Source organism: Ambystoma mexicanum, chromosome 7q (assembly GCF_040938575.1).
Source record: "Ambystoma mexicanum isolate Mex_15411 chromosome 7q, UKY_AmexF1_1, whole genome shotgun sequence".
NCBI classification, from domain to species: Eukaryota; Metazoa; Chordata; class Amphibia; order Caudata; family Ambystomatidae; genus Ambystoma; species Ambystoma mexicanum.
In genome coordinates this window covers 1,024,244,188-1,024,532,545 of record NC_090941.1, presented here as the reverse complement: position 1 = coordinate 1,024,532,545, position 288,358 = coordinate 1,024,244,188, and the positions used below count along the sequence as shown (strand labels likewise).

Below are 288,358 nucleotides of genomic sequence, written 5' to 3'. Positions count from 1 at the left end.
AAGTTTTTCACGCGATCGGGCCTGGGGGAGCGGGCTAACACTCACCGTCTGCCTTGCGTGTAGAAGAACGCGTAGCCAACACCCGCTGTGAAGTAATAGCGTGTGAACCCCAACGGCTGGAAAACACATGCACCACACCCCACGAAAAGCACGTACAGAGCAATGTAAAGGCACATGGGATCTACAAGCCCTGCCAGGGAAACGCCTGTGCGCGAAACGTCACAGACGCACTTGCGCGCTAAGGGCCTTTGGTCCAATGAAATCGTGTATGCGTGCTGACGCGCTTACGCGCTAAGGGCCTTTCCTCGAATTACACGCAGACGTGCAAGATTTTCATGTGCCAAATCACTCCGTATCAAGCTGGCCACGCGTAAGCACACGGAAGACCACGCTCCTGCCCAAAAGGCCAAATTACTGCCCCCCAGAACCCCAAGCAGCCTCCCACGAGCCATTTGCTGCTGCCTGCCTGCTGCCACCGTGCCCTGCCATTTGGTGCCTGCACATCAGCCATCTGCAGGGGTCCATTTGCTGTGTCCACCCCTGCTGGAACAGAAGACTCCCGACTGGGATACCATCGCTCCACAGCCCAGCCCCAGGACCCAGTTGCCCACCAACTCCTGTCTCTGGGGTTGCCATGTCGGGCACTGCAACATCTGGCACCACTGTCAACCCCCGGCCAGAGAGGCAGAGGGGCACCAGCTTCACTGCCACCGAAGTTGGTGTCCTGGTGGAGCAAGTCCTGGGGCAGTATGATGCCCTCTTCGGAAGTACGCGCGCCAACAAGGAAGGACAGACTCGGATCTGGACGGACATCGTGACTGCCATCAACGCGGAGGGGGTGGCAGTCCGCGACTACCAACATGTCAAGAAGCGCTGGGGTGACTGCAGGTCCAGGACCCTCTTGAAGGCCCTGCACCTCATGGAGGGGGGCTGGGGCCGCATGAGTACCATCCAGATGAGGGTCCTGGAACGCGTACGCCCAGCGCTCCACGCCCAGATCCTTGAGAGGCAGACCCGTCTGGAGTTGAGTGGTAAGTGGCCAAGCATTGCTGTGTGTGACAGGGAATGTCGCAGTGTGCTGGTTGTCTGATAATTGCCTATATGTGTGACATAGGCCATGTATGCATGTGTGTGTGCAGGGACGTCATGCTTGTGAGACCAGTAATGTGTGAACCACACGGTTGGTGCATGTGTTCAAATGAAACATGGGGTGCTCTATGCAGAATGGCCACATGAGAGCATGCCAGTCTCTGTTCCTGGACATGGGTGGGGGTGAGGGATGGGTGCTGATTCCATGTACATGTATGCTGTCCATGTCTGTGTGCCTGACCTGCGTGTCTGTTACTTGTGAATGCCAGGGATGCATGACACATGTCTGTCGCAATGTTCAGGTTTACTGATGCAGCCTAGTCATCCTTGTATCCACTGTGTCTGTGGTGTACGAGGCCAAATGGATGAGACTAGGGTGAAGTGTGTGCATGTGATAGGCATGGCCCATGATGCATGCGAGTTCCAAAACAACATTGTATGTTTCAAGAATCCCTTGGACATGTATGCTAATGTCCATAGCATGCGCCAGGCCTGTTACTGCATGTGTTTTACCTGCACTGACCCATGTGTTGTGGGGGGACAGGATGGAAGTGATCTTTGACATTGCCACCCATCTGCTATTGCTTCCTGTCTAGGGGACCATTGTACAGTACCCTGATGCTTGTGTTCTATGTCTCCCTCTACACAGCGCCAAGTGAAGAAGAGGGCGTAGACGGCGCTGTGGAGCAAAGCGGCGGGGATGCCCCCACGTCTGCAGCGGGAGGGGTGGGTGAGCCCCCACAGGGGCTTGCAATGGCGGAAGACGGTGTGGAGCCATCCAGGTTGGTGGTTTCCACAGAGGAGGAGGCGCCCGCTACTGAGGCGCACATGGGGCCTGCTGGGGGCATCACTGCTGGTGCAAGTGTTGCAGTCCAGGGGCAGGGGTAGGAGGCAGCACAGGTCGCCGTGGAGGGGCCTGTGCATGTCACTGTCCCTGACACTGTGACTGCATCACCATGCACCAGCAGGGATGCCCCATCCCAGGCCCGTCCGCGGGTAGGGGGGGGTGTCCATGTCATCTGACTCCCCTCCACCTGCGGACGAGGGGACCCCCGGCCGTATGGAGAAGGTCCTGATTGGTGTCGCGTTGCGTACAGGTGCAATTCGTGATGAGGTGCGTGCTTCCCGGGAGGAGCATGCACGTCATCACGGAGAGCACCGTGCCGAAGTGGCCCAGTTGGGATCAGCCATGGTCGGGGGTTTCCTACATGGGTCGGCCAATCTGGCGACCCTCTCCTCCTATGTGGAGACGATGCACCAGTCGTACTCCATGCCTTCTTCCGGCCCAGATGCCACCAGGGCTCCCTGTGGACCTGCCCCGACCAATGCAGCCAGCTCGGTGGGGATCCCATCCCTGCCACAATCGGGAGTCGGAGGTCCAGCAGGGGTGGACACACCAGCAACTGGACCCCAGCAGATGGAGGATGTGACGGCATCATCGGGCAGGGCACGTGCACGACGGCGTCGGTGGATTCCATCAGCCTGGATGCCGTCGTGCTGGCACAGGCAGTTGCGTCGGAGGCAGCGGCAGGCTTGACGTGGGAGGCATCATGGCTCTGGGCCATCAACATCAGGGGTGCAGGCATTGGCCGGAGGGCAGGAGAACCCTGGAATGGGAGTGGCTTCCGTGTGGGAGCGGTTGGGCCAGCAGATAGGTGTGGAGCGGCAGAGGAGGAACGGCTCACAATGGTCAGGGCGGAGAACTCCATGCGGAGGGCGCTGAGGCGGGCTGAGCTGGACACTGCTTTATCCCTGCGAGACCTCGGGGCCAGGGAACATGCTCGCCTCCAAGCCATTGAACAGGAGTTCGATGATGCCCTGGCCCATGACAACATCCAGTGAGCCGTTGGACTAGCCCGCTGCCCTTGTAAATAATTATGTAGTTAGTGTTAGGTTTCCTTTGCTTTTTTTTTGATTTTGGACCTTTTGGACAATGGCCAACATTTTTGTATATAGTTTTTTTATTACGTAGTATTTTTAGATAGGTTTCATTTCTTCAGTTGGGATCATGGACCCTGGATTGTTTATCTATATATAGTTGACTGTTGGATTATGTTTTTTTTTTTTGATTTACCCATGGAGCAATGGTTTTTGGTTTTGTTTTTCCCCTTGGATGTACTTTTTTGAACTGTGACTTTGGACACCTTTCCTTTGGATTATGATTTGTGGTTTTACATTATTTTGCGGACATGCTGCTTTTTTGTTTTTAATTCCCATTGTCGTTTGTTCATTTTTAATCCCATTTATGTTGCTTTTAATACATTTTTTTCATCAAACTTCAATGTGTAGTATCATATCATTGGTTTCATGCATGTCATGATATAGGTTTTGACATTCACTTACACCCATTGTGTGTATGTGAGGGACATGTGTTCATTTACATACTTGCCATTGGGGTTGTATCATGTAATTGGCAATTCTGAGTGGGTGGATACAATACTTAGGTGGGTGTTTGGCATGTGGAGGCTGCCCATAAGGGCCAGGGATCTAGATTGTGATGACATGTTGGATGGGGGACATGTGTCAGGGCCTGCTGGCAGGTGCCTCGCAATGCTGGGGGATGGGGGTGCTAGGAGACATGTGTGGGGGCCTGGTGGGGGGTGCCCCTGACTGGTGGGGGGTGGGGGTGCAGGGAGACAGGAGTGGGGGCCTGGTTGAGGGTGCCCCACAATGCATGGGGGTGGGGGTGCTGGGAGACATGTGTGGGGGCCTGGTGGAGGGTGCCCCTGACTGGTGGGGGGTGGGGGTGCTGGGAGACATGTGTGGGTGCCTGGTGGAGGGTGCCCCTGACTGGTGGGGGATGGGGGTGCAGGGAGACAGGAGTGGGGGCCTGGTGGAGGGTGCCCCACAGTGCTGGGGTGTGGGGGTGCTGGGAGACATGTGTGGGGGCCTGGTGGAGGGTGCCCCTGACTTGTGGGGGGTGGGGGTGCAGGGAGACAGGAGTGGGGGCCTGGTGGAGGGTGCCCTGCACTGCTGGGGGGTTGGGGGTGCTGGGAGACATGCATTGTTGATCAGTAGTGCAAGGTGACATGTGGCTTGGCTGGGGGGCATGCCCATGGTGGATGGGCTGCCTGCGGGACATGTGCAGGGGTGCAGGGTAGTCCCCCGTGGTGTGGGCTGCCTGCAGGGGTCGTGGAGGTTGTAGAGCGAACACCTGGGAGGACCCACATGGCCAATTCACGTGTAGTACTCCCCGGAACCCCTGAAATGCACGTACCCTGCTGAAATCGCGTGTGAAACTTCCCGCACACCCCTGAAATACACGTACCCTGCTGGATTCGCGTGTGAAACTTCCTGCGCACCCTTGAAATATACGTACCCTGCTGAAATTGCGTGTGAAACTTCCCGCGCACCCCAGTAATACACGTACCCCGCTCGCACAGGGCCAATCGCGTGTGAAACTTCCCGCGCACCCCTGAAATACAGGTACCCTGCTGAATTCATGTGTGAAACTTCCCGCGCGCCCCAGTAATACACGTACCCTGCTCGCACAGGGCCAATAGCGTGTGAAACTTCCTGCGCACCCCTGAAATACACGTACCCTGCTGGATTCACGTGTGAAACTTCCCGCGCACCCCTGAAATACACGTACCCTGCTGAAATCGCGTGTGAAACTTCCCGCGCACCCCGAAATACACGTACACAGGACATTTGCGTGTGGAACTTCCCGCGCACCCCTGAAATACACGTACCCTGCTGAATTTGCGTGTGAAACTTCCCGCGCACCCCAGTAATACACGTACCCCGCTCGCACAGGGCCAATCGCGTGTGAAACTTCCCGCGCACCCCTGAAATACACGTACCCTGCTGGATTCGCGTGTGAAACTTCCTACGCACCCCTGAAATACACGTACCCTGCTGGATTTGCGTGTGAAACTTCCCGGGCACCCCTGAAATACACGTACCCTGCTGAAATCGCGTGTGAAACTTCCCGCGCACCCTGAAATACACGTACACAGGACATTCGCGTGTGGAACTTCCCGCGCACCCCTGGAATACACGTACCCTGCTGAATTCGTGTGTGAAACTTCCCACGCACCACAGTAATACACGTACCCTGCTGGATTCGCGTGTGAAACTTCCCGCGCACCCCTGAAATGCACGTACCCTGCTGAATTCGCGTGTGAAACTTCCCGCACACCCCTGAAATACACGTACCCTGCTGGATTTGTGTGTGAAACTTCCTGCGCACCCCTGAAATACACGTACCGCACTTGCTATGCTGGTACAGGGTTAGTGCAGCCCTTTGCGCTGGATTGGGGATTTTGATGGCTTTTCCCAGCGCAAGGGGCGTACTTGGGGGCGTAACTGGCGCTGCTGCAGGGTCGCTGCGCCACGGCTGGTTTTTGGTGGCTGGAATCCATGAATACGCTGTGCGCGGAAATGTATTTTAGCGCACACGGCTGGCGCAGGGATTCGCACGCGCCCACTGTGCACCAGCCGCGTGCGCCACTTGTGCGCTGAATTCTATGAATTACCCCCCATTAAGTTTTATATTACAGGCGGGGAGAAAGAGAACCTTATATATACCCGGATAATTAGCAGCACTCGAACCTATGAGCAGAGAGAAGGGTCAAGGGACCCAACCAGATGCCCATACACAAATGTGTCTGCTGTGCAGTTTTGACAGTGGACAAACTCCTGTGAAAACTCCCATATCGTTGAATGGACTAAGTGGCCTATGCAGTGAAAGTCCCAGGAACTTGCTGCAAAGCATGCCTAAAAAGAGGACAAATACGACCGGACAGACGATCTATGGAGTCCAAACCAAGATGATTCGGGTGGAAGAAATACACAATGAATAAAGAAGAGAGGGAAAATCAACGTGTAAAAATACAAATAGGGAACCAGGAAATGTTATGGGATGGGAGCGATGGAACAAATGTGGAGTATAAGCCACATGTGAATAAAGTGTGACAAACGGGCTGGTGGGTTACCTCAAAGCGTGACCTTCTTTCAAATTCTCATAGTGGCTGTAAAATTATCTGAGGCATATAGTTAGTTTAAAGTTAACTGGGTAATAGTTAAACTGTATAAAGTATAAGACGGAGCACATAATTTCCCACCTGCAGCAGATCATGCCATTTTTCACAATTTCAAAATTTCTAACAAAACATACTGATAGTTGTTTGGATCAATGCCACTAGGAGCCCATGATTTCGACTTAGTGGATCTTGCACATGTATAGGGAAAATGCAAATTATATCTACTTCAGTTCTAGTTCATTGGTGTTCTCCAAGGCCAGAGCCATCAAGAAGTTTGCAGTTGCAATTCTAATGCTGATGGAAGGTGAGGCACGCCTCAAGTGGAGGAAGCCTGAATGGTGTTGTCTTTTCCAAGACAAGTAAATTGGGTGTTGCATGAATCGAGAGTCTATGGGTCACTTTGTAGGAAAGATGGGCATTTCAGGAAATCACTCGATCTCCCAATATTTTTTCTTTGTATGATACAAAGCAAAGCAAGGCTGTAGGCAGAGGGTTGGCTTTGAAGGGCATTGGGGACTGTACACCCGAGTATCCCTCCTCCTTCCTTGTTTTGTACACACCTTACATCTTCTGTATGGTTGTGTCTTCCTGGGGGTGGAAGGCACATAATCAGCAAAGTGTCGTTCTTGCAATCTAGCTACATCCTCTACTTCTGCAAAGTTGGGAGTTGGTACATGCCCAACGGTCATCGTAGTTAAAACTGCTAATTCAAACTTCAAAAATGTCAGTTGTTTTCTAGAGCGGCTGCACGATATACAACATATGCATTGTATGTAGCTAGATGCATAAGGTAAACTGCCAACTTCTTGTACCACGTGCAAGTCTTACGCTCTACATGGTATAACTCAAGTAATTGGTCTATTTTGTCTACTCCTCCCATGTACCTGTTGTAGTCCAGAATACACTTGGGTTTTAGCACTTGCTGAGCCTGCCCGTGTACAGTGACAAGGGAAGTACTTTCATCATGAATACTACTCAGCATGTGCACATCCCTTCGGTGGCAGAATTTTAGTGCCAACAGTTCATCATGCCGCAATGCCATACATGCTCCCTTGTCCAGCTTCTTACATACAAGTTGTCTGGGGAAGCCTTTGCGGTTACTGCGGATTCTACCGCATGCCAGTGTGCCCACGTTGTACAATTCCTTGAACAGTGGTATTCCGGTGTAGAAATTGTCCACATACAATTGGTGACCCTTGTGGAACAATGATGTGGACAGATCCCACACAATCCTCTCACTGGTCCCTAAATGGGCTGGGCAGCCGGGAGGGTTTATGCTCGAGTCTTTTCCAGTGTAGGCTTTCATGTTGTAGGCATACCCAGTGGTACTTTCACACAACATATAAACTTTGATTCCATATTGTGCTCTCTTGCTTGAAATATACTGCTTGAGCAGTAGCTGGTTTTTGAACAATACCAAAGGTTTATCAATGAAAATGTTCTGGCTAGGAACATACACCTCAGAAAATCGCTGTGCAAAGTGCTTCAGTAATGGCTGAATTTTGAATAACCTATCACAATTTGGGTCTGTTCTTGGCAATGCTGCAGAGTTGTCATTGAAATGCAGCATACGTTCTAGTGCTAGGAAGTGATCTTTACGCATTGTTGCTGGAAAAAAAGGGCTTGCAAATACAGGTTCAGTAGACCAGTACAAAGAAATAGACGGCATCATTGTTTGTCCCAAGAGCAGAGTGAGACCCCAAAATGTTCTCATCTCAACACTCGTAGTTGGAACCCAAAGGTGTGCTCGGGAATGGGGTTTTAGATTGGCACCTCTTTCCCTCAAGAACTGTTCAGCATACAGATTGGTTTGCTGAACCATATCTGAAATGAACCCATCATCCACCAAAAGGTTGAAAAAGTCAATAGGCTCAACACCATCTGTATTTTCTGTACATCCTGATACTCCAGTGAAAGGTGGCATAACAGGCTGAGCCATTGCTGGAGGCACCCAGTCAGACTCATCAGCCATGTGATGAACTGGTATATTCCTTGCATGCCCCCTCAACCTTGCAGGTGAACTTTGTGTGCGAAGTGCCACACGAGGTGCATGTACCCCTCCGTTCGCTTCCTCATCAGATGAGGAGGTTGAACTAGCCTCAACAGAAAACTCACTTCCCGAATCTACTTCATGCTCACCCTCAGAAGAAGATTCTGTTTCAGATTCTGCTTCTGGTTCTGTGCCTTGTTCCGTGTCAGACTGCATCAGTAAGTTGAGAGCCTCCTCACCAGACATCTGACGTGAAGCCATGACAAAATGTTTACTGCCCAAAGAACAGATACAGACTGAAACACCAAACCAATGAACTTTGCTTTTCAAAGTAAGGGAACGTGTGTAGTAATTGGTCTTCAATGAAATAGACCAAGACCACACAATTATGCCAAATACTCCCAAATCTTCTCACAAAATCTATCAGCGCTTTAAAATATAATCTACTCTCAACACGCCAAATAAAGAAGAGTACTACTTGGCTGGCACTCACATGAAAAACAAAAACATGGCACACTGCTTACTTACAAATGGTTAGTCTGCAACAACACACCTGCACATAAAACAGTGAAAGCTTCAGCTGCAACCACTGACAACCACTAAACTGCCTCAAATAAGACAGTGAAAGCTTCAGCTCCAACCACCGACAACCACTACACTGCCACAACTGCTGCGTGCGGTCCTCTAGTTAGGCGCTACTTGCACCTGCTGTGTGCCCCTCCTCTGGGTAAACTCTCTGCTCCCACCAGTGCTTGCTGCCTTGCTCTTGATAAAGCTCTGCTGACACCTTCCTCCGGGTAAAGCGCCTCTGGACAAAGAGCTGCTTCTAGCTGCTGACACTTGAACGCGGGACCCAGCTCATTTTAATTCTTATTCCAATCACAGGAATATATATAACATCATGGTCATATAATCCATCCCGACATGTACAAAGCCTCCCTTTCTTTGCATGCAGTGGTTTTTCGGGCTTACTTTTAAACATAAAGGGTGAATATCCGCCATCGCACCCTCGCATTAGAGGGGCAGTGCCCACCTGGTGTTCTCCGTAAAAGCTGGTTTCGGAATGCCTGACTTTGCCTGACCCACGTCTTTCAAATCAGGCTGGATTGCGTGAAGACATGTTTTCCGGGTCTCGTAGAAACGTGACTCACAAAACAAACACATGACCTCTACATGTGACACGTATAAGCGCTAGCCTTTATCCAGGACCTGCGCAGTGACCAAAGACCGTTCGGGAGTTACACTCTGGTCTAACTTCGGAGAACAAGTAATTGCATTTCGTAACTTTGGGTTTCCAAATTAATTGCTGGATAGGATCGAGGGGCCGAGCACGTCGATGCACTGCACGGCCGTTTCTGCCTGCTTTAGTCTGATAAGCACGAGAGCAGACATGCTTCCCCTAACTCCCAGGCGGTAACACTGTAGAATGTATGATATCGGCTGGGTATATCCTAAAACCTACAAAGGGGATGGAGGGAAGGAGGGGGCCGGCGCGGACCACGCTGCCAGGGACAGCCCTTTCTTCTTCATTTCTAGCGAGTTGTTCGTGATAGTCATCACACACGGACAAACGAACATGTCAATAAGACTCTGCCAACCATCACTAAAAACCGCTGAACTGACCCATTGCAGCTGGAAGGTTAGTACATGGCCTATGGTGACTGTACCTGGTTGTGTGTTTTTTCACGATAGCCGCTTACCAAACAATTACCGGAGAGAATAAACATATCTCAAGACAAAATCACCTAATAGTAGTTTTGCACAGTTTTTTGTCTTAGATGCAGAGCCAATTGTTGCTTGTACTTTTCCTTATCTAAAGTGTGTACAATGGATAGGTCCTAGTTTCATTTAACTGTAGAGAGACACAGATACTTAGCCTGTAGTCTCTGAGCACTTGAGCATGTGGCAGTGTTTGGAGAGTGACCATGGATTATCTTTTTGTTTGACCATAGGTTCTCCTCTTGAACTTCGCTGCAATGGCGTTAAGAAGCAGGGTAAGATATGCACCCTGTGGCAGAAAATGGTGAATTGTTGAGAATCACCAAGTATCCCCATTTTTAAGAAGACTGTCCTGTTGAAAGTGGTTTCACTAAATTATACACCACTGAAACCGGCAGACAGTGGTTGTTACGTGGTGGAGGCCAAAACTAGCTCTACCTATACCACGAACAACCTTGCATATGTTTCTTATAACTGTCCCATGCCCCGTTCAACTACCTAGTATCTTTTTGGATGGGTAATGTGGGCCTGGTTTGTCTTCACTTTGAAACCTAGCTCACCCTAACTAGGGAGTACTTACTACAGGATAATAGTCACAATCTGCAGCACTGTCTTGAGCTTTGTTCTAGTTCTTAAATCAGAGCTACCTGGGGATGGCTCGACCTGGCTACGGGATATTAAAGTAGTTTGGACCCACAATAGACAGATCAATCCCCTCTTTCTTAGCCCTAGGTGTGTACTCTTTTTAACACTTATTTTGCCTACACTCCTCCATGAGGACACCCATGGCCTGGGACATAGAGGAGTCTAACAATTCTTTAATTGTTATGATTTTTAAAAAATGACTTCTCTTTGCCATTTTTTACTGTTCCCTTTTTGTAAGCGTTGCACCAGCGTTTTCTAAGGAAAGTTTCCCCTTTTGGGACTAGGCAGGGGCAGTAAGTTATTTCCCACCTATCCTTCTGTCCTTCTCATCAACCCAGTATCTCCTCAGTCACTGTGCATGCTCATTTCTTTGAGTTTGAGGGATTTCCTCACTGCTCTTTCCAAACCACATACAGTTGTGTGTTGCCCCCTTTTTGTTTTAAAACATATTATGGAACACCTCCAAATCTCCTTAGCACTTCTTGCTGCTCCTGAAGCTTTCAGGTGCTTACTTGCAAGACTCCTTGGCCATTAACACCATCTATGCCACCATCAAGGCCTGAACCAACTCTTCGGCCCTTAAATCTGACAAGGCTGAGCTCCTTGTTGTCGCTTACAGCCATATGGTAAAAAAATGTGCACCTGATTACAAGAGCTTCAACATCACTAACAACATGATAGTAGTGGGCCAAAGTGTGAAGACCCTGGGCGTTACTCTAGATGCCAAATTGACAATGAAACAGCATGTGGCTAAAATCCTGTCTTCCTGCAGCCTCATCAATAAACTGCTTAACCATATTTGTCTCTTTCTTTCCCACAAAAACATCTCTTTTAGCCTCAACCCATGTACATTCTCGGCTGCACTACTGTAATAGCCTGTTGATTGGCACCTTCCAATCCAACTTCTCATCAGTGCAGGTGACTCAGAAGGGGGCTGTGCGAGCAACCTTGGGTCTGTCCAGACGTTATCTTACCACCGATGCTAGAAGGGAGCTGCACTGGTTGCCTGTGAAACATTGTGTTTCCCACAATATCCTGACCTTGACACACAAATGTCTTGCCCGTGAGGCCCCAACATATCTCTTTGGGTGCTTGTTGGCCTACCAGCCATCGTGCTCTCTAAGATCCCAGGATCAAGCTGTTGGAAAGAACTCGCAGGTATACCACAGGGACACTGGAAGTCTGCTGACTCTTGGAAGACCCAACATCCTCTCCAGGATAAACAGAGGACTCTGTCAACGTTGAGTTTAAACTGCGGTTTATTACATACAAAACCCACAGGGATCAGCACAGGAACATTCTCGGCTCGCAGGCTGGATTTACTCTAGTGTGGCGTCAGCGCCACGTCACAACTTGGGCCTTTTCTAGAAAACCTATCGGCCCTCCTAATTGGGTACTGAGAACTTTACCACTTATAGTGGACACCATATATGTTTTTCCATTAGCCCTCGTATGTCAGGTGGCTGGCCTGGTCCATCCCCAAATCACTATCTATAACAACGATGCAGTGTGGTGGACTTACCATTGGTTCTTGCCTGCCGCTATCTACCCGTGGGATACTAAACTGTGGTTGGCTAGAGCGGACGTCCCCAGGCCTGGGATCTGCAATGATTCTCAGCTCTTGGTGTACCTCTTCAAGGTAATTAGAATTACTATGTATCTGAATTGTAACTTGTGTGTGCCACCTTAGCCTAGGACAGTGCTCTTTTGCTCAGTAAAGTGACTGTTGAAACATTAAGCGAAGTGGAAATTGCTTGCTTTCACAATTTTGTTGAAATGTTCACTACTAAAAGTTTTAATGAGAAGCGTGTGTACAGTTAGAAGTTTCAAGTTACCTTTTTGGATTTATAAATAGTGTTTAAAGGAATGGTTCGGTCAACATTTTTTATTGTCCCTACGGATCGGCCATGTGTTTTTAAGCCTAAGTCGCACGATTTTAGAAAAATTTCCTATGGACCTTACCCGAGTTTTCATCCATTAAACGCACGCGAAAACAGGCACCAGGGCGCTGCCGTTTTCTGATAATCCTATCACTTCCCCCATCTTGCCCCATCGCCCTGGCTGACCTGCTTTTGCGGCACTAAATCATATCCCCTGACCCTGACATTATCAAAACATTCATATTCCCCGACCTCTCTCCGTGAGCGATGAATACAATGTGAAAGAAACAGTTGCAGAGGAAATCGTTTTGTCATTTTGAAAGTTGTGAAACAAGAGTAATAAAGAGTTGAACAGTTGAACTAGGAATATATATCTAAAGCCAAAGTTAAGTTCTGAACTAAAGAATTTAAAGAGAAGATAGATTACAGAAGTAAAAGGAATGTTTTGCCAGAAGAATCCGTAGCCACAGAAGAGTACCCCAATCACAAGTTGGCAAGCAAGTTAAGAGAACTCCTACAACCTTTTAAATTGCCTCTAGGCAATTAGCAGAGGCTGACAGGTAATTAAGGGTCTGGGAGTAAAACAAGATACATAGTTAAATATTATTTCCGCAAGCAAGAGAGTAGAGATTAATGTATAGACACATGTGTTATTTACAGGGTTTCCAGTGAGAGTTGAAGTCTTCAGGGAGCTGAAGTAAACTGATCCAGAAGAATCCTGTCTGTTTTTATTTTCTCCATTCCCCTTTCCCCCTACCTGGTGGACTCAATAGTTGTTCAACTAACTGTTGTGTGTACTAGATTGAGGGATCTGGTGGGCTATTCGTCTGCTCCTGCAGGATTTCGGCACTGGGACTTGACACTTGTCTCATATTGTAGCATATTTGTTATATGGATATTGATATTTTATTTGTATCGCACTCGTATACAAGTGTTTCAGAGTGTGACGAGGCAAGGGATGGGAACAGGGGAGAACAAACAACGATCTTACTAGGCCCAGTGACATTGAGAACGCGGAAGCGCATGGGAGAGGGAAAGGGGAAAGTGCATGGGGGGGCGGGAAGTGCTGAGAAAAGGAATACAAATACATGAAAACATAAATAAATAAATAGTAAACACACAAACAGTGGTAGTGCAGCCAGCAGGTGGCAAGTGCTAGGTTTAAGGCAACAGACAGGGTGTGTCTGATAAGTGCAGAAAACTGGGTGCTGTAGGGTTACAGATACAGACCCCAGTGCAAGGGATTGCCAGGGGGCAGTGCGGGTGGGTGGAAGGGTGAGCAGGTACCAGGGCCCGAAAGTCAGAGGGTGACCAGGTGCACGATGCTGAGATAGTAAAAGGTCAGCAGGGGAGAGGAGGAGAGAAGACAGAAGCAAAAGGAAGGTCTTGAGGTGCTTCCAGAACCGGAGATGATTCTCCTCAAGTTTCAGATTGATAGGGAGGCTGTTCCAGAGAGAGGCCCCAGCCGAAGACAGAGATCTACCGCCAGCTCGTTTCTTTGAAAAAAGACTGACCCTGAGGGAGTTAGAGGTGGAGGAGCGAAGCGCTTGGGAAGGAAGGTATTTACGGAGGGAGAGCTGAATGTATTTTTGGGCTCAAGCCCCAGAAAAACCTGTGGACAATGCAACGAGTCTTGAATTTAATCCTTGCAGCCACTGGGAGCCAATGGAGAGATTTCAGGGCTGGAGAGATATGATCCCAGGGCTTGAGGCCAAGGACAAGTCTCTCAATATTTTCTGGATAAGTTGCAAAGGGCGGAGAGTAGAAGCAGGTAGATTTAGAAAGAGGCTGTTACAATAATCCAACCTAGAGAGAACCAGGGCTCGAGAGACAGTGAGCTTCTGGGAGAAGGAGAGGAAAGGCAGAATACCTTTGAGAAGGTGCAGTATGAAGTTTGACTTTTTAGAGACATCGCAGATGTGGGCAGAGAAGGAAAGCGTGCAGTCAAAGATGACCCGAGGTTCTTAGCCAAGCAGGTGGGGGTAGGAGGAGGGCCCTGCGAGGCCGGCCAAAGAGTGAGAGGAAAGGAGGCTGAAGGTGTGCCGATGAGGAGGATCTCCATCTTGTTGGCATTCAGGCATAGATCATTGGCGGCACACAAATCCTGAATGGCAGATAGGCAATCAGAGATGAGAGAAGGAAAAGAGGTGGCTGAGGGAAGCCTGAAAATGAGTTGAGTGTCAGCATCAGCATAGCACTGAATATTGGAGCAGAAAATGGCAACGCGGTGGGCAAGAGTTGCCAGGTATTGGTTGAAAAGCCAGGGAGAGAGGTTAGACCCCTGGGGAACACTGCAAGTAGAAAGGGAGATAGATGAAAGGAAGGCCCCAAGTTGGACCTCGGAGGGTCGATCAGCTTGCTCCTTGGCTTGGCAGAAAGAGATGTGGAACCCCCTTCCTTATAACACCTTTTTTCCTTCCTACCCCGTAGGATATTCAGAAATCCTACCCCCCCACCTTTCCTGACATGAACACTTTCTTACACCATGAAAGACAACGGACTAAAACCAGTGCCGTTTACCTGACATGTCCCAACACAATGGTCAGGCAGAGTCAGGAAATTGACAATAACTATACACACCTGACGGCCCTTTCCCTTCCCCTCAGTGATAAAAGTTGGAGCACAAGAGCACACTTTGAGAAAGGCATACCACACGAGGAGGCAGCTATTCCAGGACGGCAGTTCAAGAGGAGGAGAAAGACGGCAAGAACCGAAAGGACGACAAGGAGAGAAGTGCCCTTGCCCTTTTCGACCCAGACCCGCAAAACCTACGTAAAATGAATCATAAAGCCGGGGAACAATAGCTAGCGTGTGGTGTCACAAATGTCAACGGTGCTCAGAGCACCACTACACTGGTAACCAAAGCAGGGAGAGACGCTTGCTGCTGTGGTAACGTCCTTGACTCCAGAGACAAGAAACGCCAAGCGGTTCATCATAGCCGGTGAGTCGAAGGGAGAACCAAACTGTGTTGAGCAAATGTTACAAATGGCAACTTAATGTGAATCAAAGTACAAAGATCTTGTGTGTTTCAGAACGGTTAAAAACCCCTGGGACAGACAAGTAGGAGAATGGTCCGGCGCCACGGGGACGCTCATTCGAAAGACTCTTTTTTTTTAACTACAGATACCAGTAGGCCGGAGGAAAGCCTGACGTAAAAAGTCAAAGTGGTCATACAAGGGTTGAGTAAAACCCCTTGTACAACCGAAAGTCTTTGACACACGGAAGAAACAAAGTGGACAAATGGGGCAAATGTGAACCCCACTGAGGGATGCCTGTGAATTAGCGTGGTCAGTAACACCCCAAGAATATTGTATGAACTGTGTGAAGCCTGACTGCAGGCTTTAGAGAAAGCCTGACGTGGGGCTGAGACCCGGATTTAGGTAAGGAGTGAACCAAAGGTGTCTAGTGAACTAAGGCAAGTGTGAACCCGACAGAGGGATGCCGACAGAAAGCTAGGGGAAGGGAACCCCGCTTTCCTAATGAGACGTTAAAATCATGAACTGTGTTAGGATGACAAGTATGAACCCGACCGAGGGATATCTACAGTGAATTGATGGTCTGAGCATGATCGAGGGAGGCTATCGTAACCAAGGTATAAAGCTAAGGGAAGTAAATCCTGCACTGTGAAAAAGCAAAGTGAATTGTATAACTGGCAAATTTGAACCCGGCTGAGGGATGGCTGCAAAACGGGGCGGAGGGCGATAACCCTGTGAACATTGTGTTGACAAGAGTGAACCGGGCTGAGGTATGTCCACAGTGAAAGGTTGTTTAAAGAGACATTGAGACTCGAGAATGCACCAGGTGAAAATGTTTTGAGTAAAAGGCCATAGTGAACCCAACAGAGGGAGGCTAACATTCAAGAAGGGTCTGAGCCCAGAAGAGGGGGATTAAGGGGGGAAAAGTCATCACACAACATACATATGGAAAGGACATTTTGTTTTTGTTATTTTGACACATCAGGCCCTCGGAGGCAAGATACTTTGTAGAAAAGAGACTTGGCTACCGAAGTTCCTGATATCGCTGAAAGAAACTGTAGCTTGTGCTGGAGAAGCCCAGGAGTGTGCTGTGCTCAAGAGTCCTTCCTTATCCCGTGTTAAAAACGTGGGCAAGGGAGAACCGGGCTATAACATCCTCACTTATCATTTGAGAACACTTCTTTCTTTTCTTGTGAAAACTATCCCACACTCTTTTGTAACTTAGCGGTAAGGATTGGCAATACATTTTTTTAGTATAAGCCCTTTGTTGGGGAGGAGCTAGCGCCTTGGCTAGTGCCTTCCTGCACCCATCAAGCACTTTACAATTAGCCAAGACTTCTAAGCACTATAGCACTGACAGGCGTGGCCAGCCACTAAATGAAAATAGGATTTAAATATAAGGTGCAAATAAATATTTAGCCGAATATATTTGTAAAACTGTTACATTGTATTTAGCTTATCTCAAAGCAGGCTCTCTGCCAGAAGGAATGTAGCCTGTGCTAAAAGTAGACTACAGGCATTGCATCACCGTCAACAGCTCTCGCAGACCACACGAAGTGGATGGGCGGCTGTTTCTGTTCAACAAAAGCTTTTGCAGACTAAGAATAGCAGAACGTACGTGCTTGTCAAGGCGAAATACAGTCCAGCGCAGAAGCAGCACAAACTCCTACCTCCCTTTGGTGGTCTTGGCGCCTGTATTGAATCGACGCATGCCACCGCGACCCCCACGGGAAAAGAATGTTAGGGTCCACGGGTTGGATAGGTTGGGGAATTGTAGGAAAACCAGATTGAGGGTTAGGGAGAGGTTGTGGATAGGTAAGGGGCTTAGAGGGAAGGCATGCTCCTTAGCTCTGACTTTGGCAAGCCTGTTTGATAGGCGTTGTGCTGGTATTCTTCTTGAGTCAACTCCAGCAACAACTCATTCTCACACATACATACATTCACATCTCATGCATGCATCCACCCTTGTGGAGCGCCACACTCAGTTTGCATCTGCACTGAGTTGTGCCTCTTTAGATTTGGTAGAGTTGAGCCCCCTGTACATAAGCAGCGTGATACATAAACAATAGCACGTTTTATTGCCTAAACATGAATTCCTTAGCGAGTGCTCCGGTGATGTGAGCAAGCACATACACCAAACTATAAATGCGTTAAGGCATAAAAAGAAGAAAGCACTTAGCTCTGGCTTCCCACTGTGTTCGTTCCGCTGGTCACCTTAGCAGTCTGTGGCCTTGCGGTAACCAGGGCGGGTTTGAAGGCAGCGTGCACCTGACAAAAAGAGGAAACAGTTAGTATGCGCCCTTTATGTGTCCTGTGGATACATCTGTTTAGCTAAAAACCACATATGTGCATGCAACTAGTGAGCGTAACTCTGCATGCAGTAAGTGTTAGTATTCCAAGTAATCTCAGTAGTCTCTCCCCATGCACTTCCGCAGCTCTCACAGCTGTCAAAAAAGGCAACCGGTGCCTTCCCATGTAAGTCAGACACTCAAATAAGTATTTACAGCATGCACCGTATACTAGTTAAATGCCAAATCACTTATCTTTAGAGATTGCGGGCCGGAAGGTTGTTTTCGAGCAAGGGCTGGCCCCGCGTATGGCTTTAGCTCTGGAGCTATTCGGGATGCATCTGCTCGCATTTGTATCGCGCGCGAACAAGCGTTCGGGGTTTGCGCATGCATGCATGTCTTCTCGCACATCCGCGTTGCTTTGGGCGTTGGCCTGGGCGTCGCCCAACCTGTTTACAGGCCCTGTGTGCTTGATTGCTTCTAGAAGATGTCCGGGCTGCTGGGGCTGTAGTTCTTTGGCTTGAGGCTGCTGGGAAACATGGTTTTTCCTGGGTTTTGCCTCCTGTGAGTCTCCTGCCAGCAGCTGCCACCCTGCCACACCAAGTGCACCTGCAGGAAGGGCAGAGGTGGCATCTCCTCAGTGTAATAGCCCCCACAGTACCTGCAACCACCTTGCGCTTGCACTATCCCTGGGGCTTTGGCTTTATAACAGTGTTCATGCACACAATGCAACAATATGTATAAATAAGGGTTTTTGTAGAAATTACTGGACAAGATCAAATATAATTATGTTGAGTGAAGTGTTGAAAGAATGAGGGGAAGATGTGTTTATGTATGAATGTTTATAACATAGCAAATTATGCTAAACAAGAGCAGCATGTATTCCTCAAGCAGTATGTTAAAGTAGGATTGGTCTAAATGTAAACCTGGCCATGCAACACTGGAGACTGAAGCATCCCTTGTATGGCAAGAAGAACAGTTTTGGATGAGCTCTGCCGGTATCCAGTAACCAAGTCAAGAGTATTTAAGCTCCAGGCCTAGCACCAGTCTTCAGGACCTGGTAGCGGTTGACGGACCGATTATACCGCTCTGCAGCAGAGTCCTTTGCCCATTCTCACTGGTGTATATATTACATTTGTTACCTTCTGAAAGATAGACTCATGGCCTTAATTCCCTAGAGGGGTGCATTTAATCTGGTGTAAGCGTGATCAGGGGGTACCGCAATGTATTTAAGGGGTACAAGTATGGCCTACCTTTCACCTTTTATTTGACAAGATGTCACTAGGACAGCCTTATTATTATTTGATGGTCGTAGCTTGCTCCCATCTTAGATTTAGGTTTAGATTAGGCATTTTTCTCACCCATTTATACAGTTTAATAAACATCCTTGAACTGTGTTCACTTGTGTCTATCTTTACTGTTGCCACCATGAGTTCCTTATATTACATATTACATCACAGTTAAAATGGATGATAACTAAAATCTTATGTATACCTCTTGTCCATGTGTCTCTTCAATTTCACCTGCTTCCGTAGTACATTCCTTGTATATAATAAATTCAAAGAACATTGATTAAATCGTTAAACAATTTAACGTTAAAATCTTTCATCTCACAAAGTACATCTTGAGAAAGTTGATTTAATGATTGTCGACCTTACAAAATAAGTTAAACTATGTAAAAAGATATGGTTAATCATCTGATTAACATTTTTAAATTAGTATTGACATAAAGTCGAACACTCTGTACAAGTAACATTTTGAAAAGACATATTTGAAAACTGTACCTGGTAACCTTCAGAGATGTCGCAGGGAGTTGGTGTGAGATCATCCTGCAAAACATATTGATTAAATTGCAGCCCCTTTAATGTGTTTTAATGTTATTTTGTTTCAATGATTCAATTTTTCGCTAAGCAGCTAAAGTTTATAAACAAAAACATACACCATTATAATAGTGAAAGGGTCTATGTTATTCAGCTGGGGGGAAATTTGCTGATTTTCGGCACTATTACCGGTGGCGGGAAATCCACTGGCGGTAATAGCGCAATTTTTTCCCATTGGGCCCGATGGGGAATGAGGAATTCCCGAATGGGCCCAATGGGGAATGGGCACTAACCGTTCCGCCAAACCAATGATCAGGCGCTAGTAGCGCCAGGGGGTTTGGCGGTAGGGCTAATAGTGCCGGCGGTAATAGCGCCGGCGTTACCGCCCAACTCGTGATGAGGCCCTTAATCTTTAACATACAGACGGACATGGTAATTTTTAGAAAATGGCCTGTTTTTAAAGAAAACAATGTGAGTGTGTGCTTGGAAAGGCTCCCATTGCACTGAATTATTCGAGTATCTCTAAAGTAGAGATACACAAAGTAATCTAAAGATCAAAATGTACAAACCACAGTACATAGTGTCACAAAGGAATTTGTGCAATAAAATATCAATGGAAATCCCCAAAAACTGAAAGCCGTTCATTATGTTACCTGTTCACAGACTATTTCAATGTATTGAGTGGTCATTTATAAGAAATATTATATAGGCAAATTTAGAAAATGGTAAAATACATTAAGAAATTCAGCGTCCACTACTCACCAGGGTCAGTGTGTGCTGAAATTCGGTTGGAACTGCATTGGGAAGTAATTTGCAAAGGAGTCTGGCACAACGCTTTTTAGTGTACTGTGATTGTTCATACATATCTTCTGAGAAGTGCATGCTGCAGACGCAGAATCAATTGCCCCTCACGTCATCCAAGACATCATTGGCTCCGCTTTCAATTTCGGACACTGGAAATCCGCAGCTCAAGAGCCATTTTCGTATAAAATGTAAATCCTTTGGTAATACATGCAGGACTCTAGTCTTACTTTTAGCATGGATGTTATTAGCACAACCCCAAACGATACAGGAAGGCATTGTTGTTGATCTGTTAAAGAGAAATAAAGAAATATTACTATTGAAAAAGTATCACAGTGAGTAAATCAAACATCATAGTCCTTTGATAATAAAAAAAAGTAATTTATAAAAAATGTCACTTAAAGCAGACATGCATTGAAAACATGCACTACGAAAGATTACATTTGTAATCAATATTCTGTAATGGTATGTGCTAATTACAGAGATAAAAATGCGTAGGATGGTTGATAATGGTGTAGACTTTTTGAATAAAATAAAATGAGAATAGTGTGCACATTGAGTATAAAGCAATAAAAAGTGGCCTAGCAGAGAACGTTGACAGTACAGAAATACAATAGTAAACGTTGACTAACCGTTACTTGGCAAGCAAGGTAAAAAGTGGAGAGCTGGCAATATTTGTTGTCGATCTCACAGATGTTTTCTTGTTAACTCTCACAGTGTTTATAAAGGATTACAGAAGTGGCTGTGTATGTGAATGGCTGACATTTTCGTTCACACCCCCCAGGCCTCTATGACAATGTTTGACCTCCTCAATCCCACCAGTGCAGCCCCTTTACGATCGCACGCCCACAGGTGCAAACTGTCATTAATAGCGGAGAGCGATGGATGTGGATGAGGTGAGCGCAATAGGCCCGGAACACAGTCCAAGGACACATATGTTGATTGCAGGGAGAGGGTCTTCAAAGGGGAGTCTGGAGACACCGGGACTGGGGTGGCCATGTGGATATGAGTGCCCATGCGAAAGAACCCTTTGTGGTGTACCTGGTATTCAGCACTGTGAGCGTTCCATTCCTCCCAGCCCCCTTGCGAGCCCATGCCCATAGGTGCGAACAGCCATTGATAGTGGATGGGGGAACGATGTGGAATGAGGGGAGCGCGATAGGCCAGTAAACTTGTTAAAGCACACCAATCTTTTATGATATGTTTGGACGTGTTGAACAACTGTTTTATTTAGTTTGGTCAAGTGGATGGCAATGACACTACACATTTTACTGCTGCGGTCGGGATACTGTCTGTATAAATGTACGGTATTGTCCGTGGTCACTGGGGAATTCAACACGAATGGCTCGAACCACACAGGCCGGTATTACTCGTTGAACGTGAAATCCCAGTTTTCCATGAATCCATGATGTAAAGGCACGATATGCCACAAGTCTGCACAACCTGTGTAAGAGATAAATAAATAGTTTACTTCTATTAACCCAATAATAGGCTTTTTTGTTTGTACTACCTTGTAAAATGTAAGGCATTGTTATACTTTAAAAAGTACCTTTTCGTGCAACGTACAGACAGTACATGTGGTTTCAAGTAGGGATCAGTTAGAAATGTCAACACACATTCCAGCAAAAACAGTATGGGAGATACTTCCAAGTGAAAGATACGTAATTGTTCAGATGATAAATCTAAAGATTAACACTTTGGTTTCAGATTAGAATGAATCATTTATCAATTTACAGAAAAAGTATTTTGGCAGCGATCCATCAAAGTTATATTGATGTAAGGGAACAACATATTATGTTAGCCGTCTCGGTTGTCAAACACACAACATATATAGAGTGAACGTACTTATTACCGGGATTACGAGGGCGTACTGGAGCTCGAAGTTAGTGTATAACGACCATCATCATTCGCAACACGGATCTTGTAAGGCAGGCAGCCCTGAAGTCATGCAGCTCGATAATCTATAGCAGTGGTGGGTCTTCTTCTGCAGTATCGGCTAAGCAACCAGAGTTTTCTATGCAACAGCAGTTCTCCACCAGAGTAGGCATATGCTCATAATACTGGCAGGTTCACCAGGTGGAAACCTGTTCCATGCGACTGGGTTCAGGTTCCGGTGATTGATCCTCATGACTTTCATCTGATTCCACATCGTCTCGAGTTTTTTCTCTTTCAAGGATTTCCTCTTCTGAATATTTTGGCTTGTACAGGTAGGGCTGAATTGTTGCTAGACATTAGAGGTAGTTAGCTCATATCAACAGCTTACAGTCAACAATCATTAAATCAGTGCTGTGAGAAATACATATTCAATCATTTATTAATAGTCAATTTGATAGAAAAAAACACATTTGTGGCTTAAAAAAGTGGTGGGCCAATCCCATTCGCTTGACATGATAAAAAATTAGAACACTGTCTAAAAAACGAACAATATAGTCGTGACACATAGATTTAGAGGCAATCTAGTAACATATGTCTAATTGACATATATTAGATTCGATTATCAATGCAGGGAGCTATTGCTGTCTTGCACTAATCGTGGAACCCTATATTGAGATTGATATTTCATCATTCTAGTGATTTCTTGTCTAGATGAAGAAAACTCGACATGTTTCAGTTCCCTGATATTTTTTCTTCAGGGGTAGTGCCGCTGTATCTAGTAATGTTACAGTAAAAAACAACAAGAAGTGCTATAAATGCATATCTCAGGCGATAATCATTCTTGTTGGCAGTGTTAGATATCAAACTAGAATGTTCTTTCTGCAGCTGTTGATATAGAACATAAAAACACACAAAAAGAAGAGTAAGCTATGAATGCTCTTTTTCATCTTGGATAATATGGTTTTATCAGACCAGGCTAGGTTAGTTAGTCACCTAGTCTTGTTGGGGCGAGTGGCTCTTATGGAGGTTGATTCCTGAATAGAGCAGGAATTAGTCCTCTTGGTCCGCTAATGGCTCTGAGTCTAAGATGAGTCGAAAGCAACCTGCACATTTAATTTGCATTGGTTAATAGACTTACTGTGCATGGTAAATAGGCTAAAGCTGTACGACACATGAAGTGAGTGTAATACTGGCTTACCTCTTCAGGAGAGGCTCTCTATCATTATGGAGTTTTTTCTCTGAAGGTAGTTTTCTTTGTTATTCTTGTGGGGTGAATCTATCCCAGAGGTCTCGTTTAGGTGGAGTAGATAGACACTGTACTGTGCCTACAAAGAAACCAAGGGCAAAATCTAATTTTAGATAAATGTTGGTTATACTCTTAATCAAAAAGAGGGAAAGAAGCTACCACTATACTTTAGCTCTCCTTCTGGTAAGTGTTGGCGGCCTTGGTGGTTATAGTCCCGCGTGGCTTTGTCTTTAGTTATTCTTTTTCAGTATATAGATCAGGATTATAGCGTTTTTTTTTTATCTAGAGGGAACATGAGAATGCAAAGTTGGAGTTGGTGCATCTATGGATCCTTAGTGAAAATAAGCGTTTATCGCGTGTTGAGGCATAATTCACCGAGTTGTTCTGATTCACCATTAACACAATGCCAGTAATTGTATCCATGTAAGTGGAATTACCTTATTTTATGCCTCTCCGTTCGCTCGCATAGTAAAGCTCCATACGCGAATGTCGCTGGGCGCCGTTTGCATCAGAGTCGCGGTCGCCATCTTGAGTCGGAGACGCTTTAAAGGGCACAAAGTCCATTTTTAGTTGTTACTACTCTATGAGATCTAGTATGCATCCGCGGCTGGTTTGGTAAAAAGCCATTATGCATAATGGAACTTTTCGAATTACTATGAGTGGATTTTATTAATTAAGCTCATCTGGCTTTTGCCTAATCACTCCTTTTGGCTGCTTTGGGGACTATATGCTAAACAGCATCTCGGGGCGTGTACAAATGAAACCAGTTAAATCGATGTTAACTGTAAAGTATACCCTCTTTTGATATACTTTCATAATTAACTAGGGATCGCGTTATCTTCACTAGTGCTATGGTTAGGTCAATTCAATGCCGTCTGTATAGTATAATTCAATATTGTGTCACGGAGTTCCCCCCTTCTCACCTGAGACCGATCCTTGCTGGACTTCGTGGGCGGTGTCTCCTTGTGGACAGACCTGGACTTGAATAAGGCTGAGTGAGTCTCTTCCGACTCCAGCGTGCGTTTAAGATTCCGGGATGCAGCAATCCGGGGATCCGGGAAACGAAGAAGATTTGCTGATGGCGCACGAGTCCAGGAAGCAAGAGGAAAAGGGAAAGGAGCAAGGAATGGAGGTAGAAAAGCTAGGAACCAGGAAAGCAATACTGCGAACTACAGAGCACACGTCTGATCGCTACTTGGCAATAGCATTGAGATGCGCGGAGCCGCGGGGGTGCTGTCTATTAGTAGAATACGTTACGTCCAACGTATAGACCGCGGAAGGCGTGTCACGCTGGACGGCCATGTTGGGAGTGTCAGGGAATGCAAGGCCCGTTGCGATAAGGACCAGGAAGACCAAAAGGGGCGCGTCCTGTGGGTCATGACAGCATGCCTCCTCCGAAAACCTGTTCCTCCAGGTTTGCCTGGGTGTAGAGGTGGTATCTTCTGAGCAGTCGAGGGGTATTCAGATTAGAAAGTGGTTCCCAAGTTCTTTCACTGGGGGGATATCCTTTCCATCCAACCAGATATTGAAGCTGACCCAGTTTATACCTGGAGTCGCATATCCGGGACACTTCATATTCCAGTTCATTGTCCACCATCACAGGAGTGGGTCTGCAGGATTTCCGGGAGGATTGAATGTAAGGTTTTAATAAGGAGGTGTGAAAAACTGTGTGAATCTTTTTCCAGGATTCTGGTAACTTGAGCCGGTATGAGAGGGTTTATAATTTCCTTGATGGAAAACGGACCATAATACCAGGGGGCCAATTTGTTTGGCTGTCGATGTCGGGTTAGTAATTTCGAGGATAACCAGACTTGATCTCCAACTGAATAAGAAGGCCCAGGTCTTCTTTTGGAATCCGCATATCTCTTGGTCTGTGTTCTGGCCTTCTCTAAGTGCTCTTTGGTCTCCTTATGAATGTTGATGAGTGTTTCAATCCAGGAATTGACAGTAGGTACCGGTGTGGGTTGTGGAAGAACAGAGGGCAGAACTGATGGATGGAATCCTTGGCTGCAATAAAAGGGGCTGGTCCTAACTGCTGAATGTTCGGAATTGTTATAGGCGAATTCAGCCACGGGTATCAGGAGCGACCAGTCATCCTGAACCTTAGTAGCAAAACCTCGAAGATATTGTTCCAGAGTCTGATTAGCACGTTCTGTGGCCCCGTTGGTTTGAAGGTGATAACCTGATGAAAGAGCGCGTTGGATTCCTAATATTTGACAGAGGTGTTTCCAGAATTGTGAGACGTATTGAGGTCCTCGATCGGAAATTATCTTGGAAGGAAGTCCATGAAGGCGGAATATGTGCTCCAGGAAGATTCCAGCCAGTTCAGATGAGGATGGTAGCTTATTGAGGGGTGTGAAATGAGCCATAAGAGTGAACAAGTCAATGGTGACCATGATGGTGGTATACCCTCTGGAAGGCGGTAATTCCACAATTAAGTCTGTAGCGATAAATTCCCATGGCCTTATTGGCAGTGCGGGTTGTAGCAGAAGACCCGCCGGCTTCTTGTTGTCATGTTTATTCTGACTACAGATTGCACAGGCTCGGACGTATAGTTGTACGTCAGTCTTCATTTTAGGCCACCAAAACTGTCTTTGTATGAGGTGGAGGGTGTTGGTGATGCCACAATGTCCGGAGTGAAGGGTATCATGACAGAGGTTTATTATTCTTTGTTGTAATTTTTGTGTAGGAATGAGCAGAGCGTTGTCCTTGAACAAATATCCTTTCTTGACTCTCAGGTTCCATTGATTCCTTCTTGAAATATTCTTCCAGAGTTCAGATGATTGGGTTTGTACATGGATTTCTTCCAGGAGGTTGACTGCTTGGGCTACGAAAATCGTGTGGGGAAACATCTTAGGATAGGCCTTATCTTCGGTAGTTTCGTAGTCAGGCCGTCAAGATAAGGCGTCAGCAATCAAGTTTTGTGATCCAGGAACATGAGTGATGTGGAATTGGTACTGGGCAAAGAAGAAGGCACAACGAGCCTGACGACTGCTCCGACACTCTAATGACTGTAGAATTTGAAGATTTCGGTGGTCCGTGCGGACCTGGACTGGATATCTTGGTCCCAGGAGTAGATGTCGCAACTCAGTGAAGGCTTGGCGGATGGCTAAAAAGTTCTTTTTCCAGGACGGAGTGGTGTGTCTCACTGGGAGTCAGGGTTTGTGAAAGGTAAGCAATGGGGTGTTCTAGTTTATCCTCAAGTTCTTGCTTCAACACCGCTCCAATGGCATAGTTAGAGGCATCCGTTTCCACAAGGAATGGTCGATCAATGTCGGGTTGGGCCAGAATGGGAGCTTGAGTAAATCTTGTCTTCAAGAGTTGGAATGCCTTATCTTGCGGAATAGACCAGACAAAGGGGGTGTCTTTCTTCAGGAGAGCAACAATCATTTCGACATTCTCAGAGAAGGTGGGTATAAACTTCCGGTAGAAATTGGCAAGCCCCAGGAAGGATTGAACTTGTTTCACGGACGTGGGAGCAGGCCAGGATAATATACCGCTTTACCTTTGAAGGGTCCATGCCAATTCCCTCTGGAGTAAGGATAAATCCTAGGTAATGAACAGAAGCAACGTGAAACAGACATTTCTCGGGTTTGGCCAAGAGTTTATGTTCATGGAGTTGTTGTAGTACTGCCTTTATGTGCACTTCATGCTTTAGAAGGTCCTTGGAGTAGATCAAAATGTCGTCCAGGTAGACGATGACGAAGAGGAATAGCATGTCAGAGAACACCCTGTCCATAAAATGTTGAAAAACTGCTGGGGCATTAGCTAATCCAAAGGGTATGACCAGATATTCGAAGTGACCAAAGGGTGTTCTGAATGCTGTTTTCCATTCGTCTCCTTCCCGGATACGAATCAAATGATAGGCACCCCGGAGGTCCAGTTTCGTGAAAATCACAGCACCTCTGACCGCTTCCAGGATATCCGAGATTAAGGGTAAAGGGTACCGGTCCTTGAGGGTGCATTGATTTAATCCACGATAATCGAAGCAGGGTCTGAGTTCCTTAGTGTCCTTCTTAGGAACAAAGAACAATGAAGTTCCGGCTGGAGATTTTGAAGGTCTTATGGTGCCATTCTCAAGGTTGGTATCCAAGTATTCTCAGAGGGCCTTTTTCTCAGGTTTGGAAAGGATGAACATCCTGCCAAAAGGAATCACTGCTGAGGGATCTGTGTCTATGGCGCAGTCTTCAGGCCTATGAGGAGGTAAGGCCTGGACTATGGCAGTTGAGAACACATCAACAAATCCCTGATAGGCCTCAGGAACCTGCACGATATTGGAAACCATGAGAGGTGCTTGATGGTCTAATGATGGTTCTTTGGAGGGGTTCAAGGAGGGATCCAGGATTAGACAGTGAGACATACAAAACTCTGAGCCGAGGAATAGTGATCCTGCTGTCCAATTGATATACGGATTGTGTTTCTGTAACCAGGACATGCCCAGTACCATGGGGTAATGAGCTGACTTAATTATGTCGAATCAAATCTGCTCTTGGTGGTGGTTAATTGAAAGCTGGATCTCTTTGGTCTGCAGGCTTATGGGCCCCGAAGTGAGGGGTCTTCCATCGATCGCTTCCACCGGCTGCATGATGCTTCGTGTTTCGCATGGGATGTGGTGACTAAAATCCCAATCTTTATCAATGAATATTCCCATAGCCCCGCAGTCCACCAAGGCCAAAACAGGATAGGTCTTATTCCCGGAGGTTGATAGGAAGGCCTGTAGTATCACTAGATTGTTTTGTCCAGGAGAGTTCAAGGATGGAATTGATGTGGAGCAAACATCTCTCTCCCGAAGCCCTGCTCCATCTAGGATCTGGAGTTGGCGTTTCACGAACGCTGAGGAGGGGCCAGAGGGCATTCTCTAACCAAGTGTTTGTCTGAGGCAAATAAATGCACAACCCCGTATTAATCCTTCTCATCCTTTCTTGCGGGGATATGGGTCCACGGAAGGCTCCTATCTGCATGGGTTCCGGTTCGGTGACTGATCCAGGGTTTGTGTCAGATTTGGAGGTACTCTCAAAGGACACCTTCGGAGGGTTTCCCTTAGATTTTTTCTTCTCTGCCTTCCTTTCCTGGATGCGAAAGTCTATTTGCATGGCAAGGTCCATAAGAGCCTGGAATGAGTACGGTCTGGCCACTCTGGCTAACTCATCTTTAATCTCCTCATTTAATCCTCTCCTGAAAAGGGTAAAACTTGCCTCCGGAGACCAATCAGCTTCCTTGACCAATTGCTTGAAGCGGGTTACATACGTGAGCAGATCCTGGGATCACTGCTGAAAGTCTAAGAGGCGTTCCTGGGCACTAAATACCTGCTCAGGGCGATCAAACATGGTCTTTTGGGCCCATATGAAACCATCGTAGTCATCTAGGAGAGCGTCGCCGGAGTTAACTAGGGGTGTAGCCCAGGTTAAAGCATTTCCGGAAATGTGAGAGATTATGAACCCCACCTTAGCCCTGGGAATGGAAAAGTAATAGGGCTTAAATGTAAAGTGAACCAAACATGAGTCCAGGAATCCACTAAGGGTTTTTGCCGACCCATCGTATTTGTCAACAATGCCGCCCAGTAACACACTTTCTTTTGCGGCTGAATCACGGGATAGAAGCAGCGTTTTCCACCTTTAAATTCTGCACCTCGGTGGTTAATTCTTGAATACCTCGCATCAGGTCCTGGACGGCCGCTTCCATGTCGACTTCAAGTGCGGTCGGTAGGTGTCTCAAAACTGTCACAGAGTTCCCCCCTTCTCACCTGAGACCGATCCTTGCTGGACTTTGTGGGCGGTGTCTCCATGCGGACAGACCTGGACTTGAATAAGGCTGAGTGAGTCTCTTCCGACTCCAGCGTGCGTTTAAGATTCCGGGATGCAGCAATCCGGGGATCCGGGAAACGAAGAAGATGTGCTGATGGCGCACCAGTCCAGGAAGCAAGAGGAAAAGGGAAAGGAGCAAGGAATGGAGGTAGAAAAGTTAGGAACCAGGAAAGCAATACTGCGAACTACAGAGCACACGTCTGATCGCTGCTTGGCAATAGCATTGAGACACGCGGAGCCACGGGGGTGCGGTCTATTAGTAGAATACGTTAGTCCAAGGTATACACCGCGGAAGGCATGTCACGCTGGATGGCCATGTTGGGAGTGTCAGGAAATGCAAGGCCTGTTGTGATAAGGACCAGGAAGACCAAAAGGGGCGTGTCCTGTGGGTCATGACATATTGAGTTATTCATTGCAGATAATTAGACTTTCAGAATTTGATCATTTTTTCTTTTATCCAGTTAAATTGTATGCCACTCAATGGCTTCATTAAGCCCTCTTTGGTCACTTTAAGTCTGGAAGATGAGTCTCTGTTCTTTTTCTAGGAGCATTTTTTTCTTTTTGGTGGTGTCATTCCCCTTTAGTGTTAACAGAACTGTCCATTTCAGATCTTTGCTCGAATGGTTGTGTTCTAGGAAGTGTTTCACCATCGGTGCCATTAGGGTTTTGTTTCTGATACAACTCCTGTGTTATATAATTTGAGTTTTAATTTTCTGAATTGTTTTTCCTATATAATTTAGACCACACGGACATGTTAACATGTAGATAACAAACTCGGAAATTGCAATTAGAAAATTGCAACTGTTGCCATGGTGTTGTTAGATTTTTTAGTGAATTTACAAACTGAACATAGTCCACAGGAGTAGTGGCCTGTGACCGGACTCCAGGTTTTGGTTAGATTTTCAGGCTCTGATTGTTTACCTCTAAATTTACTGCTACTTACCCTGTTTTCTATAGTAGTTAATCTTCTATAGGCAAAGAGCGGACATGGAAGTTTGATAGTGGATTGATCAAACATCTTCCATTGTTTTCGCACTATGTTGGTGATGGATAGGTTGAGATTAGTGAATGTGTTCACACTCACTATTCTTTCTTCTGCTTGTTTTTTAACCTTATCCTCCAATAGGGATTCGCGATTATTGTTATAACAATGGCAGCTAAAAGAGCCTATGAGTTTTTTGGGATATTTTCTCTCTCTCAATTTTTTGGAGAGGGTTCCTGCTTCTTCTTCATGAGCTTCCTTAGTGCTACTGTTTCTTTTTAGCCGCAAAAATTGTCCATAGGGCAAGTTATCTTTCAGGTGTTTCACGTGATGACTGTGATAATGTAGGAGGGAATTTTTATCTGTTGTTTTATGATAGGGTCTAACTAGTAATATGCCTAGTTGATGGAAAATGGTCAGATCAAGGAAGTTAATTTCCTCCCTTTTGATGGTCATAGTGAAATGCAAATGGCGATTACATTGATTTAGCCATGTTACTAAACTATTCACCTCTTCTTCTGTAACTTCTTTTTTCCAGCTCGAAGGCGCGGTGGGTCGGGAATTCAGGTAAGGATCAAAGGTATTGCTCTTGTTCTAACCTTTTCTCATTCTTTCTCCCTTTTTCTAGGAGCTCCAGAATCGAGGCGGGCGTGGCAGAAGACTGGATGCAGACTTGCAGGCACGGTGAGCGTTACGCTGCTGGATGCAGAATAACGCGAAGCATGTGCTGCTATTCGGGCGTGGTTTAAATCCCTACCAAAGTACTCCGAGGTAAGTATTCCTCCCCGACCCCACCCGAGTAAAAAATAGTCCCTAGGTAAAGTAGTCCTCTGCAGCATGGTCTGCATCAGGTAAGTTTTAATCTATGATCCTGGCGCCTATGGGGTTGTTGGGCTTGCTTGGAATAACTTGATGCCTGCTTCCGGGGCTGCTGGACTTGATCTGGATCCCCGGGAGTAGTGATCATGACAATCTGTTGATAGAACTGGCCTTGGAATTCAAAGAAGTTTTTAGTTAGTGAAACTTCTATGTACCAGAGTATAAATGACGTTGGTGCTGGGTCGTTATCAAGCCGCGTCAACAATATTTCTTCTAAGGTTTCAATAGTTTCTTGCTGTGGTATATTTGTATACAATGAAACGATGTCTAATGTTATTAGAAACTGAGTGTTAATATCGTAAGGATGATTTTCGAAGCGTTTGATAACCTCTTTGGTATCTTTAAGATACGACATTTTGGTGACAGTTTTTCAAATAGTGATCAGCGAATTTCGAAAGCGGTTCTAGGATGGAATTGATACCGGCTACAATTGGTCGTACCAGGGGTATAGTTAAGGTCTTATGTATCTTTGGTAGACAGTAAAAGGTAGGGGTAGAGGAGTCTGAGTTGATGAGGAATTCACTTTCTTGGCGACCTATCCATCCTCGTTCTTTGGCTTTTTCGGATTTTAGTTCGGTCATTTTTAGAAGTTCTTTTGATGGATTTTCAGATAGTTTAATATTAATATTTAATAATATTTGGTGTTATTGAGCTGACTTAAACATTCATTTACATACTCATCTTTATCTAGGACCACTATTCCTCCTCCTTTATCAGCTCTTTTTATTATACTATCATCGTTTTTAGAAAGGTTGTTTAATGCATCGAGTTCTACGTGACTTAGGTTCTGGAAAACAGGGTTGTTTTTCTTTTCTAATTTCTCGATCTCTCTTAGGACTCGTTTTTCAAATATGATAGACTCCGGGGAATAGGAGTGGCTGGGAGGACAAAATTGTGATGGATTTTTTTAGGCCTGAATGGTTCTTAATCTGTGTTGTCATAGCCTCGTTGGTACTATCGGCGAAAAATTCTTTCAGATGGATCTTTTGCATCAATTTGTGAAAATTGTTGTGAAAGAGAAAAGGATTGTGTTTCTTAGTAATGACATAGCCCAAGCCTTTATTTAAGACTTGTTCTTCTATGTCTGTGAGTTTATAATTAGATAGGTTTACTAGGAGCGATTGCCGCTCCTGGTTTAGCGTTGGTCGTTGTTCCAATTTCCCCGATTGGGGCCTTGTTGTAAAAAATTCCTCAATTTGTTTCCCCGGTTACTTTGTCCTCTTTTAATGTTACCTCGTCCTCTTTGTGGGGTGGTGCTCCCTGTGGCAACATTATCTGGATCACTACTGCTGTTACTAGAGCTGAATGAAGTTGCTCAGAATCGGACTCTACGGGTCTGATTAGGATTCTGTGGTCTGCCTCCTTGTAGACCTGGTCTTATCGCCATCTTTAGTGTAAGGGTAGGCTTTCTCGTGGGAATATTTTGTGAGGTCTTTTTTTAAACGTTGTATCCGTTCGAGGGTGTTACTTTTTTAAACTCTTTTATGTCCTTTTCAATTTCCTCTAATCTCTTTTTTACAGCCTCTATTGATATAGTCTTTTTTAGATTAACAGTATAACCGACATTTTATCTAAAATTAGATTTTGCCCTTGGTTTCTTTGTAGGCACAGTACAGTGTCTATCTACTCCACCTAAACGAGACCTCTGGAATAGATTCTCCCCACAAGAACAAAGAAAACTACCTTCAGAGAAAAAACTCCATAATGATAGAGAGCCTATCCTGAAGAGGTAAGCCAGTATTAAACTCGCTTCATGCGTCATACAGCTTTAGACTATTTACCATGCACAGTAAGTCTATTAACCAATGCAAATTAAATGTGCAGGTTGCTTTCGACTCATTTTAGAGCCATTAGCGGACCAAGAGGACTAACTCCTGTTCTATTTACAGGAATCAACCTCCATAAGAGCCACTCGCCCCGACAAGACTAGGTAACTAGCTAACCTAGCCTGGTCTGATAAAACCATATTATCCAAGATGAAAAAAGAGCATTCATAGCTTACTCTTCTTTTTGTGTTTTTCTGTTCTATGTCAACAGCTGCAGAAAGAACATTAAAGTTTGATATCTAACACTGCCAACAAGAATGATTATCGCCTGAGATATGCATTTATAGCACTTCTTGTTGTTTTTTACTGTAACATTACTAGATACAGCGGCACTACTCCTGAAGAAGGTTCCGAAAAAATATCAGGGAACTAGAAACATGTCGAGTTTTCTTCATCTAGACAAGAAATCACTAGAATGATGAAATATCAATCTCAATATAGGGTTCCACAATTAGTGCAAGACAGCAATTGCTCCCTGCATTGATTATCGAATCTCATACCTGTCAATTAGACATATTTTACTAGATTGCCTCTAAATCTATGTGTCACGACTATATTGTTCGTTTTTTAGACAGTGTTCTAATTTTTTATCATGTCAAGCGAATGGGATTGGCCCACCGCTTTTTTAAGCTACAAATGTGTTTTTTCTGTCAAATTGACTATTAATAAATGATTGAATATGTATTTCTCACAGCACTGATTTAATGATTGTTGAATGTAAGATGTTGATATAAGCTATCTACCTCTAATGTTTAATGTCTAGCATATTTACTTTCCCGATAACTTAGGTAGTACTATTGGGTTTCCCTTCCTTTTGTGTAAGGGCTGAATTGTTACCATAGTTACCATAGTACCTGAATAGTGAAGAAGCACAGAATCAACAGTGACAATCAGCTACTCTGATCAAAAAGTAACTTTGCAGTTGTAAAGGGTGCTCATTTTTAGTTTTGCAAAAAAAAATATTTTGTTATGAGAGACATCACATAAATTATTTCAATTTCCCGAGATATGAAAACCGTTAAATTACATCAGGATTTGCTTCCGTGGGTCACCATTAAAATGTACTATCAATTGCACACCACTACTGCTTATCACATTCTCACCTAATGAACAAACAACAACGCCAACTGAACGTTGCTCAAAACCAACAGTAGAAACAGACAAAGAAAAAATCCGGGGAAGAGAGAGAAAAAAAGAGAGAAAGAAAGAGATAAGAGCAAAGATAGAGGGGAAAGGAGTAAGAGAAAGAGCAGAGAGACAGGGAAAAAGAGAAAATAGAAAGAAAGAGGAAAAGAGATAAGGAGGGAGAAAAAAAAGAGGGAAAAAGAGAAACAGAAAATGGAAAGAAAAAGAACGAATAAGAAAGAAAGAGAAAGAGGGAGCGAGAGAGACTGTGCAAGAGGGTGACACAGGAATTTCTAACTGGGCTAGTGACTTTGCTGTGGCAGATTTCCTCATGTATATGCATTCTGTTTGTTGCCTTGAAGGACATTCTCCTTCCGTTTGTCGGGCGTGTGAAATCTCCAAGGTTGCCAATCTGCTCACAAATGCTAAAGTGGTTGAGGTAAGGCCTAATGTAATAAATGTATGCTATCATGAGGAGCTGGTGGAAAGCAAAACCGGTGAAAATGCAGAGGATCTGCCCGCATCTAGGGTGTTATGGTAGTAACCACCCATAACAGTAAGAAACTGAGAAAAAAAACCAGGAGAAAAAGGATCACCTGACCCTAGGAGTGTTGGGTACATCATCCCACATCAACAGTGCAAGAGGCATTGATCGAATGCGCGATGGTATTTTTCCACTTGCGCAATCATTACACTATACTTAATGTGACTGGGTCAGGAAATAAACCCTGTCGAGGGGGACCCCTCTCAACCTGGGAGATGAGACCTACCAGGGTGTCAGCTGCAGCCAGTTCTGCCCCAGAGGCGGGGGTAGGGATTTGGGAAATCCCTGGTCTCCATAAAGGGAGTAGAAGGAAGTTGAAGCAGAAGAAAAGGAAGTGAAGATTCATAGAGAGTGGAGTGGAGAGTAGTAGAGAGCGAGGGAGACTAGCAGTAGACTGAGGAACATTGGAAGGACAGAGAGAGGAATATATATATGAGAGAGAGGGAGAGAGAAAAAGAGAGCGAGAGAGGGGGGAGCGGGAGAAAGAGAATGGAGGGGCATAGGAATGAACATCAGGGCAGGAAACACAGGAGCATGAGAGACAAAGACCAAGCAACACCTGGGCGATTTCAAGGCACCACATCTTGATAACATTCTCACTGTAGGACCCCAGGTTAGTATCCACCTAGAAGACCTCGGTTGGAGTAACTGTCAGGAAATCACGGCAGCCAAGGAGTTCTGGTGTTTCATCTCATGTTCAGGATTCAGAAGCTTTCCCCCCTTCTGCACCTGTTTCACGCATTCCTTCTAACACACGGAAACGGCTTGTGCACAAATCACCCAGCACTGCCTTAACACGCTGCAGATCTTTTCAGGAGCGTTGGGGTTTGCTGTGGAGACGTGGGTGTTTTGCATTTCTGAGATCACGTGTGCGATCACGTTATACCCGTTTCCAGCGGGTCACGTGTCTGTTTTCATTCATTCTTATGCCCCGCCTACGTTTGGATCGCTGCTTCTGAATTTGCTTCTGCAGCCTTATGGAATACGTGTTACTCTTCATTCACTGATCCTGACCTTGCTACTTTCTACAGACTTCCTCTTGCCTTGCCTTCATAAGAAAACTCCTGTTGCTGCTATTTAACCTGTCTGTGCCCTGTGATTCTGTCTGTTTCCCCACTGTTGCCGACTCGGATTACACTACGGACTACGTACTCACTGTTTGGAACTTTGTGAATTGTTTCCCAAAGTACAGCGCTTCGACCCACGTTCCTCTAGGACCACGAGAACTGTGCTTGCTCTCTTCCTCAGCCACTTACCACCAATAGGAGTATTGTGCATGCTCGGACTAGAGACTGCCTTGTGGAGCACTTAGGCATCCTTGTGCTGGTGGGTGTTAGGGGAAGCTTTTGAACATTACCGCTCAGACTAGAGACTGCCTTTTGGAACTCTTTAGGCGTCCTCTTGCCGGCGGGTGTTAGGAGGAGCATGCATTGTTTACAACCTGAGTATTCTTCAGTTTCCACCTTATCTACGGATCATCAACACCTTTTTGGTAAGACTCTCCCAGTACTTTGAACTGTGCATTGCTTATCATTTGGTAGCCATTGTTTAGGGTTACTCACATCACTAAAATCATTGTGTTGTCCTTATTCATAGGATAATGCTTTTCTGAACAAGAACAGGAATCCTGAATAGTATCAGGGATCTTCCTGTTGGCCAAGGTATAACTAATAACAGTTATGTTGCCTGTTTCCCACTCATTGTAACCATTGTGGTGTTAACTTTGTGTTTTCTTTACAGACCAACGGGATCCTGTGGCATCCATCCATCCATCTTTGGGTCAATAGATTTCTCAGGCGGTCCTTACATACCCCTGAGATGTACATTGCCAGAAAGAACTCGTTGGCTACACGGCGGGTTCAACTGTCTGAACAGAACTCCACCCTTGAAACTACAGGAGATTTCTAACAGTAACAGAAAGACAAGGCGGCTGTCCTTTAGGCACTAGCTGTTAGCCAGCCAGATCATAGATTATAGGGGTTACCAACTTCCAATGATCATGGATGAGGGAAGACTGTGCTAAGGTGTAGAAGGAAGCCCACAAGAAGGTGAGAGAGGGAGATGGGCACCCGTTAGCAAGAGATTATTAAAGCAGTGAATAAAACCCTTGAACCATCTTCGAGAGTTGGTGTGTTCTTGGGGCCATATGTCACATAAGGTTTCAAAATACCAAGTGGGAAGTCCAAAGATTACACATTTGCGTTGAAGCTGGCAAAAAGTGTTTAAGGTATTTTTTTGAAACTACCCAAAAGATACAAGTGGTCATGTTAAAAGAAATGAGTCTTATTCTCTTTCTAAAAGAGCTTTTAATACCAGAAACAGAAAACTGAACTATAACCAGGAAATTAACAGTTCATTTCCTTAATAGTGATGTAATCCCTGAAGAGACCACAGTGTCATTAACATCCCTGTCAGCAAAAAAGGGATTGGCCTTAACATTTTAACATGTTGAGTTAGAAATATCAAGTAAAATAAACATCTTGGCAAGAGAAATCTTCATTATCTTGTATCGAGGGGGGAGATTTTGAGTCTACAAAATGGCAAAGTTGAAATTGAGAGCTCTGAATTTTACTGCTATTTTGGAATTCCAGAGCATGTCTTTTGGTACCACTTTATTAAACATAAATATTTTCATTCAACATAACAACAAGTAAGGTGAATCAAGCTACGTTTTAAAAACAAATTAAACAAGCTGGATGTCATTCTGAAAAGAAATACAAAAATAAACACAGAATGCAGGGGGTGGGCGGGAAGCAATCTCCTCGCCATGTGCAGATGTTAAAAAAATTGAATGACAGTGCCAGATTTTAGACATACACACACACACACACACACACACACACACACACATACATACATACATACACACTTCATAAAAAGCGCACAAAAAAATTGAAAGGAAAAAATGTAACTAAATCAAAGGTGTTAACAGTTTGCAGTTAATTAGTTTAGTTTATTTTATTCATTTGTAGAGCGTGCCAAGCCCGTAGGCATCTAGGCACTATGCTTACAAGTTACAAGATAAAATACCACATTATATTACACGAGGGCATTTGCAAATATACAATGAAAATTGAGGACATTACATTACATATATACATAACTTGTGATAGTCGCACTAGTGCAAATGGATGCAGGGCAATGTACAAGCGCGAAGCGCAAGTAGACACGAGGACACAATGGAACAAGATATAATAATTATGTAGCATAACTTGTGGTTATAGTGTCTAATTCTGACTGAGCACATTCAAAAGAAAGTAATCTGAATTTTTGTTTTTAAAAAACAGATTTTTGGGGGGCTTTCCACCCATGCCAAACTTGTTTGTATTTAGAAAAGAAATCTGCTGTTGATTTGAAGTCAAACTAAAACAACAGGTAAATGAACACAATGCAAACATTGTCATTCTTTACAGTATAATCAACCACAACAAAATCACAAGAAACCAGAGGCTATTTGGAACAGGCAGCTGTGCCTGTTGAAACAACCTGCCCATAGACCAACGACATCAAGAACACTGCCAACAGTTCAGAAAAGCTATTAAAACATGCTTTATTTATTTATTCTAATGTGATACAGTTTTATAAAATAAAACTTTACACATTTAAACAAACAATATCATATATAAAATATTTGTTACAATCAACAGGTAAACAGTAATTAATCAATCGATCAAATAATGATCCTTTCATATACATATCAAGTTCATAGATAACTAATAATATATTAATAGTAAAACCATACACAGTAAGGAAAAGAAAAAAACATTTTATGACTAACAAGTAACCTGTGGGTAGTGTCTTATTAATCCCAACTCAACTCCTAGAGCTCTGTCTTTGTTCACCGTCATATTCAAAGTTAGTTAGAGCTAGGATACATTCTATCAAAATATCATCATTCAGACTTGAATACCATCCTGAGGGTTTCCAGATTAAAGGTTTCAGAATGTGTCCAATATTAACTCTTTTCACCAGAACCAGAGCCTGATAGTTCGTCCTACTACCCTCAAGTGCACATTTGTTTTTCTGCAATAGACCATATTCTAAAAAGTGCTATATGTAGCTTAGGGTTCAGTGTGTTGATACAATAATACCAAAACTCAATAGACCCCATATAATCCGAATTGTGACCATAACTCCCGAGATGTTTACTGTAATGATTAATCATCCTGGGGCATAAGGTCAACACATGCCTTGCTGTTTCGAGTTTAGAAGGATCCTCACATAATCTACAGTGTTTTGCAGGTTCTGGAGTAACAGAACCCCGTGCTCGGGTCGCTAATGTGGGTAGGTGGTTGATACGCATTAGCAGAATGAAGCGTCTCAGTGCTATGGAGGGACACAAATTAAGATACAGTTGGCTCCCTTTAAAGGTATAGAGGACATAAGACACAAAAGTGTAGCTTTTTAAGGTTGCCAAGTGCATATCATTGTTCTGCCAGTCCCATAGAGCTATACTCTTCTCTAGATGATATAGCATATTTTGATTATCTTGACCCCATGGCGGGGTCCAGCCACTTGCCTCACACAAAATTGCCATGTCTCTCTCCATTTTGGATTGCTTAGTGACTCCCATAGCTTCTTTCACACACCTCAGTAAAGGATTGAAAGAATTGTTCTTAATCTTAATATATAGTTCCGCTCTTTTACGTAGCACGAAAGATTTGAGAGAGATAATTCCTAACTCAAGCCTCAGGATTGCCACATGTATACCTTGTAGAAGCCCCAGTATGCATCTCCAAAATTTCCCCTCAAGAATCTGTAGCCAATCTAAGTTCATATCGATCAAAGATTCTAAGCCATAGGTGACCATTGGTACAAAGCATTGGATGTAAAGTTGCCGCGCACCCCAGATCGAATAGCCACTCTGGTCTCACGTAAACCTGCATATCAAAGCCGTTAATTCAGCTGCTTTTACTTTACGTGCCTGTATGCATGGTATATAATTGCCCTTGTTGTCAAACTCTATCCAAGATATTTATAGGAGTGCGTATACTTGATTTCGAGGATACCTATATGCATGGAGGGGCATGCTACCTTACCAGCGGTATACAGAAGTACTTCAGTTTTGTTATGATTGATAACCAATTAGTTTACCTCTGCGTACTGCCAGAGTCTTTCGGCAGTCCTCTGGAGTCCACTGAAAGTATGATCGAAAATCACAATATCATCTGCATATGCTAAAATCACACACTTGGTCTTGCCTACTTTCGGAGGACAGTTCCATGTTCCCTGAAGGTATTCGGGTACATCGGTAACAAAAAGGTTATAAAGCAGGGGAGCCGTATCGCATCCCTGCTTTACACCTCTCAGCTGCATAATTGGACGTGTTAAATTGCCAGCATTGTCCAATCGCAGCTGAACCATGGTGTTTGTGTGAAAAAGCTCCAGATAGTAAATGAGAGCAGGTGGACAGGACCAGCGTTTGAGTTTACGCCAAAGGAAAGCTCTATTGACAGTATCAAAAGCTGCCCTAAAATCGACAGAGTGCATAGAGGGGGGGGGGGGTTGTTGGGTTGCAACGCCTTGCTCCTGAGCGAATCCATGATAAGTACGTTGTGTGCTGTGGAATAGCTGGTTCTAAAACCACTCTGAAAGTGATACAAAATCCCTGTTTTATCCAGCTATGCTTGTAGAACTTTTAACAAGAAGGAGGCAAATATTTTCCTGGTACTGTCCAGCATGGAGAGGAGACGACAGTTGGCGGGGTCCATTTTGTTACCCTTTTTAAAAACTGGGACCAAGATGGCCCTTTGCCATGTTGTCGGTATCCTGCCATCCACCAAGACTTTTTCGAACAATACCTTAATAAGTTTCGCCCAGAACTGCAGATTATTTTTTATAACCGCATTAGAGAGTCCATTAGGAACCGGTGCACGGGACGATTTTCATTTCTTAATTTTGTTTACTAGCTCCTCAGTTGTAACTGCAAAGGGGAGCGATTAAAGTAATGCTATTATTCACCTCTTCCGACCTATAATTGGTACCATTACGATTCTCAAGAAAGGACCCCCATTCCTGGGAAACATGCTTTATAAAAACAGGGGTTTCCCTAACAAGTCTCCTTTTCTGAAATGACCAGCGACAGTACACTGAAAAACCCTCACAAGTTGTTGGCTAATGTGTTATGCATCTTAGTCCTGGGATGACAAGCTGCACTTTGAAAAGGCCTACTCTTACCCTTCGCTCACCCTACTGTTCTTCCTTCTGCCCCACCCTTACTACCACCTTTCTCTTCCCTATGGGCATCTTAAAGTGACAGTTTTGAGTGAGGTTGGTTTGAATATCAGCAATGACATTAAAATCCTTTAAAGGAAGACAAGGTAGTTTTCTTCTGCAACACGGAAACAATGGGGTGGTGAAAGGGGCTGGGCCCAGCCCCAGGCTGGTGGGCGCTGATCTTGAAGAGGTATATGCGGATTTGCAGATCACCCCAACTGTGTACCCGCAATAAAAGCAGGGACTGCCACAGGAGCACTTACACCCCACCACACAAATACTCATGACCATCAAGGGTGGTAGCAGTGGCAGCTGCTGAACTATTTAAATAGCGGGCCGTAAATATTTGCCAGAAATATGGAAGAGCGACCAAGCATAGCGATGGAGCCAGAACCATCCACGGGTGATTTGGGGGGAGGGTGATTTGTTTTCCCACAAGAGCATTTTTTGAATAATCGGCTAACATGGTGCATTAAACACTAGACTTTCTGTGAGAAATTGGGTACAAATCAGACAGTTTGCAATCGGTTTTGATTGATAACTCAAAAATAATCCAATAGATGCAAGTCATCAAAGGTTCACAGGAGCATTTCACAACTCATTTTCGTGATGCCTTTCCCCACAATATAGGCCCATACAAAAAACATTTTCATGCTGACTGTGCCCATACATTTCCATGCAGGCTGCACCGATATATATGGCAGTATTCCTATATAAAACCATCCTCTTGTTTGCTTTGCGCATAATGCCAGTAATGATACTATAAGAAACCATGTCCAAGCTGGCTCTGTCAACATATGACGGTATCCCCAAATAAGAGCATCGTCCTGTTGGCTTTGCCATTAAAAAAGTCATTCCACAATAAGAAAGCATGTCAAAACTAGCTGCAGCAATATAGACCTATCTAGACACATATGAACACTAATGTATATTTTTCATAGATGCCCATTAAAAAATGCCATCCCACAATATGAAATGGCTAGACTGGCCGCACCAAAATGCCGGTCTAGCTAGTCTAGCCATGTAATAACACCTACCATGCTTACTTTATCATAGATGCCCAGTTAAAAATGTCCTGCCACAGTAAGAAATGGCTAGACTGGCTGCATCCAAATGCCAATCTAGCCGCCTAGTATCACTTATCATGCTTGATTTATCATACATGCTCCGTTCAAAAATGCTGCACACCCTTCACCCGCCTCACCACCTCAAAATCAGTGCCCCAGCCCAGCAAACACAATCACACACATACAACATTCACTCTCTCATTCACACAAAGCATAAGCTTGCTTATTCACACAAGCACCCATCTATCACACAAGCAACCATGCACTCATACAGCCCTCACATGCATGAAAACAATCACATTGATACAATAAGGAAATTAATTTGCATACACTCCGCATTCATGCACTCATGCAATCAGCAGCTTTCATTCACTCTCATATTCCTCGCCATTCATTCCCTCCATGCCCCCTTCCTCGTACCAGTGCTTACTTGTGTGGTGGTCATACCTACCTACCTTTGAAAATCAAAAACCCTGAGATGTATGCTACGCATATAGCCACGCAAGACTACGCCCACATGCCCCGCCCACATGTCAAAAATGTCAACTATATTGATTGTGTAATCGGCTATGTGCACAAAACTGCATCAAATGAAACTGAGCACTCAAAAAACGTATTTACCATTTTTACAGTGCACTTTTGCATTTGGAAACCTTACACTACTCCAGACAAAGGCATTTTGCTAACATGCTGATATATGCAGACAGGTCTTCTCAGCTACAGGCAAGGGGGCCTCCAAACATTTTGAAATACACACACACACACACACACACACCCTTCCTTTCGGAGATGGCCTTCCAGCCTCTTTAAGGTGATTCATGGAAAATACCCCTGGTTTCGCCGTTATAGCTACAAGACTACCAGTCCCGGAGTGCAAAGTTAAAAAAGGCCTAGAGTCTCCTTACCCCGAATGGTTGGCATGTGTGAAAGACTATTACAGGAAAGAAAAAACTACAGCACTGAACATAATAAAAAGTGCGAGTGAAAACTACCCCGAGCAAATTGAGAACTGTGATGCCAGCATAGGAGAGGTGGCTTGCCAGTGGTGCCACCCTCAGACTAAAACACCCATTTAACTCCTAATGTATATAAGGTATCCCCTTGCAGTGTTTCTGACATAGATTACACCACTATATGCTTGAAAAGGCAAATTGTCTCCACTTAGTTTCCAAGATTAGGCCGCCTTTCTTCTGAAAGGTTGTGTTTCAGGAAAAGGCATACATGTTTCCTTTCTGTGTCAAGTATACCAAGCAGACAGGGCACAGATTAGTATGCATTTTTAGTGGGGTATTTAGTTCAGAGTAGATGCAGATTATGGGGCTTTTAAATGCTAAACAGCCCATCCCAGTGAGCTGTGGCTTGACAGAGAAATGGGCCATTGCCACACACTTGTCTGCTAATGCCTGCAGTAAGACGTGCCAAGTTGGTTACTCAAAAGCAACAAAGAGAAGGAGGGAGAAATGCCAGCAGCCTGTGAAGTCCTGCTGGGACATCGCTTTAATGTTTTATCAAGCCCTTGACCAGCACTTCCCTGGCAGGAACAAATAAAATGAATCCTTCATTATAAAATCACGTAAACAGACATGATTTACAATGTACATCTGCCACCATAGCTGCTTCAAGGTTGACTGCTCCAGGCCTGCGGCGAAAACCCGGAGACCCTACGCTCTTCCCCAGAGTAGAGCGTGACAACCCTGAGTCTCTGGGCTAGACCCGGAGGTTAGGCAGGTATGGCACTGGTGGTTGACCTCACACAAGTACTGTTACGAGGAAGAGGAGGACTAGGAGTAATACATATTATGGGTAAAGCAACCCATGCATTCACTCGTACATTCCCCATTCATACACTAATGCAATCTTCAGCATTCATTCACTCGCACCTTCAGCAACCATCTGCATTCATTCACACACACTTCAAAAACATTATACCCTCACTCCCACATATGCACACTGCACTTCGGGCGTATTCATCACAGAAGCAGCCAAGCACACATTCAGCCCCGCCCAAGCACACATTCAAATACTCACTCAGATAAAATAAAAGAGAACATTCCCTCGCTTATATTCCCCATTAATACACCCATGGAATCAGCAGCATTCATGCATTACACAATCACTCACAAACATGCACGCACGCTTACAGACACACTTTTATTAAAAAAAAAAGAAATGCAATGGGCACCTGTTCCTCGGCTCGACTCCAGGCTCCCTCTCAGCTGCTCCGGAAGGCCCTCCCTGTAAACCCTCCAGGCAGGAAGCAGGGAGAGGTGTCAATCAGCACCTCTCCCTACTTCCTGGTGCTGGTGAGCCAGAGTGAATGGCAATAACTCGCAGCCCCAGGCCCCCCTAATGCACGGGGAGGCGTGGAAGCACCACCTAGGCATTTTGAGGGTGCAGTTACCCCATCCAGCATGGCCAGCGTGCCATGCAAGGCTGGGGAAGGAAAAACAACTTACATTGCTTTTTGTCCATGCATAGCTGGGTTCCTGCACTCAAGGGGAAACCTAGTTTCTCCACAACACAGGCCAGCCAGCAGCGCTCCCTCCACTGCACAGTGTAGTCGAGGGAGTGCTCAGGTTTTCAAAGGGCTCTGGCTTCAGATCCTCCAGAATGGGGGTGGGTCGGCGCCCCGTCGCCCTATATGGGGGAGCCGCCATTGGTGGGCAGTCACAGGAGCACTCAAGTCCCCACCACTCCTACACACCTCATGACTACTAAAGGGACAGTCTCACAGGAGCAATCACATCCAGTTCATCATAGAGACTCTGAGATCCCTATGCCCCTGTGTAGAAGAGTAGTGGAAAAAAGCCAGAACATTGCACTTTCAAGAACAAAATCACACTCTATTTTCTTTAACTAGAGCACTTACGGAAATAGCTGTTAAAATGATTTCTGAACTCTGACCTGGTGGGCAGAGGTTCAGAAAGCCAGCCTAGTTTCTTGAAACAGGGTAACCTTCGAGACATGCCAGACCAATCAAGGGCAGCGGTCAAGACTAAGGGCCTCATTACGAATATGGAGGTAGCCATGCTGATTTTAGCGGCATGGCTACCCCCATACCGAGTACCGCCTCTGGGGTTCCTGGAATGGGGAAATAGCGGGCCATTCCGGCCTTGGAGGGCCCAGTAATTCCCTTTCCCGGGACCCGGACCTGGTACATCCCCATTCCCATTTGAGCCCCCATAGAGCTCAATGGGAATGGGCCTGGTTTTACCAGACGTCCTTAGCGGGAACAGCGAGCAGAACTTGTAATGAGGTGGTAGAGGGTTAACGGCGCCGGCAGCTCTACCGGCGCCGTAAACCCTCTACCGCACTCGTTGTAATGAGGCCCTAGGTCTCAGGAGGGGTGAGGGTGACTGAAAACCCACAATGAGCACACACAGCAAAGGACACTACAAATCACTCCCAGACAGGTGTATATATTAAAAATACATAACATGTATTCAAGGCGTTTGAAATCCAACACAAAGCAATTATCAACAGTAATACTTCAAACCAATACAACACTACTATAACACATATAAACAATACTAAGTGGCCTAAAGGATTCATGCACAGGAATGAGTCCACAGCCTAGAAAGAAGGGGGCAAGCGGTGCAAATAGACTTTAGGCAGTTATTCATCAATCAATCCCTAACTAAGAGGCAGTTCTGTCCCTACGAGGAGTGGAGCCTATCGCTCGAAAGTACTTTCAGGTGCACGCAAGGGTGCAGAGGAGCAAAAACGGGGTCTCTTGCAGGGACTGTAGCAGCTCAGAAAGGTGGCTGAGGCAATGAAGAATAGGTTCCCACCATTCCAGGAGGGTCTTCCCAAAAGGACAGGAGAGGTTCCAGAAGTTGGGAATCAGGCGGTAGAACAGACTACCTGTGGAAAGGCAAGTGGCCCTCAGGGGACACTCGTGCGTAAAAGTGGATGGATGCACTAGGGGCCACCAGGAAGCATTGCAAGTACTCACCGACGCCCCGGCACACTCCGTTCCAAACTTCGGCTGTCGGGTCCACTTCGGTTGCAGGTTCAAATGCGCCAATTGTGCGGCTATGCAGCTTTCAGCGGCTGAGATACAGCGATGATCCTGTGGCAGGACAATGGCGATTTCTGCACTCCTGCTGAAGTGATCAGGCCAATTTCACTGCAGCAGGTTTCAGGGAACAGAGGGGCACAGCAGCAAGGCACCTGCGAAGTTCGTCACCATGGCTGGGCGACACGGTGACCGCGTGTACTCTGGTTCGGGTGTTCTCTCTTTATTAAAGACCTGGGAATGCCAAGTGTACGAAATTCGGTGTGATTGTGCCCTAAACACAGAGCTTATGATCTACCAAGTTTGAAGTGTCAACTCGAAACGGCAGCAGTTTCAGAGCAAAGTTCCTGCGCAAGCTGGTCAGTTCGCTGGTTGGCCCAGGAACACTTCCGAAGAGTCTTACTTGCAGATTCAGATGAAGGTGCCGTGAATAGTTAGTCCCACTATTCAAGTGGGTCAAAGCGCCTTTGCAGACCTTCTGGTTTGATCAGATGCAGAGGGGTCCAGCGGGACAACAGCGTTCTCAGGGGGCCAAACCTTCCAGCTGGTCACCAGCGGTTCCTCGACTCAGTTTCCTCGTTTAGGATACTTGGATCCTATCCTAGGTTCGGTGATAACTCAAGAGATCGACCTGGCATGGGTGTTTGGAGCCTTCTCTTATCCAGAATCTCCTTTGTGCCAAAATGAAGATGACCCAATGGGAGATCTGCTCACATACAGGCACACCGGACGTGGACCAATCACAGACCATGGTGGTCCCAGTCATTCCCAGCACACCAGACTCTCTGGCACCCAGGATGTGTATTGGAACTCAACAGTCTAGCCCACATCCTGGAGGCACGCATACAAGACATGCAGAAGCCTGCGAAAGCTTGGTGTTTTGTGGGGAAATGCATGCCCAAATAAGGACGGACCTGGGTCTGCTCGACCTGGGGAAGATAAAGGGACAAGATGGCCAAAGGACAGGACGTAGAACCTTGTGGCATGGCCATTTTGGAGCCAGGCCACCTTACTGTGCCAAACACAGTAAATGCGGTTTACATGGCAAGAAAGGTTTAAAAATATGCACAAAGATAAGCTGCCACCAGCCCTGTCCAAGGAACATCTGCTCTTCTCCTAGAAAATCCTTTGAGGGAGTCTAGGGCCTTTGGAAACTAAAGGAAGACCCAAGCGCGCTGTGCTGTAAGGGACTTTGTGCACTTGTAACATGTTGCAGAAAAGTAGGAGAGGACTAATGGAAACAAAGTCTCCCAGTACTGACTGTCTTTAAGGGCATGTCAGTTTCCCCATAACAAAGTGAGCAAAAGCCCAGTGGAGTGCAGCTGAAGGAAGTGCTCCACTGGCAAAAGTCAGACTATGGTGTTTAAACATCAGCAAAAAGTTGGGGGGTACACAACTGGAGGGAAGATTACACATAAATGGAAATCTTTCCTAACACTCGTCCCTCCCAGACCAAGGACGGGGGGAATTAATCCACCTCTGGATGAGTCTCATGTTCAGGTTGGTTAAACATTCTGGACAACCCATCAGCATTGCTATGTTGGACACCTGGCCTATGCTCAATAGTGAAGTCAAAGCCTTGTAGACTTATGGACCACCTAAGCAACTTTGGATTCTCTCCCTTCATGTTCATGAGCCACTTTAAGGGCTTATGGTCAGTTTGCACAGTGAAGTGGGTCCCATAGAGGTAGGGCCTCAGCTTCCGTAGGGCCCACACAACAGAGAAACATTCTTTCTCTACTGTGGACCATCTGAGCTCTCTGTCCTTAAGCTGGCGACTAATGAAGCCAATAGGGTGTTCCTTACCATTCTCATCTACTTGTGAGTACAGCTCCTATCCCAGTGTCAGAGGCGTCTGTCTGCACAATAAAATGTTTTTAGTAATCAGGGGCCCTGAGATCAGGGGCCTGGCACAAGGAGTCTTTTAAGCCATTGAAGGCCTTCCAACACTCTTCAGACCAAGATACCTTCTTGGGTTTCTTTGGAGTTGTGAGATCAGTCAGAGGGGCAGCTATGGTGCCATAGTCTGCCATGAAATGTTGGTAGTATCCTGTGAGTCCTAAAAAGTCTCTCACCTGGGTCTGCTCTCCCCAAGCGTTACTGTGAATGACAATGTCATCCAGGTAGGCACTGCAAAACATAGAGATCGGACAAAGAATGTGGTCCAAAACCCTCTGAAAAGTAGCCAGGGGTCTGTGTAGTCCAAAAGGGATGCCTCTGAAATGAACTAAACCTCTAGGGGTGGAAAAAGCGGTCTTCTCTCGGTCCGCTGGGTTTTACGGCACCTGCCAATAGCCCTAAGGGAGATCAATAGTGGAGAGTGTAAGGAACTCATGGTGGCAACAGTAAAGACAGACACAAGTGATCACAGTTCAAGGGTGTTTATTAAACTGCAAATGCAGGGTGGAAAAACGCCTAACCTAAACCTGAATCTAAGATGGGAGCAAGCGCCGACCATCAAATGAAGAATAAGGCAGTCCTTGTGGCGTCTTGTCAAAGTAACAAGCCTATACAAAAAAAAAGATTGCCAATTCCTTACAACTAAAGAGTGTGGGATATGGTATTCAAAATAAAGAAGAGAAGTGTTCACAAATAAAAAGTCAGGATGTGATTGCCTCAAGGTCTCCCTACCCCATGTTTTTTAACACGGAACAAGGTGGGACTTTGGAGCACAGCACATGCTCGAGCAGGGAAGTCATTTAGGGGTCGCCAGAGGTCGCAATTGCGACCTCTGAGGTCTCCCTTGCGATCTCTAAAAAAAAAAGAATTTAAAACATGTTTTTTTTTTGGGAAAGTAAGCTCCAGGGCTGGGGCCAGCACCATGTGGCTCTTTACTTATGGAGTGGCTGGCTTTCTTGTGCAGGCCCCTTAAAAAAGAAAAAAAATAAGAACAGGTGTGCGGCAAGTCTAACACTTTCAGCACTGATCTGAAATAAAAAGAATAGGAATACCAAATAATGTGTCTTTCTGGAATTCTATCCAATAACTGCTAGACTCATTAAAGGTTTATTTCATGGCACACTTCAGGGGGTGAGTCACTGATTTAGTCTGTTCTTAAACGCCTAAACTCAGCCTTTCATCCTTCTGAGGTCGATAAATGAGTACCAACACAGGTTGGGTGATATTGGGTGTATATTTTTTCTATATAAAGCGCTTAAGCGTAAGTGGTATATAATAACACATTATCACCATTTGGTCATGGACGCCTGCTTGCATTCACAGTAATTTGGTAATATGGGCCTATACACACTGATCTTAACGATACATATGGCAATCCATTCTTGTATAAAATGTACATCATATTATAGTGATATTGTAACCATATTTGTCGTAGTGTACAATGCTAAGTGATACCACTTCCTGTTTTGTCAACGGGTGAAAGGTCGTGTTCCATTGCCTACCACGATATCACTTCGGAGTGGGGTCAAATGACATCACTTCCTGTGATGACATCAGGGGTCAAGGGTTGTGTGATGTCACTTCCGTCACCCCTGGCATTTTGGTGAAATGACGTGCCTGTGCTCGAGCCTTCCCAGCACAAGCTAACAGTTCCATATCAACTATCAGGTTCTTTGATTTCTCTTTGTAATGAAATGTCTCTTTGTTAAGTCTCTTTGTAATAAAAAGTCTCTTGCCTTCGAGACCTGATGCTCTCAACAAACAAACACAAAGTTCTGTCCTATGAACACTTTGGGGGATGGCTTCACCCCTGGGTCCCCCTCTTCAGGGTGCAGCCCCCTGAGAAGTCGTATTTAATAAATTACCAAGACAGTTCCTTCCTCAGTGAACATTTGGGTGATAACTTTCCACCCTATGATCTCCCTTGGCTTGGACTCAGACCCCAGTTGACAAGGGGGCACTTCCCTTCCCCTTGTCTTGCAATGCTTCTTGCTTTCACAAATCTTAATTTCGCTTTAAACAGGCTTTTGGTCTTTCCCTTTGTTGTCGGCTTCCCTTTGCTGGGTTCACTCTCAACCGGCTTTTGTAACAGATAATACGCTGTATACACCCTTGGTTGGGTTCACTTTGTTCCACACAGTATTCTGGATTGTTGGCTTCCCTCTACGGGGTTCACTATTGCCAACCTTTACCAATAAATCCTCACAGGCTTTTTAGATTTTGCCCCTTTTCATTAGCATCCTTGGCCGGGTTTACTCTTGCCAATCTTCACGAAACACAGTTCATGTACTAATTTTCATCATGCAGGATTCACTTCCCTTAGCTTTCACAATTTCTCTGTCGGTCAAAGACTTTTGACGGTACAGAGGATTTTACAAGACCTCTGTATGACCTACTTGGACCGTTCTTTGCCTCTTCCCAATGTCTTCTGGTTAGGGTAGTCTTTACCGCTGGGTAATAGCCCAGCGTTTCCTGCGTCAGCACCCACCTGGTGCCGGATTCCTCTGTATCTGGTTTTCTCCCTCCTTCGTTAATAGTATCCTTTTGCTTTTCAAAGTTCAACTTACCCTTTGGCAGGGGCGTAGAAGACACATAAAATCTGGGGGGGGGCACAGGAGACATCTTGTGGACTTTGCTTTATTTATTTATTTATTGTGTTTTAGTCACAAAATTAGAATTAAAATAGCAGTACGTATTAAATTACAAATATCACTGTATAAAACAAGAGAAAAGAAGAAAAGAAAACAGAAGAAAATTAAAGGATGCAGCAGCAAAGAACATGTCTGTGTATGTTGCATTTCTGGATTTTGTCATAGGACTATGAGCTCATGGTAAGAGAGAGGAAATAACAATTACTTCCAGTGGGCCACAGCTAGGACGCCAGCTCGTTAAGAGGCAAATCTCCTGTAAGTGGACTCCTGCCAAATAAAGGTGTTGAAGCCTTTTCTACCAACTGCAAGTTGCTACTTTTTTATGTGGGGCAAGGAGACGTGCGTGTCTCTTGGAATGGAAAGATGGGGGTTTCAAAGAAAGAGGAAATCTTGTTTGTACCTCTGAGTAAGCCCTGTTATGGGAGTAGAGGGACCTGGTGTGTGATGTTGCCGTTTTGACTATCCTCCGGGGGGGGTACACCAAACAAGGAGGATTCGCGATCGCAAGCCCACCCCCTTATAAGCACTCCACAGGTCCGCGGCCGGATGTGTCGGACCCGGGGGGGTGCCTAGTAGGTGGGGTGCATGTGGATCCAGAGGGGTGACCAGAGGGGCAGCCCGCTAGGTGGGCTGCCCCTCTAGCGCCCCTGCAAGGGCCGGGCCAGCCTCTCACGATGAGTCTGGTCCCTCTTATTCTATCTCATGCTGGCTTCAGAGCCAAGCCTTTCTTTGCCTTTGTTATTCTGAATGCAGAACTGGACTCTGTTCCTTTCTCATTTAACATTTGCTGCAAAGCCTGAACTATTTGATTCTCTCATATGTTACCAGGAAAGCAGAGCATGGGTCATCTGCCCTGTTACATTATTCAAAGAGCCCCTCTGGCCTTTCTTTGCCTCTCCCTTGTCTCACTACTTGCTTGATTAATATATACCTCCTTGCTTGAACACTCAACATATTCTCCCTAACACAGCAATGGCAGCTGCAGTCTGTCTTAACTTCTATTTGTTGCGTGTCTTGAATTGGCCTCTTATTTCTGCTTTTCTGTCTGCAGCGGAAAGGCATTTGCCAGTCACGGCCATGATGGTTCTACCTGGCCATAAGAGGATAACAGCTAGCCAATATTGGAACAACATAGCATATTATGCCAGAGACTGGCAACTGCCTTCGTAAGGCCTACACAAGAGACGCAACTCTTGCCTTTGTTTCTAACAGTAATTCAGTGGATTAAGAAACGCAAGAACACACATATTGCTTATAAATGAAGAGGATGATGTCACACTTGGTTAAGACATTTTGATCACGCCAGGAGCTAATTTCCAGTTGCAGTTAAGCGATTAACTTTTAGACTTCTGGCTTTAAATAATGTTAGTATCACCTGGAAAGCACAGAAGTTGCTAAACAGGGTTCCTGGAGCACGAGGGGTACCCTACTCGTGGGCATGGATGATTGGAGGCCAATCTTGCCCTGGTTTGGAGCCTGGCCCCTACAGCCATGATGGGGGAGGGGTATACTACTTTTGGTTGTATTTACCCTTTGAGGGTGGGCAGACATTGCCTCCTGCTTTATCCCACTAACAGCTCTGCTTTGCAACTTTATCACACATACCTGTTAGGTGGCATGTAACTCAATGCTACTAATGTTATCAGCCTCAGAAGTCTGGAATCCTTTGCCACATCAACTAGGGTACAGGCTTGCCATCTGAGACATACCCATGTCTGAGACGGCATCTGTCGCCCTGTGGGGAAGACACACACAGAAAGAGCAGGGCACAGTGCCCTTATGGGTTTTTCACACTTCTTCCTCGGGGTGGGCACAATTCACTCTGCAGAGAAAGTGGCACATGCTGGGAAACATTCTCCCACTTTGACAATGTCACCCAAAGAGCGAAATTGGCCATTTGAAATACCTCTGTCGACTTATTATTGCGCAATCCACACTGATGGGTTTAAGCACCTGCTTAACGCGAGATGGCAATTAAGGGCATTTGCCAACGCACTCAAGAAGCACAGGACACCCTCTTACCAGCGACATGCTATGCTCCCTCATTCTGATCGAATTGGCATTTATCTGGAGTCATGTTAAATGTATTTATTTATTACATGTGTAGCATCACGCAAAACCCCCAAGCATCAAGGCGCAAAGTTAACTGCATGGAGTGGACCACTTCCCCGCTTCCATTGGCGTATGTTTTTACTTTTCTGCCACAAAACGGAAGATTTTTGCATAAACGGCAGGTGAAATCACATTGCTTTTCCCCTTGGGAAGAGTGTAAATAGCTCGCGCAATTAGCGATTGCTGGCGGAATTGACAATGGCTTCCTCTGTACTCCGCCCACTTTTACCAGGTTTAATTTCCAAGCAGATCCCAGAGCAATCCCTTTCCTTGTTTCCAGTATGAGAATCCATGCTGGCAGTAAGGCTGCATTTGTCTGATGGAGCGGGATATGCGGGGGGTCCTGGTGTGTCCACTCGGCTCCCGAACTCCACCCAGAAAATGCACGAAAATCCGGCCAATTAGAAAAAGCAACAGTAATAGTGTTTTCCACCACTTTTTTTGAACCAATTGACCTGGAAAATGCTGTGTTGCATCGGAAGCTGAATGCATTCACTCTGACTATTATCCCACCCGAAGATTAAGCCAGGTGCTGAACACAGGTGTTACATATTCCTGTGCACAATCTGCTTTTGGAGAATTAACTAACTGAGCTACCTTACAAATGATATCTCCTCTGGGGCTTTACCGTCTTAACCCCTTAACTGCCATGGGTATTTCCCCCCAGTGCCAAGGCCTTTTTTGGTGATTTCGGTATGTCGCCATTCAAACCCTTGTAACTTCTTTGTTTCATGAGATATCTCGGCCAAAGTTGGCCCTTTTTTCCCAACATGTAGGCCGTCGTAACACCACCCAGAAATCCTAGTTTGCTGTAGGGGGATGAGAGAAAATAACCAAAAAGGAGAACATTTGTTTTTTTCCAAAAAATGCCAATAAAATGTTGTACAAAGAAGCCTGTGGTGTTTTCCTTGTAAGAGCTAGGAACAAATGGTTTGCTGTGCTGGATTCGCCATTTTCTAAGCTTTCAAGAACAGATTGAATGGAAACCAAAATAAGATATTTTGATATGCCAATCAGCCGTTTTGTGAGAGGTAGGCGATTTTGGCATTTTTTGTCCAATAGGACATGCGTGGATGGAATGGAAGAAAAGGGTAGGAAAGCTAAATGGGAAGCCAGAAAGGCATACATTTCTGAAAAGTAGAGAATATTCCAAGGAAGGGGTGATTTGTGCAGGTCAGGCAACAACTATCTAGGGAAAGATTCCATAGTTTGGGGGGGAAATCAGGAAAATGACAGAAAGAAATACACAATTTCTGCACATTTCACTCTGGTCACCCATCGAAACACGCAGCCAACAACACATGGCCTACCTTCCCACATTCCCACAGGTTTCCCGATGAAAACGGTACCTTACATGTGTGGGTGCAAAGGGAAAAGCCTAAAACACTGGTAATACCAAGTCTTTTCGCACAGCAGATTTTCAGGAATGTTGCTCATGTGGACAACCTACAGATTTGGGCCTAAGGTGTCGAAGCCACGAAGGAAAACAGGGAACCCCATGCATCTCCGAAAAGAAGACACCCGTGGGAATCCACAGAGGTCTGACTAGCGCGAATCGCCCCATAATTTATGACCCACAATCCCTGACAAAGTCTGAAATTTAGTGGAAAAAACTCAATTTTTACTTTGTCTGGGATTGTGGGTAATAAATTCTGGGGCAATTCGTGCAAGCCAGACCTCTGTGGGTTCCCACGTGTGTCTTCTTTTCGGAAATGCATGGGGTACCCTGTTTTCCTTCGTGGCTTTGACACCCTAGGCCCAAATTTGTAGGTTGTCTCCCCAAACCCTTTGGGGGTTACCAGTGGTTTAGCCTTTTCCTTTTGTGTCCAGGTAGGTGCGCCCACACATGTGAGGTACTGTTTACGTCAGGACACCTGTGGGAACGCAGGAAGGTAGGACATGTGGTGTTGGTGGTGTGTTTCGATGGGTGGTAAGAGGGAAATGTCTGAAAATTGTAGTTTTTTCACCAAATTTCAGACTTTGATGGGGATTGTGGGTTATACATTCTGGGGCGATTCACGCAAGTCAGACCTCTGTGGATTCCCACGGGTGTCCTCTTTTTGCAAATGCATGGGGTTCCCTGTTTTTCTTGGTGGCTTCAACACCCTAGGCCCAAATCTGTATGCTGTCCACATGAGCAAAATCTGCTCTGCCGAAAGGCTTGGGGTTACCAGTGGGTTAGCCTTTTCCCTTTGCGCCCAGGTAGGTGCATCCACAGATGTTAGGTACCGTTTTCGTCGGGACACCTGTGGGAACACACGATGGTAGGACATGTGTTGTTGGTGGCGTGTTTCAGTGGGTGGCCAGAGTGAAATGTCTGAAAATTGAGGTTTTTTCAACCAAATTTCAGAGACATTTCCCTCTGCCCACCCACCGAAACACGCCGCCATCCATGGTGGTTTAATGACCCCCACACCCACCCAAAACAAGTTATCATTTTTTTTATTTTTGTTTTGCCTCTCTACTAGGGGCAGATTGTGCTAGCAATCTGCCCCCAGGGAGGGCTACATGAGATGCCCCCATCCATTTGGGGTCGGGGGGAGAGGGCCACCTCCCTTTCCACTAAAAACATCCATGGTAGTTCAGTGGCCCCCCCACACCCACCCAAATCAAGTTATAATTTGTTGTATTTTTGTTTTGCCCCTTTCCTAGGGGCAGATGGGCACATGTGTGTGGCCATCTGCTCCTGGGGGGAGGGGGTCAAAACGTACTGCCCCAGGCTTGGGAGGGGTGGCTCTGCCAATATTTGCAGTGGCCTCCCCCCCACCCCAAATGGATGGAGGGCATCTCATGTACCCCTTCCTAGGGGCAGAAATCGTCCCCCAGGGAGGGCTACATAAGGTGCCCCCCATCCACTTAGAGTGGGGGGAGAGGGCCACCCCCGTGCAAAAATCCCTGGTGGCTAGTGGTCCCACCCACACCCACCCCACCCAAAACTACGTTTTTAAAAAAAGAATCTTTTTTTTGTTTGCCCCCCTTCCCTGGGGGCAGATGATCACCCATCTGCCCCCAGGGTATTGCCCCCATGCTTTGGGGGCCAAGGGGGAGAGGGTAGCTTAAATAGTAAGCAGCCCCTCCCCCCACTTCAAAAACAGATCCCTGCGAGACACACCAAACACATATTCTGGGGGGATAAATGACATTACATCCCCCCACTTAAAATTGTGGGGGGATTTGTCCCCCCATGTCCTACGCCCATGCCCTTTGGCTACTCTTCATTCAATACAGTTTGGTTTCTTATCGACACTCCCCTCCACTCACTGGCTGTGAGGAACTGTTTGGCTTCCTTTCGCACAGGAGTCAAGGTTGGTACCACAGAGACAATCATCTCTCCCCAGCTTGGCAATCAGCAGAGGAAGGTCTTGTGTACCATTGACATCTGGTGCAATATACGCTGGCTATTGTTCGCAGACTTATCATTCCATCTGCACAGGTTTCATGGGCCTTGGTCAAAAAGGGCAAGGTCGACTCTATCCTTGTCACCATCTCGGTCTGTGCCGACTTTCTGTTCCTCTTGAACTGCCGTGCTGAGTTAGCTCTTGCGTCGTGCTGTCTGTCTTGCTAGTCCTGTGCTCTTGTGCTCCACCTATTATCCCTGTGCGGGAAGGGAAAGGGCCATCAGGTGTGTGCGATTCTGTTCAGGTGTTAGTCCGTTGTCTTTCGTGTTGTGCGAAAGTGTTCGTGTGGAAAAAGGGAGGGCAGTGTTTTTGAATACCCCACGTGGTAGGATGGAAAAAAGGTGTCCAAAGAAGGGGGATACTGCATCTCGCCCATCGGTGTCCCACTCACACTTCCCATGGACCCCCCATCCAGGTGATCCTCTCTCACTGCTCCACCCCCAGGAACTACATCCAATAGCGATGGCGGGGTCCTGGCAACCTGGATGACAGATTCCCAGGGACCAGCCAGGGAGATACCGTCAGGTTTCTCACAAGAGATATACTGCATTGCCCAGCCGATCGATTAGCTCATCTATCCTCAGCATGGGATAATTGTCAAATCGAGATATTGTGTTGAGCTTTCTAAAGTCAATTCAGAATCTCCATGATTGAGCCCCCATGACTATTGGCGATGACCGGGGACTTTGAGAGGGTTCAATGATATCTAAAGCCAACATCTTTTCCACCTCACAAGTACTATTTATTTCCGGATTTCAGGAATCCTATAGGGCTTAAGTTAATAACCTTACCGGGAGGGGTTCGTAACTAATAATTTTATTCACTCTTCCTGGTTCCTCACTAAAAACATCAGGGAAACCTTTTATCAGATCCTGTATGTCTTTTTGCTGAAAAGAAGGAAGGTCTGATGGGGTAAGGCCGTAGTTCTCTGGCTCTTCAGGTAGAAGATTGGCCATTGCAACAGAGGTTTGTTCTATGGGTCCTCTCCCCACTCTTTCAATAAATGTATGGGATATATCTCAGTCTTATTTCTACGGTCTGGTTGGGCAATGTGGTAATTCTATGGTCACATTTGTTCTACCACTTTGTATGGCCCATGCCAATGAGATAGAATTTGGTAAAGGGAGGGACAAGAGACCCAGTAGGGGTTTGGGGCGAAGTAAATATTTTAGGGAGTAATCTCCCTCGTCACAGTAATTGTGAAGATCATAGGAAAAGCCAATAGTGTTACGTGAGGGATCTCCCTCATCATAGTAATTCTGAAACACATAAGAAATGCTAAGAGTGTTTCGGGAGCGATCTGCCTCATCACAATAATTGTGAAACCCCTATGAAAAGCCAAGAGTATTACGGGACTAACTTCCCTCCTCCTAATAGCAAGAATAACAGTTATTTTAACCAAAACCAAGAAACCGGGAGAGAGAGAGAATATATGAACATCAGTTAAGGAAAGAACCATTTTGGACATTAAGAGCCAGTCATTGGACACTTGAGAAAGACCACAGAAGTCCCTTTGAAGAGCTGTAGGGGCTAATCAGAACTGTTACAAGAGACTATACAATGATCAGTCACCCTGACTGAGCAAGCCTGGCCAGGAGAAGGGAGGCATTCCCCTGAGCCCCTTTTTTGTTTTCTAAAACCTTTTTGATTAGTGGTAGGGCGAGTGGTAGGTTGGTCTTTGCACAAACCACCCTGACAACGAACACCCTAGTTAGTGCTCTGTTAGGTAGGGTAAACCCTTTAGTACAAGGAAAGGTAGGACTTTTTCTTATTATTTAAATAAAAGTCTTCTGTAAAATGGCCAGCCCCTTTGTCCGACTCTGTCTGATTTCACGCATTGCAAAACAAAATGGAGATCTGATGTGAGGAGTAGAGCATATTATGGCAATACATTTCAAATGATGGAAATACCAGCCTCATGATGGCAATAACTGCCCAACGCTGCGAGTATCGGAGTATTGAATGCCAGTACCCGATTGCACAGAAATCCTTTTCACAATATAAATAACTATTTCTCCTCCTCTGGCATAACTGCCCTCCCCAGCTCCTCTGCTCCTGGTTTATAAATCAGATACATACATATGTACATATGTAAATAGTAACATTGGCTTTGTCAATGCTGGTTTGCAAGTCTGTTACAATTGCCATCAATGATGTGTAGAGATAGCAGGTACGTTATGAGCAGGGAAGGAGGGTCTGGAGTGGGTGAGATTTTGGAAGCAGGGACAGCAGTCCATCAGTGTAACTGAGGGATGTGGCCCACAGAACCTGTGATTTTTCAAACCCTGGATGGGTTTCCAAATTGGTATGAATCCGAGGTGGAGAGAAGGGAGTTCCAGAGTTCGGTCGGATTATTCTGTGCAGAGAGGTCTCTGGTAGAACTAATTACGTTGTTCTAGTTAGGTGGCTGTGTGGTTCTGGGAGGATGACCTTAGACGCCTGGTCGGGTATAAATGATGGAAGACATGTCGAAGTTAGTCTATGACCCTTCCATAATGACCCTTCCACAAAGGGCATTGCGACCAGAACAGCGTGCTATAAAGTGGAAACCATTTCTTGTCGGGATCCAGTGCATGGATTTGGTGATGTGATCAACATGGTGAAATTTGACCTGGGCATGTGAGGCGTTTCTGCCTCTTTAGATATTGACTCTGCAAAGAAGACCCTTTGGAGTGCTTTGAAGAAGTCCAGTTTTAATATTTGCATTGGGGTGAATAAGGGTAATCCAGAGGATTGCAGGACGGCACAACCCCGGTGATCCAGCGGGCCATTGATAGAAGTGAAGGACACTTTTTGAATACGCAAGTGATGAACAAAACATTTGTGAGTGCCTTGATTTGGGCAATGAACGTCAGTTCAGTCTCATATATCACCTCTCTTTTTTACTCTTTCTAAGAGGGCATGTGTTGGTGGTAGCCTAAGGATGCCAGCTGGTTGAGGTGAGAACATCTGTGTTCAGGCAGGCTCAGAGGTAGGAGCTCAGGTAGCATTTGGGCAGATTGGTCTTGGGCGCCCATTCTTCTCTGATTGTTAGGCATGTCCAGAATTGCTTCTGGTTGCCTGATTTTTCATGCAAATTTAGATGTAGCTGAATGCATCAACACAAAAAAAGTCTGTGGTTTTGCTGCCGCAATCCATGTAATGGATGCGGGGGACACCCCCTGCAACCCTTGGACAATTATACCATTTAATGAGAGCGGGGGACACCCCCCGCAATCCATGCTACCCTTAAATGGTGTAATGGGGTACACCTTTAACGGGTCAAACAACAGCATTTTTGCCCCAATTTCTATCACTGCATACACCGTCCCTCTGATTTGCAGACATAATGTTGAATGTGATGGTAGGGCTTGGGGCAGAAGGTGGCAGTAGTTAGTAGAGGCATTTCTTAGGGGTCAGTAATGCAAGGCGGACAACTGCTTGTAGATTTCTCAAAATATGCCATTTTATTAAAGAAAATATAATGAGAAAATACAGCTCTACTTAGTCTAAAGGCTAAGGGAACATTCTCTAGCATGGGAAAACTGACCATCACACTAAACAACAAATATACAAAAGACGTTATAAAACAACACAATATAATAAACAATATAAACACAATATCTACATGGCCTTCTCCTGTCCTTGGTAAGGCCCCCTTCCCCAGGCTTGGCTTTAGAGTCAATTTCAACAAACGAAAAGATTATCAGACAAAAATCCACTTGTAACAGTTCTTTGTTCCTGGATGAAGAGATCCCCTTCCAGTTTCCAGAAAAAAAATAGCACCAATGGTAATCCTGGTTATAAATGATAAATGGTCTCTTCTAAAACATCATTCAACAAAAAAAGGTGTAATATTCCCCAATGTCAATAATACACTATTCTTTAGGACTTCTTCAGTTACAACTTTACATTTTGTATACTTGTCAGGATGATTTCTCTGTGCTGCTGCTTCAGTTTACAACAACCACACTTCTACTCTTGGTACTATGAGGCCAATCACCTTTGTCTCAAAGTATGTTACTTCTTCCAACCACTTCAATGTGACATCTACTGGCAACTGCATATACCACCATAGTTCAAGTATTACAACTACTGCTTCAGTACTTTGGAATTATTAGGTAGATTTTTACCGGACCCTTCAACCTCTTCAGATAGGCAAGGCACTCTTGCTTTTAATGGCTCTCGTAAAAAGGAAAGACTTTTTGCCTCTTCAGTCAGTCTAACTACCACAAGAACAGCCTGATTCTGCTTGCAAGACACTCTCCCTTCTAGCTTTAACAGTCTTTCACATCACAGGTGGTATTTTACTTCAAAGTATTCTTCACAAGCATTTGTTTCCCCTTTCCCAGCTTTGTTCTGTCCATTCTGCCAGTTTTCAGCCCAAGTTATTACCCGGAAGCTTATGTGCCACTCTCTCCGCTTCAGGCAACAATGGTGCACTCGTCTCTTATACCACTTAACTGTTAACAACCTCACAAGATAGTTAGATGGCTCTTTAACTCTTGGCAAGATAGGTTTCACTATAATAAGAGGAGGTCTGTTGGCTTGGGTAATGCTTGTTCTTCTCTTCAAGTCGTTAGACTCTTCTTGGAAACAGAATAAATGTCCCTTCTGTATGCACTATAGAATTCAGTCTTCCAAGTGAAAACACAATAGGGCATACACAACCTCTCTTTCAAATAGTTTTTTAAAGTTGAATCAAATCTTGCATTCCCATGTAATGGTACAGAATGAAGTTCGGACTTCCCTTGGGAATTATAATTAGGCACACGCAATCTCCTTTTGATGTAGTTTTAACTCTGTTACATGCAACTCGTAAATAGACGACGTTCGGTATTCGGTAATGTTTTAGAAAGCAGTCCCTTCAGTTAATTAGGGACACGCAACAACTCTGTTATACAGAAAACAGTCTTCAGATATCAACAATGTTTTTTAAGTACTTTAGCTTCTCACACAAACAGTGATCTTCAACATTATACGCGAGTGCTACAATTCCATTGATAATAAGACTTTTGATATAACAAACAGCTTTTCCTCGCATTAGATATTACACGGGTCGGTTAGGAGCTGGCTACAGTTACCAGCAAGGCTTGTGCAGTGAATCTGAACCCTGGCTCGCTGGGGACCTACACCCTTCTCCAGCACAGGTGTCTTCGGTCCGGCCACTTGGTGTGGAAGTTTGCTTTTCTACCAAAACCCTCGGCTTGCCTTCCCGCTTCTGCCCTTAGTTTCCTGCACTTCCATGGCTCTGCAATCACTGCAACACGGCTCTCATGGGGAAAACTCAGTCTCCAGCATGTCTTCCATTGCGTAGCCTCTGTAATTAATAGTTTGGGAGAACAGGACTCTCTCAGAGCTTGCAGGTGAATTCTTCTTTCTCAATGCTCCTGTGTCCTTTCTACTCTTCCACTTTCTTGTGATTTGCCAGCCTTGTGCTTCTCCTCTTCTACTACTGCTACAGCCAGCCTTTCAGTTCTCGTTCCAGCCCCTTCTCCTCCTCCTTTCTTGCTGGGTCCTTTTATGCCTCACACGTTTAATAGTCTTCAGGTGTAAGCTATTAGCCTTAATTGCTTGACTACTACAATGGCTACTAGACTTAATTGCCTGACTACTACATCTACATTCCTCTTCGGCCCTCTTCTTTGTCTCAGTACCTCTAGGATTCTGGGACTTGTAGTCTTTCCAAAAAAGTTAGGTTTTTCAACTTCTACATTATTTATAAGGGTAGATTTAACAGATGTTAGAAACCTAGGGGTATTCTCCCATGTAAACCCAGATAGTCCTCTATTCAGGTGACCATGGGAGGACCATCGCTTTTGTATCCCAACCCTGGGGGTGAACAAGCGAGGGATGATCACATTGGCAGGCGAATTCGGGGTTGCACTCAGGAGAATGCCCTAGGAGAGACACAGTATTCCAACAGGACAATAGGTGAAGAGATCCCAGAAGCCTTTATGGGTTATGCAGGTCCCATTGTCCCCAACCCAAGAGAGAGACAAACTGATTATCCCAGAACAAACGGAAAAGGGGACAGCAAAGTAAGACAAAGACATAAGCTCAATCTCAACGCTTATTTGTCTTTCCCTAGTTTAGATCATGGAAAATGGTATACAGACCTGTGCTAGCATGTCCGGGTGTGTAACATAGGGAGTTATTTAATACAAAGAGAATCACCTTTTGTATACAAAACCAGGGCCAGGGGATCCCCCCTATCCCTTACAATCACCTTGTAATAATGTAGCCTGTAAATGTCCATTCCCATCTTACCTTGACTCCCCCTGCCCATTTCCAACAAATACTGAAATGAGGAGGAGGCAACTAAGAGCAGTAAAGATTACCTATAGGGATAACATGGAGAAAGTAAGGGTAACCTACCATAGAAAGAACTGTTGTCCACTAATTGTCAGGCAGGGTCAGGTATTTAATAATAACCACTCACACCTGACTCCACTTGAATGTTGTTTCCACTATAAAAGGTGTGGTCTTGCACAGGTGAATGAGTGGGCTGAAGGAGGCATACGCGACCAGAGAAGCCAAGAAGCTGGCGGCTGCGGAGAGAAGGATCCAGCGGATAATGGCGTGGTGCGATGCTGACCCAGCGTTTGTGAAGGGCGGTGCAGGGTGGCTGGGGAGTCGTGTCTGCAGAGAGCCACAGCGAGGCAGCTTGTATCCTGCTGGGGTGTCCGTGCAATTGCTTGTTCCCTTCGGCCATGTGCCGGGTCCAAGGGTGTCTAAGGGGCAGGTGGTGAGACCCTGACCTCGACCCAAGGCATCCAGGAGAGATTGCTCGCCAGCACTACACCATCCGGTGAGATACGCATGAGAGAGAGAGAAACTCTGGAGCGTGCGGGTGGCTGGAGCAGGAAAGGGAGAAAAGCAATATTTGTAAAGCGGAGCGGAAAGCGAGAAGGACAGTTTAAAAAAACAACGTAAGAAAGTAGGAACAAGGAAAGAGGAAAGAATGAGAAAGCGGGATAGTGGCACAGAAGGAAGAAAAAGGCACATTAGCGGCGCATGAGTAAAAACGAAGTCCGGAGTAAAAGAAAAGGTTGCGAGTGACCCAGAAAGAAGGAAACAAGTGCAGGTGTGCACAGAAGAGTGAAAGAAGTGTGCAATAGGCACGATAGGAAAAGGACAGGTGCAAGTGTGCACGAAAAAAGAAGGGGAGCATGCAAGAGGCACAACAGAGAGAAAGAAAAAGACAGTGTAGGTGTGCACGACAAAGTGAAAGGAATACATACAGTTGAAAGTGGTGCAGCAAGCACCTGAACATAAAAAGTACAAATGAAAGCAAGTGTAAGAAATAAAGAGAGGGGCAAAGGATCGGAGTGGTCGCGCTTAGGAAGAGCAAAGAGCCTAACGTTTTCGAAAGCCTCTGATTCTCCCCCGTGAAAGGATTGTATGCGAGAGAAACTGTATATAAGGAAAAGATACATCCTGACAAGCTGAACTTGTGTTTGAAACTAGAAGGGCCTACGCTTGGGGAAGGGAACTGTGAGAGGCCTACTAAAGCTGAATATTTATTTTGGAAACAGAGAGGCAGAAGCTCAGGAAAGGGCACCCTGAGAAGCCTAAAAGGAATTGTGATACATTTTGTTTTGTTTGAAGCTGGAATGGGTTGAGCTTGGGAGGGAACCCCGAGAAGCCTACCAATGAAAGCAAAGTGCATACTGATAAAACTGACTGTTTGAAAGCTGGAAGGGGACTGAGCTTGGGGAAGGGAACCCTGAGAGGCCCACCCAAGTTGGAGACGTATTGTTTTGTAGTGTTGAAAGGTTTGAAACCTGGGGAAGGGAACCCTGAGAAGCTTCAAAAAGGTGTCTCGTGGATGTCGCAAATTACGCTTACAAAACATCCACAGTGATGATGTTGAAGTAAATCTAAATCGAACAAACATCATGAAACTGTTTAAATGTGTGCCGATGTTGCGAACAATCGACTCAGATGATATACGGATAAACTCAGCAAGTGTACGTAACACCTTATTAAAAGCTAGTGAGGAGTTTCTATTTTTTGGCTTTGAAATCCTTTCAGAACCTGATAAGGAGGATCAAACCCAAGTTGACTGCCCAAAGGTAGGATCCACAACCAAAAGGAAATCGGTCGACGCGGCCGCCTTACGCCAGTCTCTGGGAGCGACCATGAACATGCGATCTGAGCAATCATTTAAAAAAAATGCTGGATCCAAGAAATTTACTCAAAATCATTCTAGGAATCAATATTAGCCATGACTAAACCTATAGTGAACAACTATTATTAGTGATTTCTTGGAATACACACGGTTACAAACATTTATTTAATGATTTTGAAACATCATTGGAAAGCGTGTTCATTATATGTCTTCAAGAAACTTGGCTCTGTAACTCTCCCATTTGTGATGGTTTCCCCACTTTACTAAATGCTGCAGTTAAAAATGACAAAGGTCGTCCAAGCTCGGGCCTTATCACAATGGTGAGAATTACAGAATCTTGGTCTGCTCCGGTGTTAACAAATCCTAATCCATACGTGCAAGATACCATCATGCACACAATGGAGGATACCTTTGAAGTAAGGAAACATCTATTGATATTAAACATTTACTGGAACCCAGCAAAGGTTACGACCGATGTCATAATAACTGCATCTTTAAATATAATTGACGATGCGATGTTAGCTTACAACAATCTGTCAGTTATCTGTTGTGGCGACTTAAATTGCACATGGCTTAAGTATGATCTCTCCACGAGGATATATCAGCGGTTGCCGAATGATGCAATGGATGAAAGAGGGAAAAAATGGCAAAACGCCATGAGCCTGCGTCATCTAGTTATATTAAATGGTTTAACAACAGGAGATGTGCCTGCTAATCCAACATGGCATCGTGATTCATCACCAAGTATTCTTGACTACATATGGATCTCTAATAATCTTGAATCCAAGATAGTAGATCTAAAAATAAAGAAGATGAAATACAGTGATCACAGTCTCCTGCAACTTCGACTCATGTTGGTAGTGAATACTTTAACGAACCCCACAAAAGTCATCCTGGAAACAAATACAAGCGGTAATCGAATCAGATTAAGTAAGAAGCTAATTCAATGCCTTGGGATGAAGTTAGAGAACAATTTTATAACTCAATGCCCTGACTATATCCCACTGTTAGCTGAATTCATTATGCCAGGAAAATCTTCTATGCACCTGGGGCGGTCTCACAGACACACTTATAGTAAGGTGTTACATGATGCCAAAAAGGTTTTGCGGAAAGATCTGAGAGTTCTGAAAAAAACGCCTATCAATAATGGAAGCTCAGAAGGCGATAAAAGAAAGACGCTTGATATATCGAAATTGGGCAAAGTCGCATGCTAATATTATCGAGCAAGATCGTGCTGAATATATGTTACACCTTATTTTGACTAAAAACACACGTGAAATTTGGAAGATTTTGAACATGGATCTATCAAAATGTTCTCCAACTTCATTTAATACCATAACAGGCGATGTATGGGACTCGCATTTCTCCTTGGTCTTTCGTAAACCTGAATCTGAGGTAGCAATAACGAGTGACATCGAAGCCACGCAGTGGGACGTCCAGATGGAGCATGATGAAATTGTACTTGCCATAAAGGCTCTGAAAAGCTCACTTGCAGCCGGCCCGGACATGATTTCAAATGTAGATCTAAAAAAATATCCAAATGAGTGGGCAGATTTTATTGGAAAATTGTTCATGCAAATTAGCATGACAAAAAAACTGCCAGACTCATGGAAGTCTGCAATTGTAGTCCCAATTCACAAGCGAGGCAGCTGGGACGATCTGAACAACTATCGCCCAATTGCCCTGCTTGACACAATTGGAAACATTTTTGGGTCTAATCTGCGTAGCAAACTTGCAAAATGGGCAGAAAAATTGAAGATAAATGACATTCGACAAACAGGATTTACGAAGGGTGTCGGAGTGGATGTAAATCTATTAATCTTGACGATTCTAAAATTAGAAACAATAAAGATGGATGGAAAGATCCACTTCGCTTTTATCGACATGAAACAAGCCTTCGATGGTGTGAACCGTAGTAGATTATGGGCGAAACTGTCAAAAAAGGGTTGTCCGACATCCATTCTAGAGCCAATTATCGCTCTGCACGAACACACATCAATTAAGGTCCGACTAAACAACAGAGGTGAATTATCCAATTCTATTAAAACCCTTAGAGGTGTAAAACAGGGATGCCCTCTGGCTGCGGAGCTATTTAAATTATTCTTGGCAGACCTACCTTACGATCTTGCACAAGTTCCTTGTTTTTCACCAAAGATTAATCAAACTCCACTCAATTGTGTCCTCTATGCAGACGATTTGGTTCTCTTAGACAGAACGCAAATAGGGCTTCAGCGCCTACTAACAGGTTTACACATATATATGGAGCATAATGAATTATCAATAAACATCTCAAAAACGAAAATTATGTCAATTGGTAATGTAAGAAGCAAAAAAGATAAAGCATTTAAGTGGAAAATCGCTGAAGCAAACATTGATTCTGTAAACTCAATAAGATATCTGGGGATACAATTCAATAATTCCATCTGCGAACAGCAATGGGTTTTGGATATAACATCAAAAATGACAAAGTTAGCTTTGCAAGGTGCAAAAATCCATAGAAACTATGGCAAGTTTTCAATAGAACCTATCCTCAAATTTTACCAACATAAAGTGGTACCAACGATAATCTTTGGGTCCGAGGCTGGTTGGAATATAAAAGCACAAACCTGGCCTATATTAGAAGGATGCTTTTGGCGGAAAGTATTGAGGCTATCATCATCAACATCAATTACTTTATTGAGACATGTATTAGCCCTTAATTCCTTGTATATGAGAGTGGTTTGGAACTCGATTGCCATTATGCGCAAAATAGCTCTAAATTCATCAGCTCCGGCGTACAACATTTTTGCAGATGTTCAGGCTACTAACAGCCAAGCTTTACTGAACACATGGTTCCATAAATTAACAGATTTTCTATCTGCAGCAGACATATCTAATTACAAACTTTTAACTCGTCCACAGCATGCCAAAAAGAAATTTGATAACTGGGCCTGGATTGTTAACATCGAAGCTCGACGAAAAATGAAATCTATACATTTGATGGACGCTGATCACAGGAGATTAAATGAACCAGCACGCTACTTATTGAATTGTCCGTCTCGTCATCATCGAGAGCAATTTCTACGGTTTCGAACAAATACCTTAAGAACCAAAAAAAAATTCTCTGGAAAAGAAAAGACAAGACGTTACATGACAATCTTTGCCGCTTTTGCGGTCAGACGACTGAAACATTAAAACATCTGCTAATTGAATGTCGTCAAACTGTTAAGGAACGTTCATTACATCTAGGCAAACTGGCACCCATAGATGGAGACATGGAGGGGTGGTGGGTAAAGATCGCTTCTGGATCCAACGTAAAACTTGTATGTGCTACTGTGAACTACCTTGACATGATTTTGAAAGCAGTCGCCTAATATTTCGGATCAGCTGTGCTGGACATCTGTACTTTTTTTTTCCCCTAGAAACAAAAGTTTGAATCTTTTTTTTGTATTCAAATTGTAGCTTTTCTATAATAATAAAAAAAAAAATTAAAAAAAAAAGGAACTGTTATATTTCTTTTGCAGTGTTTGTAACTTGAAGAAGTTGAAGCTTGGGGAGGGGAACCCCAAGGACCCCAAAGATGCTGAAGGTATTTGAAACCACTACCAGGGCTCTGTGGAGAAGATCTTATGAACAGCCCTTTTTGAAAGAACGCATTTTTGTGACATTGACCAGACTACACCTGGTGAGAAGACCACCTGAAATCAACTTTGATTTCCCATTTTCTGTTGAAGCACTATTTTCCTTTTTAAAGACTTCCTATCACATTTTTGTAAAGAGTGAGGGCAAGCAAAGGTTTAGACACAGACTTTCATTTTGGACTATTAGACAACGACGGCTATTTGGAACATCAGTTAAGGGAACCCTCTTTTTAGCGTTAGGGCCAGTCAGGCATTTCACCAACCCAGGAACCTTGATAAATATAATTTATTTAAACAAACACCTTTGAGTTTGTGCTTCTCTTGATACCATGCCTGTCCCACACAGAAGGGCTATGAGATCTATCTATCACAGAGGAAGATGGTTTTATTGAAGACAACGTATTTATTCATTTATATTTATTTGTAAAGCACATGTCACAGGCCCGAAGGCATAACAGCGCTGACAAAGACAAACCAAGAACATCACATAAAACACACAAGGCTTAGGGTGTACAATTCCTAAAAAGGCTGGGACAAGCTCGTGTATTGTGGCCAAATTCCGAGAGATACCTAAAGCCTGCGCTAGTCGAGAAATCAGCAGAACATCTGTGTTTTCAGGTCCTGTTTAAACTTTGAGAAAGACTGGCATAATCTCAGGTCGGGAGGCAGCGCGTTCCAGCTCTCCAGGGCAGTATAGACAAGCGATCCCTGATTGACACCATCAAGCTTAGATCACGGGGCACATAAAAGCCCCACATTATTTGACCTCAGTGTCCTTCAAACCGGTAGTCAAGCGAGGCGATTGGTGAGATAAACTGGGCTTATTCCATATAAGCAAGACAGCTCAGCGGGTTGAGCGCTCGCTGCTGCGATCTGAGCATGATCTGCAGGTCGCAGGTTCGAATCCCGCCAAGGCCAACTCAGCCTTTCATCCTTCCAAGGTTGATAAATGAGTACCAATTTCGGTTGGGTGATATTGTATGTAAATATGTGCTCTGTAAAGCGCTTTGGATAAAGGCGCTATATAAATAACACCTCTGTATTAATAATGATAATAGTGATAAGGCGGAATGCCGCTTTGCTGGCTATAGAAAGCCAGTGTAGCGCCCTTCTAGCTTCTGTGATGTGCTCATTCCTCCTTAACTGCTCTAACCGCGTTATTTTGAATTACCTGAACCGCAAAATTTCTCCTTTGCCTGTGCCCTGCAGCAAGCTGGCCCCGTCATCAAATTTGGCACCAATAATTAACCTTGCAATGGAGGCAAAATTTCCCTGTGTCAAAAAAGGTCTCAGCTGTGTAAGGAGTTTGAGATAGGAGGTGGACAAGACTAGGTAACTCACATGAGACTTCATGCTGAGCTCCTGGTCGAACACCATCCTCAATGTATTAACTTTCAAGAGGGTGGTGATAACACATCCTGCTATGAGCACTTCTTTATTGTCTGGGGTTAGTTTCCTTAGGCCCGAGGCTGTGCCGACGATCATTGTTTCCGTTTTTGCATCGTTAAGTGCCAGAATGTTCTCCATGAATCAAGATTGAATTAGAGAATATACCATGTTGATGGACTCCGTGTCCCTGATGCAAACTCCTGAAATTGGGATGAGACACTGAGCATCATCAGCATAGTTGGTGTACAACACCCCATTGGCATCTGGAAGTTAAATAGTGGCAGTATAAATAAGTTGAACAAAACAGGGGACAGACATGAACCCTGGGGCACTCCAAAGTGCACCAGGAAATCATCGGCCCAGGAATTGTCTGCAATGACCGTAGCAGTGCTCTCAGACAAAAATGATTCATCCCATATTGCTGCTGCTCCTGAGAAGCTGGCAGAGTGCATAAGTCTAGAGCGCAGCAGGGCGTGGTGCTCCAGATCAAACACCGCTGAAAGATCAATCAGCATAAGGAGGGCAGTGCCTCCTTTTCCACAATGTTCAACAGGTCAATCAAAGCAAGTTCTGTACTGCGTGCTTTCAAAAACTAGACTGCCTCTGACCTAAGATCTGGGATTTCTCCACAAAATCCTGAACCTGTATGTATGCCGCTTCGTCTAGTATCTTTAGCAAGAAAGGCGAATTTGCTGGAACATCAGGGTTGAGGGAGGGCTTTTTTAATAAAGGTGATATCCAAGTCTGCTTCAGGAAGGATGGCAGAGAGCATTCCTTGAAGGAAGAGTTCACCAATTTTGTAAGCATTGGGATCAATTGACTGGCACCTGATTTCACTACCCTCGAAGGGCACATATCTCCCGTACAAAATGTAGGTTTGAGCCAATTCAGCAGAGTGAGCATCTTGCTCTCTGAGACTGGGGTGAAATCAAAGGATGGGATGTTTTTATTAACCTACTGGGGAATTTCTGGATGGAAATGTTTTCCATGAGTGTCCCTTTTGGTGCAGATATCGGCCTGAATCTTTTTGGTTTATTTATTAAAGGCATCCTGAATTAAAGTACACACTTTTTTGTCTTTAATAGTCAGTGAAGTGTTGGGGCATGGGACCGCCAGTTGCCATAATCCTTTACATTGTACCCTTGGGTTTTAGAAAGTGTTTAGTCTGGGATACCAAAAAGGATCTTTCCTTTGGTATAGTTTGTTCGGATTTAATAACCTTTGGGTTCAAAACCTTAGGTCTCATATAAGGTTGAGAGACATTAAAATGACAATAAGCCATAACCTCTTTTGGTACTGTGGTAAGACTCTTCCTGTCAGAGGAAACCTACGTGTCTCATCCCACGGAAACTCCTGACCACGCTGGGCCCTGTCTCCTCCCAGGTGATCCTCCCGCAGTACACCACCCCCAGGATTGGGATCACAAAGCGTCTGCCTTCCCCTGGCCACCTGGGTGGAGACTTTAGACAGGGGTCGAGTGAGGCATCCCTAGGATTCTTTACACCTTGGGGTCCTCCAGCAATGACAGTGGGTGGCTCGAGCGCTGGTAGTGAGAGATGCCTGGAGTGGTGGTGACTGTCAGCCTGGCAATCAACATTTTGAGCCCTTGCACGTATTTATTTTTACGAATTAAGCACAGGTCATATTAACCTTATTAATGATGCTAATCGTGCCAGCTAGAAACCCTCCAACTTATGGAAGGCTAACTCTATGTTGAAATCACTAGGAGCAGAATTTTTAGTATATACCAACTTTGATTGCGGATACTTTGGCTATTGGTAGAATCGACAGCTTCGCTCCACTACTCACTCGTGAGGCTAACGTTCACAACTCGGCAGTGCTAATTTCGCACGCATTTGACTGCACACATTTCCAGCTTTGATGTGTGCAAAAGAAAACTGGTAACGACCATCAATCCCAGTACAGATATAAATCCTAACCATGTGATTTATAAAGTACAAACAACTAAAAGGGAACTTGGAAATGATCTTCAAAAATTACAGAAGGCAACTAAAATGCCTATCCTAGATCACTAGCTGCTGCCATTAGAAAAAGCAAATCTTTATGCTGCAGGTGGTACAGTGGGCACTCGAGACTAAGGAAAATGGAAAGATGAGGCTGGCTTGTTCAGGCTGTAGGCACTAAAGGATCAAGAGTATTTTGGAAACTCATGAACGACACCAACAGAACAAAGTTTTTAGTAGGTGCTTTGTAAGCAGACTTGGAAATCCACATTGCAAATACCATTGGGGTTAAACCTGTGAACTAGCATGGCATAGATGTAGCACACGAGAAATGGGTATACGATACCCTCCTGGATATGCAATGCCCGAGCCTTATGAACTCCAGGATCTGGGTTCATTCTAACGCGGCTTTTCGTGGGCATCAGTGTCTCAGGCTGTGGTTCTATGTCTATAGGCTGCACACAAAAGGAGGCACCCACGATTGCAGCACAAAATGCTGCAATTCCACAGGTGCAACCTTTTGTCTGTGGAACTCTTCCGGTCCATATCGGGGGTCTGCCGACCACCCAGCCACTATGCAGCACCCTGCGCCCCCTCCCACCCTCTCCCCAACTTACATGATACAGGCTCCATCTCCCGGCTTTCTGCTTCTCTCCTCCTTGGGCGCAGTGTGTGCCACAGTGCCGGAAGTCCGGGGTACAGCACGGCACGCTTTTATGCACAACCTTTTGCAACACAGGTTTCCAGAGTCGCGGCATATAGACTATGAACGCAGGCCATCTACCTAAGAGTTGGACAGAAAATATCCGAGTTACGGTATATAATAAAAAGCACCACGCGTATTGGAGGGAGATCTTAATGCCATGTTAGAGCAAAATCATATTATCTCACTGAATCAAACCGGCTTTTCGTAAAAGGAATTCCAACACTGATAACATACTCGCCCTTGCTCACTGCACTGAACGTGCTTGGTGACCAAAAACAGACTAAATTCGCCCATTTATCGACTTCTCTTCTGCCCTTGGTGAGAAGAGAAATTCTGTGGCAGACTTTGGCAGGTTAGAGACTTCCTCATGGGCTACTAAAAATGATTCTAGCCCTATAGTCGAATACTGCAGTAAAAGGCAGGATCAATCAATCAAGCCAGCTCTTGGCTGCTATTCCAACAGGTTAAATACAAAGGATGTATATTGGCCCCTCTTTTATTCAATTTATACCAGGAGGATTTAGAAGAGGGCCTCTCTATAGAAAATACTTATCCGCTAAACTTGGGATGGCGCTCTTGCAATGGTTAGGTTATGCCGATGACCTTGTTCTCGTTGAGTGCTTGGCTAAGGGCTAGCAACATCTACTTAACTCACTAGTAGCATATTCAAGTGAAAATGGATTAACTGTTAAAACACAAAAAACTAAGACCATGATCTTTCAGCCAGGAGCAGGAACTAAGATGAATAATTTCACATGGAAGCTAAATAGTTCAAATATTGATACTGTTAAACAATAGGATTACATTAGATGCCAACTTGAAATGGAACCAACACATTGAAAATCTGCAAGTGTTGGTGCATCAGATGTTAGTGGGCATCAAATCCTTTGCTACCAGATATGGAGGCTATTCCCTTAAGTCTATCATTAAGGTTTATAACACGCCGCTTTCGCCTAAAATGCTTTATAGTGTCGAAACCTGTGGCCCAGGTAACATCCGGAAGCTTAAACTCCTAGAGAGCCCCTGTGTGAAGACCTTGATCAAAGTTCCTTCTTGCTTACCCGTCAAATATCTACATCTGGAATTAAGTACCTCGCAGGTCTCTTTTCACCTGCTTAAAAATCGACTGAATCTCTAGTGGAGCAAATTCCACTACTAATACTTTATTGAGAATTATCTATAGCTGTAAAGACAACTTATTTGTAGGTACCAAACAATTGCCCCTCTTACAACTAATTTAAAAGGCACAGGATTGCCGTGCACTGCTGGGTGTTGATCCTCTCAGTATTAATAGGTCCGTGTTTAAATCGACTGTAATTGATCATGAGCAAACTGTAGTAGACCTTGCCTGCAAATCTTCGAGTCAGGAGTTCTTTTTCAACTTTGCCACCCTTGAGTACATCCCACGGCACCTCACTTCTTTCCCTGACAGTTGGATTTTAAGAGAAGGCCTGCACATGAAGTTTAATTGAGTTGACACATGTGAGATATTGGGAGCTTAAAGAAAGCTACCTAGAAATGTCGGTATGAGTGGTCCTTGTGGTTGTTTGGAAATAGAAACCATCAAACATCTTATAATATACTGTGATTGCTCAGCTAACTCACGTGGAAGATCATTACTGGCATACGTGAGATTGGAAGTGTGCAGCGCTCACTGGGAACAGCTTTGGGAGGCACTTTTCAGGGTAACAATGCCTGTTTAATTTATTATTCAACTACATTTCTGATTGAAATCAAGGGTATATTTGTATTGCTATGTATGTGCTTAGGCTTTTACTCTTGCAGTGATTACAATGTATTCTTTTTGTACTTCACTATGTATAAAAAAGCCTTATAGGCTGCAATTATAAACCTTTCTAAAAATAAAAAAATCATTTGACGATTTTTATAGACATTCATATATATGGACCACTTCTAAACTCTGTATTACTCCATGTTATTTTTCCCACCGATAGTATTCGATTCATCACCCTCAAAATGAAGACAAGCCTTCTCAGTGCCACTAGGGTTTCAAACTTGTTGCATGGCATTTCTCCATTCCCCAAAACGAATTTGCATTTGCCGCTAGCCATTGGTATGCAATAATTGACTTCTGGCGATTAAGAGATGGTGTACTGTGTGTATGTCTAGAGACCTCACCATCTCTGGGCTCACCACCATTACCTGACAACTGCCTGCTGCTCCACTTCACCCTTCCCAGATCTGTGCACATTGCTGAGCTGCCGCACCAGATCCACCCGTGTCTGGCTTCATTCACCCGCCGGCTGGGCTGCAACCTGCCTCTGACGCTCTCCTGAGTTTACCACATAAGCTTACCTCCTACCAGGACTGTGCACACCACTGTGCCACATTGCCTACACCACCAGTGCTCCCTAAAGCCTGCTCTCCAGCCCACCCTGCCCCTGTGGGGCTTCTACTTCCACCCGCAAGAGTCACTGCCTCCAGTCTGCCCTGACTCTACCAGGCTGCCGCACAAGAGTCTTCCTTCTTCCTCCTCCTCCTGAGGACACTGGACCTACTTCTTCGACAGCAATCTCCAGACCTGGACCTGTCCATCTCCGCCTGCACTCCAGCCCGCCTCGACCTGTCCGCATCCAGCCCACCTTCCGTCTCCCCCTCCCGAGGACTCCGGACCTCCTTCCTTGCACCTCATCCTGACCTCCGCTTCTCACTTCTATGCCCTGGACGCTCTGCTGCTCTGCTGACCTCTCCAACTGTTCTTGATCGCTTCCTACTGCAACCCTTATCCAAAGGTCTCTTCCACCCTCATCCATCCACCATCGGACGCTCTGCTACAGCCACCCTCACCCCACTTGAAACACTTGTGTATAGGCGCGTTACAAATGCCATATCATATCATATCACTGCATTGTCCTCCTCTCACCTACTGCGACTCCCCATCCTTCTCTAAGACCTCCCCTCCACATCCATCTAGCCCCACCCCCTTCAGCATCTACAACAGCCCCTGACAACATATGCAACTGTGGTCACTCTACTGTGTGGCCATCAGCACTTACTCCTTTCCCCTTCCTGTCATGCACCCTATCTGTCTTTCTCTTCGTCTGCTTCCCTCCATCTCCCTCTCCCTCCACATTCTCCTCCACCTTCCACTCATCCTAATGCCCAACCGTCCTCCCACCTCTCCCCCTGCCTACCCCTTCCTTCCCGCACAATCCCTACCCGCCCTAATATTATCCAAGTCCCCAATGCCAACCCCTCCAGCATCATCAACATTTCCCTCTGGAACGCCCGATCCATCTGCAATAAAGCCACTGCAACCCTCGACCTGTTCTTCTGACTCAATATTCACTTCCTCTGCATCACTGCGACTTGGATCCCCCCTTCAATTCCACAGTCCCTGCGTCTCTCTCCATCCCCTCTAACTCCTTCTCTCATGTCTCACGCCCCTCTGGTCGCAGAAGCGGCGTCTGCCACATTTTTCACCCTAAATGTCTTTCCTCATCCCCTTCCCTCACCCTCCCCACCTTCTCTTCCTTTGAGTATCTCTTCAAATCCTTCTCCTATCCCCACGCAATCTCCTTCTTGATTATCTACAGACCTCATGGTCCCCTCTCTTCCTTCTACGAAGACCTGGACCATCTTCTCTCTCTCATCTCTCCCTCCCCTACTCCTCTCTCAGTCCTTGGTGACTTCAACCTCCCTTTCACATTCACATCTCATTCTTCTCCTCTTCTATCATTAATTGACTCTTACCTCCTCTCTCCCCTTCCCACTCCTCTGGCTCCACACTCAATCTCATCTTTCGCTCTTCTTACTCTTCCTCCCCTGTATCGTCTCTCCCCAACTATTTCTCCGACCATGCCTTGCTCTCCTTCTCCCTCACCCTTCCCCCCTCCTCATTTTCCTCCCCTATCCCTCCTTCTCTCATCGCGACCTCCACAACTTCAACCTTTCTCTCTTCCAGGAAATCCTGTTCTTCCTCCCTTCCCCCCCTACCAGACTTCGCTTCCCTCTCAGCTGATGACGCCCTCTCTTCACTGTTCTCCTCTATAACCTCCAGTCTTGACCAACTCTATCCACTTACTTCCTTCTCCCCCTCTCACAAACATTCCCAACCCCGGCTCTCTTCTCATCTTCTGTCCATGCGCCGCCGCCTCCTCCGTCATCTCGAACGACGCTGGCTCAAATCCCCTTCTCTGACTAATCAGTCCTCTTATTTCCCATATCACTCTCTATATGACTCTTGCTCCTACTATTCTACCCTCCTTCACTCACAAGCCTCCCATCCCCACCGTATCTTCCAGACCCTTTCTCCTCTTCTGTCCCCTCCTACTTCTGAACCTTCCACGAACTCTCCTCTCTCTCCCTCTGACTTCGCTAACTTCTTCTCATCTAAAATCCTCCCTCTGTGCCAGAACATACTCCCCTCTCCTTCCTTCTCCCCTCCTTCCCTCCTCCCCCTCTTCCAGATCTGCCAACTTGTCCACCTTCTCTCCTATTACCCCAGCCTGTGTCTCCCTTCTCCTGTCCAAAACTCACCCGACCGCTAACCCCTCTGACCCCACCCCCACTTCCCTCATCCCCAAAATCTACCCTCTCCTTATTCCCTACCTAACCACCTTCTTCAACATCTGTTTCTCCTCAGCCACCCTTCCTTTAGCTTTCAAACACGCCACCATAATCCCTATCCTGAAGAAACCTTCTGTTAGCCCTCTTCTTGCCTCCAACTTCAGATCAATCTCTCTTCTCCCCTTCATCTCAAAACCCCTCGAGCGCCTAGCCTACTCTCAACTTTCTGCCTTCGCCTCTTCCCACTCCCTCCTCCCCACCTCTCAATCTGGTTATCGCCCTAAACACTCCACAGAGACCGCCCTCACCTATGTCCTCAACTCTCTCCTCACTGCTCGCTACGCTAAGCAATCTTCAATTCTCATCCTCCTTGACCTCTCTGCAGCTTTTGATACTGTAGACCACCCACCCCTTACTTCTTAGCACTCTGTCCTCCTCCGGCTTCAAAGGCTCTGTTCTCTCCTGGCTCTCTTCGTACCTCTCCAACCGATCCTTCACTGTCTCCTGGGGCAGCCGTACCTCCTCCAGCCTCCCCCTGAACTATGGTGTCCCTCAGGGGTCCGTACTTGGACCCTTTCTTTTCAATCTCTATACGTGCCTTCTCGCCCCAATCATCTCTTCTTTCGGCATCTCCCACCACTTCTACGCTGCTGACACCCAACTCTTTCTTTCCTTCTCTTCCTTCACATCTGACCTCCACCACACTCTTTCTTCCTGCCTCACGGCCATAAAAAGCTGGATGTCATCCAACTTTCTTTCCCTCAATACTGACAAAACTGAGGTGCTTTTCTTCCCTCCTAACACCCTCTCCCCCATGGCCCCTCCTTTCATCCACTTTCCACCTTCCAACCTCACCATATCTACCCATGCCCGCAACCTCGGCCTCCATCTTGACTCCTCTCTCTCCTTCTCCAACCACATCTCTCTAACCGCTCGAGCCTGCCGGCACCACCTTTTCAACATCCGCAAGATCTGCTCCTCACTCACATTCCATGCTTCCAAACTCCTAATCTCCTCCCTTATTTTCTCCCTCCTCTTCTACTGCTCCTCTCTCCTCTTTGGTCTCCCTATCTCTCACCTGACTCTCACCTTACTCCCCTAAAATCCATTTACCACTCCTCTATTCGTACTCTAGGTCTTCTCTGCCCTTGAGACTCTATTTCTTCCTCTCTCACTCAACTTGGCTGGCTTCCCTTCCTCTCACAACTGAAATTTCAATTCCTCTGTCTTGTCTATAAATCTCTCCATGACCTGCCCCCCCTACCTTTCTTCCCTCCTCTCATTCTATTCCCCCTCCCACTCTCTCCGCTCAGCAGAACTCTACCTTCTCACAGTACCCCCTGCCCCATGTGCCTCCTCACACTTCCGCTCCTACACTGGAACTCCCTACCGCTCTCCATCCGCTCCAACCCTAACTACCCATCCTTCTGCTCCTCCCTGAAATCCCTTCTTCTTTACCCCCCTGGCTCCCTTCCCCACCTCCGTCCCCTTCCTTGCCCCCCCCTCGCTCCCTCCCTTCCCCCTTCGCCAATAACCTCGAACCTGTCACTGATACCACTTAGGGGCATTGATGACACCAAACCACTCCCCATTCCCTTCCCCTTCCCCTTCTCCTGTCCCCCACCTCCCTGACCTCAAAACAGACATTGTAACCCCATCACCTAACCCCTATTCCCTCCCCTTCCCCCACTCCCCCCCCCTTTAGTAAATTGCTCTACTTATTGTTCTAATGACTTGTTTCATGTTGTAAATATGCTTCTCTCAATTTTGTACCTGTTGTTAATCTGTAAAGCGCTTTGGCTTAAAGCGCTATATAAATTCAATAAACATAAACAAGTGACTTTTATGGCTGGTGTAGGTTAACTCCCCAGCGGTCAGACCAAGAAAATACAACCCACTAGAGAAAAAGGCCAGGTGCACCCTTTTTCGAGAAGAACAAGACTTGTATTTTGTATACAAAAGTTAAATGGGGGCAATGGTATTATAAATCCACTGCCACAGAGCTCTATCATCCTCCGTACAAGACTCAGATTATAAACCCAAAATTCGCCACATATGACACACTCGATATACAGTGTTAATCCCCCACCTGCATTGGCTACCGCCTATATATATGTTAATAATCTTACAAAGCCCATTTTCCAATTGGTTCTGCTGTCTTCTCGCCCATCTTCAGCACACATGGGTAGTGTCCTTGTCCATCTTTAGACATTGCAAGGCAATTGGTTACATTCAGCTGGCACCACTGTAAGGCAGGCATGGTATCACAAGTATGACACTGACACAAAAAGGTAGAATTTGTAAAACTATTATTCAATCCACAGGGATTGAAAAAAAAACCTACTTTACCCTATAGCTAAGATGGGAGTAGTTTCTACCATCAAATAATAAAGAAAACGCAGTCCTAGTCAGTCTCTGTCAAATCAGAAGGGCCTATACTAACACAACTAATGCCTGTCCTATCTCTTGTACAACAAGTGTGTAAATGGGAATATGCATGCAAAGGAAAATCAGTGTTCAAATATAAAGAATCAAAGTGGCTTAGTCAGCTCTCCTCCCCACGTTGGATAGCACGGAGTAAGGCGGTCCATGTAGACAGGATGACACACTCTGGCTCAGGTTCTCAAAACAAAGCAGTTCAAAACGTGGACCGAGGCCCACCAGGCCTTACACATTAAAGTCACTTTTCCAACATCCCAAAAGTTCTTTTCACAGTTCAACAAAATGTTCACAGTTCAAAAAAAGTTCATGTAGGCCTCCCTCTCGGACCTCTCAAAGCAAAAAATGCACGCAGGCCTCTCTCAGTCGGACCTGGCCTTTCACTCACAGCACGTGTAGGGGTTCCCTTCCTCAAGATTTAGTCAGCTTCGTTAGGGGTTCCCCTCCTCTAACTTATCACACTTCACTTCCAGTATCCCTCATTCGGGCTCCAGCCTTTTCTCGGATGCTGAAGACTCGAATGTGGGAGGCTTTTACTATAGTCCTTCGCAGGTACATTCGATTTTCCCTTCAACCCGCACCCTTGTGTTATTTGCCCCAGTGTTTCTTGGTCAATGTAGTTCAATCTCATGAGCACAAGAATTTAATATTCATTCTTTACTTCCCCTTTCGCTGGGGTCAATCTAGATCATCACGCTCTTTAAAGTTCATAGACTTTGTTGCTTTGTAATAAAACATTTCACCTTTCGCAGAGACTTTCGAGTGGGCTACTACCTTTTGGCGGACCACTCCGCTACTCTGTATCACTGGCTTCACAGTTAACCGTTATTTTAAAGTTCACCACAGGTCCACCTTTCTTCACGTCTAATCTACACGCGTGCAGCCTTCAATTTTTCGATATACTTTTGCAACAACAATCTTCCGTTAATACACACCAGTCTTTAACGTCCTTTGTGAACTCACCGGCTGTGTGCATTCCTTTCTTGTCTTTTGTCTTTAATTCACGAGTTAGGGTTAATACCACAGGCTTGGCCACGCCTCCCCAACTCAGTCATTCACCCAAGAGTGTTGCAGGTACCTTTGGGACACAATGCAGTTTTCTTGTATGGAATTTGGCCTTTTTGACATATCTCTTACGATTCTTTGGAGGCAACAACCTCCTGCAGGGAACTCCTGGGTTCCTTTACCCTTGGTTCTCGTCCCTCGATCCATCGCTTTGCTCCAGTAGGAATGCCTTCACCCCAGAGGTTCTGCTGCTTCTCATGTTCCACCATGCTCACTGTGTGTCCCTACGTTCCGCCTTTTATCCGTGTGGGGCGAGCTAATGGGTTTCAGATGTATGTAATTAAAGTCAAGTGCCTGACTTTGCCTGACCCGATTAGCGGGACATGTCCAATGTGATGTGTAGGGGTTAGCCTTGTTACTCTCAGTCACCCTCTTCCTCGGCTCAGTGTTTGTGTGGAAAAGGGGGGTGTAGGAAGCTGGAACATGGGAGAATCCTATGAAATAGGAGGGGTAATGGATATGGGAAATGTGAGAAACCTGAAGGTGTCTCTCCCGCTAGTCCCTGGAGATCTGCTGTCCAGGTGGCCAGGACACAGCCATCGCTATTGGATCCAGTTCCTTTGGGTGGACCAGTGAGGGAGGATCACCTGGGCGAGGGGCCTTCGGGGAGTGAAAGTAGGACATCGAGGGTTGAGACGTGGTAGCCCCTTCCAGGTAACACCTTTCCCCTTTCCTACCCTGTAGGACATTTAGAAACACTACCCCCCTTTTCCGATTAAAAAAACGTGCTTACATTGGAATAGACAACGGACTAACACCAGAGCCGTTTACCATCATGCAGATCCAGGCATTTGACAATAACCAGGCACACCTGACGGCCCATTACCTTCCCCACAAGGATAAAAGGCAGAGCACAAAAGCACACTTCGAGCAAGGCAGACCGCACAACGACTCAGCTATCCAAGTACAGCAGTTCAAGAGGAGGAGAAAGGCAAACAAAAGGGTCACAAGGAGAGAAGTGTCCTTGCCCTTTCCGAACCAAGCCAGCGAACCCTCTGTGGAAGGAATCGTAAGTCCACAAACAATTGCCAGCATGTGTCGCAGCAGATGTCAATGGTACACGGAGCCCTCTTCTGCTAATTACCAAGCCAGGGAGAGACACTTGCCACTGTGGTACTGTCCTTGACTCCAGAGACACGAAAAGCCAAGCAGTTCATCACAGCCGGTGAGCCAAAAGGAAATTGAAAGAAAGTACAAAAGAACTGTTAATACGAGAGGGGAAAACCAGCTGCAGAAGAGTCCGGCACCACGTAGGTACTCACTCGAGAAACTCTGGCCGATTACCCTATTGTTGAAACTACCATTACCTGAAGGCCTTAGGAATGGGGCGAGAAAGGAGTCAAAGTGGTCACACAGGCGTCTAGCAAAATCCTTTGTACAGTCTAAAGTCGTTGACCCGCAGTAGATTGTCAAGTTAAGGGAAGTGAAACCTGCATCGTAAGAAAATAAAAGAAATTGTGTGATTGGCAAAAAGTTGGCAAGAGTGAACCAGACGGAGTGATGCCGATGGAAAGGGGTGAAGCCTGAAGTCCCGATGAGCAGTGTGTTGACATAAGTGAACCCGACAGAGGGATGTCCACAGTGAACTGTTTAAAAAGACATTGAGATTTGTGAATGCCATAAGTGAAGTTGATTTAAGGAAAGCCACAGTGAACCCAACAAAGGGAAGCTAACATCTGAAAAGGGTCTGAGCCCAGAAGAGGAGGATCCAGGGGTGAAAAGGCATCACCCAACGTACAAGTAGGAAGGAACTTTTGTTTATTATTTTGGATCACATCAGGTCCTCGGAGGCCAGAGATGTTTTTATAGAAAATAGACTTAACCACCAAAGGTCCGGATATCTGAGAAGCATAATTGTTGAGAAAGCTCGAGCGTGTCCTGTACTTAGGGGTCCTGCGTTGTCCCGTGCTCAAAACAGGGGGGGAGGTGGGACTCCCAACTCCCGGCTACCTGACTTATTATTTGTGAACCCTTCTTTCTTTCTTGTGAATCCTATCCCACACTCTTTTGTATTTAGTTGTAAGGATTGGCAATAGATATTCCTTAGTATAGGCACTTTCATTTTGACAAGACGCCACTTAGACTGCCTTATTATTATTTGACGGTCCTAACTTGCTCCAATCTTAGATTTAGGTTTAGATTAGGCGTTTTACCAACCTGCATATACAGTTTAATAAACACCCTTGAACTGTGACCACTTGTGTCTGTCTTTACTGTTGCCACCATGAGTTCCTTACAGAAAGGGGGGAATACTGCATATCCCCATTGGTCGCCTCACCCCAACTCTCCGAAGAGCACTCACCCAGGTGATCCTCCCACACTTGTCCACCCCCAGGGTCTGGATCCAAAGGCGATGGCTGTGCCCTGGCCAACTGAGACAGAGATCCTCGCGGACTAGTAGGTGAGACACTCTGGTTTCTCACACCACCGTACCCTCAATCTTAATCACGTGATATATACCTGGTTATCAGCATGAACTCAGCAGTACATTTTAAAGATCAGTCTGGTCCCGGCAGACAAAGCAAGTCTTTTCTCATCCCAGACATGTTGGCACCCCCATTGTGCCCTCCACACAGTATGGGAATCATTCTTAGCTCTCCCTGGCACAAAGCATAGATCATGTTGTTCTTTGCTTTCCCCTTTATCAGTTTCCCTCCCCAAGAGTAAACATAGTATCCCACTAATTAATACAGTTCAAAAAGGATGTAAGACCCATTTCTGTTCACATCTGGTAGTTCAAATTAATGACCATCATTCTGGGGGGGGCACTAGTGTCTTAAATCTTGGTTCATGTTTTGGCACTTCATGACCTCTGCTTCGCTTCCCAGTAATATGACCTTCGTTCTAGGCCGCAGCCCCTCGCCTGATCAGCTACACCCATTCCTGCCTAATTGTTCAAACTCCTAGCTGGTGTGGGTGCACGTATGTGTTTCTCGCCATGTCTGGGAATCAAAATGGAATGACCAGACAAAGAATGAGGCCTGGTTGTTCTGTGTTTTCAGCACGGCCTGCGAGGATCCAGGACTACTCCTAAATGCAACCCTACTGTATGTTGTATCTACCATGTTTATATGTACGTTATATATCTTATATAATTCTATAATAAAAAACTACCTATTCTTCATGTTTTAATGTATAGTTTTTGCGATCTGAATCCTCTTGGATGGCGCCAATCTGCACATGCATCCCAACATTCCACCTTTAGTTAATCCTTCATTAACTAACTTTTGCCTTTTTCTCTCTCTCTATCCGCGTTATCCTTAGGCATCCATGCCCCATATACGTGGCGCAAACTACCTCCGTTCAATGCATATTTCTCTGGAGTACATGTAAGGTATATACAATCCCCATCGCCCGCTAAATCTATCCAGTGCTCTGTGTAATTTTCTGGATCTGGTGCTGGTGAAGTTAGTATCCATGGGGGATAAATAGGTTAGGCTATTCTAACCATACGTGGCTTATTTGGATTCTCAGTTTGAGCCTGCCCATCCTTTGTATCCGAGAGAACCATTACTGCCCCAATAGTAACTATCATTCTTGCGCTGTTCGAAAGACTCTTGGTACAACATTGAATCATCATCTGGCATGTGCAGAACAACACTAACAGGAACAGCACGATCAGGACCAATATCTTCACCAGTGCCCCAAACCAGGATGGCACCCAAGAAAACAATGTATCAAACCAATCTTCGGCCTGCACTCCCGCTTCACTCTCCATGCCAGTCGTTAACTTGTGCAAGGCCCCTATGATGTGGGTCAACGATCCATTCTCCACATCATTTGGGGGTATGTATGTGCAACATGACAACCTGATCACTTTGCACACGCCACCTTTCATCGCTGTCAGGAGATCCAAGATGTACCAGTTCGGAAGCGTTATTAACCGGATCGCCCACAGCTTGCTCTTGATAGCGTTGAGGCCTTGTACGGTGTCATTCGCCAACTGGATCACTTCCCACCGAATAATCTTCAATCACTTGGCATTCGCAGCAGCCTGGATTCCTGGAGTCAAGAGTGACGCGAAGAATACTTCAGTTTTAGTGTATTGCTTAGAGCAACTTGGACGATTATTATGACAAATAGTTTGATCTTCTTCTTAAATTCACCGACCACTTCCTCTTCTTCACCTGGGGGGGAGAATTGGATGGAGGGTGGAACAGATCACAATACCTCATGCTTGGAAGCTATTGTCAAGTGTACTTCCGGCACCACTAAGATAGCTGAGTGCTAGGTGGTGAGGGCACACGTTCTTCGCCAAGCAGGTGGAAGATGCAGGTATGCTTGTTGGCTGCACACCCAATACATGCCATTAATGCTGCTGATCCTTTTGCAAGATCTGGAATAACCAGTGTATTGTTGCACCTAATGTTGGTGCCTACTGGAACCGTTCCATGCCCTCGAAAACAGAAATAATCTGCTTGCACTTTTACTGAAGTTTCACGTGCTTCACTCCATGTTAGTTTAGGTATATATGCAGTTGATATTGCAAAACAGTTCTTATTGATGTTCCATATAACTTGTTCTCCAAACCTTGCCAACGACCCTCCTGCACAGCTTACCACTGCTTTTTACCATCTGTTTCACACAAACAACACTCCTTCCAGTTTTAACATGGGCTGTGGCTTGCATTGAGGGGCACTGTTGTCCTTGGCACGTTTCCCGCCATCTCTCTCCATTAACACTACTTGTACCTTGTGCCCTTGGAATAAATGGCAAACCCGACACAGCACCATGCACTGGACCTTGACAGGCAATATTTCTTGGGGTACTAGCATTTTGGGCGAGGGAGCAGACATAATAACTCCAGGTGTACCTCCGTTTCCCTACAGAGTTCATGTAACTATTCCACATGTTGTTAAATTCTGGGTGGTGCATATTAGACATTGTATCAAACATTAGACCTTTGCACTGATCATATTTATTTTTTTCCTCTAAACCCCTTCTCACTCGCATTCTTATATTCCATATAAGAGTATCATGGATTTTCATCCTTTTAAAATTGACTAGTGTAGTTAATTATTCGTCACTTGGTGTTGTGGCTTCAAACTCTCAATTAATTGGGCATTTGTGGCCTGCGTTCATCCTTTTAAATTACTACATGCCCACCCCCTTACCCATTTAACAGCCCTAGACATATAGAAAAATAAACCAAACACAAACCCACACATTAGCGGAAGAAATCTTGTAGCACAGCTTCATTGTGAACACATACTTTAAAAAGCATTACATCACAAAACATACTCCTTTGTATATAAATGAGGTCAACATTTTTCTCTCCAAAAATGATACTTCAAAATAAAAATGGAGAAAAAACAAAACACCTTTTAATGATAACTAAAATGAAATTCTTACTGTAATCACCTGAACCCAAATTTATAAAAACAATACACCGGAATTAAAAACACTCATCTGGGGGTGCTTTCCAAACTTCAGACATGCACCCAGTACCTCAATTATTTTACTTTGACAGCAAGGGGACTAGCATACACCACTGTGTGTGGGCCACTGTACGGGGTTCACTCCATTTTCTAACAAAATGTTTTACATAACCTTTATCATTAGGAAACAATTACAATGGTGGTGAGCTTGCAGATTCTGGTGCAGCCCGGTTATCAGTTTCTTCTGATCGCCGTGGAGCAATCTGTTGAGAAAGGTATTTAATACACTTAGTTAACTGAGTTAAGTACGAATGGAATTCATCCACCAGAATCAACACAGCCCTGTGAGCATCAGAATTACTACACACAGGGTGTATTCATACATCTCACTGTCACTATTTCATGAGGGGAGAGGTGATGGTCCTTATAGGGCTGAGTCCTCAAACTGAAAATGACCAAAGGGAGACAATGCACCCAGATCCTGTTCAGTGTGGCACAGAGCTTTGATAACTTTGTTTTAAGTAATCCATTCATCCTTTCTACAATCCTGTTAGCCTGGTTTGATAAATAGAAGACAGTCTGTGCTTTATTCCCAAAAGAGCTGCAATCTCCTTAAACAGCTCGTTGAAAAAGCGTGTGCCATTGTCAGTGTTAAGAGTATCGCACTCAACCCACTGGGGAAACACTTCTCTCACCAAAAATCTGGCAGTTGACCTAGCATCGGGATGTGTAAATGGACCAGCCTCAATCCAACGGAAGAAAGGACAACCTACTAATATCGGTAGCGATATGAGTTACATCTTTGTCGCATAGCAGCAAAATCTATATGGAAATCACGGAATGGACCAATTAGGCATGGCAGGGTACCCCTCAAGGTTTTGTTTTCTTAACAATGTAGTTCAATTGGTCACAGACATGGGTCAAACATACAGCATTTTTGCATGAAACATTGATCAGTAACAACTGCAGGTCGATTGAGCAGAATTGTTCCCCATTTCCCTTCCCATCGAGGTTCCCCACCCTTCTTTTCAGATCTCTCGACCCATGGCACTTATAGGTTGGGGAGTGTTCAGGGCGATTTCTTCAGGTGACATCCCCCAGAATTAGTCTTGGTAGCAGGGGGTTGAAGGTTAATGCTGGGTAGGAGCGGTCGTAGTCCAGCAGTGGAGCCCATAAATCCGTGAATCTGTTTAGGAACCCCTCTTTCGCTGCTGTGCCCTTTTCCACTACTACGATGTCCCATATTTGGACCCCCCATAATGCCGTCAGTGGGCCCTCTGGGGCTTTCCAGGTGCGAGTGATCATGATCTGTCCTGCCAAAAGTAGTTGAGTAATGAGTTTGGCGGTCGCCCCTGTCCTCGGATAAGCCTTCTGAATTGGATTACCTAGGGGATCACCTCAGGGTCTTTCTGGAGTTTAATGGACGTAATGGCTTCAATTGTGGAAAGGACTTTATCCCAGAAGACCTGGACAGTGGGGCAGTCCCACTACAAACAGGCGCCTAGCGCGCCACAGTTTCGCCAGCATTTCGGGTCCAGTGAGTTCTGGATGTGGTGCAGGCATTCTGGGGGGTAGTTCCATCAGAGAAGAAGTTTGAGTGCACATTCCTTGTTTGTGACACATATCGATGAGGACTAGCTTCGTGTCCAAATGTCCACCCAAGTGTTATCCTCGATTGGGTGTCCCAAGTGTATTTCCCATTGTGTCATGTTTGCGGGACGCTGGGATAACAAGTCATCTTGGAGCAATTTATACAGTTTGGCTATGTTGCCTCTGGTCGGTTCTCCCTGTAGGGTATGCTCTATGGGGCTGAGAGCTTGTGTTGCTCTTTGCCTCACTAGGGGGTGGGTGTACCAATGGCAAAGTTGGATGTATGAGAATCTGTCCAACTCGCTCAGGTGAAAGGTTACTTTGCAACTCTCAAACGTGCATGGTTGCCCATTTTCAAACAAATGTGCGAGGGTTTGCAGCTCGCTCCTCACCCAATTTCTGAAATTTGTGGATTGATTTCCTGCGGTGAAAGCTGGGTTGTAAAGTTGTAAAAAACAGGGGTGTTGGGGTCCAGGCCAGTTGGCATGCCTTTGGATTTCATCACCCAATCCCATATTTTTAGAGTGCAATTTGTGGTGGAGAGGATACCCGGCTAGGATTTCCACACTAGAGAAGGGATGTACGGGAGGAAGCTGAGGGGTAATGGTAACCTAGATTGTTCTATGTCTACTCACTTTGGTACGTCAGAGGGGGAGAGTCATACCGGGAATCGTGCCAGTTGTGAGGCCATGTAATATTTGCATAGGTTTGGGACCACCAGTCTTCCCAAGAGAGCGTTAACCATGATGACTTTTTTAGGAATCCGGGCCTTTTTATCTTTCCATATAAATTGGAGCATTTTATGTTGTAAGTGGAGGAGAGGGGACAGAGGGACCACGATGGGTAGGGTCGAGCAGAAATATAGGAATCGCGGGAGTAGGCTAATTTTGCCTCGCTAGTTCTTTTTCAATTCCTTAAAGAGGGGGGGGAGTTCCGTTGATATACTTCCCTTGGTATAGCCGAGATCTGTACCCCGAGATAGTCTATGGATTTTCTACGCCAGTGAATAGGGCAGAGAGGTTTGAATCGATCTTCTCCATGCTTAGGCCCACCCCTAGTGCCACAGACTTTCCGTAATCGGGAACCCTGCAACCCTTCAAAATCTATATAATTCCTGAAGGGAGTGTTTTAGTGAGGGCTGGATCTATGTTAAAGTGAGCAGCACGTCGTCTGTGTATAGGGAGAGTTTATGTTGTGTGGGCCCCACTTGTAATCTCTTAATGGTGAGATCGTTTCGGATCCTTTGAGCTAGGATTCCATTATTAAGGCAAACAAAAGGGGGATGGGGTCATCCTTGCCTCGTCCCACAAGCCAATGGGATAGGGGCCGCTAGGAATTGGTTAACCCGGATGGTGGTTTGGTGTGCCATAGTTGGCCAAGACCATTTTGCGAAAGCTTGGCCCGAAGTGAAAAGCCTAGAGGGTAAAAAGACATAAAAGGCCCAGTCGACTTTGTTGGGTGCGTTGGAGGCGTCCTGGGCCTGTAATGCCAGTTTGCATTGGTCAAAGGCCACTATCTCTAATACGTTATGGGCCAGCCGGATATGTTCCCCCCGTTGATCTACCCCCTATAAATACGGTTTGGTCTGAGTCAATTAACTTGGGCAGAACTGTAAATAGTCGATTGGCTAGGAACTTCGAGTATATGTTGGCATCTATGTTGAGCAGGGAGATGGGTCGGTGGGAGGTGCAATCTTTGGGGTCTTTACCAGGTTTTAGTAAGAGGATGGTCAAGGAGTTCTGCATTGACAGATTTATGGAGCCTGACAGACGAAAAGAGTTAACTAGTTCTGTGATGGTGGCCAGGAGTTGTGGTCGGAACAGCTTGTAAAACCTGAGTCTACTTCCTCTGAGGTGATTGCAGCTTCCAGGGCTTCCCTGTCTGCCTCTGTGAGGTGTGGTAAGGCCACATCTTCAATATATTGCATTTGTCCTCTTATGTTCCGAGGGGATGATGACATAGTGACCGTTAAGTGGGTGGCTGCTAACCGTAATTTGCTCTCTTCTGAGTAATGAGTCTTGCCCTGGGAGTCTCATAGGCCTGTAATCAAGTGCCTTTGTTTCAGTTTGGCTACTTTTACTACCAGGAATTTGTTCGCTTTATTATTTTTGCCGTAGTAGCTTTGTTTGGACTTGGACAGGGAGTGGGCTGTTTCTTCAGCGTAGTGGGCTTCCAATTTATTTTGGGTTGTCTGTAATGCCTGATGGGCCTTAGATGACCAGCCCTTTTTATATTTGCCCTCAGCCTCCGCTACGGCCTTTTCTAGTTTAGCTCGGGCCTTCAGCTTCCATTTGCGATACGTTGGCGCCTGCATATAAACTCCCCCCTTCATGGCGTCCCATGTATTTGCCGAAGAGGTAAGTTCTGGTGGGCTTTCTTCGAAGTAAGTCGGATGGCTTTAGCAATGGTGTCCCTTAACGCCATATCATTCAGAACCGGGTCGTATAAGCTTCATTGGAGTCTACCAGGAGGGGCAGGATTATGGAATCGAGCCGTCAATATGATAGGAGCATGATCTGACAGAATCTTCGGGCCAATTGCCGCCTTGTCCATGTAAGACAGAAATTGGGGGAATGTCAGAAATAGGTCAATTCGGGAGAATATTCGGTGAACCTGTGAGAAGAAAAAGAAGTCCTTTTCCCCTTGATGCAGTATTCTCCAGGCAATGACAACCCCCAGGGATTTGAAAATACGGAGCTCCCCCTGTAATGTTTGACTGTGGGTGGATGAGATTTATCTAGGAGGGGGCCTGGGACCCCATTAAAGGCTCCCCCAATGATTACCTGGCCCTCTATGAAAGAGAGCAGCTTAGCTTCCAGGTCCGAGTAGAAAGCTTCCTGTCCTTCGTTCGTAGCGTATATAGAAACTAGGGTATATAATTGTCCAAAAAGCATACCTTTAACTCTGGTGAAGCATCCTTCTGGGCTGCACATCGTTTATAGTTCTCTGAATGTGACTTGCCTCGCCAGGAGGATTGCTTTGCCCCTCTTTTAGAGCCGCTGGAGGCCAGGAATTGCTGTAGGAAGCTCCTGTTGCAGAAACGTGCGAAGTCCGATGGTAGGATGTGCGTTTCTTGTAGAAAGACCACTGAGCTATGTAGGCCTTGCAGATGTTTCAAGGTAGCTTTGTGCTTTGAGGGGGGCATTTAGGCCTTGCACGTTGAGAGATGTCAACAAAGAAAAAGTTGTCCCCTTTCCCATTGTACAGATTTCTAAGAACCCTCCTACCATTGGTGGGGGCATAAACTTGTTCCTCCCAAGTCCCTGTTTGAATCTTCTTAGGTGTGGGACAAGGGGACTACTGAGGGACTCGCAGCCTTTCACTGCGTGGGTTGGGGTCTATGTCTGCTTCTGCAGTTTGTACCACGCCTTTGTTAATTCAGGCCCTGTATGTATCAAACTGGAGACAAATGACCATCTACAACAAAGTATATTGAAAAATAATGATTTATATAATACAAGTGTGTAATGTGGTGATGAAGTTCACAGTGGCACATATATACAGTGCTGTCCAGTCATTTGGTCGACAGACAAATGGTCGACGCAATTTGGTCGAAAGACAAATGGTCGAATTTTTTATTTTATTTATATATATATTTTTCAGGTTTTCGTACAGGAAAAAAAGGGTTTTTTTAGCAAAAAAAGGGGGTTGGGGGTACCCCCCCCCCAAAAAAAATAAGTGAAAATACAAAAAAAAAAATTCGACCATTTGTCTTTCGACCAAATTGCGTCGACCATTTGTCCTGTCGACCATTTATTTTCGACCAAATGACCTGTAACCATATACAGTGTGTAACAGAAATAAAGTTAAATACAAAACAAAGTATAACCATGTTTAACTTTGCATTTTTAGTGCCAAAATTTAGTACACAAAATAAAGAAAACATAAATTCAGCTTCAATGGTTCCTGAGCACATATATTCCTCATGACATCTGATCAAACTTGACATTTATAAATCATGTCCGGGATATTATGTGTATGGTAAGGAACAATTTCTTCTGGGGTTAATCATTTGAGAGTGAATTTGCAGATATCTCTACTCAAATGTTTAGGGTGATTTTTTAGGGATATAGGTCTTTGGACTTTTAGGGATATCTAAAAAAAATAGCCAACGTGTTCAAAAAACATTTGTTCGACACACTAAAACAAAGAAGGATTATTGTGAATGCTGTTCATATTCTTCTTTAGTGCGCTGACTAGTGTGTACACGTTTCGGTGCTTCTGTATACTTGGGGAGTATAGGGCACCTTCTTCAGGGCGTCCAATGGGTAGACCCTGTGTCGAGATCACAAAAGAGAAAACACAAAAGGAAAAGTGTGAGGGTTCCTCAGGTTTAGGTAGCTGGAAGTGCAGCTAAGTATTCAAAGAGGGGAGAATAAAAGGGGGTTAGCTCTAGTTACCGGCAATGTTTGAAGCTTGGCCGATATCGGGATCCCAAGTGTCCTGGGGGAGTCCAGGTGGGCAGGGCACTCACAAAGGACTGGTGGATAGGCGGCTTCTGGTGTAAACTGTAGAGGGCTTCCTTGTGTGGTTGGGAGTACCTCTTGTACTTGGTCCCTTAGTGGGGACCTATTCCTCCATCGTTGTTAGGCTGCCATCCGATGGTGTTGGGAGAGGAGTCCAGACGGAGAGAGGGGAGTGTCCACTTCTCTGCGGCAAGTACCTCTGGGGGCGTCAAAGCCTGTGTCTAAATGAGAGAACAGGGTCTGGTGTTAGCTGGGAAGGTCCTGGTGGGTGGTGAGCTGTGCATAGTAGACTGAGGATAGACTAGTGGTGCAGCCAAGAAAAATGCACAGGCATGCAGGTGAAATGCCCCGGCTGTAGAATCGTGTCTACCCGTGAGTGCGAGGGGGACCTGGTGCGGTACGGTGAGGATCGCTTATGAGGGGCCATCATGAGGTGGGCAACGGTATTGGTGCTGTGCCTACCTCCCATTCTTTAATCCCGTGCTAGGGGGTGGGGAGGCTCTGATCAGGGAAGTGCCTACTTCGTGGTGTAGATCTAGAGCACTGAGGCTAAAGTGCTCAGGGCCATGGTGATAGCACTGGTAGAAACACCCTTCGTTTATTCCCCGTGAATATGGGCGGGGGAGATCAAACTATCTGAGCAGGCTCTCACCTGTGGCGAGAGGCTCCTGTGAGCACTTCTCGTAGTCACTTTCTCAGTCTCCTGCTGCTGTCTGAGGCTGCTGCGCTTGAGTGATACTGGAGCGGACACCGTCAGGTTTTTATGGTGACCGCTTCGAGGAAGCTGTACGTGGGTGGTGCTGCGTGAAGCGTTGTGGGGCTGGTAGCACAGCGTGCTTCCTGATTGGATGCCCTGTGTTGTCACAGTGACGAACGACGCCTCGGCTCGGAGGGCCCAGGCTTTGTTGCGGCTAAGAGCAATGCTGTGAGTGCTGTCTCTGGGGGTCGAGTGGTTGTGCGGGAAGAGGCTAATCATGCAGATTGGGACAGAGTATGAGTCCACGGGGGGAAAAAGGGGGAAGGGAATGCACGGTCGCACCAAGTGAAGACATACACTCCCTGTCTATGCTAATCCCTGCCACAAGCTGTGAACACAACACAGACCAGTGCGAAAGACAGGGCTGTCTTGACTAGGAGGTCATATTTATAGGGGAGGGCGTGGCCCCCCAGGGAGGCCAGATTGCGGAGGTGCCCCCATGGTGTGTGGGACCTGCTATTGTGTGTGTTGAAATCAAGAATCAAAGATCAAAAGAGGCTGGGCTGGAAGGACTCATTCAGGCCATGATGGTATGTATCTAATCGATGTATCCATCTCGACTCCCGGTGTAGAAGGCTTTTCAGGATGTCAGGGCATCCTTTGACTTTCTCAAGTACCCACCAGTTGAGGTCATTTGGTGTGTGCCTGGCTGCAACGTAGTGAGAGACCATTGGAGCGGTTAGGTTCTTGCACCTAATCTGTGAGCGATGTTCGGATACACGTAGATTCACTGCTCTTGTGGTCTGTCCCATGTACTTAAGTCCGCACGGGCACTGGATACAATAAACCACACATTCACTCTTGCAGTTGGTTAGATCACGGAGATGCCAGTCACGCTGGCCTATTTTGAAAGTTTTTAGTTTATTCGTAAATTTGCATGCCGTACAGTTGCCGCATGGGTGATGTCCTTGTAGTGGTCGTAGAACTCTTTGTGATTGGAGTCTTAGGTCAGGTTGAAAGAGGGAGTGTACCAGTGATTCCTTCAAGTTATTACCTCGCCTGTATGCAAAACGAGGTGGTGGATCGTCTGGTAAGTTTAATTTGACTATGTGCCAGTGTCTTCGTATAGTTTTCTTCATTTGTGATGTATGTACCCCATGAGTGATCACACATGTCATCTGGTCCTCATCCTCTCCATCCTGCCTTGTTTGATTGTCTTCTTCTAGTAATGTTTCTCTGTTCGTGTTTAGGGCTATCTTGGCTGCTTGTTTGAGGGCTGTTTCTGGGTATCCTCTGGTTCTGAGCCTATTGGTGAGGTCTTTAGAGTGTTTCTTGAAATCATCCTTGGACGTACAGTTCCGCCTGACTCGTAGGTATTGTCCATAAGGCAGATTGGCTTTAGTGTGGCTGGGATGGTTACTAGTATGATGCAGTAGAGTATTACGAGCCGATGGTTTCCGATATAGGTCGCACTCCAGTTTTCCGTCCTTATGTCGAATAATCAGGTCCAAGAAGGCCACTTGGTTTGTGCTATATTCCATTGTGAATTAAATGTCTTGATTACAGGTGTTTAGTCATTGCCAGAAAAGTACAAGGTTGGTCTGATCTCCCCGCCATATAAGAATGACGTCGTCTATGTACCTAAACCAGGAGCGCACGTGAGTCCTCCACTGGTTTGTTTGTGATAGTACATATTTTTCGTCAAATGAGGCCATATACAGGATGGCCATGCTCGGGGCAAAAGCTGCCCCCATTGCCGTACCTTTTGTTTGCATATACATCTGACCATCAAATGTAAAGAAATTCTTTGTGAGTGCTATGGCCATCAGTTCGAGGATGAAGTTTGTTGGGACCCTTTGTTGCAATGGGTTTCTGGTGAGCCATTATCGTGTGCACTCGATAGCTGCCTCTTGTGGAATGTTGGAGTACAGGGCTTTTATGTCCATTGTGACCAGTATGTCAGTTGCTGGATTGAATTCTTCGGCCTCGAGGATAGTAATCGTGTGCTTTGTGTCACGTAGATATGTTACAGTTTGCTTGCTCAGTGGTTGTAAGAAAGTGTCTATAAATTTACACAATGGTTCCAGAATTGAGCCGCAACCTGACACAATTGGGCGTCCTGGGGGGTTCATGGGGTCCTTGTAAATTTTGGGTAGGGCGTAGAAGCATGGTTGAGAGAGACAAAGTTCAATTTCTGGTGTAGCGAAGGCTCCGCTTTAAGGTCTGAATCCTCCGGTGTGGGAGGGGGGGGTGTGTATTAGGTTCCTCCGTCATCTCGTTCTGTTAGTGTTTCACTCTCAACCTGCAACCAAGTTTTTAACTTAATAGTCCATAAACAAAACTGGGGTGGTCTCACAACCGTGGGAGACCATTCTTAACTTGGTAACCATAACTTGGAACTGGAGTCAGGGTGTTTGCCGTTGGGTGTCATGTTGCGCCTGGCTGGGCATCGGCCATGTGAAGCCCGGTGAAAGGAGATTCCATTTCCATGTGATATACTGGTATTTGAAGCGAAACGCCAGGTTAGGTTGAGGAGTAGGAATCCTGAAGAGAAGAATTTCAGGTTTGGTGGGGGTGCATTCCAGGTTTGCGTCCCTTAGCCACCTTTGCCCAGGGGTTACATTTTGGTTTAGGTGATTCTACTGGAGGGGTAAAGGTGGATATCGTAGAGGAGTCCCCTGGTAAATTAGCTCTCCTTGTGTCCGAGTTGCTGTCATAATCTCCTGTTTCATAGTAAAAAAAGTGGACCAGAGTGATCACATCTGGGGGCCTATCTGAGGGTGGGCCTCCCCGGGTGCGCAATCTATGGGTCCAGTCCAGGATCAGCATTGCCTTCTCCATATGTGGCCAGGGGGTCTTGAAAAGTCCCCCTATATATTCGGGGAGGGCCTGGTCTGTAATTGAAGTGGGCCCCGCCTTAATCCAGAGGTTGTTTCTGTGGGCACTGTTCTCCATATCCTCCTGTTTACCCGCCATCTCTTCACTTTTCCTTTCCAGTATCTGGATTCTGTGCTGGAGCTCGGCTACTAGCGTGGCCTGATCTGTTGCGTGGTCTCCACTTTGTCAAGCCTTTGTTCCACTTCCAGGACCGGTTCGTCTAGGTGGTCCTCCTTAGTTGAGGTTCCTGCCATGCAGCTTCGGAACTCTGTTTTAATCTCTGACATAAAAGATAGTAAGTACTCTTTTGTTGCCAGCTGCCCCGTGGGGTGTTCTGGCGAGTGGATTTGGGTTTTGGAGGCCTCCTTTTTTTTATCGTGAGAGTACAGTAGAGTGGTGATGTCAGAGAGGTTGTGGGTTTGTGGGTATGTTTCAGGGCCCTTTAGGAGGGGGGACCCTGTGTTGGAGGGGTGTGAGAGGGGTGTTGATGTAGTTCTAGGTTTTCCCCCCATTTCCGGGTTGAGACAGTAGGGCGAGGGCGGGTGTGGGCCCTACTCCTCTTTTGCCCTCTGCCGCCCCACTTGTGCTGGTGAGCATGGTTTCCGTTACTACATAAGGGACCGGGAAGAACGCAGTATATACCATGGGCACATATGGATATAAACAACATTATAAAGGAACTCCTGTCCCTCACAGCTGGGCTGGGTAAGTGCATATATGCATTTGAGAAGCATGCAGCTGGTGCTACCTTGGCTGTAGGGGAAGAGCTTGTTTGTGTCGGTTTTGGGTCAGGCTGATGACATATGGGCCAAAGCAGGGTACCCAGCTGTGAAGTTGGGTGACGATAGCCATGATGGGGCACATTTTAACAATGTCAGGCCTCAAGGTTGGTCAGCATTACGGCGCGCATACACTGATACGCCGGATCTCTAGTCGGTTATGCATAGACTGATGCGTGATGATGAGGATCCTCCTCAATATATAATACATGCGCAAGTGATGTGGCGGGCAGAGACGGGAGATTCATGGAATCGAACAATTCAATTGTTCTATTTTGTGGTTAAAATAGGCCTCCCGAAAGAGGTACAGAAGGTGCTTGACAGGATAGTGGGGATTGAGGCGAAGGGTTGGGCAGAAATTCTGTCTATTATCCATCATTGTAAACAGTTGAAAGAAAAGGAGGAGGAAACTGCGCAGCGAGCGCAAGCAGAGGAAGCAAAACTGGTTCAAAAGAAGGTATCAAAGGTTGTGTTGGAAGGGGCTTCAGCGAGAGTGCAGACTGAGATTTTGGCTGATTTCAGGGCGATTCAGACTGATGTGCGTGCAGCACCTGTACCTACGTGGGGAGGAGAAAATGAGTGGACAGGTGGGTATCAACTCCAGTATCAAGAAGGGTTTGGAGGGATGGAACCATGAGGAGGAGAAGCAGATCAATGCTGGACGTATTGGCAAATGGGTAATTTTTCAAGTGTATCTAGGAGTAGACAAACATATGTGTATCCTCCACAACAGATGCATCCATACCCTCAGGGAGATCCAGTCTCATACCCTCAGCCATCCAGACAGTTACCCCCGGCTTCTCACTATGGCGTGCCAGTGCCCCTGGCCCCGCCTGCCCCCCTGCCATCTTTCCCACAACTACTAGCACCTGGTTCTAGTAATGTACCATCTTACGCAATACATCAAGGGCAACAACAGGGCCCTCATATTCCAAACCGTACTACCATTCCGGGTGGTACAGTGACACATTATCAGGGGCCACAGTGGTCAGAGGGAACTCATTCATCTTTCCAGGGATGAATACGTATCCAGACTAGGACAGCCCACAGAAAGCCTTAGCATGTCCAGTCCTATTGGTCACTGCCGACCCAGAAGAGGAACCCTGGTAGGTGTGGAGATAGGAAATAAACCATTCATTTTCATGGTAGACACAGGTGCGACTAAATTGTGTATCAGTGATGGAGGATTCCCTCTATCAGGCGAGGTCATGGAAATGCAGGGCTGCTCTGGGGCAGTTCAATTGGTTCCTTTCACGAAGAAATCACACATCAAGGTAGGGTATCTTCCTTTACATTTATCTATCAACTAATACCTTGCTATTATTTGTTCCCTTCTCTGGCCATGACTTAAACATCCCCCCCTTTGTTTCCACAACCCATTCCTTATGGTACTTAAGAATCAAATATCGGTACAGAGGAAGGGCTTTACACATGTAATCCAAATGGGTTATTGGCTCCACTGTAGCCACCCCTTCCGATCAGTACTTTGCAGTACATTTCAACACCCCTATCCCGCCCCAACACACAGTCCCCCTCCCCAATACCGACATATTATGTCCCCCAAGTACCCTTATATACAATCTCCCCTCACTCGTATACGCACAAAGACACTCCTCTCTTGCACCTCATTTGTCGCACCAGACTTGGCCTTCCTCCGGCCACCACTAACCACCACAAAAACAGGAAAACTATAAACACAATAAATTCAACTTTTCTCATTTCAACACCCCTTTACATAGGGTCAGGAGATGCCAGACCAACAAGGGCCTCTACCACAACAACTTATCGTTCCAACGTCCCCGTTACACTGGACAGAGATCCCAGACTCACTAAACATACAGAGCCTCTATCCACATCCTTTTTCCCTTCAATACACAGCGCCATTTTCTTCCCTATTACCTAATGAAAGGATACCATCTACTTCACAATCCGCAATACAGAACTCATTAAAAAAAGGAAAAATATATACAATACCACATCATTTTCTAAACCATCAATCCAATCACTCCTCACCACACACATATATCCACTCTCCACAACACCCCTACTCCCCCCTGTGGGATGTTTCAACCCACTAGTCCAAGCCCTGCAACATTACTGTGCATTGCTTGCAGCAGAAACATCAGAATGGCCGCCGGAAAGCATGCTGCTCGCTAAAAATCACCAGAAAGTGCGCAGTAAAAATCAGAAAAATACGCCGCCATCCACTTTTTCCTATGTCAGTGGGAACACAGGAGACCACTGCCAAAACCCATCATTTGGCTGCCCACAGAGCAAAATCATTGCAAAGGAAAACACAGAGCTGTTTTAAAAATCAGTTTTTTTCCAGGCTGTCAAAATTGCAAAAATCATAGCTCACAAACCACCCAAAAAGATCCAACCTCCTTGTTGGGTGCTGAACATCATTCTACTTCGAGAATCCACATAAATACAATGTCCACAGAAGTATATATTAACTGAAAAAAAGTCCACTTTTGAGGATGCTTGAGCTGGAAGAAATCTGTCAAAAATGGGTGTAGTACCGTTACTCACCTCTGTCAGAAGCCGGCGATTTAAAACCTGTCATGTGTAAGGTTGTACATTGAACTCAAACTATGCCAAAGAAAGACTTGCTATCAGAAGCCTAAGAGGTGGATACAATTCAAAACTATATTCTAAAAAGGCTTGAAGTAAGAAATTGTTTGATGTATTTGTTAAAAATGTAAGTTTATTTTAAGACAAGTCAATTTCAGATATTGGGTTTAAAAGTTAAAGTTTCCCACACTGGGCTTCAAACACATCCCACACCTCCTCCCTAAACAAAGGAATCTGTTCTCCTGTGCTCTGCTAAGAAACTGGCAGACTGGTGTGAAAAGGAACTGGGAGCGGCACCCTGGCCTGTTGCTCTGAGTGCAGGCAAAGGGCTCCCTTGAGCTGAACGGAGATGCTAATTTGCTAAATTGGGGCGTCAATAGAAACTGCCCTGGCAGGAAGGAGGCCATGTGACTCTCTGACTCAGCCAAGATCTTGGAGGCGGGCCAGACTGAAAATGTGGATTTTGACATTGGATTAAATATATGTTTGAGGAAAATACTTCTAAAATATTGTACCGAACTGACAAAAATATGAAATTTAGAGATTATTAAAATGAAAAATTCGCTCACAGTTTAAAAATAATCTGGAATCTGTGCGATGTTCTGGGACTGAAACACGAATGTTTTTAATATTGCGGCAATTGTAGTTGTGCTAGGAACATGAAAAATTACAGATGGTATGTGCATGTAAAACAATGTATGTGTAACTAACCAAAACTAGAAAAAAACTGTCATTTGTGACCTGAAACTCGTAGGGACATGGGACTTGAACAGAGACGTGCCTTAATTAATCTGTGATGTGTATATGTAATATTAATAAGTTGTGCATATGGGAAATATGTTTTTTGGGAAAAATAAATTTTCTAAGTAAAAGCAAAGGGGAGGTTCTTCTCTAGATTGTAAATTGCAGCATCACTATGACACATGATGACACACAGTTCCTTTCTCAAATCAGGGGACAGGGAATTCTCTGACCTATCAGATCCTTAGAGGGTTGGGCATAGACAATACGCCTCCCCACCCACTTTGGAAATGGATACATAGGGACTGTTGAGTGCCCAGAAGGACACACACACTTTCCACTCATCAACTGATTCCTTGGCGAAGCACCCTGCAGGAAGATCCAGGCTCTAGACATAGATCCAGAAACCAGACTCTAGAACTTTGAAGCAGAAAGGCCCAATCCCAAAAGCTGAACTCTTCTCAGCTGGCCTTCAGAATCTTAAGCAACCTGATTGTCACCCCTAAACTTCCAAGAGGCACCACAAAATCCAACCGCCTGGCTGAGCTGTTTTGCTGTTCTAGCTAAGAACAACGTGCTAGAACCAAGATCCAGATCCGTCCAGCAGAGCTTTAACCCAGAACCAGTAATACCCAGTCCAAGAGGCCGTGCAGACCAGAAGGCCTTTCTGAGAGCTGAATCCAGTGCCTGAGACCTGTCCAGTGGTGAGAGAATCCCAGCCAAACCCTTGACCAGATCTTTGACATTCCATTCCATTCCAAAGCCACAGGAGTGAGTATTTAGTCTACAACTGTCCAGAGTTATCTCTTAGTTAAAGTAATCCTATTCAATCCATTTCAACCTATCCAGAACTGCATTATAGAATCTTGTGTCCATCGTGAATTCTTCTCATTATATATTCTGTGATAATTGTAGCGATAATCATCTGTGCGCTGATATTTTCTGAAGAACATCAAGTGTCCTGGCGCACAACAATCAGAGTGGAAGGCACTCTGTTCTGGTGGTTGTCCCGTTGGGTATCTTGTACTTTCATAGCCCCTTAGCATAAATCCATGTTGGTTCCTAAATCTTTAAAGTGCATCTTTCATTTTGAAATCTTTCTGAAAAATCTACCTTCACAAAACCCTCTAGCTTTTGAACCGTACGTACTAAAAAATCATCCCTGTTCAGTTAAATGAAGGGAAAGACTCTGTTCTCGTTCAAGTGTGTGTGAACAACGGTAAGAGCTTCATCAGCGAAGCCATGTTCCGCCAACTCCCAAAAGATCCAGCCATTCCCACATTTAGACTGATAGACAAATGGGAAATGTATCTGGAAGCACCAATTCTAAACATCTCCTGCCAAGCAGGTATATGCTCAAAATCTCCATAGGCAACAAGAACATAGTCCATAATTGTTGGGTCGTGCGAGACGTCACTGCCGCCTTTTACTTAGGCAGTAATATTCTCAATCGCTTTGCCATTAGTTTGGACCTAATAAACTTCAAAGCTTGGTCCCGATTAGCGGATAATCCCATGGGCTTTGATGATCCAGAGAAAGCATTTAGGTCAGCTCAACTGCTGCCTTATGCAGTTAAAATTCAGATTGGAGAGGAAGTCACCATTCCAGAAAGGACCTGACAATTCTCCCTGGAAGTGAAAGTTAAGAGGACAGAAATTGAAAAGCCCTGATGCCTATATTCATCTAAATGCTTCTCTCCAACAGCAAGGGTTGGGGGTAAACCCAACACCACTAGTCAATGTAGAACATGACACCGTTCCAATAGAGGTGGATAACAGCGACTTAAAGAGTATCACTCCAGCCGCAGGCACCATTATTGGCATGGCGGTTGATGACCGACATTTTTCCATTGATTTAGGCAATTAACTGTTAGGACCAATCCCCAAGGACTGTTTTGACAGTGACAGTGATGACAACACAACACCAGACAGGATCTTTACCCGGCATGGGGGGAACTTTCTGGTGTACACTTCCTGCCCTTATGGTAAGGAAGATGTGACTTGTGACTTCATGAAGGATGAGGTGATTTTCCAGGTCCATGAGGGCTGCCTTTCCCACCTGAAGCCACCAGTCCAAATCAGCACTTTGACCAGGGACTTCTCCACCCAGCTGGAGGAGGCCGCTGAGGTAGCGAAACCAGAGGTATTTCTAGGCTTGAGGCAGGTGTGGTTGAAGAGAGACTCAGCCTGGCTGATGCCTGTGAGACTCTGGAGCAGAAGCAAAAGTTGAAACAAGTTTTCTTGGATTTTCAGGATCTCTTTGCGGTGGACTCATATGACTCTGGTCGCACCGACATCCACAAAACAACAATTCCCACGGACCCTGGCATGACTCCAGTGTTTGTGAAGCAATATCGCTTGCCTCTCGCATCAATGGAGTCCCTTACTGAAATAATTAAGAACCATGAGTCCCGTGGGATAATCCGCCCAGTCCACAGCACCTGCAATAATCTGGTGCTGGGGATATGAAGCCAAACGGCCAGTGGAGACTCTGTGCCGACCTTAGGGAACTCAACAAACAGGTCCATACTTCCCGATGGCCTCTTCCCTACATTGACCAAGGGCTGGCCCAGATCCAGGGGTCACAGGTATTCACTGCAATAGACCTGACCAATGGATACTGGACTGTACCTGTCAGTAGGGAGGGCCAATACAAGCTGGCTTTTACCTTTGGGGGCCAGCAGTACACATGGACCTGGACTCCCTTCGGATACATCAACTCCGGCAATGAATTCAACATTTTCCTACATAATGCCATGCCCGACCTGGGTGAGAGGGGTAACCTGGCCTATGTAGATGATGTTCTCATCAAAAGCTCAACTATGGGGGAACACATAGCGGAGATCCGTTATGTTCTGACACAGTTGAGGGCCGCCGGAGCAAAACTTTCCTTTCACAAGGTACAGTAGTGTAGAACCCGGTCAATTTCTTGGGGCATGAGATTACTCCTCAGGGTCTCTGTCCCCAGGAAAAGAAAGGGGGAGCACTCCAGAAACTGAGAGACCCCACAACTCTGCGGGAACTAAGGAGCCTCCTTGGACTGACTAATTACAGCAGAAAGTTCATTGAGAGCTACTCAGATATCAGCAGACCCCTGATTCTTCTTTTGAAGGGGGGGGGGGGTCAAGTGGGAATGGGGTCCAGAACAAGCTGAGGCAGTAAGACAACTCAAAAGAAGCCTCTCACAGGCGCCTTGCCTAGCTTACCCCGTCAGAAACAAGGCGTTCTTCTTGGAGACAGGGTTCTCTAATACATGCTTGACTGCAGTATTATACCAAAAGCATGACAAGGTCAATAAAGTAATCTCCTATGCGAGTAAAACTTTATCCTCTGTGGAGGAAAAATTCAATGATTGTGAGAAGGCACTCCTGGCAACGGTGTGGCCATTGAAAAATTATGGCCCGTTTATCCAGGGGGAACACATCATAGTGGAGACTCCACACCAACCTCTGCAATATCTCCAAAGTGACAGAATCTGGGCCGGAAATGTGAGTAATTCCCGAATTACTTCCTGGATTCTGTCAATGCAAGGCTATTCTGTGGAGGTCAGATATGGCCAAAACAAGAAGAGTCCCCTCGCGCAAGGTCTGGCTGACTTGCATGATTGTGCCAGAGAAAACTGTCTTGAGGACGAAAGTCTAGAAATCAAGGACAACATGGAGGCATACCTTAATTCCCCACACAAAGTCTTTGAAGAAGACAAGTGTGAGGGAATGTCCACTGTCTATGTGGATGGATGCTCTTACCATGTTTACAACAACGGGGAAAAAGAACTTGTGGCCGGCGTAGGGAATGCATGGGTGAATGAGTCCCCAGAACCCTCCGCTGGGTACAGGATTGGTCCCCGAAGTAGTCAAGTGGCAGAGTTGATGGCTGTGCATCAAGCCATCCTCACCGCTGTCCAACATCAACTCCACAAACTGGTCATAATCACAGATTCGGATTATGTACGGAACGGGTTCGTGGAGCACCTGGTTAACTGGAAAACCAGAGGCATGCTACGTGCTAATAACAAACCCTTGAAACATGGGAAGTTAATTCAAAATATTGATGATCTGGTCACCTCGAATGGGATGACCATCTACTGGAAAAATATCAAGGGTCATTCCAAAGTAGAGGGACCAGACAAAACTGGAAATTACTTGGCTGATCAGCTGGCCAAAACCGGAGCCATCCAAGGGGATCTAATTGAGATGGAGTCCCTGTTGGGGGAAATTCAGGTCACTGCTATCACTAGGTCCCATACAAATGCTCACAATGACCTCTCAACTGCACAATGGTGTAAGGAGACCCCAGATGCTGATTTGATTACGGCTCAGAAGGGGGATCCAATAATTGGTAAGTTTTATCAACACATTGAGGACCCTGAGAACTTTCCCCTGACGGATACCGATTACATAGGGAAAGAGGACCTCAGAGCGTTGATGAAATGTCCAAAAATGTTCCGAATCCAAGACAGTTTGTTGGTGAGGAAATCCTTAGCTGGCCATGATCAGTGGGTGGTCCCTACCTCATTCCGAAGCCTGATGTTAAGTCACGCCCATGATGCGGCCACAGCCGGTCATAGCGGGTTTCATACAACACTTGAAATCTAATCTAAGAGAGGTTGCATACTGGCCACACATGGGGCAGGACCTCGACCAATACTTGGAAGGGTGTCTTGTGTGTGCACAATTTCAGCCAACACACACCGTGCACCTCTCCAAAAGAGGGGGATGACACTGCCATGGACAGATTTGCAAGTCAACTTTATCGGGCCCGTGATTCGCTCCTCTAGGGGAAACAAGTACATGTTGACCATGACATGCTTGTTTACTAAATGGGTGGAATGTCTCCTGGCCCCAAACTGCAAGGCAGAAAAAACGTCTGCCCTGATGATCAATCACATCTTTTCGCGTTTTGGACTACCCCAAAGGATCAAGTCAGACAGAGCTAGCCATTTCACCAGCGAAGTAATGACAAAGATGTGGGAGATACTTGGGGTTAAAAGGAAGCTACACATTTCTTACCGGCAAGCCTCTAGTGGTGCAGTAGAGAGATATAATAGAACAATTGGAGGCATATTAAAAATGTTTGTGGCAAATTCTGGGCCAAGTTGGGATATTCGATTACCTCTTGTCCTAATGGCCATCAGATATACCCCTTCATCTGCAACTAAAATGTCACCGTTTGAGCTGATGAATGGATGCCGGATGGTGCTTCCCCAGCATCTGCTCTACAGAACCCAAGAGCAGACATTGATCAATGCCTCCACAACTCATGAGTATGTTGAAAATCTAAGAAAACACCTTCAACATGCTTTTGCTTTTGCTCAGCGAAATCTAGAGAGATCTGCAGACAGCATGAAGACCCACTATGATTTGAAGACTACCAGAAAAGAATACAATGTAGGAGACCGGGTCTATTTAAACAATTTCCAAAGGAACCAGGCCAAACAACGCACATTTTTGCCTACCTGGAGGGGACCTTTTGAAATTGTAGACAAAATTTCACCAGTCGCCTACAAGATCTGCATCCCCAAAGGCAGTTTGGCAGAAGGAGAAGATAAGTGGGTACACATTAATCAACTAAAGTGTTGCCATCCTAGGCACACTCTGCAGCATCTGGAGAAGTCTTCTGGAACCCCAGAGGGGGCCACTCCAGATCCATAAAATTCCAACTCTAAAATATTCCACATATAGCCTTTAAAATACAATAATAAAAATGTCGCCTGATTTATAAAATGTATATGTCCCCCCCACTACATTAATAGTGGTGGGGAAATGTCTAAAAATATGTATTAGCTTTGTCATCCTAGGAGAGAGAGAGATAAACCATGGAGACAGAACCCAAGGAGGATTACCCAGGGACCGGGAGCAAAGATCCGAGGGGCCCGGAGTATTGCTCAATACTCACATCAGGATTGGTGCGGAGAACCGATCGATCCACACCTAATGGAGGAAAAGATGATGAACTTTGCCATTTGTGGAATCAGAAGAGATGAGGCTGACATCCCAGTCTTGCGAATTCCCATTGATGGACTTTCAACGTAAAATCACAAGAGGGGGGCTTGTGGGATGTTTCAACCCACTAGTCCAAGCCCTGCAACATTACTGTGCATTGCTTGCAGCAGAAACATCAGAATGGCTGCCGGAAAGCATACTGCTCGCTAAAAATCACCAGAAAGTGCGCAGTAAGAATCTGAAAAATAGGCCGCCATCCACTTTTTCCTATGTCAGTGGGAACACAGGAGACCACGGCCAAAACCCATCATTTGGCTGCCCACAGAGCAAAATCATTGCAAAGGAAAACACAGAGCTGTTTTAAAAATCGTTTTTTCCTGGCTGTCAAAATTGCAAAAATCATGGCTCACAAACCACCCAAAAAGATCCAACCTCCTTGTTGGGTGCTGAACATCATCCTACTTCGAGAATCCACATAAATACAATGTCCACAGAAGTATATATTATCTGAACAAAGTCCACTTTTGAGGATGGTTGAGCTGCAAGAAATCTGTCAAAAATGGGTGTAGTACAGTTACTCACCTCTGTCAGAAGCCGGCGATTTAAAACCTGTCATGTGTAAGGTTGTACATTGAACTCAAACTATGCCAAAGAAAGACTTGCTATCAGAAGCCTAAGAGGTGGATCTTCCTGCAGGGTGCTTCGCCAAGGAATCAGTTGATGAGTGGAAAGTGTGTGTGTCCTTCTGGGTCCTCAACAGTCCCTATTTATCCATTTCCAAAGTGGGTGGGGAGGCGGATTGTCTATTCCCAATCCTCTAAGGATCTGATAGGTCAGAGAATTCCCTGTCCCCTGATTTGAGAAAGGAACTATGTGTCATAGTGATGCTGCCAATTACAATCTAGAGAAGAACCTTCCCTTTGCTTTTACTTAGAAAACCTATTTCTCCCCAAAAACATATTTCCAATATGCACAATTTGTTAATATTACATATACACGTCACAGATTAGTTAAGGCATGTCTCTGTTCAAGTCTCATGTTCCTACGAGTTTCAGGTCACAAATGACAGTTTTTTTGTGCTTTTGGTTAGTTACACATTTTCGAAAGTATTTTCCTTAAACATATATTTAATCCAATGCCAAATCCACATTTTCAGTCTGGCCCGCCTCCAAGATCTTGGCTAAGTCAGAGAGTCACATGGCCTCCTTCCTGCCAGGGTAGTTTCTATTGACACCCCAAAATTGACAGAGGTGGATACAATTCAAAACTATATTCTAAAAAGGTTTGAAGTAAGAAATTGTTTGATGTATGTGTTAAAAATGTTATATTTTAAGACATTGGGTTTAAAAGTTAAAGTTTCCCACACTGGGCTTAAAACTCATTCCACACCTCCTCCTTTAACAAAGGAATCTGTTCTCCTGTGCTCTGCTAAGAAACTGACAGGCTGGTGTGAAAAGGAACTGGGAGGGGCACCCTGACCTGTTGCTCTGAGTGCAGACAAGGGGCTCCCTTGAGCTGAATGGAGATGCTAATTTCCATAGCATTTCGGCGCTGGACTGCCCATGTGGGCGGGACAAAGACTGATATGCAAATGGATATTTCCCATCTGTGAAAGGTACAGTGAGCAAAAAGCATGTGCTGCAAACTCTCATCTCAGAACAGGTTTTCATGCCATGTTCTTTCTGGGGAGGAGCGCCTGCTACCTTTTTTCCTTTTCACCACTGGCTAATACTTTCAGATTATGTCACACCCATCCCCCATTCTTTCCTCAGGAGCATTTGGAACATGCCCTGTGTTGACCAACCGAAGAGAGCAATTGGCTCTTTCTACACTTTAAATTGAGAGCAAAATGGAGGGAAAAATAGATTGCAGCAATAGGCGCTTTTGCAGAAGCATTATCTAGGAGAGCGCCCTTTATTTAGGCAATGAACAAAAGCATGAAATAGATCATGAATTTTCGTTTAAAATATTAATGTATAAGCTGTCTACTCATTAATTTTAAGTACAAGTCAATTAAACGGTGTTTACATTGCAAGGATTACATTATTTTGCAGGGGGAATGCAGTGCGGGTTAGCAGGAGAGGAGCATGGTGGTGGATTGGGGTGGTGGGGGGGTTCTAGTGTTTCGCTCTGGTCTTGAAGATATTCTAGAAACTGCCCTGGATAAGGGACGCCAGAGAGAACTTTGAAGTCGGGCCAGCACCAGGGAGTTTGTTATTCTGGGGCTTCTAACAGTGAATAGTGCCCGGTAATCTCCCCCTGCACGTGCCGCCTAGCACTTGCTCGCCTGCAGTCCTTGCACATACATACCACCGTGTTCATGCAATTGCACGGTAGAATTGTCACAACGCCGATATAACCGTTTTGTCTGTTTTACTTCTGCTGTTCCCATGTCCCCCCACCACTTTGTCTTGTGGCACCTGGAAACACTTGTGTATAGGCGCCACACAAATCCAAGTGAAATAAATAAATAAATAAGACTGGTTGGCTGAGCAGTCCTGAACGCTCCCAAAGGAGTGCTAATTATAACCCCTGTTCTGCAGCCCACCCATTGGAACGGCCCCCAGCACGAAATGATAGGACCGACGTTGATACATTGAGTACAATTACATTAGAGAACAATTGCGGCGCTACACGTACAAGGATTGGAAGGAAAGTGAGCTGAAACAAGTTAGCTGTGCCTGAAAAGAGGATGAGGTCCGAGCTCTTAAGCTTCCCCTGACCATGCGTGACAAGGCCACCGTGCCCTGTTTTTGCTTTGACTTCTAGAACGTGTAGTTTCCGTACATTTTAAATGGGAATGAAAAAACGACAAGTCCCAGAATCCAAAGGAATACAATAGGACTGTATGGCTGTCTTATACATGGCCATGCCACTGACACACTTGAGAGCAATGTGATATGTGCAGGCGGGCGATCCATTCTTACACCTGTAGCCTGTATTTATAAATATTGCATTTTTTCGATCTTTCACACTGCAGTGCTTCTAAGCACTGTAAACATGTGTTCTATTATAAAGTCAAACATTTGCTAAAAAGTTTCTAATAAGCTAAAAATAACAAAATAATAAAAAATACAAAATAATGTCAAACATAAAAATACAAGAATAGAAAGAAAAATACACAAACTGCTTACATCTGTTAAAAATAGACACTGTAAAATAGATAAAGTGGCAACACCTGGTATGCTATCTGTGAAGCTGCCACGTGACCCGAGTTTATGAGTGATTCATTCGGCCATACTTGGCCGGCTGGGACCTGAAGACCCACGTCTCTTGGGGTGGGCAGGCAAACTTCAACTTCCACAACGCAGAATCACTTAAATACATTAATTGGTCAAGACTTGCGAGCGCAGCTGCGATGTTACAGCCTCTTAAAGCGGCACGTGCCCTCCCTCCAGGTGACCCGCACAGCTGGAAGGTGCTGACGCGGGTAGGAACCAAAGTTCAAAGGACAGTAAGAGGCTTTCACTTGTCGACCTTTGGAGCCCTGGAAGTGCTTGGTGGTGTGTAATCTCTGGTTCATACAGGCGCTCGCTGGGAGGCCGGAGTACTCGCCTGGCCGCAGGGCAACCCTCAAGACGCCCCCAGTTTTCCATGCCATCTTGGCAGTGAGGAGGTCGTAGATTTCCTCACAGCCGCCCTCCCCCTTCGCTTTTCTCCCTCAGTGTGAGCTCTGAGGAGCACCGCCGTTCGGTGTCGAAGGACCCTTTGGGTGCTGAGGTGAGTGCGCCCTGTGTGGCCCTGAACATCGCGTCAGCGTCCAACCTCAGGCTCCTGTTTTTGGGAGGGTGGCCTGGGTCCAGTCACGTTGACGTTTATTGGGGTGATCCGTTTTTAAGGTTAATGGGGAAAGGTGCAGCCGAAAAAAATATGCACTTGCTTCTGAGGTGGCCGAAGATTTCCAAAATATTCCATTCCGGGGACAGAGGCGGCTTTAGGGCCTTTCAACTTTTTTCATATAAAAGAGGCCTGGGGGGCTGGGCAGTAACTGCTCCCATATTTCCAGTCTAATAACATGGCACTATATATCTTACATATTACTTTTTGGTCTGGGGTTTACCGTATGGCTTTGCAGCGCTTGACTTGCGACCTTCGTTTGCTGGGGCCCGCCAGTCTCTTCAATTGTGGGAAAACGGAAGTGTTAAAGCCCGGTTGCCTTTCAACACTGGTTGCTTCACGTCAGCCACTTGCTTACAAACAAGCATTCATAGCTATTCAGCGGGCCGTATAGTGATCATTGGTGTTTATTACCATCTATTCCATTCTAATGCATGCCCACCAAGGCTGCCCCAGAGTGCTTTCTGCTCCAAACGGGGGGAGGGGAGGGGGCAACAATCATTTTTAAATGCCCCCCAAATCTTCAGCCGGGCTTGTGCGAGAGACTAGTAGTCCAGCCTTGGTTTTAATTTAGCATTTTGGCACTTGTAGTCCTGGGCGTATTAGGTGGAAAACCAGGCAGTTACAGTTAAAACCCCACTAAACTGACTCACCCTCCAATTATTCCTACATCACTTATGAAGCCACACATAAGCATCTCAGTTAATTGTGTTTAGCCATCCCTCCCTCACATCTCCCTAGGAAAGTGAAATATTTTTCCCATTGTTGCTGTTTAAAAATGAGTCCCTTTTCCCTCTCTTTAGAAAGTCACATCTAGGTGTTTGTGCGCCCCCCCCTCGTTTTGTGTGAACCCTCCTCTTTGTTGCTCCCCGTGGTGCTCGGCCTTTAGCTGTGCTTCTTTCTGCCCTCACGCTCCCTTTTGCTCCTCGCACCCTCTTTGGTGCTCTCAATCTCTCCCATCTTCTCAAACTTCTACTCTCTCCGATCCTATCCCTCTCACTAAGTCTGGTAGGAAAAGGTTCAAGAGGGACACCCTGGTCTCCAACCCTGGCTTCCTTATCGTGGATACCCACATCAGCGCCTCCTCCAGACAGACCCAAACCAACATCCTTTGTCGTTCCCTCTCCAGACCTATGGACCGCTTATATGGTCTTGGCTCGCTCTCCTATCTCGTCCTCTCCCGTTATTGGTGGAAATCTGTCAGAGGTCCTCCTCGCCTCTTTCCACTCCTCCAAGACCATCATTAATGTCTATCTGAATGGTACTGTCTCGGTGCAGGGCCCTAAACCCAGTCTCCTCCTTTTTGATGTGCGTCTTATCAACTTTCTTTCTTCTCCCGCTACTCCTACTAGCACCTCTCTGGCTCCTCTGCTACCTCCTTTTTGGCTACTGTGCCACCTCATGCTACCATCCATGCCCACTCTACCACTTGTGCTGGGAGTACCTGTACCCCACCCTGAAAGTCTCTCAAATGTGGCAAACTGTTGCACGTTGCCACTCTCAACTCTTGCTCTGCTGTCAAACACATGACATCTGCCATCATCACCTCCTCGAAGAACTTGACCTGGATGTCCTCGCTCTCACTGAGACATGGTCCACGACCAGCTTTGTCACAAGTTTTGACACCCTCCTGCCTGGTGGTTACACAATCCTGTCCGGGCCCAGAACCAACCAACCCAGAGGTGGAGTGGCCTTGAACTTTCCTGAGTATTTCCCTGCTTCTGTCATTCCTACAGAGTCCTACTCCTCCTCTGAATGCCTGGTCTGCTGGCTCTCTATCTCTCTCTCCTGGCCTCTCTCTGACTGTGGCCACCATCTTCCTCTGAGTGGGCTGACCTCTGCTTGCCTCTACCTCTCACTTTCTCCTCGTAGACCTCTTTCAATTATCGTGGCGTGGGCGGACCCACGCAGGCGCTTCCCCATCCTAAAGGATGATGTGCACCAGACCCACCAATCAATACTTAGCTTACATAAACTCACAACTCCTCCCACCGCCCCGTCTGCCTCACAAAATCCAACATCACACCGCTCCTCCTCCTGCCTCTCACCCCGTCACCTCCGAGCAAAGTCCTCCCACTCAGTTCAGCCACACCCAGCGCAGTCAACCGAACCCTCATCAATTCTCTCTCCAACATGTCTCTCACACCTAAGCAAAAAATGTCCTACAGTCTCCGGCACCCCACACATCGCACAGTCCCTCGACTCCCGCTTCCCCACTCGAAACAGGGCATGTCGGGCTGAATGACTATCTTCAACCGATTCAGCATCACCTCCTCCCCCCTCCTCCATTCCAGACTCCCCGCATCCACCTTCACCGACACTTTTCCACGAACACCAAACATCCACCTGCCCTTCACCCCACTCACCCACCTCTCCTGCCACTCATCCAGGACCCGTTTTACCATCACAGCTTTCACCTCATCCACACTCAAAGGCAACCTCACATCAACTGCTCCCCTCCTCATACCCTCACCCGCCGCCAGATCCACCAACTCATTACCCAAAATGCCACTGTGACTGGGGACCCACGCCAACTCCAAATCCATTCCCCCACGCACACACTGATCAATCTTCCTCCTGATATCCAAAATCACATCCTTCCTATCCCCATCCCCTGCCACAATCGCCTGCAACCCACTCAATGAATCTGAGAACACCACCACCTTCTCATACCCTAACTCGCACACCCTATCAATCGCCAATGCAATCGCCACCAACTCAGCTGTACAAATAGACACATCATTCGTCAGTCACCCCACTTTATACTCCCCGGTGTTTTCCAAATAATACGCCATACCCACTCTCCCAGACACAGGATCTTTCCAACCGTCCGTGAACACCTTGCATCCTTCCTTCCCTGCCACATACGCCTGACCCAAAGCCTTGATCTCACCCCGCAAACCTCGCTTCTTTGACACCACACTCGCCAACTCTAAACACACCTTTGGAGACCCCATCATCCACATCGGCCATCTCACCAAATCCATACCCGTCACAGCCAACAACTCGCCTACACCCCACTTCACCCCTTTCTCCCACATATGAAATCCCAAAGTGCCCCCCTTCCTCCTCCACCGGTCCCTATAGTAGTCAAACCTCCAATTATACTTCAAGCATTCACGCACCGGATGAGTCACATTGCACTTCACCCACCACCTCATATTCCACGCATCCCTCCTCAACCCCAACGACATCTCCCCCACAAATACCTGCACCGCATTCAATGCCGAGAACCTCATCACACCCGAACACACCCTCAATGCCCTCGTCTGCACCCTATCCAACCGCAACTTCTGACTCGCTGAGAAACCCACTGCCACCTGACATCCAAAATCCATCACACTCAAAATCAACCCCTTATACAACATTCGTAAACACTTCTGCTGCGCACCCCTCTTTCCCAGACACCGCCCGCAACAAATTCAACCTACGTTTACACTTATCTACCACACCATCCACCTACAAATTCCAGTTCAACTTCCTATCCAGAATCACCCCCAAGTACCGAAACTCTTCTACGCTCTTCACCCTCACACCTTTCAAGTCCAAGTCCAACTCCTGCTGCACCCTTTTCCTCGAGAAAACCATACTTACACTTTTATCCACAGACACCGAAAAGCCCCATTTCCCACACCACTCCTCCATACGCACTATCGCAGCTTGCAGCCGACTCTGCACCAACAACAATCTCTGCCCTCTTACCCATACCACACCATCATCTGCAAAGAAATCCACCTGACACCCGATACCTGCCAAAGCCCGAATCAACCCATCCGCCATCACATTAAACAGCATCGCACTAATCACACTCCCTTGCGGCGTCCCATTCTCCATCTTCCAAACCTCAGACAGCACCCCCCTCACTCTCACCTGAAAGGTCCTATCGGCCAAAAACGCCCTAATCCACCGAAACATCCTCCCTTTCACACCCATCTCCAACAGTCTCACCAACAACCCATTCTTCCACACCATATCATACGCCTTCTCCAAATCCAAAAAGAACGCTCCCACCAACTCCCCATCACACAAAACCTCCTCCACACCAGTCACCAACCTTACTAACGGATCAGCCACCGACCGATTCCTCCTAAACCCACTCTGGAAATCACTCAATCGCCCATTCGACTCCAAATAAAACCCCAATCGCTCAACCACCATCTGTTCCATACACATCACAACAGTCAGCGCAATCGGCCTATACGACTTACATTCTGTTGGAACCTTGCCACCCTTCAAAATCGCCACCACAATCGCTCTCTTCCACAACTTCGGCAAAACTCCACTCTTCCAGATCTCATTGAACAGCGCCAATACCTCCAACTTACATTCCACTGGCAACTGCTCCAAAAATACATACATGACCCCATCCACCCCTGGGCTAGACCACTTCCCCTTCCGAATCGCCCCATCCAACTCCACCATAGAAAACGGAACCTCGTACTGTTCCTCCCAAGGCCCAACATCCGCCAACAACTCCCCCATCTCCTCCTCAACCACACCCATACCTAGCCTCACCGCTTCTGGAAAATTCCCTGAACTGTGCACCTCCGCAAAATACTCCCCCCTACAAATTCGCCTTCTCCCCTACAAATTCGCCTTCTCCCCTTCCTCACTGACCACCTCTTCCCCTTTCAACAACACAGACATACCACCCTGCGGCCTCATCAATCCGGACATCCGCTTGAACTGTTTCCAAACCTCACCCACACCAGAATCACTCCCCAGGGACCCACAATAGCCCCTCCAATGTCCTCGCTTTCTTTCCCTAATCACCCTCTGCACCACCGCCTTAGCCTTCTTTATATGCCACCAGATCCACCAACATTCCCGTTCTCACTGTCCTCACCCTAGCCTTCTTCCGTGCCGCCACTGCTCTTGAACATTCCACCAACCACCAAGGAACCTCGATCTTTCCACCCTTCCCCATCTCAATCTCCGGAATTGCTGCCACAGACGCTGCTCTCATTCCCTGCACCAGATTCTCATTCCATTCTTCCACCCCCATACTCCTTCCCCATGGAACAATCAAATCCCGACACACTCCCTTATACACCTCCCAATCAGCCTTCCTAAAATTTAACCGAATCCCAGACATAAGTGGCCTGATCCCTACCTCACCCCTCAGTCACCAAAATAGCAGAATGATCGCTCCCCATGTCCCCATCCTCACGCACCTCCCAATCACATTCACCCGCAATTGCAGCAGTCACCCAGGTCAAATCCAAGCACGACAACTTCCCAGTCCTCGCATCCAACCGCGTACCCGAACCATCATTCAGCAATACCAGACTCAATTCATCCGCCATGTCCTCCAACAGTTCCCCATTCGTATCTGTCCGATCACTACCCCACAACGTGTTGGCACTGTTAAAATCACCACACAAAACACAAGGTCCCACATGTCCCTTATCACTCCAGACAGCACACCCACTTCCACCACCTCACACGGATTATAATAATTCAGAATCCCCGCCCCACTGGCCTCTACTGCTCCATCCACCACAATCTCTCTTGCAACCAACCCCTTTCGAACTGCTAGAACCACACCTCCTCCTCTCCCCTCCATCCTATCCTTACGAAACAATCAAAACCCGGAATCACAAACCTCAGATCACCCCTTAACCACGTCTCCTGAATACAAACCACGTCAACATTCAATTCCCCACACAACACCGCTTTCAACTCCTGACCATTCCTCAACAAACTCCTTCCACTGCAAAATCCTCATGCCGGCACCCCACTCTGCTTCCGCACTTTAGCAACCATCCTAAACACATCCTGTTCTGCCACATCTCCAACACTCAAAAACCTCCTCCCCGCTTCCACCACTCCTTTTGTAAGATCCGACACACTGATAGACACATTCCCCTGGACCAGCTCCAGCACACTCACTATGAAGCACATAAGCTCAGTTTTCGGAACAATCACCATTTCTTCACCTTTCACCTCACCCACCACTTTCTTCCTTCCCACAGCCTCATCCACCACGGGCTCTTTCGCACTCGCCTCACTCACTACCCGTGCCGGTTTCACCTTTGCTACAGCCTCCGCATAAGGCAAACCTTCCGCCGCCATCACCTGCACTACCTCTCTCGCCACCCTGTGACTCTCACACCCTGTATATGCGGTAGAATGCCCCCACCCCACAATTCACACACTTCTCCGGGGTCTCCACCTTGCATTCCTTAATATCATGATCTCCACCGCACCTCCCACGGTGTCTCTCATTCCTGCATACTCTCGCCACATGTCCAAACTGTTGACATTTATAACATCTTAAGGGCAACGCTACATAAACCTTCACATGGAACCTCTGATATCCCAACTCCACCACTTCCGGACACTCCGTCCTCGCAAACCTCACTGCCACAGTCGTAGACACCACATCCCCATGTGCATCTCTCCTCCCCAACCTCCATGCTTCCACCACCCCCACATCCGCCATTTCCTTTTCCACCTCAGACATATTCAGACACTGGCGCTCCATACAGCACCCCCTTACACGACACACCACTTTGATCAATCACTCGCACCGCATGCCTACCCTGACAACGCACCTCCAGAATCTTAGCCTTGCTACCAGCATCCGTCACCTCCACCAACAACCGGCCCCCAGCCACCACTAACACCCGAGTAACATCCCCCACAGCCGCATCCACCCATCTAGCAATTTCCAACGGATTCACCCCCAGAAACGTCTTCTCTAGACTCTCAGGCTTCAACACCACATTCCACACACTGTCACCCTGCATCTTCTCCTCCCCAGACCCACCGCTCTCTGAGGCTTCCAGCCCTTTCAAAACGCGCTTTTCCTGGATTACCGACCCAGTGTTGTTCCAGGCCAGCCCCACTTCATCATCCCTCGGGGATCTGCTGCGATCCTGTCCCCCACTCTCCTCCTTTCCTCCTTCCCTCCTTCCACAGATGTAGATTTTATAGTCATCGTCCTCCCCCCTCTTCACCCCCTCCTCCACCTCCTTTTTCTTTCCTTTCTCCTTACCTCCTCTTTAGAGCTCCTTCACCCCCAGCCCCAGCCTTGAGAGTCTGCTCCACCTCCTCGAGCCCAGCACCCTCGACCCAGTCACCGCTCCGCCCTGCCTGAGTCCGCCCACTGTTCTCATCTGCAGCCTGACTCTGTTCGCATGATGATGACGTCCGCAAGCAGCCCCAATCGCGTCGTCTCAAGACTCTCAGGACCCTCGGAAACAAAACAGTGGGAGGAGGAGGCACGGACCGGGTCACCGGGCCTTTCACTTCTGGAGGAGCCCTGAGTGAGCACTTGCAGACCGCGCCACAGCCTGGTTTGTCTCCTCGTAGACCTCAACATCCACATGGGTGCTTCTAATCTGTCCACTGGGCTCTTCTGCAAACCTCTGCATCTCTCTCTCTTTCACATTCTATCCTCTGGCCCAATGCACTCTGCTGGGCGAACCCTGGATGTTCTCATCTCCTCCGACATACTCCTCTCTTGGACTTTCTGCTTTCCTCTCACTTGAAACTCTGTCCCTCAGGCAAAGCCCAGCACAGCACTGCCACCCATCTTCTCGGTCATTCGGCCCATGAAGCGTGTGTCAGTGAATGCCTTTGCTCCTCCTACCCCTGCAGCTGACTCGAGCTCTGACAGAGCCCTCTCTAACTTTCATCTTTCTATCTCCAACAATCTGGACATCCTTGCCCCTGTCATGAGAATTCGTCTGAAGCCTACCTCCAAGTGCAACTCTTGGTATGACTCTGACCTTGCCACCCTGAAACTCAAGTGCAGGGTGGGTGAGAGAACGTGGAGGGCTTCAGGCACGTCTCTGACAAACTGGCTGCTGCCTGCTCCAAAGGCAATACAAACTCTCTGTCCTGTCTGAAGAGTCTACATCCAATCCCGTATCTCTGCAGCCTCCGACAACATGGACACACTCTTTAACATCTGCAAGGAGCTGGCCAATCCTTCTACAGTCTCCTCCTTTCCTGTTCCGTCTCAGGCCCTCTGTATGGCTCTGGCTGCTCACTTCACCACTAAAACTCAGGACACCCTGTCCTCGCTCTCCTCTTTCTCTCCCTCTACCTCCCTTGGGCCCCCTCTGGCCGACTCACCCAATCCTCTTCCTTTCTCCTCTTTCTCACTGAGAACACCTGATGATGATGTTTCAAGAAAAGTCTGATCTATGAAAGTGTTATCCAAACAGGTGCTACCCTGCTCCTCAAGGACCACATTGACACCCTTGCTCCAGCCTTGGCCAATTTCTGCAACTTTCTCCACTGGATCTTCCCCCCCCCTCTCTCCTCAAGAACTCCCTTGTGTACCCCCTCCTTAAAAAGCCTTCTGCCGATCCTACCTGTCTGGGAAACTATCACCCGATCTATATCACTCCTTTCCTGGGCAAACTCCTGGAAAAGCTGGCCATCTCCCAGCTTACTTTCAACACTGAATCTGTTGGTTGTCTCCATGCCATGACCATCAGTCTGGCTTCAGAGCAGCCAGAGGCACGGAAACTGCTCTCCTTAACACCCGTGAAGATTTGCCCTGTAATCATCGGTCCTCATCCTTGACATTTCCTCTGCTTATGACAGTCTATCGCACCATCTTGATCAATGAGCTCTGTGAGAACCTGGGCATCGCGGATCCGGCCCTGGAGTAGTTGACCTCCTGCCTCCTGGACCGACCCGCCCAGGTCCATCTTCGGTTCTTTCTCTCCACCACCTTTCTCTCCACATGTGGTGTTCCCCAGGGCTCTATCCTCTCACCCTGGCTCTTCAATGTCTACTTAGCCCCTTTGGCCCACCTGATCTGTAACTTCACCTCTAACTTTCAGTGTTATGCAGATGAAACTCGGCTCTTTCAGGCCCCCTCTCATCTCTCTCATTTCTGACTGTCTACCTGCGATTCAGGATTGTTGCGCCTCCAACAATCTCTGCCTTAATGCCAGTAAGACAGAGATGCTTCTCATTAAGACCCCTGCTCCCGCTTTCCCTCTCACTCTGGCTGCCCTTCTTGGGCCCTCTTACGTCGCCTTCCTGTGAGGCAAAAAACCTTCATGTCATCTAAGACTCCACTCTCCCCTTCTCTCCTCACATCAGACCTTGCCAAGAAGGCCCACTATCAGCTGCACCTCCTTGGAGGTATTCCTTTTCTCACTTTCCCGCAGAAGCCTCTTTCTCGCTGTCTCCAGAACCCTGGTTTCTCTCTAGGCTGGACTACTGTAACAGCTTCTTTCTTGATCTGCCTTCCTCTACTATGCGCCCTAACAACTAATCCAGAACAGGACTGACTTATCCTTCTCCTCAAGCCCAGGGATTATATCTCTCCAGCCCTGTAGTTTCTCCACTGGCTCCCGGTGGCTGCAAGGATCAAATTCAAGACCCTCTGCAATGTCCACAAGGCTTTCTGGGGCCTGGGCCCGCACTACCTCCAACTCTCTCTTCCAAAATACCTTCCTTCTCGAGCCCTTCGCTCAGCCACCTCCAACTCTGAGGGTCAGACGCTTCTCCAGGCAGAGAGCGGGGGTGGGGGGTGGTAGATCTCTCTCCTCTGCAGGTGCCTACTTACCCAGAGCCGCGCTTCACTTACTCAGTACATTCTGCCCTGATTGCACTTTTGCATTGGTGCACTTGCACAATCTGAATGACACATGGCCTAGTAGGATCATCTGTCTTCTCTGTCTCCCCCTGACCCCCTCTTTTCTTGTTGCGCATAGAAATACTTCAGTACAGACGCGTGTTAAATGGCATATGTTAACCGGGATGGGGGTAGCGCCTCCGTATGGAATGGGGACATGTATGCGCTTACCACCCTCAAAGTGAGGCCCGGTCGAGAGGTATGCTACACGCTGGGCTTTTAAGCATGACGTTTGTACAGGGTAGTACCATGGAACTTTCTTGAAAAAAATCTGTCTTTCACACCCCCTCCCTTTCCTGTCGTAAGAGAATATGCTTCTGATGTGTGTTTGTGGGTGTTGACTATGCTCGTGGGTGTTATCGTGCATTTCTCCGTTTATTGGACTTGAGGTTGCAGGGGCAATTCTTTTGTTTTGGGGGAGAGTGCAGAAAAACTTTAAAGCGGTGTAGTATTTTAAAAAAAAATCTTTTAATTGTTTCATAAGTGCAATGAATGATAATTTAAATCCTTCCCAGCTACAGGAGGGGTCATCAGGCGAATGTTTGCCAATTTCCTATGTACTTTACTCTTTATACTGCTTACAAGTGCATTTTAGCTGGGAAGGAGAACCGGTGCCCTGAATGTTGCATGTATTTCGGCAGCAGGCACATATACCCTAGGTGCTAACTTATTCAATGCAAACATCTGACATCCAAGGAACCAACAAGTTTTTATTGTAGTGTTAGTTAATAGATGGGCCTTCACACTATATAAAAATTCTTAAACTTCATTTAAGTAAATAATTGCAACTGCTAGGATATTAAGAATTCAAATATGGATTAAATACTACATTTTAAAAACTAATTTTTGCTGATAAAATTACCTCTCTTCAATGTACACCCACAATTTCCTCAGAGCAAGAATGTGTAGGATTTGGCGCCCTGCAATATAGCAAGACCAAAATTGATCATTTTTTTTGGTTTGGCCAAATTTCCCCAGATATTTAACTTGCTGATCTTCCAATCCGTTTATATTTGCGTTAATAGATGTACGCTTTCTTGCTTGGTGCGGAATATACCAAAAACCTGGTCTGAGGGTTTACCTAATCTTGTTTCTCTGACGCCCAAGGAAGGTAAAGCATTTAGACGTAACTATGAAAACCAACTACAATAATTGGGAGCGTGAAACTGGAATTTAAATGCCCCAGGTCCATTATCTAATTGCACATCACCCACTCTGGTTAGCTTTTTGTTTGTTTTTTCCTTCAGTACAACATAGTCCTGATTTCAATCTATCTTATTTGTGCACAAAATGTCACCAATTTGTTTGCTATATCGCTGTTCCTTCCATTTTTCGTAATTACCCAGAACGCCAAGTACTTAATCATCCGAGGATTTACATATTGTCAAATATAAGGTGCTCCTTCTTATAGCTGATACAATGAAGGTACCACATCTCCAGACAGATTCATTGGATCCCGGGTACATATAGGGCACCACAGTTTACTTTCCAAAGTTTACTTTCCAATCTATCTAACCATATGGTGGAAACATCTAAAAAATAAAATCAGTAAGCTTCCCATCCATAGTTTTTATTTTCAAGCATTATATTAACCCCACATCTAAGACCACCAGTTAAAATTATAAAGCTATTGTAGAGCAGACTTTTAAATGTGTTCTCTCAATTTTATTTTAATTTCTCCCACTACGAAACACCACACCCAAATACACAAAGCTCTCAACTTGCTCTATACAGATGTCATCAAGTGATCCTTTTCTCAATATTCATCTTGAGATGGCTAGTCTGAGGCTATTGTAAAATGTCTGCGATCTTTTGAGACCAATCTACGAGCAAAGGCCAGAAGAACTCTCTGCAGCTCTCCGGCGATTACCAGTATTTCAAGGTAAGTGGCCCACTTGTAGAAGGATGAGCGTACTTTCCATCGCCCCCGCTGATACTAGTAAATCAGTTCACCCTCTCCCATCTGTCAGACTAGCATGCCTAAGAACACGTACCTGCCCCACGAATCAAAAATCACGTCCCTCGATCCGAGATATGCACTTTTGTGTTCGAGATTCACCTCTGCTTTTGTAGGCCACTGTTCTACCCTAGTTACTGGGCACCTGCCCCTGTCCCTACAGAGCCCCGATAGTCATGATCCTGCCAAACTAATCATGCACCAAAGCGGTAGCGGCACCAACATGCTCCGTTGCATCTGGGAAAACGTATAGCCGCTGGGAGTCTCCCATGGCTGCCCTTAGCCAAGATTATAACAAGAAAACTGCTCCTTATGAGCATAGGGTCGCCTTGCCAATTATGTCCCATGTAACCCGGGCTAACCGTAAGCCAATCCTGCCCACTCTTGTATCACCGATCTCTGCGGAACCGTATGATGTTGAATATAGTATCCTGTTGCTTTTTGTATTGCCTCGCTACAGTCCTGCTGACTTTGGCCCCACCATCTCAGTATTGGACAGCCGGTGTGCCGCGCCACTGGCAGATTCCAGCCTAAAGATGCACAACACTGAAATTCCTATCTCTATGCCCACTATGTGTACAACCCACCCACCCGTGCACAATGTGCCAGATGATGTGAATGATCAGATTACAATGCCTAAGATTCATATGCCTGTCTATGATACTGCTAAGGTACGTGTTATGGCTGACTTGCCAATGCCTGATAATGATGTACGTGTACTTATCGCTGCTATTGTTGATCTACCTGAGCCTATTATTCACGGCTTTGCCAACACAACTAAAAATAGCATTCTGCAGTATGTGCCTTCAGATAACACTGTTAATGCTGAACTAGGGAAACCTACTATTGATGTGCTGGCTATAAAAGAGGATCTGGCTGATGTGTCTGCACCTGCAATTGTTAATGCCGACTCGCAGCACCCAAATGTTGTTTGTTCTAATCTGCATGCACCCACTTCCTTGGTAACCGACTTGCCCTTGCCCTTTAGTGATTGGAGGACTAACTCTTTAACAGTTCTATTCCTAGTATCCCCTACCCAGCCACTCCCAATGCCTCTTACCTGTGCCCTTAAGAATGCCTTTCAGTTCCTGCCCATGCATTGGATATTCATGACCTTTTTAGCAGCAACATTGACCTTCTGGCTATTACTTAAACCTGGCTCACCCTAGCCTCGGGCCCAGCCCTGGCCCTCGCCATCCCACCAGGCTAGTCTTATTTTTAGACATATTCGGTCCATACAGGAAGGGGGAGGGGTGGCTCCGATTGCTAAAGAATCCATCCCTATTGGAAGAGTGGTTGGGGACCTTGGTCACAGTGACTATCTTCATCTAATCAACCTATCACCTAATTGTAACATTGCCCTCCACATTGTATACCGTCCACCAGGGCCCGCGTCAGAATTCCATGAGGCATTGATCCACACGTTGTCGGATAACTTGAAAAATCCTCCCGAGCCATGCTCCTGGGTGATTTTAACCTAGGTCTCAATGACCAGAAGAACCCCCAGGCAACCTCCTTGAACAAAGCCTTGTCCACCTTAGGGTTCCTTCAGGTTGTCTCTGAACCTACACATTCTAAAGGTCACACCCTTGATGGGTTTCCCATCATAATTTCCCCCTCAGGTTTAAGGTTACATCCCCTGTTCCTTGGTCAGATCATCACGCTGTTCACTTTGGACTTCCCATTATGAAGGGATCTGGTAAGCCTCAGAATCCCCTTCCACCAGCACTTACGAGAAGTTCCAGTGTGCTCACCAAGGATACGCTTACCCCCTACCTTAAGTGCTGGCCCTTCAGTCCCCTTTCTCCAGTGACCCTGAAATCCTTGCCAAGGCATTCAAAGACCTCACGTCAGCAGTTGATGCCATTGCCCCACTCACTCAACGGGATGCCAAGCGCCCAAAACATTCGAATGCCTGGTTTTCACAAGAACTCACTTGACCTTCGCTAAAGAAAAGAACGCTTTCCAATTGGAAAGCTAACCCAAATGACTCCTCCAACGCAGCTTTTCAGACAATTTCCAATGAATATAAAATAGCCATTGTCCAAGCAAAAGCTTCCTCGTTTTAACACTAGGATAGCGAACACTAAATCTGGGACCGAGACATTTTTGCTATCTTCTGGGAGCTAGAGATGCAGACTCCACCCCCCACCCACACCCACCTTCTATTCCCAAAAATGAAGACTTGTGTAAAAAGATACAAAAGGCCATGCTTGACAAACTTAACACCTTACAAGATAAAATCATTGCCAATCAACAGGCTCTCGGCCACCAAATCTCTGAAGCGCAAGGAAGGGCTGCTGGAGACCCTCCCACCTTCTCCTTCAGGGAAGTGAGTGAACAGGAAGTCTGCACTCTCCTAAATCCATTAAACCATCCGTCTGCAAAGGGCATGCTTGCCCGCCGCAACTCATTAAAGATTGCCCCGTCCCTAACCCTGTTCATTACAGCCTTTAGTAAGGCTTCTTTCCAGTCAGTCTATGTCCCTACTGGTCTCAAGAAAGCATGGGTTTGACCCCTCTGTCCCTGGGAACTACAAGCCCATCACCAGGGTCCCCTTCCTATTAAACATTCTCAACAAAGCAGCCTATATGCAAGTGCAGACATTCTTTGAGGAGAATAATCTGCTTGGGCTCAGGCAATTTGGATTCTGTCCAGGACACGGAACAGAAACAGCACTCTTAGACTTAAAGAACCAATTGGACGATTTCAGGGACGCTGGCAATCCCACTCTTCTTTGGCTCCTTGACTTATCTGCAGCATTTGACCTGGTGGATCATAATACCCTTTGCCACCATCTCTCATCCACTGTTAACTTCTCCCCTAATGCTATTGCTTGGATCACGTCGTTCCTTGAACAAAGAGTTATGAAAATCTTCTCTGACTCAGCCTGCGCCTTTCCAAGTAACATCAAATGTGGAGTCCCACAGGGCCCCTGCATATCTCCCACCCTTTACAACCTGTTTACAAGGCCATTGTTCCTTATCTTGGACACCTTGGGCATCACATACACCAATTCTGCTGATGACGAACAGGTCATCATCCCCCTGAATGGTGACTGAGGCTGACATAACAACCCTAAAGTCCACATACTCCACCATCCAAACCTGGATGGCAGAAAACTGGTTATGCCTGAACGGGGGAAAAAATGAACTTCTGCTTGTGGGTTCACCTGCCACCCTTAGGAAACGTGACAAAAAAATATAACTCATTCACTATTGACAATACTCCAATCCCTGTATCGCAAACTGTCAAGACCCTGGGAGTCTCGATTCGGGCAAGCCAATGCCATTGCATTGACCTCAGCCTACCACTCCAAATTGATCAATGTAGCCAGACCCTTCCTGTCGGCACAGAACTGTCTCACAATTGCAAGAGCACTAATTGGGTCGCGGCTGGATTACTGTAATGCCCTCTTTATTGGGACATCAGTTAAAAAAAAAATCTCTTAACTCCAGACTGTCCAGAATAATGCCCTACGGGCTGCCACCGGTATTTCTAGGAGGGAGCACATCTCTGAAACTAGGATGCAGGTCCATTGGCTTCCTGTGAAAGAAAGGATAGTTTACAAAACTCTTGCATTAACGCACAAATGCGTTCATAACCTGGCACCCCTTTTCCTGTCAGAGTTGTCAAGCCCATGCCAGAGAGACCCATAAGATCTGCCTACACAACAGGATCTCTATTCCCAAAACACAGAGGCTGCGGGCGGGCAGGTCCAGTTTTCCGGTCCTGGCAGCAACTCGCTGGAACGCTCTGCCACCCCACTTGTGTATTGAATCACATTTAACCTTCAGGTGAGCTCTGAAAACTAGGCCGTTTATCTAAACGGCCTTAGGCACCACTACATCGGGTCTAGCCACCTTGACTGGGTGAGGGACAAGTCAGCGTAACCTTGACTAAAGTAATCTGTATCGAAGTAACTTAAGGTGTGGACTGTATCTAAGTAACATCAATGTAACTACCATGACTGGTGTCACGCTCACTGTAACCATGAGCAAAGTAACCTGATTGTAACTAAGACTATTTCATGCAAGCGCCTCGATGCCCCTGGGCTGTTAGTGTGCTTTATAAATCCTAAATAAACAAATGTACAATCCCTAAATCTAGGATCATTGGTACAACCCATCCAAGGGATAGCTCAGCGGCAAGCTGCTCGTCTTTGAAGCAAGACGACAAGAAGCAACACAGGTTCGATCCCCGGGTCCCTGCTTGGAAACCTCTGGGTATTTAAGCGCATTATAAATACGCAACTAAGACAAACAATTCCTCAAACAGCGCCTCGATGCCCGTGGGCTGTGTGAGCACTTTAAAAATGCAAAATAAATAAATGACTAGTACCAAGTTTAGGTAAACCTTTTTCTGTGATGATTGCTCCATGACTGCAATGTACACCTTAAATGTAATTGGCTGTAATGCACATTCTTGTTGTAGTCTTATAAAACATTAATCTGGTACTCTCCAGTTGCCTAGTTTCACTATAAAGCTGCATAATCATATGAAGGAGACGGAAGGGTATCCCACCTCCCCCATCTCCCACTCATGGGCTCAATTTGCTCCAAAGGGACCATCTGGCGAATTCATCAAACGTTGCAACAATCAATGCCATGGATAAGGGGGGGGGGACTTGGGCAAGCTTGGCCCTACGTTTTAAGACTTATTTGATAGGTGATTTATACCCAGAGGTTTCTAAGCGCGGACCAGGGATCGAACCTGTGTTGCTCCGGGTCGTCTTGCTTCCAAGGTGAGCATGTTGCCCCTGAGCTATCCTCCTGAGACAGCGTAAGCAAGTTATGCCCAGTAGCAGAGTCTCTGCGAGAGCCAGGCTGAAAAGGGCTTAGAATAAGAAGCTTCTTGGATCTTCCTGTTTGAGCAATTGCTGAGGTAATATGTTGGCAAAGATTTTACTTTATTCACCAAGCCCTGCCAGAAACCTCGAATTAGTAGCATTCAATCTGGCACCCTTTTCATAAGTGGGATCTTTCCATGAAGTCGGTATGGAGTTGATCTTTGCTTTTTCAGTGAAATGAAAATTGGGTCATACAAGCCCACATTGTCTCCTTAAGCCCTCCATCGGCTATGCCCAGCGCATCTCTGCAGTGCGGACACTGGGGCCGCAACCCGCCTTTACCCTTCCAGTCTCTTTTTTTTTTTTCGTATTTATTTGTTTTTAGTTTTTTTTTAACAAAACAACCGTTATATCATTGCTGTGTCGGTTAAGAAATCTCAGATACCCCCCCTGCCCCCTCCCTCTCAACTTCCCAAGACCACTCCTCTCTGTATTCAGTTTAGTCTGCGCCGGAAAGTCATCATGGGCTGCCTATGTTGTCGTTGGAGGATACCTCCTCTCTCGGATGGAATAGTGTCGCCGTGAGCGCCACCCATTGTTGTAAATCTTCGCTAGTGTCCAGTTTTTGTTCACATTGCGCATTCTCCCAGGCCCCTGTTTCTGCAACCGACCATTTTCGGAGGTCTTCCCACCACAATGTTACGCTGGGGATTTTGGGGCTTTTCCACCCCATGGCAATGCGTCTTTTCGCTAGAATGTACATCAAGTCTTTAAGCTTAATCAGAGGTTTGTTCTTTTTGTTTTTTTGTATCTGCCCAGGAGGCATGCCTTCGGCGACTGTACGTCCAATGCGATGTCTGCCCTGGCTACCCTTGCCCCAATTTGTGTCCAGAAGGATTGTACTGCCTAGCATCCCCAGAATATGTGGGTCAACCCAGCGCGGGGTTCGTTGCATTTGGGGCATTCTGTGATTCTCGCCCCTTTAAATTTGGAGATGACTTCGGGTGTGAGGTATGATCTGTTAATGATGTAAAACTGTACGAGTTGCAATCGGGCGTTCCTGGCGTTCCTGGATACCTTTTTTGTGATAATGCATTATGGTTTCCCATTCTTTGTCTTCAAACTGCTGGCCTAGCTCTAGTTCCCACTTCACTTTGCACTTGAGGTCTTGTTGGGTTGTGCAGCCCAGCAACGTTTCGTAGAGCCTCGAGGTTTCGTGTCCTCCCTCGGCGGCACTCGGCATGCTTTCTATGGCCTCATGCCCGGTGTCGAGGATCTCAGCTTCAGGCCATTGGCTTGTGAGCTGATTTACTACGGCGCTGTGCAGAAGGAACTGCCCTATTGGTAGCCCCGAGGTCTCTTGCCGCTTGGTGAACGTTAGGATGCCCTGGTCATCTACTAGATTTCTCCCCCCCACCACCTCCCAAGGGTAGCAATACCGCAGGGTTCCCATATGTTCCTTATCTCTCTCGGGGCCCCCTGGTCTGGTTGTAATGATTGCTGCTATTGGGATCTGAGGGGAATATGGGTCATTTATTTTTGTGGCCTTGCAGGCTTGTTTCCAAATCTGGGTCCCTAGGTTTGAGTTGTGCTGCTTTGCCCTTGGTGTGATCCAGAATAAGTCTGAGTAGCATGTGGGGGATAGCAGGCTGCAGGAGACTGGTGTCAGTTGAAGTATCGTCAGCCATCCCTTGGATTACGTGTTTCAGTTGGCCTGCTAAGTAGTGAAGTTCGAACTTGGGGATTTTCAGACCTCATTTGTCATATGGTCTCTCTAGTATTTCTAGAGCGACTCTGTGCCTCCCACCTTGCCATAGGAATCTTCTGCAGAGTTTATTTAGGTCCTTGAAGAATTACTGGGGGATGTTGTATGGGACATTGGTGAAGAAGTGTAACAGTCGGGGCAATGCTACCATCTGGAGTAGTCCTGCTCTCCCTGCTACTGAGAGCTGTAATCTACCCCAAAAGTCCATTGATTTTTCCAAGCAATCTTTTGCTCTCTCCGTGTTTAGGGTGTGTTCGGTCTCGGGGTCCTGGTGGATCGAGATGCCCAGGTATTTAAAGGAGGTGGTCTCCCACTTGAAGGACAGGGTTGGGAGGCTTTCTGCACTGGCTTCGCTTAGGGCTGCCAGGGGGTAGAGGCAAGATTTGTCGTGGTTGATTTGTATTCCTGTGTATCTGTGGAACACCTCTAAGGTCTCAAGTATGTATGGTAGTATGTGTTCGGGGTCATTTAGATAAAGGAGCATGTCATCTGCGTACATGGAGACTAGGTGGGTCACCCCGTGTAGCATGGGGGGGAAAGCGGACATCTCTGCTGAGTGCCCCGGTAAAGGCTCCATCTATCGAAAAGATATTGTTGGTGCGTACTCTATCAGTGGGATCCTTGTATGTGAGTTTAATCCACTTTAGGAAGGCCGGCCCTATTCCCATTTTAGTCATGGTGGCATGCAGCCATTTCTACCGGACTGAATCGAATGCCTTAGTGGCGTGCAAGGACGCCACTGCGCATTTTCCCGTTCTTCCGTTAGTGCTGTATATGACGTGGTATAGTTTATGTAGGTTTTCAGTGATGGATCGCCCTGGCACGTACCACGTCTGGTCGTGATGGATCTGCAGCGGGATGGCTTTCCGCAGCCTCCTCGCCAGCAGCGCTCTCGGGATCTTGTTTGCGTTTAGCATAGGGGCCTGTATGAGCCACTCTATGCCGTCCTTGCCAGGTTTTAGTAGTGGGATGATGACGGCTTCTCTCATGGTGTGCTTTGTTATATACTTGGGCTAGTAGTGGGGCTAGCATGTCCTCGTATGTTTTATAGAACTCCCCTGGGAGCCTGTCGGGTCCCGGTGCCTTTCCCGAGGGTAGCGATCTAATGGTGGCCATGACCTCTTCTTGGGTGATGGGCTCGTCCAGGGCCTCAGCCATTTGCTCGTCTAGGTTGGGTAGCCTGAGGATGTCTAGGACATCGTCGATTTCAGTGTCCGTGGGTGATGGAGGGTCGGCGTAGAGGGCTTGATAGAACCCAGTGAATGCCGAGTTTATCTCCGCCTGCGTGTGTGCTACTGTGCCGTCTGCTCTGCAGACTTGGCAGATGGGCTTTCTGGGGACTTCACGTTTATAGAGCCCCACTAATAGCTTAGGGCATGTCTCCTTTCGATATGTTTTGCATGACTGAGTTTCCCCAATTTTTCCCAGTGCACTAAGCAGGCTTGTTTACGTTCCACCACACTTTTTATGTGGCCTGGGTCCAAGGAGGCCCTGGCTTCTAGTTCCCTTAGCTCATCCTCGGCGAGTGCAAGTGAGGACATTATGGACTTCTGGGCCCCTCCAGTGGCAGCAGTCATTTCCCCCCCCTCATTACCAAACCTTTGTGTGTCCCCAAACGAAGCTTGGTGTACTTCACTCACGAATATGCAGTCTATTCGAGTGTGTACGGCGTATGGGGGTGGGTAGTAGGAGTACACTCTTTCCTCGGGGTGTTGCTCTCTCCAAAGGTCTTTTAGTGCGAATTGTTTTAGTGCGTTCAGTATTTTGGCGGGAGGGGAGGGGGAGAGAGGGGCGGGCGTGTTTGCCATCCGATCTGTCATTGCGGGGGACAAGGATACAGTTGTGGTCTCCCTCCCATATCAGGATGCTGTCTCTGTATGGGCCGTGTTGAGTGTAAACGAGCGAAAGAAGACTGTGGCGTCGTGGTTGGGGGCGTAGGTGTTAACCAGGCAAAGTTCCTTCCCTTCAATGGTGGCATGTATCAAGGCCATTCTGCCTTCATCATCCATTTTAGTGTGCATCAGTTTGATGGGGATGGTTGGGGAAATCCAGATTAGGACTCCTCTTGCATACGTTGAGTACCTAGTGCCTATCAATGTTCCCGTCTAAATTTTGGCCAGTGCTGCTAACTTTTGTGCATTCAGGTGAGTCTCCTGTAGGAGGGTGATTCCGACCTTGCTATGCTTCATGTGTATGGATTCGGTGTTGCTTGACATAGCTATTCATTCCCCTGACGTTCCATGACATGATCCTGATTTTGTCAGCCATAAGTTTAGTGTGGCTGAGAATTCAGGGTGGCGCCTGAGGCGATTCGACTTTCAGTTCCAACGGCTTTCGGTGCCTTGGGTGGTCTTAGTTTTTCTCCACATAAAACCCCAACTGAGATCCCGACTTCAGAGTTTCCTTCCCCATAAACTCTGAACTCCCTTGTAACAAAAGAAGTCTAGCGAGGTCCCCCCCACCCGTTCTGACTATCCCGTTTCTACTCCATTTGACCTTTAGGTCTCTTGGTGCCCTACGGGTGGGTTAAGTATACCCAAACTACTTCTGGGGCTAGAACTAAGTCCGCTTCAGCTGCTGTCGCTTAAGAAGCAGTTCATCTCCAGTGTGGCTCCTGTTAGGATCAGTCTTGCTGCGTCTGGGTGTAGTGCAATGTTCTGTGGGTTCCTTGCCTGGAAGCTGTGCGAGGGCTGCCTCTTAAGGTGCAATTCGTCGTGGTTTGCGTTGTTTCTCTTCAAGGTCAGGGATCTACTCGCTGACTTCCGTTGGCGTGTCGAACAGGTAAGCTTTGTTGTTGTGCAGTACTTTCAGCCTTGCTGGATAGAGAAGCATGTAGCGCAGGCCAGTGTTTTTCAATCTTGCCTTGGTGTGAATGAATTGGGCTCTACTCATTTGGACCTGAAAGGTATAGTTTGGATAAATGGCGACTTTTGCTGAGTCTTTGTATGCGGCCTCCTGATCTTGAGGAGGCAAGGATCGTCTCTATCTCTATAGTTGAGGACTTTAGCTATTATTGGCCTGGGTGGGGCTCCTGGGGGCGGCATTTGGTGAGGGATCGATGGGTTCTCCCGATGGTGAAGCCTTGCGATAGTTTCCCGGCTCTGATTTCTTGCAGCAGGAGATCTTCGATCTAGTTCGTGGGGTCGTTTCCTTCAATGCCCTCTGGCAAGCCTAGAATTCTAATGTTAGTTTGGTGCGCCCGTCCTTCGGCCTCATCAGCTCTGTCTTCTAGGTTTTTTACCTTCTGCGCCAGTACATAGACATCCTTCAAGAGTTGGATTTTTGCCTCAGAGTTCTCATGAACTTGGGTTTCTAGCACATCCGTTCTACTCGCTATAGAACGTACATCTTGTCGTAGTAAATTTAGATAAATTGCGACACAGTCTATTTTGCTTTCCATTGTTCTCTGGAGCGTCATGATGGGCTCCAAGAGCTGCGAGTTCGCTGGTTCTGGAAACTCAGTTTGCGTTGTCTCTGTGCTGGTGGTGCTGGCGCCTGGCCTAGCTGCGCTGCTTGCAGTGTAGGTCTCCATGGTGGTCTGTTTCTGCTTGCTTCGCGCTCCTTTTGTGGTCATTACCCTGAGGGCAGGCAGGCCTGCCAGTTCCCTAATCTGGTTGTCTCAGTAGTGATGTGCTTAGAGATGGCACGGCTGTTGCACACTCCTGGTGGCACCCCGGGGGTGTGTGCGTCGCACACTTCCCCTCGGATGTGCGTGGGCTGGGCCTCCTGGCTCTCTATGGTGTTGTTGGGCCTTTGTGCTCCTTATTCGGTGTGGAGGGGACCCCTCCTTGTCCGGCCAAGTGCCTGCGTTCCGGTTGTTGCTGTATATGAGGGGGGCCAGGGGAATCTTACTGCTATGAGGCACTGCCCAGCCCCGGTCCCGTCCAGCGGGGCGCGCATTGTTATAAGTGATGTGCTGCTGTTCGTGGGGCTTTTTGGTGGTTGCGGTGAGGCACTATGAGCAGTGTGCCCTTGTCGTGTGCTGCTCCGGGACTAACACGTTTACGGTTGCGGGACTGCACTTATGCTGTGTCCGGGGCCCAAGGGGTGGGCTGGGGGTTTTGTCCGCTTCTACAACGTCTTCATATGACTACTATTAGGTGCAGCCTTAGCCTCTGCTGGCTGATAAAATAGACATGCACGTCCTGCCACAAAGGCACTTAAAATGCTTTTGCTCTTTAACATCCAGCATGGCGTCATAAATTATGTCAAAACGTACTTCATATTCAAGTTACCCAGGGCCCTAAACAATGTTCAACATGAAAGGTGTAAACCCTAACTTCCATTTTCTACTGGGCCAAAAAGCAGGCCTGCACCATTCCAGAAAGAGTACAGACATACATGATATATTCGACCATGTGTAGTAAGGCATGATCTGTTAATATGCGCTTCAATACCAGAGACCAGTCTCTAAGCGTGGAACTGGGATTCAAACCTATGTTACTCTGCGTTGTATTCCTTTGAAAACAGTGGCTTTTAGGTTCCCTCACTGCCGTTTAATACTTTCATTTGGAGCAAGATGAGAACATTGTGTTGCATCAAGATGCAGTTTACCAGCCATGTCCAAGCAAAGACTGCATCCACGTTCCTGGAAACATGCTACTATTAAGTAATGTAAGGACGATCTGATGGTTTGAAGGACATATGCTTCAGCTTCAAAACCCCATCATACCTTATCGTACAGGTGTCTAAATAGGCACATAATTTGGTTGGAGATCCGTCATATTTTTCGGATTTGGTACCAAAGAGTATCTCTTGTGACAAGGCATCTGTGGTAAGAACCACTTGCCTCAAGGCAGCATCCTCAGCTTTTAAGTTTTGCACTTCTGTGCTCAACTCTTGCATGCCCCTTAGCATAGGTTCCATACTGAGTAATCAGTCTGGCGTCTCAAACTGTCTGATTTCTCAGTTTTAGAGCTCACCTTAGACTTGCGGCGTGGAGCAGGGGAAGGATTCCTCCAAGCTGATCTAGTGTCTTGGAGTCTCGAAGATCAGGAAGAGCCTCTCCTGAAGCCACCCTATCTGCTGATTAAAAAATAGACAGAACGACCTGGGGAGCTTTCACCAAATAGGGGGAAAAACCCTTCTATAGAAGGGCGGGGGGGAACTGGAAACTGGAAGAGACTTGTACTTGAAATGTCAGCAGAAGGGGAAGTCCAGGAAAACGATGTACTGGTGAACACTGAAGGCAGCAGAAAACCAACGGGAATCCAAACGGAATACATAGCAAACAAACGAGGATCCAATATGCCAGCAGGATGAACAGGAATCCAAAAAACCAAATCTGTCAGTAAGAAACACCCCTGCCATTTGTGCTGCTGTTCGCAACGTGGTCAAAGGAGAGGAATTAGCCCTCCTGGTGAATATTCAGTTGTGACCATAATGGTGGTGCAACCTTTTGAGGGAGGGAGATCCACAGTGAAATCTGTGGCAATGGTTTGCCGTGGCTTATTCGGGGGAGAGGGTTGATGTAAGAATCCTACAGGTTTGTCAGAGGAGGTCTTATTTTGGGCACAAACGGGACACAAATTGGTGTATTCCTTTACAGCAACTGACCTTGAAGGCCACCAAAAATGGTGTTGAAGGTTTCCCATGGTAATTCTTATGCCTCCGTTCCACTGGTAGCGAATCATGACAAAGTTGTAATGCTATTTCTCAGGTAGCCTTTGAGCGTAGGTACAATTGAATGCCATAGCTGACGCCATGCAGACGACCCAATAGTGTCTTGTTCCTCCGAATCCAAAAAATGGTCCATGTGACACAAGAAAACCTTATATTTAAATAATTGTGAGAAAGGGATTTCTGAAGATATACAGAAATTTGGGCACCTGCAATAAGGTTTTGAGGAACTGATATATGTGTAAGATGAAACTGATAGTGTGTGGATTAAAAAGTAAGCCCACTAGGTTTGAGTCTGTTCTTATCAATACTGGAAAGACCGCGCCCAACAGCAAATGTCACCATTTGTTAAGCTCGCCTGGTATCCACAGGGACGCCACCCAGTCGGGTTACTCGCTGGTATGCTTCTCAGCTTTGCCCTGATTTGGTCTGTGGGGAAGGTTCTGCCTTGTGGTAGAATTAGGCGTGCTCTCTGTCCTGTCTTCTTTGCATGGGCGCGTTGTCTTTCATGGGCGAGTGTGGTCCAGTTACTTCACTGACGCCGGCCCGTTTGATATTGTTCTGGTAGGTCTTATTGCTGTTCTTTAATTTTGTTGCTATCTTGCACGTTTAAAATGTATTTTTTTTTCCCTCCCTTAGGTATGCGGAGCTTCAGCATGGCGAACTGGCTTGGTTGAGCCCTGCTGGTAAATGATGGCGCATTAAGAGCGCTATGATGCGATAAGTAAGCGCTATGCGCTGCGCTGCGTCTTGCCTTTGCTAACCTGTGTTCCTTCCTTGTAGGTCGCGGTGTTCTTCAGCGCGAGTGGAATGTCCGGAGAGGCGACCAGCCAGGTAAGCCTTTTGAGCAGTTCGTAATTTGTAAATGTCTCTACTGCTTTCTTTAATGTTGCCTCTATCTTCTTTCAGGCCGTTCTGTCGGGGAGGTGTGCAGATTCGAGGGTGCTGTTCTCAGTAGCTGCGAGTGTTTAAAGATGAAGACTGCGGGTAAGATGCTGCTGCTGCTGATGATCCTTTTGTCTCCTTGCAGGTTCTGCTTCTCCTAGGTTCGAGGGAATAGCTGGACACGGTGAGCATCACGTTGCAAGCTGCAAAGTAACGCGAAGCGTGTTGTCTTGCTCGTGTGTGTGGTTTAAATAGCCCCAACAAAATAGTCCAGGTAAAGTAGTCCGTAGGCTACCACACCCAAAACATTAGACCGCATAGCTTAGCTCTTAGGAACCAGGCTATATGGATGCCTCCATGTTGGCTGACCATACAATAAAGTAGTTCCCAAGCACATTGTTTTTCATGGTGTATGAGCCTGGCGCCATAGGTGCCAGGACTGACCCCATGAGGGCTTTTGAAGAGGATGCCAGGCTCGAGAGGCCCGAGTCCTGACTCCACCTGGCCAACGGGTTTGCCAGAGGGGGTTTTGGGCGAGGGTTGTGGCACCATTCTAAAAAGGCCTGCTGAATGACTAGTAGTTCCTTCTCTAGAATGGAATAGTGTCTTTCACAATCCCTGAGGGTTCTAGATAGATATGCCAAGGGGGTGTTCTAGTTCGTCGGTATGTTATGAGGACACCCCCTAAAGCTGACACCCCCTAAAGCTGCATCAGTTTCTACAATGATCAGAATTGGTGCTTCAATAAATGGGCGTTTTAACATGTGAAGGGCCTTTTCTTAGTCATCCGTCCATGCAAAGGGAATACAATTCCTCAGTAGATGAGGGATGGATAGCACCATGTTAGAGGATGCAAGGATGAATTCCTGGCAAAATGTGCTAATCCCAAAAAGGATTGCACTTGTTTTACTGAAACAGGCTGTGGCCATTCTAGGATTGCTGTATCTTTTCGAGAGTCCATGGAGATGCCAGAACTACTGATGACCTATCCAAGATAATGTATGGCAGAATGACTAAACTCAGAGCAAACACAATTGACCAGTGGATGGAGGATGACGACCAACTCTTATTCCTAATTTTGTTCAGAACATTCTTTTTATCATATTTAATTGGAAAAAAATGCATCTTTTTTAAAACAATTTATAATCAAATGTATAATTAACACCAATGCAACAATTAGCGAATTGTGCTCACACATTTATTCTCACTCATTCTCATTCATAGTTTCATTGAAGCAATATGTCTTGATTTTATACACTAAATGACGGTAAGTCATCCTTTTCCATTATTACACATTAACATAGTATTTAATTCCCTCTCCTCAATCAAGGTAAGTCTGCATATGATTATTCCAACAGCTCTTTAAATCGACACTTGTTTCGGTTGCAGAACATCAACAATAGTGTCCTCTTATTGATGCAACCTTAATCAGGACGATTAACAAAATGCCAAAATGTATTTTGCTTCATGTATGCTGGGGTGAGCCACACCATCTAAAAAAAATTAAACTTGCATCAGTTAACGCTCCATGTCATCCTCCCATTATTTCAAATTACATTTAATGTATCGCAAAGCAATTAAAAAACATAACTGCCTCATCTAACTCACCTCCACATTTCAATCATGGGGGAGATCTAGAGGTAGTGGTATAATCACAACTCCACTTTTAGAATCTTCTGAATTTCTTTGAGTGTTTCCTAAAGGACAATGGAACTCGGTTATCGAATGCCCTAGGGATCATGTCTATCAATCTCAATCACAAAATATCTGCATTTGATTGTCCAAATCGCATACTTGATCTATATCAAATTACAGTCAAATATAGTCCAAGTATGCTTCTTGTTATGTACTATGACCTCAGGATTCCTCAATACGGTGCCAGTAACTTGCTTCACCTGCAAATGTCAATTACCAAACCTTAAATTTTAAGCTTTTGGCTTTTTTAAATTAAATTGAATATAGCTTCAAACACTTCATTTAGGTTTTGTGAAGGTATATACTTACTGATCAGTAGTAGCCCGTCACTAATTCTCGACGTCTCGAAAGCGCACAGATCTATTACAGTGCATTGCTCGATGTCACAGGTCTTCGCACATTGAATGTGATACCTTAGTTGGAGACAGGCAGAATGGAATTCCCTGTCAGTCTAAACCACTTGAATATATATTCTGCTTTAATATTGTATGCATTTCTAATTGTTCAGTGGCTGGGACCTAAATTGGGCATATCTTGATATTAAGTGTCATCCTTCATCCACTGGTCCCTTGTGTTTGCTCTGTGTTCTTGTCTGAAAGTCCAGAGATTTATTGCAGGTACCCCTTATTTTGTTGACAGAATGACTAAAAGGACACTTTCTGGTTTCGCTAGAAGATGATGGATACAGAGTCTTGCAAGTAGATGTCTGACATGTTGGATGTTCTTAAGCGGTACTGGAATAATACAAAATGTCATCTAGATAAATAACAAACTGAAGGCACTCTAGTCGTGAGTTGTTGGAAAAACAGCGGGGGGTATTCATAGGGCATCACAGGTATTCGAAATGCCCAAAAGGTGTCTGAAATGCCATTTTCCACTCATCCTCAGCTCGGATCTGTAACAGATGGGCACCTCTAAATCTAATTTAGAAAAGATGACTGCTCCATATCAATACTTCCATTATGTCAGATATGAGTGGTAAAGGGTACTTACCCATCTGTAACTTTATTTAGACCGCGATAGTCCAAAGAAGGACGTTCAGTCATTTCTTTTTTTGGCTAAAAGAATAGACGCTGGAGCCGGTGACTTTGAAGGTCAGTTCTTTAAGTTACTGTTCAAATATTCTCTTAAAGCAATCCTTTCCGGGGCTGACCGGATTAACATCCTACCAAGGTAATGATCTCATTTGGTATTGTCTTGCTTGCACAATCCTCCGGGCAATGAGGTGGAAGTTTTTTTCTTGAGACGAAAAAACATCTATGCAGTCGTGATACTCTGAGTACCTATTGTGTGTATATGGGTTTTCTGGTGACGCACTGTGTCTAGTTGTTTCCACCTGTACATTAGAGCTGTTCTGCAGACAATGAGGCATATAATATGCAAGCTAAGAGGCAATGGAGCAAACGGGACACAAATGAAGGTAAGGCAGAACGAGGAACGAACCACTAGCTTGAATGTGCTGAGCTAGGCACCAGGATTTCCTATTGAGACACGAGGATCCCTGCACTGTAGTTGCCATTAATGCTGAGCAAACCGGAAGTGTCCGTAGACCAAGATGGCCGCTCAGGAAAACTAGCCTGCACTTTGGTAATAGGATCGCCATCTTGGAAGTAGCCGCAAAACAGTGAAGTCGGGGGAGCTAAATGCCAACATAACCGTAATGTCCTGGAGCGGCAACTTCTGACAGCTGGTGATACCCAGACTTAAGATCCAGTTTTGGGAAACCCCTTTCCTTTTATCAAGTTTGTATGAATAGGAGTGAAGCGGCGCTTCCTTTTATGGCTCCCTCCAGCTTGTCATGCTCTTCGACCTTTTGGCCAATATGGAATGTATCCGAGGGTGGGGAGTTAAACACTGAGCCAAGTTGATAATGAAATGTTTCCTGCCTACCTAAGCTTAATTGAGGCTGCAACAGGGTCACTAGTGGAATATTCTGAGGCTATACTCCCCAAGCTATAGGTGCGACTGTTGCCTCAGTCTTGGTAGCTGAGCTCCCTAGTGCAATGCACTAGTGGCATGTGAATGTTTGCGGCCAGACCCAGAAAAAGACGCAGGGCAACTTGATTGTGGAAGCGGTGTATCTCAGACTGTCCTACCAGGAAAGGACTATAGACGTTGACATGTTTTTGTTTTCATTTTACCAATCTGATGACCCACAGCGAGGCTCCCAAATCTTCATACAGGACTATTGAAATGATCACAACCCTTGTGTGCACAACCAGTCCTCCCTTGGAAGAAGATCTATCTGTATTGGTGGTAGCTTTGCCCAGTCTATGGACCATGGTTTGGGGGAGGACTAAATGACCTGCGATCACCATCAAACCAGAAGGCTGCAAGAGCGGAAATGATTTATCCATGAAGGATAATTCTGCTTGGTGGAAACCGAATGACTGCAACAACCGTGCTCCACGTCGATCAGCCATAAGGAGAAGATGGTCTGCCATCATATAACTGAACCTTGAGGTTTCCTATATTGGGATGTTTTAGAACCCGAACAAGACCTCTGCAACTGTGACATGGTCCTTTTCCATTTAATGTCCTACCACAGACCTTCGTTGTTAGACACACAATTTACCCATTGGATTAATCGGCCCTTTGTATTTGGAGCTGTGGGTGCAGCATCGGATAGATCATATTGCGTGGCATTAGATGAATCTGGATGCTCAGTAGATTTGAGGGTAGCCTGTCCATAGTGCCTAGAAGAGGGTAGCTGGTTTTCTCCGCCAGAGATGATCGGATGACGCAGAGACATCAAAGATGATCTCCACCTGAGCTTAAGGTACGTATAAATGCACCACTTTAGTGGACCTCTGCCGCAGGCACGGCTATCCATCCACACACTTGAGAATGCAGCTACGACTATGACAAATTCGGTCTAGCTGGAAAATTAACGGCTCTACCCTTACACCAGTCTTACCTCAACACCTCTGCCATTAGAATACAGCGGCTGCCTACAACAATGTTCAGTCTAGCTGGTCACATAGCTAGCGTAGCCGGGAGGATAGCTCGGGGGCAACGTGCTTGCCTTGAAAGCAAGACAACACAGAGCAACACTGGTTCGATCCCCGGGTTCGCACTTAGAAACCTGGGTATTAAGCACATTATAAATAACCAATTATAATTACATATTGATTGCTTGCACTAGCGCTTTGTCGTGACCACCCCGCATGCCTGACCTCTTGGGTTGCTTACTGGAGCCCAGCCAGCCCATTTTATTCCTAATCTTAGCCAAATGCACACATGCATTCTAAGCCTTTCTGAGAATTTTCCCATACCTGGACTTCGGTCCCAGAGGGCTTGCCCTCAACAAAGTGTTTTGAGGCCATACAAACGGGGAAAAGGCGTTATATAAATCGGTACAATACACTTTGGATGTCGGCAGTTCAATGCCAAGAGAATCTGCTGTGTGTAGTCAAATGACCAGTAATGCCAACTGTTGGTTAGCGTGCATCAAAGCCACATCTGTAGGTATCTTGGATATCTCTGTTGCCATCCCAAAGCAGTGGGGTACTTGGTTCCGGGTCTATGGCACGCTTTCCCAGGGACCAGATGGGCCGCAACTGATCAAGGCACTACCTCAATGGTGCTGATTCCCTAAAATCTTGTCTCTTGTCCTTCTTTGCTTTTCTACCTTTTTACAGGCCTTGCTACTGGGCTCCGAACATTGAAGTGCAGATGGAGACGCTTGCTTTGAACGTGTGTGTGTGTGTATATAGTGTTTGGACAAGATAATGACACGTACTGTATTTCTTCATGGTTTGTGACACTGTGTACAGTGTAATTTTTGCTTTGAGAGATTTCTCACTTTGCCCTTTTTGATATTATTTATCACATTCTCTGCAGGGAACCTCTTTGTCCTGGGATTGTTCTACCATGGTTACTCTTGAGTTCCTCGACATGTTGCGGCATGCCTTTCTTTTTTGATTCTCCACAGCGACTTGGGTAGGAGGTTTATAAGGAGAGGTGAAAGAAACTTGGACCCATCTGGAACATTGGTAGACATCTGAGCCGCACACCTCCCACCCAGGTAGCCCAGGAAGGTGGTGGCAGGAAAGCTGAGCGTGGACAGCAGCGGCATTGGATGTGGCTTGGCAGGATTATTGGCTTGAAGGCTCCAGTAGTGCAAAGGTCCAGCTTCATGATAGTGCTTCTGCCCTAGAGACTGGACTACGGAGGCCTTGGAGTTGATGTGTATGCCTGTGTATCTCCACAAAAGTTGTGGGAAATGGGGTCGATCCTAAATGGGGATGTAGAACCCGTGCAACCTTTACATCTAGGGAAGAGGTCTGAAGCCCAGGCAGTTTCTATAGTTAGGAAGAGGTCTGGAGCCCAGGTGGTTTGTACATCTAGGGAAGAGTTTGAAGCCCAGGTGGTTTCTACATCTAGGGAAGAGCTCTGGAGCCCAGGCGGTTTCTACATCTAGGGAAGGTCTGGAGCCCAGGTGGTTTCTACATCTAGGGAAGAGGTCTGAAGCCCAGGTGGATTCTACATCTAGGGAAGAGCTCTGGAGCCCAGGTGGAGTCTACATCTAGGGAAGAGCTCTGGAGCCCAGGTGGTTTCTATATTTAGGGAAGAGGTCGGAAGCCCAGGTGGCTTCTACATCTAGGGAAGAGCTCTGAAGCCCAGGTGGTTTCTACATCTAGGGAAGAGGTGTGGAGCCCAGGTGGTTTCTACATTTGGGTAAGAGGTCTGAAGCCCATGTGGTTTCTTGTCGAAGTCAGTTGACCATAATTGCTTTAAAGAGTCCTAGAGAAGAAACTTGGTGTGTTTCTTGAGGAGGGCAGAGCTGCAGGAGATGATTTAGCACTACACCCTCACGATGGGTGGGTTTCAACGTGAAGGCCAGAGAGTCGGTGAGGAGCCCCTAGAGGGAGAAGATTCGCGTATACGTTTTTTGGCAAGTGTTTCACAGTGATCGAGGGGCACTACATTTTGTTTTATTGTATATGGTTTTATTAAACATTTACAAAAGAATTTACAGTAAATAAATAAGAAAACAAGAAAAAGATTCACAATGATACAAAGTAACATGGTCAGCAAAACAGAAGAGAACCACACAATTGTCATAAAACAAAAACAGATCACATCCCTAGAATCTTTAAAAGAGGTAGACATGTTCTACCTGTATTAAAAGAAAAAAAGGCAAAGGGAATGTACAGTACAGCACATTTATAACCCCACAACTATCTAGGGCAATCCATCTGTGGGGGGGATTTTCTCCTGTGTGTGTGAAGTGGTGAAGGGGGACTGGGCTTGTTTGAAAGGGCACATTGGGCTGGCAGTGGCCTCCCTGCTGGCAGGGATGTTTGGGTGGCCTCTCTGCTTGGGTTTTATGCAAACGAGCGGGCTTCACCAGAGTGAGACACGAGAGTGCAGAGGGTGGCTATTAACCCGTAGTTCTCTCCTGTTCCTCATGCCCACTACTCCTCGCCTGTGGAAGGTGGGTGATGGGATTTGCTTGAAAGGTGTTTTATATGAACAACTAATGGAAATGGAAAAAACTATACAAATGGCTGACATCTAGATGAGAAACCAAAATGTGGCAACTCTTGGCAGAAGCAACAGGCATTGAAATGAGAATGAGTGAAAAAATATGGGAGTAGCTACTTAATGGTTTGGTGCACTGAAGACAGTTAAATGGATTAACGGGAGAACTGCTTCTCTGCCCGTGAACTCCATATTCTTAGTGCTAATTAAACATCTGTTTTGTCTACCTTAGTACTTTCCCAACCGACATTAGCATCCTTCAGCTCATCAATGTCAAACTTTTTTGCGAAGAAGTCCTACACAGGCCTGGCTGTCTCTAATGCCCTTTCAATAACCTTGCTTCTGAGAGAATTATATATATTTCTGCATGATTCTGCAAAACTCGACCATTTTAGAGTTTGTCCCATTTCAAACTGGCCGACCAATATTGCAAAATGCCTGACTAAGCTATTTTTACTTATTCAGTTCTCTTCAGTTTTAAACCTAGAATTTTGTATAACTACGATAAATGTATGTCACCCATCAGGCCCTCCCCCATGCAAGGCATTCTGACTTCAGAAATGTATGTTGTCCTTTTAGAGTGCTTTTTTATTTTTTTATTTACAACTGTTCAGCACTATAATCCTGATTTTTGCAATACTAGAATCATTGATCACCACGTCAAGTTATCCATATTTAATTTGAGGGGGGGGAGGAGAGTCACGCCTTGAGGTAACCCACCAGCCCGTTTATCATGTAGTGTTCATGTGTGACTTATTCTCCACATTTTTTCCGTCACTCCCACCCACAACATTTTTCCTTGCTCCCATTGTCTTATGTTCGTTTGTCTTTTCATCAGTACATCTTTCACCGATACGTCTTCCACCCGACTCATCTCGGTTTAGCATCCATTAACCGTCTTTGTCTGGTTGAATTTGTCCTTTTTTGGGCTTGCAGCAAGTCCTTGGGCTCTTTAATTTAAAGGCCAGTCCTTTTGCATTTTTTTTTTCTTTTATTATTTTTTTTATATATCTTTTTTTTTCCCCACAGAGCACTCGGATTCTTAGTTCAGTTTTCAGTCGACACCAGGGTGCATTTAGCTAGGGAACACAAGGATGGGGGGGGGGGGATCTTTTGCAAAAAAATTGAACAAGGACGAGTATGACTGGGTATTTGGTTGGGTTCCTTTGACTTCTTTCTGCTCGTAGGATCGGATGCTGTCAATCGCCAGATGCATATAGGTTGCTCCTGTCCACCTGTAATATAAAGCTGAATAAGTTTCCTTTTGAAAATAAGTGTCTCTACCATCAATACATTTCTACTCGACACATCCCTTAAATCTTTTTTCTTTTATTTTTCACACGCTCCTGCTTTCATTATTTCATTTTTTAAATATCCTTGCTTCCTAGAAAAACTTGGTTCTTCATATATGAAAGCTACTAATCCTCTACCTTTTTTTATATACATTTACTTTTCTATTACTGTATGCTGTCTTGCTGGGACCTGGTTTGTTTTCAATAAACTTATTCAACTGCGTCTATTTTTTAGGCAATAAATATATTTGCTCGTCTCTTTGCCCTTCTGTCTTATGGGCTTGTATTTATACACATCATTTGTCCCTTCAGGGGACTTTTTCATTTTCCCTCTAGATCATGTTGGACCATGGTCATTTTTCTTCGGTGCTTTGTTTTCATCCTGTTTTAGATGCAATAAGACATTTCGCTGCACATCATCTCCTCCTTACCCCACTACACTTATATAGCCTTCACCTGTTTATTCTAGACCATCGCACCAATTATAACTATGTGCCTTCCCATTTTATCATGAAATTACATTGTTTGCCTGTTTTAACCATTTCTTATATGTTCGCCAAAAGGTTAGCCACCTTCCATTCTACGTCAAGTGGCCATGCTTGCATTTATATGCTACTCTATTCACACCTTCTACATGAAAAATGGCTAAATAATTGAAACACTGTCTCCATCTGCCTCTTTTTCTGCTACTCACCTGGGTCCTCTTATTCCTGATAGTCAAGCGTATCCACACCGTTATGGTGTGAACCGATACTTAGAATTTTATTTTCCTCCCTATTCACTAGCACTTACCTGTGTCATGATATACTGTCTCTTCCCCTATCAAGGCCATGCAGGCATTCATCCTATGTTCACAAAAGGTCCATGATCTTCATCTGTAACATAAACCAAAATTATTACTTGCACTCAAATAATGGTATTTTACCTGCCCGTATTTTCTCTTGAATTGGCTCTGTACAAAATGTTCCTTGTACGGTGAACTCAAATTTTGGTCAACCATACCCCTTTGGTGGTTCTTCTTTTTTTATTGCACTGCACACTTTTTCAATTTTGGCATTTTAACCTTCATTAGTGCGGTTTTATTTTCCAAATTTGGATTTTTTTTGTGCTTATTTTATGCTCCCTGTTTATTTAATATCCAATTTAATATCAATCATGTCTTTTTATTTATTTCATCCAAATGATTTTTTAAAGTGAGTTTGTAACTCTTATGTTTAAAATAAATTATATATTTTAATCTTCTCCTAATTCATGTTTCTGTACTCATGCCAAAAAGGCCAAGTCCACCTGACATTTTGACACTCTCCAAGTCATCCTTACATTACGCTGAATGCTACATTATTTCCATATGTAATCAAATGTTTTTCTTTCTTTTTTAGCGTGTGATGTTACTCCAGAAACACCACTTCATCCTTCTGTAAACCCCATCTAAATATGTCATCATTAGTGACGTTTAATCAACCTGGACCTTTCTCTTGAGAACCATCACTGTCCTCTGTGGTTCATTTTTATTATTCATGCCTTCACAATTTGCCATGTTTCCTTATACTATGGCTGTTTCTAGCTTTATGGGGGTCCTCTGTCCCCCCTCTTTGTTCGTAAATATCCGTGGTCTGAGACTAAATTCATCAAATACACTCACCACTTTTCCACTAGGTCACACAGCTATTTGCAATAGTGTGCTTTCATTACAACAATAAAAACCTCTGCTACTACCAGAAACGTCTCATCGGGCCTCTTGCCCTGTACATGCCACTGTGAACTTGTCCATATTCAAATGGGTGCATTCTGAAAACAAAACACCCTTTCCCTTTAATCACCTACACAAAATCATCATGTTTAGTCATTGCCACTCACTCCTTTCTTAAACATTGACCGGTGCCTGTGAGAAATATAACAGACATGTGTCATGACACACTCCTAGGTGAGAAAACTCCATTTATAGTCTTCAAGAGAACCCTTAATTGTTCTAATAATCCAACACTTTTCTGTATTTGCTGTATGGACATACAGTCATTGTCTACCACTAAAACAAATTGTTCTCCCTTAGCCTTAAAAAGAGTGCCGAAAAAGAATATGGCAGAGTGCCACTAACCATTCTGAACACACCAAGTCACCCTATGACCCTTTCCCACTGTGGGTGCATGCATACCCTTGTCCTTGTAAAAGCATGTCTTCCTTTTAAAGAACACCTTCCACTCTTGTGTGTTACTACTTATTCCATGTTTGCATATTGCTGAGTCAGTATATGGGCTCACTGAACTTGCCCTCTGCAGTAAATCTTTTTTGCACTTTTCCTAATTTGCTGTACCTGCTGCACTCCCAGCACTTGTGTGTGATACAATGTCTGATCCTGGGCAAAACCCTTCCTTGACTTGTGAGCTATACACTAGGGGGTGTACCCCCCTCCCCCAACCCCTCTCTCGAATTGCCAATTTCTGCACAAATCCTTTGGCTTACACACGTGTGCAAGGTGCCCTGACATGCGTCATGTCCAACATACAGGAGGTCTCCTAACTTGCCTTCCCTGCATACTTTAACTATCATTCTGCGTGCTTTGAAACACACATTGGTTACTCTGGCAATGTCCCTAATTATTCTGGAACCCTCTACCTTAGAAGCCTCCCCTACCTTGTGGTATGAATCCATTCTTACTTTCATCAAATTGCCTTTGGTTATTCACCTGCGGCATGCTTGTAGTTTGCTGCGGCCTTGACCCTTCCCCCATTAGTCAGCATTGCCTCTTTTATAGCGTATTTTGACAATTCTTTCTGCACTAATCTCGCTTCTCCACCTTTTCTAGCATCATTTTTCTTTTCTTGCAACAGTCTACGATAATGCACGATGGTCAGCTGAATCTCTGACAATGGCTTTGCTTCCATGCCCACTAACTTCTTTGCGCTGTTTCTGTACTAGCTCTAGCAACCCTTGACATCATTATTATAGCTCCCATATCTGGTGTGTCCGTATACAGCACTCTAAGCGCTTTCCAAACTGCTGCTCTATAGTTATTGGATGGTGCTCCATGAGCGGGGCTCAATTCAGTAATACTCAAATATCTGGCCCTTGACCAAATGTCATCAGCCCTTTCCCCAAGAATAGCGGCTAGAAGAGCTTTAACGTCTCCTGTATTTAATGTATCTCTTTTCTAGTATCCATTTCCCAACGTCAGTAAATTGGACACCGGATTTTACACCTTATTATCCTTATCCATTTGGAAAACGCCCTTCAGAGTCACATGCGTCACCTTCCTCTACCACACAGAAGGTTGCTCTGTCCTGGTCTGGCATATCCTGTCCCCACCTCATGTGACTTTGCCCGTTCTGTTTCCATTTTAAATCAACCATCCATAGACAAGGTTCTTATGTTTGAGGCCGAACAAGCCTCTCATAAGTTTGTCCCTCTTGCATTTTCTTAGATTTCATATATATGTGCAGTCTGTCATCTCATATGTTTAATGCACAGGAGGAATTCTTCTGATTACCCCATTTGCACATTCATCATTCTGCATATTTTCTGAGGTTTTTTTCTCCGCAAACCATTTCTTACTTTAAAAATCTGTTTTCTTTTGCTTCTGATCAACACCCCTCCCTTCTTTAACTCATCTGGCGCTTAATTATTTGCCCATGGCACGGCCACTGATTGCTGCATTCCCAACTTCCCTTATCTCTAGCCAGCTTTGACTTTCACAGACTTCCCTCAATGCTGCCCAGAATGTGTGATACTGCTGCATTCCTCTTTGGTGATCTCACCAGTACTTTATATTTATTTTTTAAATGCTTTCATATCTCCTTTAAATTGTGCGTTGCTATTAACCACACTAAAATATAATTACTGTTTCTGTTGCCGCATCTAATTTTTACCTCCTGTGTGTGCATGTTTGTGCATGCGTGCAAGGGTGCATCATCTGTAATGTACTGATTGCCTATACTCCCATGAAATCACGTGTGCACTTACATGTGTACATATGTGTGCATGCATGCAATGGTGTATGTATGTATGTGTGTGTGTGTGTGTGTTTGCATTCTTTCTTATGTCAGTGCATCTACATGTATGCCCACCAATGTCAGCACAACTTGCAAGGTTTTCCTTCAATGATTCACTGCTTCATTAGGCTACATTCAATATTTTCCAATTTTGTTATGTATCTCAAGATTTCCTAAACATGTTTTTTTCTGTCATTTCCCATAACTGTTTACTGTGCCTGGTCCAACCACTGTCCACTAGCATATTGGTCTGCTTCTTGCCACATTTTGGCACTGAAAAGGAAATTTTGATTCTCCGCTACACTTCTCTCAACTCTTGTGATTCTAGACAAATGTTTTTTTTCTCCAAATATCCTCTGATTTTTCAGACATAATATATAGCGCTTGTACCATCGCTCTCTCTCTTGACACCTGTCTACTATCTTCCAAATTTATTTAGTGCAAATGTATAGATTTGCACTTCATGCTATCATTGCATTACAATTTTTCTCTATTCTCAACTCCCAGTCATAACACAATAACCCATTTTATTTAAAGAAATAAAATGCCTTATTCTCTTATCATTTGCACAGTTGTTTTCTGCACATAAAAATAAATAACTTATGGGTATTTCTCAAAATGTATTCATCACCACCTATCTAAAAAGTGTTCCATTAAATACTCCTTCCCGCATAAAATTTCCACATAATCGGTCAACCTTTTAAAATTAAAAATAGCTCCTGTAATTCTTAAACAACGTGCTAGCGTGGCCCTCCCCACCCTGCACATGGCTTGACTGCCATCAAAATAGCCTTCGATCCTAAGGCAACGACTGCAAATTAAACAATTCTCCTTCAATCTACCATCAGCTCCTTTCAACATATCAAACACTTAAGGAGTTAACTTGCTCCGTTTTTAAAACGTGGACTTCCCTCATCTGCTTTTTCATCATAATTAATTTGTCATGTTTGCCGCACAGACTGCCTGAATTCAATTTTACTCAGAACTTTTTTACTGTGAACATAAATTAACTCGTCTGTCTAGCGGCGTCTGCTGCTATCTGTTTAAACAAACCCGGTCCTTTTAGTAGTGTGCACAGTCTTATCTTAGCCATCTGGCAAGATACGCACTTAATTTATCTTCCTTTTTAAAAGAATATTTTTTTTTAGTCTTCAACATTCTCATGTGCTGCGGTTTTCTTATCTGTATTTGTTTAAACTAGGAAGGCTTTTGTTTGGCAGAAATACAGCTCTCTGTTTCCGTAAACTACGCAGTCAGCTGCAAAGAGACATCATTTTGTCACATTCTGTCGTGTTTTTCTATAGCCTTCGTTTCTATCAAGACTAAGGCGGTTTTTGCCGTCTAAGATTACTTGGGTAGATTAAATTGTCTTCTTTTGGCAAATACAAGAATTAACCCCCGTATTTACTGTATTTTGGTTTTGGGTTCAAAGGTGATCACTTTTTCCAACCTTTTCTACTTGTATTAACCATTTTTAAACCGTGCACATATGTATTTTTATCCATAGCTCATATTTTCTCCATAACTGATCCCTTTAATTTCTGGCTTGGTGCCAATTTTTCCTAAGTAACCATAAATCTATTTTTTCTTTCTCCCATAATCATGCATAACATTTAACACACATTTATACATAAACAAACTTGTGCAGGCCACATAAATCATCGCCTACGCTCCTCGAGGCTCCCTGCCAACGCTCAGCGTGGCTTTTCTCTTAGGCCCCTAAAATACTCCTGATGGGGAGTGTGAGCTGTCCCCTTTACCGATACCTTCATCATCTGTAGCCTACGTCATCCACTTGGGACTCTGGGACAAGGTCCTTCTAAACGTCCTTGACGTAGGTTAACAGGCTTCACCTCATAGATGGCTCCTCGTCTATAGGTCCTTAATTGCTTGACGCTCCTGGTCTCGAGGCAATTACTCAATAACCTGACACCCCTCTCAAGTCGGTTAACCCACCCCTTGTTACTTTTCTAAAGTACTATATTTACACTTGAAACCATTGATTATCAAAAATAATTAAACATTTACTAATGACTCACCAAAAATGATCCCTCAAAAATAAACCACTCTTCGAAAATGGGGTCCCCAAAGATTTCTAAAAATGTGCCCCCAAACTTTCTAAAGGTGGCTACCCCAAAATAAGTTCTCCGTCCCAATCCACAGGTGTCCCTTCCATGCTATCTGGTCTGAGAGCAAGCTCTCTAGGTCTCCTCTCCCAGCCCTGTGAGCATGTTACCTGTATCCGGATCCGTGACCCTGGAGAGAGAATGTCTGGTCAGTCCTCATCCACATCACAGGGTGCCCCGTCGCCAAGTGAGGACCGAGGGCCCATCGCCCTCTGTTGGCACCTGTGGATCAGGCATGCAGAGGCTGGAGACTGAGGCAAAGACTGAGACCGGAACCTGGACCGCTTTTCAGACCGTCTGCTTTATTCAGGCATCCAGAAATAACAGCAAAACAGAAAGGTGATGGCTGGAAGGTTTGAATTAATCATAACCACGGGCAAAGCACTGGGCAACCCTCCAGACCATCGTTCTTCAGCCTGCCAAGCCATTACAGAAGGGGGGGGGGGAAACCATATGCAAATCAGGATTGGTCCTACCCCAAAAGGGGCAGTCCAACCCGAATTGCTAGGTCACATCCTTTCTGCACGAGACCACAAGCCTCCCAGACATGTATCAGCCTTGTTGGGCGTCATCAGTGAGGAGTAGCTTGGGTCTCTAAGCCTGGCAGACTCGGAACCCACGTCTGGGCATACCCGTCCCACTCGGGGTGACTTTATCAAAACACTCCCAGGACCCCCCAAGTTAATTTGCATATTTAAGTAACTTTGGGTCTCACCCTAAATTACAAGGGAATCCAGATCTGGACCCCTTGCTCACTATTCTTACTGGCACAGCTCCTCCCTACTGATGAGGTCCAACCGGACCGAAACACGTGTCTGGGTATGCTGTTGGTACTCTTGTTCAGAGGAGAATTAGCTAGCGTTTTGGTGCTGGACTGCCCCAGGGCAGGACAAAGACTGATATGTTTGGGATATTTCTTCTCTGTGAAAGATGGTGAGCTAAAGACTCTGGGTAAGGCTCTCGTAACCAGGACTAATGTCTGGCAGAGGGACTCCTAGGACCCCCCTTGTTAATTTATCAGGAAATAACAGCAATTGGGCTCTTAGAATGAGCTTTATTTATACAATTTGCAATTGGCACAGTTTGCCATTTCATGATGTGGGTCAACCTCATTGGGTTAGATAATCCAAGACAAGCCTGTCACCCTTTTTTTAGGGTTAATTGACTGAAATGTCACTCACCAGGTACCCCTGTCATAACTGCGCCTACAACTAATTAAATTTGTGTGAGATATTGTTGACCTATAAAATGAATCCTTTGATGCTTTGTGAAACACCAAACTTGGCAAGCTTCTTTGTCTTTTTGGCAGGCAACTCCATGTGTTCCTGTCAAAGGAGTCTAATTATGGACCACGGCTGTGTACCCTGCCCGTGAACCCAACATTCTTAGTGCTAATTAAACATCTGTTTTGTCTACCTTAGTACTTTCTCAACCGACATTAGCATCCCTCAGCTCATCAATGTCAAGAAGTCTATTTAGACACAGACCTGTCTTTCTCTAATGCCCTTTCAATAACCTTGCTTCTGAGAGAATTATATATAATCCGTATGATTCCGTAAAACTCAACCATTTTAGAGTGCCTGACTAACCTATTTTTAATTAGATCTTCAGTTCTCTTTAACTATAAACCTAGGATTTTGGATAACTATGATGAATGCATGTCACCCATCAGGTCCTCCCCATGCAAGGCATTCTGACCTCAGAAATGTATGTTGCCCTTTTTAGAGTGCCTTTTTCATTTTTTACCCGTTAAGCACTATAATCCTGCTTTTCGCAATACTAGAATCATTGATCACCCCATCAATTATCCATATTTAATTTGAGGGGGCAGGGGAGTCTATCAAGTCTAGCTCCACCTATACTCCTTGGCATGTCTTTAATTGCATTCAATGGCATTTGCTGGATGTGTCAGATTTCCCCCCCCCCCCCGAGAGCAGTGGCGTCGCTAGTAGGGGATCCTGGGGGCCGGGCCCCCTTGTGAAACCCTCTGCCCCCCTACCTAAAACGAGCAGTGACCATGTTCTCCCCCTACTTTTTCTGTGCTCCCCCCCCCCCCCACCCCTACTTTTGTCTTTGGCCCCCTCTGTGCCCCTCCTAAATTTGATTCCTGGCGACGCCACTGCCCAAGATTAAGGTAAAAAAAAACATTCTCTGGAGGGATTGTGCCCAGCCAGGAAGGTCCACTATCATGCTTTAGGGCTTTGTGCCTTACCAGCAGAGACCTTTTCATTTGCATACCAGTCGAGTCCCGCCTCGTGGAATGTCCAGCACCAAAACACCAAGCAATTCTCTTTGGAACAGGAGTATAGAAAAACCACTGCAGACACCAGTTTATGACTTGTTTCGGGTTTAGGGGTTGGGTAGGTCGTCATCAGTGGCTGTGGTTGGATTGGCCCTACAAACTGGTACTGTGGCTTATCTACCAGGGTAGCATTGAAATGGTGCTCATTGTAGGGTAATGACCCTGCACTAGCTTGGCCTACCTCTAAACTAGAGTATTTGCCGAATAGGATTCCAACTGCTTCCTTGCGCAAAGTGGTATATTTATGTCTGGAAAGCAATGGAGGCTGAACACCCTGCACAGCGATGAAAGGTATTTTATCTGCCATTAAACTGTCCTGTAACTTGAGTGCTTTGAGGATATTTTAAATTGTCCCTACAGCTGAACTATTTCTAGCTTCACAAGCTCTTTAGTTCTATGGCCATTTGGCAACAGCACTTAGGTAGGTGTGTTTTCCACAGCAGCAGTGAAGGCCTGGCATCATGGATGCTGCTACCTGTGTAAACTGGCATAGTCAAAGTGTTGAGTAAGAAATATTCAGAATGCATGGAGATCTAAAGCAAAATCAGCCATGCCAAAATAACCCAATATTCTATTTTCCAGAAGGGTTGCCTGACAGCAGGGGGCTGTATTTGACGTGGGATTGGCTAGCAGGGCCTGGAATGGGAATGGGAATGGGAAGGGGATTTTGAGCAAAGGGAAACTGATCTGGGTTTCAGCCAGTGAGTGGTGTGTATCACAACATATTATCCCCACCAAACATATTGCTGTATATATGGTCGTCTGGAACGGCCGTAGGTGATATTTTGGGGGCGCGGGGGGATAATTTTGGGGTCCTCACCTGTAGGCCTACTAAAAATGAATAAAGCCCATTCCACCAGACCTATCGGGACCCCCTACGTGGACAGACTGTGTGTTCCCAAGATGAGAAGATGCAGGAGGATCTAGCTTACCCTACTACACGACCGGACTTTGGAACAAACTCCCTCCTTCTTTAAGGGCGTAGCAATCCTACTGCCGCAAAAACCCAGCTCTTCTCCTAATCAAAACCCCTTACCACTTATCAAACCCCTCCAATCGGCAAACTACCGACTGTCCCACCCTGGTTTGCTCTCAATGACTCCACGCTCTCACTATGCAACCTATTATAATAACCCTACCTACTTCACTTGCCCCTCTGCTTATACCTTACTGTCTGATTATGCTCCCCACTTCTGTACTTTATACAGCACCTCAATGCAATAGTTTAATCACAAGGGTGTCAGTTGAACACATGCATCCCTCCCACCCCCATTAAGGCTGACCTGTATATGTCCGGGGGAAATATTCACGTTGCAAGATACTAGCCAGCAATTAAGTCACTCACCACCTCCGTTCTATACATGCAGACAGCCCACCATTGTGTACTTTCCAAGAGTCACATTTTGCGCCCTTTAAGTGGTGGTTTTATATGTGGTTGTTGAATTTGTGAGGGTGGTACCTCCTGGGCTGATCAAGCTATTAGCCCAAGTTTACACCACAGTTGACTGGCAGAAGTGGGGAGGTGGACAGGACCGGTTGGACAAAGGCTTGCACTGTAGTAAGTCGCATATTCCCAAAGCATCTCCAATTTGCTGTTGCTGCCTTGGACCTAATTCAGAAGTCCTAAACTGTAGAGCATCTTGGAGAGGTGCTCTGCATTTCACTAACTTCCAGAGAATCTGCAAGATGCCCTCAACTGAATTAGTTCTAGTGTTAAGCTTGGTGAATTGGGTATCGGGCAGCAAGGTGTGAGAAACCTGAAGGTGTCTCCCTGTCTAAACCTCAGATCTGTCGTCCAGGTGGCCAGGACACTGCCGTCGGTATTGGATCCAGTCCCTGGGGGTGGACCAGTGAGGAAGGATCCCCTGGATGGGGGTGGCTCCTCGGGGAGTGGGACACAGACAGGCGGGACGCAGTATCCCCCTTCATTTTACACGTTTTCCCTATCCACTCACGGAGGAAATTCCAAACCACTGCCCCTTAACACTTTTGCACAACACAAAGGACAACGGACTAACACCACAGCTGTTTACCTGACATACAAGGGTCAGGCAATTGATCAGAATCGCACACAACCGACGGCTCTTTCCCTTCCCCACAGGGATAAAAGGTGGAGCACAGTACGAGGAAGGCAAACACTGCAGAGAGCACAGTGAGACTGCTACTACGCGGCAGTTAAAGAGAGGGAGAAAGGCGGCAAGAATTGAGAGGGTGTCGAGGAGAGGTGACCTTGCCCTTTTCAGCCCAGACCCTTCGTGGAAGAGAGCCTAAGACCGCGAACAATAGCACAAAGTGTCCTGTAGCAGATTTCAACGGCACACTGGGCATAACTATGCAGATGAGCGAGGGAAGCTCCCGCGCCAGTGGTACTGGCCTTGACTCCAGAAAGGCAACAGCCAAGCGGTTCAACACAGCCAGTAAGTCAAGGGGGGGGGGGAAACCGATGCTAACCTGACTGTGATGAGTGAGAATCGCAAAGTGGACAATTTTGAATCCAAGCTGATGAACTTTGAATGAACTGTTAAAAGTGTGAAGGAGACCAGCAGCAGAGGGAAACCAGAACCACGTGGGTGCTAACTCGACTCTGGTCGACCTCTTCTCTCTTCCCCCCCCCCCCACACCAATATGAAAGAAGCAAAAAGTACCAGAAGGCCATAGGAGGACCAGCCAAACAGGTCAAAGTGGTCATTCAGATGGTCAAGCAAAATCCCTGTACAATCGAAAGACTTTGATTTGCAAGCACTGTGAAAGGAAGCGAAGTGAATCCTGATGATATGGGACAAATGTGAAGTAAAAAGGGGGTGGGGGGGGGTCTGAGCCCGAACAAGGGAGATCCAGGGGTGAAACCATCATCCAAGAAAAATACATTGAAAAATTGAGGAAGGACAAATCCTGCATGAGGGGTCCGAGCCTGACCGGGGGAGATCCAGGGGTGAAGCTATCACCCAAAGTTGTTTGATAAAGGAACTGTGGTATATTGTGACAAACTATTGAGAAGGGTCGGCCCCCAGAAGAGGGAGACCCAGGGGTGAAGGCATCACAGAGTGAACATTGGAACAAACTTTTCATTTGGTAAAGAACGTTTGTTTTGTTGTATGAACACGTCCGGTCTTGGAAGGCAAGAGACATTAAAGTGACGCAAGACTTGGCTATTGACAACCCTGATGACTGAAAGCTCGAGGGTTAAAAGCTGAACTATCCTCTCAGGCTAGAAAAGCCTGAGAGTGTGTCCCAAGTGCTGCCATTAGAACTGTTGTCTCGTGTTGGAGAAGCCCGGGACTGGACTGTGCTCCAAGCGCCCATATTACCCCGTTCTCGAAACGTGGGGAAGGAAGACCCAGGCTACTGCATCCTGACATATTATTTGAGAACACTTCTTTCTTTTCTTAAACTATCCCACACCCTTTTTTGTAATAGTTGTGAGGTTTGGCAATAGGTTTCTTAGTATAGGCCCTTTTTATTTGACAACACTACTAGGACTGCCTTATTTTATTTGATGCTTGCTCCCATCTTAGATTTAGGTTTTAAATTGGGCATTTTTCCAACCTGCATACATCATTCATTGTTCAATAAACACCCTTGAACTGTGATAACTTGTGTCTGTCTTACTTGTCATCATGAGTATTTCACAAGGGGGAAAACTGCACTGCTTGGGGCATCTCCACTGATTTGAGTAGAAGGAAGCCAACATGGCGAGTACAATAGCCATGATGTCCAAACAGAACGGACAGCATGAAGAGGGTAGGAGCCTCTAGTTGACTGTGTCGGAGGCCACTGCGAGATGTAGGAGTACTAGGCCACAACCCTTGTCGTAAAAAGTAATTCTACAAAAAAAGACTGAAAAAAGTAAAATACTTTGTAAATCAAATTAGGTGAGTTCACATTTTAATGCAGTCCATAGACTATTCCCATGGCATTGCGTTTCCCATTAGGAGTTGCTTGTCCTGATTGAAATTTTGTGATCAATCCTGCAGGTGCTTGAAGTGTGCCTAGGTCCGAATTTGTTGTAATTTTGATTTTTCCGATTGATGCTTTTGGGCTTCAACGCTTCCGGGTGTTAGGCAGTTTTTAAATTGCTCCCTTGTGTTGGTGGAAGCGGATGCTGGGACTTGCCGACTGCAGTGACGTGATGTCCCCAGTGAAGGTGTGCTGCACTATTTGTTGGTGTCATCTAGAAATGATGATTCAAGAATTTCAGCAAATTGGGATGCCTCAAATTACAGTCATTCAGACCGTTTCCGTTGCTCCATCTCTGTGGATTTCATTATAGGAAAGTAGCACTCCTTACCAGAAAGTTCATAGTTTTGGTTTAATCTTTTTCAGATTTTAAACCCTAATGGCGTCGAGAAATGGGGATGTATTTTAAGGACTAGCTTCAATTTTGGTAATATTTTTCTCAAACTACTATGGCTCCGCTACAGATTACTGGAATTTCAGCCCGTGAGTTAGTCAGCTGTGCTTTATCCACAGCTTAATGTCATTACAGCACATCTGATTTGAGAAGCGATAGTCGCACACTAATTAAAATGAGGTGGGTGGACCAAAAGGGATTCCGAGTATTGCCGTACATCAACCGAAATCTGATGACGAATAGACCAATCCTCACCCACGGAGTTCAAATCAATTTTCAAACCACTTGGAGGACTTTGAGCCATCTCTGCTTGGCCTTCAGGTCAGGTAGCAGCATAGGACGCCCCACAGATTCTAGGGCGAGAGAAGGAACCAATAAGATCAAAATTGCAGTTCTGCTCCCACAGACATTAAATCGTCCCACACCACTGCCATCCTTGCCCTATAGCCACATCCTGTGAAACTCCCCCCCCCCCCCCTCTAATTAAAGAATATAGGCCACGCTTTTTTTGGATTCTAGACCGACCTCTAAACTGGTTAACTGGAATGGTCTGATTAACTGAAATTTTCCGATTGTGTGGCAAGCTGGATAGTGTTTAGGGGCCAGTAAAGAAATCCCTTTCTTACTTGAAATTCAGAGCAACGGGATTGTCTGAGAACGATGAACTTATGATACAAGATGAAGCGGGCTAAGATGATCAGCTGTCGTTTAATAAACCTGGTAGGTACCGTGTTAAAGAAAATCGGATCTGCAGTTGCCTTTAAGGATAAAGGTATGCTGCACTCAATAAGCTTTAAACGGATTTGAGCAGAACTTGGACCATGGGGTCAGTGTGGGGGTTGTTCTTCATGGACCAGAGTAAAAGAGGCAGCAGAACCACATTATGGTAAACTGTTAGACAGGCTGGCTGCCTTTGGCTACCATTACCATTCCATGGTGACCAAGCGGAAAATATTTGTCATTGACGTTTCAAAGTATGGTTCCACATCAACCGTAAAACACTTAGCTGAATCTGTTGCAATGTAAAACTATAGTCCAATTCTTTCTCTAAAACAGATCTATATTTTGTCTCCTCCTACTGGGCTACGTGTAAAGGGATCTGCTTCAGTTAAAACTGCTCTCAATGTTTTCAATAACCGTTCTTCCTCTCGTTTCCAGGTCAATCATGGGATGGATTTTGTTCTGGTTGTTTGCAGTTTTTGTTGTGGATGCTAAAGAAAACGTACTTAACATCTGCATGAACGGCAAGCACCAGAAAGAGGAACCTGGTCCAGAGGGAGAGATGTACGGGCAGGTAATTCCAGCTTCATTCCTAACTTGCCTGCATGCTTAATCTAAGTCCTCCTAGTGCTACATTGGAATAATTGTGAACTAGAGGTGGTGCCAAATTCCAATTATTTGTTATTTTTAAAAAGGGTTGCTAAATTTTTACAAATGTGGTTGAATTGCTGGTGCAGCACAGTTCCACCCCCTCCCCCCCCCCCCCCACTGTGTGTTACTGCTGTAGGCTCCACTGTGAATCGTGCACAGTTTCACCCTTTGACTTCTGAGTCAAACTGGGGTCTGAAAACAATGAATCTTTCCTTTTTTCCCCCTGTGTGCAGGGAAAGGATTTGGTACAATTCCAGCTCAGTCTTTCTATCACGTAACTCTCCTCTTACGTTTACTGATCTTTAGCTCTTGCTTAAACTCATCCCATCTTTCCCCTTTGTTTACTTTGCCACTATTTACCACATTGGATTGTGAGTAGGTTCTACTACTCCTCTACAGTGTCTTCGGGCTGCATCTAGGCCACGCCTAATGTTGCGTCTCAAGCATGTCACAAACCACTCCTTGGCCTTCCCATGGGTACCACAAAATGCACAAGAACCGCACTGGTTTACCTTGGCTATGTTTGGCACCAATACAGACTCCCTACGATAGTCCTTTAAAAGAAACTTCTGGAGCCCATGTTTAACCCTACGAGTTAGATATCCTAATTGTCATTTAGTCCGATAACCACAGCTCATCACCGAGTCCATTCACACACCAGTTCTGCTCCAACCTTGCCTGCTTCTCGCGCACTTTGGGGGTCTGAAAGGAATTATGGCTTTTGTGGCGCCTGTATGTGAAGACTGGCCAGGTCCTGCGTATGAGACGATGGATCGGGTTTTCAGAGCCCATAAGGGGAAGCTCCTTCCAATTTTAAATTGGAGAGGTTTCATTTCTCACCTCCCGCTCCAAGTCCATAGGATATCCATTTTAGTATCATGCTTGCGGCTAGCACTGATGGGTGGAAGCACTGCTGCGTCCCTTCTGTTTTTCAAGTCTGTGGTCCTGTCACTGGTCACATCTGAAGCCCGGCCTGGTGATTAATTTGAGTGGTGTATCTCTCCACTTGTGCCACTGAGCCTTTCTTTGTTTGTTGTTGTTACTCCCTTACACACAGGCACACCACGCTGAACGTCTGCTTACTTTATTTCTCATACACAAACTAATGGTTCCTCTCTTTGATCTCCTCCACGGTCCCTCCCCAGCTTCTCGTTCCGTCTCTCTTAAGGTGACGGTGTCCAGATGGTCCATAACAACCCCCCCCCTTACTTATCGAAGTTTGTGGTCTACATCTGTTCGATGAGACTGGGAGATCTGTGTACGGCACTCTGGGGCCGGCCCTGTGGATCTCTGGCATCCTCATCTGGGGCCTTTAGCGTGGGATCATCAGGTGGCTCGGTCTGGGGTTCCTCTTCACCTGCTTCCTGTTCCATCACGGGCATCTCTTCGTTGGGGTCTTCTTGGAACAACTTACAGTAAAATTATGCTTTTCTGGTGATCTCTCCACCCTCTCCGGTGGCTGTTATCATTGGCCCTTTGACTTCAGTAACCACGAGGGGATCGAGTCTGTATCTGGAGCCAGTTTTCTGCTGTTGGGCCTGTCTGACCAGTACGACCTCGCCGACCGGGATTTGATGTTCCTTGGCCATCCGCTTTTGATCCGCCATGCTTTGGCTTTCCTTCTCTTCTCAGCCTCCTGTTTCCTGATCTCGCTGTCTTCAGCCAGGGTGTAGTCTTCCAGTTGCCTTAGTCCTGTCCGAGGAGCTCTGACAGGGTTTGGGCAGTTTTTTTTCATGAGGGGTGTTTCTGTAGCTCAACATCTGGGATATGGCTTGGGGGCATGGACACCAGGTCTGCGGCCGCTTTCTGGCTTGTCCTCTTCATAGTTGCCATGAATCACTCCACCATGCCGTTGGCCTGCGGCCACAGTGGGGTGATCCTTTGATGGTGGAACCCTAAGTGCACTGCAAACATCCTGAATTCATGTCCTTGAACTGAGGGCCATTGACCATCTTTGATGTTGGGGACAACCCATTCACTGAATAGTTCGACCCCCTACCTGGTGGAATGCTGTTTACTGGACGTGCTTCACCAGGGGAAACCAGGAGTACACTTCCATGGCCACCAATAGATGGCCGTCTTCCAGGGGCCCATGAAAGTTCTTTGCCACTCTTTGTCTGGGTCCCCTGGTTATTGGAACTGTCTGGGGCAGGCATAGGGGTGTGCTCGCTGCTGTAAACTGGCACAGTGGACAGTGTCTTGGTGTATCCTCGACTATTGTGTCCATATATGGGAACCACCCCTGGTTGCGTAAGATTTTCTTTGTGTTGGCTACTCCCCTGTGTCTTTCATGCGCAATGATAACTAAGGAGATACTAAGACTGTTGAAGGCCACTAGCCGTTTTCCTCTCTGGAGTGTTCCATGTTCTGTCGTGGCTAGTTCTCTGTATCCTCACCAGGTCTCTCCTATCCACCTCCCTGTTTTCAAAGCTTTCTGTGGCTGTGTGCCGCCATCTGTTGATCTTTGTGAGTTAGATGGCTGCCCGAATGTCAGTCCTGCACTTCTCGGTGAACAGATCCTTTGTGATGGCAGGTGGCGGGACATTCATGGATAGGTAAGTGATGTACGATTCCACCTCAAGCTGCATATTGCTGTCTGGTATGCTCCCGGGGTGCCTTGACAGGTATTCTGCGGGTTGGCGTCCCCTCCTGGCTTGTGGACGATGGTGTAGTCGTACTCTTGTAGGCAAATGCCCCACCATTCTAGCCGTGGCAGCATCTTTATTTTAGGGTTCCCAAAGAGTGACAACAGTGCTCGATGGTCTGTAATAAGGACAAATGTTCTCCCGATGGTGAAACTTCACGCCCAGACTGCAGCTAGGCTCTCATGTTCAGCCTGGGAATAGGCTTGCTCACTGGAAGTGAGTGCTCTGCTGGCATACGCTACTCTGCACGTTTCATTCTTCTGGTGTGTGTTGGTCTGGGCTAGGATGGTGCCTAGTCCCACTGGGCTGGCGTCAACTGTAATCTCTGTATCCCACTTAGGGCTGAAGATTGCAAGCTGGTGCTTGTTTGCCAGTTCTCGTTTGATTGTGTAGAAGGCGTCTTGACGGTGTTCATCCAATGTGAAGGGGAAATCTTTCTTGAGAAGCTGTCTGAGTGGGTTGGTTAATTTTGCTTAATGAGGTATATATTGGGCACAATATCCTGCCATTCGGAGGAAGGATTGTAGTTCTGACACGTCTCTTGGGGCCTCCAGATTGACAATGGCACTGATTTTTTTTTAATTTTATTTTTTATTTTTTTTCTGGATCTGCTCCGATCCCTTGATCGGAAAAGATGTGTCCAAAGAAACGTAGGCTGTGCTTGTTCATGGTACATTTTGGGCCATTAAGGGTGAGGCCGGCCTCGTGGAGGATGGTGCACACCTGTCTGTGCCTCATTGTGGTGTTCCTGGGTAACTCCGAACACTAAGATATTGTCACTCTAGTTGAAAGCGTTGGTGACTGGTGTTATCAACCTGCATATTGTCTCCTGGAATATCTTGGCTGCGGAGGATATTCCGAAGTTGAGCCGCTTATAGCAGAATAAGACTTCATGTGTCGTGAAGGTTATCAGCCTTGAGGTGGGGGTCAATGACCAGCTACTGGTAGCCTTGGTTCAGGTCTAAATTCGAGAACTGGGTGGCCTGGTTAAGTCTTACCAGCATGTCCATGGTGTCTTTCTCTTTGGATTGCAATATTTGGGATCCTCCTATCCACGCAGAGGTGAAGGCGCCCATCGGCCTTGGGAACTACTAACAAAGACACTCAGGGGTGGGTCCCTCGACTCTTTCAATGATATCATTGTCTAGCAATAGTTGTAGCTTGTGTGACACTTTGGCCTATAGATAAAATCCTATCCTTCAAGGGTGTTGCGGTACGGGCCATACCGTGGGATCAATCTGAAGTCTGAAGATGGGATCCTTTAACATGCCTACGCCCTTAAATAGACTTGGAAACATTGTTTTCAGTTCATCCATGTGGAGTACCCTTTGGGATAGGGTTCGCACGGTCGGAGTCTGTGGCGGGAGGCCCTGGATCGTCTCGGACTGGTCATACTGAATGTCAATGAATTGTAGGGCGGTGGCCATTTTTGTAACTAAAGAGACCTCTCTTGGTCATAGGGCTATGTATGACATGAATTGTGACGGGAACACGTCCTCTGTGCACCAGGTCGCAGAAGAATTGTCCCTTGGATTGTAGCAGACGGGTTGCTCGCCTTTGCAAAATGCAAGCTTGAGATGGTAATAATGGGTATGTGTCCGCTATGGTTCTGTATGTGTTCTCATTCTTCACGTTGACCGTAGCTCCTGTGTCAATGAGGAAGGGTGTATGGAGTCCCCCGAGGTGCACTGTCAACTTTGGGACCGTACTGTCATCGGAAGTATCAATTATGAGCCGGACGTATTCCCTGCTGTACCGGTCCTGTTCGTAGCACTGTTCTGTGCCTGGTGGATCTTCTGTTGGAGGGTTCTCGTAGGGGTCATCTGTGGTGACTTACTGCCAATAGTCTTCCCCTTGATAGGATTGTGAGTGAAAGAGGTGCTCTGGGGTGTCGAAAGCTCAGTCTGGCATGTCGACTTGTAAATTCTCCATGGCTCGGACAAACCCTGGGTGTGTCGTATATGCTACTGTGTTTCTATTGAGGCTGGGCCTTGCATTCTCTCTCTCCCTGGGTACAGACATAGGTTATGTGGCCTCGTTGGGTCATAGCTCCTGGGGGGAGTCCATTGGGGTGGCGGTCTGTATGCTGGCAATGGTGGGGCCCTTTCCCGGCACATGATTTGCAAATGGTTTTCCTGGCCGCACCTCATGCACGTTTGGCCAATGGCAGGGCATTGACCCTTGTGTGCGAATTCAAACCCACACCTGTAGCATTGTCTTTCAGGTGGGGCTCGGCGGCTGGTGTTCCATGCGTCATGGTGTGACTGGCTGTCGGGTCTGCCCTTGCTGGTTGCTGACTATGGCAGCAAGTGTCTGTTTGTTTTCTTGGGGTTCTCAATATTGGCCTCCTGTACGTCGACCCGTTCGTAGACCCTTGCCAGCTCTGCGATTTCCTGAAGCGGGAGGGGTTTCCTCGCAATTCCTAAATTGCGAGGACACACACACCCTTCCTTCACCACACCCTTGGTCTGATGGCTTCATCATTATTTCCCAAAGTCACAATACGTTCTCTTTCTCTGGAGACGTAGTATGATAATGATGTTATTTATATAGCGCCTTAATCCAAAGCGCTTTACAGAGCACATATTTACATACAATATCACCTAACCGAAATTGGTACTCATTTATCGACCTTGGAAGGATGAAAGCTGAGTTGGCTTTCCAGGATTCAGACCTGCAGATCACGCTCAGATTGCATCAGCAAGCGCTCAACCCGCTGAGCTATCGTACGAGTTTATGACAGTCCAATTGTCACTTAACTTATTACCTGTTAATTACCTTATGACTGTCTCATTGGGTGAACTGACGTCCATCCACTCCTGCCATCTTTGGCCTTGATCTTCCTGTGGCTCCAAGGTGAACGGGTGTGGGCTGCGTAAGAAGGACACCGGGTTGGTGGGGGCTACCCCTGCGGCCACAGTGCAGCTGCATCTGCTACTCCTGCCTGAGACCTCTTTTCCTCTTCTCACCGTGATTGCTGTGCCCGGGTCACCTTTGCTCGGGGTGCTGGGACGCCCTCTCCACTCTTCGTAGGGGTTGTGGCGTGCACATGTTGATGCTAGGGGCAGTGTGTGGGCAGCTGGTAGGGCGCAGTGAGCCTTATGGCATGTGGTGGCACTGACTGGCACTTAACCTCCTGGTGTGGGCTGATTAGCCCAGGACGGGCGAGTTGTGTTGGGCAGCCGGCTTTCTTTGGGGTCGTGTAGCATGCAGCGTGTGGTGTCCTGCAGCTGGGGTGGGGTGGGCTCAAAGACTCTCATTGTCACATAGTTTGGGCTCAAGACAAGGGAATCCGATGTAGGAAGCTCGTAACCCCTGTGACTGAGAGGCCTGACCAAAGGGCATTAAAATACAGGAACATTGACGCTTGGGTAGTACATGAGCTGGGTTTCAAAGCTAAAAACAAATGACAGTCCTGACAAGTCCATGATTGGTACTGTGGTGGGTCGGAAGATGTCGGACTCTTTCTGGACATTCTAAATTGCATAAAAGTAAGAACACTGCCTACCTTTCCCTATTCTAAAGTGGTGTCCCTACCTATCTAAAGGAACTAAAGGTGTTTGTCTGTCGTCGGGAAGTCTCAAAGAAAGAGAGGTCTTCCATCCAAAACCTAGTTGGACTTGATTCTCCTGATGTACCAGTCTTTTCACTGGCCTGTTTGTATCCATGTCTTTGATCCTGTTCATATTTGTCTCGTAACCTTCAGTTATAGTCTCTTTAATCCTTTTCATTAGCCTTTGTAATTCTTCCAACACGCTGGAGTTTAATATTCTCTTTAGGGAAGTATTTATGCCAACCTTCCTGATCCTTCCTCACATGTTGCTTGGGATTTTTAGGAATCGCACAATTGATCCAGGCTTTCTCGGCTTTGCTGAGGTTTCTACTCATTAGCTGCCTAGGTGGGGGAGCCAGCCAATCAGGTGGTTGGGAACACAGGCTTAAACTGATGGTGTAAGCCTGCATTTCAAGCATGCTGGTGTAAGCCCACTTTCCAAGCTGCCTGTTCGCGGCTCCCCTGCTGCCGTCTCACCTCCACCTTCCGTCTATTTTATTTTTCTTTATTAACACCCCCGCACCCAACTTACCTTATCTCTGCTGTGGCAGAAAGCAGAGCGGAAGGTGCAGTACCATGGACGTGGCATGACTTTGTCTATACTTGTAAAGTTTACCATTAGCAGAGGGGTGGGGAGGTGGGAGAGGTTAGGAGTAACAGAAAACACGCCTTGAGAAGCTTCCGGAACTTAAGGAGATCCAGTTCAAGTCAGAGGGGGGGCAGGGAGACCATTCCAGAGGGAGGCCCTTGCGGAAGAGAGGGATCTACCTCCCCCACCCCCCTACTGGGTTGGAGCTAGAAGACCGAAGGGCTCTAGCAGGAAGGTATTTGGGGAGAGAGTTGGGTGTAGTGGGGTCCCAGGCTCCAGAAAACCTTGTGGCACTTGATCCTCGCAGCAACCCAGAGCCAGTGGAGAGATTCAGGCCTGGAGAGATGCAGCCCCTGGACTTGAGGCAGCCTTTTCTGGATTAGTTGAAGTGGGCGAAGGCAGGAGGAAGGCAGATTGAGAAAGAGCCTGTTGCAGTAATCGAGCCTAGAGAGAACCAGGGCTCTGGAGACGGTGAGCTTCTGGGGGAAAGTGATGAAAGGAAGAATACCACTGAGGAGGTGCAGCTGGTAATGGGCCCAATTGGCAAGGTCTGTGATGTGAGGAGAGATGTAGAGGGCAGTGGGTTTCAAGCATCTCACTCTGGCCTTCAGCCACTCTTCGAAAGTCGTGGGCTCTGCGACTGCTCTCTGGTCCACCTCTTCAAGGTGTGCTCGCTTAGGGGCCCTGAGGCTACCCTCTGCCTCTCTGGCATCCCCCACTCGTCCAAGTCTGTGTTTTCTCTTAGAGATATTCTTGTTTCCCTCTTAAGGCTGATGCCTGACTTTCTGCCAAACGGCTATATAGTACATTAGTCTTTATCAATTGGCCCCATGTGTGCTACTAGGCTGGGTGCCTTGTCCCCCTAAGGGGAAGTCTCTCCCATTGCGGTCCCAATTGCCAAGAATCCTACGGAGTGTCTTGCAGAGCGGAAGCACCTCCCTGGCCTTAAAGAGGGAGACTCCCCTTTGAAAGAAGAGACCATTAATTTTGATTCGTCGCAGTACCTAGTTCATTGTTTTAAGTGACTGCAACTCGTTTCTTCCCTTCCTCCGCCCTGAGGCATCCATCAACTCCTTGAAGGTTAACAGTTTTTTTAAAAATACTTACATTTCGGAGCAGAATTCTTTCATTTGAACTGATTGTGCAGAAGCCCTGTACTTAAGAGCGGTCTGAGTTCTGAGATTATGGGTCTGATACCAATCTGTCTTGAAAGGAATAGCTGCATTTTAGCAAACGGACCCAAAAAACAGTAGCAACATGATGGTGCATCAGCCATTTTTAAACTTCTTACACTTTGGTGGCCTTTGGGGTGGCATCCCATTGCCAAAATTGTGGAGTACTCCTAAGGTCCAACACAGTTTTCTGTTAATAGAAATGTGTTCCAGTGAATATACCCATTTCTGAATATTATGTTAAGAACTAAATTGGGTGTGATGTATAATAAAGAACCATCCGCTTCCCCGCCCACACCACACAGTCCCCTGCAAGCATTTAAAAAGAAAATGGCCACCTGAGACCCGAGGCACAGTCGGTGGGTTTAGGTGACGGTTTGCTAGAAAAACATTGGCGCTTTGGCGCTTTGATGGATTGATTTTGCCATTCGATATGTATTCTGTGCCAGGACACAACTTCTCCTGGGCTATAAAGGAGTTTGATTTGATGCTTTCCATGTGCTCATGTCTGGCTTGCCAACATGCAGGCAGCATATAGGACACAGGAATAAATGCTTGCGAGTGGTCACGGCAAAGCTTAAATGGAACCTTGTGTTCTTTAGCTGCTTACAAAAGTTCCAATAAGATTGTTCAGCTCTTAGCACTGGTGGTAGTTTGTTCCAGCATTTCGCAGCGATGACTGGGAAACTGGTTCCCCCGGCTTTGGTTTGCCTGAATCTTGGGAGTGATGAGACCGTGTGTGTTTTGTGATCTTGTTAGTCTCGGAGCTTGGGCCTTACAGACTTTCTGTGACGGGTAAGTGGGGACGGGAGGGCAGTGTTAGACAGGCACTTGCGAATGATGGACCGCATTTTGAAAGTCATACGGTCTTGAATGTGGAGCCACTGTGCAGCTATTCTGGCTGCTGAGATGTGCTCACGTCTCGGAAAGCATTGTTTTGGATCACTTGCATTTTGTGGATGTTTTGCTTGGAGGGGCCAATGAAGAATGCTGCAATAATCTAGCCTGGAGCCAATCAAAGCCTGAGTGATGGTGAGGCAGCTCTTCTGCAGGCATTGATGATTTCTGATGTGTAAGCCGCAGAGGAGGCAATGACGTTAACCTACTGAGTTAAGGAGAGTGATTCATCCAGATGGAGACTGGTATTTGGATCGATCGTGAAGGAGCCGTAGAGGCTGCTGAGGCCCTTTATGACTGTGGAGGAGCCTACAAGGAGGATTTGCGTATTGTCATCGTTCAGAAATAGCATGTGGGATGCCATCCATTCCTGAATGGTGTGGTAGACCGCAAGTAGCGTGGCAGTTGTCAGAATGGGGGAATAGAATTTGTGTCTGCATAGTTCTTGGAGGCGACACCATAAGAAGGCTAAACAGGGGTTTGGTGAAAATGTTGTAGAGGGTGAGTGAGACACAAGACCCATGAGGAACTCCGCATGAGAGCTGGGATGGATGCTTGCAGTTCCTGGGAATACTCCTCTGTTTGCCAGAAAAGAGGATATCCAACTTGTGACATCCTCTGAGAAGTTTGCGACTGAGGTGAGATGCTGGCATGAGATCTTGTGGTCTACCAGATCAAATTCTGCAGAGCGGTCTAGGAGGTGGGCAGGCTTTCTGCTGTCTTTGATTTTGTCAAGCTGATTCTTTAAGTCTAGCGAGGCTGATTCTGTGCTGTGACCAGGGGGTGGGAGGGGGAAGCAGATTGGCAGATACCAGGATACTCTTGGTCTCCAAGTAATTGTGGATTTGGAGGTGTGCTGCATAGTCCAAGATCTTAAGGAGGAAGGGAACTGTGGTGATAGGTCTGTAGTTGTTTGGTATCGTGGGGTGCAGAGTGGGTTTCTTTAGCAGAGGAAGGACCCAAGCGTCTTTCAGATTGGCGGGAACTGCGCAGGAGGCCAATGAGGCATTGGTGAATGACCTGATAAATGGAAAGGGGCAGTTTGCACAGTCTTTAATGATAGATGTGGGGCATGCGTCACCTTTACACTTGTAGGCCTTCAAGCCTTTTAGGATGGAGGTGGCTTCCTCTTCAGTCATGGGCTTGAATGAGAAGGGATGGTGGGCAGATGTGGTGGGAGGTGGAGCGTTGTGGGCTTTGGTCTGTGTGGTGTTGCTGATGGAGTTCTGCTGGAGTATGATTTTTATCTTGCAGGGAGGATGTTTTGCCTAGGAGGGCTTTCTGTATGATTGAGCACCATACCTTGTCTTTGAGGTTGGGATGAGGTGATGCTGGGGTTTCTACATCTCTTAAGATGTAGAATAACTAGTGTATGTTGGACTTTGTGATGCTGAAAATGCATTGGAGGGACAGGGCCTCCCTGTCCTTGTCATGTAGTCCTTTTTCATGTGTTCTGTATTGTTTTCTGCCCAGGAGTCCATGTGGGACTCCTGGCAGTGCAGCTCTTCCTCTTCCTCTTTTTGGTTTGGTGTACAGACCCTTGGGATACCCTTATGGCACGCATGGGTGGGGGAACACCCGTGTGCCCCTAGTGTATGTTCTTGGGCACGTGTGTGCCCCACAGAGCAGGGTTTGGCCGGTTGGCAGCTCCTTGCTGAATTTGACAGGTGCTCGGAGTATCCTCCATTTTGGGATACCTAGGCCCTGCCATTGGAATGAGTTGATTCCTAATGGAAGACAAGATGGCCTCTTGCTTTCTATTGCATGTTACCTTGTTTTTCCCAAAGTCCTGGGAAGCCCTGACTCTGTCCCTTCCCCCTGACTGGCCGTTGGCTGGAAGTTTCATATATGGTATTGTGGGGAAGTCCAAGTCAGGCTGGCTGGAGCCTTCCCAGTGACTGTATGTTGTGGGTACACCCTGTGGGTGGGACCTGGGTGAATGAGTGTGTGACCAATATGCCCTTCATGTTATGGGTGTCTGGTTTCTGGTATGTAATACAATGAATGCGACAGCCGTGCCCGAAACTGGTATGAATGCAGCGTGGAGTGCTGAATGGTTGTGTGCTTGTCCCAATGCACATTCCTTGTTGTGAGTGTCTGGAGGGAGGAGAATGGCCTGAATGCCCTGTGATTCTGCTTGGCTGCCTGAATGCCCTTCTGAGTGATTGGTTGCCTGAGTGTGAACCAGCGGAATGAATGAGAGACAGAACAATATATATGGGGGCCTCTCACTGCTAGAATTCGTTCAGAAGCTGAAGTCGAAAACTTGATGCTTGATCTCGAACGCCGAGCCCGAAGAAGGTTGACTGCTGTTACCTTCACTGCAATCTGAAAGCTGCTGTGCCGTCGAGACTGATCCGAGAGAAGACCTGGCTAGAAGACCCCTTCCCGAGCTACAAGGGACCATCGTGCACCGCTAACCTTCGCCGAAGTGCCCTGGAAGCCAGCCTTTGAAAGTCTGTCAAGCGGAGACTGGAACCGCCGAGGAGAATGAAGAGAAGCACTGGACAGCAGTCGACCAGGGTTCGCAGGTTTGCTTTAACCGCTGGAGGCCCGTCAAAGCCGTGTTGCCCAGAAGCGGGACAGCTTGATGCTGCACCGCCGATGACCGGAGCCGCAACGCTCTATTGATTAAAGACACTTTGAATTCAAGGACGCTCTCGCCAGCATCGCCGACTGCTTTGTCCCACTGGAGAAAGTCCAGGCCGCAGAGGAGCATCTGCCGGTGGGTTTCCCGCCAGCCGAAGACCGCACAGATGCCAAACGACTCGTTCTTCATAGACTCATTGTGGCAACAAACCATTGTCGTCCAGGTGCACCGCATGCCTCCTCTTCGCAGGGCGTCCATGACCGATCGTCGACTAGCAACGCCAGGACCGAAGCTGCTGCCTCAACGCCTTTATTCACCATTCTTCGAGGGATCTTGACGATCCGTGGCTCCTGCCTTTAAAGGGAGCTGCTCAAGAAGGATCCGTCGACAATCCGAAGTTGAACTCTAGTATTCCAGGTACATTGGGGTGGTAGAACTATTTTAGAAGGAAATAAGACTTCTAGAAACAATCTATGGACTGGGCTTGTATTGGATCTTTATTTACAGGTTACCCAGATGAGGGGGCTGTGCCTGGTGGTAGGGGCCCAGTATTTCTGCCTATTGTTTGACCAACTGCTTTTCCTCCAATGTCTATTGTTGGTTCACATTATTAACTGATTTGTATGACATTTGAACTGAGTACAGTTAATGCATTTTAATGGAATCTAATAAGTAATTGTGGTACCACTTGGAGACTGTATGGCAAAGTGTGTTATTGTGATTATATAAATGGGCTCAAGTTATGTACACAAAGAACTGTGTTTTCACTAACATAGTGTGTGGACATTCCTTTTTGGGTGCTTGGGGACTACACTGTACTTATGAAGCAGCCTGCATCACCTCCTGAGAGCCTAAGTCTTGGTTGCTCATCCATGTTACCAATTTGAACACCCTAGCAGGTGTTGCTCAATCTTGATTGGTCAATCTGCGGGCTATACGAACTGGTAAACCCCCCAAATCGGATGTTCGCAAAGCAAGCAGCTTCAACGTTGTATTCTGCAACGTTGAAGCTGCTTGCTTTGATGTATGTGAAAGTGCTCATATACACCCGCTGTGCATATGAACTCTTTCACATACACCAAAGTAAGCAGCTTCAATGTTGCAGAATACAACGTTGAAGCTGCTTACTTTGGTGTGTATGAAAGTGTTTATATACACCCGTGTTCTCAATACCATTTTTGTAAAATAACAAATGTCGTTATTTTACATAAATGCTGCTTAGATTTCAGGATTGCGCCCGTTATGACAAACGTGCGCAATCCTGAAGGTCCACTGTCGTGCACTAAAAGGACACACAGGCCCACTTGAAAATACTGGTCGAGGTTGGGTGTACTGATTTGGCGCATTGAATCCTGCTCTTTAGCACATTCATTGCACCAAGTTCAGAATCTGGCCCTGAGGGTGTTCTAATAGCTTTATAGACCTGCAGCGAGGGCCGTACTGGGTGTTCTGGTCCCTCATACCTCGTGAACTCTGTCTTCAGAGCCCATAACGCCTGGTACGGCCCTCACTGCAGTTCTACAAAGCTATAATAGAGAACCTTGGCTGGGGTACTGTGTGCTTTTACTGTGCCATATAGAGAGCAGGAATACAGATGCACCCCCACTCCCAAACTCCCCCTCCCCCCCACCGTCTTTACAGACTTGGCATTAGTGATTCTGTTGTTCTATGTGCTTTTCGCTAGTTTCTTCTGAGGTACTCTGCTACACTTCCATCTGTGGAATCTACGTAACCAAAGACATGTAAATTAATAGAACAAAAATAGGAAAACGACAGATATTACAATTCCTGGGTAACGGGAAGGGTGACGTGATTATGAATTGTTTGGTTATAAAGAATTTGCAACATAAGCATGCACAAATTATAAAATTTTAAAAGATGTGGATGTTCGAGAATTCATATGCCAGTCTATCATATAGTTTTAAAAGACAATGTGCGTGCTGTTATAGCAGTAGAAATCGGTGTGTGTATATATATATTACACACACCTGGCTTTGTGTGCGATGGAACACAGTTGGAACAGCATTGGCAAGTAACTTGGAGTGAGTCTGTGGCAACCCTTTTTAGTGAACTTTGATGTTTCATACATATGTTCAGAGAAGTGTATGCTGCACATGCATAATCGATTACTCCTCATCCTTGGATCGGCTGTCAAGCTCAGAAATTGGGTAGCCGCAGATGAGCAGCCATGATCATATCAAAGATCTGTCCTTCGGGGGAGAAAGTGCAGCACTGAACCAGGATTCTTAGTATGGCTGAAATTGGGACAGCCAAAAAGCAATACAGGATGGCATTGTTTGATGCTTCAGAAGATCTGATAAATTATAAAAGGAAATTATCCAAGTATTCAACTGATTTATAAAACAATAAATACCTTTCCCCAATGCGTATTGGTGGATGACATCCCTGCAAGCCACTTTGACCTGCCAAGTTCATCACCTTCTCACTGTTTTTCACATGCAAAAAAACACCAGTCTTTTGAACATCCATGGTGCCACAAAGGGTGAAGACCATACATTACGTAGTTCAAATATATCATGGAAAGCAGAAGGATCTATTCCTTTTAAAAAGTTGAAAATGGAGGGAAGTAGGTTAAAATGCACTTAGTTGATAAAGATGGGTTCAATTACTTGTAGTTTATACAAATATACATGGGATTCTGCAATGGAGACCAGTAGCAGTGCAATGATGAGAACTGTAGTTGTCTGTCTTGCTAAGGGTTTGAAGTAGTTGATAGACTGTGACAAGTGGGTGTGTATAGGAGTTTGACGTGTGGAAGGACAGCCCTTAATTTTCGAGCGGTGTGATCTACTATCGGGGACATGCCCTAATATGGCTATGTGTAAGCTTTGAGGTAGGTGCAGGAATGAAGATGTAAACGTTCGTAAACATCTGGGCACACCAGACCGTTGTGAATGCAAGGACTAGATGAGAATTGACTTTGATAAGGGTGGGCGGGGGGAGAAGCGTGAAGTGAGTAGAATAGGTCCAGGCCTTCGTCAACTGTGACATACATATGTTGATTCAATGGGACGGGGGTCTTCCAGTGGCTGTGTGGGGAGGAGTAGCATGACACTGGGTCTTGTGTGGCCAAGGGTAACTAGATGGAAGACTCCTTTGAGGTGCACATTTTCTCCTGCACCTTTTTATGTGCAGCACAGTTTGCCCACCCACCCCCATTGTGAGCGCATGGCTAAAGTGAGAAATACCTTTTTGAAAAGGGAAGGCGGGTGGCAATTGGCATGAAGTCAGCGGAATGGTTTCAGGCCTTCAAACCGAGACATGCATACTTTGATTGAAGGGACCGGGTCTTCAAAGGGGAGTATGCAGACAACCGGTCTGGGTTGGCCATGTGACCATGGGTCGCTAGCCCACGTTGGGTTGTACATTGAGTAGGTCTCTGGGAATTGCATCCTAAAAACCCACCCCAATGAGAGCGCATGGACAAAGTGTAAACTGTCTTTTTATAAGGGAGTGGTGGTGGGGTAGATTCTGACAGTCTGCATACGTAATATAGTAACGCAGTCAAAGCAGTACTAATAACTTATGTTGATGGAGCATATCCTTTTTTATTTATAGACTCTTATGTATTGTTGGTCAGATAGCACATCGGGCTGAGCGCTTGTTCTGATTTCTGTGCGCAGCCTACTAATGCAGGTTTGAATCCCGGCAGGGCCACCTCAGCCTTCTGAGGTCGATAAATTGAGTAGCATGCAGTGGGATAGAGATATCAATTATTATTTCAGCACTTGAATGCCTGCATGGTTTGTAGCGCCATATAAAACTAGATGTTATATGATGTTCGTGACTTTGAGAAACGTATACTCACATTTCATCAAATTAGATTATTACTTTTATTTGAAAAACAGTGTCAAGATTGTTCCCATTTCCTTATTCCATGAAGCAAAGGAAATCAGCTATGTGATCTCCTATAGAATGGGTCTTTTTTTTTTCTTTTCTTTTTTTATTCTTTGAAATTCAGGGTTCCGATTGCGAACTGCCCACTTCTTCTGTGGTAGTGTCTTCAGTCAATGAGTTGAATAAAGGCGCCGTGAGCGCCACCCATTGTTGTAAATCTTCACTGTTGTCTAGTTTCTGTTCTCGTAATGCGTTTTCCCTGGCCCATGATTCTGCCGTCGCCCACTTTTGAAGCGCTCCCTACCACAATGCTACACTTGGGCCTCTGCTGTTTTTCCACGCATGGCAATGCGTCTTTTTGCTAATATGTACATCAAATCTTTTAGCTTGTTCAGTGGTTTTTTTCTTTCGACTTTTGTTATATCTGCCCAAAATGCATGCCACCGGGGTTCGTACGTCCAGTTCTATGCCTAGTTTAGCCGCACTTGTAGTTATTTGTGTCCAAAAAAGTTGTATTTCTCGGCACCCTCAGAACATATGAGTCATTCCAGCTTCTGTTTCTTTACATTTAGGGCACTCTTTGGCCCCTGCCCCCTTGAACTTGGAAATTTACATCCGGTGTAAGGTATGCTCTGTTGGTGATGTCGAACTGTATTAACTGCAATCTGGCATTTCTGGAAACCTTTTTGTGGTAGTAGGTTATAGTTTTCCATGCCGTTTCCTCGAGTTCCATGCCCAGTTCTTTTTCCCATTTTTGCCTTGCATTTAAGCTCTTCATTGGATGTACTGTCCATTAGTATCTCATAGAGCTTCTATATCTCATGGCCCCCCTCAGCGACGTTTAGTGTGTTCTCTAAAGCCTCATGTTCTGTCTCCAGGTTCTTAATGTCGGGCCATTTTACCGTGAGCCTCTCAACACTGCTCTATGTAGTAGGAACTGACCTGTGGGTAGTCCCGTAGTTCCTTGCAGTTCAGCAAAGGTCAGAATCTTCTGGTTGTTCATCAGGTCGCTCAGTGTAGCTACTCCGCAGGGCTCCCACCCGTTTGTTATTTCCGGGTGGCCCCAGGGTCTGCCCATCATGGTTGCTGCTATTGGGGATCTGGGGGGAAACCGGGTCAATTCCATGATCTTACAGGCCCGTTTCCAGATTTGAATCCCGAGTTTCACCAAGTAGGGAAAGTTTTGTGTAGTGCTAGCCGGGGCCCAGAGTAAATGTGGGATGGCCGGTTGTAGGATTCGAGTGTCCGTCGTGATCTCGCCCGCCATCCATTTCCCTACGTGTCGCAATTTTCCTGCCAAGTAATAGAGTTCAAAATTGGTGATTTTCAGGCCTCCTTTTTTGTAGGGTCTCTGCAGTACTTGTAGTGCGAATCCCCCCCCCCCCCATCCCCCTTGCCAAAGGAATTGTCTGCAGAGCTTATCCAGGTCCCTGAAAAATAGTACGGGACGTAGTATGGAACGTTGCTTAAGCAGTGCAACAGCCGGGGTAATGCCACCATTTTGAGGAGCCCAGCCCTCCCTGCCACTGACAGAGGTAGTTTACTCCAGAAGTCCATTGATTTTTCTAGGCCCTCTCTAGCCCTCGCTGTGTTCAATGTGTATTCTATTTTGGGGTTTCGATGAATGGTGATTCCCAGGTACTTGGATGAGGTTGCCCTCCACTGGAGGGCCATGGCGGGGAGATTCTCGATTCTTTCCTCACCCATGGATCCCCGTGTGTCTGCAGAATCGATCTAGTGTCTCTAATACGAATGGTAGTATGTGTTCAGGGTTGTTCAGATACAGTAGTGTCATCTGTGTACATAGACACCAAATGTGGTACACTGTTTATTAGTATGCCCCCATCGCTATATTCCTGCCGTAAGTAGGCTGCTACTGGTTCTGAGGCAATGATGTATAACATCAGGGAAAGTGGGCATACCTGTCGTGTACCTCTGGGTAGCTGCCACTTATTAGAATACGTTTTCCCTGTACGCACGCTGGTCATTGGGCCCGTATTTATGATTTTAGTATATTTTAAGTAGACGGGTCCAATACGCATCTTCGCCATGGTGGCGTACAGAAAGTTCCATCTGACTGAATAGAAAGCCTTGGTGGCATCCAGGGATGCCACTGCGCACTTTTCGGGTCTGCCATTGGTGCTGTGAATAATGTGATGCAGTCTACGCAAGTTTTCAGAGATGGTCCGACCTGGCACGTATCCAGTCTGTTCTTGGTGGATCAGTAGAGGGATCACTTTCCTTAACTTACCCGCCACGAGTGCCGTCAGAATTTTATTGTCTTGATTTAACATAGACCAAGGCCTATACGAGCCACACTGCTCCATCTCTCCCAGGTTTTAGTAGTGGGATGATTACAGCCTCCCTCATGGAGTCGGGCAGGATACCTTCCTCGTACGCTGCATTAAATACTTTGGTGAGGAGTGGTGCCAGAACGTCCTCATATGCCTTGTAAAATTCACCTGGGAGCCCATCAGTCCCAGGGGCTTTACCAGAGTGAAGAGACCTGATGGTGACCAGGAACTCTTCTGGGGGAATGGGCTTGTCTAAGGCTTATGCCATGTGAGCATCTAACTTAACTTAATGATGTCTAGTACTACTTCTATTTCGGTGTCTGTAGCTGACGGTGTGTTGGCGTAAAGGTCTTGATAAAACTCTGAGAAGACTGTGTTTATCTCAGTTTATGTGTGCACAGTCTTGCCCGTTGGGGGTGAGGACATGGCATATCGGAGCTCTGGGGGCTTCCCGCTTGTATAGCCAAGCCAATAGTTTCCCTGGTTTGTCTCCTAGGGTGTGGCTCCTTTCCATATGTTTCGTGTAGCTAAGTTTCCCTAGTTTTTCCCAGTGTGATAAACAATCTTGCCTGAGCTCCACCTCCCTTTTCAAGTGATCTGGATCTGATTTAGCCCCCGCCTCATGTTCTTTCAATTCTCTTTCAGTGTGTGCTAATGTGTTTTCGATGGACCTTTGGGCCCCACCAACCCCCTCCCGGCAGCAGCAATTATTTCGCCTCTTATAACTATTTTGTATGCTTTCCAAACTGTACTAACATATCGTACACTGTCCTCACTTATATGTATAAATTCCTGCATGCTTTTTCTGATCTGTTCGCGTAAGGCGACATCTAGTAATGCCTTGCCTCTAAACCGCCATGCAGGTATGGGGGGGATCTCCTGGCAAACACCGTCCAGGTGACTAGGAGTGGGGCGTGGTCTGATAGAACTCTAGCTAGGTATTGGGCATCACTGAACATGGCTTGCTGCTCTTCAGCTACGAATATATAGTTTATCCTGGTGTGGATGGCATGCGGGGGAAGAGTAGTACGAATATTCTTTGCCCGCAGGATGCTGCTCTCTCCACCTCTTTTAGTTTAAACTGTTGTGTCAGTGCTGCTAATAATTTTGCGGGTGGGGATGGATGTTTGTTTATTATCTGATCTATCTTTGCGAGGATCTATAGCGCAATTGTGGTCTCCGCCCCATATCAGGATACCATCTCTAAATGGGCCCGGACTTTTGTATAGTGAGCGGAAGAAAACTGTAGCGTCATGATTGGGGGAGGCGTAAGTATTTATTAGACAGACCTACTTGCCTTCTATCGTTCCATGTAATAAGGCCATCCTACCTTCGTCAGTTTTAGTAGTAAAGGTTTTGTGTTTTAAGGGGGATGTTTGGATCTACCCAGATCAAGGCCCCTCTGGCGTAGGTAGAGTATGTGGAGCCTATCACTGTGCCACCCCAGGTTCTAGCAATTGCTGCTTGCTTGCATGTGTCTAGGTGGGTCTCCTGTAACGGAGCACTTCCAATCTTATTTCGCTTAATGTACACATAGATGCGGCGTTGCTTGACGTAGTTGTTCATTCCTCTGACGTTCCACGTTATGACCCTGATCTTTTCAGCCATAATATCTGGAAGTCCAAGTGTTTTCGTAGGTAGCGTATCTGGTTGCATCCCTTCTCGATCTGGCAGCTTTCGAAGCCTTGAGTGGTCTTGTCCCCAAATGACTTTTTTATTCATAGCAAAACCATTGAAATAAAGTACACACATGTGAAATATTGAGAAGATACACAATTTAGAGATCAACACGCCACGTTTATAGAGATATGTTAATACAAACTACAGGCAACATTGATTAGTATTTGGCAGTGTCGGTAACAATCCAGTATATTGCCCATAATCACTCGGGTTGCTTCTGGTTGGCTATGACGGACCGGTCTGACTAACTCCGAATCCCATTCTTCCAAGAATCCATGTTTAAGATCTATAGGCCACAAGCCTGGACCATCTGTGTAAAAGAGAATTAATTGTTTTTTTTTTGCATAACTTGGAAAAAAGTAGGCATTCATAGGAAAGCAATATATAATGTAAATAAGATATGCAAATGTATATGTACAAGGAAATGACTTACTTATTTTTGGTGGAAGCTTATAATTGTGAAAAGAATTTTGAGGACTCATGAAAAAGAGTGATTCGTTTAGCATGACTTAATAATAATACTTTTTACCATACATGAACTCATTACATTATACATGACATTACCAAATGGTTTGCATTTCATGTATTGGTAAACCATTACATTACTGCATTGCAGGGAAAATACCGGATTCTGGTAAATCTATTTCAAACATAAGAAGTAGATGATGGTAGAAACATGCTTAATGGTACGTGTAATGAAAATATTCAATGTTGACGATGACATTTACAATTCTCCTTACTGCAAAAACATTACATGAACACTTTTCCAAATGGCAAGTTTTTTTTTTTTCGAATAAAAAAGAATCTCATACAAAAGTACATGTGCATTGTGATAATATAATCTAAGAATTTTAAGTTTGGTAATATGCAAAAATCGGTTACTTGTGCTACATGATTAACATTTATAGAAAAGAAATGAAGATTAGAAAGTAAAGGAATGGTATCCTAATATTTTGTCATTTCTTTTGAAAATAAATTATGAATTTCGATTCCAATAGAACAGATTTCCTTCCAAGTACATGAAATGCTTACATAGTATTCTTTGTAAATCTGTATGTACTTACAATTGTAAGCCACACATTACATTTAAAGAAACAAGGGAAGAATGCGTGTGAAATATATACATGTGTCATATTTCAAAATGTAATTGATCAAACCAGTGACGTGAGATCATGTATGATGTAATTGGATATGTCATCGTGGTCATACGCTGCTCAACAGCTTGAGAATAATTAAGGTGGACTTGCTCGAAATGCGATCACCTTAACTCTTAATCAAGGCTTTCTCTCTGAATTTCAAAGGTTTTTTTGCAATGTATTTTTCACGTTAAATCTGATCACCCTAACTCGACTACTTGTTTCACTGAATTGCAAGGGTTTTTCAATGTTATAGTTTCTTTGGGGAGCACTAGCCATGGCGTTCAGCTGTGGCCACTGTACATATTGCACCATGGGTTTCTTTGGGGCTCACTGTTAAACGAATCTTCACGAGATCGTGAGTTACCTCGGCTTCCTGTAGACCATGGAGTTGAGGTTGCCAGTATGTCGATGTATGATGGCCGATGAATGGGTAACGCGAGAAATTAGCCCAATCCCCTCCTGGCGATATAACACAGGACGGCACTGAACCAACTCCCAACGCCACGGGTGGCACTTCTCAGAATTTGCGTGACGTCGGGACAGTGTTTCCACTGGCTGAGAAGGCTTGATGAATCACCGATGATAACAGGACTGAACTCAGGAACTTCCAAAAGGCAGTAAGGCACGGGTACCGGCAGGGCACAAGACAGACAAAGGAAGGCAAACTGCAAGAAGGGCAGAACTGACAGGAGATTCCCTACTACAACTAGGAACCCAGACAGAACCTACTCGACCCTAAACCAGGGAGGGGCAAGGTATCAGAAAATAGGAGCAGAAAGAGTAGGAGGACCAGGAAGCAAGACTGGAATAAGGGAATGAGACAGAACTGGGCAGAAAAGGTTAGAACAGGAAACTGGAGGGCTGGACAACAAGCGCCAGGACTCCAGCAGCGCATACACAGTAACAACCGCGTTGAGATGCGTTGTCCCTGTGTATGCGGTGCTCTTTTATGGCCCGGGGTCAAAGCGAGGCTTGGAACGCATGTTCCGACACTGCGCATGCGCGGGACGTCGAAACACTGACGATCCGCGCATGCGCAGATCCTCGCAAGATGGCGGCGTCCACGGCGCCCATCCGAACCGCGGGTCGGCGTGAGGAGAGACGCCACCGCGGGTACAGTCTCCATGAAGGAGGAGACCGCTGCGGCCGTGGACCAGGGACCCCAGGACAGGTAAGTGGCGCCCGCGAGCGAGCGCGCGGCGTGACACTCACTAGCCATGCCTTTGGACACAGAGGGCTATTACCCCATGCCTAGGAGAGGTTACCACTGCAGGTGTAAAATTACTTTTTTGTTTTTCACTATCCCCACTTCCGCAGGATTACTCGATTACCTCAATAATGGCAACAAACTACACACGCAGCAGCATTGAACTACCCATGCCTGCAGGATTTCCCCGATAATGCATGAAAATATAAGACTCTTGCCCGTCCCCATAGGCACTCGCCAAGTGCCCCCCTCTTTTGATGCCCCTGCGCCCCCACACCTCTCGATTTATTTGTTCCCCTCCCTAGCCCCCCTCCCTAGCCCTCTCTTGGCCATTATCCCCTCTCACTGTTTGGCTTTTGTGATGCATTTTCTTCTTTCAGGTGGACTTGATTGAAATGAGTCCTGAATTTGAGGGGTTTTGTTGCATTAAATCTGATTACCTTAACTCTATTAACAAATGGGTTTTAACTGAATTTCAAGGGTGTTGCTGTACCTTCCTCTCCTCACAACCCACTAGCGTGGACTTCGGCTGTGGCAGCTGCACGTGGTATACCAATAGTTTTTCTTTTGGGCCCCCTAGCCATGGTCTTCACCCTTGGCCAGTGGCCACGGCTGTAAATTCCATCAGAAGTGTGGTGTCTCACGAGGCAATAACTTCAAATATTAATTTTTAAGGGCTTGAACTTAGGTCATGGATCAGTCCAAACAATCTGTGAATGTAGCATATTTATTAATTCATAATACAAACTGACAATCTCTCAACATACATATTAAACAAAGACAATGTAAATCATTTACAGCATTAAGAGAATATTGTGCAAATATAGTGCATAGAAAGGGCAATTATGTATAAAGTGCTTTCTTAACTCCTCATTCCTGCGATAATTCCACATAATTTCCAATTGCAGAAATTACTGCAGTAGAGTAGCGGTTAGCTGATTCCAGTCATCGCGTGGAGACATTTCTCAGAAGTCTTCCATGTCCTCACAGGCACTCAACATGTGCCCCGCCCCCAGGTTCCCTCACTCCACTGAATTGCTTTCCCCCCCCCACTCCCTCTGCCATTAACCCCGATCATGCATCGCTTCATGTGACGCACATTTTTTTTCTCCACGTCTTGCAGCGTTGTCTTGTCTCATGAGATTGCTGCGGTCTTCCCCTGATGAACCGAAAATGTTCTACCCATAACTAACTCCCGATCCCACAACTTCACATGGCGTCTTCTTTCCCACTCCAAATGTGATTACTATTTATATAGCGCTTGCCGGGTCTTCACCTAGGAGTGACTACATAAACACAAGAATTTTGAGTCTCTGAAGTCAAGAACGTTATTGGACTCTGTAAGGTAGTTTATTCCAAAGTTAGATGCCATCCTTTCTCACTATGCTAATGGTTTTGGGCATTATTGATCCTTAAACCCGTCTGAAAGTTTGAATTATGCAATAAGCGCCTTAAAGAGGAGCAGCTAATTTTGTCTCAGTTGGTCTCTACATTCAGTTTTTGGTCCTTTTTCCTCCTCCAAATAGCATTGAGTTCTTTTTGTAGCTTCTCCCACTAATATCACAATCCTTTGCATTGAGCAAACAAAAGGCAGATTTTTCATTTCTGGAAAGCCTCTCAGCTGCATAGCACACATGCTGATATTAAGGAACAGGCGGCACCCCCGTGTCTGTCTAATATTTAAAAAAACGAGCGGATGGATTTACCCCACACTAGTCAAGTAAAAGTCAATGCTTTGTGCCCAATTTTTTTATTTGTTCCAGATCTGCCCAGTGGTTTTTCTCGTTACGTCTGTCTGAAATGATTTTGCTGAAAACTGTGAAATTGTGGTATTTTGTTTTCTTAACTCATTTTATAATGTATTGTTCCCAAAATTGCTGAAAAGCCTCTGCAGCAAATCACCATGGGAGATATAATGATGTATTTCTTATATAGCGCTACACACCCATAGGTCTCGGAGCGCTCACATAACAGAAGACATTATTATCCCACAGAGTGGTACTCCTTTTATCGACCTCGGAAGGATGAAAGGCCGAGTTAACCCTGCTGGGATTCGAACCTGCCGAGTTGACCCTGCTGGGATTCGAACCTGCCACAGCAGGCTGCACAGATATCCAGGGTGAACGCTTAGCACAGCGAGCTATCGGACTGGTTATAACTTTGGGACAAGGGGACGCCCCCTTATCCATCAAGTGTTTTAATTACTGGACAGAATAAGACCAGACCCCTTCCGGAAATTTGTTTCGTACCTGGTCCAATTCCGTCCAGCTGTTTTGGCTGTGCACTGGAGACTTTTTCCTCTATGGGAAATGAATGGGAGTAGGCCAAAAACAGCGTGTATTTTGCTTTCTTAACGTTTTGATTTTTTTAACTAATCTTCCCAAAATCTTGAGATTTTGAAGACCTAATATGCACCGACGCCCCCTAAAGCCTCCCCCTCCTTTCTCAACTGCCACACCACCCCCAAACGCTGGACCTTAAAGAACCGTTAAATTATCAAGAAAACAAACTCTCATTTGGACTAGTTCCCAATTTTCCTAGACAAAAAAAGGCCAAGTTTTGCTGGAACGCACAGCGAAAACCACTGGATGGAATTGGATAAGGTACGAAAGAAACAACCTGGGCACAAAGTGTTTATTCCCGAGGGGGGGGGGGGGCCAGGGCTGAGATTCTGGGGTTATTGCATCTAGAATTTATTTTTTAATTTGACAGACAAATGGGTGCCCCCTTCTCCCAAAACTTGATATCTCCAATGTTGCTTTGCAGCAGAGAGGCTTTTCAGAAATGAAAAAGCTGCCTTATTTTTTTCCCATGCGAAAGATGACCGCTGTTATACCTGCTTCTTGAAAGCAAAAAAATCTGAAAAATGCGATTTGGAGGAGGGGGGGGCAGTTAAATGGCATCAGGCTAGAAGTGCTGGGGGAGGGACGGGGGTACAGGTACAGGGACAGGGACAGGGAGAGGGGGAGGAAGGAGATGACACATGTGAAACTGTTCAGTTGAAGGGGGGGGCTAGGGAGGAGGATTAATAGCACAAACTATTTTCCATAGCCATGGTTAAATCATCAGGATAAAGGCCACTACAGAAGAAAACCGGAGTAGGAATTGATAGTGTCACACGGAACGATGAGGGTTGGGGCATGGGAGAGGGCTAGGGAGGGAAACCTAAGTCTATGGGAGATGGGGTAGCGGGGCAGTTAGAGGTGGCACCTGGTGAGTGACCTGGAGGGCAGGGGATTATTTTTGGGCATGATTAGTTGCCTGTTAGTGTTTTATAAAACGGCCATGCTCACTGGCTAGGGCTGAAGGCTCTGGGTTGTAGGCTCAAAAGACATGTAAAAGGGTCACGAGAAAAGGCTGTGGCTAGTGGCACATTAGCGTTTGAAAATATACATTGGACACGGCCGAAGGCCGGGCCTACTTGCCAGGGCCTAAGTCCCTGGCTAGTGGGCCCAGAAGGAACCTGTGAAGTCGACCAGGCCGAAGGGCGTAGCCACTGGCCATGGCCAAAGGGAAACCTATTGTTTGACACTGCCGAAGGTCATGGCTAGTGACCTGGTACTGGTGTAAGAACTCCCGAAGTGTGGCCACTGGCGTGGAAAAAAATATGGTTTAACAAAACCCTTGCAATTCACTGGAAAACTTCAGTGTAATTAAGTTGACCATATTTACAAAACCCTTGCAATTCAGTGCATTTGGGGGGCTGGGGGACGGCGTGGCCTGGTGCTGGCAGCGAGTGCATGGCTGCCTGAGTGCTTCCAGGATGGAAGGGCAAGCTGTGCTTCTCTAGTGGAGAAATTGGCTGCCAGGGTAGCTAGACTTGCCGCAGGGGACTGATGAGCCACTGTTCTTGCTCTCAGCAACGTCGTAGCCTTGCCCTGGCTGACTGAATGCGATGAGCGCGGCCTCACTGGCAGAGATGTCTTTATAGGTGGGCCAACTGGGCATGTGCCCCGGGCCCCCCAGCATGAGGTACCGGGGTGGAGGGGAGGCTACACCTACTACCCACGTGGGTTGGAGGGTGCGGGAGGGGAGGGCTGGAGCCAAGCTCGATGGGGGAAAGCTCCTGCGTGGGTTAGGTGGGGCCTGGAAAAAAAAGCGCACGTGTTCATGCCCCGTGAGGGCATATGCAATCTATAGAATGATGAAAAATGACAGGTTGTGTGCTCTGAATGACTCTCCGCCATTCATAGGTCACAGATCAAAGTAACCTGTCTTTCCTTGTCCCTTGCAGACTACCTCCTCGCAACCAAGAAAAGCAATGTAGTTGTACTTGCCACGGGCTACATGCCTTTTTTTCTTCACTCCCAGAGCACCACCTGTGAAAACGGCATTTAAAAAATGCATTCATCAAGGGATATAGGATTACAAACAAAAAAAAGCAATTATGGACGCGAAGGCCGTAGGATAGGGGAAAGTGAGGGGGCGGCTTTAGGGAGAGCCCACTCCATGATGGAGAACTGAAAACGGCCAATGGCAACCTGCCCTAAAAACGGCCAAAACGTCAACCTTATTGGGGCCTTTTTCTAGAAACATTTTTAGCTTGAAACGCCCCCGGAGGATATATTGTCATGGTCTAAAAGATTACGGTTTTTTTGTAGTGCTTCATGCTGGATTAATACTTATTCTAAGCACCTTTAATAGTTATTATAACCTACTGAAAATGATGCACGGCCAGGTTGGACACCGACATCTGAGGTGAGCAGCGCCTAACCTGCGAGCTATGTTATAGCTGCATGGTTTCTTATTGACGGTTGTCCTTCTGCTTCTGTCTGAAATGCGGCGACTGCTTCTCATTTTCACAAGAAATGTTCACTAGAGCTGAATGAGAGGACGGGGGGGGGGGCACTTGACAAGAAATCCACTTGCATGGTCCAAAACCGGCAGGGGTGACGTGTGCTGCGACCACCAGCAAAATGCGCATGGAGCATGCACTGTGCTCAAAGAATCAGTTTTGTGCCACGCGCCAGTTGAACCCGCCATACTTAGCAGCAGCGGATACTTGGCGCTTTCAAATGAACTTGATTTGCGAAAAAGTGCAAATCACCAGGACCAGGTGGAAGTCCTTGGAAGCTAATTAACATGGTAAGGAAAAAAGTGAAAACAATAGTTCTAACAGTATTGAATGAAAGTGGTGTCAAACTCCTGGGGAAAGGGAATCGCATTCTGGACATTGTTAATTAAACGAGCATTGGCACAGGGTCTGACTTATTTCTACTGTGATAAACCTGCATGTGTTGAATATGAAGACGTGTGTGTGTGTTGGTTTGTAAGCAGAGGTGGAAATGGAAAAAATGTGGAGGGGGACCCAGAAGGGCTGGTGTGGGGGCGGAGTTTGAAGGGGGAGGAGTTCCGAGGAGGCAGAATTCAGAAGAGGTGGAGCTGCCAGTTGAACAATGATCAAAGGAAACGTTAAATATTTTTAAACTGGCACAATTTCTTTAATTGCTTGAAAAGTACACAAACATTTCAATCCAGCACCGTCCGTGTAAAAATGTGTTTTGACATACCAAACTACAAATACCAGAATTAATTTGGGAAGGGCAACGATCACCGAGCCTGCGAAGCTGGGGGCTCCATGATCATTGTGTTTTCCAAATGGATTCTGCTCAGTCACAGGGTATTTGACCCTCGGCGCACCTGGGTGCTCGCCTCAGTGATGTAGGCTGTGCACAGTGCGCTCGCACACGGAGCACGTTACGTCACAGAGGCGAACACCCAGGTTCGCCGAGGGTCTGCCTTGGCTCCTGCTACCTGTGACATAGGAATGGGGGGGGAGTCAGAAGAGCGCTCCTGGCAGTGATCCGGCTACACATCTGGTGCTGGGTTTTGGATCCGGAGAGAGCCTGCCCATTGGCCATTTGGACAGGGCCGGAGTGGGCGGGCGGGCTGGACACATGTTCACACCATGATGTGGCAGTAAGATTGAGGGACAGCCTGGCCGGGCCAGCTCGTGCTGTGTATGTCCAGGTTGTAGATTGCTCTGCCCCTTCTGTTGGTTCTGCTGCCCTGCCTGCCTCACACAGTTTAGCAACTAATCACACACACGCCTTTCGCATGACTTGTGTAGCTTCTCGCTGCAGTGAGCCAATCCGGCGTTGTTCTCCGTCCAGTGGCATAACACAAGATCTGGGGGGCCCCCTGTGAGCCACGCTGAGTGCCCCCCCAACTCGGCAACAAATCATGAGTCGCGCCACACTCTGGGCCGGCCTAGATTACCAGGCTTGCACAATACGCACAAACTTGTTGCTGAAGGGGTATGCTGCACATTGCACTGACTAGGAGAAAGAAAGAAATCTGTGTTTTAATGCAATATACAGTACACTTTCTGAGAAAAATTGGCTAAAAAGCCACAGAGTTTGCTATTGTGTAGAGTAACAGCAATCCAAAACATGCAAGTTGCCAACAGTGCACAGGAACATTAATGCTTTGCTATTGATGCCATGCCATAATGAAAACATGTCCAACTGGCTGCACAATGTAGACCAGTGTAGACACAATACCATTACAGTAAAGCATGCCAGGCCGCATTAAGACATACCTAGACTGGTTGCACCAAAATGCCAGTCGAAGCAATGACTCATCAAGAAGAGAGCACACATTCATTCCTGCGTCTCTACGGCCTCTAACAACACAGCCAAACTCTTTAAAATCTGCAAGGAACTGGACAATCCTGTTGCGGTTTCTACCTCTCCTGCTCTCTCAACAGGCCCTCTGTACTTTGGCCTCTCGCTTCTATGCTAAAACTCAGGACATCCTGTCCACTATCTCCTCTTCCTCTCTTGGCACCCTTTGGCCATCTCCCCCTCTCCTTTCTCTCTAACACCTGACGAGGTTTCAAGACAAGACCCATCTATGGAAGGTCTGTTGAAACAGGTGCTTGCCTGCTCCTCCAGAACCATCAAGGACCACATTGACACCCTCGATCCAGCCTTGGCTGATTTCCGTAATCATTCTTTTGCCACTGGAACTTCCCCTCTCCCAAACTCTTGGAAAAGCTGACCAACTGCCAGCTTACTCTCCACACTGAATCCGTTGGTTGTCTCCTTGATCAGCAGTCTGGCTTAAGATCTGCATGGGAACTGCTCTCCTCTGAAGGTCTGATCTCTAACCTTGATTCCAGCATTCCTTCTGTCCTCATCCTCCTGGAACTTTCCTCTGCTTTCGACATGGTCAATCACGCCATCCTGATCAATTGACTCTGTGAGAACCTGGGCATCCTGGATCAGGCCCTGGAGTGGCTGACCTCCTTCCTCTTGGACCTCCCCTCCCAGGTCCAACTTGGTCCCTTTCACTCTGCCACCTCTCTCTACATGTGGTGTTCTCCAGGGGTCTATCCTCTCAACTTGGTTTTTCAACCTCTCCTTGGCCCCTTTGGCCCACCTGATCTCTACCTTCTCCTCTAACTTAGTGTTATGTGGATGACACCCAGCTTTCCTTCAGGCTCCCCTCAGCCTACTCTCCTCTCTCGCTCATTCCTGGTGTCATCTTCAACTCCACTCTTTCTCTCCTCACATCTCGGGCGTCACCAAGAAGTCCCACTACCAGCTGCACCTCCTCAGAGGTATTCTTCCTTTCCTCTCCTTCCCCCCAGAAGCTCACTGTCTCCAGAGCTCTGGTTCTCTCTAGGCTGGACCACTGCAACAGCCACTTTCTCAATCCACCTTCCTCTACTCTCTTCCCTCTGCAACTAATTCAGAACAGGACTGCAAGACTTATCCTTGGCCTCAAGCCCAGGGATTGTATCTCTCCAGCCCAGAAATCTCTCCACTGGCTCTCAGTGGCTGCAAGGATCAAGTTCAAGACCCTTTGCTTTGCGCACAAGGCTTTCTGGGGCTGGGATCCGCACTTCATCCAACGCTCTCTTCTAAAATGCCTTCCTTCTCGAGCCCTAAGGGTTAAATACTTCTCCAGGCAGAGAGTGGGGGGTAGATCCTTCTCCCCTGCAGGTCCCTCTGGAATGGCCTCCCTGCCCCTCCCAAACTTGAACTGGACCACCTGAAGTTCCGGAAGCAGCTCAAAAGGTTCCTCTTCTCCTCTGCTTTCTCTCTCCATCCCGTGCTGACCTACCTTTCTGCTTTACCAACCGGTTGCTTGGCTGCCCTCAGTCTCACTGAGTCCAGGCTCTTTCTTGATCAGTCACCCTTGCAATGCCTACGGGCCTACCATGCAGTTAGGGGCTGTAACTGTAACCCTGCAGTCCCTTGTTCTCCTTGCACTACCCAGAGCCGCGATGCCCTGGCTGCACTTACTCGGAGCATTGCTGCCCTGTTTTCCCCTCCCCTCTCCCTTGCACTCCCCCCCCACCCCCTTTCCCCTTGCACTTCTCGTTATCGCACTTGCACGATCTGTTTGACACAAGGCTTAGTAAGATCATTTGTCTTGTCCTCCCTCTGTTTTCCTTCCCTTGTCTTTTCGTGCCTAAAACACTTGTGTACAGGTGTGTTTATATATGACATATCATATAATTTTATCACAGATGCCCAGAAAAATATACAGCGCCACAGTAAGAAACGGCTGGACTGGCAGAACCCAAATGCCAGTCTATTTTTTGTATTTGGTTTATTCATAAAGCGCAACCAGGCCCAGGGGCATACGAGCGCGTATGTTTTTTGATCATGTTACATAAGATTACAGTTACATTAGCAAGCAGTAGGCAACAGTTACAATAGTTGCGGTTAAAAATAAATACATACATTGGTATTACAGGTACAAGCATACATGTTGCAATTAAGGTGGTGGGCCGAAGGTGAGACAGATAGTAATATTTACAATATGTACAGTGGGTAGGAATTAAATCTAAGCTCTAAGATGTTAAGCTGTCAATGTGTCCAGGTCATGAAGCCAACGTTTGGTGTTGCGTTTAATAGGTTGAAGGAGGTTACAGACCTGATGGGAACAGGTAGTGTGTTCCATAGCTTTGAGGCTTGTACAGGGAAACTAACTCCTCCCGAGTTATGGAGTTTGAATCTTGGTATAGACAGTGTTAACTTGAGCTGTTCTAAGTGGTCTTGTAGATGTGTGTGGGGTAAATTGGTTAGAGATGTAGGATGGTGCGAGGTTAGCCCTGGCTTTGTGGATAAGGGCAAGAGCTTTGAGGGATATTCTGAGCTCTATAGTGAGCCAATGCAGATTACGTCTAGTCTCAGAGATATGCGACTTCTTAGGGATGTTGAGGGCTGCCCTAATGACGTTATTTTGAGTTACTTGTCGTTTGTGAATATTTTTGCAGCTAGTGCCTAAGTAGAGGGCATTACAATAATCTACTTTGGACAAGACTAACGTTCTAGCAAGAGTAATGAAGTTGGGAGTGCAGCAGTAAAGGCTCAGCCAGAAAATCAGAATAAGAGCGAGCAGCCCTTTCACCCTGGGGGGCTAGGTCAAATACCCGCAGCCAGAATGCAAACAAAATGCCAATAAGAGCAACATTACATGTTGGAAATTTTAGAAAGGTTACTTCTCCTGTGGCAGGGGGTGCAGATATAAGCATGCTTGCACAAAATGGGGGGGGGGGGGGGAAACAGAGCAGCAGCGGATGCACCAGATTACCAAATAAAGGCCCCAAGCGGGCTTCAGGGGGGAAAAAGCGCAGAAGACGGGACACAGAGCACCAGGGAAAACACCCATTAGTCATGGAATTAATACACCTTAATAGCAACATACATGGGGAAAGAGATAGGGCAGTCTATAAGGTTTCAGCATCCCATTCCAGGGCCAAGGGTCCAAATTCATCCCAAAATAAATCTGAAATCTGCAATAGCGAATCCAACACTAGTAAGGAATAAAATACAGAAAGAATTGACTTGGGCAGGATTCAAGGGCCCTGGGTAGAGATGCCATTCAAAGAATACATCTGCTCACCTCTGGGTCTGGTAACCAAAAAGGGAACTGGGCAATTTAGATTAATGCATTGTTTGTCCTACCCTCAGAGCCAGTCAGTGAACGATGGGGTAACGGAAACAGCAGTGCCATGCACACATTTCCATGAGGCACTTAGAGTAATTTAAAAAATGTGGGAGGAACGTGTTGATTGGGAAATTAGACAGTCGGCTTTTAGATTACTGCCAGTACACCCCAACTCACAACCCTGGTTAGGTTTCACGTTTCAAAATACATTTTATGTAGACAAATGCCTGCCAATGGGGTGTGCGAAGTTGTGAGCATTATTTGAACAATTCAGCTCATTTTTTCAATGTGCTTTCTTGAAAAAACGACCAGGATCACAGGTGGTGCTCTACATGGATGATTTCCTGCTGGTAGGGCAGCCGGGTACAGGAGAATGCCAGGAGTCACTGTAGGAAATGATAAATATGGCAGCACAGTGGTGGCAAAGGAAAAACCTACTGAGCCAGCTACAAGCATCATTTTCCTGGGCATAGAGGTAGACTCAGCGGCAGGGGAATGTAGGATCCCACCTGGGAAATTAGTTCCTTAGAACAATCGGAGCACTAAAGGGAAAAGATGAGGGAACTGTTAAGGAAATAGTCATTAGCGGGGAGCCTCAATTTTGCAGCCAGAGAAATCCTGCAAGTGAATGTGTGTTTTTAGGAGCCTAGAAATGAAGACCGAGGGCTAAAGGAAACCCCACTACACATAATGTTGGGGGAAGAAGTTTACAGATTTGTTGGTATGGGAGGTATTTCTGTCAAATGTCAACGGTGCAGGGATATGGCGCACACCATTAAATGCAGACAGTAAGAGTTCTATTTACTGATGCAGCTGGGAGCAAAGGATTTGGAGCAATACTGGGCACAGCTTGGTGTGCGGGGTCATGGCCAGAAGCATGGCGTGCACAAGGTCTGACTAGAAACATTGCACTATTGGAGATCATCCCCCATCTGGCTGGCGCTGCATATTTGGGGTTGCTAGATACTGTTTAGAGCAGCATTCGCCATTGCATATTTCGGGGCTTTCAGGCTAAGCGAACATACTGCATCAAGTATGAAAGCCAGCGATGGTTTGGGTAAAAGAAGATGGTATTGCTATTGATGTACAAACATCCAAGACAGGTTACAAAAGGGAAATTCACGTATACTGCATAGAGGACAAAGCAAACTGCCCGGTGTGTACATCAAGAGCCGCCTGCACGTTTGGGGGTCGTGCCCTGGTCCACAGCGACGGCAGTGCTTTAAGTCAATTTCAGTTTAAAGCTGTGCTGATGAAAACCATTGTGAAAGCTGGTTTGGGACAGCAGGGAGTGTGGGACTCCCTCTTTGAAAATAGGGGCAGCAACAACCGCTTGGCAGGGGAGACTGGGGGACCAAAAGGTCAAAACAATAGGGGGTTGGAAATCCGACTGTTACAAATGTTATTTAAGACCAGAACTAATGATGCTTTTCTCACAAACCGATTTAAGATGCCCCTTTCAAGTCTGCATGGATAATAGGTCACTCGTTCATTTTCAGGACAAGGGAGATGGTCAAAAGAAACTAGAGACCAGCATACCAAAACGCCATCACGTCATGGTGGGGGTACATTGGCATGAAATGGTCTGAGATACATGACCGACTCACAAATTTAGTAGCTTTCAGGGATCCACCTGAATTTTTAATTGTACACCTAGGGTGCAATGAGCTGGTGGATCAAGGAAGAAAACAGTTGCTAGCCGATTACATGCGCATCCCTGGCAGGCATTGCACACAATTTGAGAGGGACCACCGAGATGGTCTACTCAGCAATACTGCCCAGAAAGGTATGAGTGGGGGCAAACTCCTACAAAGCAATAGATATATCAAGGAAAAAGTTGAAAGGGGGTGTGGAAAGATTCTGCACTAGTAGAGGAATCCACGTCTTCGGTTACAGTTCCATTTCATTGACAAACACCAAGCTGTTCCACAGCGATGGGACACACCTATCAGACAAAGGGATGGACTGTTTCCATGCAGAAATGGTAAACAGTCTGGCAGCAAGAGGATGTAGATAAGTAACCTTTTTGGGGGGGGAACCTGAAAGGCCGGTAACCGATCCAGGTGTGGCGGCACGAGGCAGGGACTGTGAGGGACACTACCCTGGACCTCGTGCCCAAAAGTGTACATTGTTTATTATGTGTGAATTTGTTAAATATACTTTACAAATTACATTTTTAAAATTGTTATGTGCAATAAAAACCACAGCCTTTTATTGCCAAACATCTACATAATGCTTCAGTCATCTTTGGGTAACCATAACCTTGGGACCAGTCGCTGCCTCTTGGCTCCACTGATTATCTAACACTGGTTCTTCTTGACTAGAGACCTACATTACCACATACCTCCTTTCTTTGACACAAAGGGATTTTTTTTTTTGTCCAGTCCATTACGATGTCCTTTAACCCATCCTGCAGGATGGAATGGTCTTCCTGCTCCTATACAAAAACTTCTAGAGTTTGAAGGGTCTTTCTCTTCCATGTAACTTTCCTTAAAGAGTCCCCTCAACTGAAGTACAATTCCAGACTTGGTAATTGCCAAAATTCATCGAAATCTTCATGCGATTCCTCTGCGTCAGAAAATATGATAATGTCCCTAGGTTATCGATCGGATGCAATCAGTTCCGATCTATTGGGGGCTGAAAGTCCATGATTCTTCAGTGAATAAAATACCACATTCCATTTTCAACCATCAGCAGTCCAAGCATATCCGTCACACTCCACGAAGTGCTGAATTTAAACAAAGTGTGTGTCGCACCCCAAGGCTACACATCCTTCCAAAGGATGAGGCACCCAACATTTCTCACCAAGGTCAGGAAATGGAAGATCAACTCTGCTGTGGCATTGTACATGCTATTCTTGTTTGAGGGTCACCGTGTGGTGGCATTTATTTTTCCCCGACAATGTTATTAAATTGTGTGCAGTGTAATAAACGTAGCATTTTGACAGAACAGCTTACTTATTCTAGTCCTGCTGCTGCAGTGAAAGGAAAAGGGTGGTGGTGGGGAGAGTGGAACCCCCACATCCTGTCCCATCCTGCGCGTCACCCTTCTTTGGCCGTAGTGAAACGATGGGAGATGTACTCCCGGCCGTAGTGAAACGATGGGAGATGGACTCCCTCCTCCAGCAGGACTGATTCTACAGTAAGGACTCTCCGAGGGGCAGCTCTATTTCCCAAATCTCTATTTCTGTGCTGTGCTGCATGGGCTCCATTTCTCAGCTTCATCTCCCCAAAGAAGTCCTATCTCGAAAACCCAACAAATCTAAAGGGATAGAACATTGGTGAGGAATCAAAGTGAAAAAGATTCACAATTGTTTGTACTCTTTTCTTTGCTTTTAATACATTGACGCGGTCAGTTGCTTAAAAATTAATATTTTTTTAATAAGAAAAGTGGAAATATATTGAATATCGAGCATCCTCTGGGGGAAGCAAGCTGCAGAGATGTGTACTTTTTTGATTAACAACTAGATAATCAATTCAAAGCCTACACGAGTATCTGTTGAATTTTACTCAAGGTATGTAATCCCTTCATTTTGCAGAGTGGGAGGGGGGGCATGATTTAATGGGGTGGGAGGGTTCAGGAGGACATGGGTTTGGGGGGGGGCAAGGCTGTCTGTGCCCCGGGCCCCAAAAACTGTTAAGATGACCGTGCTCGCTGGCCGTTGATGTGCTGTGTTGGACCTCCCAAAGCGGAGCTGGATCGGTCTGGGTATGGCCCTTGTTATGCAGCTGCTGGCGTCCGCTTGCTGCCTTGTCCTATAAGGCCGACCACAGACTCCTGAGGAGGCAGGACGCCTGGCACAATGCAGTCTTTTTCCTGCTTGCAGGGGTCAGTCCTGCCGGTAGGTGACCCGCGATTGTGCGAGTTCCCTGTGTGGCCCATAGGGGGTTGCAGCTGGCGATGCTAAGTGAGGTGTTCTACGAGGACTGGCAGGCCTCCGCCCCCCTCACCATTACACGGGGCCTGATGAGCCTGCCTCTTCTCTCAGCGTACTGGGACTGGGGTTGGCGCTGGTCTGCCTGTGGTGCAGCTCATTCGGAACAGCCCATGGATCCAGACTAAGGGGCCTGGACCCCATCACCCTGTCGCTGGGCATCTGGGACTCCATCCTTCCATCGAGGCTGACATCCACTGGATCTCCGGCAATGGCCCTGGGGAACAGGCAAATAAAGGAGTTTGTTTGTTGTATTCACTTACAATGCGCACCAGACCCGAGGGTAAGAGGGCGAAGCTTACAGAGGTTACACTGGTTACAAAATGACAACATTACAATTTACAAAGTGTTAATGATATGAACAGGCTTAAGCAGTAGTACAGTAAATTATATACAGGATGTATTACAGTAGATTATATAAAGGATATTCTTCAGTAATTGCCGGTAGTATTGTAGCATCAGAATCATAGCACAGGCAATAGGAAAACGGAACAATTTACCGTATACAGGCAGTATCTGTCATGAAGGTGGCAGGGGGGGCATTGGCTAGCTGAGCGATTGCTTCAAATGGTTGATGTAGTTGGATCTGAAATTAAGGTAGGATTTCTCAGCACGTATAATATGTGGTAGAATTCCATACTTGGGCCGCTCGGACGGGGAAGCTGGCGCTTCCAGCCTTGGTCAATTTGAATGAGGAGCGAGTACGCGGGGGTCAGACATATGTTATGTGTGACATCCCAGGGGGTGATCCTGTCGGTGGCATGATCCATTGAACTGAGGGAGGAGCCCCAGGAGCACCACTCTCCCTTGCTGTATAGGGGTCAGATATCTGGCTGAATTGGTTGAGGTCTTGCCCCTTGTTCACCAACCCTGTGTGTGAGTTAAACATAAGAGTCCTGCCGGCTGGGCTCCCCAGAAGGGAATATTGTAGTGGAGGTAGTGGTGTGTTCGTGAACATGGCCAAAGCTTTAAAAAAAAAACACATTTTGGGATATTGCCTCGCTTTTAAATATACAAGACCGCAAAAGAAATAACAGACCACGGTGGCACAGGCCCACAACGACAGACCCCACTCACCCGACTCACAGTGGTCCACAAAGCATGATCTACAGCGTTGGATGGTACAGATGAAGGGGCATCTCTAATCCAGCCTCTTGGAAATTGCTACCAAGATCTCTTCAATGGACAAATGCATCGATGAATCTGAGAAACGTGTGTGGGAGATAGAAGACGCGCTCTGTGAGTAATCTTACAAGGTTAGTGAATGGGTCCAACGTATTGAGTCCTTAGATGGTCCATCAGCTTGAAACCAAGCACAATGTTTCTGAGAACTGTTCCCGATGAAATAACCTACGTATACAGGGGATCCCAGTGGATGTCCCTGATGCAGACTTGGGAGTACTTTGTTTTAGACCTTTTCCATCAAGGCCTGAAGGGTCACAGAGGATGATCTGCTGGACCTTGACAGAACATAGTCTGTCTTGCTGGCCCACCACGTCTGGGTCTGGTCCCTGATGTTCTCACTCGGATCCATTTCAACAAACTGAAGGAATTAATCCTGACCCTTGCCAGGTTCCACAATGAGATCTTGTTCCGAGGTCCCTTTACCAATATCTGGCGGGAGCCACTCTCCTGAAGCACAAACCGCTTAAACCCCTCACCGAATGGCTTGGGGAGTGGAATATTGGCAATTGCTGAGGGTTCCCTACAGCTCTTCACTTCTCCATGAATCGAGTCTGGGCTGTTGCCGTCATGAAGGTGGAACAGCTTCTCGCCCCCAACCAGGGGGTGTCTTCCTCAACAACACAACAGTCAGCTTGCCTTCCGGAGAGGATTGGAGCCAGGATAGGCTCCTGGACCAGGGTGTGGCGGTCCCGCTAAAAGAAGAAAACTCTGCACTTGCAAGGGGACCCTCCGTGACCTGATGCCTACTATGTCGGGAGTTTTTCAAGATGGTTTGCTGTCCACAATCTAGTTTTTGGGGCGGGCGGTAGTCGATGAGTGGTACTAGGCCCCAGGTCTGACTGAAATGTGGCAACATATTCAGAGAATCTACACGATTTGTCAAGTGTTTTAGTTCTCCTAATCGCAGTTTACCTTAAGTTGGTACGTGGGATGAAATGCAACCTTGTTGGTACTCCATGTTGGACAATTGTTTACCTTTTTTATTTTTGGAGGTTAGGGGGGTGGAATGTTTGGTTGGGGGTGGACATTTTGGGAGGAAACTATTCGTTACTTCTTTCTAAGGTGTTCATTAGGATTAGGAAATGGATTGATGGGCAGACTATAGGAATGAGCCCTACTCAAAGGAGAGATGTTAGGAGTTGATGGTCCATACCAAGACTGTACACTCTGCATTTGACAGGTGAATTTATCCCCTGGACGTTCCAAACTGATCTTGGCCAAATTGTTTGCTTTTTCTCCCTCTGCTATCTTTTTACAGGAAACTCGCCTACTTCCGAAGGATGAAATGAGATTTGGCATAAGAATTACTCGCCCGCTTTCTTTGCCACAAGTGGGGTTCAAAGAAAGGGGTGGTGCACTCTTCTTCACCAAGTCTACACCTTCAGAAAAACCAGCATCCTCAAATATCACAATGGGATGTACCTGGGGGTCAAGGGCTTTTTTTTATGGGTAATCTAGCAATGCTTCTCAGCTTGCACCCCCAGCCTGGGTCAGGATTGTTCTACCTGATGATCTTGGGAAATTGCTTACTTTTGCAGAGAGTCCCCGTTTATTGGGGGAGATTTTGAATCTTGCTCCCGATCCACAGGTGGATGATACACTTCCGGCCACCAGTGGGGATTATAAGAACTCTCTCACTCTGATGAAGGTGCTTTAGGAGTTAAAACTGATAGACATATGGAGGTTGAGAAACCCGACTGGTGGGAACTTCTCATTACTCGAATGTGCACAAAGGGTACTGGTGGATAGACTACCTTTTGGCTTCCTCTTTTTTGGTTCCCCCGGTCCTCAATGCCACTATTTATATTCTGGCCCTATCCCACCATGTCCCGGTTTCCCTAACCTTTTGTGTTGATGCCCTCACCCCCCCCCTTCCCGACCCCCACGCAAGAAGCCCTGGAAGCTATATAGCCCTATCCTGAAGGACCCAGTGGATCTTGGGGAGCTTTGCTCAACTACAACTGAATATTTTCAAGAGAACCTGACCGGGCAAGTGTCCCGTCCCATTGTTTTGGATGCCATGACGGCAGTGGTAAGAGGGGGCTGGGGGGGTAGCTATGTGTCTCACATCCTATTCCAAGGACAGGACACACATGTGGGTGAAGTTGGAAGAGCAAAGGAAACCGCTCATAACTCAAGAGTTCCCTAAAAGCATGGCTCAATCTAAAAATTGCCATAGCCAAACAGCCCTTCTGGCAGAGAGACCTTCTCAGGCTCTCCTCAAGGCCAAACAGTATTATACTAGGGGAATAAGGTAAATAAAATCCTTGTCAGTAAGCTGGCTAAATGGAAAATCTGCACCAAAATATTAATACTGTAATTATGTATTGCTCAAGATGCTTTCTTTTGAGCAGACCAGGACGTATTGGCCTAGGTTCACAAATACCATGAAGCCTCCACAACGGCCCACCCCCGCACCCCCACCGAGGGTACCGCAATTCAAATCTACCTACACTCGGTAGCCTTCCCTTCCCATCAGCCTGAGGAAATTGCAGCCTATGCAATTGCCAGAAGTGGGCTGTGCCATCAAATCGCTTAAAAACACCACCCCGGGTCCTGATGGGTTTACTTGACTTTTTTTATAAATTATTTTGCAATATTCTGGCCCTCCATCTGACCAGTCCTTTGCTGATCCCGGGGTCATCACACCCTCCATGCTGGAAACCTACTCTACAGGGCTTCTAAAGCCAAACAAAGACCCAGAGCTACTTGACTCGTATAGGCCGATTTTGCTCATAAATCTTCACACCAAATTAATGACCCCAAATTATAAAGGTCCTGGCCACGTGCCTCGGGAGTGTCCTCCCAATACTAATCCATCCAGATCAAACTGGCTTTTTTTGCCTGCCGCTGTGTATTGGAAGGGCCCTTGACCTGGTCGATATTGTAAATGGGACCTCCCTGGAGGCTGGTTTCATGGCCATCGATGCTCATAAAGCATATGACCAATTGGACTAGTCTAATTTAAGAACATTTCTCCAAAGCTCGGGCCTGGTGTGACGAATCAACTTCTGGAGCACAAGTGGTTCAGGGATGAATATCGGTTTCTAAACCATCAATCAACCCCACACCTCTAGTACACCAGAAGGGATCTGAACAGATTGGAATACAAGTAAGACCTCCTTGTCCAATTTTGGTAACGTGGACGGAACGGCAGGCTTCTCTCTGCAAAGTCGTGGATCGTTGGTTAGTTGCAACATAGTGAAAATACAATTATTACCCAATGATAAAAGGGACTGTCCAGTCAAGGGTGTATAAAAATGTTCTTTATTATTACAACAGGCAGTTCTAGCACACTACAATTACAACCCACACTGCGAATAAAACACAGGACAGTTTCACGAAGGAAAGAGATGCACTCTGGATACTGATAGGAGGGTAGTTAGTTGGTAAAGTAATCAGCCTTACAGTTCAAGGTTTTGTTTCAACACGAAAGGGGCAAAGAGTCGTAACTGTCTCTAGGGGCCTTCCGAGAAGGACCAGGGGGCAGAACCACAATGTACATAGGGCTGAAGAAGTTCTTGTTGCTCAACCGCATCGAGGAGGTTCCAGGGTACTTTAGACAGCTGCGGGTACCAGGCAGCAGACAGTTCGGCAAGCGAGGCTGGACGGATGTCTGCAGGCTGTCCAGCGTGGAGCCTCGGGGCCAAGAATCGTTGTCTCTGTGCTGGTTGGCGGATCAGGAGTGCTGGTCGAGGTGTCTCAGACAGCTCTGGTGACTGCGGCATGACAACAGTCAGCGGTGCACCTGGATGCGGTTCGAGGACTTGACTGTCTCGAAATTGTCCTTAAAAAGATGGGCGCTGGATGATGCTTGTGTGGCACTCCTAGCTTCTTCGCAGGGCTTGTGTCCTTTCAAGGTGGACGGGCCAAAACTCAGGAGGGTGTTAGCAGGCAACAGCCTTGTACTTTGTCCTGAGACTCTCTGGCACTTCCCACCTAGGAAGATTGCTGTCAGAACCTAGCCGGGCACGCTGTGTGCTGACTGGGTACTGGTTCTGGAGCTGCTGAACGGGTCCTCTGAGTTCGGTATCTCCCACTGTTCCCTGGGATATGTTATGGGGAGGGATCTTGCTTCCCTCTTGGAACTACTGGCATTCCTTCACTGGTGGAAGATGTAAGGTATACTGTAACTTCAGCTAGGGTCCAAATGAGTCCTTCTTGTTACTCCTTGCAACGTCTTCAGATGATCTGACCAGTGAGGGACCTAGCCCTCTTTTAAAGCCAAATGGGCTCCAGCCCACCTCAATGAACCAATCTTGGGTCCCCACCAACAATCTTCAGTGATCCTTCAGGTCCGAACCAGGGCGCTTTGCAACAGACAGGAGAAGGATGACAACATATACTTCTAAGTCCCACCCATCATCCTGTCTGCTGTACATCAAAGTGTCTCCCTAATTAACTGAGCAATATGCAGTGCTTGATCACACCATGGGCCTCCTTTGAAGTAGGGGTTTCAGGCAGACTTGCTCCTATAATTTACATACTTCCCTGCTGTGAGTGGTACCAGACAGGACATGCACTGCCCTTTCATACCAAGGAGGGATGAAAGTACCAAGTTGACACATTGCATTACAAAGAGGTGTCTGTTCTCCATTGTCACTTTCTGCACCCAGGGCTTCCCTGAGGCCTGCTAATTAACATTGTTCAGTATTCGCTGCCACCAGCAAGGTGCAACAATGGAGATGCAAATCCATGGGGCCTTGAAATTCTAATCAGGCTGCCCACGGCCAGAGGCTATTGATGTACCCACAGGTGTCGGGTACACATGACCAGGGAGGGTGGTGCTGGTAAGCTGCGTCCTCCCAAAGTACATGACTATTTTTCTGCTGTGTGGCGAGCTTAGAAAATATGTGGGGGAATGGCCCCACATTTTTGAGGTTGATTTCCCATCATTCATTCTTTTAAATGAACCAAAATCAAAAAGCCACGGCGAGCGCACTCTCCCTGTTCCGATGGTCGAATTCCTCACACCTGGGTCCACGGTTCCAGGGTTCTCTCTTGCGATCTATTCGACACCTTCTACACAGGTGATTGTCAACTGGATTGCTACCCACCCCGATTCAAGTTATATTGCATTTATAACGCACCTGTACACAAGTGTTTCTAGATGCCGCAAGACAAGGGACGGAAGACAAATTTACTAGGACTTGTGACATTCAGATTGTGCTACAAATTGGTGCAGGGGGATTGTGGGGGCGGTTGGTGCAAGGGAGAGGGTATGGGGAAGTGTGTTCAGAGCCAGTAAGGCTCCGGGTAAGTGTGACCAGGGCAGCGTGGCTCTGGGTAAGTACAAGTCAGCAAGGGGAATGCAGAGGTTACAGATTACAGCCCCGAAGTGCGCAGTAGGCCAGCCAGCGGTGCAAGGATGACTGGTCATAGAGGAGCCTGGTACCCAATGAGACTCGGAGGGAGCGAGGGAGGGGGAAGAAAAAACACCCACCCAATCCTGAATTGCTGATGGACTGTCAGGAATGAGCGAGGAAGGAGAGGCGGCAAGGGAAGCCTGAGGTGGCGATCAGGTGGGCCAAAGGGGCCAGATAGACATTGAAGTGCCAGGGTGGCGATGGAGCCCTGGGGGACACCACATGTAGAGAGGGTGGTGGAGGAGAGGAAAGACCATAGTTGGACCCGAGAGGGTTGATCAAAGGTGGTCAGCCACGCCAGAGCCTGATCCTTGATGCCCAGGGTTTCACAAAGTCAATTGCTCAGGGTGGAGTGATTGACTGTGTCGCAAGCAGAAGAAAGGTCAAGGAGGATGAGGACAGAAGGAGAGCTAAAGTCAAGATTAGAGGGCAGATCTTCATGGGTGTTCAGGAGAGCAGTTTCCATGCCTCTGGCTGCTCTGAAGCCAGACTGATGGTCGTGGAGGCAACCAAAAGATTCAGTGTGGCGAGTAAGCTGGAGATGGACAACTTTTCCAGGAGTTTGCCCAGGAAAGGAGTGGTAGAAATCGGGCGATAGTTTGTCGGACAGGTGAGATCGGCAGAAGGCGTTTTTTTGTTAGGTGGTGGTGCACAAGCGAGTTCTTGCGAGCTGGGAAAGCTCCAGTGGTGAAAGAGTGATTGCAGATATCGGCTGAGGCTGGAGCAAGGGTGTCCATGTGGTCATTGATGGTTCTGGATGAGCAGAGGCGCACCTGTTTAGACAAAAGTTTCATAGATCGTACTTGTCTCGAAAACATTGTCGGGTGTAGGGAGGAGGAGGAGTAGGAGGAGGAGGAGGAGTAGTAGGAGGAGGAAAAAGGAAAAAGGAAAAAGGAAGAGGAGAGGCAGCCCTGAGAGGGAGAGGATGAGGAAAGTGAGGACAGGATGCCCTGAGTTGTAGTGGTGAAATGAGAAGCCGGGGCCGTGCAGAGTACCTGGGAGGGGACAGGAGAGGTGGATACTGCAGTAGGATTGGCTAGCTCCTTGCAGATTTTAAAGAGATCGGCCGCGTTATAGGCCACATCGAGGCAGGCTTTGATGTGGACTCTCTTCTTGGAGAAGAGTCTATATTGCGTTTGGAGAAGGCGGCAGACCAGTTTGTCAGAGGATGCGCCTGAGGCCCTCCACTTCTTCTCAGCCACCCTGCACTTGTGTTTCAGGATGGTGAGTTTGCAGTCCTACCGAGAGTTGCACTTGGAGGTAGGCTTCAGATGGATGGATTCTCATGGCAGGGGCAAGGATGTTCAGAGTGTTGGAGATTGAGAGATGCAGGTTAGAGATGCCTGTGTCAGAGTGAGTCCAATGTAGGAGGAGCAGAGAAAGTAGAGGCCAAGGCAACCACTGACACTTGCTTCATGGGCCGAATGTCTGAGAAGGAAGGTGGCAGTGCTGGGGTAGGCATTCCATATGGGACACATTGTTGGATGGGAGAGTGCAGAAAGTGGTCAGTCCACAAGAGTGGTGAGAGGGGGATGTCTGAGGAGATGAGAGCATCCAAGGTGTGGCCGGCAGAGTGTGTTGGACCAAAGTGAAGAATGGAAAGCGAGAGGGAGTTGCAAAGGTTGCGTAAGAGCCCAGAGGAGGGGTTTGATGCATCCACGTGGATGTTAACATTTCTGAGGAGGGGAAGCTGAGAGGTGGAGGCAAGGAGAGAAGAAGAGAGGTCAGCCCATTCAGAGAGAAAGAGGGTGGCCTGTAGATGGTGGCCACAGTCTGAGTGGGGGAGCCTGCAGGCCAGGCATTCAAAGGAGTAGGCCTGCATAGGAAGCGGGGACCCACTCTGGAAAGATCGGGGCTACCCCACCTCCAGGCTGGCAGGTTCTGGGCTCATAGAGGATCTTGTAGCCCTCCGGGAGGAGGGTGTCAAAACTCGTGACAGAGCTGGCCTTAAACCATGTCTCGGTGAGAGCGAGGACATCCAGGTCAAGGTCTTTCAAGGAGGTTGGCAGATGTCAGAGGAGTGTTTGACAGCAGAGCGAGAGTTGAGAGTAGCGACATGAACAGGTTGCCACATTTGAAAGACTTCCGGGTAGGGGTTCAGGAGGGAGGTACACCCAGCGGAGGTTGTAGAGGGGCCCTAGAGAGGGCAGAGGTGATAGACTGAGGTGGGACGGGTCAGAGAGTAGGAGGTAGGTGCTGGAGAGTCGGAGGAGGAAGGATGTGGCAAGGGAGCCAGAGAGATGTTGAAGGAGAAGAGGAAATTGATAAGACATGAGAAGTGCCTATCGGAAAGGAGGATATTTGGCTCAGGACCCTGGACCAAGATGTTCCCATTCAGATAGACCTTCATGATGATTTTGGAGGAATGGAAGGAGGCCAAGGGGGCCTCCCACTGGTGCCACAATTAATGGGAGAAAGAACAGCGACCCATATGAGGGGTCCATAGGTCAGGAGAGTGAACGACAAAGAGGATGTCAGTGAGTGTGTCTGGAGGAAGCACTTGTGTAGGGATCATTGACGGAGAGGCCTGGGTTGGAGACCAGGATATCCCTCTTGAACCTTTTCCTTCCAGACTTGGTGAGAGGGATGGGATAGTCGGTAGACCTTACTTGCATTACAGTCGCTGCTGGTTGACGACTGTGCAGCATACTCGCACTCTGTGTGGCTACCCCTTCCTGTTGCTTCTGGTCGACGGCTGCGCAGCATACTCTCACTCTGCGCCTCTTTCTTCACCAAGCACCTGAGGCACACAACACTGTGACTTTGTCCTGCACGGGTATTGCCGCAGAGGGTTCAATCCTCCGTTTTTAAAGGATCTGCTGCATGGACGTACTGCAACATGCGAGGTATCAAACGGCCAGCGTCACCAGCGGCAGAGGGACACGACATGGGGTGTGACAAGCGGTGTACCATGTCCCCCTCTCCCACCCTCCCTCCTTTTTGCTCTCTTAATGGAGCCCGAAACAATTCTGGCATCCGGGGATGACGTGTTGGTGATGGTCACAGACATTGAGGATTTGATTGTGATCCTGATGAGGGAGCTAGCAGACTTCAGCCGAGTCTCTGGGTTTCGTATCAACTACTCAATCTCAGGGGGTCACACTGGGGATATTACCGGACAACCTGGGGAAAGTCAGACCTGCTCTATAGCATGGAAGCAAATTGATTACTTGGGATAGGAGTAAAAATTGCTAGCACATTCAGTGGGCTATACTAGGTGAATTACCCCCCAAACTCTTTGCTGGGGTGCAGTCCGATTTTAAGCGCTGGAATAAACAAACCATCTCATGGGTGGTTGGGGTCACAGCAGTCAAAATGGCCACAATACCAAGTCTTTATTTCACTTCTCCCCCCTCCCCATTCACATCCCACTTAATAGGTTGCACTCATTACAATGTAAGATTATGAACCTTATTTGGCAACATCACATGCCCCGAATAGCTAGAAAGGTCCTCCTCCGAATGAAGAAACTGGGTGGATTGGGAGTTCTTGATGTTATCAATATTAAATTGCCTCTCAACTCTCCCATGTGCTCATGTGGATGCAGGTTAGTGAAAGCCCCAGTCTGGACGTAGATTGAGCAATCAGTATCCCACATCCCGTTAAGACGACTGCCTTTTTTGACACTGGCTCAGAATCTGAGTGGCACCAACACCCCTCTCTGTCACGAGACACCCTATTTGCTGCTGGAACACTGGGACCAGGAGATGGGGTACTCCCTCAGATCTAGGCCCGCTGTCTCCCATCAATAACCCTGAGTTTTCTCCAGGCCTTGCCGTTGTCAGAGGGAGGAAGGCCTAGGTATGCACAACTACACCACTGGGTGAGCAACTAAACCGTGTGGCACTAGGGACCAGAATGCGCTCGAACTATCAGCTCTAGAAGGATTTTCCAAAGAGAAGATATCTGGAATCTCATTTGCTTGACCCCACAGAATGGGTGCATGATTTGGGGGGCCTCCATACCTGAGCAATCCTGGCAAAGAATATGGGAGAACAATCACAAGACCTATAGATGTACCTCCGATAAAGAATGTCAAAGATGTTACTACCCCCAGACAGGCTTCATCATTGAGATAGCTGCTGGAGGGGCTGTCCGGAGAGGGGTACATACTTCCATATGTGTGGGACCTGCCCTAAAGTGCAAAACTACGTGATAGAGGTCCTGTTGCATATTAAAGCCATGCTAAAAGTCGCTCTTCCTCTGAATCCATTAACAGTTCCGTTGTGTGATATGGGTGACAGAATATATCCCATGACGGGTACTGCCTCTAAACTATTTACTCACCTGTTATTGCCAGCCAAGATTTCACTGGGCCGCAATTGGAAGTCCCAGGAGGGTCCTATCATTGATATGTGGTGGGTGAAAATTTGGGAAATTTTGGCTTTGGAGAAAATCACTGCCCTGTTGGTGGGGGAAAATACCAAACCTATGTAGCAACCTGGCTTCCCTTTATTAATGACTAGTCCATGTCATCCAGGTGGCTTAGACATGGCCATCGCTTTTGGATCCAGTTCCTGGGGGAGGACCAGTACGGAAGGATCACATGGATGAGGAGTCCTCGGGGAGTGAAAGTGGGACACCGGAGGGTGAGACACGGTATCACCTTCCCAAGAACACCTTTTACCCATCCTACCAGGTTGGAAACCTAGGAGCTCAAACCTCCCCCCCTTCCCCCCTCTTCCGACACAAACACTTTCTCACAGACAGTTCACCATGAGCGACCACCGACTAACACCCGAGCCGTATAACCGACATATCCCAATACAAGGGTCAAGCAGAGTCAGGCAATTACTGATAATGACACACAGCTGACTTCCATCACACTTCCCACACGGATAAAAGGCGGAGCATGAAAGCACACTCTGAGCAAGGCAAAACACATGAGGAAGGAGCAGTTCCGAGATGGCAGTTTAATATGAGGAGAAAGACGGCGAGACCAGAAAGGGTTGCAAGGAGGAAATTGCCTAGGTTTTTTCAGAGGAAGAAAACTGTTACTTTCGGAAGCCTTGGAGGACAAATGTAAGACCGGGAATTAAAGCTGAAGAAAGGTGCATTGCATGTGGAAGGTACTCCAGGCTTTCCCACATCGACAGCCGAGGCGGGGAGGAGCAATTGCCGCTGTGGTACTGTCCTTGGCTCCGACAACAAAGCCGCTACAGTAAAGTCAGCACAGCCGGTGAGTCAGGGAGACTGATAACAGACTGGTCTGTGTTAAAACCACGGTTGCAAGCGGCAGCATTGTATGAAGAAATATGCAAAGTGGAGTTTAAGGAATATGTGATGAGCAACACAAATATAATTGAATGTCCAAGCAGTGAGTGAACTTTCAAAACCAAAGTGGATGCCATATAGAGTGGTCTGGTGCCACGTAGGTGCTCATTCAAAAGGTCTCTGTAAGGTATCCAACTGGGGGTGGAAAATTGTAAACTGTGAAACCAGTGGCCCTGTAATGGGTCAAACCAAACACTGTGCACATTCGAAAGTCTTTGATAGCAAAATAAGAACTGTAATTGGTCCGAACCCGGCTGAGGGAGACTAATTGTGGAAAGCGATCCAAGCCCGACTGAGGGAGATCTGGGGTGAACTGCGAGCCATCTGAGAAGGGATTGTGAAAGTAAAAGGGATTTGAGCCCGGCTAATGGCGATCCAGGGTGAGGAGTGAATCGCCCTTTGTGAATACTTGGAAAGGAGCATTTTGTGAGACTTTAGATAACTTAAGAGACCTGCGCATAGAAGGCCCTGATTTGTAATGGAACGGTGTCCTCATGCCGAAGAAACCCCAGAGTGTGCTCTGCTCGAGTGAACCGCTATGTCCCGTGCTGAAAACGTGAGAAAGGGAGGCCAACGGCCTGAACATCCTGACATCATTTTGTGAACACTTCTTTTTCATGAACTTTACCCCACACTATTTGACTTGGCGGTAAGGTTTGGCAATTGTTTTTTTAGTATAGGCCCTTTTTAGACTCCACTAGGGTACTGCATTATTATGATTCGATGGTCGTAGCTTGCTTGCATCTTAAATTTAGGTTTAGATAGGAGTTTATCACACCCGTGATCAAGTTCAATAAATACCCTTGAACTGTGGTCACTTCTGTCTGTCTTACTTTGATGCCATGCCATGCCTTCCTTACAGCACTTACTATGGGAGTCACAAACGAACACTTTATAAGCATTTTGTTTCATTGTAATTCTTCAGGGCTAACCTAACTGGAGGGATGTGAAATGTCCTTTTTTTTTAAAAAAAAAAAAATTTTTTTTAGTTTGTTCGTTCTGGTTGTACGTGTTGTACGTGAAGGTTTCTTAGGCCTTCATCGAACTGTGTTCTGCCCTTTGCTTGCTCTTCGTATACAGTGTCACTGGCTGTAGACTCTGTGCGTTTCCATTGCCAAGCCCAAGATCACAAATGTATTTTAAGAGAAGGGATTCACAATAACATACAAAATGGCATAATGGGAGCCATCAATGGGAACAGGCCGAGTTAAGCTGATCACGACTTTCCAAATGCCCTGAGTTTCAAGGCTGTTGCGATAAATCTGGTCAACTAAACTTTCAGGTTTTTTTCAGTGAAAATAAAATAAATATATATGCATATATTCTATGTTGGTAGAAGTCCCTAGTGCAAGGTTGGTGCAGATAAAGGGATAAACTCAAAACCTACTCCCTGCTAGGAACACTAGGGCAAACTGATCCACTAAGTTCGAGCATTAGCCCCATCATAATTCCAGCCATTTCACTTTATCCCACTTCACTTCCAAAGGCCCTCATGTTTTTCTATAGTAACACTTCTAATCACAGGAGCTCGTACTAGATGGTTAATTCCGACGGCTAAACTTCTAATCATCGCCATGGAAAAGACCAACCCTCATTGATGCCCACACAAATTTGTATCCATTAGCTAGACGGCGACCCAGATCTCCCTGCATAGTCTAGACGATCAAAGAGTCCATCTACTTCGTAATGTCGAAAAAAACATTTTGTAAAAATCTAAAAAGATTATACACAAATAAAAAAAAATAAAAAATATATAGTAACACTTATAGGTATAATCAAACTCCACAGCCAATGGCTTTCACACTCTGTTCTTTTGCCAAGATATGGCGCTCTGCTCACCTTTTCACCTCTAGGGATATAGTGCCCTGCTCACAACTCCACACCCAGAGATGCAGTGCCCTGCTCTCGCTCTCTTCACTGTGGCACACCCATCTTCTAGGCTCTCCTCTTCTGCTACATAGCCCCTCTTCGGGGTCCAAAGTAACGCTTGCTCTTATTACTTCACGCCCGTCTCTTTTCTTCGGTCAGCAGGCTCTTTCAGCCTCAGAGGGTTCTCCTCCTTCTCACAGAATCACACCCCTCTTCTGTGTTTCAGGGGCTCCTCTCCCTCTGATGGGAGCTTACTGCTCTTCTGCGTCTCACTGCGCTCCTCATCTAAGCTGAGGAAGCAGTAGAGCACCAAACGCCCCTCCTCCTCTCCCAGCCCAAAAGACACTGTCTGTTTTTTGCAGCCTCCGTTATAAAGCTCTCGCCATTCTCTCATTGGCTGAGGCAACATTTGAATTTATTGGTTAAGTTCCTTCCTATTCCAAGCCAAGGGAAGGAAGTCTGTAAAAGGTCTTCCACCATCTTGAATTTCATACATTTTGCTTCAGCGTCGGTACTGGTGGTTTGCTTCTGCTCTGCTTCTGGGGAGACCTCCTGGCTGTCGTCCTGCACAGTTCACTTTGTGGGTTTCTGATGTTAATAAGGCCATCACAGTGGATAGACAGACCTCTAGTAAGCTCCCACTTGTGCAAAAATATTTGTTCTTTTGTGGAGGGCAAAGGAAGCATTTCTCTTCAAATGCTGCATGTTATGGGGACAGAATAAACAGTTTTCCTTCGCAGGCCCTGCTGCTGGAGGGTGGGTGGGAGAGGGAGATTGACATATGTTAGGTTTTCCCTTTGAGAATCCATACGTGTTGAATAAGGGGGTGTTCCGCTATGTGCTAGTGTTGCACCCATAGTGTATCGACACTCCAGAATCCTCTCCGGGGTTTGGATCTGTAAACCTAAAGCATCTTGGGACATGTCCCGAGTACCTTGTTTCTTTGTGACCTGGTAGTTTCAAATGAGTTGCTCTCGTCCTAGGGAGTTCCGGAATAGTTCAGGGGTGGTCCCGTCTCTCCTACTCTCAGGCGGACTGGTGACTGAATGCAGTGTTTGCTTTGTGACTCTGTTACATTTCTTTGCATGTTCTAGAGTCGCACTTTGCCAGCTTACTTGGGCTTAAAATGGGCTCTTGTAGGGCATTTCTGAATTGCAACTAATTCTCAAGATCCGATCCACGTCACAAGGGGAGAAATGTGAACTACGCAACAGTCGTTTGCATCATAAGAACAGTTTCCCGCAAGAGGTTATAAATGTGAATGTTGGTGAAAATCCACTAACTAAACATCGGGCGTTACAAGGGGGGAGAATATGAACATGCTCATCTTTGGGGGTGGGTCCATGTCTGATTTCATATGGTATTTCCTCGGTAATGGCTTGGCAGACGAACGATGATCTGAAGGGTTATCCATTGCAATTGCCAGAAGTGTAATATTTATTCTAAACCTTCCAGCCATCACCACTTTATTTTGCTTCATCTTTGTTTGTTGTCACTTTGTTCTAATGTGCTATAAGGCATGCCTGCTTGTCGATGGCACGCTGGCCAACAAGTTAAATGCTACTTACTCCATCGGTGTTAGGCAGAATCCTGTGCAGTGCCCTTAGGGACCACTACACACAATTAAGACTACAAGTGGTAATACAAGTTCACTTCTGGTACAAACCTGTACTACACAGTTATAATGGTAGCAGTAGCGGAGCAGCCAGACTTATCTCAAGAGTAAATGAGCAGTAGTAGAGATTACACAAAGGACCACAATTACTGTGACTCAAGCAAACACTGACTCAAGGTTTCAGGTAAAAAAATAGAAGTACATTTATTTTTAAACCATCTGTTATAAAACGCAACACTTCTATAAATTCAAAACCACACGTAAAATACACCACACACAACCAATTCCACTTGCTTCAGTAAATTCAAGGTAAGTACATTAGGATTTGACAGAGCGGTGTTGGGATAACGCGTACCCGCGGATAGAAATGCTCACAAAGTTAAAACACATTTTGTACTTAGGAATTTCAAACAAGGGAAAAGTGAATAAAAATCATAAGCAATACTTTTTCAAGGCACGGAGACTCGAGGACGTATTCAAAGATACAGATTAAAGTCAATAGGCCTGCGCCAGTGTCAGTGCCGAGGATCACACGTTCGAGATTCGAGATGCCAAGAGTTCGTAAAGATTGTCAAATGGAAGGAAAAGAGGGAGGGAAGAAAGAACAAATCTTCGTGGAGGAAAGGGGTTCACCCCGATTCCGGTTGGTCAGACAGAGAATGACCAAATGTGCACAGTACCTTATTCCGTTTGGAGAAAAGCTGGTGCCACGGCAGTTGTTCCTGGTAGTTCCTGCAGACTCACGGTTTCTGCGGCTTCAGTCGTGGGGACAAGGACGACGTCTGGCGTGATATGCACTACCCAGGCATGAGGCCAGCAGCAGCGAAAAAGACAACGATGAATAAAAGATGCGCTCCTTTAAATCAGGAGAGGGCTCTTCTGATGGCTATCCGGACCACTACAGCACAGCAGTGATTTCGACCCAGGAGATGATTCTCTGACTGAAGAAAAGACGAGCTGGTTGATCCCACCAGTTTCAAGGGAAGAGGACTCCGGACTGGATCTTCTCTTAGTCGTTGAAGGGGTAGATACGTCAGGACTGCAGCAGGGCTTCACCGGGACTCGGGGTTGCAGCATCCGTCTTCTCCGCTTCTCTTTGGTTCCTAGTAGTTCCACAGGCGACTCTGCCTTCTAGCTCAAGAGTGCCAAAATCCCCCATTCACACTGCCTGGCTGTCAATCACTCAGCAGGGGGGTTGTCCAGCCCGGACAACCACCTAAGCCAATCGACACAAAGTGCGACTTGGGTCTCCAAGGAGACCCTGTGCAGGGGGTGACTACACCCCGTCCTCACATTCAGCCCACCTAGACACCCAGACGCCAAAGGAGGGCTTCTGGTCAGAAGCCCACCAAAGGTCGCCGAACAAAGGAGGTAAACCTCGTTTGCCGCGCAAAGAAAGACCCAAGAAGGATGTTAACAAAAAGAAAAGAAAAGGCGATTAAACCCAATCGGAGCCAAAAGAAAGTATTTGGGCTAGCGGGTTTAAAGTTCCAGGCTACTAAAATAGCCTAAAACAATACCACGTTATGTAATATAATCGCGGTAGGAAAATTAGGGTAGATGCCACTGCCACCAGCCAAGTCTTAATGTTAAGGGAGCAAAACAATGCTCCAAGAGGTACAGATAAAAAGGGCTAAGAATTAACCCTTTCCAATACTCCATGTAAGATGAGGTGTACTGGATCTGTGGGTCAATGACTATGTAAAGTTAATGGCAACTTAACCATTTTCTGGGGGATAATAGTCAGCCCCAGAAATGGAGTAGGTGGGAAGTCTAAAAGACAACGCTGTCACTGTAACACACAAAATAAGGGGACTACTGAAGTGGTGTACTCCAGAGTTCACAATCACAAAAACAGATGGAATACACATGGCAAAACACAGGTAAGAGTGGGGGAAAAGCTCACACTCTTACCAAGTGGAAAAAATTAATTCCAGAAATCCAGCAAAGCTGCTGGGGGACACACTAGGTAAGGGAAATTAGCCATAAAATGAGAATTCTCCCTGACAAGTGCAAAAGGCACAAACATGGAAAGTAATCATTGGCACATGAAACAATCTATTGATCTAAGACTCCTTTTATGTATGGTTTAGCAACACGTTTGTCAATTATGTAATCCTTGCTTAACGTCAAAGCGCATGTAGAGCAAAGTCATTTGGGCTAGTGTAGTACCTTACTGTGTTGTGCGTCATATTTGGTAGCTGAATAGAGCAAAAAGGAGTATTGAAGACCCGGAATAAAATAGACTGACACAAAGGCAGGAGAAACTCCAATGTTGTCAGAGGAGAAATGGTTTGTTGATATTTATTGAGCAAGGTGGCGTCTTGCGATTACAGGGGACATTTGCATGAGAGGTGCACTGGTGTGGTGACAAGGCGCACAGATAGAGGGGCTCGTGTTATGAGGTGTTGCTGCCAGGATACTTGAATGTAGGACAATTCGACCAACAGATTAGATTATCACAAGATGGCAGTTTCTGACCCGTGCGTTTCCCATGTGAAAATGGGAAGGTAAGATGCACTGATAGAAAAAATGTAAACGATTGATATATACCCAAAAATACATGACTTGTACATGTGGCATGAATAACATTACTGAGGAACCTCTTCTTTAAGAGAGCATGTTGCAGGTTCCAGCGCCTGAGCTTCTCAGAGATGGAGGGGGGGAGGGGGGTTGGGGGGGTGAGGGGAGCACACTATCTTATTTGGCATGTGGTGACTCATTAGATGTCGCTTCTCCCGAGGTGGGAACCCCGTCCCATTAAAACCAGAGAAGGACAACAGCTAAGGCGTAACCCTTTGTCTACGTTTTTTTATTTTATTGTTGTATTGACGGTTTACAAAAAACCTTACACAACATAAAATGAATACAAAAGCTAAAACATTTAACAGTCATGACACAGTTAAAATTAAGAAATAATATAAGAATGCAAAATACAAATTTCAAAGGCATGACATCTGTTTGTAAATCTTTCATGTGCCCATTTCTTACTTGAACCCCACCTGAAACTGGCTCAAAAGGTTGTTGCTTTTAACCACTCGATTTTATGGGCCTGTAGTTGTTTGGGTCAAGACGTCCCCCTTCTTCTGGACAGGAAAAATAAATAACAGCTTGTGCCCAAGAGGCTGGCATAACATGGGACCTGAATATATGGTCAAACGTGGGCTTAGGAAATTTAGCCCATAGCTCTGGTGCCTCTTTAATGACACATGGGGCACGGGATGGCTTGAGTTTACCTATAGCCCAGGAAAATCGTCTTTCTGAGGTACACCGGCCTTTGATAGGTTTTCTCAACTCCGGACCTCCAGTGTGCCCAAAAGTCCTATTGATGGATGACTAGCATTTTCCATCCTTCCCCTTACAGAGATGTTCCAGCATAGTCGGATCTATCCTATGATATGCCTCCATCTTCAGGGATGTGACGTAGTTCTTATGTCTTTGGGACATTTTAGATTTACAGGCCACATAATCAGATGCAGTCAGACTGCTTTTTTTAGAGCAGCCAGTTCCCTGTGTTTGAGTAGCTTAGATTGCAACACTGTATCGTCGCCCAAACAGCTACCAACCTTAGTGTGAACCGAGGGACATTAGCACCTGATTATACCAGCCACAATGATATTCTAGTATGAATCCCTAGGGCCCTCTCTCATATTTTGCAACGAGGAGAGAGGGCTCGGGTTCAGCTAAGAGGCAGTCAGTAGATGATTAAAATTAAGAATGGTCTTTGCGTTCATATAACTACAGTCCCTTTTTTTACTAGTAGAGAGCCCTACTAAATCTGGTCTTAGTTGAAAGGTAGGGATGAGAATAGTCCAGGAGAAAAATAGCGGTGTATGGTCTCCCATTGTAGTGGATATGTTTCAAGTGACTGCAGTTGTTCCGAAGGCCATTTTTACAATACCATATACATCATTTTCGGTTCAGTGTTTGTTCTTGGACCATGATTCTGTCCCATCTTTCTTGTGTCTTAATTTATACATTGGAGGGCACGTTGAATCGAGGTAGCATCTGAGAGCACGCTGAAAGTTTGGTACATATATATAAAACGCCCAAAAACGCGCACTTTTTTGCACTATGGGAGTGCCATATTTTGATGGCCTGTAATTTTAACTTTTGAATTTTGCTTGCTGAGTTGTAAGGATCCAAATAAAGAGAACTTTTTTCTACCAATTGACATTTTGGAATCCGGATGCTTTATTGACCAAAACGACTGTGAAGAGTGCCACTCACTTTGTCTGATGGAAATCAGTGCCCCAAAGATTTGCTTAAAGTGTGTTTTTCCTCCATACAAGAGACTGACCTTTCAACCACTGGCTTTTGGTTCTAGTGCAAGCCTTGGAAGAACAATGCTTGCTGCAAGGCAAACGACACTGAGGCAGCCCATACAGACCAGTCGTACCTGTATAATTTCAACTGGAACCACTGTGGGGTGATGACTGAGAGTTGCAGAAAGCACTTCATCCAGGACACCTGCTTCTACGAGTGCTCACCAAACCTGGGGCCCTGGATACAAGCGGTGAGTCTTTGCTTGTGATGGAATGCTTGCAAGTGTGTGAACCATTGGCTGGCATTGTGTTTTTTACCCTCAAAGTAGGCCTGTGCAGCAATAAGGCCATTCTAGTAGTTGCCTATGGGGCTACGAGTAAAGGGGGAGTGGGGATGAGGGAATAAGGAGAATCGTGCTTCATTGAAATCGTCCCATATGGCCCTTATTGGAAATTGGGGTGGAGGGGTGTCAAAATGAATATTTTCCTGTGGTGTTGCATATCCTTGCACTGGCCTAGATTTAAGACCCACCAAGAAAAAAATGTGGCTATTTCAGATACTTTAAGAATTGCAGGGGTCAAAATCTATATTGGGCCGACTGTAGATAGATGCATTGAGGCTGGGTGTTCTTTGCATTTAAAAGTCCAGGGCCTATGAGGTCCTGAGTGGCAGAGGCGTTGATAGAGGGGGTGGCGCTCAGGCGGCTAGCCCCTGGTCTTTTGATTGCAGCCCCGGGATAGAAGCTCGGGGGCTACAACCAAAAGGCTAGCTAGTCCCGACATTAGCGTAGCCTCAGATCTTTCCCAGACCTAGCAACACCCCTGCTGAGTGGGCATGATGTATTTGTTTCGGATTGCAAAGTTAATTGTAATGTTCTGGTACGTGGCATTGGTGACGTGCTAAACTGGCCCTTACTAACTCTGCGTACCACTGCGTGTTTCCTAGAAGGATCCCGGCTGTGGGTTTCTAGCATGCCGTAGTCCAACCTTGAAACACCACAGAACCGTGCATTACAAGTTTGCCCAACATTGCCTTCACAGAAATAACTAACCTACCCACCCGCATTTACTATACGCTGGTTTGGGGGGTGGGGCATGTTACGTCACTTGATAATGCTTAATGTGCGAGGAGTTGGCTTGATGTGCAAAACTGGAGTACAGTGAGTGAATTGTGTACTTTAGGTTGGCCTGGTGTTGGGGCATCCCATTACAACTGGTTGGCACTCTGGGGGCTCTACCGTGTGTTACCTACCAGAAAGCTGTGATTTTCTTCTTTTTTGCCACATCACGTTTGACTTCACATTGAGTGTTCTATGCGTTGGCTAATGAATAGCATGGCAATGCCAAGTAAGGGTGTGTTTCACAATCGTGATAATTCCTTCCAGATGTTGCGGGGCACGAGTGGGTTGAACAACTACGCATGGACAGAGTGTGCTGATCACTTCCGGATGCCTCTGAGAAGGCTCATCACCCAGGGGCGTAGGAGACCCAGGAACATCTGGGGGGGACAGAGGACACCTTGGGGACTTTGCTTTATTTATTGTTTTAGTCAAAGAACTCTACTTTTCACAAAGTTAAAATAGCAGTACGTATTAAATGACGTATACCTGCAACTAAGACCCTTCACAATCTCGCTCACAGCGCCACTCCACCATCTTGCAGGGTCTTGGTTTTTAGTCTACTTCATGCCCTGCACCTTAGTGGTCACTATTATATTGGTGTGAATGTGCTTTCATTTTGTAATTTTAGTGAGTTTCACAAACACCTGCACATCGCCCCAAACAGGCACCGAGTATTAGAACGCCCAGCTTCTAAAGGTGCCCTCCTAAAAGAGATTTGATTTGCTCAGGATCGCACAATTGGTCATTTGGGAGACCAAAGATGAGAAACCGCATTTTTGGGTTAGATTGAAAACAGAAAAAAACATTTAGATAAAAAATATGTATATAAAGGGAAAAGAATGGATGGGAAATTGACGAAATGAGTTGATGTGTCATCAGCTCAACTGCAGTGGCCCCACGAATGCATAGAGACTGATTTGCGAACACAGTGTAATAAGCACACAAGCAAAAATGTTGCATGTAACGCCAGCTGAACCAAGAAGGAACAGCAGTGGAAATTCTTCTGGGTGAACAGTCACTTTACGGTTTAGTTTTGGTCTCTCACACACGCACATGCAGTGGAGCACACAACACAGCGTCTCAGACAGAAGTCCTACCCAGGCTACTAGACCACGTTTCCTTGATGCCAGGCACATAGCCAGCCCCTGGCCTTTCAGGGTTCCATCAATTATCAGTAAAGTACACTGTGAAGCCCTTCTCCCCCAGTATGGGTAGCCCCTCATCCTCTTATAGAAACACTTGGGACTGCCAAAACAAATGGGGAGGTTCGATTAATGCTTTTAACACCGCTACCAACCAGCTGCTTTTGTGTGGCTCTCTAATGGCACAGACAGACTAAAACACGATGGAACGGAAACAACCATGCGGAACTGCCGCTGGCAATGGCCAATACCAACACCTTTCCCCGTCCTAGTTGTGTTCATGTGTGTAAGAATGCCACAAACGAAGAGTGCATCAAGTCCACCATCGCAAGGAAGGGCCGCCCAGGGTCATTAACAACTGATGTCACAACTGATGTCACAGAAAGGCACCGCCACCGTTTGCCAACTCAAGAGTACTCCAGTGCAAACGGCAATTTGCTGGCAACTGGGGTATGAAAAGTCGAGGGCCCCAGTCCTGGATTATGGCAAGATCTTTGCTGCAAGTGCATTAACCCCATGAGCTCCCTAAGGTCTACATTCCTAGAAACACAAATGGCAACAGATTGGATGCAGGCCCAGAAACATTGGCTAAAGGTCAATACATTGGCCATTGGAGTGAAGGTCATTTATAAAAACAAAAACAAAAAAACTCCATTCTGAAAACGTGGTGCGCAAGCGCTCGGGACTGGTGTTCACAAACCTATGACACACCATTGGGAAATGGGCTCCTGAGTGCCACAGACACAACTGGAGCTGTGCTGTGTCATGCCCAGTTGAGTGACCAACTCAAGGACTGGGCACAGATTACAGAATTACACTTCACTTACTTTAGGTACTGTAGTAGCTGAGGAGGTCTCTCTCCCCCGATCAGGATGAGCACGCGTCGCTGCCTGGCTTCTCCTTAGTTATGGAAAAATGAAGGCTGAGGCTGCGCAGCAGTGCACTGCGCAGGGGCACGTGCAGTTTGTTCCCCTGCCTGGGCATGTTCCAAATGCACAGGCACGGGGCACGCATGAGCGAGCAGCAGAAGTGCTTGTTTTAGCCTGCTGCAGACCGTCTGCAGAAGAAGTTAACTTGTACTTTTGCACACACGCTGACATGACAGCTGCTGCCTGCAGACATATTTTTATACGCTACATAGATAAAGGTTTGGGGGGGATAAATGCCCTTATGTCCCCCCACTCTATGAATAGGGTGCATCAGCACTCTATTGTTCCAAAATGCGCTCCGCTGCCGCGGGCGCATTGACCAACAATGAGGCGCCTGCCGCCACTATGCCAGCTCGGGGGAGCCCTTGAAAGACTCCCCCGAGCTGGCATGGGGCTAACGGTGCCTTTTGTTGGTGAAGGCGCCCGCGGTGGTGGGGCGCATTTGGTGTCAATCGGGTGCTGAGCACCCGAATGACATTGAATGCGCCCGCCTGCTGCGCCTTCTCCTGCTACGCCAGCTTGGGGGAGCCCTTGAAAGACTCCCACGAGCTGGCGTGGCGGGGGCTGATGGCGCCCTGGGGGTGCGGCGCCCCGGGGGTGCAGCGCCCCGGGCGGTCGCCAGGCTCGCCCATCGCCCGCCTAGGGCCGGGCCTGGCCAGAGGGTACAAAATTTAAATTCAAATGAGAAATAATCCAGGGCGGCCATTTTGTACATACTTGCCAATGTTCTTGGTATAAACATCTGATATGTTGATTACCTCGTCCCCAGGGACGTCATTTGGAGGTCGCCAGAGGTCGCAACTGTGACCTGAGGTCTCCCTTGCGACCTCTGTGGTCACCCTTGCGAGCTCTAGAAAAAAAAAGTGCTTTTGTTTTGTTTTTTTGTAATGTAAGCTCATGGGCTGTGGCCAGCACCATGTGGCTCTTTCGTTCTGGTGTGGCGGGCTTTCTTGTTCAAGCCCCTTAAAAATAAGAAGAAAAAGAAGAAAAGGAGTGACACAAGTGTAACACTTTCAGCACTGACCCTAAATAAGAGAGATTAGGAATACCAAATGTGTCTATCTCGAATTCTATGCAATAATCGCTAGACTCATTAAAGGTTTATTTCAGGCACACTTCAGGGGGTGAGTCACCGATTTAGTCTGTTCTTAAACGCCTCAACTCAGCCTTTAATCCTTCTGAGGTCGATAAATGAGTACCAACACAGTTTGGTTGATATTGGGTGTATATTTTTTCCATATAAAGTGCTTAAGCATAAGTGCTATATAATAACACATCATTATCATTTGGTCGTGGACGTCTGCTTGCATTCACAGTAATTTGGTAATATGGGCCTATATACGCTGATCTTAACGATACATATGGTGATCCATTCTTGTATGAAATGTACATCACATTATAGCGATATCATAACCATATTTTTAGTAGTGTACAATGCTATGTGATGGCACTTACTGTTTTGTCAACGGGTGAATGGTTGCGTTCCATTGCATCCCACGATATCACTTCGGGTTGGGGCCAAATGACATCACTTCCTGTGATGTCACCAGGGGTCAAGGGTCGTTTGATGTCACTTCCGCCACCCCTGGCATTTTGGCGAAATGACGTCCCTGCCCCTGCTCATCCCCCACCAAAAAATGTTTTTGTTTTCTTACTGGCCCATGCGCTCCCCACACTGTTGATCACCTCCAACCGAAGAAGTCCATGGAAAGGCGGTGATCTGGTGAATGCTGCATATTTTTCTTCCGTCCGTTTCCACGGCAACACTAAACACCTGCTACATGAACTCTTTTCTGCTGGTATTAGCACCTTGTTACTGGTGCCCATCTGCTTTGCTTGGATGACTGTTTTACGAATACCTCTAACATTGAAATATTGAGATGATCTGAAATGGCAAACGTTTTTCAATTGGATAAATTCTGCTTATTCCAATCAGTTCTGGGGTGTGTGTGGGGGGGTGCGCGGGCAGTTCATCCTATTGTGAAATGATTCTTAAATTGTAAAACGTTGGTTGAATGAGTTGTGTGTTGCATTAGTGTGAAGTCCTTGGCCCTGTAAAGCTGCATTTGGGCTCCAGTAGTGGCCGTTTCCCGCCCCATTAAGAATTTCTTCAGTTCTTTGCGTCTCCTGAATGTGGCTTTTGCTGACCTGACCTCTGTTGTGCAGGTGGACAGTAGCTGGCGAAAGGAGCGGATTCTCAATGTCCCGCTCTGCAAGGAGGACTGCGAAACCTGGTGGGAGGACTGCAAGCTGGACCACACCTGCAAAGAGAACTGGCACACCGGCTGGAACTGGACAACCGGTGAGTGAGCAGGTGGGACTGCGCGGGCACGCGGCTCTCACTGGAGGATGGAGCATTTGCAATTTAAAGATTCCTCCTTTTTTAAATGTCTCTAAAACCTATTGAAACTTTCGTTACATAATATTGGGATTAATAAGTGGAGAATTAAATTTATGTTCACCAGTACATGCAGTGAAACATCAAGGGACGCATATCCTGCAAGATTGGACCTCTATGGAAACCGGTTCTGTGGTCAAGGAAATCCTACCCCGAACCTCAATTTGAAGGGGAAGGAGTTAACTTTTGCTGCATCACAACCTTCTTAATTTACTTAACTTTCATACTGGATGATACGGGGGTCTTCGTAAATGTTCGAACACCACAGGCATATCCCTGAAAGAGGAACTAACTATACAAAATGTCACTTTTTGGGAAGATCACCCTTCCTTGACTCCTTGACTCTTGTTAGAATTTTCCAACTACCATGCATTTATGATTACCATTGCTTTGAGTCCCACCTATACCCTATGCACGTCCTGAATCCTGACTGAACATCTACATTGGAATATCTTAATTTATAGTCCATACAACCAGCCATCACTCAATTTATCGTTTCGGCTAAATCCTAAAATCTCCCAGGAGGTCCATGGGCTGCAGTTAGTTTACAGCACATGTCTCCTAACCTATCAAAATGTAATGAGCATCCTAGGGGTGAGCCAGGGAGTGGCGGGAGGGCCACTGGACAGCGGGTGACTGTTTGGTGTGGCTTACTGCTTCACTCGTTGCCTGGCTCCTACGCCTTGTGCTTACAAATCTCTGAAATTGGGGGGTGAGTCAATGGGGGGGGGGGGGGATGGGGGAGCCTCAGAACATAAGCTTATTGCTGGGTCAAGGTTCTTGAAGTCCTCAAGGGTTTTGCACCCATGTATGCCCCCGTCAGTTTCCAGCTTCAGTCTGCCTACCCCTGACAAATGGGCAAGCAACATCTTACTACTTTAGCTTCATGGCCCTATAATGGAGCTGGTGACTTGATATGATAGGTTATTTATAACGCGCTTAATACCCAGAGGTTTGTAAGCGCGGACCCGGAGATCTAACCTGTAGTGCTCTGTCGTCTTGCTTCCAAGGCGAGCTTTGTGCCCCTGAGCTATCCTCCCGAGACAATTGGTTAATTAAGGGACTTAAGAATTCACTTGACCTTCTTCCTCAAAGTGGTTGGAGGAGTGAAGACTCAAAAAGTCAGCGAGGTGGTTGAGCAATTAAGTAGTGGGGTTCTAAGCACAGGTGGCGAGCAGGCAGAAACAAAGTTGTGATGGCTGGAAGATTTAACATTAATTTGAAACCTCTGGTAACTGCTCTAGGCTACCCTCCAGACCATCCTCCAACTGCCAAGCCCTTACAGAAAGGGGAAAGACCCTATGCAAATTAGGCTTAGTCCAGCCCGAACTGCTAGGTCACGTCCCTTCTGCACGAGACCACAAGCATCCCCAGACATGTTTTCGGCCTTGTTGGGTCTCCTCAGTGAGGAGTAGCTTGGGTCTGTAGCGCCAGCAGGCACGGGACCCATGTTTGGGCAGATCCATCCCACTGTGGGGTGACAAACCAAAAACAAAGAGTTGATGGCCGTAAGGTTTAGAATTAATCTTAAACCTCTGGCATTGTTCTGGGCAACCCTTCAGACCATCGTTCTTCGCCTGCCAAGCCATTACAGAAGGGAAAAGACCATATGCAAATCAGGATTGGTCCGTCCAAGTGGTGAGCAGGCGCAGGTTAGGTGTTAAAGGAACAGTAAAGAGAAAGAGGCAAGCTGAGCTTCCATAAGATTAGGGGAGGAGCAGCAGGTGCACCTTTGCAGTCCACGATAATACAGACCTAGGCCGCACTTAATAAAGGAGGGACTATTTTAAGAGGGGACACAGACCTGTGTGCCCTCATTCTCAATTTTTTTTTCTTCACTTATTCTCTAGAGCACTATGCAAGCTACTTTATGCTGTTCAGTTGTGTGGTAAATCGTGTTAATTGGCGCAATAAACATTAATTGATAAGGTACTGGGACTGCATGAGTTGGTCTCCCACATTGATTCTTGAGTCACAGCAGGTGAATCGGCTGAAACTTATTGGCTATTGAAGACTTGCTTATGATTTCCACCACAAAACATCCAGGAGCTTAATGGAGTAATTCAACTGACTGATTAACACCACGGCAACCGTGATCACCGATGGTTATCGCTTGGTTTAGTGTCCCCGTTTTTAATGCATCCCACCATTGTATGCTTGCGGTTCCCAGGGTGCTCTGGCGAGAACCTAAGGTGGCAGTCGACCCTTTATAAAACCACTAGCTACAATCACTGTGGTGGTAATTTGTATTGGGGTTCCTGTGATGAAGGCCACCTAGAAAATAGTTGTGTTTTGAGCTGATTTCTAGATTTCCAAATAGTGAACCGTGATGGATAATCTGCGATTGCATATTCGAAGACCAAGTGCAAAATTAGTTTCTCCGAGATGGGTTGTACTGACCACCAAGATATTAGTACCACCAAGATATTAGTGTGTACATTTGTAGCGGCAATGCTAGTTAGTGGCACTAGTGCCATGGGTTCCTCTAAAGATGAAAATGGTATCTTTGATGTGGGGGCTATGTGATTCCACTCTTGAAGCAAAAATGATAGTATCCTGGTGATGTCTCAGTATCCTGGCCCATCCCGGTGCATCTCTTGCATGTTGTCCCATAGTTGTAATGCAGAGAAAAAAGAAATTGGGACTATCGAGACTGTAGGGGAAATTTGCTTGACTTCACTAGAGCCATCTTTCCTGCTACTGGGGAGTAATGCATCAAGACGTCCAAGGAACAGTCTGGCAGCAGGAGAACCCCCACCCCTCCTTCAGACCACACCCATCCCCACACACACCAACATCCAGCAGGGACGCACTGCATGGATTTTAACCAGTACCATCGCTCCTGTTGCCTATGGGCAAAATAATAAATGTACCAAGCGCCAGTCTCCTCTGGAAGGAAAGGGAACGTGCCCCAACCATTCCCTCACAGCCTAGTAGTGTTCCTTCACTCCGCAAGAAACCCAGAGTGGAGAAACTCCCTTTCCAGCCACCAGTTGGCCCCCAGGACCATGCATATTAAACTGTATAGAGCCCTAGGCAATAAAAGCACTGGAAACCCCAAATTGAAATTACAGGAGGGGCAGGGGTGAGCAGACCAAAGAAGCTTGGAGCCCTTTGCCCTGTAAACCAAGTTCAAGCCAGGAAGAGAGAAAGACGCACTCGTCAAACAGATGATGGAAGAACATGCCATGAATCCAAGATGGCCACCGGTCCTTTTTAAAGGCATGTTTCCGTAGTCCGGAACTACAGAGAATTGCAACCAATTAGATCCTGGCAAAGGTGCACCTGATTGGCCCAGCCCATCAGAGGGCTGATATTGATTCAAGACTGGACAAAGGGAGCGTTGTTGATTCTATCCCGGGCGATGGGAAGTAGGAGTGTAGAGTGGTAAGGAGGGGTGCAGTGGTGGTAGAGCTGTTGGCATAGCCATAGGACCAGTGCAAGCTGAGAAGCCAGAGCCAAATAACCCATAGTTATCCGAGGAGTCATAGCTGGCCAAGTAGCCTTAGACCACAGAAGGGCCTGGGACAGTAAGAAGGCCTGGTTCCTGAAGGGGATCTGGTTTAAGGGTAAGAACTGAATTATATTACTTGGAGAAGGTGGAAAAAGGCAAGATGACTCTCATGATGGGAAGGGCACTATATTTCGTAACCAGGAGAGAACAAAAGAGCAAGAGAGGGGGAAAGTGTACTTTAACACTTGACTTGACCTGAACTGTGGGCATTACATATTTGGATCAAGAAGATCAGTGCTATACATGATCCTTCTGGGGTGGACTACAAACGGCGAGCAACACGCGACTACTCTTTGAAGTGGACATATGGCAAAGAAGCGGCTGGGCGTTCAATCCCCGAGGCTGTGACCTTTTTAGAGAAGCTGTGTGAGCCCAGTAACCCATGATTGGATTAGTCCAGAATCCTGACACCGATTTAGAGGCTTGTTTGTGTAGTAGATATACCCACACTGCATACATGTTTAGCCCAACTCCTTCATATGTGTAGAACCAGCATGAAGAGCACTGAGTCTGAGATTGTGTAGTAGATTGGGGCGCCTGCGGCAGACCACTATACCGAGCAGATATGGAATACTGCCACATTTATATTTTTACCCAGTCCTGATGACCTATGCTTAGTTCGGAGATGAAGATCAGTTTTTCTTGTGGTTAAACGCTTAGTCCCTGTAGGTAATTACCCCAACCCCATTTTGTAGGATGTTTTAATCGTGTGACATCTAATTCGGGGGGGATTTTCCAACAACCCCAAATTGGGTGGGCACAATGTTCATTTGAGAAAGTAATTTTAATGCACCTGGGACCCTCGATTTAACAATATTGATTTTCCTACACCCTCAAACACACAGGGCTGTACATGTCTATTTCATAAAACAAATAGAAATAACAATCCATTTAAATGTAACCAAATATGCATCTATGCGATTCAGGTATCAGTTGTTACTACAATGCAGAATGATCAATAAACTGTTGCATAACTTTGCTATGCTACAATCACTTGAAATGGACTTTATGAACAACTACTTTACATTAATTGTCAAGACGTGTGATACACTTCTAGTGGCCAGTTTGGTTACTTTTTCTTTTTTGGTGATTTTCTGTGTTCTGGCGAAAGTTGGTCGGTTTCATATTCGCACTGAAACAGACAAAATGCACAGGAATCATGTCCCCCGTAAAAGAGTCCTAATATAGACCAGAAATGTTGAGAAAGAATTTGAATTGACTGGTACCCGCTCTGCACAACCCCCGCTCCAAAACCTGCATCCACCACTGCCATCGGAAGGGAACTGCCCTCTAGGCCCATAAATTCAATACCAGGATATCCCAATATGGTGGATATTGCTTTGCTTCTAGGCCCATCATCACAAAAGGTTTTGGTGCTCTGTTCTCCTATCAACAAATTTTTGTCCTGTAAACTTTAGCTTAACATGCAAGATCCATGATTTCACAAGCAGTACTTTCTCTAGCGGATGTCTGCAGTGCCTTTGGTTACGCTTCAGGCGACATGGCTGGTTTATCGCCAACCAACCAATCAATCTATATCGGGAATAGAAAGATGTTCCTAGATGCTACTTTTGCTAGTATGCATTCCATGATCCTGCCTGCACACACCTTGCTATGAACTGCTGCTCAAGTTTAATATGCATGTTCTAACTTTTGCTGTTAAGTAAACCTAATTGTGTTCTGAGCACTCTAAGACCTGCATATATTGAGCCATTCAAAAAGTATTCTTCACCCACATGACCATATCGCTTCCATCCAGTCCTACTCACAAATGCTGCTTGTACAAGCATCACGAGATTACCTTAGTTTCTAATCACAACTGATCCTATACCTTGACATGTCGGGTGGAGAGCATGGTGGGCATGACCACGCTGAGCAGCACGGCTTCAAAACCTGGTTTTTAGAGGCAGACTTTGGCATGAAGCACAATATAAGAGCCCAATTATTATTTGTTTTAATTTTAATGATGGTTTATATAGATTTTCAGCCCTGCTTCCAGCACAGTGGTTTGATAAAACATTATTCTTCAGACATGAAACATTGGCTTCCAAAGTCAGAGTGGAGTCCATTCTTGTTTGTTTGTTCATTTATTAGGCGCACCAGACTCGTAAGTAAAAGGGCGCAACGACAAGGAGATGCAAGGCTTACATAGTTACGTATACATAGGTTACAGAATTTACATATCACAAGATGAACAATTTTGCATGACTACAGGATATATACAATATGAACAATAGGACTGAGGCAAAGGTACATGCACTAAGGATATAAGCTTATATGGTTACATATACACAGGCTGCAATATTTGCCATTTACAATATTTACAAAAGGAATATAGCAGTATATACTGTTTCTTAATTACAGGATAGTGTCCTCGGGGAGAGGGAAATGGGAGGCTAAGGGTTGGAGGCAGTGATGTGTTTTATTAAGTTTTTTCTGAAGAGTGGGTATGGTTGGTCGGCTCTCAGCTCCTGGGGCAGTGAATTCCAGCTTTTGGCTGCCTTAACAGTGAAGCCATTACCCCTGATGTTAGTAAGTTTGTATTTGGGGATATTCAGGCAATTGGTGTTCCCACTTCTAGTTGGTCTGAGAGAGGTTCCTCTCTGAAATTTGTCTATAAGGTAACTAGGGGCCGCATTGTTCAAGGCTTTATGTGTCAAGGAGAGTGTTTTTAGAAGTATTTTATTGGACGTGGAGAGCCATTTGTGTTGACGTCTCAAGGCAGAAATGTGGGTTTTCTTGTTTATGCCAAGGGCTGCTCTTAAAGCGTTATTCTGTAACGTTTGGAGCTTTTGAATGGTAGATTTGTTAGCCCCAATGTAGAGGACATTGCAATAGTCGATTCTAGAGATTATAAGGGCTCTAGCCAGGATCAGACAGCTATTGTCAGAGAGGAACGGTTTACCAGCTCTAAGAAGTTTGCATGTGTAAGCAGTTGCCGAGGTAAGGGATTTGACCTGCTTGTCAAAGGATAGTGCGGAATCCAAGTAAAATCCCAAGGTTTTTACTTCCTTGGAGACTTTAATAGTATTGCCGTCAATATTGAAAGATGAATATTCTTGACCTAATTTTTTGATATTGGCCTGCGATCCCAGTATTATTAGTTCAGTCTTATCATCGTTCAAGCATAGGCCGTGAGTGGCCATCCATGCTTGGATGATGAGGTAAACCTTGTTCACCAGGCCCATGTCCGTACCGTAATCCCCAGAAAGTGGTAGGAGAATCTGAGTATCATCTGCATAGTTAGTGTAGGTGACACCCAGCTGGTCCAGATCGTCGAACAGTGGCTTAGTGAAGATGTTGTAGAGGGTAGGCGAGACGCAGGATCCTTGGGGGACACCACATAGGATGGGTGTAGGATCGGCCGATGCTGAGGGGGAGAAGACTCTCATGGTCCTCTCACTCAGGAAGGACTCGATCCACTTGATGGCGTCCGTGGAGAAGTGAGCTGCAGAGTCAAGGTGCCGACATAAGACCTTATGGTTGACTAGGTCGAATGCAGCGGAGAGGTCGAGTAGGAGCAGGAGTACTGTCCTTCCTTTGTCTCTCAACTCGTCTATTTGGGACTTGAGGTCAATTAGGGCAGTCTCTGTTCCGTGCAGTGGACGGAAGCCAGATTGTCTGTTGCCCAGGAGTTTGTGCAATTCTAAATGCTTCTGAATTTGAGTGTAGGCGGCCTTATCCAATATTTTTAATAAGAATGAGACTGTGATAATAAGCCGGTAGTTTGTAGGAATGAGGGGATCAAGTGTCTGTTTTTTGAGGAGTGGTAGCACCCAGGATTGCTTGAGGTTGGCAGGTATCGTACCTGTAGCAAATGAGGCATTTATCAGTTTGGTTATAAATGGGGAGAGTTCTCTAGCAGCATCTTTTATTAGCTGTGCAGGGCAGATATCGCCTTTGCAGTTTGAGGGCTTCAAAGATAGGATAATTTTTTCTACCTCTAGGATGGACATTTTAGAGAAGTGGAATGTAGTGTTGTGTGCCGGTGGTGGCTCATTGGGCTGGGGAGTGTTAGGCGAGTGCAGTAAGTTTAGGGTCTTCTTTTTTAGTTGAATTTTATTTTGAAGTGTGTCAATTTTATGCGCTAAGGCTTGTTGTACGTCTGTACACCAGGATTTGTCCTTGGTGCAGACATCTGGGATAGCAATAGGGGACTCAAGTTCTTTGATAATGCAGAAGAGTTCTTTCATGCTTGAGTTTGAATTAGCAATACGTTTGTCGTAGGAGTCGCGTTTTGCTTGGCAGATTGCCTTTTTGTAATGTGAGGAGAGTGCAGTTAATTTAGCTTTATTCTCACTAGAGGGGCAAAGTCTCCACTTTGTTTCACTTTTGTTCTTTAAGGTGCGAAGGTCTTTGAGTTGTGGGGTGAACCATTTGTTTAGGTGGGCTATGGCTTTGCTCAGTTTGATGGGAGCAATTTTATCCAATGTGGTGAGCATGATATTGTTAAATTCCTGAACTAGGCTGCTGGGTTAGAGATTATCAGGCAGTGCGTTGACCGTAGGCAGTATGGCGGGGATGATTTTTTCTACCGTAATGCTTTTATTGCTTCTGGTTGGGCATGGTGGCGCTCGTGGTGGAGCCAGTGGAGTGGGTCTGACGGTGGATAAGAGAAAGGTGATCAGAGAATGGTCTGTCCAGGCTAAAGGCAGGATGGAAGTAATAGTGGCAGCGCAGTTAAGGTCCGCTACCCAGTCCAATAGTCTCCCTTTAAGGTGTGTGGGTGTAGTGACTTTTTGGGTGAGGCCTAGTGCTTTGATCGTGTTGGCTATTTCTGTGGCATTTTTGGTCGTTGAATCCTAAGTTGAAGTCACCTAATATAAGTAGTTGTGTGGTAGGTTTCAGGTTGTTCATGATTATATTATGCAAGTCGTCCTCAAAGGTACCAAGAGGGCCAGGTGGTCTGTATATAAGGTGTATGGTAATGGATTGCGAATTGTTTATCTGAATTTTGCTCGTGAGGGTTTCACATGATTGTAGAGGCTGGGTAGGGGCTAGTCTGAGACCAAGAGCCGTTTTAGAAATAATAGCAATGCCACCGCCTCATGCATTATCACGGTCTTGTCTGATTATGGTGTAGCCATCAGGGACAGCTAGCATGAGGGCAGGTCCTGCTGCATTATGGAGCCAGGTTTCCGTAATTGCAAGATAATCCAGGCTCCCTTCCGTAATTAAATCGGCAATATCCGTAGCGTGAGCGACTAGGGATCTAGCATTAAGGAGCGCTCCCTTGAGGGGGGGGGGCTTCAGGAGTTTTGTTGGCTCGGATGCATTTGTCTACAGTGGGGCAAACTTTAGGTTGGAGGTTATTAAGCTGGAGGGTGTTCACATTCAAGGTAGAAGTTTGAATCGGCCATTTGGATTGTCTGGGCAATCGTGGGCTGGGTTTGTAGTTAGTTTTAAGGTTGAAGGCCGGAAGGGCTCTTCTCAGTGGTTCGTGTAGTTTGGCTAATCTTGCGCAGAGTCTGTTTCTATTTGGTGTGGTGCAAGGTAGGGAGGCATAGGGCATTGTTACTTGGGCCTTGCAGAATGTAGAGAGATTAGGTTGCATAGCGTTAGTAGCGAGTTGGCAAAAGTTTGAGGTAGGTGTTAGTGACTGATCGATGTGATCTTGACTACTAGGGACAACCTGTGTGACTGTGGCCATGATACAGAGTAGTAGTGCTGGGTATAGCATCCTTCCAGTTCCAGTGGCAGGAGAATGTAGTCTAATGGCGACCATAGGGCACAACACAGGGCTCAGCATAGGTCAGATGTGGTCTAATGGCGAACAAAGGGCACAACACAGGGCTCAGCATAGGTCAGATGTTGTCTAATGGCGACCATAGGGCACAACACAGGGCTCAGCATAGGTCAGATGTGGTCTAAAGGCGACCATGGGGCACGACACAAGGCACAACATGAGGTAAATAGCGACCAAAGGACCAAATGGGTCAAATGTGGTCTAATGGCGACCAAAGGGCCAAATGGGTCAAAAGTGGTCTAGTGGCGACCAGGGGGCACAACACTGGGCTCAGCATAGGATAAATGTGGTCTGATGGCGACCCTAGGGCACAGCACAGGCACAACATGAGGCAAGTAGTGACCAAAGGGCACAACATAGGTCTCAGCAGAGGTTAAATGTGGTCTAATGGCGACCAAGGGGCACAGCACCTTCACACATTACATTAAATGTGCCTCACTTGCAGAACCATTTCTAAAAGATTTCTCACTGTGTGTGACGGGGCCACATTAGAACTGGTTCTAAGATACAAGCATCAAAAGTATTACTTTTTGATTATTTTGATATTTAACAAGATTCTACAAGACCGATTTGGTCAAGGACCATTCACCAAACCACTAATTCTAGAAAGTATGTGTTTGCGGTGCCCTTGTTTTATGGAGGTATCTGGTCAGCCTGGGGAGGGGGAATGGAGAGCTTGTAGGGTTTGTTCAGGAGCCCTTGAAATTATGTGGGAAACCTCTGCTTTTGAGCTGAAAACAGTAGACCAGGGCTTGTGATGTAAGGCATGGTTGGGTCTGCGGCCATAATGGCCATGTTGAGTTTTTGCTTTTAATCCTATTAGTTTGCAACGCTACTGCATTACTTTAGCCTCCATTTTACATCATTCAATTTTGTGAAATCTCTAGGCAGTTCAATGATCACATGTATGTAATGCTGACCAGGCTAATCGGGTGGCGTCTTGGTACAGGGTAGGGAACTGGATGGTGGCGCCCCAACTACAAGAGACCATGGTTTACCCCACTTGCAACACAGTAGTGTGTCCAGCATGACCATAAAGCCTTAGATGCTAAATACTTGGAAAAAATCAGGATAATTCTAATTCCAGTTCATCTCTGGAACTGCAGCAGCCAAAGGGAAACCAGCACTAGGCTAGGATGGATCTCTCCATAACCTCAAAGTTCAGTCTGACGTTTGATTGGATGGCAGTGATGACCCAACTGTTGCATTTTTGTAGAGCCCACGTTCACTCCATTGGGGCATCTTGGTGCTGATAATAGATGTTGGTTACCCAACTCAATGGCACTCATTGTATCGACTCCAGAGAATGAAGGACTAAGTGACCTGTCAGGATTTGAACTGTGACCATGAGGTGAAACACAGATTGCTATAGTGGGTGCACTAGTTCATCAATCCACAGACCATGCTTGACGATCAGATGGCAGTCTCGCTCACCCGCTGCTCAGATCCTTGTGCACATCTCTTCCAGCGGCGAACCATCCTGGCTCTACCACCGCTCTTGTAGAGTAAGCCTGGAGTCTGGGTGTGATATTTGGTCTGCTTTCTCTTCATCCCCAGGTTGTTCAAGTGGCCAAGAGTGTCCATTACATCCTTTGAGTATCAACAAAACCGCTCCTCTTGTTGGTACAGGCTGTGGTAGTATGCAGGATTCAATACACTGTTTTAATAACTGGGCAAATATAAACCATATGACGGGTGTGGGGGGGATTCCAAGCATTGCAAAATAGGGCTCTTCCTACAATCCTACCTGACTGGAAGTGTGGCCATGTCTCATATATTTGGAAGCCAATTCAAGGTGACCCAAGCTTGTCTGCTCACACTGACACACACATGCAAAATGGTCCCAAGTATGATTCTGACCTACTTTTCTAACTTGGTGGGAGACGTATGGCCAGCTTGATCACTGCACTCTGTAACCTTCATCTGGTTTCAATAGTGCAGGTACCTATACAGGCTGTATCTCTTGTGCAGAGCATTTTGCAGGCAGACTCCCTTTACCCTAACATCATTTGAGAATGTTCTGTTTTATAAAAACTTACAACTGACTAAACCAGCTCCTTTAGTAAATTCGTCTTGGTGTACTGTATTTTAGCCCTGGATTGTAATCTGCAGTTACTAGGTTTGTACATGTGAAATGTGTGCTATACCCTTGTTGTGGCAGCACCTTAAAGCTAAATATATGTATGCACTCCTAGTGCTGAATAAAATGTTTTGATACTACACCTTGAATTGGTACCAAACAAAAGCAAAGTTAGTGTTGATAGAATAGGCCCTTGTGCTACTAGCCTTTAGCCAAACTATAACTACACTTCAAATGGTGGGTCCTAACTATGAAACCGTCAAAGAGACATGCCTTTGTCTCAGCCACACATTGCCTAACCTCCTTTTTTCTTTCACTTCTTTGTAGGAACAAACCTTTGTCCGCAAGGAACCAGTTGTGTGAAGTTCACCGACATGTTTCCAAAGCCAGCGGATCTTTGTGAGAAGATTTGGAGTAATTCTTACAAGTACACTACCGACCAGCGTGGCAGTGGGCGCTGCATGCAAATGTGGTTTGAGGCCGGCAATAACCCCAATGTCAAAGTCGCAGAGTTCTTTGCCAAATCCCTAGGCCAAGCCACCTCCAGCCACCTCACTATCCCGGTTCTAGTGGTGGCTCTGCTGCTGAGCTGCGTTATTTAGGGGCAATACTTACCTGCGCTTATTTTTCTAATTTACATTAATATGGGTTGGCAGAGCGTCAAATCCAAGGCCCTATTGCTTCTCTTACACAATGGTCAGTGATCGCAGTAAATCACCGAACAGCATGATGCATGTTGCCCACTCGTTTTGTCCATCTTTTCAGACCATTTCTCTACCTTACACATGCATAAAGGAAAATCGTGATTGTGAAGACTCGACACGTTGATGTCGTACATGTCAACTGTCGCAAGAGTTAGTTTGGGATAGCCTTAGTTATTATGGTTATTAATTATCTTGCTATAAAACCAGGATTAAACTTGCTCTATTTGTCTAAGCAGAGTGTTTGAAAACAGAAGGGTCTTCCAATCGGGCAACGACTGTGGCCAAGAGGAAGCCAAGGTGATCGGGCCGATATCAAAGTGAAGAGTCGTGACTATTGAATCAATTTGGTTAATTCTCGTGATCAAAATGTATTCAACGGCACATAAAGCTCCTAGACCGCAGTGTTGACAATAATGTACAGGAACACTCTGAAGTGGAGAAATGAAGAATTGTTGGCAGGATAAGGAGGCAACTGCGATGTCCCAAAGCCAAGTTGTATATAGGACCTCGCTGTTGTACAGCAGTTTGCGGGATTTGATCGATTGCGCACTGAGCAGTTTTCTGTTAACACAACCCTTCTTTAAGGGAGTGTTGACATTACACTGACTTCAAAATGTAGATATCTGCTTGGTGGCGAAGGATTGCTTTTGGATATTCCTACAACCTTACCTCTTTTAATGTTTTGAGACCTCAATAAAATTCTTTAATTTCAAATGGTTGGCATCGTTGATTTACTGGTTTTAATTTATAGATTGAGCAGCATCAGTGGGCATGAGTTTTTAATCTGGTCCATGTACGCAGTGTGTGAGCTTCCAGTGATCCTATAATCCCTTTTTGAAATTGTTTACCCCTCCTCAACCGTTTTCCTTACTTGAGTGATGCAACAAAAAGCATGGATTTGGTGTCTGTGAACAGCTGTAGGCTTATGCATCTGTGTGTACACCGGTGTGGGAGTTATGGCTTGCGACGGCACGGAGCAGCACTTGGAGGCCAAAGCATAGGAGCAACCTGAGGGTGAGGGTAATTTGCGTCGGACAGAAAATGAGCACCAAAGGCGAGTTGTAGCAGCACAGAGGGTGCCTTTGTGACAGAACTCGAGCATTGAGCGCTAAATTGAGGCAGAACTGGGTCAGGAAGAACTTGGGCAACAAGCAGCAGTGTTTTACAGGGGCAATGCCAGCACATATTGAGACCAGGCACATGATTTTCCTTGGGCACAAGCAGCCTGTAAATGAGTTTACAGAAGTAATGCTAGCCAATACTGTTGGGGCAAGCCTTGTGATTTTCCCTTGGCACAGCCAACATGAGTGGCCACCACTGGCTTGTTGTCTTACAATAGGCTACATGAGTGTCCTTGGGTGGTCTGACACTGTCACATTAGAAGAGCCACATGCAGAGCTGTTTGTACTCTGAGGGTAAGGGATGCACACACATGCTGTTATAAGCTACTTGGAGTAGGATACACGGGCAATGTAACTGAACGGAGGCACATGAACCATGTGTATCGAAGACCTCTATGGAATTCCGAGGTGTAGTCTGGTGCCATGTGACCAGGAAAACCACTCCTCCCCACCCCCTGACTTCGAAAATGGTGGACCAGGGTTTTAGCCCCCTCCACCCCCTCCCCGCCCCCTCCACTCATTGAAGGCCAGGAATGAAAAGGCAGGGCTCCAATCTTGGGAAGAAAAGGAAGTCCTACCACCTGCATTTCAGAATCAAGAAACAAGTGAGCAAACTAAGTGGACAAAGAGGGACTGTGGCTAAAAAGGTGGGGAACTCGGCACAGCACCAGGACCGGGGGAAAACCAACCCCAGAGATTATTGCTAAATTGGAGTAATTCAAAGCCCTATATGATGGCTTTGAGTGGGGAGGAGGGTGGTCCAGGAGTAAATAAGGAGGTGCCAGAAAGCTACAGGTGGAGAGAACGGTGTGCCTGCAGAGGACTGTACTGCCTTACTCCCCCAAAGCAAAAATTTAAAGGAGGAAATTTGCCAGCTTGCCGAGGCCCATAATCTGTCTCTGATAGAGGCCAGAGAGAGAGAGCGAGAGAACAATTTGCCACAATCTTACTGAGGGCTATAGTACAGCCTGTCGCAAGAGCCAATGACCAGAAAGAGAGACGGAGCTTGCGGAGGGGTCAGGCAAAGGAGGGTGACCCAAGGCTAGTTCCTGAGAACATGGTATGACCGGTTTCCTACCAAGAGGAAAGAAATACTTATTGGCGAGCTCAAAGGTAATACCTTGGGAAATGAAGGAGATCTACTTGCTGGTTAGGTCCTCCCCCTTAAGCAGTGTGGGGGTATACTTTTCTGGAATGTCTGTTATGTAGGAAAGTCCAGAGACGCTCGCACCATTAAAAAATACAACCCACACAAAAATGGAAAGCGCCAACAAAGCACTCTGCTGCCGCGGAATGTTCTGCCATAATCTGCATGAGCAGCACTTGACGCGATGTACCTTTTTGTAATCAGTGACATTGTTACATACAGTAAAAACCTGTGTGGCTGATTGGCAAGACCCTATACATAGGCTGCCTACTCCATAGGGGATGCCAGGCCATTGGTCCAAGCCCCTTCTGTCCATCTTCTTCCACTGCAGTCATAATCGGTCATGAGGTGGCAGTTAATTGGAAATTTTTTAAAGAATCAAAAAAATACATCTCTGTAGAAGTGCACCTACTACCAGCAGACAGGGGCCCAAGGGAAAAGCCGAGATCATCCTAACCACAGACTTAACTCTATCCCAGACAGGCCAGCATCTCCCACCCTTGTTCTGGGCTATAATTGGATCATTCCTTGTACATCTCAGCACAAATCATGTGACCCAGGAGTGCAGGCAGAAAGTCCTGCTTTCTGATTTTTGTTTTTGATCGATCGGGGGAGGTCTAACCGGTTTATGATCCGTGGTCTGGCGATGACTGGTACCTTGGAATTCAGGGGTCTGAAGGCTGTCATGGCCACTGGACAAAACCCACAGTTAACATCCCCTAAAGGGTCCAGTTGGACCCAGTCCTGGCGACTTTGGTGCCAGGCTCATAAAGTGTTCTCTGCACACTTCTTTCCTTGGGCACGTGTCATTCCATCTCTTAATGAGCCTGCACATGCTTCTGGGCTGGGCATGGCCATTGGGATGATGCAGCATCATCTGGTAGTGGCAGGGTGGAACCATCTAGCAGAGCAAGGGAGCATGGCCGGGACCAGGCTATTTAAGCCTTCCCCGCCCGCATGCCAGCACTTCGTATTAATCTGCTCATGCAGCGTAACGCTCACCGCCACCTGAAGAAGCATCTTACCTGTTTTCCAGCAAGACCAGCAAAACCATCACTGAGGCGCATCTTACCTGTTTTCCAGCAGAACCATTGCTGAGGCTCACCTTACCTGTTTCTAGCAAACTCCTCGCCCAGAGCACATTCTACCTACGCCTGAAGCGCCTCTTACCTGCTTGCAGCGACTCAATCCACCATCGACTAGAGCGCACTTATTGACTCCAGTAATACAACAGCCAGCAGCGCGCCTTACCCGATCCGCAGTTCGGACCCTGACACTGGAGTGCTACACAGCCAGCATCCTCGCGGTTGCAGGCATCCATCAACCGCCGACAGGCCTTCGCAGCGCTGCTCCTCTCCAAGCGCCTCCAGGCTATACCTGCAGGAGGAAAAGAACTAAGGTTAGAAACCTCAAAGACATTTGCTAAGGTCGCGCGCCACAGCACCATCGCGCTTACCTTAAGACTCCAACTTACCTTCTATTTGGGAACTCTTCGGGGTCTCCGCCAGTAATGCGGCTCCGCCTGGCCTTCATCTATTTGGGAGAAAGAGCGACATTACTAAGGATATGAACATTAATCCTGTGAAAAGACTTTACTAACGAATACCAACAATAATCATTACGAAGAACACATACCTTCAAAGTGGTTCGGTCGCAGCCGGCCTGGGCCACCACATCCATGGACCAGTGAAGCAACTAGGTCGTCCTGATGCGCACCTGCTGATGAGAAGCAGGATGGAGAGCTCATCCTCGCAAGAAATCCGGTTAGCCTATATGAGTAAACGCTTACCTCATTCTTGCACTAAAGGTTTGAGGGAAGTCACGATACAACCACACCCTTCTCATTGCCTCGCGTGTTCTCGCAGGCACAGTACCAGCATCCAGAGCAATCTACTTGGCAGCAGCTTGGGGAGACAACCGATCCAGGGGAGTCTAATCCAAGGAGGGCTCCAACCTTGCCACAACGTCCCCGCAGAGACCAGGTGAGCGTAACAGTTGGGGCATTGAGTGCTATAACCTAGAATTTGGATTGGTGGGGGTTGGAGGCCAGTGCCCTCCTTCTCATGGGATTGTATTACACAAAGGCACTCAACCCCTCTCCTGTGGCCTTGCAGGGTGCATTCCTTCCAGAGCACATAGACTGGCAACTTTTAAGACGATGAAGGGTTTATGGATGTCTGTGGCTCTAGCCTTTCTCATCAGTGCCCGGGATACAACCTACTCCTTTTCTCACGTTTGCGGCCTAGACCTTGGATGCTGGCTGACTCACTGCATTTAAGCCTTATGTTACAGTATGGCTGCTAATATCTAAGATGGTGTTTTGTTCCAGCATTTGCACTAAATCTACGAAGCATGCAATAATGTGACTGTGTAGAGGCCTTTAAAGGCAACCACCCATCCCCCCCCGGTCTCCTATATCTCACGGTCTTTGCCTTATTCTAAACCGCTTGGGGGTGCGGGAATATAGTCTCTCCTTCCCAACAGTTACCATTGCATCAAGCAGCCTTCCAAGTCCACCTACAGCCAGGGAATCGGAAGATCCGTTCCATGAAGGAAGTCTGGAAGCATGCCATTGCTGAGATTGAGTGAACCAGCAAGTGAACTGGCCACATTGTCTCTTGGGGAAAACTGACCAAGATGAGAAGTACACTTACTAGGACCCTTTCAACTAGTGAGTTATACACCCTGACACAGCATAGCTGCATCTTCTGGGTTATAGCTTAGATCCTCAGAACTCAAACTAGACCCCAGGCAGAGGCACAGTTTTGGGCCAGGGAATTAACAGACCCCAGTGATGGTGCGTTGTCTATGCAGATGAACTGGGTCTCCCCTCTGGCAAGAACAGGCAGGCTACACTGAGAATTGGTAACTCATATGAAGGCCCCATTTGAAGAAATCAGCAACTGGCTTATTACAGGCGGAGAAGTGGCAGAGAATTGTCTGCACTGGGCTACAGGCATTCAAGCTAGGCACACCAACTTGCATGGGACCAAAGGCAACCTGTACAGAGGGAGGAGCTGCAGCTGGTAGGGGCATTGGTCTTGCCATCAGGATCTCAAATGGAGAGAGTTGAACAAAGCGGTTTGGCATACCTCTCATGTACATGAGAGCAAGGGGCAACACGCTTGGCCAGCTTAGTCCTGTCTGGTTGCACTTTAGCCAGCTTGTGGCTCTCCATTTTTCCTTTGTTTTCCCCGAGCTTTGTGGTCGAATTCATTCCTAACATAGCCTGCAGTTTTTTGTGGCAATGTTATCTGTTCTGCTACAGGATCTTGCACTGGTAAATTGGGGAGAATGCACCATTGACACAGAACCTGCAACAGCATGCAGATAAGAGGGAGGGCAGCAGCGACTGGTTCAAGCGGAGTGCTGTAGTAGGCCAGAAGATGCAGTGCACCACAATCGTGCAGGCACCTAGGATGGGATGGCCCTCTATTCCTATAGCTAAAACATTCCAGCCAGACACTGGGGCATCCGGGAACTCCCCCAGTGTGCTGAAGGTGGCTCCTGTGTCCAGCATCATGGGCTGTCCCGTAGGGGCCACTGGATGGTTATGGTGAGAGTTGGGGTTCCATAGGTGCTTCCTCTGGGTCTGGTTCCTGTCAGGCCTGAGAGAACTGGAAGGGGACTAAGACATGGCTGCTGGGCCCAGGGTTGCAAGGTGGTGCCAGTAGAGGCACCCTGGCTGCTCTGGCTACTGGCTGAGTGATGAGAGGCAATGGTCTGGGTTCCAGATGAAGGTTGTCCCGGTTAGGGTGCTGCTGAGCCACAACCAGCATTCTGATCTGAGTTTCTAGGCTGATCAGGGAGCTGAAAGGGACCTGTCGGATATTTTGCAGATTGCTGTGATTGGCCATGACCAGACAGGGCTGCGGCCTTGTTCTGCTCATGCTGACTCCGGTGAGGACGGTTGTACTTCCAGTGGGCCCCATTCCTTACAATTGGTACATTGGTCTTGATGCACAAGGTGAACTCACTGTGATGGGTACTAGCTGTGGTTGGCTCCTGGCGTGTGACCGACTGAGGATTCTGATAGCCCTACTACCAGGTGTTCAGAGGGGGCATCTTGGAGTGGTGAATGATTCCTCCCCTCCATGCTGTCCTATAGAATTTCCCCCCCCTACTGGCTCTCGTAGGGGGTGTGCACCATCTGGAGGGCAGGCTCATCCAGGTCAGACGGCTGACGCGGCAGGGGCATACATCCAAGAGGCAGGTACTGGGAGGGGAGAACAATAGCTGGGTGGGGGAGCAAGTACAGAAAAATCTAGGACATCCTCTGGGGCAGAATGGCTTACTGGGATGAACACTGGGAACAGGCGGTCACCACACCTGTAACTGGCAATTTCTCTTCTTCTCTAGATTATGCTATTCTATATTTTTCTGTAGGGTCACTTGTTGTCTCAGCCACTTCTTCATGGCCATAGACGCACTTTGCTGGGTCCGAACCGCATAGGCCTCCAACTGCCGAGCTACCTTTCTCCCTTTTAAGGACCTCAGGCACCACATTTAGGTGAGTCTCGTGAAAGAGGCATTCTAGGGGCCAGGCCAGTAACCCCTGGTGGTAGGTCTGTTTATGCCATATTGGCATCAGTCTGACAATATCCAGGTCTTGCACTGTGGCTATGAGGTCCTCGGGGCAAAGGCTCACTGCCTGGCTTGCAGAATTTCCCATTCTGACAGGCAAAAAGGTGTCGTACACAAACTACAATTTCTTGACAAGTTTTTCAGGGCAAATACTGAATCCCTACAGGGCGTAGGTCAGCACCACTGAGTCCCTACTATCCAAGTCTGGCAACCAGGATAACTCTAGCACACTCATTTGCTCACAGGCACTCAGCTAGGGGGAGAGGTTGGGTGATGGACCAGTACCGTGCCCACTGTCCTATAACCGTTTATTTCCAAAATGGAGTGTCGGGTACAATTCCCAGGTGTCCCTGGAAATCTACTCCCATTCAGGCAGGTCAGGTACTGTAGCACGAGAGTTCCTAGCTCTAGAGGCCCACTCTTGTGGTCTTAAAGAGATACACGGCTCTGATGAGCAGGATATGGACACAAACTAAGTGGGTGATGTTGGGCCCCTCTCCTATCCTTGCTCACTCCTAGTGAGTGTGTAGGAGATGTGTTTGGTGCAGACGAGATGGCCCTGGCACTAGTAAACTGAATTAAGCGACTGGTAGCGCACTCTGTAACGAGGCTCTAGACAGACCGGTCCCGAAGGTGAGCAATGAGCCACAGCTACCCTTGTTCACCATCCAGTATGGGCCTAGAGGTGGGGTTTAAGGAGCAGGTGCCCCCCCCCTCCCTCCTGAGGAACATTTGGGGTCAAAACCGAACACTGGATAAAATTAGGGGGTGAGATCTTGAGGCTGACTAGCTGGGTAGATTATCCGGAAAGGAACACACTACAATTTGCCAGTATAATTGTGTGGTTGTGCAGGTCCTCCTCCGACGGTGGTAATTCGCTAGTGCCTCACCACTTTGGGAGTGGGACCTAGTATGACTGTATGGGTACACTGGCCTAACCAGTGTTCCCCCCCCCCCCCCAAGACTAGGAGCCCTCCTGCAAGCTGGCAATGTCATGTGTGACTGGTGCTTCAGTTCTTCCAGGTAGCCAGGCACAGGTCCGGCAGGCAGGTTGGAGGGCAGGGCTTCTTCTCTGGGACTGGTCTGTAGATTCTGGAAGACTGGAAATTAGAATCCATGTGGATGGAAATGGTTGTTGCTGAAGGCAGAAAATGCACAGAGGGGAGGAGCGCAGGCAGAACAGGGCTGAGTTCAGTCAGAGAAGGTGCAAACGTTAAGGTGCCCCTCACATGATCAGGGACCTAGACCCGAGTCACAGCACCAGAAACTTGATTTGGGAGGCAGGCCAAAATTGGGAAGGGCCATGTGGGAGACACCAGGCAGAGCCACCGACCTTGTTGAGGGTGCATGGAGTATGCAGATGGACTGGGTCCCCTCTCTGACAAGAACAGGCAAGCTACACTGAAAAGTGAACACAAATGAAGGCACCAAAGTATTTGCAGAATTCAGAAACAGATCGATTACAATTGGAGAAGTAGATTAATTGCCAGCAGAGTAAGATGGTCACACAGGACACAGATAATTGTCTGCACTGGGCTGCAGGCACGAGGCAGGGTATTGATGGCAGGCATACAAGCTAGGCACACCCACTTGCATGGGACTTGGGGGGTGGGAAAAGGGACACCAAGGGAGAAAGGGAAGGGTTGAAGAGGATGAGGGCTGATAGAAGGGGGAGAGACTTGCGCCCACGGTGGCAGAAAGACTGGCAATTGGCCCACGGGGCGGATGGAGACAGAAGGAAACCGGGAGGAAGAGTGAGAGAGAGGGTGGGGAAAGGGAGAGAGGGAGGGGATTGCGGGAGAGAGAGAGCGGGAATAAGAGGGGGAGAGAAAAAAAGAAATGCAGAGGAGAGACCAGCAAGGAGGGAGCGAGTGGGGGGAAGAGAGAGGAAGACTAAGAACGAGAGGGAGAAGGGCAGAGGATAGCCCATTGGGGAGAAAGGGACACAAGGGGAGAAGGTGGCCAGACTGGGATACGTGTACTTGCTAAGGGCCTCTGCAGCTTCTCTGCCCCCACCCATGTGTCCAGCACACTACTGCAACTAAAAGAAATCCCAGAGTGCCTCCCGTATCTGGAGGGACTTGGTGACAGGAATGGGCAGCAGGTGGTCAAACGCAGGCAGGGACATCAGATGCTGTGGGGAGGAAAGGAAGAAGAGATGAAAGGGATAGTTCCCAAGCTACAGATTTTACGCTGGCTGTAAAGTGGAAGGGGAGGCAGGTGGCCAAACCTAGGCAGGGATTTGGGATAGGAGGAAGTTGTCTAAAGGAGTTGGAAGGCCATCCTCTGCCCCTTCCTCCCCACCACCTCTGACTGCAGTAAAAGCATGCAGCTGTCACCTGGGCATGGGTGTAATCCTGGGGGACGGGGGGGGGGCGTTGGGGCAGACCTTGGATTCCCTGAGTCTGGCCAGGAGCAGATCTTATACAGTGCAGTCAAACAGTGCAAGATGAAAAATACTTGAGGGGGGGTGGAGGGTGAAAAGGTCATTGAATACCAGAAGATGGAAAATATTGAAAACCCACAGTAAACAAGTGACATATATGTGAAACATGGGTAAAGGCCATCAGGGGTTAAACTAATCTGATTTTGACAACTATAGGTGCTGAACTACATATTGGTTGTCTCGGAGTGTTCTGTTGCTCTCATCGTCGCAGTAGGAGCATGAAGATGTCCCACTACCCCAATCCCTGCCTGTATTGTTGAGAGACGCCTCATGATTATCTAGGAGCGCACCCAGTATGAATGCCATGTTGTAGGCATCTGCTCATTGAGCTTCGCTTGTATATACTGAAGAGAGGCCCTTTCTGTTACTCTGTGAACCCAGGCACCACTCGAGGACGCTGTGTCCGGGAGTAAGGGTTCTTGCTAGATCAGGGCATCTGACCCATGACTCGTCTCCGTACACCAAATGTTTGAAAGAACAGTCCTGCAAAATGATCCATGCATTACAGTCAACAGTTATTATTCCACCGTGTAGCATGTTTATTCTAGCATGACACACAATTTGTGAAATGTGACTCATGTTGAGCATACAACATTTTTCTAGTATTTGGCATAGATGACTGCACATACTTTTCAGCTTTCAACAACTATTAAAACCGGATATGGGGGTTTCCTAAATTTCATGCACATATTTCATTCTATGATGTTTTAGAATGCAGTACATTTTTTACAGTAAAGAATACATTTTTGAAATGAAACTGTGGTGGCAGTGCTGAATCCTGCCTCGTGCACCCCCACCAGCCCCCCCCCATGTTCTCCCAAACAGATCTTCCCTTTTCAACAGATGGACCGATCTTGTAAATTAGCTTTATTTGAAGGAGCCAAAGCATATGCAGTATTACCTAGAGCCAGGGACTTTCACACAATTGCCCTTTTCGGGGCGCTGCTCGGGCCATGGAGTACCTGCATACTCGGCACCCCCGCCTAGAGGCATGGACCATACTGGCTGTTATGAGCGCAGAGGCCAAAATGATAGGCTTCCGGAAAGCAAGGGTGCCTAAGGAAGGGTAAGGGTGCAAGACCTCCGGTGTTACAGGGAGGCTCATGGGTATGAAAGAAAGCTGTAACCACCTGGCAGCCCCCCCCCAACCCCCCTCAAGTGCTGCCATAAACTGCTCTATGGCGGGTGGACTTTGCATACTGTCATGACTTAGTTGTTGCATTGATTTGTGTATTGACTTTGCATGCTCGTCCTCCGGATATGGGGATCCCGTGTGAAATTCTTTTTGTTAACATCGACTCGGGCAACATCTGAGGGAGCCTCTCGCCACCACAGGGCCCCCGAGTCACCCCTGGGTGCAGTGCTACATTGTAGATGCACAGGTAGGCCTTTATCTAATGAAAGGTGGCTTGGTTGATACACATTGGTGCAATCCGGCCTCTTGCCGGCTTATTTTTTAACTGAGCTGCATTTTGCCAAAGCGTACCGGAGAGTGTGCGTTTCATTTCACTTTCATCTCATTGTACTGCCATTCAGCCCTTCCAACATGGCCGCCCCAGGGCCCACCACTGATTTGGCCATTGATGTGCTGGGACTCCCAGCAGTGGTTGATTTGTGGCTCCTCTTTTGAGCCAATCCGGAAGCTGGCAGGCTTCAGCCGGCCCATCCACTAAAGGCCCATTCTTAAGTCCCTGTCCGTTCCGGTCAGTACCTGGATGTGCTCTTGGCCGAACTTCCTGGCATCAGTCAGTATGCTTTTAAAAGCATATTCACACTCAACGTGTGCCTGTTGGCCTGAAAATCGTTTTTAGCAGTGCCTCCTTGCTGCATAGAATGTGCATGTTTGTTTGAAAATCGTGTTTAGCATTGCCTGTTCACTGCAGAATAAGTACTTGCTTGTCTGAACTGCTTCTCCCCCAGTTCCCCCATTGGCACCATCTGTGCCCAACACCATGTGTTGCCCAGCACCCCCTTCCATGTGCCTGTTCATCAGCCTAGTAAGTACTCGCCTCACCATTGCAGCTAGCTATGGCACTATCTATCTCTCCTATGTTCTCTAACTGCTTCTTTATTTCCTATCCCTCTCCTATCACTAAATCTGGCTGGAAGAAACCTCAGAGGGAATACTGGGCTCCAACCCAGGCCTTCCTATTGCAGACACCTATGTCAATAGGCACCTATGTCCCTCCCACACCCCCACATTCCCCACCCTCTACCTCCACCTTGGCTACCTTGCCCTCTCTTACCTCCTCTTCTGCCTCCCTCTGGCTCATTCACCTCTGCAGGGCGTACCTCTGATTTGTACCCCTCCCCAGAACTCTTTCAAGGCTGGCAACCTTCTCCATATTGCCACTCAGCTCTCGCTCAGTTGTCAAACACTCTCTAATCTGCTGCCTCCTGGAAGAACTCGACCTTGATGTCCTCGGTCTCACTGAGACACGGTTCACGGTCAGCTCTGTCACAAGCTCTGACACTCTCCTCCCTGATGGCTGCAAGATCCTCTCTGTGCCCAGATCCAACAGCCCAGGTGGGGGTGTAGCCTTGATCTTCCCAGAGTGGATGCCTGCCTCTGATCCTTACGCAGGCCTATTCCTCCTTTGAATGCCTTGTCTGTAGGCTTTCTCTCTCTCCCAGCCACTCTTATCATTGCGATCTATAGGCCGCCCGGTCAGACTACCTCTTTACTCTCCGAGTGGGGTAAACTCTCCTCCCACCTGACCTCGACCACTCATCTCCTCCTCTTTGGAGACCTCAATATCCACCTGGATGCTTTCTGTCCCTCTTCTGTACTCTTTCATGACCTCTTTGACTCTCTGTCTATTCTTCCCTCTAGCCAACTCATTCTGCAGGACACATTCTGGATGTTCTCATCTCCTCTGACCTCCCCTTCTCTAACCCTCTCACCACTCCTCTCTCATGGAGCGATCACTGTCTCCTTTCCTCCCATCTCTCCCACCCTACCCCGCATGCCTGCTCCAACACTGCCACCTACCTTCTCGGTCATCGGCCCATAAAGCGTGTTGTCAGTCAAGGCTTTCGCTGCCACGTTCTCTCCCCCTCCTCTGTTAAGGATTTCAATGAGGCGATACACTCTGCTCCCGGCCTAGTGTACAGTGTAATGGAAAATCTTATTTAGTATATGGATTCAATTATTTGAAAGATGTGCCACTCGTATCACGCCCCTTATTTAAGAATACCCTGGGTCACGCTGGACCAGAAATCAGGCTTTTTTGTAAAAGGGATTATTTATTTATTTAGTTAAGATCCAAATCACAATATATATTTTAATAGGTAAACAACAATCACCAATGGAGTGACAGAAAACTGAATAATATCTTTAGTATGCTCGGAATAGGTAATAAACAAAACAAATGCAGCACAGAAAATAATACTTTTGTGTTGGTTCAGATCAGATAGCGCTGTGGTTAGCAGTTCCCCCTGCAACACTTCTCAACCCTCCCCCCCACAATAGGCAATGTAAAGAGATAAGAGGAGAGAGCAGGTATTCAGGAATGTACAGGTCAAAAGGTGTCTTACTTTCCCCTTCACCCCTTACACAAAGAGAAAAACGAAGTGGGCTTTTCAACTGTCAGATGACTTTGTGGCTGAGCAAGAACTCTAAATGTGTGGAAAAATGCTTAATTTGTTGTAAATTTCTATGGGACCGCTTTGAATAGTTGCACACAAACACAAGCAATGATTTAATGCAAGGAAAACATTTGGAATCTTAAAATCCAAGTTGGAAGCAGTTTGAATCTATTGTACATGTGTCCAAATTTCTCAAATTGCAAATTTGTGGCAAACCTTTCTGTGCGTGATATTCAAATGTTGTTTCTATCATAAAAACTGAGGGGGTTACAGATGTTTTAGTTTTTTAAAATGGGCACGAGATTTGAAAACAGAAATGCACTTTTAAAAATGACAGATGGGTTTGTTTACACTATTAAAGACAACCAAAAAGTAGAATGCCACACAGGAAGGTCATTTACGGCCAATCATAACAGTTCAGGTGTGATACTCTTTCTGTTTGGTTTGGGAATTACTTTCTTAATCAATCAGTATGAAGTTAGAGTTTAGGAACACATGTGAGGGAAGAGTCAGTGCAAAGATGGTTCTAAAAATACTGGTTCTTAATGAAAGATAGGATGGGTATAAGCGAGGGACAAGACTATGCAAAGTACATACACTATATGACACAGTTCTTCCTATTTATACTCACTGGATATGTTTTTAAATGGGACCGTCAGGATTTTGGACCTATCGGGGACTGACACTTGGGCACATCCGACTGGACAGGGTCAGCAAGGCGCTCCGGTCACAGCACGGCACAGGACTGGACAGGGTCAGCAAGGCGCTCTGGTCACAGCACGGCACAGGACTGGACAGGGTCAGTAAGGTGCTCTGGTCACAGCACGGCACAGGACTGGACAGTGTCAGCAAGGCGCTCTGGTCACAGCACGGCACAGGCTGGACGGGATCTGCCCTTTTTGGTTCTGAGGATATTTTGAATTCAGCAGGCAAGCAGTAACAGCACAGCCCGGCTATATTATGCTTCCCCTAGGCTTTTGGGGTTCAGCTATGCAATTGAATCGAGGTATGCCGTGTATGGGGGGCGCTGGTGCTACAAGAATAGTGGTGGAAGAATACACAAATAGCAGTACAGAAATATAATGGTCAAAAAATGTGGGCTGCTGCAAACTCGCGGGACTAGTAGTTACCTCGAAACTACATGGAGTTGAAATGAACAAAAGGAAGGGTGTCACCTCTGTCTCATTGTGCAACCCCACCTAAATACAAGGCAGATGCAATTATAACAGATCTATATCAGTACTCGGATACAATAATGCAAGTCCAGCTGGAAATCGAGGTCATCAGCCTAAATGGTTTTGAAAAGGTTTATAGTAAGATATAGAACAGATCTGCCGACACGTGTTTCGACCCCAAAACCGGATCCTTTTCAAGGCAAAACTCGGTGATTTAAAACATAAATCACATGGTATAACAAACAAATGGTGAGCACAAAAAAAAACAATAGGTTAAAGCCAAAAGGTAGTTATCACCAAGCATAGTTCATAAAGGTAGGGCCAAAGTTCATCAGGAGAAAACACAAAGGTACATGTGGGGGTATGAATAGAGTCAACCAATAATAATCAGAAAACAAACATAATGTGATAGCATGTTGTAAAAATAAAATATTACCAGTTTGAAACGTTCTAACAGCCAAGGTCCATGGTAGAGGCACCAAATGATTCATACATGGAAGAGGAGCATAAAGCAAAAAATGGAGAACAAGCAATGAGCAGCAGTCCTAATGGTAGTCCAAGAATCGGACAAAAGTGTCCACTTAATGGTAAGTGACCATTGCTACAACCACTGGTGCCACACATAGCTAAATATATATGCCAAATCTCATGCAAATTAGATGGAGAGAGGTGGAAATTACAGTGAAGTTAAGAGGGCGCAGTGTTCAAATTGGCCTGGCCAATTCCTAGACGGCGACCAGAACACTCTGTGCCTCTACCAGGACGGAACCCAGATTGGGCGGGATTGAGCAAGCATAAAGCTTCAAGAAATGTATAGAGTAGAGGTGACACCAGTGATTCTAGCAATTTAGACAGAAAAATAAGAAGGGGAAATGGGGTGGAAATTGGACAAAGTTCCAGCATCAAGGGAGGGTTTCTTCAGAAGGGGGATCACTCTAGCCGCCTTCAATTCCTGAGGCACCAATCCAGATTGACACGAGTTGTTGATGGCTGCTGTGATTTCAGTAATGAGGGCCGGGGCAATCTGTTTCATTACTGCCAGCGGAACAGCATCTGAGGGATAACGGGATTTTATTTTAGAGATGGCCGTCGGTACTGATACTTCTGAGAACATAGGAAAAACCGACCAGCCTGAAGGGTTAGCAAAAACCACAGCAATTGGAGAGTGTTTTTTTCCAGACATAGAAGTGGCCAGTGACGTAGAGATGTTCTGGCGAATAGTATTCATTTTAGTAACAAAGTACTGGGATAGAGCATCACATAGTTCCTGAGTAGGGTTGACTTTGGGAGTAAGATTTTCGGACAAAACCAGTGAGTTCACTGCTGCAAAGAGAGCTCTGGATTGACCCAGAGAGGACTTGATTTTTTCGCTGATATAAGCCACTTTGCCAGTTTTAATGGCGGCTGAATATTCTTTAGAGCATGACTTATGAAGTGTCTTTTGGGTTGATCATAGGCTTTGCACCATTGTCTCTATGCTTGTCTTAATGTAAGCCATGCAGCTTTGAGTTGGTTCTACAGCCAAGGTTTTGAGGGTGATCTGCTGAGGTTGGACCAAGCGAGGAGGGACCGCCATATTGGCAGCTTCAACTAGGGCCTGGGAAAGAGAGGAGAGCGAGATTGCAGGACCGTACCTGCATTTAACCTTAATGAGGCTATACTCTGGGTATCGATGGAGCGCCACGAGTGTTGCCAGATATTGGCCACAGAAATCTTAGGCAGCCGCCCTGGTGCTTCAAGTAAACAGAATACCAGCAGATGGTCCGACCATAGTACCGATTCCGTAGACTGTGTTGTCAGTAGCATTTTGTTTGCAAAAATCAGGTCTAGTGTATTGCCTAGCCTATGTGTAGGATGGCTCCCTCAAACAATTTTACCATTGTCGTACTATAGATATCCTCGGTGTATCAACTCTGCTAGAAATGGACTGTTATGGCAAGTCCCCCAAATAAAATAGCTAGCACATTTGCTAAAAGAAGACTCAGAGAATCATAATCTGGCTGAAAGCACAGACTGTACGGATTATTTAAAAGTAATCACTCAACAAACTGAAACATGGAAACAAGCGACATTCACGTACAAATACATATATGATGCACAAATAATGGAATTGAAGCGCAATCACCGTAGCGCACTAAGATCACTTTTGCCTATCAATCAAACAGAATATAGAGCAAAATTGAAAACTGCATAGAAGAATAAAATCAAACCGATTTTGGTGCTCAAGAAACGGAAGAATGCAGAAGCAATGCTAGGTGCCATCATTTAAAAAAATCTGTTAGTGAAATCTGGAAACTCCTAAATGTAACCACAAGTTTAGCCTCAGAATCATTAATACTAAACATCATAGGGAACAAGAATGGATTACATACTTCACCAATATCCTCTATAAATTACCATCTATATCCATCTCAACTACCCCAGAAAAGTATCTCTCACCGATATAAGATTTGACAAACTAGAAATCTTTCTAATATAAAAAAAATGGAGCCCTTCAAGAGCCCCCGGGCCTGATGGTCTAACCAACATGACATTACAAAAAAATACAGAAGAAGAATGGGCCAGTGTTCCTGAAGTTATATTCAATGATATTTGAATGAACAATCTGCCTAGGAGTTGGAAAAAAATTCATAATACCAATTTTCAAAAAAACGTGACTGGAGCAAAACCCTGTAACTATCGCCCTATAGCCTCACTTGACTCCCCTGGAAAAGTATTTGCTAGACTAATTTTAAGAGACCTTCTAATATGGCTTAATAAGAGCTAACTTTTAGATCACAATCAGTCAGGTTTTATTAAAGACGTTGGAACTGTTTTAAACCTCCTTATTTTATCAACAATCAAAAAACAAGCCATCTCCAAAAGGCAGCCAGTTTTTTATCGCCCTTAGAGACTTTAGACAGGCTTTCGATTTAATCTCCCGAGATATTTTATGGACCAAACTAGCAGAAGCTGAATGCCCATCGCACTTACTATACATAACCAAACAATTCTACCTCAATACTTCAATCAGAATTAAACTTACGACAGATGGCATCCTCTCCAGATCAATCCCAATGGATATAGGCCTGAAACAAGGGTGCATATTTGCCTCTATTCTGTTTAATTTCAATATTAGAGACATTGCAAACAATTTTAAATCAGTGCGTTCCTTTCGACCCAAAATAGGCCCCAAGGAAATCTCGTGGCTTCTCTACCGAGGTGACTTGGTCATCTTAGATAGAACTCCTGTAGTACTACAGCGCAAACTATCTGCACTAAGTCAATCCGCCCGAAACAATAATCTTATAATAATCACATTAAAATCCAATGTTTTAATACTTCATCACTCTTTACCTAAACAAGGATAATAATACACCTGGATATTTTCCAACTTCCCACTAGCTCAAATACAACAATATAAATATCTGAGTAAATCTAAATAGCCACCCTTCAGATCAACCATACAAGCTTGAACTAAAAAACCGACTAAAATGTCTTGCCACACAGTGCAGGGTTATTCAAAATAAATATGGCCAATTTTCATTACAACCTGCCATAATTTATTATAAGCAAAAGCTAGTTCCCATTATAACTTATGGAGCCCAATCGAAATATCCACCCAATAATCCAAAATGGGAAAACCTAGAAGGTGCCTTTTGGAAGACAGTCCTATCTCTACCTTTTAGTGTCCCAATGCCTCTCATTCGGTATGAGATAGGACTAATCTCACTATCAGCCATGGTTGCGTGGCTGTCATTAACATCCGTTATATCAATGGGTACTCCCAAATTTTTTTGTTATCGGGGGGTCTAGTCTCTGAACAGGGAGATTCTTGAGAGACAAAGAAACACAAAAGACTGACTACCCCTCTCTCTTTGGTCTTTCGGCAACACAGGTGTAGGTACTAAGGTACTGTTACATCAATCTACAGCAATAGTTTTTGTGGCATAACAACATTTATGCAAGGAAAAAAATTTTTTTCATAGACCGTTAAGTTATGAAGATATAAATCTTTTAATAATCGGTTAAAAACTATATGTTTTTATATGTATAAAACTTGTACATGTGTGGGCTTTTTCATACGTCACTCATACCTTTCATAACTATACATTCATACTGTGACATAAGGGTTTAACAATTTGAATTTTCTTGTGGCATATTAGTCGTTAATAATATACATGACATCAGGAAAAACATTTTGTTTTTCTATAAGTCGACATATGTTTCGGCCCCTTCTATTAGTACCACCGTTGTCTACGGTAGTCTTAGGACTTGTTAATCGGCCATCTTCAGGACAGCACTGGTTTTTATTGAAGCTTTACGTCTTCACCTCTTTTTCTTTTTCATACGAAAAGCCAAATCTAAAAACATAAATAATGTTTGTATTACATTGAGGAACGGTCTATACTCTTTTGGTTGTTTTTAAGGTAATGGCCAGATGCCTTTGCCAAGAACGCAGCACCCACCTGTGGTTGAAATGTTTTGTTCTGGACCACAGAGCTAAAGTTGTGGGGTATCTTCTATTTTACCCCTTGTCTGGAGCCCTATTGAAAGGGGACAGATGTAGGGAAGTTACTACCTTATATATATGCTAAAGTCAACATATAGGGAGGAGACATCTTCATTTTACATTTGGAAAAGAAACTTACATTAGGCTTCTTGATCTAGGTGAATCTTCAGAATTCTCTGCTTCTGTGCCACTAGATAAATAGTGAACGTATCGCAACCGTTTACGTAGGTGGCGTCGGAAATTAGTGCCTAAAGAACAAAGGCTCAATTAGAGGTCAATCTGTTATACTCCTCTTTCAGTTATTGTCCAAAACAGTTGTGTTGTCGCACTGCCTTTGTACACTTTCTTTGTTAATAGACTACTGATTTTGTCTTATAAATGGTAGTTAAACTTCATGTGTCTACTTGATCTTATAAGGTGTTAAAAATTGCATCTATCAGTGACTTAACAACTTTTGTTAAGCGGGCTCTGAATCTGTATATAGCCATTTCTGACATGAACCGCGTGTATGCGGTGATGTGGGCTTCTATGTTTCACTGTGCAGTGAATTAGTAACGATTGTTTCACAGACTCGTACCCATAGGGTATCTTGTCTTAGTGATGCGGATTCTACTTTGGGGGAGTGCCTCTGTGTAAGTACGTGCTTACTCACACGCCGCCGGCCACTGGAATTTGACTACCTGCAGGAGTCACTACACGGTTGCAAACATTCTAGCTTACCTCTGGTATTTCTTCGCGGCGAGTGGTGTTTTAGTTCTGATGATGTCCCTTCGTCTGTCGCTGAAAGGGTAGACAGAGACGAAAAAGGGGTGGGACATATAGATTTATATGCGTCACATGAACAGGATGCACGCATTATTGACGTGCGTTGACGTGAGCTGCTTCCGGCAACAAAAATCGCGGCCATTTATAAGCATATATGGCTAGACAGCGCAATTTAATTATATGCAAGGTGTTGTAAGTGTATATTGCTGCTGTTCATACGTTTGATACCGCTATAGGCCACTTTGCATGGCGAAGGATTAGTCTTAAGGAACATTATTTGCAAAAATCAAATATGGAAGGTTCCGCTGTTGTGGAACCTAGATCAATATAATTGATATTGTCTATTGTTGCATAGCATAGTTTGGCATTCTCATAGAGCAAATCGGATGCCGCTTCTGTATGTATGTTTTCTGCCTGATGGTTGGTTGTATCTGGTGATACTGAAACGGATATTGTTCTACGGGCTGCTTATAGGCTGTCAGTTAATTGACTTACTGATGTATAGAGGGGTGTGCCTTAACATGATTTAATTCTTCAAAGGAAGGCACCCCATTCTACGGCTATATTTAGCCCCTTTTGGACAGTTTTCAAATTGTAAATCCATTTTTGTTCAGCTTGAGTGAGTGTTTTATCTTTATTTCCATTGCGTGGCGAGGTGTGTATCACCTGGATAATGCACCATATAAAGTCTGTGCATTTGTGTTGTTTCTGAACGAAGTGGGCCACTAATGGTTTATTTTCTACCGAGTTACGAATACAGGATTTGTGTTCGTTAATGCGTTGGCAGACTGGTCGTTTAGTTTTGCCTATATATACCAAATCACAAGGGCATTTGATGGCATACACTACCCACGATGTCAGACAGTTGGTAAAGTTTCTCAATTCTATGGTTTTGTTGCACAAAGTAATTTGTTTGAAAGTGGCTGTTTGTGCACACACCGAGCAATGGCCACATCGATGGTGGCCCATTACAGGCAGTAAGCCCCACAGTGATGTTTGTGCAGACTTTTTACATTTTGTAGGCTGGTAAGAATGTACCAGATTATCTTTGATGTTAGGTTGTCTTTTGAATGCAAACCTGGGGACCAGAGGATTAAAATCTTCTGTACATATCATTTTCCAGTGTTTGCGTATGATCTTTCTGAAGTTGTTACTGATCGGACTGTACGTGCTTACACAAGTTATTTTATCTTCTTGCTGTCGTTGTACTGGTTCTGGAGTGCTTGTACGATTTATATGTAGCGCTCCTTTATATGCTCTGTGTATGGTTTTCTGCGGGTACCCTCTTTCTTTGAGTCTCAACTTGAGGTGTTTAGCATGTTCTTTATATTTTTCTACATTCGTGCAGTTTCTGCGGATACGCAAAAACTGACCGTAGGGTAAACCTTCTTTGAGACTTGACGGATGGAAACTTGCATAATTGAGCAAGGTATTCCTATCAGTGGGTTTTCTGTATAGAACTGTTTCAATTGAACCTTCTGTTGTTTTCTGTATTTCCAAGTCTAGAAATGGTATTTTATTTAAGTCAGTGTGGATCGTAAATTGAATATGGGAATTCTGAAGATTCAGCCATTGATGAAAAGAGGCTAAAAGTTCTGAGGTGCCGCTCCTACAACCAATTGAAGGGGACAAGTATGGGAGCAACTTTTGCCCCAGATTTGGCTAATCTGTATATGGATAATTTAGAACAACAGTCCATATACAGTCTGAACAATCCCTTCCGACAATACATAAAGAAGTGGCTACGATATATCGATGATATATGCCTCATATGGAGCGGCACCTCAGAACTTTTAGCCTCTTCATCAATGGCTGAATCTTCAGAATTCCCATATTCAATTTACGATCCACACTGACTTAAATAAAATACCATTTCTAGACTTGGAAATACAGAAAACAACAGAAGGTTCAATTGAAACAGTTCTATACAGAAAACCCACTGATAGGAATACCTTGCTCAATTATGCAAGTTTCCATCCGTCAAGTCTCAAAGAAGGTTTACCCTACGGTCAGTTTTTGCGTATCCGCAGAAACTGCACGAATGTAGAAAAATATAAAGAACATGCTAAACACCTCAAGTTGAGACTCAAAGAAAGAGGGTACCCGCAGAAAACCATACACAGAGCATATAAAAGAGCGCTACATATAAATCGTACAAGCACTCTAGAACCAGTACAACGACAGCAAGAAGATAAAATAACTTGTGTAAGCACGTACAGTCCGATCAGTAACAACTTCAGAAAGATCATACGCAAACACTGGAAAATGATATGTACAGAAGATTTTAATCCTCTGGTCCCCAGGTTTGCATTCAAAAGACAACCTAACATCAAAGATAATCTGGTACATTCTTACCAGCCTACAAAATGTAAAAAGTCTGCACAAACATCACTGTGGGGCTTACCGCCTGTAATGGGCCACCATCGATGTGGCCATTGCTCGGTGTGTGCACAAACAGCCACTTTCAAACAAATTACTTTGTGCAACAAAACCATAGAATTGAGAAACTTTACCAACTGTCTGACATCGTGGGTAGTGTATGCCATCAAATGCCCTTGTGATTTGGTATATATAGGCAAAACTAAACGACCAGTCCGCCAACGCATTAACGAACACAAATCCTGTATTCGTAACTCGGTAGAAAATAAACCATTAGTGGCCCACTTCGTTCAGAAACAACACAAATGCACAGACTTTATATGGTGCATTATCCAGGTGATACACACCTCGCCACGCAATGGAAATAAAGATAAAACACTCACTCAAGCTGAACAAAAATGGATTTACAATTTGAAAACTGTCCAAAAGGGGCTAAATATAGCCGTAGAATGGGGTGCCTTCCTTTGAAGAATTAAATCATGTTAAGGCACACCCCTCTATACATCAGTAAGTCAATTAACTGACAGCCTATAAGCAGCCCGTAGAACAATATCCGTTTCAGTATCACCAGATACAACCAACCATCAGGCAGAAAACATACATACAGAAGCGGCATCCGATTTGCTCTATGAGAATGCCAAACTATGCTATGCAACAATAGACAATATCAATTATATTGATCTAGGTTCCACAACAGCGGAACCTTCCATATTTGATTTTTGCAAATAATGTTCCTTAAGACTAATCCTTCGCCATGCAAAGTGGCCTATAGCGGTATCAAACGTATGAACAGCAGCAATATACACTTACAACACCTTGCATATAATTAAATTGCGCTGTCTAGCCATATATGCTTATAAATGGCCGCGATTTTTGTTGCCGGAAGCAGCTCACGTCAACGCACGTCAATAATGCGTGCATCCTGTTCATGTGACGCATATAAATCTATATGTCCCACCCCTTTTTCGTCTCTGTCTACCCTTTCAGCGACAGACGAAGGGACATCATCAGAACTAAAACACCACTCGCCGCGAAGAAATACCAGAGGTAAGCTAGAATGTTTGCAACCGTGTAGTGACTCCTGCAGGTAGTCAAATTCCAGTGGTCGGCGGCGTGTGAGTAAGCACGTACTTACACAGAGGCACTCCCCCAAAGTAGAATCCGCATCACTAAGACAAGATACCCTATGGGTACGAGTCTGTGAAACAATCGTTACTAATTCACTGCACAGTGAAACATAGAAGCCCACATCACCGCATACACGCGGTTCATGTCAGAAATGGCTATATACAGATTCAGAGCCCGCTTAACAAAAGTTGTTAAGTCACTGATAGATGCAATTTTTAACACCTTATAAGATCAAGTAGACACATGAAGTTTAACTACCATTTATAAGACAAAATCAGTAGTCTATTAACAAAGAAAGTGTACAAAGGCAGTGCGACAACACAACTGTTTTGGACAATAACTGAAAGAGGAGTATAACAGATTGACCTCTAATTGAGCCTTTGTTCTTTAGGCACTAATTTCCGACGCCACCTACGTAAACGGTTGCGATACGTTCACTATTTATCTAGTGGCACAGAAGCAGAGAATTCTGAAGATTCACCTAGATCAAGAAGCCTAATGTAAGTTTCTTTTCCAAATGTAAAATGAAGATGTCTCCTCCCTATATGTTGACTTTAGCATATATATAAGGTAGTAACTTCCCTACATCTGTCCCCTTTCAATAGGGCTCCAGACAAGGGGTAAAATAGAAGATACCCCACAACTTTAGCTCCGTGGTCCAGAACAAAACATTTCGACCACAGGTGGGTGCTGCGTTCTTGGCAAAGGCATCTGGCCATTACCTTAAAAACAACCAAAAGAGTATAGACCGTTCCTCAATGTAATACAAACATTATTTATGTTTTTAGATTTGGCTTTTCGTATGAAAAAGAAAGAGGTGAAGACGTAAAGCTTCAATAAAAACCAGTACTGTCCTGAAGATGGCCGATTAACAAGTCCTAAGACTACCGTAGACAACGGTGGTACTAATAGAAGGGGCCGAAACATATGTCGACTTATAGAAAAACAAAATGTTTTTCCTGATGTCATGTATATTATTAACGACTAATATGCCACAAGAAAATTCAAATTGTTAAACCCTTATGTCACAGTATGAATGTATAGTTATGAAAGGTATGAGTGACGTATGAAAAAGCCCACACATGTACAAGTTTTATACATATAAAAACATATAGTTTTTAACCGATTATTAAAAGATTTATATCTTCATAAATTAACGGTCTATGAAGAAAAAAAAAAGAAAGAAAAAAAAAATGTTTTTCCTTGCATAAATGTTGTTATGCCACAAAAACTATTGCTGTAGATTGATGTAACAGTACCTTAGTACCTACACCTGTGTTGCCGAAAGACCAAAGAGAGAGGGATAGTCAGTCTTTTGTGTTTCTTTGTCATTAACATCCTACAGGAAATGTCTCCTATCTGAGTTATCTGATCGCAATTTATTTCCAACCTTAAAAGCAGCAATACTTGCCGACAACCCATCAACTATCCACTTATGGAAGGAACATTGTCAATCGATCCTTATAGACACTGACATCAGCCTTGACTTGTTAATGCAATCCTGAGAGAAAGCTCTAAGAAAAAGCTGTGGTTTCATGACTGGAATAAAACATGGGATTCATATGCAAATAATATGCCTGCTTTAGGGCTGGAGCGTTCATCACAAAACCGTTACATTAAATATATTATCTATCGAAATTTCCAGATCGAACATATGCACAATCCATACTTCGTCTTCGTCTAGACCTATGGCCGACGAAAGTAAGAATAGCAATCATCTCCAACAACAACACTATTGATGCAACATGTCGCATTTGCAAATTAAAGGAGCACAGAGAGACACCCCAACGTTTATTAACAGAATGCTCATCATTAAACGACCAACGGAAATGGACATTCTATAAATACTTGGGTGAATATAAGATGTCAACGACACAACTAATGTGGTATCACATATTTAACGCACAAATTACATCCCTTAATATTGCAACAATCCCATTCTTATTAGCACTAAACCAGATTGAAAAAAAATGACTTTTGTTGATTCGAATCTAACATCTCTATGCAACTGACTATCACATCTAATGGAGCACATTTTATGATCTTAAGAATTAACTGTTTTTAAAACATCTTTTAACCTGGCTATCAATTCTACAACCTGTGTAATCATTATGCTGCTCATCCTGGACCCTTGATATACTAGGAAACTGTCTTTTCTTTTCTTCATTATGTCATTTTAATTACAAAATTTAATGTATTTAAGATTTTCTAATTGCAAATTATCTCTTTATTATGATTTATGCTACTCCTAAACAAAATCCTGTCTAATGAATTAAGAGTTGAGTAATCAACTAAAACAATCTTAATTAAAAAAACAAAAATTAAGTTCAAGACCCTTTGCATTGTCCACAATACCTTCAACTCTCCCTTTGGAAATACCTTCCTACTCAAGCTCTTCGCTCCTCCAACTCTCTCAGGGTCAGGCGCTCCTCCAAGCAATGAGTTGGGGTAGATCTTTCTTCAGCTGGGGTCTCCCTCTGGAACAGCCTCCCTGCCTCTCTGAAATTTGAGGAGAACCTTTGGTTCTGGAAGCACCTCAAGACCTTCCTCTTTGCTTCTGCCTTCTCTCTTCCTTTCTCCTGCTTAGCTCGGTCTGTTTTGGCACCGGGCACCTGGCTACCCTCTGATTTCGAGTCCAGATCCCTGCCCACCCAGCCACACACCCCCACTGTCTCCTGGCAACTCTTGCACCTGTATCTGCAACCTTACAGTCCCTTTCCTGCACTTACCAGACACCCATTGTCTGCGCCTTATTCTTGCACTTGCCACCTGCTGGCCGCACTACCTTTTGTTGTTGATCACATGCTCAGCACTTTCCACTCCTCCCCTGCCACTTGCACTTCCCCCTTCCCTCTCCCCTCTCCCCTGCACTTGCGCATTCTCAATGTCACTGGGCCTAGTAAGATCAATGTTTTGTTTCGTTCCTCCCTTGTACCGCTCCCTTGCCTCGTGTATAGGCGCGATATAAATAAAATATCATATCATGGCTTGCGCCAGAGAGAGTCCCACAGGCATCCTCTTCGTCATTCTCTCACCTGACCTATGGACCCGGTACATGGTCACCTTTCTCTCTCCTATCACCTCTTGTCCCATTAATGGGGGCACCTGCTGGGAGGTCCTCCTTGACCTCTTCGCCATTTCCAGGGTCATCATTAATGTTTATCTGAACAGAACCGTCATGTTCAGGGCCCTCAACCCAACCTTCTTCTTTGACTGGCTCCTACCTCGCCTCTCAAACCTTGCTTCTCCCAGTGAACAGGCGCCCTTGCGCATTGTGCCTTTCTCCTCCCTTGCCTGCTGTGCCTTCCTCCATCTCTGCACAGGCACCCTGGCCTTGCCTTATCGTCCCGGATGCCCTGTTGGCCTTGGCTTCTCCACCATCCACCACTATTCCTCTGGCTCTCTTGCCACACTCTGGGGGAAGAGGGGACCACTGTCCCCTGTGCCCCCCCGCGGAAGACCTTTAAAGATGGCAAGCTGCTCCATATTGCCATGCTTATCTCTTGCTCTGCTGTCCAAGACTCGTCCAACATCTGCAACCTCCTTGAACACATGGATCTAGATGCGCTTGCCATCACGGAGACCTGGTTAAAGGACAGCTCCGTCACGAGTTTTGACACACTTCTCCCTGAAGGATACAAGATCTTCTCTGTACCCAGACCCAAGGGGCCAGGAGGGGGAGTGGCATTGATCTTCCCAGAATGGATACCTGTGTCCATCATCCCCACATAGGCCTACTCCTCCTTCGAATGCCTAGTCTGTAGGCTCTCACTCTTTTTTAAATCTTCTCTCCTTATGGACACCTTCTATCGGCCACCAGGGCAATCCGCTCTCTTCCTCTCGGAATTGGCTGAAATTACCTCCTCTCTTATCTCAACCTCCTCTCAACTCCTCCTGTTGGGTGACCTCAACATCCATCTGGACTCTCCTGACTCCACAGGGGCGATTCCCTCTCCATCTTCCCTTCTGGCTCCACGTACTCAGTGGGCCACGCTTTGGATGCCCACATCTCTACCAACATCCCTCTCTATCCCTCTTACTACCTCTCTTTCTTGGATGGACCACTCTCTTCAAAGTTGAAGCTCTCCTCTTGCATTGGCGCACCCGGCGCAGCTGCTCAGATTCAAAGTCATCAGACCCATGAAAAGAGTAACTGAGTCTGCCTTTGCCTCCACCTACTCTCTGCCTACTACTCCTGCGGCTGACACCCACCTTGACACTGCCCTCGCTAAATTCAACCTCTCCATCTTCAACACCCTTGACACTCTCGCCCCTGTCATGAGGGTCCAGCTGAAGCCTTCCAAAAAGTACAACTCTTGGTATGACTCTGATCTGGCTGGCCTTAAACGAAAGTGTAGGGCACCTGAGCAGAAATGGAATGCGTCAGGCTGGCCCTCTGACAAACTGGTTTGCCGCTTCCTTCAAAGGTATTATGGACTCTGCAGTCACACCAAGAAAAGATTATTTATTCAAGCCTGCATATCCACTGCAACAAACCTAGCTGAAGCTTTCAAAGCCTGTAAGGAACTGACCAATCCTGCAGCAGCCTTCTCCTCTGTCACACCCACCCAGGACCTTTGCTCGGCCCTGGCTTGACACTTTACCGCAAAAACCCATGACATCTTTTCCTCTCTCACTTCCACATCATAGACCAACACCCCTGGAGCCTCACTTAGCCCCTCCACCACTTCTCCTCTCTTCTCTCACTCCCATCACACCTGATGAGATTGCCAGACAAGTCCGGTCTATGAAGGCCTCATCCAAACAGGTGGGCCTCTGCCCCTCCAAAACCATTAAGGACAACATTGACTCTCTCGCGCCAGCCTTGGCTGATCTCTGCAATCTCTCTTTTGCCACTGGAGCTTTCCCAGCATCTCTTAAGCACTCCCTTGTGCACCCTCTGCTTAAGAAACCCTCTGCTGACCCTTCCATTCCGGCAAACTACCACCCCATCTCTATCATCCCTTTCCTGGGCAAGCTCATGGAGAAGCTGGCTATCTCTCAGCTCACCCTCCACACTGAATCTACCGGTTTTGCCTCCACGGCCATCAGTCTGGCTTTAGAGCATGCAGAGGCACGGAAACTGCTCTTCTGAACACCCGTGAAGACCTGTTCTCAAATCTTGACACTAACACTCCCTCCTCTGTCCTCATTCTTCTTGACCTCTCCTCTGCCTTTGACATAGTAAACCACAACATCCTGATCGCACATCTCTGTGACACCCTGGGAATCACAGGTAAGGCTCTGGCGTGGTTAACCTCTTTCCGTTCCGACCGCCCATCTCAGGTGGAACTTGGGTCCTTTCTCTCTACTATCACTCTTTCAACCTGTGGCATCCCCCCAGGGTTCTAACCGATCCCCCTGGTTCTTCAATATTTATATGGCTGCCCTGGCACGTGCGATTGCCAGCTTCACCTCTAACTTCCAGTGTTATGCGGATGACGCGCAACTCTCCTTCAGGCTACCGTCAGCCACCTTCTCTATCTCGCTCAAATATGACTGACTGTCTGCAATTCAGTCACGGTGTGCTGCAAACGACCGCTACCTCAACGGCAGTAAGACTGAGATTGTTCGCATTGGGACTCCTGCTCCCGCTTTCCCACTTTGGCCGGCCTCAACTGCGAGGCAAAAAACATTGGTCATCTTCGACTCCACTCTTTCTCCACTCACATCTCACAAATCTCTAAAAACTCCAACTACCTGCTGCACAGCCTCAGAGGTACTCTTCCTTTCCTCACCTTCTCCCCTGAGGCTCAATGTCTCCAGAGCCCTGGTTCTCTCAAGGCTGGACTACTCCAACAGCCTCTTTCTCTACCTCTTTGCCTCTGCTTTTCTCCTTCTGCAACTCATCCAGAACCAAACCGCAAGACTTATCCTCAACCTCAACCTCAAGCCCATGGACCGTATATCTCAGGTGCAGAAATCCCTCCACTGTCTCCCCGTGGCTGCAAGGATCAAGACTCTCTGCATTGCCCACAAGGCTTTCTGGGGCCTGGGACCCACGTATCTGCATAGTTGCCTTCCTAAATACTGTCCCCCTCGAGCACTCCGCTCATCTACCTGCAACCTTCTGCAAGTGAGCTGGTTCTCTACGCAGAGATTTGGAGGGAGATCCTTCTCCTCAGCAGGGGCCTCCCTCTGGAATAGCCTCCCTGCCGCCCTCCGTCTTGGGCCTGATCTCCTTAAGTTCTGGGCACTCCTGAAGACATTCCTTTTCTCCTCTTCCTTCTCTCTCTCTCTTCCTTGCTAACCTCTCTCTCTGCTCTATTCTGTCTTTTTCCACACAGCATGCCAACTGGCCGAGGGCATACCTCAGAGCCTCACAGGGCCCGGGCACTCTCGCCAGTCCTCCAGCACTTGCCTTGACCTGCACTTGCCTCATTGCTACTGCACTTGGTCAATGACCCCTGAAAATTGCCTCTCTCAGTGCTTACCCAGTTTTTAACTAACTGGGCTTACTTTGCTTTCCGACCCCCCCCCAGCCCCTAACTCCCCTGCACTTGTCCTTGCCCCTCCTGTACCGTCTATGCAATTGCACGATCTGACCATACCATGCCTTGAATATCGTCCATCTTTTCTTCCCTGTCTCCCCTCCTTGCATGGTGGTGCCTCTATGCTCTTGGAAAAACTGCAGAATCGTCATCGGACCTGTGTGCTGTTATCCAGACTGTTAATTGTATTGTGTGCACTTACTCTGCCTGGGAAGACTTGTATCGTTTACAAATTCAAGGACTCTGAATGTCTGTTGTTCCCCCGCCACCCATCCACCCCCCACCCCCTTGTTCCCTCCCTCCTTGAGCGCTTTGAAACACTAGCCTTGTGTAAAGGTGCTTTGCAAATAAACATTACCATATCCAGTATCCAGCACTGATCACTAAAGTGACATGTACATTGATAAGATGTATACAATGGGCTATGCTGTATACTGTGAATGTGCTCTTAGGCACTCTGTGTTGTTGTTTTGGCTATATGTAAAATCAATAAATAAAAGTTACAAAACCATCATCCCAGGAGGATAGCTCAGCTGCAACGTGCGGGCCTTGGAAGCAAGACGACACGAAGCAACACAGGTTGCATACGCAACTAAGACAAAAAATAATAATTACGTAACCAAAGAACAAACAATTCCTGTAACAGCGCCTCGATGCCCGCGGGCTGTGTGAGCGCTTTAAAAATGCTAAATAAAAAAAATAAAGGAAAGACTGGTCCGACGAACATCCTTGGACTGTGAATGTATTAAACTGCATTACTCCAATATGGCCAGCAGATGGAGCTTTAGTCCCATTCAATTTTTTTAATTTTTTTACTAAATCCGTTTATATTAGTTTCTATAGCGCCTTTAGGACCTTCACATATACACACTTTGGCGCCTCAGCAATATTTGCTGCAGTTCTCAATGTTAGGACCATGTTGACTAAACATGTTTTTTATGAACTGATTGTTTTTCGTGCAGTGCAAAATGTGCAGGAAGCAGTGACGGGTTAAAAAGCATGAAAAATGATGTACTGAGCAAAAAAGATTTTGGATGGACGGAGTTGTGGTCTTAGACCCACGTTTTGTATAACACCCCATGGTGGGGTTCCTTCTGCAACCAGTGGTGGAGCCATCCTCCAATTTTGGAGGTGGGAGGGGGTGGGGGCGGGGTTCCAGAAGTACATTTAAAAGGGGGTCGGAGTGTGCATCCAGATCCAGGGCCCCTTCGGAGTCTCCAAAATCCTAATTGTGGCACTTCAGTAAAGTTCCCGTGTTTCGTACCCTGTCCACCTATCCGATTAAAATCTTCAATTGCGCAGGTTCTGCTTTATAATCCAAAGGACAGCCATCGTCTACGAGGAACCAATCATATGCCCAGGTTTAGCCTTGCAGCCTGCGGGCACATGTTACTGCCATAGCATGCCAGCTGTGCTATTTCATAGATCCAGGATCGGCCTCCATGCGCAACACCGTAAACCACTGCTCTGCATCATAAACCATCGAATGCCCATGTCTCCTGAGGCTATGCCAGAACAACTTCATATTCCTAGTTTCAGACTTCTACAATGTCTCAGGAAAATTGCCATACCAGTTTCCACGTTATGCTTGTTATTGGACGGGCACCGGCAGTGCGTGCTTAGCTCAATTTGCATGAACCGGTATATAGGGTGATCAGACGTCCTGGTATTTTGTCCTTGGTCCCAGCGTCTCTGGAGTTTTGGGGATTTTAAAACCCTATCCTGGCACTGGAGGGACGGGTGGCTATGGTCCCGGTTTTTGCCAGGAACCGATTAAGAAATCGGGCGCGATGCTGGTTCCTGCTGGCGTGAATGCTTTTCATGCCCCCTTTTCCTCCCCCTGGCCTCTCTCATCCAATGAGAGCAGTGTACCTGTGAACAAACCCTTGTAACAGGCCAGTGACATGGAAGTAGGACTACAGTTTTATCGGAGTCCTGTTCAGTGGTGGAAATGGAAAAAATGTGGTGGAGGATCCCACAAGTGCCGGGTGGGGTAGGAGTTGGGGCGTGGTCTAGAGAGGGCGGGGTTGGTAGTGGCCAGCCGATCTGATAAATACTTTAAAAAAAAGAGAGAAAAAAAGCACCCACAAAGGCAACATTGCCTTTTACCACAGGGCTTTAAGTGGGACGGGGCCTGCCGGGGCTGCTTTCAGGCGGGACCCTGTGGGGCCCACTGATCTCCCCTGCCAGCCCCGGCCACTACACGAAAAGGATTTTTTTCTGAAGCCTGAAGCTCTCTCTCGTATGCGAAAGCTTCAGGCTCCAGATAAAAATGCCTTTCAGCCATAATGGTGGCACCGCACCTGCGAGGCATCCCTTTAAGCAGGAGATGTCCGTGGGCCGGTGCCACCATTGTGGAGAGAAAAGTAAGGCCACTGGAAGCTGAGGCCGTCTTCAGGAAAACGGCCTCAGCTTCCAGCGGACATACCCTTTCAGCCTTAATGGTGACGCTGCCCCTCCCCAGCTGCCGAGGGGAAGCGTCACCATTAAGGCTGAATAGAAAGTAAATGCAGAGATCAGCACCCTCTCCCTCAGGGGAGAGGGTGCTGATCACTACAAAAGGATGCCTGGCAGGGGTGCCAGTAGCCCATTGAGCCGGGGCTCTTCAGGGGGGCGTGGCCTAACTGGCCAGCAGGACGCCTGCAGTTAGGCCTGGCCCCCTTGATGAGCCCTGGCTCATTTTGTTGTGCCAAAAAAAAAAAACCGCCTGCGAGGACAGCATTGCCTTTTATGCGGCTCTGGCACTGGTGTATAAAGCACAATGCTCGCTACATGTACAACTGATTCCTTTCAGTTGTACATGTAGTGAGCATTGTGCATTACACATCAGTGCCAAAGCCGCGGTAAACGGCAATGCTGCCGTCGCGGACGCTTTTTTTTTTTATTTCTTTTTTCCAGCGCGGTTCATGGGCTTGGGCGGCTGACTCTGGCCGGATCCCGAGATCCGGCTACACATCTGGTGCCGGATCTTGGATCCGCCGAGAGCCGGCCCAATGACCAGCACTGGTCCTGTTTGTGTTAACTGTAGTCTAATGTCTATGTCTGTTGCCTGTCCCGTTTTTTATCTTTTTTAAAAAACATTTTAATCTGGTCACTCTACCGGTATAGACCTTTGATTAGGCCACCCTTTCTGTGCCCGGCTTCTGCAACTATACACTGAACTAGATTGCTAAAATGTGACTTATAAACGCTGTAACTACTGTACAACACAAGTCACTGGAGGTGAAGGATTTGCTCACTAATAGCACTTTATACCATTGTGTTTCTGCTGCTTATGCCACCTACAACACTTTGTTCCTAACCTATAAACAGTTTAAGACCACCAATAAAGACTGGTCAGATTTTTTGTTAAACCTATGTGCTCTTATGCTTTATAAACCAACAAATAATGTACATGATACACTCTAACTGCTCTCTAGTGTATCCCGCATGACAAAAACTTAAATATGTATTACCAAATTGTAGTAATACAGCGAAATACCCAGGGAAGGACACCCCCGTGTATCCATGACTCTACCAGTATAGAGCTGTTCAGAGTATTACACACCCACTCATTACACAGAAGCAGCAGCAGTACAAGGGCAGTGCCCTTTTTCTCGGTTGAGATTAAATGGATGGGGAAAGGGGGTGCTGTGGTGGACCTGTACTGGAGACTGCACGTTGTATCCCCTGTGAGCTATACTGCCTGAGCAAGTGGGTATGTCAAAGAATTCTAGTCTGCTGTACAATAAATGAGACCGAGACCGTTGTTCATGTTACAGGTTCTGCACGAGCCCTCCCCTGCATGACGTTGCTTTTATTTAGGCAACGCTGTGGTGTATCTTGTCCACGGCTCCTTAAAGGGAACACACCATACTCCTCCTTTTTCATAGTAGTTTGAACACAACATCAGAGGAACCAAAACGCAGTTCTGGATTACCAAATGGGCAAAGTAGGCACCGGCCTATGGCAGGAAAGCAACTAAACCTACATTTCGGGGGGTGGGGAGGGCTAACTGGTGATGGAAGGGGCCACTTCAGAAACTGGGTGGAGCAAACTTGGAGGTTCCGCCCCCTCTATTCAATCCGAGCGCTGTCTGGCGCAGGGCCCAAGTAAGCGCTATATGCCAGTGAGAATAGCAAAGTGATTGGATTTAAAGATAACATACACATTTTGTTGCTTTGATCATTTTTATATCTAAAGCCCAGATGTCCGATCAGGCATCGCCCTTTACGCAAAAGCGACTACCAGGGGGCCAGACGGTAGTATAGTGTGCCACCACCCTTCCCACTCTCAACCCGTCTCCACACTCCCCCTACTCCTTAATTCTACCTGCCAAAATCAGCTCCTCAGTCCAGCAAAAAAAAAAATATATATATATTACACACACACACACCCCTCCCCCCCTCCTCCCCTCTTTACTTAACAAATAGCAAGCGCGCACATCCGCCCCTTCACCCTCGGATGTGACAGAACACATAACGTTGTTATATGTTGACACGCATCCGTGGGGAAGCGGCTGGTAGGTGCATTTGATTTTTGTTAGGCAGAGAGGGAAGCCTTTACTGAAACTATCAGTTTTTAAAGTTTTGCTGCATTTGTGCAAATACATTTTTGTGCACTAACACAGTAAAACTTTAACGCCACCCGTTTCAGAAAAGATTTCCCTCCCCTCTCTAACAAAAAGCAAGTGCAGCTCCCTCCCTACGGATGCACGCCAACCTATAACAATGTTATGTGTTCTTTGACATCCGAGGGGACGGGGCTGATGTGCGCACTTGCTTTCTGTTAAGCAGAGGGGTGGGGGAAGATTTGGGAGCTGCATGTTTCAAGAAAGACATCCCTCCCCTCTCTGCATAACAAAAAGAAAGTGTGGAAGCCCCGCCCCTCGACCCTGCATTCTCACATTTTGGAGGGCAGGGTGAGGAGGTTTAGAGCCCGATAAGCTGAATGGCGATGCACCAATGGCCTATGGTCCCCACTCCTTTTAAGGGCCCCAAGACAACGGATCAAGATAATATTTATTTGATCTTGAAAGAAAATGACAATCAAGCTTTCTTAAATGGTTTCCAAAAGATAGAAAAAAGAATCAACTCAAAGAAATGAAAACTTTACATTAAAGACTCTATAGAGAAAATACTGTATTAATGTGATGTTCCCATTAACAACTTAAAATACATAAACCAGAGACATTAGATTCACGTAACAGTTTCTCTTAGAAGGTCATCTTCACGCAGAGATATCTTGCACTTGAAGACCCTGGAACACGATCCACTGAGACGGTAGATTAGGAGGTTGATTAATCAGTCTTCCGCATCCAAGGGTGCGCTCCAGGCACTCAGATTGGCCCAGAAACTGAATAAGTAGTCGATTTCAGGCCTCCTCATGTACAAAACTAATAGTACAAACTTAACAGACCACTGGATTGAATGTCAACACCTATATCTATCATCTAATGCAAAATATTGGAATTTTGAATACATGAATGTATCACTAGCATCAATGAATCACAATTGATGATTTTATCACCACTGCTTTTGAATTGTGCTATTTGTTGATTAAGTTTAATTTGTATTTGAACTGTTTTGTTGTTTCGATTGTTCGTTTATTGCCCTTTGGAAAAGTGAAACATAATTTAATTGAAAAAATTAAAAAGACTTTTTCAATAAGTGGGTGACCTTCTGCAGACCGATTGTCAATAGACCTCTACAAGTAAGCAGACGGGACAATGAGAAATGTAATTAATTCCCTTGAGACATAATGCTGGGATACACAGATTCTGGTTAACATCTTCTAGCAGCTGTCACTTTGTAAAAAATAATCTTGTGCAATTTACGTACGTGTAATGTACAGTAGTGATGGTCATCGCCATCTAGCGGCCGATGTGCACACTACTTAGTTCAATGTTATCCCTCTATAGCACTGTGCGTGCACGAGAAACCTCCAGAAATGAAGCTTTCTGTGAATTAGTGTGTCACAAGCTTTCCCGCCGACTCCAGGCCCTAGTAGAATAATCGCGAGTAAAAGCTTCGAGAACGCCGACGAGTATATACCTGATGTCTGCGTTACTGTTTAGCTTTTCTTAGTGACAATGAAGTTTGATTAACTTCACTGTCTTATTTAACAGAGCAAATCTATCTTGTTCAGGCACTTTTACTCAGTTTTGGCTGAGATTTAAGAATTCTTGTCTGCAATAAAAAAAATGGTTTATTAAAATTGTTTATTGGTAAAATTGAAAACCAATTCGGAGATCATTTTGACTGCCTCTGGGTTCGCCACAGGGTTTCAGCCGGCACTGCCAGAACAGGAGCTTCCTTGCTGTGAATTCGAGGGAAGGCTTGTGATACTCAGAGATTAGGGTGCCTGGGACAAGTGAACCAAATGAGGCTCGTTCAGAAATCTGAGCCAAAGTCATCCAGAGCCAAACCTGAAGGGTCGGAGTCCACACAACTATCTGCATGGAGACTGCAGTTGGCTCACAAGACAGCCAAGTTGGTGCCAGACTCCGGCGGACACTCTAGCCGGAGCAACGTGACCTTGGCCAGTGGGGCTCGCATACAGACCGCAGTCTGACAATCAACCAGAAACACCCCAGAAAGATATCAACTGTCAGCTGAAGGCCCAGCAACCACTGCCCAGCAGGGCTTAGGCTCACTGACAAATGCCAATAAGGATAGGTGTTGGGATCCACAGACCCTAGAGAACTGTGAGCGACGGTAACTGATACACTAATGTGGGAATTGCCCGGACATAACCAGAGCTCTATCGAACAGTTCTAGTAGACCACAAACTAGTTTGATCCATGCAAAATCCTCCCCCCTGTTTTTGTTCTATTTGAACACTCACACTCTTAAGGGGAGAGAGTTATGCTTGGTTACCATTACTCCAACCCCTGTGTTTTGGAATGAATAAAAGTACTTTTCTTTTTTTAAGGACTCTCGCGTCATCTGTTGATTCCTTGGTCTGTGACACTATGAGCCAGGTGTGTTGCTAGGTCTGGGAAAGATCCGGGGCTACGCTAACCTTTGGGACTGTCAGGACTGGGGGCTAGCTAACCTTTTTGGTTGTAACCCCTGAGCTTCTATCCGGGGCTACAACCAAAAGACCCTGGGCTATAGCCCCCTCATCCCCCCCTAGCAACGCCTCTGCTATGAGCACTCCCCAATGTGACATATTAGCTGTAGCTGTTAAGGAAAGGAGAACTGGCCAGACAGGGTATTTGTTGTATTTTATGTATTCCTTGGACAGGCATTTTCATTACATTGTATGAGGCACCCTGTCCTGCGTGTGCGTGGGATGGAATGTTTACTGTTGAAGCGTGTTGTGATTCCAAGAACGAAGGATGGAAGAAGAACAGGTGAATGGAGCAAGTGAAAGCATGGCAGGGGCGCCGGGTCTTTTCTCCACATGAAATAAACATGGAATTGCACTCACGTTTCGTTTGGATCTAATTGGATACTTCATTTTGGCGACGAGGGTCGACCCGGCGCCATCAGCACCCACGAAAGAAAAGGAAAAAGTAAAGAAAAGTGAGAGAGACTGCTCCGAGCGAACGTTCGGCATTTGCTTGTGCTGTTTGGTGGCTGTAACGTTGGTGGCAGGATCAGAAAGGGTCGGCTCCTCTGATCCAGGAGAAACTTTCACTCAAAGAAGCTCTTCTACTTGCGCACGCGTGCACGGAGGGGACACAGTTTGTTTGTTTTGGGCAAACTAGAGGAAAGGACATTGGGAAACGTCATGCACTTCACATGATGCGTCACCATTTTGTCTCACACGAGGACGTCCGGCGGAGATGTTGCGAGGCACGCTTCATCTTCGTCCCAGTACTTGAAAAAAAAATACATTTTTTGCAAGAGTCATGAAATACAAGTGGCTACTCTCAAGAAGAAAATAAATTTGTAGTCTATGGATTGTACCTTTTCGTGAATGTTTACTGAACCGTAACAGAAAACGTTACCTTGTGGTGCTGTTTTCTAGTCAGGTAAAAGTGAGTTCGGAAGTGAGTCCCATACACTAACTTGGAGGAAAGTATTCTTAGTCATCATAGTACAGTTTTGGCTATGCAGGGTATTAGTATTCAACCGCCAGCAAGTTTTCTTCCAACTCCTGGGCAACCTACAGTAGTTTGATCCGAATGGAAGGAGTTTTGGTTGAATTACATTCAAACAGTGGAACAAGAAGGGCTCACTTCTCACAAAAAGAAGCTTTTGTTACTCCATGCTTTAGGTTTGGAAGGCCAAAGAAAATATAGAGAGCTTCCAGAATTACCAGGCGACGAAGCTGGTGATGGTGATGAGCATGATAAAGCCCTGAGACAATTAGATAAATATTATGCCCCAGAGACTAATGTGGCAATCAATGGGTACAATTTCTATACAAGGGTTCAGAAAGAACAGGAAAACGTAGAAGAGTATGTCTCGGCTTTGAGATTGCTGGCCCGTACGTATCACTTTGGAAATGGAATTACCCTCTCTGAACTAATCAGAGACCAGATTATTATTCATACAAGGGACACACTACTTCAGGATAGGTTATGGATGGTGGGGAACCCATCTCTACTAGAGACTATTGCCATTGCAAAAAGAATAGAGCACAGACAATTGTGTTCTAAAGAGATGAAGAATAAAAAGCAGGAAGCTACTCAGAGCATGTTACAGGGCAGTAGCAAGAATATACAGGAAGTGGAAGAGCAAGGGCTAGTCAATGCTGTGCGTACCAGAGATCGAGTTGAGTTTGCCATGAATAAAGGCAACAAACATAAAGGATCGGAGATCAACGGACATTTTTCTAAAGGGAAGTTTTGGGCAAAAACTGAAACCAGGGCCCAGAGCCCGCAGACAAGAGACAGTGACAGATTTATCAGTTGTAGTAGAGTAGGCCACTATGCTTACTCAGGAACTGTCCTGCAATTGGACAAAAATGTGGAAATTGCGGAATTAAAGGACATTTTGCAGTTACTTGTAGACGCAAAAACAGAATTTCAATAATTCAAGAAGAGGAAGAAGAATCCGATGAAGAGAGAGTATTCGTAATACATGAACCACCTGGAGGAGAGTTTAAATGTCCAAGTTGTGAAGTCATTTTACAATTGGAAATTGAAAGTAAAAGTTGATAGTTGTTCACCTTGGACTATCATTACGAGGAAGACTTGGCAGAAATTGGTTGTGCAAGGCCTCAGATGCAAATTGAAAGCATCAGACATAAGGAATCCAGGTGGATTCGAAGGTTCGAAGATACACATTGTTGGTTGGTTTTCAAGCATTATTCAATTCAAAGATAGGCGTGCTCAAGTAAAAGTATATTTTGCTGAAAAAGGTGTAAACATAATAGGCTGGAGAGAGCTAGCAGATTTGAGAATAAGGCTGGATCCGTGTGAAGAAGAACACATTTTGATTGTGAACAGTAGCAAAGAACAAATTAAGAAAACCGTATTGAATCCTGGAAATGATTTACAACCAAGTTTGGGATTGTTAAAAGATTTTGCTCATAGAATATGACTCTAACGGGGAGCAGTACCAGTAACACACACGAAAACCAGACCAATACCATTTGCTATTGTTGATAAAGTTGAACAAGAATTAGTAAAATTAGAATCAGAGGGGGTGATTGAAAAGATTGAATCATCACAGTGGGTGAGTCCTATTGTTGTAGCTATAAAGAAAAATGGCAAACCAAGAATTTGCGTGGACTTGAGAGATGTTAACAAGAACATCATCATGGATATATTTCCTTTGCCAATAATATCGGAGATGTTAAACCGTATTGGGGATGCATATACTTTTTCAACGTTAGACTTATCAACTGCATACCACCAGATATCACTTACAGAGTACTGCAGAAACATAACAGCGTTTATCACACCATATGGTCTTTATAGGTACAAGCGGATGCCTTTTGGATTGGCATCCGCAGCAGCGGTTTTTCAAAGAGTGATGACTCATGTTCTAAAAGGTTTAGCTGGAACACTAGTATACCAAGATGACATTATTGTTTTTGGTAAAGGTTCTGAAGAACATGATAAAAGGTGGAATGAGATGTTAACAAGATTGAATGCTGCTGGGTTGAAAATAGAGAATAGTAAATGCAGATTCAAAGTGAAAGAGGTTGAGTATCTCGGTCACATGGTGAATGGAAAGGGGTACAAGCCTAAGTTAGAGGCTATGAAGGATATTAGAGATTCGCCTAATCCTACTAATAAGGATGAGCTCAGGTCATTTCTTGGGTTGTGCGAATATTATTATAAATTTGTAAAAAATGTTGCCAGTGTGACTGAACCTTTGAGGAAATTAATAAAAAAATATGCAAAGTTTGAGTGGGGTGATGAATGCAATTAAACAACGGAATGCATAAAAAATGAGATTTGTGGAGCTGTAGAGTTGGGAGGGTTTGTTTTTGGTAGACGGACCAAAGTCACTGTGGATGCCAGTGGGAGTGGTCTAGGAGCGGTTATGTCACAGATCGCTGGTGATGGTTATGAAAAAGTTATAAATCATGCTTCTAGAGCGATCTCTGATACTGAAAGTAGGTATTCACTTATTGAAAAAGAATTGTTAGCTTGCGTTTGGGCAGTTAATTATTTTAGAAAGTATCTCTGGGGAAGCAGATTTATAATACAAACAGACCATAAACATTTGCTTGAAGTACTTACTGTGCGTGGGATGTGTAGAGCTTCTCCCAGGTTGGCTAGATTAAGCCTCAAATTGCAAGATTATCGCTTTATAGCAAAGTATGTCCCGGGTAAAAGAAATCTAATAGCTGATTATTTATCTAGGTTGCCTTTGGCAGATGGTAACATTGGCGTTGAGGAAGACTGTGAAGTTGTAGCAACCGTTTTTGAAGTGACATCAAGAGAAACATGGTTAAGTGAACTTAGTAAGGATGAGATGTTACAAAAGGTCATGAAGTATACTAAATCAGGTTGGCCTGAAAAGAGGTTGGTTTGTAATGACTGTATGAAGTTCTGGGAGATTAGAGATGAGTTCTCCGTTGAAGATGACTTTTTGGTAAGGGGGGATAAATTATTTCCTCCACAAGAGTTGTATAAGTAGTTAGTTGAAAAGGCTCATCAAGGACATCCAGGTATTACAGGTACGAAGAACAATGTAAGGGCAAAATATTGGTGGCCTGGTATGGACTTGATGATCGAAAGATTTTTCAGGAATTGTTGGCCATGCTAAAATAGTGACAAAAGTTGCAAACGTTTTAAGTTAGAACCTATCAACATCTCGAAAGCAGATGTGCCATGGGACAGGGTAGGTATTGACATAGTGGGCCTTTATGGAAACTTGATACATGAAAATAAATTCTTGATGGTGTTGGTAGATTACTACTCAGGATGGTTGGAAATCAAGTCTGTCAATAAGATTGACTCTAATGAAGTGATAACATTTTTGATGCAAGTATTTAGAAGAGAGGGTTATCCTAAAGTGATCAATAGTGACAATGGGGTACAGTTCAAAAGTAGAGAGGTGAAGGAGTTTGCCAAACGTTCTGCAATTGATTGGAGATTTTCAGCGCTGTATCACCCGCAAACTAACGGGTTGGTGGAGAGGTGCAATAGAGTCATTGTGGAGACAGTGGAACTAGCATTGAGGAACAATATGTCTGTCGATGAGGCACTTAAGGAGAAGTTGTGGAGTGTCTGTCAGAAGAGACACGGGAAAATCACCATTTGAAATGAGAGGGAGAGTACCCAACACTTTACTTAACCCTGTGTGGTTGAATTATAGGAAAAGAAGAGAGTGTGATAGCAAGGAGGTGTGTGTGGAACAAGGTGGGTTAAAGATCTCACCTGGTGACCTAGTAAGAATCAAATTGGGACGCAATGTGAGAAAAGGTGAGTCCAAGTACAGCAGTCCTGTTAAAGGTATTGAAGTGTTTAAAAGAGCTGAGTGGTGGGTCTAGTTGGAATTTAGATAGGGTCAGTAAGTGGAATTGGAAAGGTGAAGATAGAGTGGAAAATCGGATGGAGAAGAGATACAACAGAAGAGCTATTGAGCTGTTTGGGGATAATGTCTGCTCACAGAATAGTGACATGAATGGGGAACAAGGAAATTAAGTGGGAGAGTTAAATTTACATCGAGAGAACGATTCTGAAGTTGTTAATGATGATATAATTGTTCAAAGTTCAAGACTCAGGAGATTACCTATTTGGTCGAAAGACTACGTCATGGACAATTGAAAATGAGACTATACTTTTGGGTTAAAGGTTTTTGTTTCATAGCCTTGTATATACTTTCTGGTGAAATTTTCAGCCATTGTTTGGCTTTTGGTTTTGTTGTTTATTGTTTTACTTCATTGTGTTAATTCATTCTAAATTTGTTATGGGGGGGATGATGTTGTATTTTATTTATTCCTTGTACAGGCTTTTTCATTACATTGTATGAGTCACCCTGTCCTGCGTGTGCGTGGGATGGAATGTTTACTGTTGACGCGTGTTGTGATTCCAAGAACAGAGGTTGGATGAAGAACGGGTGAACGGAGCGAGTGAAAGCACGGCAGAGCGCCGGGTCTTTTCTACACATGAAATAAACATGGAATTGCACTCATGTTTCGTTTGGGTCTAATTGGATACTTCAGTATTCCTTTACCCTGTAGCCTGCCCAGGTTGTGAAGGCTGCAGTGACCATTCTGGGCAGGAAGCTGTGTCTGACATCTCTTCACAATTCACTGTGCGGTTTCAAGCATGGGCAAAAGAACAGCAGAATCACGAGTTCCCTTCAAGGGAAAGCTTCCCTTTTCTATGTTAAAGTTTTGGGTCTGCTCAGGGATAGCTTTGGGCTCTCTTGATTGGGGAGAGGGCGTATCCGTATTATCCTGCAATGGGGGAAATGGAAAAAATGGAAAGGGGGATCCCACAAGGGCCGGGGTCGGGGCAGAGTTCTGGTGGAGCTGGCCGTTGAACTCTGTTCAAAGGAAATGTTCAAAATAGGTTAGTAAAAATGGTGCAATTTCTTTCATGCTGCTTCTTTCCAAACTCCACACTGTACATCAATTACACTTTGAGTGTGGTGCACCCAAAATACTGTTGGTAATGCAGTCAGTTTTAGTATTTTAAGGGATCCATAGACAAATTATACAGTTAAGGCCACCACGGTAGCTCAGCAGGTTGAGAGACTGTTGCTAAGATGTTATAGATTAAAAACTGGTTGTTAATCGTATTACTTTTTGCAATTCCTTATTAAAAAAACAAGTGCTATAAAATGTGATAGGCCAGGACATGGGTTGGGCTCGTCGCTTGCTTATATTCAGGGCAGAGGTGGGGGTATTTCTGCCCCTGTAGTGAAAATCAAACGTTGGCAACCATGAACCCACAGTTTAATTTCCTAATAACTGCTGTCAGCATAACAGACACCTTTATTGGTGATTAAGAAGTTTGACAAGCAGGGACGTCATTTGGGGGTCGCCAGGGTTTTTTTCTTATTTAAATGGAAGCTCCTGGGATGTGGCAAGAGCCATGTGGATCTTTGTTTCTGGAGTGGCTGGCTTTCTTGTTCAGTCCACTTAAAAAATAAATTAAAAAAACAAGGCGTTCCACAAGTGCAACACTTTGAGCAGTGACCCTAAATAAGAGAGAATAGAAATAAGAAATAATTTGTCTTTCTGGAATTCTATACAACCATTTCTAGACTCATTAAAGGTTTATTTCAGGCACACTTCAGGGGATGAGTCACTGATTTAGTCTGTTCCAAAACACCTCAAATTCACAATGCAGACAAAAACTTCCAAAAAGCATTTAGAGTAGAATAAGCATCCATTTCAGACTATGGATTTTGCTTTTCGCAAGTTGCAGTTATAGCATGTTTTTTTCTGACGTCTCTATTACGAACATCACAAGACATTCCATCTCGGTGTCCTCAGTCACTTGACAAAATCCTTGTGCCTAAAAGCTTGTGTACAGTGTAGAAATGTTTGACCATAGCACACAGAGTGGCCCTTGATTTCATTCTGCCACAATTAATGCTCTTTTGTAATGTGTCTATCTTTCCTATCTCAATGGCATGCTGTTCAGGATGTTTCCATGTATGAGTTAACGAGTGCCCCGAGTACGGATGCTGTGTGAGCGCGCTGCCTTCCCTGAGCTACTCTAAATTCTCTAATACACAGTTATGAACCCTCCCAATGGTATGCATTTTCCCAACTTCTGAAGCCTGAAAAGTAGATTTACGCAGGTTTGACATGTGGCCAACTTTGCACCAGACCTGCAGATGAACTGGCCTGCTGTTAAATTTCAGTTACCAGTTTAATGGTATCCACTACAGAGTGTAATTTGCTTTCTGACTTTGAGGACATTCACTCATGTAATTGCTCATTTTACTATAGCCGGTAAGATAGTTCAATGGGTTGAGTGCTCGCTGCTGCGATGTGTGTGTGATCTGCAGGTTTGAATTCCCGCAAGTATTCTAACAGAAAGTGTCCTACCCCTACGAAAAACATTCAGCACACATCATTCCTGCATGTTATTTCATTCAGTCTTGCGAGTTATTACAATCCCTCCTAACCTTCATCGCCATTCTTAAGGGCAGTCATGCACAAACGTTGCTGACATCATCATTTTCTCTTATTTTTTTGTTCTTTTACAACAGTATTTTGGGGCCTTTTTGAGTTAGCCCTGTTGTTATCTTTCTAACCTTAATGAAAAATACAATACTTATTTCTCAATGTGCTCTACTGTTAAACACAAACATAAATAGACATATTAACAAACATATACGTGATAGTTTGAACCAAATGACAGTTATTGAGCAGAAATTGAAAAGGTTATTTCAAAAGATTCCTTGCTATTCCTTTTGGTACATTTACAAATACTTATAGTGCCAGAGAATAACGCAATTATATAGTGGAGTGGATCTCAGTATCTCAATCCAATATGAATTACAGTCACTTCAATGTGTAAATTGTGAACAATTTCCCTGCAAATATAGCCCAACGTGCACAAGTTTCTGTCCTAACAAGGCAATTGAATGCTGGACATTCATCAAGGGCGTAGATAACTTCTTCTTGTGTTTATTGTCCGGAGGGCATGGTACGGGATTAAACTTCCTGGGGCCCTGGTCTTCTTATAAATTCCAGAGTCGGGCCTGAGTTTTAGGAGTCTTCAGTGCGGAGTGTGGAGCAGTGACTTTTCCATTTCCACTGTGCTAAGTGGTGGAGGTGGAGCCTATCAGATAAGACCCAAGGTCCTCCGCAGAGTGGATGCGGATTCAGACCTGAGTCTTAGGAGTTCTTTCCCTGCGGGTTCTCGCGTGGAGGGCTTGCACCAGATCTTGTGTGGATGGAGTGGTGACTGCCGGTTTGGAGGGCGCATTGGCTCCTCCTGGCCAGCCCCTGGTGCCCTTGAGCCCGGTGGCGTGCGCGGGTCCTGTGGGGGTGAGCGCTTGGCTCCCTGTTTGGGGTGGGTCATGCGGTGGGCGGCGCCTGCTCAGGTGTTGGGGAGGGTGTGGCCTTGGGGCTGGATAGAGTGTTGCAGCTTGATGCTGGCAATGGGGGGCGAGGCTCGGAACTGTATGGACTGCTTCTAAACGGCAGTAAAGATGTCTGTGTCGATACAGGGTGTATTGTTGCTAGTTCTTTTGGCATATCTGACAGGCAAACTGGAATTTCCCATGAACCAAAAGAAAACACATAGAAGGGGAACCCAATCGAGCCGAGCAGAGGTCGGGGGGCGTTGCTCTTGGACAAAAACAAAGATTGAGCTCTGTATTCTACAACTCTTTTGATACGATCCCTTTAAACACCTTGCAATCAAATGCCACATGTTACTTTGCCTTGCCTCTGATGGAGATGTTGAAAACCACATCAGGACAAACCTTAGGTCAGAATGGACAAGTTGGCTGTGTAATCACTGAACGAAGGAAATCCTTAGATGTGGTGAACAAACTACTTTTGGATCTTACCCAGTTGAATTCCGATATTCACACAAATAATTTAACTAAAAACATGAACATTGAAGAAAGTGATGAACTTATACCGGGCAAAGATCAGATGCCTGGCAATAACAATATGTCACTTACATGTGTACCATCTGGGAACAAGTGGTCAAGTGGGGGCCTAATACGGAGGAGAATTGAGGTGAGCTGTTCGCCTCCTTTAAACTGCTCACAACTAAAACACAAATCAACTGGTTAACATCCAAGGTCAAAGCAATCTTACGGGCAAACAGCTGCCAGCTAATAAGCCCAACACCTTACTTCACCCTCCAAGCGTCAATAGCGCTGAAACAACATCAAACGATTCCTCATCTGACTCTTCCTTAGCAGAACCAGACTTCCCAAAAGTAAGGAGGTCATATCCTGCTACTCATTCACGAAATAAGGTTGGAAAAAAAGACCTAGAAATAGTGGGCGGTTCGGTCCTGAAAGAGTTGCAAGCAATTTTAATGTCGGCAATTACTATCACATTGGCACCTTTCCTGAAGATGTACGAGCACTGGAATGAAAACATAAAAGATCGAAGTACCTTGAACGCTCTCTTGAATGCCAAAATGGCAAAAATGGAAAACGACAACAGCTCTCGTGTATCAAGAATCCTGGAGACACATAAAAACATGGAGTATTCCCTGAAAGTATTGGCAGAGCAAAAACGAAACAACAGCGAAGACAAAAAAAACTCCTCGCTGAAGTCACACGTGAAGGAATAGGTCTCCTAAAACAAAAGCAAGCTTCACCCGCTACACAACATGATCCTTCGTAGTTACGTTTTTGTAGCTATCATCCTAACAAAAACAGCCAAGTACCCCCCACAGGATATGAATGTAGCGCTCCAAGTAATAGTGAGATGCTTCTATATTCATCAGAAGTGGAGGCTATTCCTGCACAATTAACAGATGTACAGCCTGTTGTAGAGGCAAATCTGGCTTTGACACGGGGACCGTTAGCATTGACTGCTCAGAATGCTCCAGACACCAACGGATGTGCCTTGCAAACAGACTGCTTGGCAACTGATGATTTGGCCAATCAGCATATCCTAAAGAACATAGAGGGGGCCGGAACTGATAGCCCAGCTCAGCCTTCCACCTCAAAGAATGAAGATGAGATCGCTGGGTCACAACATTCACAGCCGGAATGTATTGACCTGACCAAAGGAGCAATGGATGCCCTTTTTCCTATTTTCAGTTCTGGGAATCAGACGACACAAAAGAAAACGGTGAGATTACCCCAAACCAAGAAGACTAAAACTCAAACAAAAAAGAAGAATTTTGGCAATAATAACTCAAGAAAGTTCCTACGAAATATCAAACTGGTGAATGTAACCGTCAATACCGGATGTGCTGATCTAGCTGAAAAAATCAATGAAAAGGTGGACGCGCCTAAGCAAACATCGAATTCCCTAGTTGAAGCACAGACAGATGAAGTACTGTTAAATGAAATAATTTACATGTCTCTATACAAAGAGACGGACAACATGGATGGGACAGAGGGACCGGTACACGCTGTTAACGGAATCTGTACAATCCCTGTAACTGTTCCAGCAAGTTGCAACATCTCAGAGGCAAAGGGACTGATGCCAAAAGCAAACGGCAGACAATTAGTGATGGTCAAACTTCCTCAATTACAAGCTGCTGAGTTAAAACTCTTGCAACCAAAAGAAAATCGAAACAATATCACTCTTGAAGATCGTTGGGGCGTACTGACCAGTCACCACGAAAGTCCTGATCTGTCCTCTCAAAAATCGCAACCAGCAAATGCAACCAGGCCTGTGAATGCCACCCTGGTAATGCAGGAGGAAAAATGGGGACGTTGCCTAGATTTTCAGGCTCCTGTCTCCAATGAACGGGTCGATCCACGTTCTAGAAAATACAACGAGAAAGATTGTTGCTTATCGGAGATTGGATTTGTAAACCCCCTCCGTGTTTTTCGTATCAACGACCAGACATTAGCAGAGGAGCCAGAAACGGGAACAAATGAGGCCTCAACTCAATCAAAATACAAAGGACCATTGAACATTGCAGCCCCGAAGCAACTGGCCAAATATCTCATGGTACTGGAACGGATCCTTGGAACAAAAGAAGAGCTAATCTTGAACAGAGCTAACATTCTGCGTCTATTTCATCATGTGCCCACCCTGAGGTCGATTGAGTCCAGCGATATCAAAAATGTTGAATTTATTAAAGGCCAGCAGAAGGATAGAGTAAAACTGCATATTGACTCAAAATTAATCTGCAACATGCTGCTAGATGCAGTCCCTTTGCTACTATCACTGGGTTTTGACATCAGCGAAAAGAAAAAGACGAATCGCAAATAAAGTCTGCCCCTAAAATATACCCGGGGAATGCACATACAGGCTTGTTTAAACATATACCATCACAGAAGTATGAAACCACAGTACTGGTAAATGAGGAGGAGAAAATGAAAACTGTAGTCGGAAACTCAAAGGCATCACCCCCTGGGACAGAAGCACACATGGGCTCTCGTGTCACAATAACAGTGGAAGGCAACGAAGAACTAACCCAAGCAATTTTGAAGCAAACTAAAAATGGGCATCCCAGTAGTGAACCAATAGATTGGAAATGGTTGGCTGCAGCCTTGGCTGGAAGTAATTCCAGTTAATGCCGGGAGCCCTCACAAAGGTCAAGATTAAATTTTGGTACCTGGAACACCAGAGGATTTGCTCTCTTGTTTACTACAGCCTGGACCTGGATCGATGAATTGGATGTACTCGGCCTCCAAGAAACCTGGTTAGATGTCTGCCCCTTGGTAGATCACTTTGAAGTGGCAATTAACCCGGCCATAAAAAAGAATAAGGGAAGACCGATGGCAGGACTTCTGACTTTGGTAAGGAAAGAATCTGGGTTCCGTATAACCGAATCTTGGAATAAGTAACCATACATCCAAATAAGCAAATTAGTGCGGCAGGGAGACAGTAAACGGGACCTTAACCAAATCTACCTAATAAACGTTTACTGGGAACACCAGGCGATGGATCCTTGGATATTCATAGATAATGTAACTCAGATTATTGATGATCTGAACGAGAATCTTGATATATCCAACATCAACTTATGCCAGGACTTAAACATCAACTGCGTCGACCGTGCGCATTGTAAGGTTGGAAAAAAAAAAGATTGCAGGGAGGAAGTATCTGTGAGATGGCGCAAAGAGATGGAATGCAGAGTACTGCATTTGATGAATGGGAACACCACGGGGGATATACCCCCACAACCCACTTGGAAAAGAGACAATCAACGATCAGTCTTGGACTACTTTTTTCTGTCCTCCAACCTAGCTAAACGTGCCGTGAAGATTCAAATTATGGACACACCTCAGAGCGACCATAACCTCGTCACGCTAAACCTAGCGGATGTGGGAAATATGCAAGTTACCAGCAGAGGACCTGAAATCGCGGTCGATTCCAGTAGGATCCGTCTAACTCTAAGAGAACCGGAAGTAAATTCCCTGGTTGACATGTACAGGACTCAAGTTAATAATGTGGAGTACTCGCATACACTAAAACAATTTACAGACTGTAAACAAGGACTGCGAAACCTTACCTTCAAATTGAAACATGTGTTCGATGTTGTTCTTGCACATAAGAAAAGAGCACTCCGACAAGAACTTAGACAATATGCACATTTAGAGGTGATCCAACGAGTTACACAAGTAAGAGCTGCTAAACAAAAATATAAGAACTGGCTGATAGCTCACAAATCTCAGTTGGAAAGCAAGATGCCGAGGCCATGCTAAAGAGACATGTTAACAAAGATGCTCGTGAGTTTTGGAGGATTACAAAAGAATCCTGCCCCGATTCTGCGGTGCAGGTCAACATGGTAACCACAACTGCTTGGGAACACCGCTATACCGAGCTCTGTGCAAAGAAGGGCAACCCTGTTGAACCATGCAAGCTAACAACCAAATGGGACCTACAGTTTGATGAACATGAAATCTTAAGCATCATCAACCGAGCCAGCTCCTCTAGAGCGCCTGGCCCTGATGGCCTGACAAACTATACCCTAAAACAACATCCTGAAAAATGGGCAGAATTATGTGCACTGATATTCGCAAGGATCGTAAGAGAACAAGCACCTCCAGCCTCATGGAAGTCTGCAATCATCGTGCCAATATTTAAAAAGGGCAACAGGTCGAACCCTAAAGACTATAGACCAATTGCACTCCTGGATGTTTTGGGAAAGGTCTATGCCACACTGTCACAACAGAAACTTCTGGAGTGGATCAAATTTACCCAACGGTTTGATGTACGACAAACCGGATTTGTGAAACGAGTAGGCTGCAGACTAAATCTACTCATCCTGAACATCATGAAGATGGAAGCCATAAGGGCCGGAAAACGCATCTATCTCGCATGTATCGACCTCTCGCATGCATTTGACCGCATCAATAGCGAGATATTATGGGAGAAGATGCGGAAGTGGAATTGCCCGAGCAGTCTACTATCAGCAATTAAAGAGCTACATACGAACACCAACATAAAAATCAGACTGGACCAGAGAGGTACTCTGTCTAACCCAATTAAAACGCACTGTGGGGTAAAACAAGGATGTCCGCTGGCAGCCATTGTATTTAACCTCTTCATATCTGACATGGGGGACGACTTTGATAACATTGCCTCATTCAATCTGAAAATAGGCAATAAAGAAATAAGCTGGATCCTCTATGCCGACGATTTAGTTCTGTTAGACTCTACTCCGATAGGGTTACAGCGGAAACTAAACTTAATTGAACAGTATGTAGTTAAGAATGGGCTAAGCATCAACATCAAGAATCTGACATTTTGTCTCTGCAAGACCTGTCTAAACATAAATCCTCTGCGAAAAAATTGAAATGGTATCCAGGCAAGGAACAGGTGAAGAGTGTCCTAAACACCAGATACTTATGAATGTTAATCAGCTCTAGCAGAAATGATATGATCGGGGTCACAACCATCAAAGCTAAATGCCACCAATTAGCCGTGCAGGCAGCAGTCCTACAGAAAGAAAATGGGAAATGTTCACTGCTGCCAGCTATACAGTTCTACAAACAAAAGGCAGTGCCAGCCTTGATGCATGGTGGAGATTTTGCTTTGGGGTGCTCTGACACAATCTGCAACACACTGGAAAACATTTTTTGGGTCAAATGTGCTGTGGTTACCAAAAGGAATTCCAGCGGTGTGTATAAGACACAAACTAAATTTGACATCTATAAGTTCTAGAGTCTCTTGGAACATGTTGGCGCTTTATTGTAAAATAACCATCAATCCGACACTTCCACAATTTGAGATACTACAGCACCTAGGTGGCACAGATAAGCGGAACATGCTTGCACAGTGGTCCTCACAATTTAGGCAAGTGATGGAGCACTATGATTTAAACATGGAAACGCTTCGCTCGAACCTAAACAAAGCTAAGAAAAAACTTTGGCAACAAGACTGGTATAAAACCGGGGAGTTGAGACGCAAACAAAAACGGATGCTTTTGGCTCCTCCGGAAACAAACAAACTTAATGAGATCCAGAAGTACCTGGTAAAAAAAGAACTATTCTTGAAATTTTGCTTGAACGCATTCAAACCCAGAGATGTACTACCATACTGGGACAAGAGTATGATTAAAGATAACAGATGTCGCTTATGTAACACACAAGAGGAATCCCTGAAACATTTGACCTTACTCTGCGCTGCACTGCGGGAAGAAAGAACGAAACAGCTATGTAAAATACTAGCTGAACATCAAACACTGAGTGCAGACTAGCTGTGCCCTCTGTGCTTCGAAGACCCAAAAAGAAAACTAACAATCGCATTAACGCTCTTTTTGGATGACATAATTAAGAGATTTAATGAAAAATCAATTGTTATTTAGAAACCTCAAATTGTGTTGTAAGAATGTATGATTGATGAAAATTGAATAGAGCTGTAGATTCTGTTTTTTTTTCTTTTCTCTTTGATGTAAATAATTGTGAAAGATTTTAAAGGTTTGTACAAACCATATAAAATAAAAAATAAAAAAAAACCTAATCGGATGAAGTCACAATTTTTGTATACTAAATGGGTCTTGTAGTTCGACCTACAAACAACCCTGCCCCCTAGGGTATGTGGTATAACACGAAGTGGAATACCTACTCGTTCACTTGGACTTGATTTTCCAATGACACAGCGCAACCAAAACATGTTGCTACAACTGGCTTCCTTAATGGGGAATGTCAGTCAATCTTCCACTGGCTAACCTAGGAGAGAAAAGCAACATAAGTTGTGGATTCTAATGGTATCTTCAATTTCTGAAAAGCACCTGTTCAAGAAAACTTTCCATTTAAATCTTACCTTGCAATTAATATCAATAACCTTGTTCTGGTTATACTAGCAATAAAGGGCTGAAAGATGTCCTTGTCTCGTGTTCCTCAATCTGATATAAGTGGAGACATAAGAACGGGAACACTAAGCTCTGGCAGTCACAACCTCAACAATTACTCCAGGTGTTTAGAAAAAACTCACATTTACAGTGGAATTACTTAGAAAATTCGGCTGTAGCTTGTCAAGGAACTGTCCTCAACTAGTTATCTACATTTGTCACTGTTGTATGATAGGGTGATCAATCACAAGACCCATTTAGTATACTAAACTGTGCCTTCATGATAGTAGGACTTTATAGGAAGACCAGGACCGCAGGAAGTTTAATCCTGTACTGTGCCCACCGGACAATACACACAAGAAGAAGGTATCTACACCCCTGATGAATGTCCAGCATTCAATTGTCTTGTTAGGGCAGAAACGTGTGCACGTTGGGCTATGTTTGCAGTGAAACTGTTCACAATTTACACATTGAAGTGACTGTAATTCATATTGGATTGAGATACTGAGATACTCTCCACTATTGACTATATAATATATATGTATTCTTATACCTTACCTTACCACTTTCTTCAACACCTGCGTCTCCTCATCAACCTTTCCCTCTGCTTTCAAACATGCAACAATTATTCCTATTCTAAAGAAACCCTCTGCCTATCCACTTCTCACTGCTAACTACAGACCTATCTCTCTTCTACCATTCCTTTCTAAGCTTCTTGAGCGCCTTGCCTACTCTCAGCTCTCATCCTTTGTCACTACTTCCTCTCTCCTTCCTCCCTTCCAATCTGGCTTCCGTCCCAAACATTCCACAGAAACTGCTCTCACCTCTATCCTTAACTCCATCCTCTCTGCTCGACATGACAAGCAATCCTCTATCCTTATTCTCCTTGATCTCTCTGCAGCTTTTGACACTGTCGATCATCCACTCCTGCTCCACACTCTTTCCACCTTTGGGTTTAAAGGCCCTGTTCTAAAATGGCTATCCTCTTACCTCTCCTCCCGTTCCTTCGCTGTATCCTGGGGTGGCCAGACCTCTCCCTCCTCCCCTCTTATTTACCGTGTTCCTCAAGGTTCTGTACTTGGTCCTTTCCTCTTCTCTCTTTACACCTCCCTCATTGCCCCTGTTATCTCCTCGTTTGGCATCTCCCACCATTTCTATGCTGACGATACTCCACTCTTTCTCTTATTCTCCTCCTTCTCAACTGACCTTCACCTTAAACTCTCCTGCTGCCTCACTGCTATCAAGAACTGGATGTCCTCCCGCTTTCTCTCTCTTAACCGAAGTCCTTTTCTTTCCCTCCAACTCTCTTCCCCCTTCCCCTCCTCCCCCTTTCATTCACTTTCCTCCCTCCAATCTCCCTATTTCTCCCCAAGCTCGTAATTTAGGCGTTCTCTTTGACTCCTCCCTCACCTTCTCACAACACATTTCACTCACCTCTCGCACCTGCCGATACCACCTCTACAATATTCGCAAAATTCGTCCCTCCCTCACATTCCACGCTACCAAACACCTAATTTCCTCTCTCATCTTTTCCTGTCTCTTCTACTACTCTTCTCTACTCTTTGGACTTCCCGCATCTCATCTTGCCCCTCTTAAATCCATCTACCACTCTGCTGTTCATACCCTTTGTCTCCTTACCTCCCATGACTCCATCTCTTCCTCGCTCTCTTAACTTGGCTGGCTACCATTTCACTTACAGCTACAATTTTACTTTCTCTGCCTTGTCTTCAAATCCCTCCATGGTCTTGCTCCTCCTTATCTCTCCACCCTTCTCTCCTTCTACTCCCCCTTCCGTTCCCTTCGTTCCGCTGACCATTTCCTTCTCACTCTACCTCCATCCCCCTGCGCTTCCTCCCGTTTCCGCTCCTCCCAACTCCTTGCACCTCTGCACTGGAACTCACTCCCTCTCACAATCCGCTCTACCACGACCTTCACCTCATTTCGCACTTCCCTTAAATCCCTCCTCCTCCATTCTCCTCCTTGAAAACTCCCCCTCTGCCCTCTCTACTTCCCCTCCCCCCTCTCCCTTCCCTCCTGATTTTCTCTCTCTCCTCTCCTGCTCCTCCTCTCTCTCCCTTCCATTTCCCTCGTCCAACTCGCCTCCACCCCCCACACCTAATCCCACTCCCCTTTCCACCCCCCTTCATTTAATTGCTCTTTGCACTGTTTTGTAGAATGATTCATGATGTAACTTTGCTCCCACTGTTATTTTGTTGTTATCTTGTATTATGTTGTTCCACTGTACAGCGCCTTGGTGTAAAGCGCTCTATAAATAAATAAATAAATAAATGTGCATTATTGTGGAGTGTTTTTTAACATTAATTTTTGTGTTTTATAACCTGTGATAAAACACAAAGGAAGGGGGACAAAAATCACAGGGTATGTATATGGATCCACCAAAAAGAGAAACACATTTCAAAGCACACTAGTGAATCCAAGTTTAAGCAGCATTTATGAGTTTGGAAATTACTTTTTTTTTCCCTATGAAAGTACAAGATGCACATTTGGAAAACAAAAGTGTGCCCAGCATGTAGAAAGCCTGCTTTTAACAGTAATGGCCCCCACCGCCATGATAGTCATGGCCCATTGATTCCCATGGTGTCCCTTTCAGGCCAGAAGAAAGAAACCGGTTGAGCCAATAGAACTTACAAATGTGCAAGTGACGACTGGAGAGAAGACAGGCTGAGCAGATTTTCAAGACAAAAAAAACCCCACTGCCAACAACATACAAGAAGGACTAACCCACTCACCAAACATTGAGGCCCCCCTCCCCAACGCACCCCTTCCCACAGTATCTGCCTAAAAAGTGTGCCGATTTGAGTGTTGAGGTAAAGCACGGAAATAACAAGCATGCTATATTTTAAGTAATACTGATTGAATTATGTATTGTAATGTTATTTTTGCTATGAATTTGATTATTTATATTTACAGTGCAAAGTTCAGCATTTCAACCATAACAAACTTTAAGTAAATAAAAAAGCTGGTACATTTTAATGAAACGAGCTTTTTTTCTATGTTTGACATTACATGCCCTGCTATGTACTTTCCTCTCCACGCCTCTCTCTCTTGCGCAAGCAGTTATTGCATATGGCTTGTACCTGGAAGGTTGGGGGTTCGAGCACATCCTAAGATGACACAATTCTTAACATCTAATGATGTTTATTTAGTTGATAATTGTTGGTGATTTAAAAAACTGGGATTGTCACTATCCCTTTCCCCAAAACTGGGACATGGTTTTTAAAAATAAAAACCTCTGTAGACAGGGGGACACCGGTCCCAATCCTGGGTCTGTCCCGGCAAAACCAGGCCAGCTGATCACTCTCGGCGAAGCTGGGGCCTCGGTAAAGCCTTGCCAGGGCTGAGGCAGGCCGGTTCCGAAATCCGGGGAGACATCTGATGCGGGATCTTGGACCCGGCAAGAGCCAGCCCATTGACCAATGCTGCAAAAAGAGGGTTTTGCAGGTAAAACATTCAATATGGGCCTGCCCTATTGCGCTAATGGTTTGTTTAGAGGTCTGAGCTACCAAAAATGACCTGCAGTGAGATGCTGTCATTGTTCCCTGCCATGTAATGAAGAGAAAGGTAGGGTGACCAAGGAGTCCTCATCATACCACTCTGAGGCCCAACATCCAATGGCTTGGGGTGGCAACCTGCCCTCTGAGCCACCACCTTTTGGCAGGGGGGGGCGGGGGGAGGACAAGAGACTTAATCATAATGTATATACATGAAGTGTTTTTCAAAGCAAGACCAGGTGACATTTCCTGTTATAAATACACTGTACATGCTGACCAAACATAATTCAAGTGTACTAGTATATGTTACAATGTTTGAAAACCTAGTTTGCTGTAGGCTAAATGTAGTTAGGGACGCAGATCACTACTACGATGTAAACAGTGTGTGGCAGTAATGATCCTTAGACACTGCGGGTATAGCTCCTTTATTGTTGGGGCGCATCATGGAGAACAACTGATTGCCCCACTGCCCTTCTTTCACGACCGCCTTCTCCCTTCCACACTCTTGAATCGCCACAAGCTTGCACATGTGTAATTATGCAGCCATATACCATAATGGGGGCATTTCCACTAAATGGCTTTTTACCTCTAATAAGGTGACTGCTAACCCCAGAATTTTCCAGTGCTTCACTTCCTTGAAATATTCTAGTCTGAGGATAAACTGTACATTATGAGGTGCATCTTCAGAAACACTGGTTCCTTTTAGTGAAGCGGTACTCTAGGCTCTCCCGTGATGCCCCGAGAGGCATGGGAAGGACAGGAAAAAGATTACTAGGCAACGGGAACCTCATACTAGACCCCTGGGTACTTCAACGGTGCAGAAGTAAGACTCAGACACAACACTTGAAGAATTTTGGATGTATGAGCTTTTATTGATAATAAATGGGTTGGGAAATGCCTCTCTATCCCTAATCCCCTATCCCAGTGTCCGTCAGTGTCGTGTCCCACAAACTTTATTCTGTCCCTAACACTAACATTCTAATTTAAATTTGCAGGGCTGATATCATTTTAAAGGAAATAAGAGTGCTGTTCGTATTTTCAAACAACTGAAAAGTTGACTGGAAAAAGTGTTCCAAAAATAATGTTTCAAAATGTAAAGTTCCAATCTTAGGGATGTATGCCTTTCCCCTAGCTTCTTTCTTATGTTAAGTCTCTGAATGCCTTGCGAGGAACTGTTGTTTTAGCTCACAGCATGTGTGTCCTACTAGTATAAGATTCCTCTGTCTTCACTCTTAGGGCTCTTGACGCTTAATTCAAATATGTAATTGTCTCTATCAGGTTCCAGACCCTCTTGACTTTGAACTTGGGCTACACTGGTGGCTGCGAGTCCCAGACTCGCAAAAATGTGTTGCATCTACTTGGTTCACTCTCCTACCGAGTTTGCAACTCATCTGTTTCAGAGTGCCGGGCCCATGTGGGTTTTGGTGCGGGTTGCAGACTCGCACAAGTGGGTTGTATTCATTTGGTTCACTCTTCTGCCAAACACACAACTATCTCTTATTTGATGTAGGGGCTCAGACCCCTCTCATTTGTTTCAGGGTCCCAGACCCTTGTTTTGGTTGCAGGTCCCAGACTCACACAGGTGCTTTGTATTCGTTCGGTTCACTCTCTGGCCAAACTTACAACTCGCTGCAGACTAAGGTTCCTTCCCCGTCGTCAGGGGCGTTGCTAGGGGGGGGCTAAGGGGGCTAAAGCCCCTGATCTTTTGGTTGTAGCCCCGGATAGAATCTCAGGAGCTACAGCCAAAAGACTAGCTAGCCCCCAGTCCCAACAGTTTCGACATCAGCATAGCCCCAGGTCTTTTCCAGACCTAGCAACTCCCCTGCCCGTCGTGCATTCTGTTTCTTCCCCACGTTGTCTCTCGTCTGGTTCTGCTTAACACTTGTACTCTTCGGGAGGTGGCTCTCGCGTCTCTCTGACGTTTTCGTTTGAGTCTGAGCTTGAACTACGTTGGAACTCCTGTATTGGATTGATATGTTTCTTCAAGCCAATCGCTAGCCCCTGGAAGCTAGGCCGCTTGTTCGGTTGCTCGCGGGTGATCTTTGTACTCCTGGCCATCTTCTATGTCCCAGTATCATCTGTCAAGCTGCCTGCCCAATACTTTCTTTTGTTCTGCATGTCAGTTTCGCTATATGCATTCTCATTGTCGTTATCTATGTTGGTTTGACTACATGCATTTTCAATATTATTATGCAGGTCAGTTTCACTAACTTGACAGGAATATGTATTAGCTGTATTGAGGGAGGGGATAGTAGTCTTGGAAAAAGGGGTAGGGTCAGGTAAAGCTGAGTGATACCGTGTTCCCTGGTGTTCCCTTGCCTTCTCTAAGTGGCCTATTCCCCCTTTCCTGGGGCCAAGAGGCTCTCCCCCCTTTGTTATTTTACTAAGTGAGATGATGCCCTGCTCGCTCTTCCGCACTCAGGGATATAATGCTAAGCTCACTTATCCACACCCAAGGATATAGTGCCCTGCTTACTAATCTGCACCCAGATATGTAGTGCCCCGCTTACATGCCCAGGGATATAGGCCCTGCTCACATTCTCTTCACTGTAGCACATGCCTCGTCTGCGCTCACAGGGGTCTCCTCTTCTGCTACACATCCCCTATTCTGGGGCCAAAGTGCCTGTCTATCACTAATTCTCACCCCTCTCTTCACTTGGGTCAGGGGGCTCTTTCTTTTGTTCTCAAGGGGCTTCCCTCCTAACTGGGCACACCCCTCTCCTGGAGTCCCAGGGTTTACCTCTTCCTCTTTGGAGACACTTTAACATGGTTAGAGCTATACCGGCACCAGGCCATGCTTTACCAAGTGAGAAAGGGGGAAATTGCATTCCATACTTTCAAAGCTCTGATGGGTTTGTGTTAAGGGTGATGAGACTGACAAATATGGCCTGATCCCCCATAGGATTAACCCCCGGAGAAGCGGGTATGATTTATATGGGGACAAAGAAGTTGCCATCCCTCCCAGAGGTCAAGACCCGATTCAGACTGGGTTACAGATGGAGATACAGGAACCTAGGCAACATTTGCCCCAAAGTCTGAGTTTGCCCACAAGTATTCCATTGAGGTTGGAGTACTTAAGAGAGTACTGGGCATAAATAAAGTGAATCCACTTGAACCTTGGGAACACTGCTTAATTTGTCAGACCTGGCCAACTCGTAGATCCACTCATACGTGAGAAGATCATGATACCAGAAATCAAGGAGGTAGAGATACTGCAGTCTACTGAAAGGGCCAAAGAAGGGTTTGGTTAGATGACTGAGGCACATGATGAAAGAGTCTAGTTCCTGGCGCTCCCGGGTCCTGCCTCTGCTGAATTTGGTGAAGCCCAGAGCATAGATCTGTTTCTAGAGTAGTCTTGAAGGAACTTGGTATCAGAAGCTGAGATCTGAACTCTGAAAACACCACATTTTATCAATAAAAAGGGACTCTTGCATCGAGTTGATGTTAATCCAAGCGGGGAAGGCACTAACTATCACAAACTATTGGTGCCATAGCAGTTCTGGAAGGCTGTATTAGAACACGTACATTTTAACTTGATGGAGGGTCTTCTTGGGCTGCAGAAAATCCTGACGGCTGTGCTCAGCCAGTTCTACTGGCCGGGAGTATATGCCGGGATCAAACAGTTTTGTGCCTGCTGCCCAATATGCCAAGGAACTTCTCCAGATTATGTTACCCAAGCCTTTGCCAATTATAGAGGTCCCTTTCTTCAGGATTAGTATGGACATAGTCGGCCCCTTGGAAAAGTCAAAATCAGGGAATCTATATATCCTGGTGATCGACTGTGCGACCCGATATCCTGAGGCATTTCCTTTGGGAAGCAACACCACCAAAGCCATCTTATTGGTTTCTGTACTTCAGTGGGGTTTCCAGCTGAGATCCACACAGACCAGTGAAGTTACTACATGTGGAAACTTAAGGATGGCATTAAGGTGCTGATAAACACCAAACACCTCCAGATCTCTATTTACCACCCCAGACTGACGTATAGCAGAGTGGTTTAATAAACTCTGAAATGCAGTTTTAGGAAGCTGGCACAAAAGACAGATGCAATTAGCATGAACCTAATCCCATGGGCTTTATTTGTCTACTGGAAAATCCAATCGGCCACAGGTTTCTCATCGTTTGAGTAGGTCTACGATAGGAACCGCCCGTGATGTACTGTACATCTTGTGAGAAGAATGGAAGGGACCAGCTATCTGGCAGATGAGTGACCTTCTCATGGTGACTAACACCCAAGAGTATATGGAGAAGGTGCGACAACTGGTCAGAGCCCATCTGCAAGAAGCCAAGGCCAGCTAAGAAAAAGCATACAACAAAGAAGCCCAATTATGCTCCTTTCATGTGAGAGACAAAGTAATGGTCTTGCTTCCTAACACACAGAACAAACTACTGGTAAAATGGCACAGCTCATATGTCATCAGGGAGGTTGTCTCCCAGTGACCTAGAAGGTTCAATAAGCTGACTGGGGAAACCTTCCCAGCTGTATCCTCTACATGAACTAAAAAGCTTGAAAGAGTACAGCACCCTACAGTTACTTGTACTACATGCCAACAATACGAGGAAAGTACCCATGTCAATTGAGGGTCATGGGGTAACCATGCCAGTAGGGCTATACACAACCGAACACAAGAATTGGCCCAATTGCTGGACGGCTATGCAGATGTCTTTTCCCGAAACCTACACGTGTGCAGGGAGCGGTGTATATAATCCACACCTCTTGTACGAGTCATACTGCTAAAACCCTATTGGCTACCTGTGTAAATAATTTGGGAGGAGCTGAAGACAATGCTTGACCTGGGACTCATTGAGAAATCGTGTAGCAAGTAGTCCATGC

General features: G+C 45.9%; 1 protein-coding gene across 1 annotated transcript; it reads left to right on the top strand.

The window, feature by feature from the left end:
• Positions 1 to 108,104: 108,104 nt before the first annotated feature.
• Positions 108,105 to 229,158, top strand: LOC138528535 (folate receptor alpha-like). The gene is made up of 5 exons (XM_069640292.1): positions 108,105 to 108,423; positions 155,560 to 155,695; positions 210,873 to 211,061; positions 216,169 to 216,304; positions 228,068 to 229,158. The coding sequence occupies exons 2-5, from the start codon at positions 155,567 to 155,569 to the stop codon at positions 228,340 to 228,342; spliced, it is 729 nt and encodes a 242-aa protein (XP_069496393.1). The 5' UTR covers positions 108,105 to 108,423; positions 155,560 to 155,566; the 3' UTR covers positions 228,343 to 229,158.
• The last annotated feature ends 59,200 nt before the right edge of the window (positions 229,159 to 288,358 follow it).

What these genes read in the sequence shown, in the direction of transcription:
- LOC138528535 (XM_069640292.1), top strand. Translation starts at nt 155,567, where the DNA reads ATGGGATGGATTTTGTTCTGGTTGTTTGCAGTTTTTGTTGTGGATGCT. An exon ending in AGGGAGAGATGTACGGGCAG is followed by an intron (nt 155,696 to 210,872) that starts GTAATTCCAGCT and finishes TTTTGGTTCTAG; the next exon opens with TGCAAGCCTTGGAAGAACAA. An exon ending in TGGGGCCCTGGATACAAGCG is followed by an intron (nt 211,062 to 216,168) that starts GTGAGTCTTTGC and finishes TCTGTTGTGCAG; the next exon opens with GTGGACAGTAGCTGGCGAAA.